Source organism: Grampus griseus (genome assembly GCF_964374135.1).
Source record: "Grampus griseus genome assembly, chromosome: 5".
In the NCBI taxonomy this organism is placed as follows: domain Eukaryota; kingdom Metazoa; phylum Chordata; class Mammalia; order Artiodactyla; family Delphinidae; genus Grampus; species Grampus griseus.
This window is the reverse complement of record NC_138998.1, coordinates 54,384,272-54,672,629: the sequence shown is the minus strand read 5'-3', so window position 1 is coordinate 54,672,629 and position 288,358 is coordinate 54,384,272. Positions and strand designations below refer to the sequence as shown.

The following is a 288,358-nucleotide window of genomic DNA, read 5'->3' as shown; positions in this document are numbered from 1 at the left end:
ACTTTATGAGGCACCCTAAAAAACTCTGAACTCTCAGTTCTGTGTCAAAATCTGATGTGGGTCAGGCCTCAGGCCTAAATACTAGAGGCTGGGAAATATTTCCACAAGCATTGCTTACATTTGTCCCACCACTCGTATGTCCCTCCAGAAGGGTAGAGTTTTCAGAGGCACAGTCGCCATCTTACTTCTCTGTGAGCTGTACAATGTCTGGCACTAACAGGGGCTCCATAAGTATTCCGTGAGTAAAAGAATAAAGGAATTAATACAGAGATAATTACAATAACTTTCCAAATGGATTTCTTATCCCCATCTTTTCCTTCCAAGTCACTCAATGTCACATCATTGCCCATTTCCTCCCCTTCAAATATTTCACTCCCTCATTCAAAAATCCTCATTGGCTTCTATTTGCCTGTACAGAAAAAGGCCTCTTTAGCCTGGCAATCAAGGCCATACAAATCTCTTCCAATATAATATCTCTATAATCCCTTCATAGTTCCTGGGTACCTACCAAACTCACCCACTCCCCCCTCACATCCCTACATGCTCCCCACACAAGCTGTTCTGTTAATCTGGAGCCCCTTTCACTCTCATCCCTACACAGCTGAATTCTACCTTGCTGGATTTTAAGACCCAGCAGAAAGAGGCCCTTAATGAATGATAAACAGTCACTGATATCTGGATAATTAATTTCTTCTCTCTTGTTATGTTTTTCAAGAATAGGGCTATGTACAGCCTCCACAATTGTTTTTTAAAGTTGATTTACAATATTATATTAGTTTCAGGTGTACAACATAGTGGTTCAATATGTTTATAGATTATACTCCATTTAAAGTTGTTACAAAACCATGGCTATATTCCCTGTGCTGTACAATATATACTTGTTGCTTATTTATTTTATACATAGTAGTTTGTGTCTCTTAATCCCCCACCCCTATCTTGCCCCTCTCCCCTTCCTTCTCCACCAATAACCACCAATAACCACTGGTTTGTTCTCTATATCTGTGAGTCTGTTTTGTTACATACATTCGTTTTATTTTTTAGATTCCACATGTAAGTGATAACATAGAGTATTTGTCTTTCTCTGACTTACTCCATTAAGCATAATACTCTCTAGCTCCATTCACGTTGTTCAGAATTAGCCTCCATGCTTTAAGAAGAGCTCTGACTGGGCAATCTCTGTGTAAAGTCTGGCTGTAGGAAAAACTTCTATCCACAGAAACAGATCCAACAGGATGTGTGTGTGTGTGTTTATTCATGTAATTGGAGAGGCCTGGTAAGTCCAAAATCTACAGGGCAGGCCAAAGACCCAGGAAAGAGTACAAAGGCAGTCTGCTGGTAGAATTCCTTCTTGTTCAGGGAGGTCAGTCTTTGTTCTACTCAAGCCTTCAACTGTTTGGATGAGGTCCACCCACATTATGGAGGGCAATCTGCTTTTCTCAAAGTCCACCAATTTAAATGCTAATCTCATCCAAACCAAAAAAAATAAAAATAAAAATATCCAGAATAATGTTTGACCAACTATCTGAGCACCACAGCCTAGCCAAGTTGACACATAAAATTAACCATCACACCTTCCAACATAGCCTCCTCCTCCTGCCACCACTACCAACCACAAAAGGGGGAGTTTCTCTTGGCCTCTTTATTCACCAAAACCGGCTCCAGGGATATTAGGCTCCTCCCAGAAAATCTGGGTACAGAATGGCAGAGGGTTTAGGGGAGGGGTGGGGAGGGTGGAAGTTCCCCTTAGCACAGCTGAAATTTTCAGTCACTTTCAAGAACAATACCAAGAGAAATTAAAGGAAATGATTACAGATCATTCAAACAAGTTGCTAAGTTCCTAAAAAACAGATTTCTGGTTTTGCAGTTGCATACTTGTTTATAGTTGTATATATCTGACACCTGCCTGAGAAGCAAACAATTCCTCTTTTTAATTCCTAGAATTGTTGCTTTTCTTCCCACACCTTTTTTCACTCCTCCTCCCTCCTGGAAGAGGGGTTGAGGTATCTGGGGATAGACAGGCCTTCCCGGGAAGGTAACAGGTTAGGTAATTGCAGTTTAAAGTCCAGCTGTTGAAGAAAGAGATCAGCTACCGCCGGGCACTTGGCCTAAGACAGTTTTATACACCATAATACACCCAAGTTTGCTTTAAAAGCAAAGTCCCTCATCCTTATCTCACTGTCAATTGTCATATAAGGTAATAGTTCAGGCACAGAGATGCCCTCTCTTCCTCAGATCATGAGTTATTTTCTCACAGCTCTTTCCTAACAGTTTTACCCCTAAAATGGGAACTCAAGAACAAATCTCTGCCATGTTTACCCCAGGCCTGAACAGAACATGGTTTAATTTCTTTTGGTGTGAAATGGGGAAGATTTGGCCTCCTTGAAGGTAATGACCCATGCAGTTTCTTTTTTTTTTTTGCGGTACGCGGGCCTCTCACTGTTGTGGCCTCTCTCGTTGCGGAGCACAGGCTCCGGACACGCAGGCTCAGCGGCCATGGCTCACGAGCCCAGCCGCTCCGCGGCACGCGGGATCCTCCCAGACCGGGGCCCAAACCCGTGTCCCCTGCACCGGCAGGCGGACTCTCAACCACTGCGCCACCAGGGGAGCCTACAGTTTCTATTATTATATGATCCTTCCCTGATGTAGTTGAGCATCAATTCAGCTAACGTGGACTCAGGGGTTTTGCTGACAGGCCACTAGTTCATGACATGAAGTACACACCTCCAGAATCATCTGCCTAGCACATCTTTTCTAAGACACAACTCCTCCTCACCTGTATTTTTTGCTACATGAGCCACTGTATGTGTACATTAGGCCCCAGATCCCCGGCTACTGTTCATTCCTTTACAGGTAAGCACCGGACTTGAGCTGAGCCACAGTCCTTTTTGTGGCCTGTGGCCTTGGAATTAGGTACAAGTTGAACTAATCTCTCTCCAGTAGCTCCATACTTTGATATAAAACTCAGATGCTTCTGATAAGCAAGTCTTCCAACAAGTAGAGAAAGGCAGTCTGAAATGAGAGAGAGTGAAGCCAATATCCAGAGAGGCACGTGAGACTGAGAAAAATCTTGACAGCCTTCTAGTCCCTGGCTCAAAGTGTTTATAACCCAGCTGCATCTCTGCTCTTCCTGTGTTTTGATATTCAATGCTTCCTAGAAGTCGATGGAAAAAAAACCATCAGTAACCTTCCAACAAATTCTTTCTTGAATAAGGTAGTTTATTTTGGGTTTCTAACATTTGCAAACAAAAGGTTCTAAAAATTATATAATGTGGCCAATGCCACATGGTGTGCTGATAAAAACATCGCCTGATTACTGGGAGAATTAAGTGAGATGATTAATGTAGAAATGCCTTGTCATCTGCAAAATACAATGCATAAATGTGGTTCTTCTAAAGTCTTTACATTCAATTAACTCGGAATAAAAATGTCTGCTTAAAGAGCAAAGGGTTTTTCATGTTTCACAATCTTCTTACTTTTCATAAGTTTTGTAATATGTTATCACTTTTTGTGATCTTGAGATTTATCTACGTAATATGAAGTCATCTTTACATTAACAGAACTTTGAATACAAAAGTAACGTATTTCAGAGAAGTGCGATAATAACATTTGTAAAATGGCCTATTGTACATCTAAATCTGTAATACCTGGATGCTTAGGGATCTGTGAAGTTAGCAAGATATCCTGGGGCTACTTTAAATATTTTTCAACTTCTAAAGACAATTGTATATGCACCATACATTTATTTACACAAGTTAACTATAACATCTTCTTTGTTTTGGGCTAGAATTGTATCAGTTCAGTCTGGCAACTGTCTAGCTCAAGTTGCTCAAAAGTTCTGATTGGCTGTTGATGATACCATAGGAATTTCTCTGATCAAACTGAGGGCTCAGACTGTTATCGGGTTGTAATATCCAAACTGAATACCCACAGCAGAATGGACCTAGGAACAGGTACAGGTTGGTAGCCAAAACTAAGGAATCTGCAGCAGGAAATATTGCTTATACATTCCTATGCTTACATAACTTCATTTGAGTGAGATAAGTATGGTTTTATTTACTAGGAAAAATGTTCAAAACATGAGATAAAAGGGGAAAACCAAAAAAGGAATCCTGGGTGAGGAAAAGATTGGTAACTTCTAGCCTGTAATATAACCTATAAGCTGTTTCCCTAGGCATGTTCCCCCAAACACTAATTCTGAGGTATTACAATGGAGTTATAAAAAAGAGTTACGTAGGAAAAAATATCTATATTTGGGAAACGCTGCGTCACACATACTTGTTTGTTTTGCTACATGCTTTCTCATAGCCTTTAACATCTTTGTTCTTGGTGAATTTCCAAGACGGTGTCTCCCAAACTTATCTGAGTACCATGGAACTCTTCTTTTTTGAGTCATTTTACCAGACTAAAATACCATGAAACATACCTTGGGGAAAGACAATCTAATAAACTCTCATTAAATCCTTCCTATTTGTATTACCTGGCCCACATAGAGATTTATAAACAGAGCTGGCCCCATCAGTTGGCAGAATATGTGAAATTAGAGTTGCTTCACACACCCACCAAAGGATCTCTTCCACCTCCCATCAAACCACCTTCATTTCTATCAGTAAAGTGTCATTTCTCTGATTCTTGACTACTTTTTGCCGTTCACAACACAGATGCTCCTAAGAAGAGAAACAAATGAGGCCAGATTTCCTCAAGCACCTGTAGGAAAACACCTCTAGCAGCAGAGCAGGGTGAACTGAGAACCCTGTGGGTCTGAGTGAACCGACCTTGAAGCAGCTGAAAGCTCAACATTGATAAGTCAAGTCTCCTGTTGGATTTGACATTTTACACCATAATACACCCAAGTTTGCTTTAATATAAAACTGTCTTAGGCCGAGTGCCCGGCAGTAGCTGATCTCTTTCTTCAACAGTGTTTGGACCGCACAGACCCAGGGATGCTGCTTCTTCCAGCTTCCCGCCACCCTCCAACCTCTTTTCCAGTCCCACCCCTCAGAACCAAGCACTTAGCCATGCTCGGCCTCTGGGACCATACAACACCTTTTTTTTTTTTTTTTTTTGAGCTTAGCTCCTTAGTGTGGATCAACCACGATCTCCCAGGTCTGTCAGAATTATTCCACCTAGCGGAAGGCCACGGATAACCGCCTGGTCAACCCGTATCTGCGGGCCTCCTACACCTACCTCTCCGGCGCTTCTACTTCAGGCTCTGTGGGCCGTGGGCACCTCGACCAGTGGGCCGAGGAGAAGCGCAAGGGCGTCCAGCATCTCTTGAAGATGCAAAACCAGCGCGCCGCAGGACGATGTGAAACCCTCTTCCAGGACGTGCAGACGCCGTCCCAAGATGAGGGGTGCGAAACCCCGGGTGCTGTGAAGGCCTCCACGGCCCTGGAGAAGAACCTGAGCCAGGCCCTTCTGGACCTGCGCGCCCCGGCCGCTGCCGCGCAGACCCCCACTTCCGACTTCCGGGAGAGCCGCGCCCATGTGAACAGGTGAAACTCATCAGGAAGATGGCGACCACCTGGCTGACTTCGCGGGCTGCTGGCCCCAATGGAGGGCGGGGCAAGTAGTTCTTTGTGTTTTTTGTTTTTTGTTTTTTTTGCGGTACTCGGGCCTCTCACCGTCGTGGTCTCTCCCGTTGCGGAGCACAGGCTCCGGACGCGCAGGCCCAGCGGCCATGGCTCACGGGCGTAGCCGCTCTGCGGCACGCGGGATCCTCCCGGACCGGGGCGCGAGCCCATGCTCCCCGCATCAGCAGGCTGACCCCCAACCACTGCGCTACCAGGGAAGCCCGGCAAGTAGTTCTTTGAAAGGCTCACCCTCAAGCACGACTAGAGCCGCAGGAACCCAGAGACTCTTGAGGGGCCCCTCTGCATCCCCCCGGTGTCAGGGCTTGGGCCTGAGCCTCTCCCTGCAGCCACTGGGCAGCTTTTTAACCACCCTGGAGCCCTCTCCCAAGCCGTGGACCAAATGGAAACAATAAAGCATTTTTGCATTAAAAGAAAGGAAATTTTTATTGCTTGGCAGCAAATACAATCGATACTATAAGAAGATGCACTACGTTATAGTGTCTGTAGGGGACCCTGTGTCACGTTGACCAGCTGAATGAGGAGTAAGCCTTGGGGAAGGGCTTTGGTTAGACCCCAAGAAGGAAGTCAGACAGAGGAAAGACACTGTCTGAAAGAGGAGGTGGGTGAGAGCCAAAGCAATTATACGGAGGCCAAGGATGTGTTTGTAGCTGTGGGCGGGCTCAGTCCACAAGTGGGGTGTTCACCCCACCCCCAGCAAGCGGGAGGAAGGGAGCACAGCTGCGGAAGCGGTGTTGTGGCACCCGCTCAGGGAAGAGGCAGTCCCGGTTCTTCGTCGGAGGCTCTAATTCCCTTTCCTTTCTGGGCAGGAAGGCTGCTCTGTGGCCACAGTAACCTTTGTCTCCACTTCCTCTTTTTTTTTTCTGTTCCTTAACTTCATTTTTGTTGCCTTCTCCACTCATTCTCTTGATTTCCTCTTCCACTCTCCCCCTAATTTAGACGTAAGGGTTATTACTGTCTGGGAGGTGGGGGGAGCTGGGAGGGACCGGGATCAAAAGTGTGTCAGCTCTTCATAGAGAAGGAAACAATTTCAGTTCCTTTCATTTCATGCCATAAGATCTACATGGATGTGAACACAGTGGGGAAGGGAAAAATAATGTTCCACCACTTTTTTCCCGCTCTGTACTAACTGACATTGATGCCAGTGTTGGAAGTGGCTTTCGATATCACTGAGTTCTTGCGATTTTCAAGCTTTTGAAATTGAGAACTCTTTTTCAAATCAATTTATCGGGAACAAAGAACAATAGCATTTTTTAAAAAAATAAAGCACATTTTTATTGCATTTTTAATCCAATAATTCTTTATTATAACATATGCATTTAGTGTTTGGTACGCAGGCCTCTCACTGTTGTGGCCTCTCCCACTGCGGAATAGCATTATTTTTAGTGTATAGATGTTACCATTGCGTTCAGTATTCAGGACCCAGGAGAGGTAACAGAAAATAACTTTATTCCTTTCTCCTCACTGCCCCTGCATGCCAGTTCTTTGGGGCTGGTGTTCCCTGTTCTTTGGATGCAATTCAGTGCCAGCCTTTTCTGGTCATTCTCAGACTTAACCAAGAAAATAAGAAAGTCCTTTGCTCACTGTACTGCTCCAGACCATTTCGGTTCAGTTACTAATCGGATGACTCCAGTGTAACCAAAACTCTGAGCTCCTTTCCATGTTTATGCTTCTCCACTCCACAGTGAAGATGGCTTTAAGCTGGGTCTGGCAAAGGGGCCGGGGGGAAGGGGCTTTGGGCTGGCTGATTCTTTAGCTTCGCACCTTCTTGTTCCACCTGCTTCGCCCCAGCTAATTAATGGAGTTTCTGACACCTCCAGAATTAAAGGGTCAGGAGAAAGAGGGGAGGCAAAGAGGCAAGGATATTCTTGCTTTAAACAGTCTATTAACTGTTTAAAGTTGACTCTTTCCTGGGGTGTTATTATAGTTCTTGGAAGATTCTCTCTCTATAATGGACTTAACACTTGCTGTTCCTGTGACAAAGGTAAGTGAATGTCTTCAAACTGGTTTCTAATGAGTCTTTCATCAGTCCCTACCTCCAGCCTTTTCTACTGAGGTCTCCTTGCCACCCTAGGGAGCTCTCTTAGGTAGAATCTAAGGCAACCCCAAGCTAGTTCTTTCTCTTTCCGAGCCTGCATCTGGTCCACAAGAAGCATGCACCTTTGGCCTTTCACTCAAAGGGAGTGCAGTTACTTCCTAAACCACAGTCTGCCGTTCCAGGTGGAAGCCAGCCACTGGCTCTAGATCTCTCCAAGTGAAGTCAGATGCAGGTCCACAGGATCTCTTCAAACTGCAGAGGGCACAAATCAAGTAGTCCAGGTGGTCTCCCTGAAGCCCTGCTCACGGGTCATGGGGTGAGTGAAAAGCACCTCCTTTCCCCTCTCCATGGGTAGAGGGTACTAACAGCATACTGACAACACTCTCTAAAGCAATCTTCCAATTCCCATCCATTCCTGATCTCTTCAAATTTAAGCCTTTTTTATTCCAAAGTGGGTGAGGGGTTAAGGTTGCAAAACTAGTTTCAACATCTCTTTGTTGGTTCCACATAGTCATCCGGTTTCTCCTACGATACAGTTTAAGTTCACATATATAACATTTGAACTAAGATGCTATTTAAATGAACTCAGAAATTTGAAAACAAGAGTTAAGAATGGTCAAAGGTCAGCCTCCACCTCCATGAAGTCAAGTAAACATTTGCAGAACCTTAGAAATGCATGCATGAAGCCATCCCCGCTGATAAACACTGGTCTGTCCCAGCTCTTCCTATTAGAAAGGAGGAAACTAAGGCCTACATGCGTTAAGAGATTTGCTCAGGATCACATAAGTACAGGCGGCAAAATGATAACCAAATCACAGTCCCTCCACCGACTCCAGTAAGTTTATCACCATGCAGTCTTGGCCGACTTCTCTGTCTCTCGAGAAACACAGGAAACTTGCATGGGTTGGGCAGCCTCTGTGGCTGTACAGTCAGAAGCCTGGCCTCAAATCCTGCCTCCTCATGCACCCTCCTGAGTGAACCTGAGCAAATCTCTTGTCCTCTCTAAGCCTCAGGTTTCTGTCTGTAAAATGAGATTGATAACAGTAGGAAGAAAATAATGGGTAGTTTATAGGAAAGTGCTTTCCAAACTGCTATACCTTGGGCAAATGTTAGTTGCCGTTATTATTATGATATGGGGGGAGAGGTGATGACAGTTTGTTCAGGATAACCTTAGTCTTAGGATTATTATGCAATTTCTTATAAGATCGCTAATGTGTCATGGTGTTTGGTCATAAATGCATGACCTAAACAAGTTCCAAAATTTTTCATATAACTTTTCTGCAACTATAAGGCTATTACCCAGCCTATTAGAAATAAACATATTTTAAAGAGAGTGGTACACATGTTATACTAATGGTACAGTGTTAAAGAGCAGAAAAGGACACATACATTTTGTCTATATCCAAGAGCTATAAAAACAGCTAGATAAACAAACGGAGACTACAAAGTACCATGGAACTAAGGCACAAGCGTTACCACAGGCCTGGCAAAACCGTGTCCAGAGCAAAAGGACTTTCACCCCCAAAGACTGTGGAAGAGGAAATGGCCTTTCTCCAAGGAAACATTCGATAAGGGACCACGAGGCACCCACTTCAACACCACGTGGTGCCTGAGAGCCTTTCTAACACGCAGAGGACAAATACACACCAGGTGGTTCGCCCAACAGGAGTGACTGGACCTAATTAAAGTCAAAGACACAGAGAATGTCAGAGGATGTCAAGGAGCATCTTATAGAGTCACAGAAAAGGTTGCCAGCATTGAAGGGTTCCTCCTGTAGGAAACTCTGCCCTTTATCCTTGCTTGACCTCCTTGGATTGCAAAATATATGCCATGCTCTTCTCTGACCTATGAGCCCTTAAGAAAGAGGGCGGGAGAGGAGTACTTAATAGGGGGAAAACTTTAAACTTCATTATCATCGTTTTCTGAGAGAAGTGAGAGAGATCAAAGAAAAGGGTTTCACTTAGACTGGAAAACTCTAGTAGTTACCATCCAAATTCAGCCTTCCTGTAAGACATTATATGGCCAAGCTTACATTTGTTTTTATTTGCATTTATTAAAAGCAAGAAAAGCAAGTTTGGAATTAACCGTGTGTAAGTAAAAGCACTGCGCTCAGTAATCAGTATGTGGGTGGCTAATGCCTGGGTGGGTATTGGTGCAATGTGACACAGGTAAACCAAGTGTCAGTTAACTTGCCAACAGGCTGCCTGGATCCATTTATTTCTGCTATTTCATTTTGCATATTTTCTCAGCATAATCATACATGTACGTAATAAATCACTTAAGTATTTTCTTCTACAGTTTAAAAGAACGTGTTCAATAGGAGGCACACTGACTTTTATTTTTTATTAAAAAGTCGTTTTCAGGCTTCCCTGGTGGCGCAGTGGTTAGGAATCCGCCTGCCAGTACAGGGGACATGGGTTCGAGCCCTGGTCCAGGAAGATCCCACATGCCGCACAGCAACTAAGCCCGTGTCCCACAACTACTGAAGCCTGCACGCCTAGAGCCTGTGCTCTGCAACAAGAGAAGCCCCCGCTCGCCGCAACTAGAGAAGAAGCCCGTGCACAGCAACGGAGACCCAACGCAGCCAAAAATAATAATTAATTAATTAATTTTTTTTATAAAAGGTCATTTTCCCTTTAGCACTAGGTTAAAGAGGCTCTGAGGACCGTCACTCTACTAGTCTATGAGTCTAATCATTCTACTGTGAAAGGCCAAACTGGGCTCAGCCCTGAAGAGATACTGTGCAATTTATTCAAGGCATTTGGGAGACTCTTGGGCATCCAGGCAAGATATGACTGAGTGTGGTTAAATGGGGAATGGGGAGAGCAATGAACATTCTGGAATGTGACCCTAAGATTAAAATCTCTTAAGATAAAATCTGTGTTCAGTCAGCATTCATTTGCCAAGCTGGGGGCCAGCTCCGGAGGCCCTCTGGATTTTTCAGACTTACTGAGCCACCATCTCTCTTCTGTGACTATGAGCCTCTCCACTGGGGAAATAGGGCCTTAACAATTTAGGTTCCCACAGGGAGAAGCCTAATTCCTGGAACGTAATAGTGGCCCAACACACATTGAACTATCATCAAACATCAAGCAGGTCATCAAACCCTAAATGTATTTTTCATCTAACCATTCTCCTTCAGTTGCTTCTTTCTCCCACAGGGACTGGTGCTCTACAGGCAGGAACTAGCGAGTGAATGAATGAATAAATGGATGTGTTAATAGATGCGTATTGTCTGATTATATATAAAAGCATTTGTACAGCTTGTGAATGTAATGGTGTTTTTTTCCTAATGTTGTTTTCTCGAATATGGTGTCATTATTCATTATGATAAATGCACCTTTATATAAGACTTTGTGCTACTTGCAAAATGCTTTCACACGCATCAGCTTATTTAATTCTCACAGCAGTGCTGCAAAGTAGATATTATTATCCTCCACATTAGATAAGAGGTGATTTATCCAAAGTACACAGTAAGTACAGAGCTGGACTTGAACCCAAGTTTTGCCACATATACTTAGCAGTCTTTCCTGGTTTGAAGGGTGAGTAGAAAGGCAAAGGTTGTAAGCATTTTAAACAGATGCTTGTTTCTGAAGATTTGCTGGTGTGTAGTGTCCAGATAGGGGAAGTGGCATCTCTAAACAGCTGACAAGCTCTCCCACCAGTCAGCTGGCTTGCCACTGGCTACATCTGCTTCTAAATGCACAGCTGGTCTTACGCCGGCTCGCTCAACAGGACTTACAACATTTGATTATAGCTACTTGATACTAAAGTAACTAGTGAAAAGAGGGAAAATTCAGACAACCAACCAGTTATTATTTTGTCTACACAATGACAAACAACCTCTGGGGTAGATTTTTGTCTTTGAGTTGAGTTGCTAAATTCATGGAGATACCACAATTATTTCCTCTCCAGTTAAATGTCAGCCCACAACAAGGAAGCCAGCAGGCTTGAACAGCAGGAGTCAATATTAAAAAAAAAAAATTAGGCCTCAAAATGTGGCCTGCTTCCTAAGGCCCCTGGTGCCCTTTTCTGTGCTAATGATCTGTGTTGTTGGCATTGCAGCTGCAGACACACTTTATATCCTAGGGCTGAAAGGACCTTCGAAATCATTTAGTGCAGCAGTTTTCAAACTTTGGAAAAATGGTACTGAACAATTTATTTAAATGAACGCTAATATAGAAGCCCGATGAGCAAAGCAAATCCATGCAGATTTGCTTTGGTTGAAAAGGAGATTGTGATTAAGCCTGAGGGGGCCTTCCCAACAGGGCTCTAAAAGTGGGGTAACCTATCGTTTTGCATGTGAGGAAATGAGGCCCGGAAAGCAAAATGACTAAGGTCAAGAACCAGGAAATCCACTTATGTGGTTCTGCTACTTTTAGAATGTCTACGTTCCTCATCTCAGTTTAACTTGCATTTCTGCCTGGATTCCAGCCTCCTTTCATATCCCATCCTAAGTCCATAGAGTTACACCTGCTTGCTACATCCAGGACCACACTAGCATTCTAACCACTGCTTGGAGGACATCATATTTCCCAAATGTACCTGGTCACGAATTCACAGAAGCCCTTGTTAAAAATGCAGATCCTTAGATTCCCTTCTTTGCAGATTCTGATTCAGTTGGTTTGGGATGAAACCCAGGTGATTAGTGAAGTTTGGGAAACCCTTGCTGGATAGAATGGGCCAAGGATGTCCTCTTACAGGGGCAGTAAAGAGTAAACCTAGGGACTTCACTGGTGGCCCAGTGGCTAAGTCTCTGCACTCCCAATGCAGGGGGCCTGGGTTTGATCCCTGGTCAGGGAACTAGATCCCACATGCTGCAACTAAAATTCCCTCATGCCGCAATGAAGATCCCGCGTGCCACAACTAAGACCCAGCACAGCCAAATAAATAAATATTAAAAAAAAAAAAGAGTAAACCTATGTGGGCCATTCATCACCTATGCCAGAGAAGATCTCAATATTGTCAGGAAAGTTTTCTCTTTTCATCATAATCAAGGAATGTCATTTCTCTGGCATAAAGGAAAAACTTCAACCAAAAATTAAATTTCCATTCACTTTTGAGACCACAAGGTTTTGAAGGTGCATTGATCTGTAATGTCACGTTTGACTAGCCGGGTAGGAAAGCACAACTCACGGCGTGATCTCTGCTCCCTCGCCGACTGTCAGCTTTTGCTCAGGCACTCCCACGCAACTTGCTCTTTGCCCACAGGGCCTCCTTCAGGTCCTTGTTTCCTTCCCTAACCATGGGTATGCTTCATACAATGTGCTGTTCCTCTCCATATGGCCTGGACTCCAGGATCAGCTAGACCCACTTACTTATCCACTCTAGACTTGCCGGCACGTCCGTGTAACTATATGTGGAACGCACAGGTCTGCTCCCTGGAAGTATCCCAGCCCTCTACTCTGCTGGTACCACCCTTTCTTTTAACATTTACACTTATTCTCCCCACTTGTATATGAGATTTACCCCCCTTCCATTTTGTCTCAAAAAAAATTTAAATATTTATCTTTTAAAATCTGGAGATTGTCTCCAGACAATCTCATGGTTTGTCTCATGACTTCCTTTCCAGAAACCATGTAGCTGTAACCTGTCTCTCCACTGACTTGACTCCAAACCCCTCTGCCTTGGTCTCTGATTTCTTTTCTGCTGATCTTAGAACTAGAGGATCACTCTTTTCCTTTGGAATAATGCTGCTGTTGGTGACGCTGGCCTCAAACGAAGGGGTCACCCAGAACACTGGGCTTCTCAGCACCTCATCATCCCTTAATTCCCTACATCACTATTAACACAGGCTACTATGTAAATAGACTGTATGAAGATCGAGGGATAATTAGAGGAAATAGATTTACAACTGGATGCCAAATATAAAAGTTGAAGGAAAGGGGATTTCAGACACAAGATAGGGGTTTCCTCATGGACAGATTCTGGTTCCTAGCCTTGGTTCTATCCCTTGAGGTCTTCAAAGAGAGCCCCTCCATGATCCTTCACTGTATGAATAAGAACCCTCCATGCCACAGATTAATTATATTTACCCTAGAGTGTGTCTCAACCACACCCACGTTGCTCCCCAACACACACACACACACACACACACATGCATGCATGTACACAGCCTACATGCATGTACCTCAGGACAGTCCATAGGATACATGGTCTGTAGCAGCACTCTGAGAGTATCACCCACACTGGAGAGCAGGGGATATGAAGACAGTTTGGGGCAGATTCCAGACTTCCATATCCTATCTATTTCAGGGTCACTCTGCAAGTATAAGGTGAAGCTATACCTCTTTATTCTCTATCTCTACTCCTGTTTGTCTCTGGGCCACTTTGTTTATGTATTTATTTTTACTGAGGTATATAGTTGATGTGCAATATTATATGTTTCAAGGTGTACAACCTAGTGATTCATAATTTTTTAAATTTCTGGGTCACTTTTAAAATATGCACACATGCACATACATGCACACACTCTCAAGAAGAGACAAAAAGTCACTTTCCTAAAGCCATCCTAACCTGCAAAATTTTCCCAACCCAAGAGAAAAATACCCTTTTATACAACTATGCAGAGGAATTAGAGATCCCTTTAGCCCAATGTCCTTGCTGCAGCCCATGCCTCCTTACCCACAACAAGCAGGCTGAGTGGATTGCTCACGTAGCATATGGGTGGCACCACAAAGATGGGAGAAAGCCAGTCCCGTGCTTTTTCCATCTGGTTATGATTTTATCTTCTCCCAAACACTGTGAGGTAGGTGGAGCAGATAAGGCATCTCGCTAGTTATCTTTCGATGTCCGTCCTCTCCTTCCATAGTAATAGAGTTTTACCTGTACACATGGCTACTTAGCTAAAGACCACTACCTTAAAACCATTCCTGAAGCTAGAAGCAGTCATGTGACCACTGGTTCTGGCCAATGGAATGTGAAAAAGTGCTTTGTGTCATTTTCCTCAGTTTGCCCTATAAGAGATTGATGTATGTTTCTGACCGTGTACTTCCTTCCTGATGGCTATAGCATGGCTAGAACAAAAGCAGGCACCTTAAACCCAAAGGTGGACTACCTATCTCTGGGCTTCTGCAGAGAAAGAGATCGGCATCTACTTTGTGTAAGCCAACGTATGTTGGGTACTGTTTGTTACAGACGCTTAGGTAGAGCCCTGTCGAGTACAGTGGCCATCCTCATAGATGCCAAGTTTCTTGCAGGAAACGTAATCAGTAAGAAGCAGAGCTGAGCCTTGCATCTAGTGTTCTAACCATACAGCTCTCCTCATCCATCCTAAAGATGTCTTTGTCAGAACTTGAATACTTTTTTAAGAGAGTAGAGATATCACAGTATGAAATGTGACATTTTATTTCATGTCATTTTGTAGTTTCCTTCTTTAGAATAGTTACTAATTTCGCTTCTGTTAAGATAATGCTGTCTGTCCTATGATCATCAGTGTCTACCACAACAGCAGCCTTCACTTAGCCTGGGAGTTTAAGAGCATAACACATTTTCTGGAAGCAATGATTTCTTTCTCTTTAGGAGGTTCAGAAAGGAATTTATAGTCCTGAAACTTAAAGGCAGAAGTCTTTTAGAACCAACAAGGATAAAAGGGGCTTTACAAATAAGTAGAGGAAATGAGGGTCCAGATAATGAGAGCTCATTCTTATTGACTCAGGGAATGTAACTCCCTCTCTCAATCCTTCTCCAACAGTCCTGCTAAGCCCCGCAAGTGAATAAAAGTGAAATGACCTTATCATTGCCAACAAAAAAAAACACTGGGTGGCAGAAATTTAATTTTAAATCACCATTCCTCATCCTTACCAGGAAGAATAAATCACCATTTGACAACCTACGCTAACTCCATCCAAAGAATGGATGTTATTAACCCTATTTTTGGATTTACTTTAATAACGAATAATAGCAAACTCATATAGCATTTACTGGGTTCCAATGCCATTCTGTGTGATTTTTACATATTAACTCTTCTAAAATTCTTACAACTATATGAAGTAGGTACAATTGTTTTTTCCATGTTACAGGCAAGGAAACCAAAGGCATAAATCTATTTTACATGCTTGTTAGTAGACTAAATATGTTTTAGTATGTATGAAAAATGCCACCGTCTAGAGATCTTTTTGCTGGTGGTATGCTGAATGATAATTAATGAAGTGTGAGCATTCACATTTCACTCATCATTTCCCTCCCACCTGAAACTATACTCCACTGAAACTAACCTGCTTCCTCAGCAGGTAAAAATAAATTATCCAACGCTACTGGGCTTGTACCTAAAAGTCACATTATTTTCAGTTGGATCAAGTGTTCTGTTCAGGAAAGTGGTGTCTTCATGTTTTATGAAGCGCATCTCTGTGTTGAAATTTTTCATCATGTTGTTCATCTGTTTATTATCACTCCACAGGTTTTTTTTCCTTAAAACATCTGGTTTATTGCCATATAAATTTCCATAAGAACCGGAATACTAAGATTGATCCTTGTTTTAGAAAAAAGTGAATACTTATCTTTCAAAATATGTACTTAATGAGAATTAATAATTAACAAAGAACCCACAAAATTTGCATTGGATTTTGATCATTTTAGTTATGAGCCAGCTCTTCAAGTGGAATTTATTTATAACTCCCTGTTTTCTTAGAATAATTCCAAAGATTTTACAACTTTTTAGTGTCAAGACAATATTATCATGTTGTATTATCACATTGTTTTACAGTATCCAATTCTGCCATGCAAATGTTGAAATAGTGTTGCTGGACAATTCAAAGTTGGACAGTCCAAATTGCTTTTCTTCTTTAAATAATACTAATTTTCCTCTATGCTATATGTGGCAAAAATTCATAATTTTCTCCATTCTCACCTTTTTCTATTTGGGACAACAAAGTGATTGACTAATAAAAGCAAAAACTAACAAAACTTCTTAACACATAGAAGTGACCATGTGTTCTGACCAACGAGGTATAAGTGGATGTCACTGGGTGAGACTTTTAAGGATCCTCTTTAAAAGCAGTCCAGACTCAGCTAAAAATATTTTGCCTTGTCCTTTCCTTCTTCCTTCCTGGAGAGTAGCTGTGATGCCAGGAGTTGTGCCGTAAGTTTGGGCTCATGAGGTAACAAGCACCCATTAAGGACAGCTGAATGGAAGCACAGAAGGAACCTAGATTGTACTGGTAGCAGGGGGTCACCACACTGGCCCTGTACTGTCTAGCTCCAGACATCACATAATGTGAAGAAAATAAAAGCCTTCATTTGCTTAAGCTTCTGTTTTTCTGGTTTCCATTACTCACAGCCAAGTACAGTTTCTGACTTCTAAGTGAAGTCAGAACTTCAACATCTTGAAGCTTAAAAATTGGGATAGGTCTACAAAGCATGGTTAAACATTCTGTTATATAGCCATTAGGTATTTCCAAATAATATTTGAAATCAAATCATCTGTCGGTGATTCAGATCAATCATTTGAAAATATGATCCAGTTATTAAGATGAAAATACTAATGCAACCATCCAGTCTCCATTTATTTCAGTAAAATAAGTTTGGACCTAAAAAAGAAGACATGCACTATGATTTTCTTTTTCCTGTGGAAATTGACAAGAAGTACAAAAAGTTTGGGGAGTTTTAGCATGAAGAATTCTTGTGCTCAGGAATATCTGTAGTATTGTCACACAAGTAAATGGACTTTTAGCTTTAACAATGAAAGCAATAGGAACCTCTAAATTACAGAATTGAAAAAAGTATGAAAAATACTACTAATAATGAGTTTTTCCTATCTGTATGTACATGTGACGATAGTGATAATCGCTACTATTTTTTTTTTTTTTCAGAGTACAACAACATCTAATAGTCAGAAACAGTTGTACAGTGTTACAATCAGTCACAGAAGCTGTGCTGGATGACAGGAGCTGGCATATGGCTGGGCCCATGTCCTCATCCCTGTGGCCTGAGGGGAGACCACCATCTAATATGCCCCAGGTTCCACTACTCTTCAGAGGAGGAGTGTAAGCCCCACATGCAAGAAGAACCCCTTGCCCCCAGTGTCAAATGGGATGTGAGAGTTAGGATTAAGGGGAAACCCTGTGCAAGGTGTTAATGGGGTTCAAAGGGGTAGGGATTACCCCTGTTCTCCATTTCCCAAAGGTGCTTACTTTTCCAGTTTCTTCATCCGTTCATCAATGTTGGCAAAGTTCCCCTCAGCTGTGGACAGGTTTTCACACATCATTATCTGCACCTGGGTCAAAAGGGTAGCATTGTCCTTGAGGGAACAAGCAATCATCTGCTGTGTGGTATCCAAGTATGTCAGAAGCTGACCAAACTGCATGGTTTGTTCATGCAATATAGCTACTTTTTTTATATATATAAATTTATTTATTTATTTATTTTTGGCTGCATTGGGTCTTCGATGTTGGGTCTTCATGGCTGCACACAAGCTTTCTCTAGTTGCGGCAAGCGGGGGTTACTCTTTGTTGCGGTGCGTGGGCTTCTCATTGCAGTGGCTTCTCTTGTTGCGGAGCACGGGCTCTAGGCACGTGGGCTTCAGTAGTTGTGGCACGCGGGCTCAGTAGTTGTGGCTCGCGGGCTTTAGAGCACAGGCTCAGTAGTTGTGGTGCACGGGCTTAGCTGCTCCACGGCATGTGGGATCTTCCCAGACCAGGGCTCGAACCCGTGCGCCCTGCACTGGCAGGCGGATTCTCAACCACTGCGCCACCAGGGAAGTCCCATAGCTACTATTTTTAATGGGCCGAGTTCTGTAGTAGATCTTGGGACTTAGAAGCAGGCCTTTTGACTAACCTCAAAATCTAGGTTTTATTTCTCTAAATCATTAGAGCAGAAGGATCCTACGCCTGAAGAAGAGAGGTGTTCACTGGATTTATTGATGGATTGCCAAGTTTATTCTTTTGTAGAAAAGAATAGAGATTTGGAGAGGCATTTTATGTGATTAAAAATTCTCTCGGTGGTTGCTCCTAACCACAACTGTATTCCTTTTCTATTGCTGTACAATAAATTATCACACACTAGTGACTTACGCAATACCCATTGTCACCTCACATGTTCAGTAGGTCAGAAGTCCAGTAAGCCATACTGGGTTATCAGCTCAGGCTCTCACAAGGTTGAAATCAAAGTGTCCGTCAAGCCACTGTCTCATCTGGAGCTTGGGACCCTCTTCCAAGCTCACTTGGATTGTCGGTAAAATCCAGCTCTTTGCAGTGTAGGTCCCCATGACTTGCTGGCTGTCAGCCAGGGTCTTCAGGTTCTAGCCATGTGCCTCCTTCTCTCACAACTTGGCAGTTTGCTTGTCCTCAAACCAGCAGGAAAACATTTTACTAATGCTCTACCTTCTTGTAAGGAGCTCATTTGATAAGTCAGGCCCACCCAGTATAATCTCCCTTGTGAATAACTCAATGTCAGTTAGTAACCTAATCATAGGAGTGATATCCCATCATATTCACTGCTCCTATCCACACTCTAAGGGAGGGAATTTTAGAAGGTATGTGCACCAGGGGACAGAATCTTGGGGTCATCTCAGGATCCTTTCTGTCACAACAACCTACAGCATTTTGTTGCTTAGAGAAATGGTTATAATGCTTTGTTTTATTTATTTATTTATTTTTGGCTGCATTGGGTCTCTGTTGCTGCGTGCAGGTTTTCTCCAGTTGTGGCGAGCGGGGGCTACTCTTTGTGGTGGTGCATGAGCTTCCCATTGCGGTGGCTTCTCTTGTTGCAGAGCACGGGCTCTAAGCACATGGGCTTCAGTAGTTGTGACACGGGAGCTCAGTAGCTGTGGCTCGTGAGCTCTAGAGCACAGGCTCAGTAGTTGTGGTGCACGGGGTTAGTTGCTCCGCAGCATGTGGAATCTTCCCGGACAAGGATTCTTAACCACTGTGCCCCCAGGGAAGGCCTATAATACTTACTTTAATTCAGAGGAATTCCTTCCTATGAAGAGAAAGGTAATGCCTATATTCTTACCTAATTATCTGGAAATATCATTGTCAGCACTGCACTGTTTTGAGGTTACGTGTTCAACACTTTAGGATGACTGTCCCATCAAGCTAGAATAAAAGGAGATTAAGCGTTCCTTCCTAGTCTATGCTTTTGTACACATGCCATAAGCATTGTACTTTCAGACCTCCATCCATGGAGTTGGCACCCAGGAGTTTTCTCCGCAGGCCAGTTCTGCTGTGTGGTTCCGGAGCTGGCAGCAATGAGGGCAAGTCCCTCATTAGGCTGGTTCTTCAGTTTGGCTCTAGACTTCACTTATGGAAACTTAGCAGTTTTCTTCTGCCTTTCCAGTTACTTCCTAAGCTACCTAATATCCTTTATTAGATCTATTTCAGTAAAAACTAGCTTGAGTGAATTCTTTTATTTGCAAATAAGAACACTGACCAATTCAGTAAATAATGGCAGATGTGATGGTGGACAAGAAACCTTTCAGGAAATGAGAATGTGTGGCTGTTTATTCGATGTGGTCAGGTTAAAAGGCAACGAGAATCCATGGCAGCAGTGGAGAGAGTTACTTATATTATCACTTGGTCATATGGCATGAGGAGCCTATCAATGCAAAACTTTCAGGGACCAAATAGTTGCAGTTTTGTTAGGGTAGGAAGGCATGTGGAAGAAAAGACTGAAGGTAAGTCTCGATGCTTCTAATTATTATGGGAACAAAAAGGAAGTGTGATGGTTAATTTTATGTGTCAGGTAGGCTAGGTCATAGTACCCAGATATTTGGTCAATGTATGCATACGTAACCACACACACACACACACACACACACACACACACACACAATCCTATTGCTTCTGTTTCTCTGGAGAACTCTGACTAATACAAATAGACTTAAGTTTACCATGACCTAGATCAAGTTATGATGATAAAGCTACATATGCCCTAAAAAAATGCCTTATGTGGCCACAGTGTTGTTACAACTGAAAACGTAACACACAGTGTTAATCCTATGGATTGTTGGATTACATCAGTTGATTTCATAGTCTCATTGCTTCTCTTATATGAAAATGAAGCTATTGTTTAGGGAAGAGTAATACCACCCCACAGACCCCATTAACAATTAATGAGACACACGGGAGGAGTCTGGTGGTTCACTGTACTCTAAGTTGCCTAGTTTCACTGAGCACTCCTGTGCCAGCTGAAGCAGCCCTTCCTGAACTATCTGATGAGCTTGCCCCTGTCTTTCGTGAATTCCATGTATGTAATGGCCTAGACAGAGGCAATTCCTTTGTAAGGGAAATCTACTTCTCCTCATTCTCCTCCCCTGAAAATCCTCATTGCCTACAGACTTATAATTAGAAATTTCCAGGGGCCAATTACAAAGTCAAACCAGGAAGGAAAAAGCATACATACATGAATGTACACACGCATGCACACACACAAGTAAGCAAGATTTTGCCAATATATAACAGCAAAAATCTGGGGAATATATGTGGGAATGGGTTTTCAGCATGCTTGACATAGATAGATTTTCCAGTGATGGCAGAACAATATCTTCCGTTTCACATGCCCCTCTTTGACTCTTCTCCCGTCAAGACTTTAGGTCTCTTTTCCTTCCTCGTGAATTTGAGTGGGCTCGTGGCAGAAGTGAAATTTTGTAAAGTTGTGTGACTTCGAGGCTGCATCATAAAGGGCAGTGGTTTCCACCTGGCTTTCTTTGGAATGCTCACCCTTAGAATCTAGACACCATGCTGTGTGGTAGTCCAAGCGACCACATGAGGAAGTCACATGCAGGGCTCTGGACCCATGACCTCAGCTGAAATCCCGGGCAAAGTCTTGCATCAGTCACCCGACAGGTGAGTTAGTAGGCCTTTATTCAGCTCCCCACCACACTCCAGCTTCCAAATCTCTCCAGCTGAGGCCTCCAACATCATGGAGCAAAGCTGTCTTCACTATACCCTTTCTGAATTCCTGACTCTCAGAATCCATGAGCTTAACCAAAAAAAGTTTTATGGCACCGACTTTGGGATAGCTTGTTATACAGCATTAGTAGCTTAGCCAGTCCTTAGGTCAGTGAATGTAAATTTAGATTGGTCTGAGTTATTGAAATGAATGCACTTACTACAGATTCTAGAGTCAGTATGCTAGGTCAAATATTTAGAGTTTAAAGTTTTGCTCAGTTAGCTCACTGAAACCTGGATTTAGTGATGGTCTTCCATAAATGAAGATGTAAAAGAAGTTGTCTGATATTACGAACAGGAAAAAATACAAAGATTTGGGATAGATAAGAATGTTGGTGAATATTTATAATTTGTAAACCACTCACACACATATGAATACACACACACACACACACACTGTGGCCCTCAAAAGAGCCCAGAAGAAACTCCTTTTACCATACCATTGAAAAATAGATTGGCAAGTAGAAGGCCAGCATCTTTGAAAAGTGTTATTCTCTGTGGGCAAGGGACTCTACCATGGAAATGTGCTCTCTGATGAGCAGATCTTTGGTTGACAGAAGTCTAACAGCAGTTTTTCACTTCAAGAGAAAAGGTGGACATGGTTATGGTAATAGACTATTAGGCCATCACAAGAGTCATATGATACATAAGTGCTAACTTGTTACAAGATTCCCAGTACAAAAATATAGGGGCAAACCATGAAGATCTTTCTTGATATAAAACACAAAATAAAAATAAATCACAACAAAACAATAAAAGCTTCTTATTCTGGAGAACAAAAGCATAAAAATGAGCTGCCACAATACAGTCAAAACCCAATAACCAATGTCCAGACCTGAGTCAGTTCACAGACCTGGAAGTCCATTAATGAAGGAAGGAGCCCAGAAAACCCCTAAGAAAAGACCCTAAGTGACTGTCTTTTCTCCATTGTACATTCTTGCCTTCTTTGTTTTATATTAATTGACCATAAGTATATGGGTTTATTCATGGGCTCTCCATCTTGTTCCATCGATTTATGTGTCTGTTTTTGTGCCAGTACCCTGCTGTATTGATTACTGTAGCTTTGTAGTATAATCAGAAGTCAGGGAGTGTGTTCACTCCAACTCTGTTCTTCTTTCTTAAGCCTGTTTTAGCTATTCAGGGTCTTTTGTACATCCAAACAGATTTTACAATTATTTGTTCTAGTTCCATGAAAAATGTCATGGGTGTTTTGATAGGGATTGCATTAAATCTGTAGATTGCCTTGGATATAATGGACATTTTCCATAACATCTTATGGAAAAACCCAAACAAACCTTTTGGCTAACCCAATACAATGGAGATAAAACAGTCTCTTCAATAAGTGGTGCTGGGAAAACTGGACAGCTACATGTAAAAGAATGAAATTAGATTAGAACATTCTCTAACACCATAAACAAAATAAACTCAAAATGGATTGAAGACCTAAGTATAAGACCATATACCATAAAACTCCTAGAGGAAAACATAGGCAGAACACTCTTTGACATAAATCACAGCAATATTTTTTTAGATCTGTCTTCTAAAGAAAAGGAAATAAAAGCAAACATAAACAAATGGGACCTAATTATACTTAAAAGCTTTTACACAGCAAAGAAAACCATCAACAAGACAAACAGACAACCTACTGAATGGGAGAAAATATTTGGAAATGATATGCCTGAGAAGGGATTAATATCCCACATACATAAACAGCTCATACAACTAAACATCAAAAAAAGAAACAACCCAATTTAAAAATGGGCAGAAGAACTGAACAGACAATTTTCCAAAGAGAAAATGCAGATGGCCAACAGGCACATGAAAAGATGCTCAACATAGGTAATCATCAGGGAAATGCAAATCAAAACCACAATGAGATATCACCTCCCACCTGTCAGAATGACTATCACCAAAAAGAACACAAAGGGCTTCCCTGGTGGTGCAGTGGTTAAGAATCCATTTGCCAATGCAGGGGACACGGGTTTGAGCCCTGGTCTGGAAAGATCCCACATGCCGCGAAGCAACTAAGCCCCTGTGCCACAACTACTGAACCTGCACTCTAGAGCTCACGAGCCACAACTACTGAAGCCCTAGAGCTTGCACCTAGAGCCCATGCTCCACAACAAGAGAAGCCACTGCAATGAGAAGCCCGCATACCACAACGAAGACCCAATGAAGCCAAAAATTAAAAAAAATAAATAAAATAAATAAAATAAATACATTTATTAAAAAAAATTACCCTCATTTATGTGAGGCACTTCAAATAGTAAATGCATTAAATCCCTATCACCCCACAAAATATGAGCTATTTTTTTTTTAAAAAAAAGAACACAAATAACAAATGTTGGCAAGGATATGGAGAAAAGGGAACACTCATACACTGCTGGTGGAAATGTAAATTAGTACAGCTACTGTGGAAAACAGTATGGAGGTTTTTCAAAAAACTAAAAATAGAACTACCATATGACCCAATTCCACTCCTGTGTCTATATCCAAAAAGAAAACAAAACAAACAAACAAAAATGCTAATTTGAAAAGATACATGCACCCTAATGTGTTCATAGCAACATTATTTACAATTGCCAAGATATGGAAGCAATCTAAGTGTCCATCAACATATAAGTAAAGAAGACATGGTATATATATACCACTCAGCTATGAAAAAGAATAAAATTTTGCCATTTGCAGCAAAATGGATGGACTTGAAGGGCATCATGCTAAGTAAAATAAGTCAGCAAAAGACAAATAATGTATGATATCACATATGTGGAGTCTAAAAAATAAAACAGAAGAGTATAACAAAAAGGAAGCAGACTCACAGATATAGAGAACAAACTAGTGGTTATCAGTGGGGAGGGTGGGGAGGGGCAATATAGGGTTTTCAGAGTGGGAGACACAAACCATTAGGTGTAAGACAGGCTCAAAGATGCATTATACAACACAGGGAATATAGCCAATATTTTGTAAAAAACTGTAAATCAAAAGCAACCATTAAAAACTGTATAACAGAGGAGCTTCAAGATGGCAGAAGAGTAAGAAGTGGAGATCACCTTGCTCCCCAAAAATACATCAGAAGTACATCTACATGTGGAACAACTCCTACAGAACACCTACTGAACGCTGGCAGAAGACCTCAGATTTCCCAAAAGGCAAGAAACTCCCCACGTACCTGGGTAGGGCAAAAGAAAAAATAAACAGAGACAAAAGAATAGGGACGGGACCTGCACCTCTGGGAGGGAGCTGTGAAGGAGGAAAGGTTTCCACACACTAGGAAGCCCCTTCGCGGGCGGAGACTGCAGGTGGTGGAGGGGGAATCTTCGGAGCCATGGAGGAGAGCAAGCAACAGGGGTGCGGAGGGCAAAGCGGGGAGATTCCCGCACAGAGGATCGGTGCCGACCAGCACTCACTAGCCCGAGAGGCTTGTCTACTCACCCACCGGGGCAGGCGGGGGCTGGGAGCTGAGGATCGGGCCTCTGGTCAGATCCCAGGAAGAGGACTGGGGTTGGCTGCGTGAACACAGCCTGAACGGGGCTAGTGCGCCACAGCTAGCTGGGAGGGAGTCCGGAAAAAAGTCTGGAACTGCCTAAGAGGCAAGAGACTTTTTTTGCCTCTGTGTTTCCTGCTGCGCAAGGAGAGGGGATTAAGAGCGCCGCTTAAAGGAGCTCCAGATATGGGCGCGAGCCGCGGCTATCAGCGTGGACCCCAGAGATGGGCATGAGACACTAAGGCTGCTGCTGCAGCCACCAAGAAGCCTGTGTGCGAGCGCAGGTTACTATCCACACCCCCCTTCCGGGGAGCCTGTGCAGCCCGCCACTCCCAGGGTCCCATGATCCAGGGACAACTTCCCCAGGAGAACGTACAGTGCGCCTCAGGCTGGTGCAACATTGCGCCAACCTCTGCCGCCACAGGCTCGCCCCAAACTCTGTACCCCTCCCTTTCCCCGGCCTGAGAGAGCCAGAACCCCCAAATCAGCTGCTCCTTTAACCCCGTCCTGTCTGAGTGAAGAACAGACGCCCTCAGGCGACCGAAATGCAGAGGTGGGACCAAATCCAAAGCTGAACCATGGGAGCTGTGCAAACGAAGAAGATAAAAGGAAATTTCTCCCAGCAGGCACAGGAGCAGCGGATTAAAACTCCACAGTCAACTTGATGTACCCTGCATCTGTGGAATACCTGGATAGACAACAAATCATCCCAAATTGAGGAGGTGGACATTGGGACCAATGATATATATTTTTCTCCTTTTTCTATTTTTGTGAGTGTGCATGTGTATGCTTCTGCATGTGATTTTGTCTGTATAGCTTTGCTTTTACCATTTGTCCTAGAGTTCTATCGGTACATTTTTTTTGTTTTGTTTTGTTTTCTTTTAGTATAGTTTTTAGAGCTTGCTATCATTGGTGGATTTCTTTTTTGGTTTGGTTGCTCTCTTCTTTCTTTCTTTGTTTTTTATTACTTTTTTAATTTTTTAAACTTATTTTTAATCGTTTTTTATTTTACTAACTTTATTTTTTCTTTCTTTCTTTCTCTTTTTCTCCCTTTTATTCTGAGCCATGTGGCTGACAGGGTCTTGGTGCCCTGGCCGGGCATCAGGCCTCTGCCTCTGAGGTGGGAGAGCCAAGTTCAGGACATTGGTCCACCAGAGACCTCCCAGCTCCACATAATATCAAACGGCGAAAATCTCCCAGAGATATCCATCTCAATGCCAAGACCCAGCTCCACTCAATGACCAGCAAGCTACAGTGCTGGACACCCTATGCCAAACAGCTAGCGAAACAGGAACACAACCCCACCCATTAGCAGAGAGGCTGCCTAAAATCATAATAAGTCCACAGACACCACAAAACACACCACCAGACGTGGACCTGCCCACCAGAAAGACAAGATCCAGCCTCATCCACCAGAACACAGGCACTACTCCCCTCCACCAGGAAGCCTACACAACCCACTGAACCAACATTACCCACTGGGGGCAGACACCAAAAACAACAGAAATTACAAACCTACAGCCTGCGAAGAGGAGACCCCAAACACAATAAGTTAAGCAAAATGAGAAGACAGAGAAACACACAGCAGATGAAGAAGCAAGGTAAAAACACACCAGACCAAACAAATGAAGAGGAAATAGGCAGTCTACCTGAAAAAGAATTTGGAGTAATGATAGTAAAGATGATCCAAAATCTTGGAAATAGAATGGAAAAAATACAAGGAATGTTTAACAAGGGCTTAGAAGAACTAAAGAGCAAACAAACAACGATGAAAAACACAATAATTGAAATTAAAAATTCTCTAGAAGGAATCAATAGCAGAATAACAGAGGCAGAAGAACGGATAAGTGACCTGGAAGATAAAATAGGGGAAATAACTACCACAGAGCAGGATAAAGAAAAAAGAATGAAAAGAATTGCGGACAGTCTCAGAGACTTCTGGGACAACATTAAATGCACAAACATTCGAATTATAGGGGTCCCAGAAGAAGAAGAGAAAAAGAAAGGGACTGAGAAAATATTTGAAGAGACTTTAGTTGAAAACTTCCATAATATGGGAAAGGAAATAGTCAATCAAGTGCAGGTAGTGCAGAGAGTCCCATACAGGATAAATCCAAGGAGAAACATGCAAAGCCACATATTAATCAAACTATCAAAAATTAAATACAAAGAAAAATATATTACAAGCAGCAAGGGAAAAACAACAAATAACACACAAGGGAATCCCCATAAGGTTAACAGCTGATCTTTAAGCAGAAACTCTGCAAGCCAGAAGGGAGTGACAGGACATATTTAAAGTGATGAAAGGGAAAAACCTACAACCAAGATTACTCTACCCAGCAAGGATCTCATTCAGATTTGACGGAGAAATTAAAACCTTTACAGAGAAGTAAAAGCTAAGAGAATTCAGTACCATCAAGCCAGGTTTACAACAAATGCTGAAGGAACTTCTCCAGGCAGGAAACACAAGAGAAGGAAATGACATACAATAACAAATAATAACATACATATCAATAACTACCTTGAATGTAAATGGATTAAATGCTCCAACCAAAAGACATAGACTGGCTGAATGGATACAAAAACAAGACCTGTATATATGCTGTCTACAAGAGACCCACTTCAGACCTAGGGACACATACAGACTGAAATTGAAGGGACGGGAAAAGATATTCCATGCAAATGGAAATCAAAAGAAAACTGGAGTAGCAATTCTCATATCAGAAAAAATGACTTTAAAATAAAGACTATTACAAGAGACAAAGAAGGACACTAACTAATGATCAAGGGATAAATCCAAGAAGAAGATACAGCAATAGTAAATATTTATGCACCCAACACAGGAGCACCTCAATGCATAAGGCATATGCTAACAGCCATAAAAGGAGAAATGGACAGTAACACAATCATAGTAGAGGACTTTAACACCCCACTTCTACCAATGGACAGATCATCCAAACTGAAAATAAATAAGGAAACACAAGCTTTAAATGATACATTAAACAAGATGGATTTAATCGATATTTATAGGACATTCCATCCAAAAACAACAGGATACACTTTCTTCTCAATGGCTCATGGAACGTCATCCAGGATAAATCATATCTTGGCTCACAAATCAAGCCTTGGTAAATTTAAGAAAATTGAAGTTGTGTCAAGTATCTATTCCAACCACAACACAATGAGACTAGATATCAACTACAGAAAAATATCTCTAGAAAATACAAACACATGGAGGCTAAACAATACACTACTAAATAACCAAGAGATCACTGTAGAAATCAAAGGGGAAATCAAAAAATACCTAGAAACAAATGACACTGAAAACACGACGACCCAAAATCTATGGGATGCAGCAAAAGCAGTTCTAAGAAGGAAGTGTATAGCAATACAATCACACCTTAAGAAATAACAAACTTCTCAAATAAACAACCTAACCTTACATGTAAAGCAATTAGAGAAAGAAGAACCAAAAAACCCCAAAGTTAGCAGAAGAAAAGAAATCATAAAGATCAGATCAGAAATAAATGAAAAAGAAATGAAGGAAATGATAGCAAAGATCAATAAAACTAAAAGGTGGTTCTTTGAGAAGATAAACTAAATTGATAAACCATTAGCCAGGCTCATCAAGAAAAAAAGGGAGAAGACCCAAATCAACAGAATTAGAAGTGAAAAAGGAGAAGTAACAACTGACACTGCAGAAATACTAAGGATCATGAGAGATTACTACAAACAACTATATGCCAATAAAATAGACAACCTGGAAGAAATGGACAAATTCTTAGGAAAGCACAACCTTCTGAGACTGAACCAGGAAGAAACAGAAAATGTAATAGACCAGTCACAAGCACTGAAATTGAAACTGTGATTGAAAACCTTCCAACAAATAAAAGCCCTGGACCAGATGGCTTCACAGGCAAATTCTAGCAAACATTTAGAGAAGAGCTAACACCTATCCTTCTCAAACTCTTCCAAAGTATAGCATAGGGAGGAACACTCGCAAACTCATTCTACGAGGCCGCCATCACCCTGATACCAAAACCAGACAAAGATGTCACAAAGAAAGAAAACTACAGGCCAATATCAATGATGAACATAGATGCAGAAATCCTCAACAAAATACTAGCAAACAGAATCCAACAGCACATTAAAAGGATCATACACCACGATCAAGTGGGGTTTATCCCAGGAATGCAAGGATTCTTCAATATATGCAAATCAATCAATGTGATAAACCACATTAACATATTGAAGGAGAAAAACCATATGATCATCTCAATAGATGCAGAAAAATCTTTTGACAAAATTCAACACCCATTTATGATATAAACCCTCCAGTGAGTAGGCATAGAGGGAACTTACCTCAACATAATAACAGCCGTATATGACAAACCCAAATCCAACATCGTCCTCAATGGTGAAAAACTGAAACCATTTCCACTAAGATCAGGAACAAGACAAGGTTGCCCACTCTCACCACTATTATTCAGCATTGTTTTGCAAGTTTTATCCACAGCAATCAGAGAAGAAGAAGAAATAAAAGGCATCCAAATTGGAAAAGAAGAAGTAAAGCTGTCACTGTTTGCAGATGACATGATACTATACATAGAGGATCCTAAAGATGTTACCAGAAAACTACTAGAGCTAATCAATGAATTTGGGAAAGTAGCAGGATACAAAATTAATGCACAGAAATCTCTTGCATTCCTATACACTAATGATGAAAAATCTGGAAGTGAATTTAAGGATACACTCACATTTACTATTGCAACAAAAAGAATAAAATACCTAGGAATAAACCTACCTAAGGAGACAAAAGACCTGTATGCAGAAAACTATAAGATAGTGATAAATTAAAGATGATCAAAACAGATGGACAGATATACCCTATTCTTAGATTGGAAGAATCAACATTGTGAAAATGACTATACTACACAAAGCAATTTACAGATTCAATGCAATCCCTATGAAACTACCACTGGTATTTTTCACAGAACTAGAACAAAAAATTACACAATTTGTGTGGAAACACAGAAGACGCCGAATAGCCAAAGCAATCTTGAGAAAGAAAAACGGAGCTCGTGGAATCAGGCTCCCTGACTTCAGACAACACTACAAAGCCACAGTAATCAAGACAGTATGGTACTGGCACAAAAACAGAAATATAGATCAATGGAACAGGATAGAAAGCCCAGAGATAAACCCACGCACATATGGTCACCTTATCTTTGATAAAGGAGGCAAAGATAACAATGGAGAAAGGGCACCCTCTTCAATAAGTGGTGCTGGGAAAACTGGACAGCTACACATAAAAGAATGAAATTAGGACACTAACTAACACCATACACAAAAATAAACTGAAAATGGATTAAAGATCTAAATGTAAGGCCAGACACTATAAAACTATTATTAGAGGAAAACATAGGCAGAACTCTCTTTGACATAAATCACAGCAAGATCCTTTTTGACCCGCCTCCTAGAGAAATGGAAATAAAAACAAAAATAAACAAATGGTACATAATGAAACTTCAAAGCTTTTGCACAGCAAAGGAAACCATAAACAAGATAAAAAGACAACCGTCAGAATGGGAGAAAATATTTGCAAATGAAGCAACTGACAAAGGATTAACCTCCAAAATTTACAAGCAGCTCATGCAGCTCAATATCAAAAAAAACAACCCAATCCAAAAATGGGCAGAAGACCTAAATAGACATTTCTCCAAAGAAGATATACAGACTGCCAACAAATACATGAAAGAACGCTAAACATCATTAGAGAAATGCAAATCAAAACTACAATGAGGTATCACCTCACATCAGTCAGAGTGGCCATCATCAAAAAATCTAGAAACAATAAATGCTGGAGAGGGTGTGGATAAAAGGGAACCCTCTTGCACTGTTGGTGGGAATGTAAACTGATACAGTCACTGTGGAGAACAGTATGGAGGTTCCTTAAAAAACTCAAAATAGAAGTACCATATGACCCAGCAATCCCAGTACTGGACATATACCCTGAGAAAACCATAATTCAACAAGAGTCATGTACCACAATGTTCACTGCAGCTCTATTTACAATAGCCAGGACATGGAAGCAACCTAAGTGTCCAATGACAGATGAATGGATAAAGAAGATGTGGCACATATATACAATGGAATATTACTCAGCCATAAAAAGAAATGAAATGGAGTTATTTGTAGTGAGGTGGATGGACCTAGAGTCTGTCATACAGAGTGAAGTAAGTCAGAAAGAGAAAAACAAATATCATATGCTAACACATATATATGGAATTAAAAAAAAAAAAAAGGTTCTGAAGAACCTAAGGGCAGGACAGGAATAAAGACACAGATGTAGAGAATGGACTTGCGGACACGGGGAGGGGGAAGGGTATGCTGGGACAAAGGAGTGGCATGTATACATATATACACTACCAAATGTAAAACCGAACTAGTGGGAAGCAGCCGCATAGCACAGGGAGATCAGCTCTGTGCTTTGAGACCACCTAGAGGGGTGGGATAGGGAGGGTGGGAAGGAGACGCAAGAGGGAAGAGATATGGGCTTATATGTATATGTATAGCTGATTCACTTTGTTATAAAGCAGAAAGTAACACACCATTGTAAAGCAATTATACTCCAATAAAGATGTTTAAAAAAAAATTGTATAACAAAGTTTTTCAATTTTTTTAAAAGAAAAAAAAAGAAAAGACCCTAGATGACATCACATGTAAGTGATGTATAAATCTTTCTTCTGGTCTTTCCCAATGGAATTTGCAACCATTTTGCGAGGATGACTGTGTACTACTAGAGAAAGGAAGACACTTTGGGGGATTATTGCATTGAGTCTGAGTTACAATTAAACTATGGGAACCTAGGCTTTAACTATTACCCACTGGTCAGAATGTGAGCTAATGGGGCCAGGTGATATGTGAATTGTGTGGACCTACTCAGTCTTAAAGTGGACCCAGTGCTTCCACAAAACCATCTTGCTGATATTTTCCCAGTTCTCAAAATAGAGTTTGAATAGAAATACTCAGGAACTGGCAAAATCCCCATATTGGCTATTGACCCCTAGAATAAATGCTTAAATTATTGTAGAAACGACTAAATGTAAGTCCCTAGAGCTACCTGCCCTCCCAAAATGTTAAATCAAATGCAGAACCATATTCCTGTCATAATCATGGAGACTAAAAGACTTAAAAGATGCACAGCTGGTGATTATTATCATAGTCTCATCTAATTTACCTATCTGACCATTGCAGAAGAGAGACAGGTCTTCCAGAATGACAAAGGATTATTTTACACTTAATTGGACTGTCACGTCATAAGGATGCTTAGTAGAGAAAATGAATCCAGCCCCTGCATTGTAGCTAGACTGTACCTTTCGGTCTGGACAATACCTTTTTCTCTGTCCCAATAAATGAGAACACTGGATGCAGTTTGTTTCCACCTGGCAGGGACATATGCACACCTTCACTGCCAAAGAAAAATAGGAACTCACTGACTGTGCTATAATTTAGTCCACAGAACATCATAGTGGTCTATAAACCAACGACCTTATGCTAGTGCAACCCAGTGCACAGGATGAGTATGTACCCAGATATGTTCATAAACATATATACATATCAAAAGATATGACAAATACAGAGACCTGTCAGATGAGTGAAATTGCTGGACACATTGTTCTCAGACTTCTCAAAATGTCTCCTCCAGCATGAAAAAAAAAGGATTACACTATACACCCCCTGTCATAAGAGAGGCAAACGATGCTTGCTCAAACTTCGTATTTTGTAGAAAATCTATGTGACATTTGCCTATGCTCCTCCAAATAATGAACAGGTCACAGAAAGTCGTCTAGCTTTCAGTGTGCACAAAGCAATAGAAGACTCTCTGGAAGATCTAGATGACAGTGCAGAACTTCAAATTTCAAAGTACAGTATCTTTTTCAGTAAGTAGCTATGGTGTTCTCCGTTCGAGAAAGTCTTCCCTTGCTGCTGGATCCTGGCAGAGACTGAATGTTTGAGAGCAGTACACCCTGTGGCTATGGAAATTAAGCATCCCACCACGAGGTGTATTTTGTCTCCTCTACTGAGCTATAAAGTGAGATATTCCTTGCAGCATCCATCATCCCTGGGAAATCACTTATATTTGAATTGGTTCAAGTAGGTCCTAAAAACAGAAGTTGCAAAAGCAGATGACTCATGCTCTGAGTGCATCTACTCCTGCCATGCTGCCATTGTTCTCTCAAACCACACCTCTAGCCTCATAAGAGATCTCTAGGACCAGGTGACTGAGAACAAAATATTCCAGTTTACTGTTAGTTCCGCTGGAAATGACAATACTAAGAAGCACCCTATAGGAACCTCTATGTTAGAGAAGAATTCTTCTGGTCCATGTCACATAGCAGTATTTCTTTGTCCCTTTTAATGCAGCTCAATCACCCCACCTACAGAAGTGGACTGCTACATCATGTAAATCCCACTCAGGGGTGACCTGACAGTTTGTGTAGAAAACTAAATATTCCCAATGGGCAGAGCTTCAAACAGGACATCTTATGATCCATTTATCTGGAAAGTGAGATAAGCTACAGGTCTCTGTTAATTTATAGGCAATAGCTAATATTTTCATTGGATAGTCAGGGATGTGGGAGGAATAAGATTAGAGGATTGGTGGTAAGGAAGATTAGAGCAAAGACCAATCTAGAGTTTTAAACTCTTCTAGAGTTTTTTTTTTTAATTAATTAATTTATTTATTTATTTATTTTTTATGGCTGCGTTGGTTCTTCGTTGCTGCGCGCAGGCTTTCTCTAGTTGGGGCGAGCAGGGGCTACTCTTTGCTGCGGTGCATGGGCTTCTCACTGTGGTGGCTTCTCTTGTTGCGGAGCACCAGCTCTAGGGTGACTGGGCTTCAGTAGTTGTGGTGCGTGGGCTCAGTAGTTGTGGCTCGCAGGCTCCAGAGCTCAGGCTCAGTAGTTGTGGCACTCGGGCTTAGTTGCTCTGCGGCATGTGGGATCTTCCCAGACCAGGGATCGAACCCGTGTCCCCTGTATTGGCAGGCAGATCCTTAACCACTGCGCCACCAGGGAAGTCCCTTTTCTAGAGTTTGAGAACATTTGTGTCCCATGTGAATATGGAAAAAGACAGACACTATATAGAGCTTCAATAGATGATTGGACAAGGTGACCTGCCATGTGGACCTGTTAACCTCTTTCCACAGTCACCCAGTAATTATTAAATGGTCTCATGAAAAATAGAAAAATGATCATGGTTTCAGACAGAGTATGCATGGGCTTAACAACCTAGACTTCTTCTCCCCCAGATGTCTGGATAATACTTCTGCTGAGTGCCCAGTTTGAAAGCAACAGTGAACAAACATGAGTCCTGCCATATGGTACCATACCCCAAAAGGAAAAACCAGCCACCTGATGGCAGGTTAATTACATAGGGCTTCTTCCAACATGATGAGTGTTGGAATCTGTGCTCTATGAAATTGCTATGTTCTACACATGGATTTATCTATCTTGCCTACCAAGTTTCTGCGAGCAGCATCATCTGTGGACTCACCAAATGCCTCACTCGCTGTCACTGTAATTCACATAACATTGGTTCTGACTAGAGATCTTATTTTACAGCAGAATGATTAGGACAACAGATTGATGCATTTAAGAGGCATTAAGATTTCTAACTAGAAGCTGTTGGCTGTATAAAGAAGTGAAATGACTTACCGAAGATTTCGTTTTGGTACCTACTGGAAGATATCTTACAAAATTAGGATGACATCTTGTAGAATACAGCCTATGCTATAAAATAGCATCCAATACACAGCGTGTTTTCAGCCATGCCGGAACATATGAGCTTTGGAACCAAGAAATGAAATGGGAGTGGCACTTCTCACTATTCCCTTAATGGCTCACTAATGCAAATTTTACTTCACATCCTTACCACTTTCAACTGCTTTGGTTTAAGGATCTTGGTACTCAAAGGAGGAATACTTCCACCACGAGCACAACAGTGTCTCAAAGCACTTGACAGAGCAGACAAGGGGATTACTATGTTGGCTTTGAGCATGATTAAAAAGGAATAATTACTGTTAAGCAATGTAAATATAGAAGAATATTTCTTTAACACAAGAATTCCAATAGGGCTTTCCTTAGTATTTCCATGTCTCTTAGTGAATACTAATGGAAAACTATAGCAACCTCATACAGTCAGAACCACGAGGGCTCAACTCCCAAAAAATGGAAGTTTGGGCGTTGATAAATAATAGATAAAGAAATCCAGTTAACTGAGTCACTACTGACCTGAAGATAAAAGTAATATGGAATGGTTAGTTGTTGATGAAGAAAGTTATCCACATCAACTAAAGAACATTTGCAGAAAATGTAACTAATTTTCTGTTTACCCTTGCTTTATTTAGTATGTTTTGATACCATTTACTTTATAATTTAGTCCACATATTAAAAAAACCAAGGCAGGATCGAGGAAACATAATCATCACTACATACATTAGACCTAGAAAAGATTGTATTAGAAGATTGTACTAAATAAAAAAGATTATACTAAATAGTCTCCGCATCTGGGGAGAGAATGAGTTTATTTGTATCAGAGATAGTCACCTTATTAGGTGGGAATATAGTTTTTGTTGCTCTTGTTGTTTTATGTTTAGAAAACGGATGTATGTCCAGATAAGGGGTGACGTCTCTCTCTTGCGGCTGCTCAAAATATTTTAAATACTCTTCTTGCTTTTGTTTCCTATTTTGTAAATCGTGTTTTCCCCAGGTGGAATCCCCCAAACTACATCTTTACAGACTCTCTTACAAATAGTGCAAACAGTTTTCTGATTTCAGCCATGAGGGAAAATAGGATCTGCATAAGTAATTCATTTTTTGGTGGTGTGAATGGCATCAGAGGTAGAGGGAGTGATGGAGGCTTCCTCTCTAACCCATGACATATGGTTTTGGAGTTAGTGCCAGTGGCAGGTCTGTGGAGTGGTTCTAGAGTCTGTGGTGGTGACAAATGACAGCTCCCTCCTTAGTGCAGTTCTGTGTGTGCCTCAAGGTGTCGTTCCTGAAAGCTTTATCTGTTCTCCAACTCTCCCAATGATCCTGTATAGGGGATCATCTAGTGTGCCATTTGAACTAAGACACATTTGGGAATAAAAGGGGATGCGATGGATAATGTCAAGGATCAACTAGAACTGTACTGAACAGATGGGACACGTAGTAACTCTAATACTGTGATTTACTTAATACATTTTGCTGCTTAAATTAGAATAGACTTACTTGTTTTTTACTAAGAACGCTAACCAAAATACCATTAAATTTTTAGGATTATAAAATTAGTTAACAATATAAGTAGACCCTTTGTACTATATTGTGCCTGTAACACAGGGGAGAATATTCTATTCTACAATTCTATTATAAAGCAAATTCAGATTAATTCAAATTCATAGAATCTATTATATCAATATTAGTTGACTTAATGTAGCCATATGCTTGTTACCTAAAGAACCATGACTGACACTGATGTTATATGTGGTTAATGAAGCCTAGGGAATGGAAACAAAATACAGTCGCCCTTTGGTGTCTGCAAGGGATTGGTTCCAGGGACCCCCACAGGTACCAAATCCTCAGATGCTCACGACCCTTATATAAAGTGGCTTAGGGTTTGCATATCACCTATGGCACATCCTCCCATATACTTTAAGTCATGGCTGGATTACTTATTATAATACTTAATACAATGTAAGTACAGTGTAAATAGTTGTGTGCACATGGCTAATTCAATTTTTGCTTTTTGGAACTTCCCGGAAATTTTTTCCAAATATTTTCAATCCGCGGTTGGTTGAATTCCCAGACGCCGAATCCAGGGATACGAAGAAATACAAAGGGCCAACTCTATCTTGTCGTGATGTTTTTACTATAAACAGTGATTCACTGACATACAGAAGAGTCAAGGTTGTTAAACGCATTATTACTAGGACAGAACATATACTTTAAAAACTCTTTAAGAAATTTAAGATTATACTGTAAGAAATCTTTAACGCATATAGCTATATGCATTTTGTTCCATGCTATAAATGTTTGCGCTAAATGCTACTAAGGCCAGAAACCCAGGAAGAAACAAATACAGTCTCATGCATCATTCCAGAGTCTTCATTCAAACAGTTGGATCCCTAAGTGAACAGTTACTGGCACTTTACTTATTCACTCAGCAATTCATATACGCACTGGTCTGGTAGCTAAGAATACAGTGATGAGCAAAAAAGACATGAGCCGGGGGGCAGGCGTCTAGTAGTCTCAAAAAGGAAATGCAGTCATCAAACTGTAATACAAATAAATATATGGTTACAAACTGTAGTGAGCACTATGCAGGAAATGCATACAGCATCCTGGGCCATAAGTTATGCAGCGAGTCAGGGGAGATCTATTGGATCAGGTGGAATTTGAATGGACACCTGAAAATGACAAAACCATAACTAAGGGTGGGAGTTAGTGTAGGAGAAGAGGCTGTTCTAGACATAGAGAAAAGCGTGTAAAGGTCTATAAAGCAAAACTGGGCATGAATTTCAGTTCAAAGCACTGGAAGGAGACCTGTACAACTGGAGCTGACAGCAAGGAGAGTGAGACTACCATGGACTCTTGGAGGTAGCTGGCACTACCCCAGGGCCCTGTGGACATGCATGGGAAGGAGGCCTTGCCGAGTCCTCTCCCCAACTCTGGAGAGCTGGCAGGTCAGTAACAACTTGCCACAGAATAGCAAGAACAGAAATTGGGTTCTGAGAGGATAGCTAGTGCAGAAAATCTACCTGAAACTGTAAAAAGCAAGGATATCAAGAGAGAAACCCAAGCCAAAGTCCTTGTGGGAAAGCCAGAAATTAGGAGTCCAGACACCAAATCATCAGCACCAAAGACAAGGTGGATATTTAAAGAAAGACATCAGATTGAACACATACATTCACCTACCCTTTCTCTCCCAAATTCCATAGCCTATCAAACATTTTTTTCAATTTTTACTTATAAAGAATAATTGTGCTGAAAAACAAACAAACAAAAAATGTACCATCACCTGACCAGAAATCTGAGGAAGAAACAGTGGATGGGAAATTGAAGGGAAATAAGAGACAATAAAATAAGAACAAATAGGGGCTTCCCTGGCGGCGCAGTGGTTGAGAGTCCGCCTGCCGATGCAAGGGACACGGGTTCGAGCCCCAGTCCGGGAAGATCCCATATGCCGCGGAGCGGCTGGGCCCGTGGGCCATGGCCGCTGAGCCTGCGCGTCCGGAGCCAGTGCTCCGCAGCGGGAGAGGCCACAACAGTGAGAGGCCCGCGTACCACAAAAAACAAATAAAACCCCCATCTAGCCTAAAACACAAACAGGTGAAAAGTACTTGAGTAAATTCATATTTTATAAGCAAAAATTGTTTATAATCAAAATTACCATTGAAAGGGGCTATATTTTTACTGCACCCTTTTACATATTTATAATGTAGTGCATTGTGCCTGTATTAGTTGAATAGTTTCAGGAGGCCAGGGTCTGCTAGCAGGGTAGGACACCTGGGAAAACAGCCCTGGGCAATTGATTTCCAATTCATCCATTCTTACAGTAAGCGCTCAGGAATGTGCCAGGGTGGTCATGAGTTAGTTTGCATCTGGTGAACATTAGAAACATAACCAAAATCTCCAGAACAGTTAAGAGTGATCAAGAGTGAGTAAAAACCTCTGAGCAATAGCAAGAAAGACTTCTTTTTCTTTTTCTTTTTGCGGTACCCGGGCCTCTCACTGCTGTGGCCCCTCCCGTTGCGGAGCACAGGCTCCGGACGCGCAGGCTCAGCGGCCATGGCTCACGGGCCCAGCCCTCCGCGGCATGTGGGATCTTCCCGGACCGGGGCACGAACCCGCGTCCACCTGCATCGGCAGGCGGACTCTCAACCACTGCGCCACCAGGGAAGCCCCCCAAGAAAGACTTCTTAAAAACACTTGAGTTCTTTCTGTCAACAGATGATGCTACCAGGAAAGACACCCTTGTGGGAGATGACAGCCAGGTAAATTTCCCCTCCAATAGGGAGATTGCGATTGTGCCTTCTGCCCCACAGAGCTGTCTGGATATAGCAGCTTACATCTTTTCAATTTCCATTTAAGGAAGTTGTATTATATACCTGAAACTTTACTCTCTTCCAGTCAACACAAGCATCCTTATAAAAACTGTACAGCTACCTATTTCCTAAAAAAGGAATAAATAAGGGCTTCCCTGGTGGCGCAGTGGTTGAGAGTCCGCCTGCCGATGCCGGGGACGCGGGTTCGTGTCCTGCTCCGGGAAGATCCCACATGCCGCGGAGCGGCTGGGCCCGTGAGCCATGGCCGCTGAGCCTGCGCGTCCGGAGCCGGTGCTCCGCAGCGGGAGAGGCCACAACAGCGAGAGGCCCATGTACTGCAAAAAAAATAATAAATAAGTAAATAAATAAATAAAAATTAGCCTTGAAAAGGCCACATTGCAGACAATCAAAGTATCTCTTAAGCATCCAGCACAAGTGATTTTCCTAAACATTGGAAAAAACTAATATTTCTTTGGTTAAACACCTGGAGAAATGCTTGGCTTACATTTAGAAACCATGCTATAAGGCACAAAGCTATATCTTCAATCATCACTGTCATACTAAATGTGGTGAATGCTCTTACTACAAGAGGCACACGGATGCTAACTGTTACGGAGAGAACAGCAGATTTACATCTCCCACCTGAGATTTGCTCCTTCTGGGACAAAACTGATTGAACAGAATGACAGGCAAAATCATCTGCCATATTTAAACTTTCATTTTTCCTTATGTTTCCCCTATAATGTAATTGAATTATGGAAAATTAAGTGTGACTATAACATAACCCTACCATAAAAATAAGAGCCATTTCAGATATACTCTAAGGTTAAAGGCAGCAAAAATGAAAAGTAGGGTAGCCTTGGCACAGTTGTCAGAGCAATTCATTAAACTGTGATCTTTGGATAAGCTACGTAAGTCAGAGCTTCTTCTCTTCCCCTGAAAGTAGTAAAGGGTAGCTACTGCTGTTTCCCCCCAAAAGCAAATAATATGCTTACAGTGTGAGTGTGATAAGTTTTTGAACTGGAGAAAGAAGAGCAGTGAGGTAACTACAAACCTCCATATTGATAGGAGAGAAAAGAAAAAAGCAAAGAAAAGAGATAAATCAGGCACCTGTCACCAGGGCAATTTTTAAGATATTGTTCTCTAAGGTGGGTTTTCTGACACAAGAAAATCTAATTGGGACCAGAAAAGCAGTGAAGAATGCCAGATAATTTAAGATCCAAAAGAATGATAGGGAACCCTGCCACCACATCCAAAATCAAGCTATTCACAGACTTTTACCTAGTTACATGTCCTATTCAATCCCTAAAGCGCATTGAGAATCACTAAACATTTGCGAAAACAATTAGCAAAAATCAACCTAAGGAAAATTACTAATCAAACAAATAAGCAATCTTGTAAGTTAAAATATGTCTTTAGCAATGTTCCAGATATCTATTGCTGCATAACAGATCACCAACCTTGTAGCTAAACAGAACTCTTTTACCATATTTCACCATTTTGGAGTCAAGGAATTGGATAGGTCTCAGTTGGGTGATTTTTCTATTTTATGCCATTGACTGAGGTCTCTTGGTTATACACAGCTGACAGATAAACTCATCTAGAGTTTGCAAGACAGACTGATTCACATGCTTGCTGCCTTGGTGGGGAAGCCTACAAGAACGGACTTAGTTGGAACTGCCAACCAGAGCACCTGTAAGTTGCCTCTAAACATGACAGTTTCAGGGTAGTCAAAACTTCTTACCTGGTGGCTGGCTTCCCCAGAGCAAAGATTCCAAGAAACCCGAGTCGAAGCTGCAAGAAGTCTTAGGACCTAGTCTTGGAAATTCAAGAATATCACTTCTGCCCACATTCTAATGATCAAGAAAAACTAGGGCAAAGCCTGACTCAAAAATAGAGAATTAGATTCTATCTCTCACTGGGAGGAATAGCAAAAATATTGTGATCACGTTGAATCTACCACAGATGGACAGTTTCCACTTATGAACATGATGGAATAACTAGTACCAGTAAACAACTAGAAAACTCCTGCAGTAAACAACTAGAAAACTGGGAAAATGTATGAAACAGCTGTTTTCAGGTATTGGACAAAAAGCATGAAAGAGTATGATCTCTGAGAAAAGAGAAATAAATGAAGTGACCTCAACAGTCACCTGGCTTGCTGCCTAGAGGCACTTCCCAGAAATCAGTTTGAGGAGAGAAAACCTTAGCAGAGCACAGTGATGTTGATGAGCTGAGTAGACAGAGATTGAATTGCGGGAAGGCCAAGGTTACTGAAAATTGCAGAGCAAAGTACAAAAGAAAGGAGGAAACAATGCAGACAAATAGTGCCAGAAATATGCTTAAGGGGCCATTGAAACATTGACTGAATCCTAACTTCAGAGGATAGGAATCCACCATAATGAACAAACTAAAATTATGAGAAAAGTACAACAGCAGTAGGATAAACAACTACTGAGCAAGTACAAAGCAGAAAGGTCTTTGACCAGTTGCAAAAGAAAAATTTTAAGTACCCAAAGCATTTGGTAGAGGTCCCCGGGGGGCCATGCTTAATGAGTAGGGCTAAATTAGCCTTACAGCAGTGGTTCTCAACTGGGGGTGATTTTGCCTGCCAGGGGACATTGAGTAATATATAGAGATAGTTTTGATTGTTAAACCATTGGGAGAGTTTGCATCCAGTGGATAGAGGCCAAGGGTGCTACTAAAAATGCTACAATGCACAGGACAATCCTACTAAATAAGAAAAAAAAAAAAAAAGAATTATCTGTTTCCAAATGCCAATAGTCTTGATACTGAGAAACCCTGATTAGAGTAAGACTACTTTAGACCTGAACTAACAAAGTTTTAAAACAAGATTCAAATTGGTGAAGCTGATATGGCATTAAATACCAATTGCAATATCAATTCTACCAATCAGTAAAAAGATCTCTAGAGTCTTTAAATGAAACAACAAAATTAAAGAAAAACAAGAAAATTCAGCCTATTTTTAAATGTAATCACAATGTCCAAATTCAACTACAAATTTTCTAAACATGCAAGAAGCAAGAAAATGTAACCCATACAAATAGGGGGGGAATAGAGTCACTAGAAATGACAGACCCAGAAATTACAGAGATGATGGACAGAGAATTTAACGTAGATATCATAAATATTTTCAAGGACTTTAAGGAAAATATTAATATAATGAAGAGAGAAATGGAAACTATGAAAGAGAACTGAACTGAACTTCTGAGCAAAAATATGTGACAGCTGGTAATGACCTTGAGCACCGAGGAGGGACACCCAATGCAACGCCGCACGGGCTGAAAGAGCATTCCCGGAGGAGAGTCGTGGAGGGGACAGCCCAGCACCCGCAGAGGACAGCTTCCTGCTGGGAGGACGGCAGCGAACCATCTACCTGGAGAAGAGTGATCCACCAGGCAGTGAATGATGTGACCTCATTTTCTTCAATAAATGATTTGGCAACTGTGGTCTGTGATGTATTTAAGAGGCAAAACAGTTCAGACTTATCACCAGTTCCTTTGTCACCTTGTTTTTATTTTGGTTTTTTTTTTTTTGCGGTACGCGGGCCTCTCACTGTTGTGGCCTCTCCCGTTGCGGAGCACAGGCTCCGGATGCGCAGGCTCAGCGGCCATGGCTCACAGACCCAGCCGCTCCGTGACATGTGGGATCTTCCCAGACCGGGGCACGAACCCATGTCCCCTGCATCGGCAGGCGGGCTCTCAACCACTGCGCCACTTTGTCACCTTGAAATCAATGGGGGGGCCGAGGGGGGAATGGCAATTTCAAGTTGCCCAAGGGATGAATAATATGCACACTTCAGGGCTTCCCTGGTGGTGCAGTGGTTAAGAATCTGCCTGCCAATGCAGGGGATATGGGTTCCATCCCTGGTCCGGGAAGATCCCACATGCCGTGGACCAGCTAAGCCTGTGTGCCACAAGTACTGAGCCAGCGCTCTAGAGTCCATGAGCCACAACTACTGAGCCCACATGCCACAACTACTGAAGCCCACGCACCTAGAGTCCGTGCTCCACGATAAGAGAAGCCACCGCAGTGAGAAGCCTGTGCACCGCAACGAAGAGTAGCTCGCCGCAACTAGAGAAAGCCCGCGCACAGCAATGAAGACCCAACACAGCCAAAAATTAATTAATTAATTTAAAAAATGCACACTTCACACCAAAAAAAAAAAAAAAAAAAAAGTGAAAGTGCCACTGGATAAGCTTTTAAGATTAGAAACTGCAGAAGAAATTATACCTAAAAACTACAAAACATTCTTGAGACAAATTAAAGAGGGCTTAAGTAAATGGAGAGATATAATGTTTTCATGGATTGATTCAAATTACAGAAAAGTCTATGCAATCTAAACGTATTTATATTTGGAGAAAGAAAATCAGTGGTTGCATGTGAACTGGAACTAGTGGGAAGAAGGAATTTCAAAGGTGCACAAGGAATCTATGATTGATGAATATACTGACTTTCTTGATAGTGGTAATGGTTTCATGACTGTATACATGTTGCAAAACTTATCAAACTGTACTCATAAATATAGGCAGATTATTGAATGTTCATTATACTCCAATTAAAACTATTAAAAATTAATTTTTAAAAATTTGGCCAAACCTTTTTTTCCACATTTGATGAAAACTATAAACCCTTATATCCACGAAGCTCAATAAACACCAAACACAATGACATACAGAAAATCACATCAAGTATTTTACACATGGAAATACACCACTCAGATCCACCTTCAAGGAAAGATTTGTTGTCCCATCTGTGAGAGTGCTGTTAGCAAACAGCATTTAGCTTTCAGCCTCTTCAGGGATTGCTTCAGCTGCAGAGAGCTGCCTCACCCCAGGTTACATCCTTCAGCTGGGAGCCCATATTTGATGATTGACCTAGGTGTCCAGAGCTCCTGGTGAGGAAAGCTGGGCATTCATCATAGCCTGATGTCCCTCTCTGCCCAATTCCTACTTAACCTGCCATCCTTCCACAGATGTGGAGCCCATGGGCACTCCCTCATAAACAGTCTGAACCCTAAAGCCTACCTCAGAATCTGCTTCCCAGAGAATCCAACCTGAAATGTCAAGGCACATCATAATGGCTATAATCCAAAGGTAAAGAAAAATTCCTAAAAGCAAACAGATAAAAGACACATTACATACATAATTTTTAAAAGGCTACTGATTTCTCACTAAAAAAAAATGCAAGCCATACAACTGTCAAATCATTATGTTGTATACCTGAAACTAATATGTCAATTATATATTTTTTTAAAAATGCCAGCCAGAAGACAAGGGAGCAACACCCTTAAAGTATTTAAAGAAAAAAAAATGTTCAAACGAAAATTCTATAGGCAGTGAAAATATCCTTCCAAAATTAAGGCAAGATAAAGACTTATTCAGAAAAGCAGAAGAGGTACACCAGCAGACCTACACTGCAAAAAAATGACAAAGGAAGTTCTTTAAGTGGAAACAAGATAATACCAGATGGAAAGGCTTGAAGAGTGGGAGAAATGATAAATAAGAGGATAGATACTATGTAAAACTCTTGTTTTCTTCTTGTTTTTAGTTTATTTCTGTGATAACTGATTAAAGGAAAAATAATAACATTGTACTCTGGGTTTAAAACATGTAGAATGTATGACAACAATAGCACAAAGGACAGGAGAGAAGCAATAGAAGTGTATGGTTATAAGATTTGTGTAATATGTGGCAGCCAGCTTCCAAGATGCCTCTCAGTTGTCTTCACCTTCTGATATTCATGTGATTGTGTGGCACCCTCTCACTCTGAACCAAGTGACCTGGGTGACCAATAATTTTGTGTCACTTTTGAAGTTAAATGATGGAAGGCATTGTGGTTTCCAGCTTGTTATACTTGTTCTGAGGGAAGGTTTCCCATAACATGGGACACTCAGTCAGCCATGTAGAGTAACCCCTCTGGAAAAGAACTAAGTCTACCCACAACAATCAACACCATCTTGCCAGCTATATGAGAGAGCCACCATGGAAACATCTTCTCCAACCCTAAAACAGCCTTTGGAGACTGAGATGATATTTTGACTGCAGCCTCAGGAGAGGCCCCAAGGCAGAAATGCTCAGTTAAGTCACTTGCAGTTTCCTGACCCACAGAAGCTGTGAGAGATATTTCTTTTAATGTCTATTGTTGTTTATAAGCCACAAAAATTCCCACTCATTTTATAAGTATTATGCTATATCAAAACCAGATAAGAATACCACTCAAGGACTTCCCTGGTGGCGCAGTGGTTAAGAATCCAGCTGTCAATGCAGGGGACACAGGTTCCTATGCAATCCCTAACAAATTACCAATGGCATTTTTACAGAACTAGAACAAAAAATCTTAAAATTTGTATGGAGACACAAAAGACCCTGAATAGCCAAAGCAGTCTTGAGGGAAAAAAACGGAGCTGGAGGAATCAGACTCCCTGACTTCAGACTATACTACGAAGTGACAGTAATCAAGACAATATGGTACTGGCACAAAAACAGAAACATAGATCAATGGAACAAGATAGAAAGCCCAGAGAAAAACCCACACACCTATGGTCAACTAATCTATGACAAAGGAGGCAAGGATATACAATGGAGAAAAGAGAGTCTCTTCAATAAGTGGTGCTGGGAAAACTGGACAGCTACATGTAAAATAATGAAATTAGAAGACTCCCTAACACCATACACAAAAATAAACTCAAAATGGATTAGAGACCTAAATGTAAGACCGGACACTATCAAACTCTTAGAGGAAAACATAGGAAGAACACTCTTTGACGTAAATCACAGCAAGATCTTTTTTGATCCACCTCCTAGAATAATGGAAATAAAAACAAAAATAAACAAATGGGACCTAATGAAACTTCAAAGCTTTTGCACAGCAAAGAAAACCATAAACAAGAAGAAAAGATAACCCTCAGAATTGGAGAAAATATTTGCAAATGAATCAACAAAGGATTAATCTCTAAAATATACAAGCAGCTCATGCAGCTCAATATTAAAGAAACAAACAACCCAATCCAAAAATGGGCAGAAGACCTAAATAGACATTTGTCCAAAGAAGACATACAGATGGCCAAGAAGCACATGAAAAGCTGCTCAGCATCACTAATTATTAGAGAAATGCAAATCAAAACTACAATGAGGTAGCACCTCACACCAGTTAGAATGGGCATCATCAGAAAATCTGCAAACAACAAATGCTGGAGAGGGTGTGGAGAAAAGGGAACCCTCTTGCACTGTTGGTGGGAATGTAAATTGATACAGCCACTACGGAGAACAGTATGGAGGTTCCTTAAAAAACTAAAAATAGAATTACCATAGGATCCAGCAATCCCACTACTGGGCATATACCCAGAGAAAACCATAATTCAAAAAGACACATGCACCCCAATGTTCATTGCAGCACTATTTACAATAGCCAGGTCATGGAAGCAACCTAAATGCCCATCGACAGACAAATGGATAAAGAAGATGTGGTACATATATACAATGGAATATTACTCAGCCATAAAAAGGAACGAAATTGGGTCATTTTTTGAGACGTGGATGCATCTAGAGACTGTCATACAGAGTGAAGTAAGTCAGAAAGAGAAAAACAAATATCATATATTAACGCATATATGTGGAATCTAGAAAAATGGCTTAGATGAACCAGTTTGCAAGGCAGAAATTGAGACACAGATGTAGAGAACAAATGTATGGACACCAAGGGGGGAAAGTGGTGGTGGTGGTGGTCGTGGTGTGATGAATTGGGCAATTGGGATTGACATGTATACACTGATGTGTATAAAATTGATGACTAATAAGAACCTGCTGTATAAAAAAATAAATAAAATAAAATTCAAAAAAAGAAAAAAAAAGAATCCACCTGCCAATGCAGGGGACACAGGTTCGATCCCTGGTCTGAGAAGATCCCACATGCTGAGAATCAACTAAGCCTGTGCGCCACAACTATTGAGCCTGAGCTCAAGAGCCCGCAAACCACAACTACTGAGCCCACGTGCCACAACTACTGAAACCCTCGCGCCTAGAACCTGTGCTCTGCAACAAGAGAAGCCAGCACAATGAGAAGCCTGCACACCACAACGAAGACTAGCCCCTGCTCGCCGCAACTAGAGGAAGCCCGTGCACAGCAATGAAGATCCAATGTAGCCAAATTAAATAAATTAATTAATTAAAAAAAAAAGAATATCACTCAAAAAGAAAACAGACCGATATCCCTCATGAACATAGATAAAAAACTCATAAAGAAGTACGTTTCATAATTGCAAAGAAATACATGTGAGGTTTATACCATGAATATATTTAACAATTGAATATGTGATTACAAAATATCTGAGAAAAGCTGTATGATCATACCAATATATGCAAAAAAAGAATTTGATAAAATCTAACACCTATTCATAATTTTAAAATAATAATTCAGGGCTTCCCTGGTGGTGCAGTGGTTGAGAGTCCGCCTGCCAATGCAGGGGACACGGGTTCAAGCCCTGGTTCAGGAGGATCCCACATGCCGCGGAGCGGCTGGGTCCGTGAGCCATGGCCGCTGAGCCTGCGCGTCCGGAGCCTGTGCTCCGCAACGGGAGGGGCTGCAACAGTGAGAGGCCCGCATACTGCAAAAAAAAAAATAATAATAATAATAATAATTCAATAAACTAGAATTTAGAAGTTTAGACAGAAGGAAACTTCCTCAATTTGCTAAGGATATTTATAAAAAGCTGCAGGCAGCATTATACTTAGTGATAAAATATTTAATGTTGGGCGTCTCTGGTGGTACAGTGGTTAAGAATCTGCCTGCCAATGCAGGGGACACGGGTTCGAGTCCTGGTCTGGGAAGATCCCACATGCCGCGGAACGACTAAGTCCGTGCACCACAACTACTGAGCCTGCACTCTAGAGCCCACGAGCCACAACTACTGAGCCCACGTGCCACAACTACTGAAGCCCGCACACCTAGAGCCCATGCTCCACCACAAGAGAAGCCACTGCAATGAGAAGCCTACTCACTACAATGAAGAGTAGCCCCCGCTCACCACAACTAGAGAAGGCCCACGCACAGCAATGAAGACCCAATGCAGCCAAAAATAACTAATTAAAATAAATAAATTTTTAAAAAAAGTTTTAATGTTTTCTCCAAGTTTGTTTAAAAAAACAAAGCTAAGATGACTGCTCTTATAACTTCTATTCAACAGTGTACTAGGGGATTCTACCTTGGTACAGTAAGGCTAGAGAATAAAAAGCATATAGATTAGAGAGGAACAAGTAAAATTTCCGCTATGTGCAGACGACATAATCAGGTATATAAAAAATCTGAAGGAATTTCAAAAAAATAAGACTAATAAGTTAATTTAGCATAGTTATAAAATGCAAGGTCAGTATACAAAATTCACTTGTATTTATATGTACTAGCAACAAGTAATTAGAAAATAAAATGTAAATAATACGATTTAAGGTAGCCAAAACAAGTAAAATACTTAACAAAGTATATGCAAGACCTACATCCTGAAAACTAGAAAACATTGCTAAGAGAAATTAGAGAAATCCTAAATAAATGGAGAGATATACCATGTACATTCTTAAGAGACTAAATACTGTTACGATGTAAATGCTCCCCAAAGTTATTTGTAGATTTAATGCAATCTCAATAAAAAATTCAGCAGCTTTTTTTGCATAAATTGACATACCAATTCTAAACTTACATGGAAATGCAAAAGACCAAGAATAACCAAAGGGATTTTGAAAAATAAAATTAGAGGACATACACTACCTGATTTTAAGACTTACTATAAAGCAAAAGTATGATGTTGGTATGAAGATAGACATTGGGATTAAAGAAACAATAAAAAACCCAGAAATAGACCTAAACATATGTGGTCAGTTCATTTTTTACAAAGGTGCCCAAAAAATCCCATAGAGAAAGGATAGTCTTTTCAAAAAATTTGCTAAAACAACTGGACATCCATGTTTCCAATTGGGGGAAAATAAAAGAAGTTTGGATAACTCCTTGCATCATATACAAAAAGCACTAACTATAGAAGGAAAATTATAAATTATACTTCTACAAAATTAAAATTATTCTTCAAAAGGCACTGCTTTTCAAAAAACACTGTTAATAAAAAGTTAAGCAGAGACAGGAAAAACTTTCTGTAACACATATGAAGGACTTTTAACCAGAAGGTCTACAAGTCAATAAGAAGACAAATGATTCCATTTAAAAATGGGTAAAAGGTATCCCAAGGAAGATGTGTGAATGGCCCCAAAGTCCATGGAAAGATGCACAACACCATTACACATTAGGGAAATGCATATTAAATCCATAATTAAATACTACTATACACCCATTAGAAGGGCTAAAATGTAAGCCTGACAATAACAAATGTTGATGAGGGTGTAGAGCAAATGGAACACTCATACATTGCTGGTAAGAATGCAAAATAGTACATCTACTTCAGAGTACCATTTGGCAGAATCTGATGAAGTTAAACATATATTTATCACAAACCTAGCAATTCCACTCCTTGGTATTTACCTAAGAGACATAAAAGCATATGTCCACACAAAGACTTGCAAATGAATGTTCATAGTAGCTTCATAGCCTCAAACAGGAAAGAACCCAAATGCCCATCAACTGGTAAGGCAATTGAACAACTTGTAACACACCCAAATAATGGAATACTGCTCAAAAATAAAAAGAACGAACTATAGCCATATGTAACAACATGGATGAATCACACAAACATTATGGCTAACAGAAAAACTAAATATAAAAGACCATATACTGTATGATTCTATTTATGTGAAGTTATAGAACATGCAAAACTAATCTACAGTGATAAATTTCAGACCAATGGTTGCCTGGTGTGAGGAAAATGGGGGAGTATTGACAGCTCCAAGGCACAAGGAAATTTGGAGGTGATGAAAATGTTCTATATCTTGATTGTAATAGTATATATTCTATACACATGATTATATGCATTTGTCAAAATCCATCTAACTACCCAAAATATGACTATTTTGTTGTATGTACATTATACCTCTAAATAAAGTTCATTTTTTAAAAATAAAATCTGGGGCTTCCCTGGTGGCACAGTGGTTGAGAGTCCGCCTGCCGATGCAGGGGACATGGGTTCGTGCCCCGGTCCGGGAAGATCCCACATGCCGCGGGGCAGCTGGGCCCGTGAGCCATGTCCGCTGAGCCTGCGCGTCTGGAGCCTGTGCTCCGCAACTGGAGAGGCCACAACAGTGAGAGGCCCGCGTACCGCAAAAAATAAATAAATAAAAAATAAAATAAAAATAAAATCTGTATTTATAAATGAAAAAGCGTGTCTCTGAAATTAAGTTCAAAAGGTGGGATAAATATGTAATATACTCAATTGAAGATCAAATCAGTGAGCTAAAAGATCAAAAGCCATGTTTCTTAACCCAAGAGGACATGGCAATATTATGTATTATAGAATAGTTTGATATTTCAGATAATTAAAAAGTTCTAGCAATCATTAACAGGAGTTATATAAAGAGGAAATAGAGAGGAAGAATGGGGAATTTTCTAGAAGAAAAATACAATTTCCCAGAGCTGAAGAAAGTCAAAGGGCTTCACACTATGAGTACCACTGGCTGCAGAAAAATCAGGACAAATGGAAAAAAAATTGTTTTAATACCAACACAAATACTGGTAAAATTTTAGTATTCTCAGGAAAACAAGAAAATTCTAAAAATTTTAAATACAGAACAATCTACAAAGGAACAAGGATTGATTGGAATCAGATTTTTACATTGGAAACACCGATTGTTAGAAGGTAATATAGCACTGGCTTTCATATTCCGAGAACAAAAATGATTTATAGTCTAACATTTTGAACGAAGTCAAGCTAGCATTTACTTCTGAGGGCAGAATAAAGATATTTTCAGACGCACAAGAACTCAGAAAATTCATCCTCCCAAGACTTTTCCTGAAATACCTTGGATCTTTTCACTTCTTTCCATCTCAGCTTGGCTTACTGCTACCTCCTCTCTCTGCCTCTGGTCTTGCCCCATCCCATACCTGTTTATTTTTGCAGCTGGGGTAATGTTTAAAAGGCAGATCTCATCATTTACTCCTATCGTAAAGCCCTTCACTGAATTTCTTCTCCACACTCATCTCCAGCCACTTTCCTTTCCTTCCAGCTACTCCAGGTCTCCTGAGAGTCCTGCCTTCTCTCCCATTTCTCCCTGGGCTAAAGTCTTGGGTCTCTAGAATGTACCATGTTCCTTCTGATTGCCTCTACTGAGAATGCTCTTTCCCTGGCTCATTCCTCATCTTCCTTCAGGTCTTTCTTAGTCTTGATATCATTTACTTAGAAAAGTGTTCCATGGGGCCCCACTCTCATCCCTGTTCTTCCATCAGATTAGGTTTGACTCCTTCGTTATTGACCCTAACAGCACCTGTAATTTTACTTATAATTACAGTAATTGTATTATACAGCCATAACTTTGTATAATTATTTTGTATAATCTGTATAATTATTTAATGTCTTTTTTCCCAATAGACAGTCTCATTCCACCCACAGCTCTGTGAGTGAGAATGCTGTCTGTCCCTAATATTTGTTCCTCACTTCCCTGGTAACAGACAAGATTTTCCAGTCTCCCCTGGCTGTGTGGCTAAGTTCTGGCTACTGGGGTATAAGCACAGCTTGTGGGTTGTGCTCTTAAAGGAAACAGGTTTGATCCTCATGCCCTCATTTCACCTTTCTGCTTGCTCGTAAGCCATCATAAATCTTACTGCAGTCAAAACCTCAGGGACAGAGGATCAGTAAGGCACAAACAAGTATCCCTGACTCCAAGAGGGCCACCTCATACCAGTCCTGGAATAATGTTCTTAAAATGTCACATGAATGAAAAAAGAAAAATACTCCAGATTCAATTGTCAGACCCTAGCCTCCTTCCTGAGAAATCCTTCCGCCGAAGAAACAACTCTAAAATTGCCTCTTGTTTCACTTACGATTTCTTATATGCTTTTTCCTTTCACTCACAGGTACCATAAATATTTATTATATTCAATGATCTACTTATATAATCTTTCAATTTTTTATTATCCAGTTATCTAGATGCCCTCTATAAGACCCACTGCTTCCACATTATCGATCTTAAATTATAATGGGGAAAGAAGATGTAACTGCAAAATACCTTCTTACAAGTTATATTTGGAGTCCTAAAAGTGTCCTCACCTCAAGGAGAGATAGGATATCCATGCCCAAATAAGCAAAATTCAAGTCCGTGTAGAAAGGTCTTATTGTATCTTGAGTTTCAAGGGCCATTGGCAAGGACAGCTCACACAGAAGTGGGAGTCAGTTGTATAGGTGTAAATATCTGTGGACAATTGCAGTAGCCTCTTAATTGATCTACCTGCTTCTACTATGAACCCCTCAAATCTGTCTGCCAAAACAATCTGTCTAAAATGAAAATCTGATCATGTCACTTTCCCTGCTCAAAATCCTTCTTTGGATTTCCATTGTTCTTGGGATAAACACCAAAATCCTCACTGTGGCTTGCGAGCCTCTTCAGGATCCTCTGTTATGTTCTTCTCATACCTCCCTCTCCCCTGCTCTCTGAGTGACAGCCCCATTTGCCTTTCTTCAGTTCACTCCAAAGCCCTGCCTCCTTCCCTCTACTCAGGACGTTCCTTTTGCCTGAAATATTCTTTCCCCCATCATGCCTCCCTCAACTTATTTAACTACTACTCAAATGTCACATTTTGGGGGAAGCAAGCCTGCCTGAATCTTCAGACTTACTCACATTCCCCATTCTATACACGTATACTCTTCTACTTTTTCGTAGAACTTATACCGTTGTAATTAATTTATCTATGTGTAAGCGTATTTGGTTTTTTGTTTCTCTGTTTGGCTGTGCCACGTGGCTGGCGGGATAGTTCCCCGACCCGGGATCAGACCTGTGTCGCCTGCAGTGGAAGTGCAGAGTCCTAACCACTGGACAGCCAGGGAATTCCCTTAATTTTTATTTTTAATTTTTTATTGAAATATAGTTGATTTACAATGCTGTGTTAGTTTCAGATGTACAAATAAGCATGTTTGATTCAAGTATCTCTCCTTTATTGGCTACAAGGTTCATGAGAGCAAGTACCATGTCTATTTGGCACACGATTATATCTCATGACTTTTGAGGGGACTTAATAAATATTGGTTGAATAAAATGAATGAATGAATAGGATATGATTTGTAGGTAAGGGTAAAAGTCACTCCTGCCTGTCTTTTCTAACAGCTTGCTATTAGGGCCTGGAATTCTTTTTATTGCTTTAATCTAGCATGGATTAAGGGTTTCTAGGATTTGATTGTTGAGCCTGAAATATATGCTTATCAGGCTCTATTTCCATCTATAAATACCAACCAGAAGCAGTGTGAAAGAACAACGCCCCTGTGGAAACGCCTACTGTGTACATAATGTTCTGGGGTTGCAAACTCAAGTGTGGAAAGGGGAGAGAGAGGCTTGCTGGAGGGGAGGTAGCATGGTGTGGTACTTAGGAGCTCAGACTTTCCAGCCCAACTCTCTGGTTTTGAATCTCTGTCCCATCCCTTATGAGCTATTACTCATAGGCAGTTTTCTGTCCTCTCTGTGCCTCAGTTTTCTCATCTATAAAATGGAGCTAAATATTGTGTGCCTCATAGGATTAAAAGGATTCAGTGAGTTAGTATTAATAAAGCACTTAGAAGAAGCAGGACAGAGAACAAGTGTTTGTACATGTGTTTGTAAGTAAAACATGTTACGTGGGAGATACTGCTCCCAGATAGGTAAAAACAAGTCACTAGTCACAACAGTCAAGTATAAATAAATGCAACTTCAGAGGATATAGATCAGGTCTACCCCCTTCTCACCACCCTCAGCACACTGCTTTGGGTTAAGGAATTGTGCCCCTCAGGCATTTCTTGTTGTATACAGTCGTCATATATAAACAGGGAGCTATTTCACCACAGCCAGTCTTAGCAAGGGCCAAGTGCAAGGCCTGAGATGATTCATTTTAATAAACAGAGGTGGGAGAGAAGTAGTTCACTTCAACTAGCGAATATTTACTGAGAATGGTGGAGGCTGGTCAGCTGTTCCCCTTTACGCATGCTCCCGGCCTCCTTGGTGCATGGCTAGTCTGCACGGTGCAGGCCCACTGCACCTAGAAAGTGACCGCGAAGAGCTCTCCTCAGTAGACTGTGGGCAGAGTGAGGGGTGGCACTTTTGGGCCCTGGCAATAAAAGCAGGTGTTCCACTCTCCTGTACCCGCTCTCTGAGGATGTGCTGGAGTACTCAGACTTCCTGCGTGGGGCAGAGCACTTCCCCTAATTCCAATTCAAGGTTTCTCTTTGTGATGGGAGTATAAATTGGAGCCTTAAGTTATTTCAATGGGACCTCATTACCGAGAAGCCTGATGAATGATTTTATATTTAAAACTAGCCTTGCGGGCTTCCCTGGTGGCGCAGTGGTTGAGAGTCTGCCTGCCGATGCAGGGGACACGGGTTCGTGCCCCGGTCCGGGAAGATCCCACATGCCGTGGAGTAGCTGGGCCCGTGAGCCATGGCCGCTGAGCCTGCGCGTCCGGAGCCTGTGCTCCGCAACGGGAGAGGCCACAACAGTGAGAGGCCCGCATACCGCAAAAAAAAACCAACAAAAAACCCCCCCAAAAACTAGCCTTGCTATTGAAGCTATAGATTGCTATTAGACTGTTATGTGAGCAAAAAATAAACTTTTATTGTTTATTTTATTTATAAACCACTGAGACTTGGGGGCCGTTTGTTACAGCAGTTAGCCTACTCTGACCAACACCCAAAGACTGGGCCCGGCACTCTGATTATGTAACTCAATTTCGATTGAGATTTCCACGTCCATTGTAATCCAGATATGCTGTTCAAGTGCATACAGTTGTCATATATAAACAGGGAGCTATTTCACCACAGCCAGTCTTAGCAAGGTCCAAGTGCAAGGCCTGAGATGATTCATTTTAATAAACAGAGGCGGGAGAGAAGTCGTTTATTTATTTATTTATTTTACGGTACACGGGCCCCTCACTGTCGTGGCCTCTCCCGTTGTGGAGCACAGGCTCCGCACGCACAGGCTCAGCGGCCATGGCTCACGGGCCCAGCCGCTCTGCGGCATGTGGGATCTTCCCGGACCGTGACACGAACCTGTGTCCCCTGCATTGGCCGGTGGACTCTCAACCACTGCGCCACCAGGGAAGCCCGAGGAGTAGTTCATTTAAACTAGCGAATATTTACTGAGAATGGTGGAGGCCTTCTTCCCTTGGGAATGGTGGGAATGGCCTTCCCCAAGATTACTGTAATGTCTGTGAAGTTGTATTATTCTGCTCATCTCTGGCACTGATCTGTTGGTTCTGCAGAATTAGAAGAACTTACTCATGCTATTTCTCGAGCGCTTTCTTTATTCCCAGCAGCATCAACTAAACATGAAATGCAACCTTGGCTCAACTTCCACCTCCCTCCCCCTGCAAATTCCACTCTCACAGTACTTTTGTCATTCGGTTGACTTTACTGAAGGTGGGAGTACAGTGAGACAGGGCAGGCATTCACCTTGCACCTTCCACGGAAACTCAAAGAGAACAGCGGGCCTTTTTTCCTCAGTCTTTCAACTCTACTCCACCCCATAAAACTACAAGACATAATCTTCCACCTCCCTGCAATCTTTTTTTCTTCTCAACTCTCTGCCTTAGCCTGCCCCTAATTTGAGAACATCACATTTTTCTCCCCTGCATATGTACTTCAGCAGTTTTGATTTAATGAAATTCACTTCTAAACCTTAACTTATTCTAGGCCCATCTTTGTGATGCCAAACCCATTAAGGTCATCTTCAGTGCAAAAGGGCGCTCCGTGTTTCAGGATCCTTTCACAGAGACACAAAAAATACACAATCGCTCCCACGGGAGATTTATAGTCTCGTGGAAAAGATAAGACAAATATACAAATAATTATAAATCAGAGTATCATATGACACCTCACCAACCAGGCTACTTCGTTCACACCCCACAGGATTCTGGGGGAAAGAGCAAATCTGGCATGGTTCCTCTCCACACGGTCACTAACAAACATCTCTCAGCTTTCGGGGAATTAAAAATTGTTTTCCCTCACGAAAGGGGAAAGACCTTTGGTCTACACCTTTTTAGCTTCATGACAGTCTTCTCTCTCCTGTGGAGACAGAATTAAATCCTAACTCTCTGTGCTAACCCCTCAAATAGTAAATGGAGGCTACAAAGACGATTCTAATTCAAGGTTTCTTTTTGTTGTGTGAGCTTAAATTGGAGCCCTGGGGTTATTTTAATGATACTTTGTTGCTGAAGAATATTACGAATGGTTTTATATTTGATACTAGTCTTGTTATTGAAGCTATAGATAAATGACTCTCAGTAATAGTCAGCTTTGGTGCTTCAGTTCTGGGATATTACATTTTAAATAAAGTACAAGGCAGAAAACAGCTCAGCACCTTAAAAGTCTTCTGGAATAGTTTGATTTCATCATATTACTGATTCTGAGCCAAATGGTTTATTGTATCAAATGATATAAATAGGAGTGCAGAAGAAAATACTGAGCGATTATAGTCATCCATTACAGGGCTGATGCTTGATAGAAAGCACTAATTCATTTTCCTTGTTAAGTGTCCACTGAAAATGCTATCATATCCTAGTGGTATGAAATAGGTACTATCATAGTAGTATGATCCTTGAATAAAAGGCTGGTATTATTATTAGAATCTCATGGCTAAACCTGTCTTAACGGATAAAATAATAAAACTTTGTTCACTTAAGATAATACATTTTTAGGTCTCAAAACACTTGTTTTCTCTTTTGTTCTTTAAACATTAATAGATATAATTTTCATTTTACTATAGTCATAAAGAAAAGTCAAATTCCATTAACTATTTGCTTTTAAAATATAACATAGACTCTAAGTTTCTTCTCTGAATCAGTGGCTTTATTCCTTTTATGCAGGAGATGTAAAGCTTAATGAGAAATTGAGATGAGTTAGAAATATTTTGTCTACATTTATTTAAGAATGAAAAATGAGGGAATTCCCTGGCAGTCCAGTGGTTAGGACTCCGCACTCCCACTGCCAAGGGCCCAGGTTCGATCTCTGGTCGGGGAACTAAAATCCCACAAGATGCAAGGTGCAGCCAAAAAAAAAAAAAAAGAATGAAAAATGAAAATACTACATATGATTTCTAAGCCTTCCATATTAGCTCCATTGAATTGATATTCAAAAACAGCTGAAAACAGGTCTTATGAACCCTGTGTTCTAAATTATTATTGGTCGACTGGCTGTACCTTTGAATCAGTATATTATGTTTTACTCTCCCAGAAACAGGCTGAATCTCAATAAAACTTTTATGTTAGCATGTTCCCCACAGAGATAGAGAGTTGGACCTGCCAACTGTGTGTATATTTTTCTAGCATCTATAAGTCTATCTGAAATAAAATCATAGATTTTCAGAACCTCAAGTGACTTTGGACTCTTCAATTATAATCTAAACAGCCCACTTGCCATTTGTCAGACGGCATCTGTTTGAACACCAAGAAAAATCTTAATTAGGCTTGAAAAAATAATAAAATCTTATTTTTCAAAATCCACATTTAAATAAATTGAATAAGAAGTGAGCTAATAAGAAGTAACAGAAATGAGATTGGTTTTAATTTGCTTTTAACAAATGACTCAAGAGCTTTGCTTTTTTTAACTAACTTAAGCTTAACCTTGTGCTGTTACACACAAAATTCTTGGGCTGCAGTGGAAACTGCATGGGGCCTGGGGTGATGAGAAGGGGAGCAAAAAGGATGAAGGAGAGAGGCCCTGAGAGATGATAACCTGGTCTAGTGGGTCCCAACCTGCAATGCATCAGAAGCTCTTAGGGAGTTTTTGAAAATGCAGATTCCCAAGTCTTGCCCTAGAGATCTAGATTCAGTAGTTATGTCAAGACCCAGAAATATATGTTAAATTTCTCAGGTAATTCAGGTGATCAGTTGACCATTTTAGTCTAGTTTCCCATCTTCGAGTATCTGAACATGGCTTCCACAAGATTAACGAGTAATCAGAATTGAGATTTAAATCCAACTATCCATATCCCATGGATAATAAGTAATTATTCTAATCAGTAACCAGAATTGAGATTGGAATTCATATCCTATACATTCCCATATCCATGTTCCTTTCATATTACTGTGTTTGAGGAAGAGAAGAATGAAGGGAGCATGGGCTGAATGCTGAGAACCAAAGGCCTGGCTACATGCTCTTTACCTTAGATAGTCCTGGTATCTGTTCAGATGAATTTGATTCGGCAGTTCCACTTAGACTAACTATGATAGTGGAAAATTAGAAGCAACTTAATTGACCAACAATAAGAAATTTGATACATAAATTATAGTAGATAGTTATGGTACAAGGGAAAATCTGTGGCCTTTAACAAAGATGGTGTAGACATATACTTTGGACATGGAAATATATTCACAATATATATATATACACAGAAAAAAATTCTGAAGGATATACCTCAAAGTGTTAGTGGTTTTCTTACTGAGTGGTTTTCTCACATGGTAGCAGTAAGATCATGGAAATTTTTTCAAAAGTTTGCTGATCACATGTCACATATTTTGACAACAATCACATATTGGTTGTAATCAACATAGATACACAAAACACTCACATACAAATCCAGAGGTTGTATGGCTTTGGAGGCAACATGCTATAGTTCAATGTTTCTGTTGAACCAAAGTTCAGACCAGCAAAAGTAAAAATGAGAAGGTTGCAGGTTTTTTCCTTGAGACACTTTTCTCTGGGCTCTTTTTTTGTGTGTCCTATAAAACTGAAATAAAATTATGCATAATGTATATATTTAAATAAACTGTATGTGTTGATGGTCTGTGTTTGTGTTTAAGACTCTTCCATAGTTCCTAGCATATAAATGTTAGCATCACAATAAATGTTACTTTCCCTTTCCCTTAGGGATTTGATTGGTAGTTTAGAAGGGGCTATAATAATACATGTATAGCAGGTTTTTTATAGCAGGAAAGGATTTAGATTCTGTAATTGACCTAATATTAGATCTACAGTTACACCAAAGACCTTGCCTTCTACTGTGTTTATTAATAATTTAGCTATAGTGGTGTACAAAGGAAGTGGTGTGTATTTACAGAGAAAATATTGAAACCTCAGTTGAAGATAAGGTTCTACTGGCTGGCAATAAAAATGTGTGCATACGTAATATATTACTACCTTTTCCGTGTTGACTGCAGCTCTAGTGGGTCAAAGGTGGTTACTTCCTCTACAAGACAGGGTTGTTATGGAAAGAGCATTCGCTGATTTCATGATTCTAATCTCGTCTCTGCTACTGACTAGTGTGATCTTGGGTAACAGATAAATGTTAAGTTCAGGGTTCAAAACAAATCTGACACACTCGATAGAATGTGCCCGACTTAAATGTGTGTCTATCTACACAATTGTAAGTATATGTTTATGTATGTGATATGTATCCATTAGCTATATATACAAAATTCTTATACTATAGTCTTAAGCTAAGAATTTCAGAGTCCATAAACTAGACATATCACTCTTTTATAGGCCATCTAAAAATAGATATCTTTTGGGCTTCCCTGGTGGCGCAGTGGTTGAGAGTCTGCCTGCCGATGCAGGGGACACGGGTTCGTGCCCCGGTCCGGAAAAATCCCACATGCCATGAAGCGGCTGGGCCCGTGAGCCATGGTCGCTGAGACTGCGCGTCCAGAGCCTGTGCTCCGCAACGGGAGAGGCCACAACAGTGAGAGGCCCGTGTACCGCAAAAAAAAAAAAAAAAAATAGAGGGATGACAGCACAAGGTACTTTTCTAATCCCTGCTTCTTACTGCCTTAGGACTTTTCTGCTAGTTTTCTAGTGGTGAGTACATCATGCTGAGGCCCAAGGCAAATGGCTGGGCTGGGAATATGATTTGGTTATGTTGGCTCCGTGTTTTGAGAGTATATAGCTCTATATACCCTTAAGGTATCTGGTGTATTCCAGCCTCATGGTCCCAATAGTGGTAATAACTATTATTCATTCAGTGCTATTGTTTGTAAAAAATATTTTACATGCATTAACTCATTTACTCTTAATTTTATTGATGAGGAAATGAGGCACTGAAAGGTTAATTAACTTGCCTAAGGTTACTCAGCTAGTGAGAGGCAGAGCCAGGACTCAAACTTAAAACATTGATGCTAGAATCATACCCTTAACAACTCTCTGCACAGCCTCCTTGATAGGATGACTGCCAAGTTCCATGAGGAGAGAGGCTAGTACTCTTGTATTTTTATTTTATTCACAGAATCTGGTTCTGTATTAAATAAATATACCTAAATAATGAATAAATGATATTTGTATTCTTCAAATCACTTGCAAGGTATTTTGCAAATGATTTGTTTTGAATGATAAAGTGCCAAAACTTTGAAGTGTCAACTTAAAAAAAAAACATAGAGCAGAATCAAGGTTGACTAGGAAGTGGTATTCTTTACTGAGTTGCCTTTTTAAAAATTATTTATTTATTTATTTGGCTGCATTGGGTCTTTGTGGCATGTGAGATCTTTCGTTGTGGCAAGCAGGCTCTTTTTTGCGGTGCACAGGCTTCTCTCTAGTTTGTGATGTGCAGGCTCTAGAGCACGCAGGCTCACTAGTTGAAGCATACGGGCTTAGTTGCCCTGCAGCATGTGGGATCTTAGTTCCCCAGCCAGGGATCGAACCCACATCCCCTGCATTGGAAGGAAGATTCTTAACCACTGGACCATCAGGGAACTCCCTGATCTGACTTTTGATATTGTAATAAACAAGCTCAAATATCTCAGTGACCTAACACATTACAACATGTCCACCCTAGGCTGAGCAAGTTGGCAGGGCAGCTGTTCTCCATAGAATGCCTCAGTACACAGGCTGCTTCCATGTGCCCCACCATGCCAATGTAGGGCTCAGAAAAGAAGCTGCAAGGCCAAGCAGTATGCACCTCAGCCTGAAATGACATGTAAATGACCTGTCACTTCCACTCAGAACTTATTGACCAAAACTAGTTACACAACCCCAACTAATCACATGGGATCTGATCAGTGTGTCTTCTGTGTTCCGAGCAGAAAACTGGATATAGGTAAGCCCTAGGGATGTCTTCCATAGAGAGAAAGGAGTGGGCATTTAGTAGGTGCTGGAATTTCTTATAACATTAGAAAGAGCTGTTAAAATGTGCCTTACTGACCAGTTTTGCCTTAGGGGTAGGAGAGAAATAAGAAGTGTGATAGCATAATTAAAAAGGCACAGGGAGGGACTTCCCTGGTGGCACAGTGGTTAAGAGTCCGCCTGCCAATGCAGTGGACACGGGTTCAAGCCCTGGTCCGGGAAGATCCCATATGCCGCAGAGCAACTAAGCCCGTGAGCCACAACTACTGAGCCTGTGCTCTAGAGCCCCCAGCCTGCGCACCTAGAGCCTGTGCTCCACAGCAAGAGAAGCCACCGCAATGAGAAGTCCGCACACCGCAATAAAGAGTAGCCCCCGCTCGCTACAACTAGAGAAAGCCCGCACACAGCAACGAAGACCCGACACAGCCAAAAATTAATTAATTAATTAATTAATTTAAAAAGTTATTTTAAAAAGGCACAGGGAGAGGATGTTATCATGTCTCCTTTCTGCGCAGGAGTTGGAGAATTTGTACAGAGTTTGTCATACGCACATACAGAATGAAGAAAATTACCTAACCATATACAAACAAAACATTTTCAATGAGTTAAATGTTAAAAAAAAAATCTATAAACATATTTGCAAACATATAGGAGAGTGTCTTTATCTCCTTAGGCTAGAGAAGCCCATCTTAAGGAAGACAGTATAAAACCTATGGAGGAAAAAGACTGATTTTTAACTACAGGAAAACTAAAACTTCTCTTTGACAGAAGACGCTGCAAACCAAGTTGAAAGAAAGTCGACATACTAAGAGAATATGTTTTCAACCAGTTCAACAGGAAAAAGAATGAACAATCAAAATATAAAAGGAATCCTAAACATAAACAAAAACAAAAAACAAAAAGAAAACAATGCATTTAAGAGGAAATACCACGTAACAATAATCTTTTGAAAAGATGCTTTCCTCACTAATAATCAAGAAAAAGCAAATTAAAACAGCAATGAGATACTTTTAACTCATGAGATTGGCAAAAATCAACATGATTAATAAGAGTCTCAGAAACATTGATAGAGTTATACCTTCCTTTATAATGTTAGTGGGAATATAGATGGTGATACCTTTCTGAAGGCTATTTGGCAGTAGTTATTACAATACACATTCCGTTCAACCCAGCAGTTCCACCTCTAGAATTTTATCCTGCAGAAATTTGTATGTATGCAAAAACGCATGGGCAAGACATTTGTTAAAACATTATGCAGAGTAGGAAAAAAAAGAAAACAACTTAAATGTTCAATAATATTGGAGGATGAAGTAAATTATAGTGTATCTATGTCATAGACTATTACACTTCACAGTAAAAAGAGTAAGACGAAAGTAATTAGAAACCGCAGGAAAAATAAAAGCAAAACTCCATAATAAAAGGTGTGATGTTAGTTTTTTTTAATACAGCATGATTTTGAGCAATTAGTAGACTGGAATAGGGAGAATTCATTGTAATATTGACTATCAACAGTGTGTGACGTTGGAATGGCAGAGCAGGAAATACATCACATTGTTTATCTCTGTAGTGCACAATATTTACAGTCATGATAATGTAAGTGCTGTCTATTACTTTTCATCTTTTAGAATCAACCTAGAAAGGAAAAGACCTAATTAAGGTTATTAGAGATTCAAAATTTTACCAAAAATTGTTACCAACCATAACAATGTTACAACAAAAGTTAACAGTGGCATAATATGGTTGGTGGAAGGGGCTGGGAAGCATGATGGCAAGGGTCAGTGTCTAACAACCCCTTTTTTTTTTTTTAATTTTTCTTGGAGTATAGTTGATTTACAATGTTGCGTTAGTTTCAGGTGTACAGCAAAGTGAATCAGTTATATATATATAACTGATATATATACATCCATTCTTTTTCAGATTCTTTTCCTATATAGGTTATTAAGTTGGTAACATCCTCATCTCTCAGAGGAGGGAGAAACACTGTCAGGGCGAGTTTTGCTTGGCCTGAATAGTTTCAAATTTTTGTAGTGTGAATATACTCATATATTCTTTGTGCACTTAATAAATTTAAATTTTTTCATTCAATTTTTTAAGAAAAAGAAAACAAAGTGTGAGAATAATTTTTTGAAAGCCCTCAAAGATCTAATTTAAATATCTAGATATATCTGTGAGTGTATTTTTTATCCAATTAACTGGGAAAATCTTTCTATTTTTCACTTTAGTGTGCAGAGTAGAATCATTCTTACAATTCAATACATTTTAAAAATGTTTCCTAGTATATTCATATAAGGAATTCAAAGTGTTCCTCTTTAATTTTCCCTTTTAGATCAATGTGTATTAAATAACATATTTGAAAGTTCTATTAATATTATAGTAATATAATACCAAATGAGAAAAATAGAGCAGAAACATCACCCTAAGGTGATTTTAAAAACATTTAATTATCCAATGTAATTATTTCTTAAGCCCCAATTATAATACACTATTACGTTACTGAAATGCCAGCTGTCTTGGGTCATAGACAAAAGTGGTGGTATTAAGAAAAATGTACTCCTGGTCAACATCTGTTTACTGTTTAAAAACACCTTGCTTTCCTCCAAGTTCCTGAGCTATGTAGCTTCCAATCTCATGTTAAAATGAACGGGGAAGTTGAGGCATAAAAGTGTGTTAATAAGAGCTATTTCTACTCTGACTTATTATTTGTTCCCTCTGTATCTTCCCTAATCAGCAGGATGGTGCCTGCCATATCCTTACACAAAGCATCAAAGAGCTTCTGCAGGGGCTTCCCTGGTGGCGCAGAGGTTGAGAGTCCGCCTGCCGATGCAGGGGACACAGGTTCGTGTCCCGGTCCGGGAAGATCCCACATGCCGCGGAGCGGCTGGGCCCGTGAGCTATGGCCCGTGAGCCTGCGCGTCCGGAGCCTGTGCTCTGCAACGGGAGAGGCCACAACAGTGAGAGGCCCGCGTACCGCAAAAAAAAAGAGCTTCTGCCTTCTAGCGTCTGGAGGCTGCAGGAACTCTGCTGACTTCAGAGTCTTGAGCCCCAGGGGGGTGAGATGACAAAGGCTGCCCATCACCATCAACAGAGGAAAAAGCCAATGATGGCTGCCTTCTCCCTTCTGCCTTCCAAATCTCTCACCAATGCATCTGATTGGCAGAGCCCAAATGGTATCTGAAACCCTCCTGGCAATGAAATATGCGAAATGTTGTTCTCGGGTTTCTAGACACTGCAAAACAGGAGAGATATGAGTGTAAAGGGGCCAGATACTCATGGACAATATCTGACCCATTTGTGTATAACCACATTAATATGAGTAGCCATGTTTGAGTAGAAGCAGCATTAAATGTGTATAGAGAAGACTGATTACTGGTTGGAGAGAGTTGGACAGGAGGAAGGAAAAGGAGAGAAAGCTAGACCTAAAGATGGAATGGGGGGCTCCCCTGGTGGAGCAGTGGTTAAGAATCCGCCTGCCAATGCAGGTGACACGGGTTCGAGCCCTGGTCCGGGAAGATCCCACATGCCGCAGAGCAACTAAGCCCGCGAGCCACAACTACTGAGCCTGAGCTCTGGAGCCCACAAGCCACAACTACTGAGCCCACGTGCTGCATCTACTGAAGACCGCGTGCTCTAGAGCCTGTGCTCCGCAACAAGAGAAGCCACGGCAATGAGAAGCCTGCGTACCGCAACGAAGAGTAGCCCCTTCTCGCCGCAACTAGAGAAAGCCTGCGTGCAACAACGAAGACCCAACACAGCCAAAAATAATAAATAAATAAATTGATATTAAAAAAAAAAGATGGAATGGGTTAAAGTGATGTTTGCTAGAGATCTGCAGTAGTCCTTAACCAGGAAAGTTACATCATGAAAGTAGTCCTTTAGGGCAGTGATACTGCTGATATGCTAGAGAGGACTTCTCTCTGTGTGTGTGTGTGTGTGTGTGTGTGTGTGTGTGTGTGTGTGTGTGTGTGTGTGGTGTGGGAGTGGAGAGACTTGAAGTCAGGAAAACTTACTTGTCCTAAGGGGCACTTTGAAGAATCCACAAGTGAGAATACAGAGGCTACAGATTAGGATATAAGTGGCAAGAATGGAGGCAAAAGGGCACATGTGAGAGACATGGTCCCTGTATCCAGAAAGAGAACCTTGTCCCCAAGAATATTCTAGTGTCCAGCAGCAGCAGCCCACCACGTGACTGGTCTGTGCCTCCAGCCCCTGTCTCCTGGGGAACTGCCAGCCCACAGCAACCTAACAGCCTCAGCAACCAGCGGATCAGCAGTCATCTTTTTCTAAGAAAGAATCCAGCTTTGCTCCTGCATTTTTATCTCCTTTTCGAATGCCTTTGGAGTAATTACACTAAATATAGAAATGAGGCAAGATGAGCCGAGGAGTTCCATCGTGTTCCCTCCCTCTCCCGTCACCTAAGGGAGAACTTGCCTCAAATTCATCATTCTTACAACTCATGAACTGCACTTTCTACTCCAACTCCACTGGAACACTGCTTCTATCAGGCCGACCTGATCTGACCATTCCTTCATTCAGTCACGCACACACGCTTCAGTCAGCAACTATTCATCAAGTAGCTACTCTGTGTCGGCCCTGCTGAGGATTTAAAAGTTAAAATAACAACAACAATAAAAATTCCTGCATTATGGAGCATACATCCTAGTAGGGAGAGGCAAACAAGAAGTAAAGTATAGAGTATGTTAGAACCTAAGTGCAAAGAAGAGAAGTAGTGCAATGCCCACCATTATAGAATTCTTTTTTTTTTTTTTTTTGCTGCTGCCTTTCTAAACCGAGACTACTTTTCAAGATTCAAAGTAAATTTTCTTTCTACTCTGTGCCTTGCCTAACCATTTCAGCCCACAACAGCCTCATCTTGTTCAATGCTTCTTATCATCTGCTCAAGTCTTTGGGTACTATTCATGCACACAACACTCCTCACTTTTGAAAAACATGTTCTAGGAAGAGATGTGGTTGTTCGTAAACATAGGAGCTTGAGAATTTTTCTTTTAAATGTTCAGTGTGATCGCATGACTTCTGTAGAAAGATGATACTGTTTTATAAGAGACTAATTGATGCATCTGAAATAATGAAGTAAAACTTGGAAGAAAAAGACATACTGACCTGTGTCGGAAATTGGAGGTTAGGCAATAAAAGGAAGGCGTGGGGTCCAGGCTGGACTGGAATAGATTTACAAGAAATGAAGAGGTCTTTGTAGTGAAGCCATGGGACAGCAGAAGAAAAAGGGTAGAAGGAATTTTTCTGGCATAGAACATTTTAAGAGGAACACTGTAAGAGAAATATGTAAGAGAAAAAATATGAGGACATGGAAAAATAATAGGTAGGGACTTGCCTGGTGGTCCAGTGGTAGAGTATCCGCCTTACAATGCAAGTGATGCGGGTTCAATCCCTGGTGAGGGAACTAAGATCCCACATGCCGTGGGGCAACTAAGCCAGCGTGCCACGACTACTGAGCTCTCGAGCCTCAACTAGAGCCCGCTTGCTGCAAACTACAGAGCCCACGCACTCTGGAACCCATGCGCCACAACTAGAGAGAGAAAACCCTCATGCCACAGCTAGAAGCCCAAGCGTCACAAGGAAAGATCCTGCATGCTGCAACTAAGATCCGACGCAACCAAACATAAATAAAATAAATAAATAAATAAATAATAAATAAATCTTAAAACAGAAAAAAAGAAAAAGAATAGGTGGAACAGCATCTGAAGGAAAAATATGTGTTAATATAACTCTGTTCATGATAATGTCCTAAGAAGCTGAATATTTATAACCAGAGCAAGGCTAATCAGAGATATCCTCTGGACCAATAATCTTCAAGTTTGTCTGATAAGAAAAGTCCACTGCATGTTTTTCCAAATTATAAATTCCTAACTCTATCCCTAGATCAAATGAATTAGACTCTTCTAGGGAAATCACAAGGAATGTACATTTCTGTTTATTTTTATTTATTTATTTATTTATGGCTGCACTGGGTCTTCGTTGCGCGCGGGCTTTCTCTAGTTGCGGCGAGCGTGGGCTCCTCTTCGTTGTGGTGCGTGGGCTTCTCACTGCAGTGACTTCTCTTGTTGCGGAGCACAGGCTCTAGGCGCTCAGGCTTCAGTAGTTGTGGCGCATGGGCTTAGTTGCTCCACGGCATGTGGGATCTTCCTGTACCAGGGCTCGAACCCATGTCCCCTGCATCGGCAGGTGGATTCCTGATCACTGCACCACCAGAGAAATCACTATGTTTCTGTTTAATATGTATTCTAAGTGATTCATTTGATTTGGTAAGTTTGGAAAACACAGCTTGGCAAAGCCTGTGGCAGTGGGTATCAGATTTTACTATCTACAATACTTTTTGATTGTCATTAGCGTTGAGAAGAACCATAACTAACAATGGCCTAGGTGTAGGATAATGCTGGCAAAGCTGGTATGCCAACTCTCTGCCAGTTTATACTGGAAAGCTGTGGTAGATACTGTTGATTGGCCGACCAAGACTCGTTCTCAACTGCCCTGCCATTTTCACTATAAAGTCCGGAAGAGCAATGCACTTTCCCATGTACCCTTGCTACTAGGCAGGTCCATGTGACTCATATTGGCCAATTAGATATAAGTTGAGGTTTTCTGGGGGCTTCTGAAAATGCTTTTGTTTTCTTGGTATAACAGGCAGACATGAGGTACCACCCCACACTTTCTTCCTGGTCAAATCCAGGTATGATGCCTCTGTAGTCATAGCAGCCATTTTGGGATTGAAGGGAACGAGCAGGAAGGACAAGAGAGACAATGACCCTAACATTGTGGGTCCAGATTGCTTGTTGTGGTAAGGAAGGAGGAGGCGGAGAGAATTTCTATTTCTAAAAACCATTTTTATTTATTTATTTATTTATTTATTTTCCGGTACGCGGGCCTCTCACTGTAGTGGCCTTTCCCGTTGCGGAGCACAGGCTCCGGACGCGCAGGCTCAGAGGCCATGGCTCACGGGCCCAGCCGCTCCACGACATGTGGGATCCTCCCGGACCGGGGCACGAACCCGTGTCCCCTGCATCGGCAGGCGGACTCTCAACCACTGCGCCACCAGGGAAGCCCATCTAAAAGCCATTTTAAAAGCTGGTTTTCTATTCCTTGCAACTGAAAACATTCCTAACTAAATCAAAGGAGAAGTGGGGTAAGCCCAGGCCTGAGGCAAGAAAAGACCCCGTCATCTTTAGAAACACACGTGCATGAAAGGGTGGGCTCACCTTCTCATTAGGGGATAGATGAGGACAAGAGTACAAGGATTGAACCCTAGAATCTGAGTCTGAGGGAGAGTTCTAGAAGGGAATAGAACAGAGAAAGTTGATAGTCATGCCTGGGCTATCCTAAATAATAGGATATTTGCCCAGGATTAGGCAAAACTAATTTGCCTTAAAAGGATATGTTGTAACTTCACATTCCCCCAACAAAATGCAAAATTGGCACAAGCAATGTATAGTGAGTAGTAAAGGGGGATGCAGCTATCAGGGCATCTGTCTCATTGTGCTAAAAGCAATGCATCTGATAAATTGGTAACTTGTTTTTCTGATAATTTCATCTGGTAAAGGGTAAAGGAAACAACCAGAAGAACTGCTACTTTGTATTTAATTCTAACCAAATTTAAAAAAAAAAGACAGACAGAGAACTGTTTGTGGAATGGATGTGGAGTCTGAGGAGAAAGCACACAGGTCACCTTAGATGGTATGATACCCAACAATGTCAAAAGTGCTCTTAGACACCAGGAAATTAGATTTTAGGAAGTTGAAGGGAAAGATGAGTCAGATTCAATGCCTAAAACTCTAAAGGAAAGATTATTTTGAAAGTCTTTCAAAAATGAAATTTTCAAGTCAACAAATATTTAATGATCACCAGCAACATGGGACAATCTGTACCAGTAGCTATAAAATTCTTACTCTCAAGGAATTAATTGTCCGTGGAGGGAGGAAAAGGAGACAAGCACTCAAATGCACAGCTACCATTTATTGAACATCTACTGTGAAAAACAATATGATTAAAAATTTATATATAATATGTAAAATATTTACAAATGTTTTGCAAGATAGATATTATCCTCAGTTAACAAAGAGACTAAATGTTTAGAATGGTTGAATAAATTGCTCAAAGCCTCACAGCTCATGAGGAAATGAGCCCGGCCCCCCTCCTCTTGCATTTATTGGATCAGCTTGGTCCCAGGGGCCTCGTAAAGCAAAAGGAGCAAAAGGACACTCTGTTCCCTTCTACTTTCTCCCATGTATCTTCAAGAACACCAAGAGTTCATTGGCATGGATTTGGCCCCTAAAAGTAGACGCTTTTAGCAATTGACTGCAAAGGAGTAAAATTAGTTCCATCTTTGAAACTGGAATATCTGCTAAACTCCTTGTGGGAGAATTCATTCCTTGAGCGAAGACTTACCATTATCAATCCTTCTATATTGAAAATCTTTCTCCTGAACTCTCAGGAGCGTAGGTAAATCAGCACTTAAAAAACAACTGCTTAGGGGCTTCCCTGGTGGCACAGTGGTTGAGAGTCCGCCGATGCGGACTGCCGATGCGGGGGACACGGGTTTGTGCCCCGGTCTGGGAGGATCCCACATGCCGCGGAGCGGCTGGGCCCGTGAGCCATGGCCGCTGGGCCTGTCCGTCCGGAGCCTGTGCTCCGCAACGGGAGAGGCCACAGCAGCGAGAGGCCCGCGTACCGCAAAAAAAACAAAAAAACAGCTTAATGACAGAATATGTAAAAAAGATTTAGCATTCTAAGAGAAGTTATATATTTAAAAAAATAAATCGACTCTTTAATGTTGAAAATAACATATTGTGCAATGTGTTCAGAAGCCTAAAATGTTAAGATGTGGATAAAATTATAACATAAGAGTTTTACTCGAAACATTTAATGAATTATATAATAAATCATCGTTGACTAAATAAAACGGAAGACTTGACCAGTTGTATATTGATCAAGTTTGGCATATACATGTATCTTTTTTTTAAAAAAATGTGAGTAAAACAAGCTAAACACTCACTTTCTTCACTTTAGCAGTTAATTCTTGACTGAATTATTGAAAAATTAAATTTACACTCCTATTATTTAGCTATGGAAATTCAACTTACATGTTTTAATAAAAAAAAATAAGAAAGCTAATGAGGCCACTAGAGGTGAGAAGTCTAGGAATTACGTCTGCAGAGGTTCACTGACTCTGCTTAAGAGGACAGCAACAAGAGGAAGGTTCAGCCAGAGAACTTCACTGAAGTGAAAGAGCCACACAACCAACCACACCCCCATTTCCTGTATATTCCTGGAAGGGGAAAATATCCAATAAACTGAACATGGAGATTACATTATAACACTTTTAGTGTACACAACACCAGCTTTCCTGAAAGTTGGGGGAAAGTTGTCCACGTTTTTCTTTTAGTAGCCAAAAAGGACTATGTTTAGAAGTAAATGATGATGCAATTTGGTCCATTCACATCTCTCTATATGTAGAGAAATTCGAGAAAATCACAAAGCACATTTAATCAGTTATTTGCTTTGTACAGAGACATACATGTATAGAATTGTCAAAATCCCCTCATTGTTAGGTAAGGCCTGGAATAAAGTGGCAAAATTGGGGCTTAGCCTCCAACCTGCTCCCTCTGGCCACACCCTGGGCCCTGGCCAGTGGGAGGTCCCAGTGGAGGAAGGTGTATCTAGTTCTAATTGGTCTACCCAGAAGAGATACAAAGACCTGGGTTTGCTGGCTGAGGCCCTCGATGGCCCTGGTCTCATGAGTAAGAAGGACAAAGGAAGTAACCCAGAAAGTGACTTTTTCATGCGGGCATAGGGATGATTGTATCAACTGGCCCTCCTGAGCTCTGTGCATCTGGACAGCACGGATCTGAGGCTGCAGAGTATAGGGCCACATACTTGGTGCTTTGCTAGAGGGAGTGGGATGGACCTATTCCTGCACAAAACATGCACTTCTTTGCCAGAAGGTGTTTATATGACTGGCCTGGCTCTCAAAGAATATCACCTTATTTGTATGCTGAAAACGATAGACCCCTGGTCAATACTACTTTATGGCTCTAATGGAAAAAATACTCAATAACTTGCTCTCTTCCCACCTCCTTATAGTTGTTTTCTCCCCCCTTGACCCTAAGTACTCCTTGACCTAGAATCCCAGGGTGTTAGAAATTGAGAATCCTTTGAGACCAAACCCGGCCACCTCTTGCTTTCTGCATGATAGAACTGAAGCCACTTTGCCCTTTCTGCCCCCACTTAATTCTTCTGATATCCACTCATATTTTATATCATTTACAGCTTTTGGAAAATATGAGTTAGAAAAATTTGCTCACTGCAAATCTTGCTCTGCCTAGTCTCAACCCAAAACTAAGGAGTATGAGAAGAGAAAGAAAGAAAATGAGAAACCTACATGTTTTGAAATTTTAAAGCATTGATGACATTCATTATATTATTTGTATGCCATGCAAACCTTTTATTTCCTTAGTTAAAAACTTCTCTGAGAGCAGGGGCTGTGTCTTTTACATGATCTTTTAATATATATGGATTCTAGCACAGTATCATGAATGCCTAAGAGTATAATAAGTGTTATTTGTTGACGATGAGCCACTCTATCCCCTGGCCTCCTAGGAGGATCCCACATAATCATCCCAGACAGACAAGAATCCATCCTGCTTTGAAAGACCTACAGGGAGTGAGAATCTAAACCTTCTTCCATAACTCATTTCAGTGTCTAATAAAGCTTAGTGTCTGCTGGAAGATTCTTCCCAAGAAGGTGGCATCTGGGAATGTTGCAGAGTAAATGCTGAACTTCTTCTAAGGCCTTGGAGCCCGTCACTTGAATGACTAGGAACTATCCTGGGGGAATGGGTGGGTGCTGGTGGGGAAGGTAGTCATATGAGGAAGAAAAAGGGCAGAGATTAGGTTTCTTTGCGGCTCAGAGGAAGTGGCATTGTTCACACTTGCTAGCAGAACTGCCCAGTGTTAAGGATTTGGGATGGGTAGAAGTCAGGAAGCTGTGGAGCTGGGGAGAGCTCTATGATGGAGGAAGGCAAGTCTGCCACTGGCTACCCAGCTGTTTACATCCCTCCCTGGAGCTGACTATGATGATAAAATTGCCATTAGTATTCCCCATTAATATTCCATGGTCATCAGTGTTAGTTCCTGTTAACAGGAAAGGAATGTGCATACCCTAGCCATGCTACAAATGAGATGAATGCTTCCTTTGCAGTGTGTGTGTGTGCACACACACATGTGCAAATGAAAGGGTTTGTGGAGGTGCAAACCTGGAGTGACAGGAGGTGAATAAAAGAAGGATTAGAAGGACCATAGCAACCTCTCAGGCCAAAGCAGACTAAAGCAAGTGATCCAAATCAGGGCTGAAAATCAAAGCGGATGCCCAAAGGAACTCAAATTCAGTGAAAGCCTAGGACAGGAAGTGGGAGGGCAGAGTTGGAGGCGGAATAAGGATCTAAGTGAGGAAGTGCAGGTCAGAGAAAGTAGGCCTGCTGAGATATCTGGCACTGGAAGGGATGAAACAGAACTGAGCCTCCAGGAAAATGGGTTGGCAAGATGGAGTTGAGAAGTAAGTTTCAGCCTAATGGTTGGGATACATGGCAGGGCTTCCATCCGCCCTGTGCCCTGGGCTAGTGGAAGGGCTCAGGAGTGCTGTGAGCGGAGGACCTAGGCTGAAGGAAGGCATGTTGGTGGCCTGGCCTCCTCCCTGCCAGGGGCCTGGAATGAAATGCAACTGGATGAAGTAGGTGCCACTGGTTAGATCTGAGAAAGTATTTGGACCGGGAAAAACCAAGACAGTTTTCAAATTCTGTTGTGCCCTGATTGTCTGGAAGAGAGAACAAGGCCTGCATCTAGCTAGAAGCTTGTTTTGCGGTAGCTGAGACTGGGCAAGGTTGGGGCACACAAGGCCTGTGGAGGGAACTCGTACCTCAATGACAACCAAGTAATCAGTCACTTAGGAGAAGAATCTAAGTCAATTTGGGTGAAAAGCGCCCTGGTCCACCGTGCCTTAGACAGTCCTTCTCAGGGTCCCCACAAACAGAGAAGGCAGCTGGTTGGAGAACAGTAGGAAGCAGTGGAATTAAAACCCTAGGATAACACAAGAAGCCCTAAGTGGTATTAAGAGCTTGGAGAGGAAGTGTGGGTGGAAGGGTAAGTCATAACTAGTGGCTTGTAAGCCTTCTAAGGACTGTCAACCCCTTGGAACAGAACAAAAGCTCCATTCACTTGTTCCAGGCCCTGTTTCTTGTTAGCTCCCACAAGTCATTTTCTATAGCCCTGCAGGAACCTGATGTTACTTTGCTCAAATTGTAAATGATTTATTTTATGAATGCTGAATAACAGGACCATGGTTAAAGGAAATAATCTTCACATATAAGAATCCTTGATCTGCTCCCTAAACACTTCTTTTCTTCCCTCCCTTCTGTGTGTGTGTGTGTGTGTGTGTGTGTGTGTGTGTGTGTGTGTGTGGTGTGTGTTGATTGGAACATCTGTTCTAGATATCAGCATCATCTTTAAAGCACACATTTTGAGGAGCTTTCAGATCAAAAACTTGAATTCAAGTCCAAAACTGGCCAGAGCCCTAAATACCATTCCTACTTTTCTTGGCACTTTCCAATTTCTTTGGCAAATATCTGTGAAAAATAATGAAATACTGTTTAGTAAACATTTTGGTTATAGTGGGCCTTTTGTACACTCTTGCTTATGTGTTATTATACCTGTTTTACATTAAATCAAGCTGGAGCATTTAACATATTTACCAAATGCAAACCTGATCTGAGACAATACCGGGATTTCTATAACACTATATTAGCTCAAATATTTCCTCTATAAATCAGGGATACATTTATACCTATATATCTATAGATACAGATATATGAGATTATATGCTTTAGAAAACAATGTTTTACCACAAACTGATCGAGGCTTAAGAAATTGTGAGGGTTGTGGGTATGGGTCTTACTTATTACTACTATCCTGATCTCATATTTTTAAAAGATTAGAGAGAAAGGAATCCTTTTTCTATATTTTGGGTGCATTTTGTAATCCTCTTATTTAAGCACTTCTCAAAGTTCTCATCCTGCTACCCTTAATGGTAGAATGTGTGCCCCTGTAGGCTGACTGGGGGAAGGATGGGGGTGGGGAGTCTGAGGGGGGGGGCCCTACATTTGCTGCCTACAGCTCAAAAGGTCTTTAGAATTTCTTTTATTTGAAAACTCCATAATTTCTCTTGGTTACGCTATAAAAATACCCCCCCCACACACACAATACACCCATGAATAAACCAACCCTTCAGAACAGTATACATCTAAAAGCATTGTTTCTCATGTTCATACTAATTTATCAGATGGAATAGTTTGGCATCATGCTTACGCATAGGTTTGGTTTGGTTTTCTTTTGTTCCTAGTCAATTCTGTAAGTGGTAAACTTGTACACAGCGTTCTAAAAGACTCCAAATGAAAAGCTGATCTACTGTTCCAGACGTATATAATAATAACAGCTCACCTTGAGTGCTTCCTCTGTGCCTTGTACATTAATAAATAAAACAAGCATAATCTTTGCCATTAAGAAGTTCATGGTGTAGGGAACCCTCCTACACTGTTGGTGGGAATGTAAATTGGTACAGCCACTATGGAGAACAGTACAGAGTTTCCTTATATGACACAGCAACTCCACTCCTAGGCATATATCCAGAGAAAACCATAATTCAAAAAGATGCATGCAGCCTGATGTTCACTGCAGCACTATTTACAATAGCCAGGACATGGAAGCAACCTAAATGTCCATTGACAGAGGAATGGATAAAGAAGATGTGGTAGATATATACAATGAAATATTATTCAGCCATAAAAAACGAAATAGTGACATTTGCAGAGACGTGGATGGACCTAGGGACTGTCATACAGAGTGAAGTAAGAAAGAGAAAAACAAATATCGTATAATATTGCCTATATGTGAAATCTAGAAAAATGGTAGAGATGAACTTATTTGCAAAGCAGAAATAGAGGCACAGATATAGAGAACAAATTTATGGTTACCAAGGGGGGAAGGAGGGAGTGGGATGAATTGGGAGATTGGGACTGACATATATACACTACTATGTATAGAATAGATAACTAATGAGAACCTACTGTATAGCACAGGGAACTCTACTCAGTGCTCTGTGGTGACCTAAATGTGAAGGAAATCGAAAAAAGCATGGATATATGTACACATGTGACTGATTCACTTTGCTGTGCAGCAAGAAACTAACATAACGTTGTGAAGCAACTGTACTCCAATAAAAATTAATTAAAAAAAAGTTCATGGTCCAGTGGACGAGACAGACTGTAAACCAAATAATTAGACAAATGCACATGAAATGGCCACTGTGATAAGCACTGTGAAGGAGCAGAGTCCTGTTAGAAAGAGATCATATGAATAATGGGGACATTTGATCTTGTCAGGGGTCAGGAAAGTCTTCCCAAGGAAGTGATGCTTGAATTGAGACCAGGGGGTAGGAGTGAAAGTGTGGGGTTAACTAGGAAGAGGGAGGGTGTGGAGGTTAGCACGGGGAGAGCAGGTGGCCCAGGCAGCTGTTACTGCAATGGCAAAGGCTTTGTGGTGGGAGGGAGCACAGTCCATGCACTGAACTGGAAAAACTCAGCGTGACCACAACACAGCCCGGGGCAGAGGGGCACATGCAGGTGGGGCTTCAGAGAAGTTTGAGCATTAGAGGTTTTAAGCTGCTTCATGCAAACGTTTTGGAGGAAAGCCGGAAAGGAAGCAAAGACTAGGAGGTTATTGCAGATGAGAGCCACTGCTCCTTGGTCTAAGTACCAAATATATAGAGATACATAGAATTCATAGGATATAAAGGGATCTCTAAGATAAAATGTATTTCAAACCTTCCAAGTATTAATTTACCTAGACTACTCCAAGTAGATAATTATTTGTAATTTTAAACCTCCACAGAACATTTTCCTAAAATTTACTGTGGGGCAGTTCTCTTATTACTGTTTCTTGGTTAATTAGGCAGTCTAGTCGGCCTGCCTTGGTCAACACAGGAACCGTTGTCAGGGAGATTGCAATGGGCCACCCAGGCAAGGGGAAATGTAATGAATTCAGTAAGTGCTTCCTAGTGTTCCCTTTAAGCAGGTCCCAGGCAGGATTTGTGAACTAGGGGAAATTGTTTCTAAGACCTTTCTGCCCCAGCCAGTGGCCACTTTCAGACCTCTAAGCCATGGTGGACCAAAGCTTCTCAACTGGATGTTTCTCTTGACCCCTTCCCTCTCTCATTTTTTTCTTCCCAAACTTCATGTTCCTACTGAAAACTTTTCTGTCCTTTGCCCCATATCAATAACCTTTCCCTGTATTCCATTATACATTGTCTCTCTGACACTTTAAATTCATGTGAAGTGTATTGGAACGTTCTAATAATTATTTGGATGCCATGATCTCCTGTAAATTTTTAGGTTAAAAAAAAAAAGCGTTATAAGTTCCCTCCCCTTTTCCCACCTCCCTGCCTTAAAACTATGCCTTTGTGTTAAGAATAGCTCTAGTAAATAGCAGTTCAAGTTCAAGGTGGGAAGAGAAGAACTGTTTTGTGTCTAGCTATGAGACAGATAATTTGGGGCAGATGGTAGGACAATGAGCTGCCCCTCTAATAGCAAAATTTGTAAAGCTGCTTTTTTTTATAGCTGAGCTTCCTTATTGCATATCTGGGCTCTTCAAAGGAGACATTATGACTGAAAGTCAAGTTTACTTAAAGGTACAGTTTCTTCCTGCTGAGGTCAGGCTCTTCTCAAAGACGTTGGGACATTCCATTTTTGGGTACTGAGAGAAAAGTTTGCTGCTCCACTTTCTCTGAAATAGAGTAATACTGAGTATCATTGCTCTGCAATATTGTCTTGGGCATCAGTTCCTGAATGGAATGTGGCATGAAACATAAGTCTTGCAGAGTTGCTCATGTGTGCAGCTGTGCAGGGCATGATAATCCCCAGAGCAAACTTTGGGGTTGCCAAAAAGAGTTAGTCCTGTAGCACCCCAGTGGAACATACCTCGCTCAGATTTCGAGACGCATCACCAGGGTCAGAACATTACGCCCTTTTCCTCATCACAGTGATCCTCCAATTCCTTGGAGGGCCCTAGTTTGAGGTAAGTGGCCAGTTTTGGAGAGGAGGGCAGGGTCAGACTCAGGTAAAATGGTGAGGTTTACCAATGATTTCTCTAGATGGGGAGTTGGCAAACTATAACCCGCAGACCAAATCCAGCAGCAGCCTGGAGCTAGGAATGGTTTATACTTTTTAAAAGGTTGGAGGTAAAAACAAACAAACAAACAAAACAAAGAAGAACATGGCCCGCAAAGCCTAAAGTAGGTACTATCTAGCCCTTTACAGTAAAAGTTTGCCCCCCAGCTTCCGAGCCCGCCATGTCCCTTTCTCTGCCCTCACTCCTCTGTAGCTCCTTTCTGACTCCTCATTAGAAGGAAGCCTGGCCCAGCTCTCAGCTCCAGGTGTACTTATTCAAGAGAGCTAATCCTTCTGCCCAAAGGCAAACCCATTGACCTGGCTGCCTTTCTCCAGCTGGAGGGAGGACTGCAGTCTGCTTCTACTCCTCCTTTCCTCCTGCCCCCTTCCCCTGGCTTCCACCTCGTGCTATGGTCTGGAGCTACCCTCCCTCAGGCTGTGGTTGCCCCAGTTCTCAACGCCTGGGGGCAAGGGTTTCTGCCAGCCAGGAGCTTCTGGAGACCGAGGGTCTCATGCATCCCTCGCTAGAGTAGTGAAGAGGTCTGCTCCTTGAGACTTCCTCGGATTCTGACATCTGTGGTCCTAAGAGAGGCCTCCCAGGACCTCCGGGCTGGCTTGTGACCCAGAATGCTCTCTGGCTGCAGCAGTTCTGTCCCCACCCCCACCCCTGCCAGGCTCAGATCTGCTTGCTGTGTGGAGTAGTGGTTAAGGGTATGAACTCACCTGCCTAGATGAAAATCCAGCTCTGACATTTATAGCTAGGGAACCTCAGGCAAGTCACTTAACCAGCCTGTGATTTGGTTTCCTCATCTGTGGACAGGGGATAATAATAGTTCCTCATTCATCAGGCTGTGGCGAGGATTAATGTTAATCTGCATCAAATGGTTTTGAACAAAAGGCCTAACACATGGTAAGTACTCAATAATATGCTCGCTCTTACTACTATTTGATGTTCTGAGGTTAGCTGTGTCATGAGCTGGTCTTGGCCCAGGTCTCTACTTCCTCTGGCTGTAGCTCAAAGTGACTTCTGCTCTCAAAGTTAGTCAGGCCACCTCAGGGGGGTAGGCAAGACTTCCAAACAGGTGAAATGTGTTTAAGAGGCTTCCCATAGCTCTTATTCTTTCTACCTTTTATTATGCAGAATAATGACTAAAAATACCTTGCTTTTGAAAGGAGGTTGTGATCTACTTTCACAAACATTATTTCATTAGAGACATGGGACAGCCCTGTGAAATAGCTGGCACGTGGTAGTCACCCACAGACGTTGACTGAGTGATGGAGATGGGCTGTGAGCCTGCCAGTTAGCAGGATGATGTGGTGTGGCCATGCAGAACTGGCCACTTCGGAGCAATCTTGTTAATGTGCTCCCTACTTTATTCATGAGGAAGCTGAGTTTCTGAGCTGCTTGTTGCTTTGTCTAAGATGACACACAACTCGGATAGAGCTGCATCTAGAACCCAGTTCCTCTGACCTCTACACTAGCCCCGTGGTTGTTATACCTATCACTAAATGTGTCTAAAATCAAGGTCATTTTATTTGATTCAATGCTAACCTGGGTACTGGCATACACAGTCTTTCCTTTGTGTTGCTCAAGGAAGATCACATCAAAAGCTGTAGAAAGGGAGGGAGGTCCTGTGCCCCATGAGGAGTTCTCTGAGTCTCTGCAAAGGACAGTGACTTTCAAGAGTGTCGGAAGGAAGTGAGCACAGGTGCTCAGTGACTTCCCCTCTCTTATTGGAGGGGACTTGCCACGGGACACATAATTTCTCTCGCCCTTTGCCCCTGGGAGAGCAGTTTCCCCTGTGGGGAAGGGCTGTGACTATTCAGTTCTGTCTGTGGCTGGGTGGGATAAGTTTAGGGGAAGGCAAGTATTAGGAAGCCCATTTAGTTGTATATCTAAGCTTTGATCTCCAAAAAGTAGAAAAATAGAAGATCAAGAACTAAAATAAAGACATTTAACCAAATTTGAACACAATGTACCAAATGCGTTCCACAGAATGCTAGCTTTGCAAGATTTTGAAAGGTATGTCTTTGAAAAGGGGGTTCAAAGGGTTTATAAGATGTTGATACTGCAAGGTTTCTCAGTCTTTAACATGCTAACGAATATTGCAAATCTCTAGAAGGTGGATTTAACGTGAGATTTCCCAGCCTTCTTTAATGTTGAACCTTTTGCTCCCCAAAGTGCAGGCTATGTGCCCATGATGAGTGGAACACAATTTAAGAAATCTTAACATAAGGGCATTTGGCGTATTCTTATAAAGTGAAGTCTGCTCACTTTCCAGTGGCCATAATAAGGGCGTGTGTGTGTGTTCAGAACTGCAGAGCCAGCCACAGACATGAGAATGTGCACAGTTAATTTCTGTAAGAATTGTAGTCCCATCAGAGAAGAATAAAATACAAACAATTCAGAATAAAATGAAATAGTTTATAAATTGGTTGAATTCCGCTATGTGTGTCAGCAATCTAGCAGTAGGGGTACAAATGCCAATCACTTGGAAGAAGTAGGTTCAGCCAGAATCTGTGAGCAGGAACGGTGGCAAGACCACTACCCACCTGAAGGCAAGAATTTGGGGTTCCCATTGGCGGCATTAAGGAGGGTTCAGTATGTCTTATCAGCTGAGAGAAATGCTACTCCGATGTCTGCATCTCCAGCCAGACCTCTCAGGACAATTAGCCACTTACCCTAACTCACCTGGGCCAGTAGAATTTTTTATTTAAAGCATGTTTCTTTTAGCCTCAGTAAAGCATAAAGTTAAATAAAGAGATAAGTATATCAATACTTACTTAAAGCTTATGTACTTAAACCTTTTAAGTCTACTAAATTTTTTATTCTATGCTTAGAAATAACTTGTGCATATTTGTATTTGATGTTTTAAACATTTGTAATGTTTAAGACAATTTGACGTTTTAGAATGCCTGACAGGTTGTCCTTGTGATGCCAATTTAAACCATCTATGTGAGCTCTGTAATTGATTTCGATTTGTGATTTCCAGTGAAAAGATACAAGAATTTTATTAAATCTGTGTTTTTGTTATATTCAAAAGAACTTAAGATTCATCATATTTTATAATTAGTTTATCATATTTATGAGCATTACTTGTGATTCTTTTGTTTGTTGAGCAATGAAGTATTTTATCATTTATTTTATTTTATTTATTTATATTTTTTGTCTGCATTGGGTCTTTGTTGCCGCGCGCCGGCTTTCTCTAGGTACCGCGAACGGGGGCTACTCTTTGTTGCAGTGCGCGGGCTTCCCATTGTGGTGGCTTCTCTTGTTGTGGCTCGCGGGCTCTAGAGCGCAGGCTCCATAATTGTGGTGCACGGGCTTAGTTGCTCCGCGGCATGTAGGATCTTCCCGGACCAGGGATCGAATCCATGTCCCCTGCATTGGCAGGTGGATTCTTAACCACTGCGCCACCAGGGCAGTCCAATGAAGTATTTTAAAAAGAAGATCGAGTACATTAAATGTTTAATATGTTTTGAAGTTTAATACTTCGAAGGAATTTAACCAGATTGTAAGCATTCACTTAAAAGAGAGACTTAGATATGGAGCTTGAAAGCTTAAAGGAAAACTAGGTTTTCAAATTTGTAATAAATAAAACTGAATTACAACATGTTGCCTTCTTTGCCCACAAAACCTGTCTTCGAGAACACGCGACACCCAAACTGCCACGTGGGAGCACTGGAGGTGCTGAGAGGTAGGGAGTGAGTGGGGCAAAGGTCTTCCTCGTGTAATCATTTCTTCCTTGTGTAGATGCACTAATAGCTCAGAGTGCAAGTGACTGAATGCAGCTGGTTTATTATAACCACTGCATTCAATAAGCATTTTTTGAGATTCTGATCTAGCAGATGTGGGTCGTATAAATGAGATTAAGATGTGGTTCCTCCCCTGAAGCAGTTTCTCCTTTTTTCCACTTTGCATTTCTCTCCTCTGTTCATGGAAGGACTTTGCAGCAACAAACACTTGCACTTTCTTGACTTGACCTGCTTAGTTGCACTCAGTGGAAAGGCAGACAAGGCTCTCAGACAGCCTTGAGTGCAAATTCTTGTTTTGCCATTTGCCACGTGAACATAGATAAGCTATTTGGTCTTGTTACTTTAGTTTCCTCATGAATCAAACTGAGATAACAGTATTATTTACCTTTACAGGTTTTCGAGAAAATTAGGGACAGCAAAGATAAAAGTGCTTGGTAACAAGCAATAAGCTTCAATAACTGGTAGCCATTAATATGACCTATGGTTTCTTTCCATCAATGTCCTTGCACAGACAGAATGTCACCTTATATCCACCCGTGATAAAATATGTTTAGGCTTCTGAGCCCATCAAGAGCAGGGGAGACATTTGGGGCAGGAGACAGCTGAAGATAATAGAGAACTCTTCTTTACCTACACTCACTCTCTAGCCACTTGCATCCACAACTGTGATTTCAAATATCCTTACTTAACTGATGAGTCCCAACGTTATATTTTCAGCTCTGATACCTCCTCTGAACACCAGATATGCATATCTGGCTCCGTATTTGACATCTTCACGGGGATGTCTGATTGTCACATCAAACTCTAAAACATAACTCTTGATTTTTCCCTCATAAACTTTCTCCTCTCCCAGACTCTCCCATCTTGATAAATGGACAGTCCATTCTTCTACTTGCTTGGTCTAAAATCTCAGAATCATCTTTGAGTCTTGTGTTTCTCTCGCATGCCACAAATATATTTCCTGATCCTTGTACACAGAGTTTAGCTTCTTTTAACCAGCTCTTGCCACCATCCTCCAGGCTGCCAACCTCTCATTGGGATTTTTGCACTAGCCCCTAACTGGTTGTCCCCTTTCCACTGTTGCACGATTGCACTTAACACTCTGCATAGTAAAACAGAAGTCGCATCAAGTCACTTCTCCACTCGAAACCTTTCAATGGCTTTCCGTCTCATGAAAAGAAAAAGGCCTTCACACGTGGTCCCTGGCTCCCTCTCCCGCCACGCCTTGGCTGACTTTGTGCCTGTCAACTGGCATCATTTTTATTCCTCGAATACAGCACGCTTGCTTTGGCCTCTGTTCTTATGTATTTGACATTCCCTCTGCCTTCTTCTATTTGCCACTCATCCCCCAACTTCATTTTGTTTCCTGCTCACAGGTCACCTTAACTGAGCAGCCTCTTCTAAAAGCCCCATCTAAACTAACGTATGCTCCCAACCCTCTCCCCACCTTATTTTACTTAAGCTTGCTACCTGTTATTTACCTGACTTACTAGCAGCTAGGTATGGTCATATGCCCAAGTTCTGGCCAGTTAAGTACGAGTAGAAGTGATAAGAACAACTGCCAGGACGAGTCCTGAAAGAGAAGACACAAGTCCTCTATCTCTCCTTCTTTCTGGCCCAGTGGCTGGAATTTGAATGTGATTGCGGGAGCTAGAAAAGCCACCTTAGACCACTAGGTAGGAGATAACGTGTTGAGCTAGTAGAACAATCTGGGTCCTTGATACCTCATCCGTTCTGGAATGCTTACATTTGAATGGCCATGTTAGAGAATAAGCTTTTATTTTGTTTAAGCCATTTTTTTATATTGCCTTTGTTACAGAAGTCAAACGATAGCCTAATGCAGAATATTTTTTGAAAGTCTGTCTGTCCTCCTAACCCCCACCTGACTGGACTAGACCATAAATTCCGTGCAAGTAGGGACTGTGTTTGGTTTACTGTAAAAAGCTTCTTGAACAGTGCCTGGTATGCTAAGCATTCAGGAAAAGTTTGTTGAATGAATGAACAGCAAAACCATCAACATAACGTGAGGCCTTGAGCACTGCCTGAGGAAGACCATGGCTGGTCAGTATAAGCAAGTGATTGGTACGCTCTGTGTGTGGCTGGTTTTCTATTCTGACTAATCACAAAGGCAGGATACAACCTGCTATTTCCATTATCTGAGAGGCATAAATACTTGCAAGATGGTTGTGTGTTGCTTTTGTAATTTAAATGAAGACTCCCAAGTAAAGTTCATTGTTGTAATGAAATCGGGTCACAGAGTCATGGAAAACTGTGACAAGGTTCACGCTGATGAGGAAAGGTCACACATCGCATGCTAAGCACAGATGGAGAAAAGGAGCTTGTGTGCTGAGATCTTGAGATGTGTGGCTGAGATGTGTATCAGTGTGGGTGGCAAAAGCTGATAGCTGGAAGAACCACAGACAAAGAATTGCACAAACGGAGTCAAAATGAAACAGAAACATGTCACAGGGTGCTAGCAAGAAGCTTGGGGGTAAATGCTGCAGACATAAAGCCACTGATTTCATGGGTGAGTAACAATACGAAAAAGGTTACAGTGCCAAGATAATATTTTTGGTATCAAATACCATTTTCATGCTATTAAGTTTGTTTTGAATATTTTAATTACATAGATCAGCTAATATATACAACTTAAAACATCACGGTGACTTTAAAAATATAGTAATGAGATCCTGAGGTCTGGGATTAAACCACCTTAATTTTAAAGTGTTCTATTTCCTGAGTGATAAAATTTGCAAAGGTATAGGCTATCTTGCCATACCACATAACCTGTAATATTACTGAAATAAAACAAGTCAAGATTTGTTTAGTCATTTTATAATACACATGTAACTTCTGGTAACAGTTACTGGTAAGAAGTTTCTCTTCCTTGAGAAGTTAGCTAGAAAGTTCAAGAGAACTTTCTTCATAATGTGCCTCTTTGCTTTAAAATTTCTTAGTAACAGTAATTTCTCCTTTCTAGAAACATATTAACATTTATATTCAAAACATAAGGACGGCTTTTAGATTAGGACAAAGTACTGGAAATTGGTTGTTACCTCACTCTTGTGCCTAATTATTGCTTGCATTTTGGGGAGGCCTCTGATCTGGTATGCTGGATGTGTTGGAATGACTAGTGGGTGGAGTAACAATACATGTGACCTTTGTATGGTGGCTCTTTTATCTGAGTATTTCATGTTGAAGCCACAATGTCATATCAGATAGGTTCTGGAATATAGAAATCCAAGTGATCAAAATATGGCCTCCTTTAAAACCCCTTCGCTGAGAGAATCAAGGTTTTTCCACATTTGGTACTGTTTTTGTCCGAAGGGTGCTTCAAGTCTGTCTTCAGTGAACATAGCGGAGGAAGTTCACTTTACTGGAACAAGCTTATGGCACAGGTCCCCTTAGGTGACTTTTATTATGATATTCAAACTAAGTCAATTATGCACAGAAATACCTTGTAAACAAATGCATCGATTATTATTATCATTGTGATAATAACGATTTAGGAATTTCTGTTAGGAAAGGAGGGAGCTTGGTGTAGGATATAAGAATTTCAGGCTAGAAGCCCGGGACCCCATGAAACTGAGGGAGGGAATGAGGTCATTTTGAAGGAAGATAAGTCTGGGGTCCCAGGTTTGGAGATGACCCTATTAAGAAACGGTGTAGTTGGGAAGTCGTCATTCACTGGATGAGTGGTTTGATTTTATAGTAGCTGCTGCCTGGACGGGACCCACGCACAGTGGTGGCACAATGAAACTTCATAAACAAGCTAGGCCAGTAGATGTGTTTCATTGGGTGGCTCAGATAACGAACCCTAGCTGTACTGAGATAGCTTACTAATTGAAGAGAGGATTATGCTTAGTGACATACATAGGTATGTCACTAAAAATATTGAAAAATAAAAGAAGAAAGATATATTCTCAGTGCTTCTGGAAAGCATCTTTGCAAAGGTACTAGTTCTCCAGTAAATAAGCCTAAGCTTTAGAATCACTGAAATGCAAAACTAGCTCTCTTTGTGCTGTTTCCCTGCACACTCAACACAAGTGTTTTGGAAACCTGCAGTTATCTGAATTCCCATCAGGTGACATTGTTTAATCTAACATTCCCTCTTTCATATATGAAAATAGCTCTAAGGACAAACCACCGAGATGCTTTGAACTCTCTTTCTGGTGGTTCAGAGGGAGTTTCCAATCTCACTCCCTTTCCTCTGATGGTTTTCCTGCCCCTCCTGCCCCGCCCCTCCCCCAAAGGTCTGGAAAGGCCTTCAGCTGCTCCTCCCCACCCCCCTCCAAGAGCTCATCAGGGGCAAGAGCCTCTGACCTTGGCCAAAAAAAGCACCTGTCTCATCACTGAGCTTATTAGGCCACCCGGAGTCCAGACGTGTAAAAGTTACTTCTAATGAACTTTTTTTTTGGTGTGAAAATTTAGGTCTCTGATATTGAGAGGAAAAGGCTATTGCTTCAAAATAATGACTACACCAATTTCCAAATAATGTTATGAAAGTACGAAAGTAAGAAAGCAGAACCCCTTACCTAAAATGGCTGCAAAAATTGTTATTTTACTTTGAAGACAGTAATAACTGAAAATAACAACAAAAAGGTTTCTCTGAGGCCAAATCTTAAAATTAAAAGGGTAAGCTGCTTTCTTTACCCTAGGCTTATACAAAGGTCTGAGTAGGCTCCAAGACCTGCTTTTTGAGGACCTTGGATGAACACATTTGTTTCAAAAACTGTGAGGTACCTCCCTTTTTAAAAACAACCCGCTGCACTCATCATATTGTCACATTATCACTCATCTAAGTTGTACTCTATAAACCGCCTTGATGTGCTACACACATGCAAGAAGTATACAAAGTGGATATACTTCTACTGTCTTTGCTGCCGTTGAGGTATATATGTTTAGTAAACATTTAGTTACATTATTTTATTTTTGTGAAACGCGAACTGATCGACCAAACCTTTCAAACAGACCCACCAGACGATAAATACCACCATATGTTTAATTCACAGTACATTTGGGCATAAACACTTCAATTACAGCTTTGTGTTTAGTATCAAAACCCTTTTCTTGTGTTAGTGTGTTTTCTCCACAGATCCCGTGTTCTGGATTACATTTTGAATATCGCTTATTACAGATAAAGCACCTTTCCAGGTACGCTTCTGAGAAACATATGTATTTACGCACACAAAGGTGCGTGCAAATCTTTTCACAAACAAACGTCCATATGATGCCTGCGCCGCGCTCCCCTCACATGCTCACCGCGTGCGTGTGGCCCACAGGCCGCGCCGCGCAGCCCGGGTGCCCGCGGGGCCAGGCCGTCCCCGGACACGCGGGAGCCCCGCCGGCCTACCCAGAAAAGCTAACCGGCGTTTCCCCACCCGAGGCGGCACAAGCCTTCCCGCCCCCACCGGGCCCGGGGCCGCGCAGCCAACACCCAGGATGCCCCGCACCCGGCCGCGCACGGCGGTGGGGGCGGGGCGGCCGGGGGCCGGGCGACACCTCGGAGCGCCTGCGGGTCTGTCTTTCTTTTTAAAAGCCTGCGCCGCGCCCACCCAGCCCCCAGCGCCGCCGCGGCGGGCGGGAGGGAGAGGATCCGGGCCGGCAGTACCCACCCCACCCCCCCGCCGCGCCGCCGCCGCCGCCTCCTCCCCGCGTCCGCGGCGCCCCTCCCCCGCCGGCCCCTCCCCCCCGCACCCGCCCGCCCGCCCAGCGCAGGCCGCTTGGGTTTGTTTTGCTGCGCGGCCGCCGCCGCCGCCGCCGCCGCGGGCCTCGCGAGCTCATTTGTGCCTGGCTGGTCCCCATTCCTCTCTCCCCAGTGTTGAGTGTCTGAGCCGTTGGCTGCTCCGAACCGTTTGGCTCTTTCCCTTAGTAACAGCTTTTACCTTCTGCCTCAATTCCTCTCCCCGCTCGCGCCCTTCCCCCGCGCGCCGCCTCCCCCCGCCGCCGGCCGCGTGCGCCCCCGCCCCTCCCCCCGCGGCGGGAGCACCTCCGCTCGCCACCTGGGGACCCGCGCCGCGCTCCCCGCCCCCGCCCGCCCGGCGCCCATCCCCCGCGCCCTCCGCTCGCCGGGGTTATAATTGCCTCTCACCCCCCGGAGGGGTTATTTTGGGGGTGGTTGGAGGTGGCGGCGGCGGCGGCGAGGAGGGGAATTTCCTTGTGTCTCCATTCCCGGGAGGGGGGAGCGGCGTCGGAGGCCACGGTTTCCAGGTAAGCGCCGGGGGCCGGACCCCGGGGTGGGGGCGGGCGCGGGCCCGGGCGGGGGGCGCGGGCGGAGGCGGCCGGGGGGCGCCGGGCCGCCGGGGGGGATGGGCGCAAGTGGAACATGCATTTTTCAACTTGGCCCTTCGGGGAGCTGGGGGTTTGGCGGGGGAGGGGAGGGGAGGGAAGGCATTTAGGGTGCCCCATCCCCCCTTTTTGCTCTCAGGCTTCTTTGAAATGCTCACGTGCCTGCCCACCCCCTACCCTTTCCTGGTCCCGGGGGATCCTCACCCTTATTATGTTGTCCCCGAAAATGTGCACCTCGGCCTTCTCCCCCCTTCCACCCTTCGTGCATTTACACCCCCATTTTGTGTGTGTGTGTGTGTGTGTGTGTGTGTGTGTGTGTATGTATGTATGTGCGGGAGGCTTTCAGGAAAGAATTTGCAGCAAATTGAATCAAGGAGCCATCATGAGGCCGACTCCTTTATAGCCTATTTTTAGCAGGGGAGAGGGATCTCTTCGGTGCACGTTATTTTGTTAAACCTCAGGCAGCAATGGAAATCCGCTCCCCTCCCGCGGCGCGGCCCCGGGCCCGGCGCGGCGACCCTGGCCGGCGTGCTGGGGGCTGCGGGCGGCTGTTGGGGCCGCGCGTCCCGGGCGGGGGCGGGGGCGCGGGCGGGGGAGGGGCGCGCGGCCGCGCTCCGGGACGTGTTTATTTGTAACTTAGTGCTTTTTATCGTCTTGAGGAGGTATTTGATAGAGCCTCTTTGAAGTTGGGTTCAGAAGTGTAGAATTGGCAAAGTTATTGCCAGCTTCCTGGTAAGTTTTGGGTGGCTCAGAGTCACATTATTTTCTGACAGTGTAAAGGCCACGTTGTGAGAGTGGTTTATCGGTAACTTCCTCTTTGCAACCGATGTCATTTTTTGAACAGAAGCAGACTTTTATAAGTGAAATATTAATCTGAAATGGCAGCTCGAGGGAAGACATGCGTGTGTTAGCGTGTTCAGTATTTTTGGAAGTTCCTAATTTGCTGGAACAGGGAGCACTTTGCAGTGGCAACCGAAAATAAATTTAGGTTGTGAAAATGGTGTGTTTCATGTAAAATTTGGGTTGTAATGGCTCTTAAAAGACGCTCCCATTGTTAGGTTATCTAATAATATTCTCGGAAATAATTGGGTGATTACAAATGACAAAAGTGTTGGAACCTAGTTAAAAACTAGGTTTTTTCCTCAGTGTCTGGAGTTTACTTAAAACCGTGGACTCTGTGGGCACCAAGGTGAAGAGTTTTAGTACTTATGTGATTATAGTTGACAGAGGAAAGTTGACTTTTGGCTTTCTTGTTTTCTAAACAAGACCCTTATGCTGATCTCAACAAGCTAGTTAATAAAATTTGGTGGGTGAAATGTGGGTTATTTTTAGTCTGAATGGTTTGATTCTTCCTCCCCCATATAATTAAGTAATCGTTTCTCTTTCCCCCCCTTTTTTTCCCTAAAGACTCCTTTATCAGGTTGGATAATAGAAGGCCCTGGTGGTGTTTTCATCTACTTACCTTAAAAAAAATTGTAATAAATATCCTGGTTACACGTTGAAGATAGAGTGAGTGACTTTTTGGTTTTACCAGTGTGGTTTATTTTCATTTTTTGTTAAATAAGACCCATGCTGCATTGGTGTATTTTAGTAATCTTGACTTCCTGGAACTGTATGTTCTCACCATTTTAATAAGTTTGTAGTCTAGGGAAATAGGGCACCTTTGTCTCCATGAAAACAGTGTGTGTGCTGAGTTGTATCATGGGAATTCATGGCAAGCAAGCCTCGGAAATTATCCTTGAGCGCGTTCTAGAAATAGTTAGCGTTTACCTGTGGAGGAGGAACAGCAGAAAGAAAATATGCCTGAAAGTGGTTAGGCGAGTGATTCGTGTTTATACTTTTTGCTCTTAAATCGAGGTTTTCCTGCTTCTTTGGAATATGAATTTTTTCTCCCAGTCCTGTTATGCACCATGTGATATATGTAATCACAACCATTAAGTCCATAAGTAACTACTACTTTTTGTCACTTGAGTTGTTAGAATCAGACCTAGAGGGCAAAATACTAAACTGTATGGGGGATGAAAACAATATGTACGTGGAGAAAGTTTTTCTTACTGTTAAGGAACTTAATTAAAGTACTTGTTAATGGCATAAAAATTGTTGCAGAGCTCACCATCAGTTTATAAGATGTTTTTATTTCAACGTGTACCAGCTTTGGTTATTAATATGGGACATACCCATGGTAAATGGAATGGCCCTTTGTGAAGGTTGTAGTTTTTCACTGGTTGCTTCAAAGAGGCAAGTATTTTAATACGTTTTTAGGCGTGTTTAGGAATCTTTGTTACCTGTGTTCACACCATAAGATTTATCATGATTACCATGATACATGCCTATCAAGAGAACGAGAAGTAACTGCTTCCTTTGTACTGGGAGAGTTTCAAGCTAATATGCAGAAAGGGCAGGAGCTTACTATAAACATAGGGGTTACTGATAAAAAGAGATGTGACTAATGGACCTTTTAAATGACAACCTGTTGAACGAATACATCTGTTCATATATAACAATGAAATATAAGTACGACCTTGTCAAATGAGTAGCTAATAAAGGAGTTCTTCTCCAATATACTACAGCAGTTATTACTACAAAGAATTTCTGATTTGACACATTTTGATGAAGAAATAATTTGTTGGGTTTGTTCATTTTCTGTGTTATTTGTATAAAAAGAATTGAGAAGAATGTGAATAGTAGTAAGTCAGGGAGAGAGAGTGGCAGAAATATTGGCACTGTTCGGGACTTTGTATTTTTCTAGTACATGGAATTTGACTCATTTCAAATGGTGTTTATAGTATAAGTCATTGACGTGCAAAAAGAGAAAGCAGCTAACATTGAGACATTATACATCCCCATAGTACAGAAGGGCTAGGACCCCAGGGCTGAGTAGTAAAGAATTGGTAAGAGTATAGTTTGGTTTGGAGACCCCATGGTGGGATCTCCTGCTCTATCACCAGTAGATACTTGAATTAAAAAAAAAGCCTGTGTGAGAGAGCTTATGCTGGAGAGGTTTGCTGTTCACCTCCTCTGGGATTGGACTCCCTAAGAGTACAGTTAACTGCCCTGTTTGCAAGAGTCCAAGGAAAGGGACTCAGCTTGGGCTATACTATAGGAAAGGTGTGAGGTGCTTTCTATGTCATTTATATCCCAGGCTAATACTGAGGTGGGTAGTGTTGCGCTCTTTTTGTGGATGATAAAACAGCAAGGTCAAGATAAGTTAATTCACTTGTTCAAGGCCACAAAAGGATCAAATGATGCACTAGGATTTAAACCTCGGTCTGTCTGAGCTGTAGTCCATGTTCTTTCTAGATGACTGTAGCTGTGCCAGAGTTTCAGCTGTTTCATCAGTCTTTAGATACCCTTGCAAAAACTAGTGTTCCCAATCAAGTTTATAATTCTGTACTTGCGAACTGGGATCTCTACTAACTGGGTCAAGTGATTGCATGGATAAATGAAATTCATAGGGCTCAAATACCATTGGCTTAACTCTCTAGAACTGTTTAATAAGATGCCATCTTCTTGTCAACTGCTGTATTTCCTACCTTTAGATTCACAGCGGTGACGTAGCCTCTCCACACACTGCCAGCAGAAATAGGAAATGTGGTTCCATACCTACAATTAATTAAGAAGGAAAAGCAAATAAGAGTATCTCACGTATTTCTGAAAACTTGTGTAAGAAAAATCATAAAAGTCTGTTTGTGCAGCATACTGATTCTATCAGGGGTTCTCAAGATGAACTGCCCAGCTTCAAATTCAGGCACCATCCCTTACTAATTATGTCACCTTGGGGGAGTAACTCCGCTATGTCTCAGTTTTCTCCTCTGTGTAATGGGACGGTCAACTTCAAAGAGTTGAGAGGATTAAGAGAGTTGTATGTGTGATGCAGCTGGAGATTATCATACTAAGTGAAGTAAGTCAGAAAGAAAAAGACAAGTACCATATGATATCACTTATATGTGGAATCTGAAATGCAGTACAAGTGAACCTATCTACAAAACAGAAAGAGACTCACAGGCATAGAGAATAGACTTGTGGTTGCCAAGGTGGTGTGGGAGAGGGAGAGGGATGGACTGGGACTTTGGAGTTGGTAGATGCAAACTATTACATTTAGAATGGGTAAACAGCAAGGTCCTAATGTATAGCACAGGGAACTATAGATAATCCCCTGGGGGTAAACCATAATGGAAAAAGATACATATATTAAAAAAGAATGTATATATGTGTATAACTAAGTCACTTGCTGTACAGCAGAAATTATTAGCACAAGGTTGTAAATCAAACTATAATGAAAAAAGTCGTATGTGTAAGTTGCTGAGAACAGTAGCTGACAAACAAGCATCATGAAAATGTAAGTTGTTGAGGATGATAATGGGTTTGGATTTGAAGTTTCTTTCTTTGTATTACATTTTATTTGCTTGTTTTTTAAGTAGGGGCATAATGTCATAGAAAGTATTTGGCAGTTTTATTTCCTGAATTTTTGGGCAAAATAGTCGAAATAAGCTTGGCATAATTTATTTACTCCTGAAGTTGTGATTTAAGGCTTACTTGAAGAATTAGGTTGGGTTTTATTTCATTTTATTTTAAAAATTTAATTTATTTATTTTTGGCTGCATTGGGTCTTCGTTGTTGCGCGTGGGCTTTCTCTAGTTGTGGAGAGGGGGGCTAACTCTTCGTTGCGCTGCGTGGGCTTCTCGTCGTAGTGGCTTGTCTTATTGCGGAGCATGGGCTCTAGGCACGCGGGCTTCAGTAGTTGTGGCACGCTGGCTCAGTAGTTGTGGCTCACGGGCTTAGTTGCTCTGTGGCATGTGGGATCTTCCCGGACCAGGGCTCGAACCCGTGTCCCCAGCATTGGCAGGCAGATTCTTAACCACTGCGCCACCAGGAAAGCCCTAGGTTGGATTTTAACGCTAAGGGAAACAATACCAAGTTCCATAGTTGGTGTAGGTAGTGGTGGGTCTTTTGTGTGTCTTTGTTGCCGTTCTTCTGTCACTTGGGCTTGAAATTTTTAAATCTGCTTGCAGCATTTGAAAACATTTTTTAACTCTTTTTTTTTTTTTTTGGTGGTACGCGGGCCTCTCACTGTTGTGGCCTCTCCCGCTGCGGAGCACAGGCTCCAGACGCGCAGGCTCAGCGGCCATGGCTCACGTGCCTAGTCACTCCGCAGCATGTGGGATCTTCCTGGACCGGGGCACGGACCCGTGTCCCCTGCATCGGCAGGCTGACTCTCAACCACTGCGCCACCAGGGAAGCCCTTTCTAACTCTTTTTAAATAAAAAGTGATTTTATTGTTCGAGGCTGGATCTGGCAGTACCTAGGATCTGCTTTTTAAAATTGGAGTGGTTATTTTTTAAGTAGGTTATTGTTTTCTCCAGCCTCAACCTTTCATCTGTGTTCTTTTTTTTTTTTTTTTTTTTTTTTTTTTTGCGGTACGCGGGCCTCTCGCTGTTGTGGCCTCTCCCGTTGTGGAGCACAGGCTCTGGACGCGCAGGCTCAGCGGCCATGGCTCACGGGCCCAGCCGCTCCGCGGCATGTGGGATCTTCCTGGACCGGGGCATGAACCCGTGTCCCCTGCATCGGCAGGCGGACTCTCAACCACTGTGCCACCAGGGAAGCCCTCATCTGTGTTCTTGTTCTACATTTTCAGCTGCTGTCAAGACAGTTCTGCTTGGAGGTGTGTTCCTCTGAAATATCTTTGAATCTTGTCTTATTTTCCCTTCCCATTTTTTATCGTTCTTAATTCACCAGTAATGTTAACGACTACTAGAGTTCTATGTGTCAGGATCACGAAGATGCTTTGATAGGTACTTGTGACAATCTAAGCGACTGGTATCCTTATTACTAACAGCGTGGAGACCAAGGCTCAGGTAGTAAGGTGTGCACAGAGGGGTTTAGGTCCAGTGTGTCTGACTTCTAGGCCAGTGTTCTTATTTATTTAAATTTTTTTTTATTTGACTGCATTGGGTCTTAGTTGCGGCATGCGGGCTCTTCTGTTGCGGCGCACAGGCTTCTCTCTAGTTGTGGCACGCGCAGGCTCTAGAGCGCGCGCACGCACGCGTGAGGGCTTAGTTGTCCCTTAGCATGTGGGATCTTAGTTCCCCGATCAGGGATCGAACCCACGTCCCCTGCATTGGAAGGCGGGTTGTTAACCACTGGACCGCCAGGGAAGTCCCTAGGCCAGTGTTCTTAACTAGCAGTCTGTTTTCTCAGTGAGTGAAGGAGAGAATGAATGAATGGTTTTAGGTTTCTGGGTTATTGCATTACTTTTCAAGTAGGTTGCTCGATATCTTCTTCTCCATTCTATCTTCTCTAATCACCAACAGTGTAATTTATTTAAATATTGGTTTCATGATGTCAGTTCGCCTGCAGAAGACCCCATAATGGCTTCCTTTTGCCAACTGGATGTAGTTCATATGCTTCAAGTCTGGCTTTTAAGGCTCCATTCTAACCTATTCAGCCGTATTTCCTACTCTTCTCCAACTGGGATTCTTGCCTGTCTATCAAATACTGCAGTTTTGGCATACTCATTACTCCTCTGCCTTTGTGCATGCTGTTCCTTCCCTTTATCCTTTTAATAGCCTAGTTTCAGTCCCACTTTCATGAAGTTTTTTCGGGCCATCCTGATTCAGGATATTTCTTTGAGATTTCATCACATTTAATGAGTATCACAAACTCCATAATTATTTATTGTTTTGTGAGTATGTGTCACATTGCCTCAACCAAATGTTACATTTCTTGAAGGAAAGGGCCACTTTCCTTATAGTATGTAGCAAAACTCTTGAGTTTTGTATTATACTATCTTCGTAATAAAATGGATTGCTTCTACAAGGGCCCGTGTTAAAATAAGAACAGTGACAGTCCTGTTTCATTCTTGTTGATGTGGCAAAAGCTCCTTTTTGAGTTAGACCTTCAAAGTTCAGTTGTACTGTAGTCACATTAATTTGAATTTTCATGTTGGCAGTGTTGACAAGGAAGGGGAAAAAAAAATCTAGTCAACATTTAGAGTGAAATGGAAATGGATAGTTTTATATCCTCTTAATCCTGGAATAGTAGCCACAGTCCTGGTGAAAAACCTAGTCTAGTTGGGAATCATGTCTCACTAAATTGGCTTTATCTGGTTATATTTGTGTTAGTTGTTATGAAACTTAAGATTTCGGGTTTTATTTTTTTAATCCTCAGGCTTTTTTTGCTTGTTATTTTCTTAGTAGTATGTCTAAATAAGATAATGTTTTTAGCTCTCAGTATGTGTGACAGCATTCTGACCACATTGGAGTCCCATTTGAGCCGTTACTATGAATGTATTAACATGTATCTATCATGTAGTGTCAGTGGGTTTAGTCTACCAGAAGAATGTTGTAACCATCTCTCTTCAATAGTTTGTTTTTTTGAGGGGGGGCACGTGGCACAGGGGATCTTAGTACCCTGAGCAGGGATCGAACCTGTGCCACCTGCAGTGGAAGTGGGGAGTCTTAACCACTGGACCACCAGGGAAGTCCCTCTTTAATAGTTTTCTGTGGTAAAGATGTGCCAAACAACCTGGGTAATTTATTCTAAAGGCAGCTATTTCGGTATTATGTCCTTTTGAAATTTTTAATATTTAGAGTTTTAAAATATGAGGGTTTCAGTGTCAAACAATGAGTTGGATGTTACCCTGCTTTTTGAGAGCTTAGATTCATAACTCAGAAATAATACAATCAAACTATAAGGGTCATGCTGAAAGATCAAAAATTAAATTTCAGTATGCAGAGTGTCCAGATTAAGATATTTATGCGAAATGAACAGTTTGAGGAATGAATGAGGAAGAATATAAGTATTAAATGTTTAAACCTGGAAGTTTGCCACCTGTTTTCCTTTTATCGGAAGTTTCTTTCAGGAGGTAGAATTTAAAATACAGAAGAAAACATGGGGGCCAAGGATCAGAGATGGTCATTAAGTGTCTTTTTTATATTCTTCTTTATGTGAAATTGTACTCTGGACTCTCAAACATTTTTTTTAAACAAAGGAGATGTTTTAAATTTTTAACTACTTAAACAGAGTGAAGAATTTTTACTTTCTAAGAACTAGATATCAACCTACATCTTGGTATCTTTATTTGTCTGAGATCAAAGATGGTACCAGTGCTTTCCTCTCTTCCCTCCCTCCCTCCCTCCCGCATTGTGTCTTTTTTATCATACTGAATGATAGGCATCATAACTAGGTGATCAGCGACTTGATTGTTTTTTTTTTAAATTTTATTTTTTTATATAGCGGGTTCTTATTAGTTATCCATTTTATATACATCAGTGTGTACACGTCAATCCCAATCTCCCAATTCATCACACCACCACCACCACCCCCCGCCACTTTCCCCCCTTGGTGTCCATACATTTGTTCTCTGCATCTGTGTCTCAATTTCTGCCCTGCAAACCGGTTCATCTGTACCATTTTTCTAGGCTCTACATATATGCATTAATATACGATATTTGTTTTTCTGACTTACTTCACTCTGTATGACAGTCTCTAGATGCATCCACGTCTCTACAAATGACCCAATTTCGTTCCTTTTTATGGCTGAGTAATAATCCATTGTACATATGTACCACATCTTTATCCATTTGTTTGTCGATGGGCATTTAGGTTGCTTCCGTGACCTGGCTATTGTAAATAGTGCTGCAATGAACATTGGGGTGCATGTGTCTTTTTGAATTGTGGTTTTCTCTGGATATATGCTCAGTAGTGGGATTGCTGGGTCATATGGTAGTTCTATTTTTAGTTTTTTAAGGAACCTCTGTACTGTTTTCCATAGTGGCAGTATCAGTTTACATTCCCACCAACAGTGCAAGAGGATTCCCTTTTCTCCATACCCTCTCCAGCATTTGGTGTTTGTAGATTTTCTGATGATGCCCATTCTAACTGGTGTGAGGTGATACCTCATTGTAGTTTTGATTTGTATTTCTCTAATAATTAGTGAGGTTGAGCAGCTTTTCATGCCCTCTTGGCCATCTGTGTGTCTTTTTTGGAGAAATGTCTATTTAGGTCTTCTGCCCAGTTTTGGACTGGGTTGTTTGGTTTTTTAATATTGAGCTGCATGAGCTGTTTATATATTTTGGAGATTAATCCTTTGTCCGTTGATTCGTTTGCAAATATTTTCTCCCATTCTGAGGATTGTCTTTTTGTCTTGTTTGTAGTTTCCTTTGCTGTGCAGAAACTTTTAAGTTTCATTAGGTCCCATGTGTTTATTTTTATTTCCATTACTCTAGGAGGTGGATCAAAAGAGATCTTGCTGTGATTTACGTCCAAGAGTGTTCTTCCTGTGTTTTTCTCTAAGAGTTTTAAAGAGTCCGGTCTTATATTTAGGTCTGTAATCCATTTTGAGTTTATTTTTGTGTATGGTGTTAGGGAGTGTTCTCATTTCATCCTTTTGCATGTAGCTGTCCAGTGCTCCCAGCACCACTTATTGAAGAGACTGTCTTTTCTCCATTGTATATCCTTGCTTCTTTTGTCATAGATTAGTTGACCATAGGTGAGTGGGCAACGACTTGGTTGTTAAGTGGATGTTTGTTCTTACTGCTTATCTACTTGAATGGTGGCTAGCATTTTAATGTGAATTCAGTATTAAGAAAATGAATTTTTGCCATGATTTGCAAAGCCATAGTTACATGGGTAAGTCATTTAGCTTCTAGAAATGTGTAAGAGGATCAGATGAAATGCTACCTAAAGTTTGCTCTTTCATTCTACCAGTACTTATACAGTCAGTTCCTGTATTAAAATTCTGAGATTTTTGTCATTTAATTTTGTGATTTGTTTTTTTTGTTTTTTTTTTTTTTGAGAGAGAGAGTTCTAAATTTTCTTAGCGTATTTAAGGCCTGAAAATCGACACCTTATAGAATAATAGTCAGGAACTACTTGACATTAGCGTAAGCAAACACCTCGTCAGAAAAGTTTTAGTTAATAGCATATTTTGGTGGTTACCTTCAACTGTTAATAGAACACAGCTTATGGGTTAGGAAGAAGTGTTTTATGCTTTCCCCTTAATTTAAAAGGGCTAATTGGGTAGACTGCATACTAATTTTGTTCTATTTCTATTTTGTGGCTATCAGATGTCATTAACTGACAGTGTAAGGCAATTGGGTCATCTGCTTTGGGTTTCTGAAGTAAGGTAATGGGAATAGATAATGAATGAATTTCCTTAATATTTTTTTCTTTTTCCATATAATTGTTCTTTTATGGGATAAAATTTATCATACATGTGTGAATTTTTAGATGCTGTTTGTAGTTATAGCGATTTTTCGGGGGCATCTTTTTATTTTAAAATGTAATACCCTATGTACTTAAAATTTTTTCATCCACTAAAGTGATGGATTTTCCCTAAATCACCTTTCTGTGTTTTCCTTAGTAAGCAATATACATTTGTGAGATCCTAGACTGGGGTTAGGAGTGAAGTCTGTTTCTGTATCAGGGAAATAGTTTTTTATTCTTGTGCAAAATCTCATAGACCCTCAAGGGGATTACTTCTTAGCCCTTGGACTTCCATATGTCCTGCCAGCAGAGGTCACCAGTTTTAACATCTGGTGAAAGATGTTTTGTGTGAATTGTTTCTTTACAGGTTTTGTTTAGATTTGATGTTTATGACTTTCTTGTTAGCATTTATAGGATCTTCTCAAAGGTACATTTAAATGAAAAAAATGGAGGCAGAAGATCTTATATAGTCTTCTGCCATTTTAGTGCAAAAAGAGGGGGAGGAATGGAAAGGAGGACACACGGGATGGAGTGTGTGTGTGTTTGTGTATGTATGTTTATATGCTCAAGATGACTCCAGGAAGATACACAGGAGACTAGTAACAGTGGTTTGGGGGGTGGGGTTGAGGTGGGGAGATCCTGTGGCCAGATGTGGGAAAAATTTATTTTCACATATAATCTTTTGAACTGTTTGAATCTTACTATGTTAGTATTACCATTTCAAAAAAAGTAATGATTGTGAAAGAACAATCATTAAGAATTCTTAATTTTTCTAGTTCTTTCGCTTTGGATAGTCAAAAGAAGAGAGAAAACTATGTAAATTTCTCCCATGCTTTCCAGCCAGTTCTTAAAGAGCTGGCACTGTGTATATTTTTGCAAACACTTATTTTTATTTCTCAGATTTGTTGGCAGAATTAGAGCCACTGAATATGATTAAAACGTGTTGTTTCTGTGTCATGAGTGGGTCATCAGACCAGTGGAATTATTTAGTGATAGTGAACTGATGATTTTCGAGTTCTATCCAAGGTTGATAATTAGAAATGAACTCAATGCAAACTTTAAAAAGTGATGTTGGTTGTTCAGAAGTAAATAGGTGTTGCCTGATTTCAAAAGTGTTGTTTTGCCAAGGGTTTGGAAATTGGGTGAAAATGGGGGTTCTCGTAGTTTAGTAGTTAATTTTAATAATTATGGTAGTCTTTGGTGTAATGGGATTCGTGGAAATGTAGATTCTGATATTGCATGCATCCTAACATGACTTGTGAATTTGGATGTATGTGTTACTGACTTCAAGGAGACAGATATATTAGATTTTGATTCCATTTTGGGTTGCAATTGGTGTCACTTGTAATTGTGCACTTGTAACTTAAGTTTTCAGCTTAAGCTAGAACAACCTCTGGGAGAGAGAGCGCCTGTTTCTGTGCATCTAATTCTGCTGTACAGACCTGACGCTAGCCTTTTCTGAGGGCAGTGCCTCTCCAGTGATTAGAGGGCTAAGTAGGGTCTGTGTCTGACCTTTGGCAGTAAAGTCTTCCTGTAGGGTGTTACTGTGGCAAAGAGCTCAGCCTCTGGAGCCAGGCATACCTAATGTGAATCCTGTCACCTTATCAGTTGTATGGCTTTGGGAAATTGTGTAACCACTCCAGTTGGTTTCCACTCTGACAAATGGGAATTTTTCTCTGTAGAGCAGTTGTGAGGATTGAAATGTGAATGCATGTAAGGCAGTTGTCATAGGGCCAGCACATAGGAAGTACTCAATAAATGCTAGTACTTGGTGCTTTTGTTAGCTGCAGCAGCAACAGCTGAGGAGAGAGGCAGAAAAGTGACACTGCTCCTGCAAACTATCATGGCTTTCTGTGGCAACTGCAGAGAATGGGATGGTTAACATTCCCAATTCAGAGGGCTGCAACTGCATTTGACGACTGAGCTTTTGTTGCTCACTCTAAAATGAGGATGTGTGCTGTGGAGCTTTGCTGTGTCTCTGATACATATGTTGTTTTACAGTGATGTTTTGTGTTGAATTTGGTCACATCTTGATAAGATGTTTCAAGAAAAAAAAAGTTATTACCTTTAAAAAAAAAAAGTCTTTTTGCTTTTTGGAATGGAATCGTTCTTCCTTTTCTGCAGTTTCTGGGAGATCCAGCACTGTTCTGGCTCTCAGTGGACACTGCTTGGATGATCATTTCAAATACACATTCTGAAAATTTTGAATTGGACTTTCACTAAGAAATACATATGACATAACATATGTGTAAAAATACTGAAGTAAGTTTTCAGGAAATTATGCTTATTTTAATATGTAGCACACACTCATTTTCTATACTCTTATTTATAAACATGCTTCTATAAACTTGTAAACTGATTCTGTTATTTTAGAGGTAATAATGATTTCATTATTCACTGGATTTAGAAAAGACTGGTTCAGAGGAGTGTGGTCTTTATGGATTTAGAATTAGTACTCAAAATTAAAAACAAAGTATTATTCTGAATGATAGTGCATAGGTAAGTTACATTTATTGGTGCTAATGTCTTTAGGTAGTATTCTGAGGCTCTGTTAGGATTCTGAAGTTCTTATGCCCCAAATTTTGTAAAGTATATGTACAAAGGATAAGGAATTTGGTTGCTAATAAATTTGAATATAAATGACTTTTTTGGAGGCGTAATCTGCAAACAGCTCTGGATTAAGAACCTTGGTTGTCTCTCATAAAGAGCAGTAATTATTAACAAAGGAATAACCATCATACTAAGTTTCTTATATCTCATTAGGAAAGAAATTTGGATAGTTGTTTTGTACTACTTAAGAACTAACATACATAACATATTGGCTGCCTGAAGTTACACGATTTGATTGAATATTAAGCATCTTTCTATGACATCTTTAAATTAACATCCTGGCCTATGTCCACTAGTCATCTGTTTCCAGCACAGACCTCTACTTGATTGTTATTTGTTGACTCTGTCTCAATAGGCAGGGCCTTCCTTGAGGACAGTTGCATTTCACCCATCTTTATCCTCAGCATCTGGTCCAATTCCTGGCACGCTGTAGACTTTGCATTCATGTTAAGTTGAATCCTTGAGGCTCTCTGAATGAGGTACAGGTTTCCTAGTATAGACCCTTACTTCTTTGAGGTGATTCAAATATACAAAAGTAGAAAAGGGATCCCTCCATTTTCACAAATTCATTGACCCTTGGATTCATCATCTTACTGTAAGACTTGTGAGGGTCTGCTTGATAACCTAGCATCCTGTTTTTGGTGTCTGTAGAGACAATGAATATGTTCAAAACCTGGGTTAAAAGAAACAAAGACCTTGTCCTGACGTTAGCAATTAAACTTGATTTTGGGGTGTTGTGTGGACTTGTCCGTGTGTTCCTGATACTCATGCACTTCTTCTAGTGTATTCCCCCTTGGTCTTTTTTTTCCCCTAATTACCTGATACTGATATTGCCTTTCTTGGTTGGCTCCTGGTTCTTGATCTTAGCATGTGTGTTCAGTCTGTGCATCTACTGGTGCTCTCTCCTTTGACCGTGGCCTTCCCTTAGGGCTTAGAGGAGATGCGCACTCCTTGCCCTTTGTCTCTTTAAACCAACCGTTGCTGTACAAGTGATTCTGTGGCCCAGATTGGGTCTTAATTCTGACCTCCTCTTCTCCTGATCTGTAGCTACCCACATGTTAGCATAGGGATATCCTATACTTTCTGGGTTTCTGCTATTGAGTGTAGGCTGGCAGTGGCGTTACATTTTCATTTAATGATATTAAATCATGATGAGACAGAGGTGGAAGATAGAGGAGGGTGAGAGCTGAGGCAACATCCTCTACTTCTAGCTACTGTTGAAAATGTCCAGGATAATCTGAGATATTGGGTGTTTGGAGTGGAGGTTGGAGATAAGTGGTCTTAGTAGCTGTGATTCTGTTATCATTTGGAGCCTTCCAAAGTGGCACCCCCTTCCTCCTCCACCCCCAGCTTTATTGAGGTATAAAAGATGATCCTTTTGTCAGAAGGAGATAGTTGAGTTGCTTTCTGGAAACCAGGGAAGATAAGATTTTCAGTTTTTTTTTTTTTTTTTTTGGTACGCGGGCCTCTCACTGTTGTGGCCTCTCCCGTTGGTGGAGCACAGGCTCCGGACATGCAGGCTCAGTGGCCATGGCTCACGGGCCCAGGCGCTCCCTGGCATGTGGGATCCTCCTGGACCGGGGCACGAACCTGTGTCCCCTGCATCGGTAGGCGGACTCCCAACCACTGCGCCACCAGGGAAGCCCGAGATTTTCAGTTTTAAACTTTGAACTACAGTGGTGTTTCAAGAAATATTTGTAGTCAATACATAAAAGTTTAAAATTCATCAGCAGATTTAAAAAATTACTAAGGATAGTACATTTAAAAGATTAACATTTTCACTTTCCTCTGAACGTTGTTGAAACTGGCAAGGTACTATTAAATGAAATGAACAGAGAATTTATCTTAGAATAAGCTTTTGCGTTTTTTTACCCTTTGCTTACTTGTCTGCCTGAGAGTACTTTTGTTTAAGTAGATAACTAATCTTTCATATCCCTACACTCTTTGCTTGTTGTATTAGGTATGTTTTCTAATTTCTTCTCTACTTGGTTTGTTCCTTTTTTGGGATCATATACTCTTGTGAATAGCTGGCTGCCTTTTATCTAGTCTCATTTGCCTTTCTTGCGTTTTCTTCATGTATGTTTTGCTAGTAGATAACATTGGTTGGTTGGTTCATTTGGTCTGACAAATAAATGTAGAAGTGACTTCCTATAAGTGAGAACTGGTAGTAACAGGAAGAGTTTTTGTTTTTTGAGATTGTGCATAACAGCATACTAATGATCTTTGATAAATATTGTGATAAATACACATGGTATAATTTACAGGAATGCATATATGGTATTACAGAATGCATGGCAGAAACATTTGTACATACTATTTTGTAGGCATATGTAATAAGTGTTAGTTTCCTTCCCTTTTCTCTGTGGGTTTTCTATCACACTCAGTATAAAATACAAATGTTTTTCCTTAGCCTGTGAGGGTCCCACCACCACTCTGCCCTTTGGCCACCTCACAAATCGTATCCTATTTCATGGCACCCTTCCCCTTGTTCACTGTGCCCAGCCATACAAGCTCCACACCCACAGAACAAGCTTGTTCCTGTCTCAGCGCCTTAATTGCTTTGCTCTTTGCCTCAGGCTTTGCCCTGAGATTGTCATATGGCTAATTCTTTTATGTCATTCAGATTTCAGTTCCAATGCCACCACCTCAGAGAGGTCACATAGAGGGGTCACAGTGAAGTAGCTGCCCAGTCTCTAGCCATTTTCTGTCACATAGCACTTATCTCTCTCTCTGATAGCCTTAATTGTTGATTTATTTTTTTTTAAAGTCATCTCTGTAATTTAACCTCCCTGAGAACAGGGATGGGCTCTGTCTTGTCACTCGGGACCTAAAACAGGACCTGGTAGGTGTTCAGTAAATATTTGAGTGAATTGTTTTCTCGGGGATGTTTTCATGACCAGCTGATAGGCTTAAATTAGTTTGTCCTTAGTAGAATACTGGAAATAATTCATTAAAAGGTCAGCATTTAGAGGAATGTTGGAAGAGGCTTTACTATTGATACCTTGGTATCTACGTTTGGAAGCCCAGGGACATATGTGAGTGCTGTCCACTTTTCTTGGAGGAACATACTTACAGGTGGTGTTTGAATCAGGAAAAAAAAATATAGATGGATAATTGATGAACCAATTTGAGTATGTGCATGTGTTAATAATAAATGTTAGATTTTAGTAGGTTAGTACTTCACTTTAACATACATATTTCATTCAAGAAAAATGATGAGGGCTAGATACCACCGTTTAAGATTTGTGCAGGTTCAGGAGATTTTGTAATTTACCTTTAGTTACATTTACCTGTGATTTTTTGTCTTGAGTAATCATGGTCAGCTTCCCAAGGTTGGTAGATGATTCAGTGTTCTTTTAGTTGTATGATAGATACCCAGTTCAGACTAGCTTAAGCCAAAAACGGGAGATTTATTAGTATATGGAATCCAAAATGGATTGAATAACTCAATTATAAGGAAAAACATTTAGCCAGCTGGGCTTTAGGGGACAGCTAGAACCAGACCCATTTGAAAGCTACCAGAAATCTTTGCTAACAACCTTGCTTTTTTTGTTTGTTTGTAGATTCGTTTCATTTTCTTACAGTAGATTTGCTTTCTTTACCAGGAGGAAAATATAACTTGGCATTGCCAGTTTTTATCCTGTTTTCTCCTGCTGGAGAGTAAGGACTACCTCTTTCTCTGTTTCATTTGGAAAATTCTTGAAGCACTGGCAAGTTTGATTTGCGAAGGGGCCCACCATGGCCATAGGCCATATAAAAACTATGGCTGTCCCAAGTACTCGGTGGGAGTGGGGGGAATGAGAATTGAGTGAAGACGGGAGTTCTGGGCAGACAGCCTCTTCCCCTCCTGCCTCCCCCGCCTGTTTCACCCCTCACAAAATGTGTGTCCATTTATAGTTGGGGAGGTTGTGTCTTTAATCCACCATGGATTGTCAGATGAAATTTTCCTTTAACCAGAACTGGCACTTTTTTGGGTTTTTTGCTCTGTGGTTTCCAGCCTTTTCAAATACAGATCCATTTTTTTTAACGAAAAATTGAGGTCCCTCCTGTGGTAGCAATTGTAATTTTATGAACTCTGTCTCTGGCTAATATCGGTATTCAAATGAATTTGTTTTCTCAAAATGAGTTACATAGTAAACAACTTGATGCAGTTTATGTTGGCTTTGTTTTTAACATTACTTCTGCTAATTTAACAGCTAATAGAAGCCAGTATTTGAGGGCAGCTGTTAGAAAATTATCAACAGGTTAATTATACGTATTTAGGGGATATTTTAATCTCTGAGGAAGATAACCACCTTTATCCTAATCAGGTAGTTAAATAATTTTAGCGTGTAACAACATTAACAAATTACATGTTCCCAACAATTATTTTGAGCAATATTTCAGCAGTTCACTAAAATAAGAAAATGGTTAGCCATGTAGGAAAAGCCTTTTGTGACCCCAAAGATAGTCGTCTTTCTGGACTTCAGTTGCTTCATCTTTAAAACATTGAACCGGGTCTCTGAGGTCTCTTCTGGAGTTAATGCTCTTTGACCCTGTGATTGCACATATAATTTAAAAATTAGGTCTGTGTTCAGCCAACTTAAATGGAAAATGATCTCTTCAGGTCAATCATTACCTGAACAGCTTTTGCTAAAGAAAATACTTGCATTTCTCTGACACCCTCTCAATTTTGGAAAAGTTAGCTATAAAGAAAATATTTTTTAGATGTCTGAAGAAGAAACTTCTGTTGTTTAATCCAGTAGTCTTTGAGTTCAGGTGCATTTGTTACATCCGATTTCACTGTAGAGTAAATTAAAAGAAATAGCACCAAACACATTTTTGAGAATGATTTTTCTTTAATGCCCTTAATTGTGTGATTGCTGACTGTCAAAGCCAATAATTTTTCAGCAGTTCAGGTTTTACTTTGCTCTGTGTACTACACATTTTAGAAGTTGTACCAAAAGTATATGTCTTAAGTACTATGAGAAAATGCTGCTCACGTTCATAATTTTTTAAATACTAAAATAAGTTTCAAGTGTTGCCCATGTTAACTACTAACTGAGAATCTATGTATATTAAAATAATTTACAATGAAAATAGATATGTGAGTGGTATAACAAAAGGGGAGGACATATGTTAGGGCATAAAGATGCCAAACATGTTGATCTTTTCTGGCAAACAGTTTTGTTTATGTGTAGCACATGATTTGAAAGCTGGAGAGTGATGAGAATGCACAGGGTAGGTAAGTAGGGATCATATCATGAAATGACGTCTTTGCTGTGATAAGAATTTTGGACATTCTTCTGTGACAGGAAGCTAGTGAAGGACTTTAAGCAGAACTGCAGGATTATATTTTATCCCTGGATATAGTGCACGAGGATAACATGATGGTTTCGGTGGGAAAGGGGCCTAGCTGTGGACTGAAGGGAGAAAGTTGAGCTGGTAGTGTCATTGGTGAGAGTGACACCACATATTTCTGAGAGTCTTGCAAACTGGTCCACATTTCTGAATTCTGGGAAAAAAAAAGGCAATTGGAAATTCAGGAGAGAATGGAGCATCCAGGTTTTCTTCTCTCTGGCTTGTTACTGCTCTTCTTTTTGTGGGGAGCAGGGGTATGAAGACTAGGGGCTTGTGGGGATGGGGGATTAATTTGATATCCAAACAGTTAATGGACAAAATAGGGACAATGCAAGGAGGAGGAAATTGCCCTTGTCATCATATCATAACTGAGGGATAACTAAATTAGGTACTTATTTGAGAATAATCACAAAAAAATAGGTTGGTATAGTACTACTAGTTCATGAAGAGTCTAGTGGGTGTAATTTTTATTGAATTCTAGGTTAGTGACATTTTCATATATTTTCAAAGCTTTTAAAAAGTTTATATTAGTATAAAAGTCATTAGACTCTCAACTTGATAACTAGAAAGTTAATCTGAATTAAATACTGTTTAACATTACATAAATGTTGTTTTTTAAAAAACTTATTATTTTGAAATAGTTTTAAGTGCACAGAAGAGTATGGGGCTGAGGTTATGGATACTTAGGGAAGAATACCACAGAGGTGATGTACCTGTCTTGTATCAGGGGTACATGTCAGTGTTTACATACAATAATACTATCAATTGTTACTGGTGATGTTAACCTTGATCACTTGGTTAAGGTAATTATTACTGGTGATGTTAACCTTGGTCAAGACCGTTAACCTTTTATCTAGAATTGTTTAGACTGGCACTATCCAATTACATATACTGTGTACCACACATAATTTAAAGTTTTTAGTAACCACGTTGAAAAAAGTGATAAACAAGTGAAATTAATTTTTAACAAATGTTTTATTAAACCTAATATAACTACATTATTATCATTTCAGCAGGTTTATTCATTATGAAATTACTGTTGTTCTGCTTTCCATACTCCATTCATTAGAAGTAAGTCACTGAGTTCAGTCCTCATTTGAAGTGTGAAGGACATTGAGTTTCACCTGCTAGAGGGGACGGTATCAAAGAATTTGTGGACATGTGTTGAAGTTACTACAGTTATTAAGAAATATTTTGGGGAGGTACTCCGAGGATGTGTAGCCTTTTTTTTCCTTAAAGTTTTGCCCAATAATTTTAGCATTCATCAGCGGGACATTGTTTGCAGCAGTGATTACTGTGGTGTTCTAATGGTGACTTTCTAATTCTCTCATACCTTCTACATGTATTAATTGGATTTTTCTGTACAAATGTGTTCCTTTTCCCTCATTTATTTTTTCAATCGAGTATGTGCCTGTGGATCCGTAGATATTTATTTTGTTATTTGGGTTATAAATTAATATCATTTCTCTTTAATTTGTTGCTCAGCTTGTTCCAGCTTTGGCCACTGGGAACTCGTCCAGGCTGCCTCCTGCACCCTTTCAACATGACCCATCCTTTGTTTTTTTAATCACTTGCTTCCTGACATACAAGGTGCTCCAGGTTCATCTTGTATTTTCCCTTTCCTAGCCCTGGGATCAGCCATTTCTCCAAGAAACCCTGGCTACCTTTTATTGGAATCACAACAAAATTTTATTCTAATTCTGGAAGTAATGTCTTTATACGGATCTTACAGAGTGTCAGTATTGGCTTGTGATTCTACAACAGATTTTTCTTACGGTTTCTGAACCACGTTTATTCATTCGGCAAACGTTTAAAAAGTGTTTATGTGCCAGCATTCTTACTGGGGATCCAGGGTCAAATAAGACATGGACGTTGATCCCAAGGAGTCTAGATACGAGAAAGCAGATCTTTTTTTTTTCTCCTAACACATTTTATTGAGTGCCTCTTATGTGCCAGGTACTGTGCTACAAGTGAACAGGAAATACTAAGAACTGGAGCAGGATAGTGTAGGTTTCTTTTAGGAACACATGGGAGGGATTCTTAACACAGTGTTGGGCCAGGTGGAATGTGGAACAAGTCTTGAAAAATGACTAGATATTAGCCAAATGTGGAATTGAGTGGAGAAGTAGGACAAGGGAAGCTATTCCAAGAGGAGGAAGAGCAGTGCCAAGACCACTGGGGATGATGGTACGTGAGGTAGGGCCAGAGATCCCTGTGTGGGATGGTGGTGTTGGAGAAGATGGGAGCAAGTGGTGGCAGGATCCTGGTCATGAAGGTCTTGTGGGTAAGCCAAGCTTTGGAAAGTTGAGGGACCTTTTCAAGGAGTTTGAGTTGGAGGGTAATGTAATCAGATCATCCTGCTGGCACCTTGGAGGGTATGTTGGCTTTCTTGAGGGTCTTGCCATGGTAGAGGTGTGAGGTGAAAGTCTTAACTAGGAACTGTGTTGGTAGTTCTAAGACTTCAGTGTGGGTCACCTGGAGAACTTGTTAAAACATGTTTTAATATCTCTCAGCCCCACCCGCAGTTTCTGATTCAGTAGGTCTGGGATGGGGCTGAGAATTCGCATTTCCTTGGACAAAGTAGTACTGATTATTTTCTGTTCAATTGTAATAAGTTCAGTTCAGACTCTTGATACTTCTTAAGGATTAAAAATAAAACAAAACTTTAAACCAGACTTATTTAGGGGGAATCTGTGACCATTATTTATTTTATGTGTTTATACAAGTATATCTCTGTGTGTATAGGAAGTGAAGCTGATAACTGCTTTGAAAGTGATTTGACTAGGTAATTTATTCACATTGTTCAAAATTCAAAAGTGGAAAAAAAAAAAATTCAAAAGTGTTCTTTTTCTTGTGCTTCTCCAGTCCTCCAAGCCACCAGTTACTCTCCTGGAACCAAGCAGTGTTATCAGTTTCCTCTGTATCCTTCCAGAGAAATACCATATATGTAAAAGCCAATAAGCGCATAATTTACACTCTCTTTGGTATTGTTTTAAACACAAATGGTAGGATACTAGTCACTTTGCTGTATTTTACTTTTTTCACTAATGTATTTTAGATCTCTCATCAACAACTGAAGAGCTCCGCTCCTTTTTTTTTTTTTACATCTTGATTGGAGTATAATTGCTTTACAATGGTGTGCTAGTTTCTGCATTATAACAAAGTGAATCAGTTATACATACACATATGTTCCCATATCTCCTCCCTCTTGCATCGCCCTCCCTCCGACCCTCCCTATCCCACCCCTCTAGGTGGTCACAAAGCACCGAGCTGATCTCCCTGTGCTATGAGGCTGCTTCCCGCTAGCTAGCTATTTTACGTTTGGTAGTGTATATATGTCAATGCCACGCTCTCACTTTGTCACAGCTTACCCTTCCCCCCCCATATCCTCAAATCCATTCTCTAGTAGGTCTGTGTCTTTATTCCCGTCTTACCCCTAGGTTCTTCATGACATTTTTTTTTTTTTTTTTTTTTTTTGCGGCACGCGGGCCTCTCGCTGCTGTGGCCTCTCCCGCCGCGGAGCACAGGCTCCGGACGCGCGGGCCCAGCGGCCAAGGCTCACGGGCCCAGCCGCTCCGCGGCATGTGGGATCCTCCCGGACCTGGGCACGAACCCATGTCCCCTGCATCAGCAGGCGGACTCAACCACTGTGCCACCAGGGAAGCCCCATGACATTTTTTTTTTCCTTAGATTCCATATATATGTGTTAGCATACGGTATTTGTCTTTCTCTTTCTGACTTACTTCACTCTGTATGACAGACTCTGGGTGCATCCACCTCACTACAAATCACTCAATTTCGTTTCTTTTTATGGCTGAGTAATATTCCATTGTATATATGTGCCACATCTTCTTTATCCATTCGTCCGATGATGGACACTTAGGTTGTTTCCATCTCCTGGCTATTGTAAATAGAGCTGCAATGAACATTTTGGTACATGACTCTTTTTGAATTATGGTTTTCTCAGGGTATATGCCCAGTAGTGGGATTGCTGGATCCTATGGTAGTTCTATTTGTAGTTTTTTAAGGAACCTCCATACTGTTCTCCATAGTGGCTGTACCAATTCACATTCCCATCAGCAGTGCAAGAGTGTTCCCTTTTCTCCACACCCTCTCCAGCATTTATTATTTCTAGATTTTTTGATGATGGCCGTTCTGACTGGTGTGAGATGATATCTCATTGTAGTTTTGATTTGCATTTCTCTAATGATTAATGATGTTGAGCATTCTTTCATGTGTTTGTTGGCAATCTGTATATCTCCTTTGGAGAAATGTCTGTTTAGGTCTTCTGCCCATTTTTGGGTTGTGTTGTTTGTTTTTTTGTTACTGAGTTGCATGAGCTGCTTGTAAATTAATCCTTTGTCAGTTGCTTCATTTGCAAATATTTTTTCCCATTCTGAGGGTTGTCTTTTGCTCTTGTTTATGGTTTCCTTTTCTGTGCAAAAGCTTTGAAGTTTCATTAGGTCCCATTTGTTTATTAGGTCCCATTTGTTTATTTTTGTTTTTATTTCCATTTCTCTAGGAGGTGGGTCAGAAAGGATCTTGCTGTGATTTATGTCATAGAGTTCTGCCTATGTTTTCTCTAAGAGTTTGATAGTTTCTGGCCTTACATTTAGGTCTGTAATCCATTTTGAGTTTATTTTTGTGTATGGTGTTAAGGAGTGATCTAATCTCATACTTTTACATGTACCTGTCCAGTTTTCCCAGCACCACTTATTGAAGAGGCTGTCCTTTCTCCACTGTACATTCCTGCCTCCTTTATCAAAGATAAGGTGACCATATGTGCGTGGGTTTACCTCTGGGCTTTCTATCCTGTTCCATTGATCTATATTTCTGTTTTTGTGCCAGTACCATAGTGTCTTGATTACTGTAGCTTTGTACTGTAGCCTGAAGTCAGGGAGCCTGATTCCTCCAGCTCCATTTTTCGTTCTCAAGATTGCTTTGGCTATTTGGGGTCTTTTGTGTTTCCATACAAATTGTGAAATTTTTTGTTCTAGTTCTGTGAAAAATGCCCTTGGTGCTTTCATAGGGATTGCATTGAATCTGTAGATTGCTTTGGGTAGTAGAGTCATTTTCACAGTGTTGATTCTTCCAATCCAAGAACAGGGTATATCTCTCCATCTATTTGTATCATCTTTAATTTCTTTCATCAGTGTCTTATAATTTTCTGCATACAGGTCTTTTGTCTCCTTAGGTAGGTTTATTCCTAGATATTTTATTCTTTTTGTTGCAGTGGTAAATGGGAGTGTTTTCTTGATTTCACTTTCAGATTTTTCATCCTTAGTGTATAGAAATGCCAGAGATTTCTGTGCATTAATTTTGTATCCTGCTACTTTCTCAAATTCATTGATTAGCTCTAGTAGTTTTCTGGTAGCATCTTTAGGATTCTCTATGTATAGTATCATGTCATCTGCAAACAGTGACAGCTTTACTTCTTTTCCGATTTGGATTCCTTTTATTTCCTTTTCTTCTCTGATTGCTGTGGCTAAAACTTCCAAAACTGTGTTGATTAAGAGTGGTGAGAGTGGGCAACCTTGTCTTTTTCCTGATCTTAGTGGAAATGGTTTCAGTTTTTCACCATTGAGGATGATGTTGGCTGTGGGTTTGTCATATATGGCCTTTATTATGTTGAGGAAAGTTCCCTGTATGCCTACTTTCTGCAGGGTTTTTACCATAAATGGGTGTTGAATTTTGTCAAAGCTTTCTCTGCATCTATTGAGATGATCATATGGTTTTTCTCCTTCAATTTGTTAATATGGTGTATCAACGTTGATTGATTTGCATATATTGAAGAATCCTTGCATTCCTGGAATAAACCCCACTTGATCATGGTGTATGATCCTTTTAATGTGCTGTTGGTTTCTGTTTGCTAGTATTTTGTTGAGGATTTTTGCATCTATGTTCATCAGTGATATTGGCCTGTAGTTTTCTTTCTTTGTGACATCTTTGTCTGGTTTTGGTATCAGGGTGATGGTGGCCTCGTAGAGTGAGTTTGGGAGTGTTCCTCCCTCTGCTATATTTTGGAAGAGTTTGAGAAGGATGGGTGTTAGCTCTTCTCTAAATGTTTGATAGAATTCGCCTCTGAAGCCATCTGGTCCTGGGCTTTTGTTTGTTGGAAGATTTTTAATCACAGTTTCAATTTCAGTGCTTGTGATTGGTCTGTTCATATTTTCTATTTCTTCCTGATTCAGTCTTGGCAGGTTGTGAATTTCTAAGAATTTGTGCATTTCTTCCAGGTTGTCTATTTTATTGGCATAGAGTTGCTTGTAGTAATCTCTCATGATCTTCTGTATTTCTGCAGTGTCAGTTGTTACTTCTCCTTTTTCATTTCTAATTCTGTTGATTTGAGTCTTCTCCCTTTTTTTCTTGATGAGTCTGGCTAATAGTTTATCAATTTTGTTTATCTTCTCAAAGAAACAGCTTTTAGTTTTACTGATCTTTGCTATCGTTTCCTTCATTTGTTTTTCATTTATTTCTGATCTGATCTTTATGATTTCTTTCCTTCTGCTAACTTTGGGGATTTTATGTTCTTCTTTCTCTAATTGCTTTACGTGCAAGATTAGGTTGTTTATTCGAGATGTTTCCTTTTTCTTAAGGTGTGATTGTATTGCTATAAACTTCCCTCTTAGAACTGCTTTTGCTGCATCCCATATGTTTTGGGTCGTCGTGTCTCCATTGTCATTTGTTTCTAGGTATTGTTTGATTTCCTCTTTGATTTCTTGAGTGATCACTTCGTTATTAAGTAGTGTATTGTTTAGCCTCCATGTGTTTGTATTTTTTACAGATCTTTTCCTGTAATTGATATCTAGTCTCATAGTGTTGTGGTCGGAAAAGATACTTGATACAGTTTCAATTTTCTTAAATTTACCAAGGCTTGATTTGTGACCCAAGATATGACCTATTCTGGAGAATGTTCCATGAGCACTTGAGAAAAATGTGTATCCTGTTGTTTTTGGATGGAATGTCCTATAAATATCAATTAAGTCCATCTTGTTTAATGTATCATTTAAAGCTTGTGTTTCCTTATTTTCATTTTGGATGATCTGTCCATTGGTGAAAGTGGGGTGTTAAAGTCCCGTACTATGAACGTGTTACTGTCGATTTTCCCTTTTATGGCTGTTAGTATTTGCCTTATGTATTGAGGTGCTCCTATGTTGGGTTCATAAATATTTACAGTTGTTATATCTTCTTCTTGCATTGATCTTTTGTTCATTATGTAGTGTCCTTCTGTGTGTCTTCTAATATTCTTTATTTTAAAGTCTATTTTGTCTGATGTGAGAATTGCTACTCCAGCTTTCTTTTGGTTTCCATTTGCATGAAATATCTTTTCCATCCCCTTACTTTCAGTCTGTATGTGTCTCTAGGTCTGAAGTGGGTCTCTTGTAGACAGCATATGTATATGGGTCTTGTTTTTGTATCCATTCAGCCAGTCGGTGTCTTTTGATGGGAGCATTTAATCCATTTACGTTTAAGGTAATTATCGATATATATGTTCCTATTCCCATTTTCTTAATTGTTTTGGGTTTGTTATTCTAGGTCTTTTCCTTCTCTTGTGTTTCTTGCTTAGAGAAATTCCTTTAGCATTTGTTGTAAAGCTGGTTTGGTGGTACTGAACTCTTTCAGCTTTTGCTTGTTTGTAAAGGTTTTAATTTCTCCATCAAATCTGAATGAGATCCTTGCTGGGTAGAGTAATCTTGGTTGTAGGTTTTTCTCCTTCATCACTTTAAATATGTCCTGCCAGTCCCTTCTGGCTTGCAGAGTTTCTGCTGAAAGATCAGCTGTTAACCTTATGGGGATTCCCTTGTGTGTTATTTGTTGCTTTTCCCTTGCTGCTTTTAATATGTTTTCTTTGTATTTAATTTTTGACAGTTTGATTAATATGTGTCTTGGCGTGTTTCTCCTTGGATTTATCCTGTATGGGACTCTCTGTGCTTCCTAGACTTGATTAACTATTTCCTTTCCCATATTAGGGAAGTTTTCAACTATAATCTCTTCAGATATTTTCTCAGTCCGTGTCTTTTTCTCTTCTTCTGGAACCCCTATAATTCAAATGTTGGTGTGTTTAATGTTGTCCCAGGGGTCTCTGAGAGTGTCCTCAGTTCTTTTCATTCTTTTCTCTTTATTCTGCTCTGCAGTAGTTATTTCCACTATTTTATCTTCCAGGTCACTTATCCGTTCTTCTGCCTCCGTTATTCTGCTATTGATCCCATCTAGAGTATTTTTAATTTCATTTATTGTGTTGTTCATCGTTGCTTGTTTCATCTTTAGTTCTTCTAGGTCCTTGTTAAATGTTTCTTGCATTTTCTCTATTGTATTCCCAAGATTTTGGATCATCTACTATCATTGTTGTGAATTCTTTTTGAGGTAGACTTCCTAGTTCCTCTTCATTTGTTAGGTCTGGTTTGTTTTTATTTTGCTCCATCTGCTGTGTGTTTTTCTGTCTTCTCATTTTGCTTATGTTACTGTGTTTGGGGTCTCCTTTTTGCAGGCTGCAGGTTCGTAGTTCCCGTTGTTTTTGGTGTCTGTCGCCAGTGGCTAAAGTTGGTTCAGTGGGTTGTGTAGGCTTCCTGGTGCACAGGACTAGTGCCTGTGTTCTGGTGGATGAGGCTGGATCTTGTCTTTCTGGTGGGCAGGTCCACGTCTGGTGGTGTGTTTTGGGGTGTCTGTGGCCTTATGATTTTAGGCAGCCTCTCTGCTAATGGGTTGTGTTGTGTTCCTGTCTCGCTAGTTGTTTGGCATAGGGTGTCCAGCACTGTAGCTTGCTGGTCATTGAGTGAAGCTGGGTGCTGGTGTTGAGATGGATATCTCTGGGAGATTTTTGCCGTTTGATATTATGTGGAGCTGGGAGGTCTCTTGTGGACCAGTGTCCTGAATTTGGCTCTCCCACCTCAGAGGCACAGCACTGACTCCTGGCTGCAGCACCAAGAGCCTTTCATCCACATGGCTCAGAACAAAAGGGAGAAAAAGAAGAAAGAAGGAAATAGAGAGGGAAAGAGAGAGAGAAAGGAAGGAAGGAAGGGAGAAAGAAAAATAAAGTAAGCTAAAATAAAGTTATTAAAATAAAAAATAATTAAGAAAAAAAGTTTTTTTAAAAAGTAAAAAAAAAACAAAACAAAAAACGGATGGATAGAACCCTAGGAAAAATGGTGAAAATAAAGCTATACAGACAAAATCTCACACAGAAGCATACACATACAGACTCGCAAGAGGAAAAGTGGAAAAAATAATAAATCTTGCTCTCAAAGTCCACCTCCTCAGTTTGGGATGATTAGCTGTCTGTTCATGTATTCCACAGGTGCAGGGGACATCAAGTTGTTTGTGGAGCTTTAATCTGCTGTTCCTGAGGCTGCTGGGAGAGATTTCCCTTTCTCTTCTTTGTTCGCACAGCTCCCGGGGCTCAGCTTTGGATTTGGCCCTGCCTCTGCATGTAGGTCGCTGTAGGGTGTCTGTTCTTCGCTCAGACAAGACGGGGTTAAAGGAGCAGTGGACTCGGGGGCTCTGGCTCACTCAGGCCGGGGGGAGGGAGGGGTTCGGATGCGGGGCGAGCGTGCGGCGGCAGAGGCCCGCGGGATATTGCACCAGCCTGAGGCACGCCGTGCGTTCTCCCGGAGAAGTTGTCCCTGGATCCCGGGACCCTGGCAGTGGCGGACTGCACAGGCTCCCCGGAAGGGGGGTGTGGATAGTGCCCTGTGCTCGCACACAGGCTTCTTGGTGGCGGCAGCAGCAGCCTTAGTGTCTCATGCCCGTCTCTGGGGTCCGAGCTGTTAGCCGTGGCTCGCACCCGTCTCTGGAGCTCCTTTAAGCAGCGCTCTTAATCCCCTCTCCTCGCGCACCAGGAAACAAAGAGGGAAGAAAAAGTCTCTTGCCTTTTCGGCAGGTACAGACTTTTCCTGGACTCCCTCCCAGCTAGCCGTGGTGCACTAGCCCCCTTCAGGCTGTGTTCACCCCACCAGTCCTCTCCCTGCGATAGGACCGAAGCCTGAGCCTCGGCTCCCAGCCCCGCCCGCCCCGGCGGGGGAGCAGACAAGCCTCTCGGGCTGGTGAGTGCCGGTCAGCACCGATCCTCTGTGCGGGAATATCTCCTCTTTGCCCTCCGCACCCCTGTTGCTGTGCTCTCCTCCGTGGCTCCAAAGCTTTCCCCCCACTGCCACCTGCAGTCTCCGCCTGCGAATGGGCTCCTAGTGTGTGGAAACGTTTCCTCCTTCACAACTCCCTCCCACTGGTGCGGGTCCCGTCCCTATCCTTTTGTCTCTGTTTATTCTTTTTTCTTTTGCCCTACCCAGGTACGTGGGGAGTTTCTTGCCTTTTGGGAGGTCTGAGGTCTTCTGCCAGCGTTCAGTAGGTGTTCTGTAGGAGTTGTTCCACGTGTAGATGTATTTCTGGTGTATCTGTGGGGAGGAAGGTGATCTCCGTGTTTTAGTCTTCCACCATCTTCCTCCGACCCCGACTGCTAGTGTTGGAGGGTCTCCTGCAGAGGCGGGAGTTGGCTCTGTCTCACCGTGAGGACAAAGACACTGGCCTCCCCTCCTCTTTTTTAATGGTGGTAAGGTGTTTTATTGTATTAATATACCTTAATTTATTTAACTTGTTCCCACAGTTAATGGATATTTAGGTTGCTTCAGTATGCTGCTATTACAAACAATGTTGCCGTAAATAACCTTGCTTTATCTGTCTTATGTATGTGAAGATATCTGTGTAATGGGTTACTTGAACTGGAACTGCTGGGTCAAAGGATATGCGTGTCTGCAAGTGCTGTAGCTACTGCCAGACTTACTCCAGAGGCTGCCCCAGTTCACTCTGGTGCTCCCAATGTGAGTCTCTTTGCCCACACTCTTGTCAACATAGTGTTAACCAAATAAAACAGTTTTGCTTTTTCTAATATGATAGTAAAGATCGTATTTAATATCCTTCTAATTTGTTTTTTACTTTGAGTGAAGTTGAGCATCTTTTTATATATCTGGGTAATTTTTTTGATGAACTGTTGTATTTTGGACTCCTCCACCGTTTTTTTTTATTGTGGTATAAATTGCATAAGGTAGAGTACACACATTTTAAACTCAGTAAACTTTGTTTCAGTTGAGGTATAACTTCCTGTAAAATGAACAGATCTTAAGTGTGCAGTTTTGATGGGTTCTGACAGCTTTATATGACCATATAACCAACTCGTCCTAGATTTAGGGCATTGCCATCCCCCAGGAAAAAGTTCCTTCAGGCTTCCTTTCCATTCAGTTTTCCTTTCTCCCTACCTCAGGCAGTCACTTTCTAATTTCTCTTACCATCAAATTAGTTGTGTCCATTAATTTTTAACATGTTATAAACCCATGTAACTACTAAGATCAAGATAGAGAACATTTCCTGCCATCCAGCAGGTTCCCTTGTACTCCCCCTGTAGTCAGTTATCTCTCCCACCAAAGGGAAGTACTACACTGACCTGTGTCCATTATAGATTCATTTAGTAAATCCATGAGTCACCACTATGTTGTGTCAGTGTTTTTGGTTTTTCCTCATTGCTATGTATGGGAATATAACACTATTATTAATTTTATTTTGGATGGACAGATATTTGGTTTTTTCAACTTTGGGCTCTTTGAATAAAACTGCGGTGAATATTCACATATATGTATTTTGGCAGATCTAAGTACTTAACGTTTTCTTGGTATATTAGAAATGTAATAGGTGGGCTATAAGTTAGTTATAGATATATGTCTATTTAACTTTAGTAGATACTGTCAAACAGCTCCTCAAAGTGGTTGTACATTTACATTTCCAGTAACAATGTCTGAGAGTTCTGGTTGCCTGTATCTTTGCTAAAACTTAATATTTGTCCTTTTAGTTTCAGTCATTCCAGTGGTATCTTATTGTGATTATAATCTGAATTTCCATGGTGACAAATGATGTTGAGTGTCTTTTCATGTGCTTATTGTTGACACATGTTTTTTAACTGGGTGATGGGTCTTGGAGTGACTTGTAGGAGTTTTTTTTTTAATTTACTTATTTTATTTATTTTTGGCTGCGTTGGGTCTTCTTTGCTGCGCGCAGGCTTTCTCTAGTTGTGGCGAGCAGGGGCTACCCTTTGTTGCAGTGCGCGGGCTTCTCTTGTTGCAGAGCACGGGCTCTAGGTGCTCAGGCTCAGTAGTTGTGGTTAGCGGGCTCTAGAGCGCAGGCTGAGTAGTTGTGGCACACCCACTTAGCTGCTCTGCAGCATGTGGGATCTTCCTGGACCAGGGCTCGAACCTGTGTCCCCTGCATTGGCAGGTGGATTCTTAACCACTGTGCCACCAGGGAAGCCGAGGAGTTTTGTATATAGTGTGATAAGCCCATTGTGTTGAGTTTGCAAATACTTTTTTTTGTTGGTTTGTAATGTGTCTTTTACTTTTGCTTGCCTGGCAGAAATCACAGGGGGCAGACTTTAAATAAAGCAGACTTTATTTTGATCAAAATTTTCATTGTTTCAAAATTGCCTCTCAGTTTTGTGGTATACTTTTGAAAAGCTTTCTTCATTATGAAGTTACCATATTTTTATGATTTTTTTTTTTTTTTTTCTGGTACGTGGGCCTCTCACTGTTGTGGCCTCTCCCGTTGAGGAGCACAGGCTCTGGACGCACAGGCTCAGCGGCCATGGCTCACGGGCCCAGCCGCTCCGTGGCATGTGAGATCTTCCCGGACTGGGGCACAAACCCGTATCCCCTGCATCGGCAGGCGGACTCACGACCACTGTGCCACGAAGGAAGCCCCTATTTTAATGATTTTAATGTGTCATCGGCTGTATGATATTTTGTTATTTTGTGTATCCCCATAAAATAGGAAAAATGCTGTTAAACTAAAATTTTTTTCTTTACCTCAGAATCTGTATCTTATAGTGTTTTTTTTGTGTTATATACTACTCTTCCAGTTAAATGAGAGGAAAATATACATGAAATAAATTGGTTAGAGTATTTCCCCTAATTTTTCACTTTTACAGTAGGACTTCCAAGTCACTTTTTGACTTACTAATGTTTCTCCATTGTCTTCAGTGCCACGAAGAGTGTTGGGGGGGGAGGAGTGGTAGGAGTACTTCTTAAAAGAATCCAGAAAAGAACTAAAAACCATTGGTGCTTTGCTCTTAAGCTGACTTTGCAATTAGGTAGACCTAGTTTATTTTTTTATTTTAGCTTTAGGAACTGTTGTAAACATTTCTTATTCTCCAGCTCCTGCACCTCTTCACCTTAACTCTGATATGTAGGGCTTAAAAGAGTTGTCAACTATTGTTTCAGCTTCCCAAGTTGCTGACCTTCATTCTGCAAACGTTGATGCTGGTTGCGTAATTACAAGCAAGGACAGATATGACGTGATGCTAGCTGGCCAGCACTAGTTGTAAGAAAATCCTTATTTTAGACTCCATGTCTTACATTTAATGAGTACAGCATGAAATCAAAGAAATACATTTTTTCTAGATTGATCAGTTTGAATTATTATTTCCCTAAGTTAAAGAAATCAGAATGTTACTGAACCAATCAAAATTAGTTCAGTAACTAATTTTTTATGTATATACGTGAATATATAAAATTTAGTTCATGGAAGGCCAAGAAACCCACCAAACACCCTACTATATATGCTGCTGAACCATTTACTGCCTTCTGAATATTCACAGCCTTGGCCAGTGCTGCTTGGGGGAATCAGTCTGGTGCTCTGATGGTCATTTTACAATGATTACCTTTTATGTAGGATTATACATGTTTAGTGCTGAGGTCAGAGTCTCTGACTTGCATTTTACTAATTGAAAATGGAATTAACCGAAGTGGTTCATAAGGTACATAAAAATGTGAGGTAGATGCAGGAAATCATCTGTTTACCTACTGCTTATAGAAATCTTTCTTTAATAAGGGTTTTGGGAAAAAGAAAACTTAAAGGGTACATAGACCAGCTAAAATAACCACATGAAAAGTGAGAAAGACCAAGAACTGGCTTGGGTATCTGAGATAGTAGGTGGCAGAACTATCAGAAAAGTAGCAAAGCACAACTTAGTAACAGAAATGGAAAATTATGGTGTTAAACATTTATTTAATTTTAAAACCCAATGTGTTTGTGCACATTTATGTATATGATTGTTGTTTAACTGGGTTTGATTGTTTAGTACTTAATTATACATTTATAATTTTTTAAGCTTCTAGAGTATTATAGACTAGGTTTGTTTTATGATTTAGGACTGAGTTTAAAATTACAAAACCCAATAATTGAGAGCTTGATGAGAAAGGAGAATTTATTGGAAAGTATCTCATGAAATTTGGTGGGGGGATATGTTGTGGAATTGGGAACAGAGTGAGAAGGACTCAGTGGAAACTATTCTGGACATAATGTGATTCTTTCTCTCTGCAAACTAGATACTTCTACTTATCTGGTCCACAAATCAGCAAAACAAAGCTTCTAGTAGCTCTTTAATTTATATTATTTGGCTAAGGTAGAGAAAAGCACTCCTACTTTTGTTCCTTCCCAATCCTTTTTTCTTTCTTAGATTAAGTAATGTTCTTGGATCACATGGAAATCTGACTCTAGCCATGCTCTTTACCACTACTTGATGTTATTAAGTTAAATTAGATAAAAATTCTGAGGTTAGATACATGAACATGGTGGTATCAGTGACCGGGACCCATTGATTACACTTCTGAAAAAAATAATTTAAATTGAAGTATAGTTGATTTACAATATTGTGTTAATTTCTGCTGTACAGCAAAGTGACTCAGTTGAAAACTTTAAACATGGTAAATTTAGCATGTTAAAATTAAAACATGTGAAATTTTACTGAAATAAAATGTTGAGTCCTTGTGAAGATGTATATAACTAGTGTCTTTGAAACTCAGCAGCATAGCCACCTGGGTTTGGGGCTAGCATAGCTTGTCTTAAAAACATGAATGGTCATCATCAGTCTTTACCAAGCCCCATGTACCAGGTGGCTGCAGTAATGTTATTTGCTTAGAGAGGGCTTTCTTGGTGTCATAGAAATACTTCTCTTAGTATTTACTGCTGATAGTAATTATACATTTATTTGGGTGACTTTTTCCCTTCCATCTGTTTCCCACTAGAATGTTAAGGGCTGACACACCTTTAGTGCTTGGAAGGGGTATTATAAATGCTTATATTAAGAAAGAAGAGAGACTGGATATAAACTCATGCTATTAAAAATGTGATGAGGATTTTTTGTCTTCGTGTTTTCAAGTAATTTTGATTAGACTTGTCGTTTATGTTTGGGTAAATTATATACATTGACTTTTACGTAGTTTTTCTTTTTAATAACACATGCAATTCTCATAACAGTGTCAAATGTGCTCTATTTTCAAGTATAGGGTTTTTGTTTTCAAAAGTGATGCTTTAAGTTGTGCTGTAAGTGGTAATTTACTTACCATTTTTGAAGGAATCTTTTTAACATTAGAGAATTGATATAATTTCAGGAAGCTTGTTCATGCAGTTCCTCAGCAGCAGGAATCAGGCCCAATGTTTTAAATCCATGATGGAAATGGATTTCTTCTTTTTTCCCATTGAGAAAATTCATCTGGTGCCACATAAGTAAAAAATACCCTTGTCACTACAGGAATTTAAAAAGAATTCTTCCTGTTCTTTTTACATTTTAGAACTGCAAGTCTAAAATTCTAACAGGATATCTCTACATTGAGGCTTTTTTTTTTTTTTTTGGCTATCAGACAGTTTTATCGGAAACATACTTTCCAAAAAGTCAACATTAGATTTAATGTTTTTAAGCAAACTTTTCATTTAACTACAACGTACATATGGAAAAGTACACAAGATTTATATTTGTTCTGAAAGAATTACATCCTTGCAGTTATAACCTAAATTTTAGTAAATATTGGATAAATGGTTTTTTCCACAATATTTTGTTTCATTTGTCACCATACAGTGCCAATAACACCTTTTTACTTTTTGCATGAAATTTTGCCTTCCCCTAAGTGGATTCACTTCAAAGTGTTCTTTCCTTTTTCCCTTGTACACTTGTTCTTTTTTTTTAATGAATATCTAATTTATTTATTCTTAACATCTTTATTGGAGTATAATTGCTTTACAATGGTGTGTTAGTTTCTGCTTTATAACAAAGTGAATTAGCTATACATATACATATATATACCCATATCCCCTCTCTAGTATCTCCCTCCCGCCTGCCCTATCCCACCCCTCTATACACTGAGGCTTTTTGAAAGCTAATGATTTAAAAAAATTTTTTATACCTTTAGTTTTGCAGGTGAGGAGAGATGTCCTCTTAGTGGCCTCAGTAGTTTAAATGTGGCCTATAGGATGGACATTCCTGTTTCTTGACTTACTGTATGTGCGCAGAAGAATATTTGTTTAGTATTACTGCAGGGAAGTGAGGTTAATTTTCTGGGTTTATATAACCTTAATGTTGTTAGTGGTTGCCCAGTGGTGCCACAGATGATTTCCCAGTCACAGCCACACCCAGGTCTGTTGGGTTCTTAGCTCCTCTTAGTTACTGCTTCTGAACTGTCTCCTAGAAGCAACACCACAGCAACATGCAGGATTTTCATTTCTTAATATACAATATGGAATTTAGGAATGTACCACTGCCACAGTTGTAACTTATTCTAAATTCCTATACTTGAACTGGAATTTGCAACAGGTTTTTCTTTAGAAATAATGTTATAAAAAGTATTTATAGTTCTCCAATGGTAAATATTATTTACTCCCTAGCCATATAAATCGTTTTACTGAAAACTGCCATAGTGGGAACTTAAAGTATATGAGAAAGATAGGTTGGAGTATTGAGGTTATGAACCAACTAGAACAAAATACCGAGTAAAGATAGTATTTATGACTTTTACAATAAATTCTTGAGGCATACTTTAGATATAATAAAAGGTATCCATTTGAAGTATTTATATAGTTCACTGAATTTTGACAAATAAGTATACCTGTAACCACCACAATTCAGGCCAAGGCTCATGTTCATTACAGAGAAAGTTCCCTGTTCCCAACTGCAGTCAGTCCCACTCTGCACCCTGATCTGCTTTCTAACACTACAGATTACTTTTGCTTCTTTTAAAATTTTATATAAATGGAATTCCATTCTGTTTCCTGGTAGGCATAATAAAAGATGTCCATACTTTAATCCACAGAACCTATGTATTTTTTTACCTTACATAGCAAAAGGGATTTTGCAGATGTAATTAAGGGCCTTGAGAAGCGGGGATTATCCTGGATTATATAGGTGAGTATAATCTAATTACTTGAGTCCTTAAAAACTAGTCTGAGAGATGACTACTGAAGAATGGTCACAGAGATACAATTTAGCAAAGGAGGCTTTGAAGATTGAGAAAGGGGGCCCTTGAACCAAGGAATGTGGGCTGCCTCTAGAAGCTGGAAAGGTCAAAGAAATCAATCTCCCCCTATAAGCCTCCATGGAGGAATGTGGCCCTACTCTTACATCTTAATTTGAGCCCAGTGAGACCTGTGTCAGATTTCTAACCTACAGAACTATAAGGTAATACTTTTGTGCTCTTTTAAGCTATTAAATTTGGGGTAATTTGTTACAGCAGCAATAGAAAGTGGTACATACACTTTTCTTTTGTGCCTGCTTTTTTTGTTTTTTCTTTCTTCTCCTGTTTTAAGATTCATCATGTTGGGACTTCCCTGGCGGTCCAGTGGTTAGGAATCTGCTTCCACTGCAGGGGACACGGGTTCGATCCCTGATCAGGGAACTAAGATCCCGCATGCCGCGTGGCGTGGCCAGGAAAGAAAACAAAGATTCATAGTGCTAATTGTCTCTATCAGTAATTAGTTCCTTTTTATTTCTTAGTACCATTCCATTCTATGGATGAACCACAATTTTTTATCCATTCACCTGTTGATTAACGTTTATATTGTTTCCAGTTTTGAACTATTAAAAGTAAAGCTACTGTGAATGAATATTTGTGGACAGGTCTTTGGACATAATGTTTTCACTTCTTTCCACCTAGGAGTGGGATTGCTAGGTCAAGTGGTAGTTTAATTTTACAAAGAACTGCCAAATTGTTTTCTAAAGTAGTCGTTCCAGTTCATATTCCTGCCAGTAGTTTCTCCACCTTGGAAGTTTTAGCCTTTTTTTTTTTTAATCTTAGCCATTCTAGTGGATGTTTTGTAGTATCTCCTTGTGTTTTAGTTTTCATTTCATTGATGACATTCATATATCTTTTATGAACTGTTTAAATATTTTGCTCATTATTTATTTGGGCTGTATGTCTTAACATAATTGTTAAAGTTTTTTTTATGTGTTCTGGATATAAGTCCTTTGTCAGAATTACATAGAATACTTTTTCCAGTATATGGCTTGCTTTTTCATTCCTTTCATGTTCTTTTTTTTAAGAGTCAAAAGTTTTAAATTTTGGTTGTTTAGATTATAAATTTTTTGTTTTATGATTTGTGCTTTTTGTGTCCTAAAAAAATTTATCTTATGTCTTTTAGAAGTTTTAGAGTTTTTAGCTTTTACATGTAGATCTGTGATCAAACATTAAATCACTTTGATTTAATTTTTGTTTATGTTATGAGGTAAGCTCATTTTTTTCCCCCCCACCATGTGAATACCCAGTTTTTTCAGTACCATTTGTTGAAAAAGACTATCCTTTGTCAAAAACCACCTTTTGGGAGGGTTGATTTCTTGTGATTTTCTATGTACCTGATCATACTGTCTGTGAATAAAGATAATTCATTCTTTCTGATTTGTATGCCTTTCATTTCTTACTTTATTTCAACTGGTTAGGGCCTCCAGTACATACAGTATTACAGTTGGTGATACGTGACATTCTTGCCTTGTTCCTAATTTTAATGTCAAACCATTCTGTCTTTCATCGTTGGGTATGATGTTAGCTACAGGCTTTCATAGATACTCTTTATCATTTTGAGGATGTTTTCTTCTATTCATAGTTTGCGGAGAATATTTATTGTGAATGGGTGTTGAATTTTATCAGAGGTTTTTGCTGCATCTACTGAGATGCTCATATGTGTTTTCTCCTTTATTATTTAATACTTACAAATGTTAAGATATCCTTGCTTGAATCCAGAGTCATGATGTACTATCCCTTTTTTATATTGTTGATTTGATTTCTTGATATTTTGTTAAGGATGTTTTCATCTGTGTTCACAAGGGACATTGACCTACAGTTTTTGTTTCTTTGCTACTCTCTTTGTCTGGTTCTGGTATTGGTGTAAAGCTAATTCCAGAAAATAAGTTGAGAAATGTTTGCCTTCTCTTTTTTTTCAAAGAGTTTGTGTAGGTTTGGTATTTTCTCTAAATGTTTGATACAGTTCACCAGAAAAGTCATCTGGGCCTTGTTTTCTTTGTGGGAAGGGTTTAAAATAACACATCAAATTTCTTTTATAGACATGGGGCAGTGTAAATTTTCTGTCTCTTCTCCAGTTTTGGTAATTAGTGTTTTTCAAAATAATTTTTTCTTCTAATTGTAGAATTTATTACCTTAATATTTTTATTATCTTAATGAGTGTGGAATCTGTGGTTATATTACCCTTTTTATTTCTCATAATTAGCAATATGTCTTTCTTGATGAGGTTAGAGATGGCTATAAGTTTCATTGATTTATTCAAAAATAGACTTTTGTTTTCACTGCGTTTTCTCTCTTGTGTGTCTATTTCCTATTGCATTGATTTTGACTTTCTTTTTTTCCCCATTTACTAAATTTAACTTGCTCTTTTTCTAGCTTCTTAAGCTTATGTAAGTGACATCTAAGCTCAGTTCTTTTGTATCCAGTAATACAGAGCGATTCAGAGCTACAAATGTCCCTTTAAGTCCTGTTTTAGTTGCATCCCACAAATTATGATAAACTCCTTTCATTTTCATTTAATTCAAAATAACTTCTAATTTTCCTTGTGATTTTTTTTGACCCTTTGTAAGGTGTGTGTTCTGTTTTCAAATATTTGAGAACTTTGTACATGCCTCTCTTTTGTGATCAGAAAAACTGTGTGATTTAAATATTTTAGATTTATATCTGTTTTATAACTCTGCATGTGGACTACCTTGGTGATGTTGTATTTGTGCTTAATGTGTTCTATTTTTGTCAGGGGGTGTTTCCTATAAATATCAGTTTGAGTTAGGTTGGTGAAGTGTTCAGATATTCTATATTTTTATGATTTTTATGTTTAAAAATAAAACATTTGCAGAGAGGAGTGTTAACCTCCAGCTCTAAATGTGATCTATTCTCTTTTACGTTCTATCAGTTTGCATATATATGTATATACAAATATATATATTTACAAGTTATGTTGCCAGGTGCACACATTTAAGTTTTTTATGTCTTTTTTGATGGGTTAACCATTTTCTCATTATGAAATGTTTGTCTTAGTCCTTGTCATGAAAGTACCATGTTTGATTTTAATGTAACCACTACAGTTTCTTTGTGGTTAATTTTTGCATGGTGTGTTTTCCATTCTTTTACTTTTGATCTGTCTGTCTATATTTTTATAAAGTGGGGTTTTTTTAAACAGCATATAGTTGTGTCTTTTAAAAAAATATTTGGGCTGACAATTTGTTTTTGAATTGGATTTAGATCATTTACATTTAGTGTAATTATTAATGTGGTTGAATTTAAGTATACTACCTTGGTATACGTTGCTTCTTTTTAAAAATTTGCTGCCTTGTTGATTTAGTCATTTTTAGCATTCCATTTTATTTCCATGTTGGCTTTTAGCTACATCTTCGTTTACTTTTTTTTTTCACAGACTATGTTCAAGTAAAATTGTATCACTTTACATATAATGTTACTTACAATAGTCTGTTTCTCTCCGTTTTTGTAGTATTTTTGCTCTATATTTTCTTCCCGTAGGTGTTATAAACTTGAGGATATATTATTATTTTTGCTTTAAACAGTTAATTACCTTTTAGAGGAATTTAAAAAATGAAACTTTTTTATATTAGCATGCATGTTTACCAATTCTGTCACTCTTCATTCTTTTGAGTGGATCATAGTTTTTATCTGTGTTGTTTTCTTTCTGCTTAAGAACTTTCTCTAATGTTTTTATCAGTCAGGACTGCTGGTGAGGAATTCTGTTAACTTTCGTTTGTCTAATAAAGTATCCTTTTTTTTTTTCTTTTGCGCTACGCGGGCCTCTCACTGTTGCGGCCTCTCCCGTTGTGGAGCACAGGCTCCAGACGCGCAGGCTCAGCGGCCACGGCTCACGGGTCCAGCCGCTCCGCGGCATGTGGGATCCTCCTGGACCGGGGCATGAACCCGTGTCCCCTGCATTGGCAGGTGGACTCCCAACCACTGTGCCACCAGGGAAGCCCCTATCCTTCATTTTTGAAGAGCATTTTCACTGGATATAGAATTATGTGTCATCACTGTTGTAGCTGAGTACCTAAAAAAAAAAGTCCATCCATTATCTTCTTTCTTGCATTATTTCTGATTTCTGATGGACAATCTACAGTTCTTTGTTCCTATGTATTTAATTTGTTATTTTTTTCTGGCTGCTTTTATGATTTTTCTTTTTAGCACTGATTTTTTAGCAGTTTGATTATAATATGTTCAATTTTCTGTTTATTATTGTGTAGTTTTAAAATTTTGCTTGGATTCTGCTAAGCTTCTTAGATTTCTAGATTTATACTTTAATAGAATTCAGAAAAACTTAAGATTTTTTTCTTTCCCACCTTACTTCTGCAACTTCAGTTATACCTTTGTTTGACTGCTTGCTATTGTCACACAGATTACTATGGCTTTTCTTTTTTTTAATGAAAAAAACCCCCTTAAATTCTTTTAAAAACTCAATTTAAATCTTACAGGATAGTTGTGGCTTCCGATAGATGCTGGGTATTACTGTTTTCTCCTCAAATTTAAAAACTTTTATATTGCCCCTGTGAATTCATTCTGGCACTCCAGGGTGCCTCAGTGGCCTGTTTGGGAACTGTAGGCCTGTGGCTATATTCACAAGTTCTCTGAAGGTCTTGAGATACACTACTCATGTATATTAAGGGCCTGTTACTCTAGAATGTTTTATTATTGAAGATGCTCTTCCTTATATACCAATGTCCTTTTCATGAGGACTTATGATAGAAATATCTTTGTGGTGTCAGTAACAGGGACTGATACACAGTCTTTTTTTTAAAATTTAAATTACAGTCGTGAATTTTTTAGCAGTTTTAGCTTCTTTTTTTTCTTTTTCATTTGCTTGTAGAAACCTGGATTTTCCGTGGTACAATGCACTGAATATAAAATTTACCATTTTAACCAATCTTAAGTGTAGAATTCAGTGGCATGAAGTACATTCACAGTGTCGTGAATCATCACCATTATCCATTTCTAGAGCTTTTTCATTATCCCAGACAGGAACTCTGTACCCATTAAACAATACCTCCTCATTCCCCTCTTCTCCCAGCACCTGGTAACCTTTATTCTACTGTCTGTCTCTAAGAATTTGCCTATTCTAGGTATCTCATGTAAATTCAATCACAAAATATTTCTTCTTTTGTGTCTGGCTTATTTCACTTAGTATAATGTTAAGCGTTACAGCATATATCAGAATTTCACTTCTTTAAAAAAAAATTCTCCCGCAGTTTTATTAAAATATAATTGACAGAGAACATTTTATAAATTTAAGGTATCTAACATAATGATTTGGTATATGTATCTATTGTGAAATGATTACTACGATAAGTTTAGTTAACATTTGTCTCCTCATACAATGTTACTTTTTCTCGTGATGAGAACTTTTTAAGATTTACCCTCTTAGCAGCTTTTAAATATGGAATATAGTGTTGTTGACTGTAGTCATCATGTTCTATGTTATATCCCCAGAACTTAATTTATCTTATGACTGGAAGCTTGTACCTTTGACTATCAGTAAAAAAGAATTTTATTTCTTTTTATGGCTGAATAATATTCTGTTGTTTATGTATATACCGTAATTTGTTTATCCACTCATTTGTTGATGAATACTTGGGTTGCTTTCTTTTGTTGGTTATTGTGAATATTGTATACAATTCTGTGAACATTGGTATACAAATATCTTGAGTCACTGATTTCAATTCCTTTTGAGTAGTTACCCAGAATTGCTGGATCAAGTGGTAATTCTATGTTTAATATTTTGAGGAACTCTGTATTGTTTCCTCAGTGGCTGTACCATTTTACATTCTCAATGTACAAGTGTTCTAATTCATCCAAATCCTTTCCAACACTTGTTAGTTTCTGTCTTTTTAAACTTTTAACAGTATTTTTAATTGTGGCAAGGCACAACAAAAAATTTACTGTCTTAACCATCTTATGTATACTTTTCGGTCATGGTAAGTACATTCATGTGGTTGTGCAGTCAGTCTCCAGAACTCTTTTCATCCTGTGAAACTTAAAGTCTGTACTCATTGAACAACTCACTAATCCCCCCCCCCCCCCCAGTCCCTCACATCCACTTGTTGTTTTTATGAACTTGACTACTCTAGATACCTTATAAATGGCATCATATGGTATTTGTCTTTTTGAGACTGGCTTCTTTCTTAATGTTCCTCAAGGTTAATGTGTTTAATAGTATGTATCAGAATTTCCTTCCTTTCTAAGGTTGACTTTTACTCCATTGTATGTATAGACCACAGTTGGTTTATCCATTCATCCATCGATGGACACTTGGGTTGCTTCCACCTTTTGGCTGTGGTGAATTATGCTGTTAGGAACCTGGATGTGCAGCTGTCTCTTCCAGACCCTGCTTTCAGGTTTTTTGGGTATATACCCAGAAGTGGAATTGCAGGGTCATATAGTAATTCAATTTTAATTTTTTGAGGAACTGCCATACTGTTTTCCATAGAAGCTGCACCATTTTACATACTCTCCAACAGTGCACAAAGGTTCCAATTTTTCCATCTCCTTGCCAGCACATATTTTCTGTGGGTGTGGGCTTTTTAATAATATCCATACTAATGGATATGAGATGATATCATTGTTTTGATTTGCGGTTCCCTAGTGATCAGTGATGTTGAACATCTTTTCATATGCTTTGGTCTTTTGTACATCTTGTTTGGAGTAATGTCTATTCAAATCCTTTGCTTATTTTAAAATCAGTTTTTTGTTTTTTTTTTTTACTGTTGAACTGTAGGAGTTTTTATATAGTATAGATATTAATCTCTTAATAGATATATAACTTGCAGATGTTTTCTTCCGTTCCCTAGGTTGCATTTTTTTTTTTTGAGGAACAATTTCTCTATTTTATTATTTTTTTTTCTCTAGGTTACCTTTTAACTGTTGATTGTGTGCTTTGATGCACAGATTTGTTTTCTGTTTATTTGGTAATAGCTATCCCTAATGGGCATGTGGTGGTATCTTACCGTGGTTTTGATTTGGAATTGCCTAATACCTAATGATGTTGAGCATCTTTTCATGTGCTTATTGGTCATTTGTATATCGTCTTTGGGAAAGCTTAAGAATTTAACAAGTGTTTTTGTACTATAGCTTCATTACTACTTCCATTTATTTTTCTGTTCTTATTTGTGTTATGCATTAGTGTTAAATTAAAAAATTTTTTTTTACATTGTTCTCTTCATTCTTCTGTGGCCCTCTTTTTTTTTTTGTGGCCACACCACACGTCATGTAGGATCTTAGTTCTCCGACCAGGGATAGAACCCATGTCTCCTGCATTGGAAGCGCAAGTCTTAACCACTGCACTGCCAGGGAAGTCCCCTGAATTATTTTTGAAACAATGTTTGATAAAATTCTGGGTAAGGTGTATGCTTGGTTGGTGAAGAATTTCTCTGTTGTATTAAATCTTGACCTTGCCATTATTCAGACATGAGATACTGGGCAGATCAGTTTACCTTCTCTGGGTCCATAGCAGGTAGTAGTGTTACATGTGTTGGTTGTAAACCAGTCTTCAAGCGGGGTAGCATCAGCTGAATAGGAATGTGAGAGCAGGAATTGTGAAGAGCAAGAGCTAAATAGACTTTGAGGAGAGCTGTGTGGAAAACGGAAAAAGAGCAGGGGGAAATGGAAGCAGTATTAGTTCATTTTAGGGAGCAAAGTAAGTGGGATATCACACTCTGTGGAGGTTCTGTGAATGAGGACTAGAGAGATCTACATAGAAAAAAAGTAGAAATATATAGAACTTGGGGCCAGCTTTGCCTGGGTAGGTGAGGGAAATAAATATGGAGTAGAGTGGGGCTCAAATTAGTCAATCCTTTGGCTCTGGAGAAACCTGAAAGCGAAGGATAGTGGTCTGGGAGTGAAAAGTAAGATGCCTAATCCAGAGTAAGATGCCTAATCCAGAGTGAGTATAGCAATTTAAAAGTCTGACTGCTGGGAGTATTTTTGGAAGAAGTTTTGCAATGCAGCCAGGCCAATTTGAGTAATCTAACAAAATTTTTAATTTGCTATAATTGTATTTAATTTATTTCTGAAATTCCCTCACAGTTATCCATTTGAATCAACTTGGAACAAATTGTACGTAGTGGTATTTAGGACGAAAGAGTATCTAGGACTACATATAGTGGGAAAACTCCCTTTACTCTTGGGTGGTGAAAAATTAATCTGAGATTTCACCATAGGTGAGGCAGGGAGTATACCACAGGTGTTCTGGAGTGCAGCTGGTTTCTCACTCAGCCTATTTACTACTTTACTATGTGAAACAACACCAACTAATACAATCTAATGCAAATGTTTTTAAAATATTGCTTCTGATACATACTGATAAAGTTATGCCATATTGGGATGTATATACATTAAAAAAATACTTGATATGTAGAGATGATGAAATCTGAAAACATATGGCTTTACTGAGTCATAGATCTGGCTCTCTTACCAGTTTTGATTTTATTTGTACCACGGTGACACTGGGCAAGTGACCCAACTTTCTCTTCACCAGAGCTGCGATATCTATAAAATAAAGGAGTTGAACAACATCTTTAGTCAGCATTATATCTGATTCTGTGATCCTTTTTTGGGGGGGATTGGTTATTAGTTTTCCTGAGCTATCTTAGAATCAAGTATAATACATTATATATAACCTCATTCACTGGAGAGAATAGTTCTGAACAACCAGCTTACGTTCCAAACCTTTTATCAGTGGTAGATTTGTATTTTATTTTATATGGTGAGGTCAAATCTCATAGATTCTCAAAAGTTGTTCCAATTTGTGTCCTAATTTTTAAATGAAGGTAAAGTATAAAACTTTGTGACTGTTTCTCCTTATTTAGAAGTAATTCCCTCTACTTTATTCTGAGCCTATTTGGATTATGTCACAGAATCCTTAGATAACTGATTTCTGTTAGTTGCCTTCCGAATGGCATATGAATAAAGGCTTATACATGACTTATTCCACACAGTAACATAATTTTGGGGCCTGGAGATAGTCAGATAGAGCTAGAAATACTACCAACAGATGGGAAATATTTTTTTTTTCTAAAACGTTATTAAACTACATGACGGGAAAAGTGTTTGAATCTGAGTACTTCAAAGGGACAAATGATTTTTTTTTGCTAGGTAACTCAGTTCATAGATACTGAAAGAGCAGAAGAGAATCAGGGATGGGTACTGATCTGGTGACTTTTGGGCTCTGGATTTTGGCATGCACACAAGGCACCCTGTTTTGAGTATTTCTTAGCAGCTGCATGTTCCAGTCATGGAGTCCTGTTTGGGCTCATTTTGCTTAGTTTTGAGGAATTGAGGACTTTCTAATCCCCTGCAAAGCGTCAACCCTTTGGACACTACACTTATTTGTTCCTTTTCTGTAATCTTGTAAACCTATTCTCCCCCCTCCCCCCCATAAAAAACCTTAATGCCAGTTATTTTTTTAAAAAAAAAATCTCCCTTACTGCTGGCTTTCTCAGTTTCTACAGAAAATGAATAGTCAGGTACATTTGGCTCTTGGTGACTTGGTATTGTCCTGGAAATAACATTTTTTGACACTATCTTTTAATTTGATGTGTTTGCCCTTGCTGTAGAAGCAGGTAAGTGACAGAAAAAAATTGGACTTCGTGGTTCAGCTTTAACTGTGAGTTAAATTGTGCAGTGTTCCATGTCTTATATTCTCAAAGTAGGTAATCAACTATGATAGAAATACACATATATCTACTTTAACATTAGTTTACATTGGCATTTCCTCAGTTATTTTAGAAGAATTTTGGAGCAGAGGTCGGCATACTGTTTCTGTAAAGAGCCAGGGAGTAAATATTTTAGGTAGCTACTCAAGTCTGCTTGTTGTAGTAGGAAGGCAGCCATAGACAATATGTAAATGAGTGGGCATGGCCTGTGTTCCAGTACAATTTTATTTATGATAGACACTGAGATTTGAAGTTCATGTAATTTTTAATATTTTCCCCCACCCCCATTTAAAAATGTAAAAACTATTCTTAGCTTGTGGATTGTACTAAAGCAGGTTGGATTTGGCCCATTAGCCATAGCTTGCCAACTGCTGCTTTAGAAGAATCATGATAAATTTGTTTCAGTCACTGTCCTGTACTATTTAAGTAATTAATTGTAGAATTTGTATAATATAAAAGAGCAAAGTCTAAGCTTTCAAATCTGAGAAACCAGATATCAGCAGATTACCTAACAATCTAATCTTTCAGTTTTCTTATGTGTAAAATAGGAATAATACAAGTATTGTAAATCATAGTCCTTTATAATAAACACAACTCACCCTGGCTATTGTAAGCGGAACAGGGAATTATTAAAGAATATTGGGTAGCTCGCGGAACAGGGAATTATTAAAGAATATTGGGGCGTGCTAGAGATATGGACTTTAGTCCAAGCCTCTGGGAACATTTCCCAAAACCATAGTGCAGGACTAGGTTTGAGAAAGCTACTGTTGCTGACCACTAACTGCCAGGTACTTAACTTGATTGCAGATGGTACTACTGTTGGCTGTGGTACTTTTTCAGTGACAGGAACTCTATATTGTAACCACTGGAAAATGGCTGCCACCACCATCAAAAGTCAAATGTATCTGTTGCCTTGGGCTTGAGCAAAAATGGAAGTTCTCCTCGTTGCTTACTTCCAAATCAAAGTCTCTTGGAGATTTATGTAATACAGAATAATGTGCTATGTCCTTAGCTGTAAAGGAGGCTGGAAATTTTAACTTCTATTTTCTACATTAGAGATTATATGAGCAAATTAGAAATTACATTAATATATTAGGCAGTAGGTCATAAAATTTGTAGAAATACCCACAAATTAAAGTGTGTTGAAATTTTTAGTAGTGATGAATATGATGGATGTCCACACTAGTAGATACATAACTGTCCCTATTAGTATGTATACCTCCTTTTTGTATTTAGACATCAAACAACTATAATAAGCTCTCACCTAAAAACTATAATTTATGAAAGGTTTGTGTTCTAAGTTGGTATGTGAATTGGTTTTCTAGAACCTAAAATGGATTCTCCCTTCAAAATAAGAAGGTTATAAATAATGGACTTGTTTCCAGGGTAGTCAGCATAAGGTTGTTTACAAAAGCCAAGTGTCTATTTCACAGAGATAAGTTCCTTCATGATGGAAAGATCCTGAGTGTTATCAGCTTGCTACCAGGTGGCTCTTTGTCCACAGTGAAATATGGTACTGTTTAGTGTGGAGGTGAGAGGGACTCAGTTGCTGCTCATGGTAGATTGTATTATTCTAAACAATTTGATTCCCTTCTTTACTGGGCTTCTCTCTGCGGGGTCCCTACCTATGGGAGGAGTACTTCCTTCTTTCCATTGACATCAAGCTTGGCCATGGGACTTGACCAAAGTCAATGGAAGATGAGACGTGATATAGGTCATGTCTAAGAAGAAGCTCTGGAAGCCATTGCATGAATTTATTTTGCTCATTTTCCTCTGCCACAAGAAAAACAGGTGCCAGATAAAGGCTTTTTCTTTTGCCAGGATTCCAGAATGAAGAAGATACCTGTAACCAACCCAAAGTCAACATAACAAAAATGAGAAATATATTTTTGTTCTAGTAAAACAGTAGTGCTCAAAGTGCTATATGTTGAGCCCAAGACCCTTTAAGGGTTACAACTATTCTAATAATAATACTGAGTTCCTTTTTCATTGTGTTGACAATTGCACTATGGTTCATAAGCTATGGTGGGGAAAACTGCTGGTGCCTTAGGAAAAATCAGTGCAGTTGCTTCAAACGGTGCTCTTTGTCACCATATATTTATAGTAAACAAAAAATATTATACCTGAGAATGTACTTGATGAAGCAATGAAACTTACTAATTTTAAAAAATCTTGATCTTGAGTACGCATCTTTTTACAGGTCTTTTTACATGAAGCAGGAAGTGTTGATGAAGCACTTCTGCATGCTGAAATATGGTGGTTGTCACACGGAAGAGCACTTGTGATTATTTGAGTTATGAGCTGAACTAGCCTCTTTATGGAATATAATTTTCACTTGAAACAGTGATTCACTAGGGTTATTTTGACATGAGCATTTGACAGACATTTTGTCAGCTGAAGTGAGCCTTTACTTCAAGGAAAGCAACTGGCAGTATTTGTTGCCAGTGATAAAATCTGAGGTTTCAAGTGTAAATTAAAATTTTAGAAAATTATCAGGCAGTGTGTGCTTGACAGCTTCCCAGTACTTAGGCTTTTTCTGCTGAGCTTGGTAGTGATAGTAGTGAATGCAATTTTTTTTTTTAATTTGATGTTGTATAATGAAATGCCAACATTTGGGAGCTATACCAAACTCAGTGGACCAGTATTTATGATTGACTGATGAATGATGTTGCAAAATTATACATGGACAAAAGATTGATTCATGTTGCCAGACTGATGGATTTTAATGCAACAGTACAAAAGTTAATTGATAAGATTCTGTATTTCAGTGAACCTTTTAAAAATATATTTTTCAATTGACATATCGTTGATTTATAATGTTGTGTTAGTTTCTTCAGTGAACCTTTAAGACACTGTTGCTTGTTGAGTTTTGATATAGAATCAAAGAATAAGATTCATAGATATTCAAACAAGCCATCAAATATTCCTCCCTTTTCCAACTACACATCTGTGAATTTGTATTTTTTTTTTCATGTATTTCAACCAAAACAACATATTGCAGCTGACTGGATGCAGAGGCAGATATGGTAATCTGATGTCTTCTGTTAAGGCAGACCTTAAAGAGATTTTTAAAAATACAACACTTCTTAAAACTTTATTGTTTTGTTTTTTTTGAAAATGTAGCTTATTTTAAAATAAAAATTTTATTTGTGTTTACATGTAGTTGGTTTATTATTTTAAAATTAATAAATACACATTTTAAATATTGTTTAATTTCTAATGTAGTAAATATTGTTAAAGCTCATGTAAACAGAAGTTCGAGAGCCTCGTTGTTTTTTTTTTAAATTAATTTTTATTGGAGTATGGTTGCTTTACAATGTTGTTAGTCTCCACTGTACGACAAAATGAATCAGGCATACACATACAGTCCCTGTGCTATACAGTATGTTCCCATCAGTTGTCTATTTTATACATAGTTATCAATAATGTATATGTGTCAATCCCAGTCTCCCAGTTCCTCCCACTCTACCCCTTTCCCCCTTGGTATCCATACATTTATTCTCTACGTCTATGCCTCCATTTCTGCTTTGCATATAAGATTACCTATACCATTTTTCTAGAGTCCACATATATGCATTATTATATGATATTTGCTTTAGTCTTTCTGACTTATTTCACTCTGTATGACAGATAGCCTCAATTTTTAAGAGTATAAAGAGGTTATCAGCCCCAGATATTTAAGAACCACTGTTGTGAACTATTAAGGGTTTTAGGATTGTTTGTTACTATATCATAACCTAGTGAAAGGTGGTACATTGGCAGGGTAGCTAAGTCAACCTTTTTGTGAAGTGCAAGTTGGTACAATTTCTTGAGCCTCTTTTGTGATGGTGGCTGTTTTTTGTGAGGCCATTGATTAGGCATTGAAGTTGCTGGTGAAAGTTGTTGACTGACTTCCAAGGAATGGATTATCTTGCCTCATGATTCCACATGTTTATGGAAGTCTCCGCCACAGCTAGGACTTTTGGCGAGCCTTTGCATAGGACAGAAATATTTTCACACTTCGTTAATTCTAACAGGTCCATCTATGTATATCTTCCTTAAATTATTGTCCATACCTGTGTCTTTTGAGGACCTGAGCTTGGTAGTGATAGTAGTGAATGCAATTCACTACTAGCAACATGATTGCACCCCCCCTTTTTTTTTTTTTTTTGCGGTACGCGGGCCTCTCACTGTTGTGGCCTCTCCCGTTGCGGAACACAGGCTCCGGACGTGCAGGCTCAGCAGCCATGGCTCACGGACCCAGCCGCTCCGCGGCATGTGGGATCTTCCCGGACCGGGGCACGAACCCGTCCCCTGCCTCGGCAGGCGGACTCTCAACCACTGCGCCACCAGGGAAGCCCAGTTGCTCCCCTTTTAAGAATGGATATGAACCTCACTCTGTTTCCCTTTATTGACAGTGTGGATCATGAGATGTACTGCCCAGTGGGAGGATTTCTCTTTCTAACTTTCCTTAACAGTTACTCCAGATGGAGCAGTAGGATAGACAGAATCAATTTCTGGGTGATACCAGCATGTCGTGCAGAGTCATGTAATCCAGGGTCATATATTTTCTTTCTCAGCTAGCTAGTCTTGGAGGATCCTCCATGCCGTGATAGGCCTTGTGTGAGGAGGAAGTTGCAGTGCATCAGGAATGGACACACCGAAAATGTGAGCTATCTGCTCGTGCTTCACAACCCAGCCTGAATCCTGCTCTGCATGTGTCATAACCGCTTGATGATGGAGTGTTTCTGTCACATCAGCTTTGACTTGGTAGATCAGATGATGACAGTTCCCGACGGGCAACTCAGGTTTTATAGTTACCTGTGGCCATGTGTTCATTCTCTACCAGTACAAAAGGTACAAGAATTATTTTCAAAAGAGCGTCTTAGTTTGATAAAGAAAGTATGACTTTGCCCTAAGAACTCTTAGGGGGTCTTTACTGTGATTTTCCTAGAGGCATTTGCCAATAGTTCCTTATGGCATTGATACGCTGACCCTTGGAACACCATTGCAGTCAGAGGGTCATTATGGTCAAGTGACAGAGCTACTTGAACTGCAACCTGGATTGGCTAGGACATTTTCTCTTCCTCTGGGATAAACTTAAAACTGCTGGATTTCAGGTCATTCAGTAAATAGAGCAGCACACACAAATTCGTATATGTTGTTTTCAGTATCCAAAGCGGGCCCAGCAAGCTTTCTGCTTCTTTCTTTGTTATAGGAGGTACAAGGTAATGACCTGCTTTTTATTTTGAGGGAATATCCAGAGTTGCCACTCTCCACTGGCTCCTAGAACTTCAGAGTGGTGGCCGGACACTGTATTTTCTTGGGACTTATTTTCTGCCTTCTGGCATACCTGTCCTTTTAAGGCATGTAGAGTATTGCTGTTTCTTCCTCACAAGGTCCTTTTGGCTTCAGTTTATCAGTGTAGTGGACCAGTGTGATGCCGAATGGTGTCATTAGATAACTAAGGTCATATGAAAGTAGAAACTTGACTTAACCTGAGGCAATATAGTGAATATGTACTGCTGTCCAAGCGAAGTGAAAGCAAATTGTAGAGACAGAGACACCATTTGCTAGAACTCTAGCTTTATACCAGGTACTGCACTAAAGAGATCAAATTTGGATTACCAACTTTGCTTGTAGTCATTAAGTTTAAAATACTGTTCTTCTCTAAGGACATTTGTGTGTTCTGCATTAGACAAACAGTTGTACTAAGTGAATATCTGCTAGGGATTCCAACCCTTGTTGCTTTTGATTCTTGGATAATTCCCCCAGGAATGAAGTTTTTGATTGGCGGGAGAGCTCCAGGGGTCGCTCTGTGATTTTTCCTGATATGATACTACCCCACTACTCCACCTGTCCTGGCATAAGTGTGGGCTTTTGTAAGTTGGTAGCTGAGACCACCCTTTTCAGCTGTATGTTCAATACCTGGAGAAATAAGCCTAAGATGGGAGGATTGATCCACTCTCTGATAAATGGACTTGGGCCAAAACTTCATGTATTATTTGGCTACTGTAATCTTTCATTCTGACACGTATGTCACGATGGTGCTATCTGGGTACTCAGGATTAGTTTAAGAGTTAGATTTTATAGTCCCGTAAAGGTTGGGGTATTTCTCTTTCCCAAGTGTATGGCTACTCTGATAAGTGGCTGTTGATCTTTTGTGGAAAGCCAAGAGAAAAATCACAGTGCTAGTGATGCAGTCACAGAGCCTGTTTTGAAGGGTACTTTGCCTTACCCTTATTTGAGAGGCTCTGGGACTGGGAACTTGGAGTGGCTGTGGCTTATGCTCCCTTGGTCAAGCCTAGCTGTATGCTGTATCTAGAGTTGTTTGTATAGATTAGGGATCAGCAAACCTTTTCTGTAGGGGGCCACGTACTAAGTATCTTAGGCTTTGTATGCTGGACAGCCTGTGACAAAACTACCTAACACAGCTATTGTAGTGCTAAAGTAGCCATAGATAATACATAAGTAAATGGATGTGTCTATGTTCCCAGAAAACTTTACTTACAAAAGCATTGTGGGTCAAATTTGGACTGTAGCTTTTAGTTTCTGTACCTCTGGTACAAATGATATAGGATTATGGTGGGATTTCCTAATATCATGATCTTAGGGACTTTGCAAGATTCTTGCAGATAAATCAGTTTGATAACCACTACGTTTCTGTTTCTTTAACGTTGCTTGATGTTATAATTAGGCAGTTAACAAAATCAGACTATGCATTTTGGTCTTGCAAGGTCTAGGAGCAGGGGTTGGCAGACTATGGTCTGCAGGTCGAATGTGGCCTACACTTGTTTTTGTATGACCCACAGCTAAAAATGTTTTTCACATTTTAAAGTAATTGGGAAAAAAATCAAAAGAGTGATACTATTTCATGACAAGTGAAAATTATATGAAATTCAAAATTTCATATATAAGGATTTATTGGAACACAGCCACATTAATTTATGTATAGTTTCTGGCTGCTCTCACTTCACAACAGCAGTTTGGTAATTGTGACAGAGACCTTCCATGACCTTAAAAAAATGACTCTTTGGCCCTTTACTGAAAACGTTTGCTGATTGCTGCTCTAGAGTTTGGAGAAGAATTCTTTTATGTTGTACTTAGTAACTGCCTTGTTTTTTGTCAGTGCTTTGAGTCAAGAATTTACACTGTGAATGTCACTTTCTTTTTTTTTTTGAACTCTCCAACGCTATTAGAAGCAATAGTCCTACTTTGTTTTCCTTGTATGTCTGCGTCATTCCCTTCATAGTTTTGTACTACTGCTTTCACTTAGTCCCCAAAGCCTTCTTCATTACAGACGACCACAGTTGATAATTTAATTTTGTCATAGCCTGAATGAACTATCAGAGACAGTCTTATATAGTTGTGTGTACACTGCATTCAGACCCAACCAGATTAGATAACATTCTCAGATTCCCATTACCTTGAAGGTTTGCTCATATACCTACCTCACAGAGTGATTGTAGGAATTTAATGCTATAAATAATATTAGGCAATATTTTATTGAATTTTTACCATGTGCAAGGTTATCCATGAGTAGTAAAGTGCTTAATTAACTGTGTGCTATGTAAGCATTCAATAAAGGTTGGCTGATACATATATTTTTAAAATATTTATTTATTTTTGCTGTGCCGGGCCTTAGTTGCAGCACATGGGATCTTCGTTGCTGCATGCGAGCTCTTAGTTTTGGCATGCATGTGCATGCGGGATCTAGTTCCCCGACCAGGGATTGAACCCGGGTTCCCTGCATTGGGAGCGCAGAGTCTTACGGACCACCAGGGAAGTCCCGAGCTGATATTTATTTTTAATTCGAAATAAATTACCCCCCCTCCATACTTAATGTATTATAAGAAACTTCATTAACCATTAAAATATTTTTAAAAATCACGTTAAGTTTAAGTTGAAGTGATTGACATAACTTAATTTTTTGGCTTATAATATTGCTCCTTAAAAAAAAAAAACTTGTAGATAAATACAGTCAGTTCTCATTATTCACAGTAGTTAAGTTTATAAAGTTGTTGTGAACACTGAATTAGCAAATATTGAACTGTTGCTTCCTAAGGGAAATACAGAGTTAGGTTCCTGTGAGCCTCTGGTCACAACAGTTTTGTCAGTGGATCAATAATAACTTTGTTTTGTGTGTTTGTTTAAAAAGACACCTTATTGAATATATATTGTTGATTCATTAGCATTCACTCATGGGCAGCAGCCCTCTAACTCCTGCATGAATGAAGCCCGTCTACCACATGATTTCTCCATAAGGCACATCAGGCTGCCTTGTGCTTAGGAACACTAGACAGCTTTTCAGCACTATGCTGGGGATATTTTAAATAGCAAAATCACCAACAAAAAGCACCAAAATATAAAAACGTGGCACTAAATGGACCACACAGAGGACATTTGTTTACTGAATGAGAGCTGAAACAATAAGGCAGAGTGCTGGGCACGTGCACTATAGGCAACTCAAATTTTTTGCTCTTCTGTACATGTCTGAAGCTTGCAGAAGTGTCACAAGTATTAATTTGGGGGTTGTATATAACTTTTAGCAAGTAGGCAGATCTCACAAATATGAAATCAGTGAATAATGAGGATTGACTGTATCTCCCCAGATGCTACAATTTATCTTTTTTTTTTTTTTCCTGGTATGTGGGCCTCTCACTGCTGCGGCCTCTCCCGTTGCGGAGCACAGGCTCCATACGCGCAGGCCATGGCTCAAGGGCCCAGCCGCTCCGCGGCATGTGGGATCTTCCCGGACCGGGGCACGAACCCGTGTCCCCTGCATTGGCAGGTGAACTCCCAACCACTGCGCCACCAGGAAAGCCCTATAATTTATCTTTTATTTGTTTTAATTTTGGGTTTTTATCATTTGCTTTCGAACCTTATTTATTTATTTATCTATTTAAAATTTATTTATTTTTTGCTGTGTTGGGTCTTCCTTTCTGTGCGAGGGCTTTCTCTAGTTGCGGCAAGCGGGGGCCACTCTTCATCACGGTGCGCGGGCCTCTCACTGTTGCGGCCTCTCTTGTTGCAGAGTACAGGCTCCAGACGCGCAGGCTCAGTTGTTGTGGCTCACGGGCCTAGTTGCTCCATGGCATGTGGGATCTTCCCAAACCAGGGCTCGAACCCGTGTCCCCTGCGTTGTCAGGCAGATTCTCAACCACTGTGCCACCAGGGAAGCCCATGAACCTTATTTATTTTTTAATTGTGGTAAAATACATATAACGTAATAGTTTGATTGCACTTGAAGGTACTTAACTAATCTCCAGCACGCTTTTCATTTTTATACCCAGTAAACAACAGCTCTCTATTTCCCCTTCTCTCTAGCCTCTGGCAACCACCCTTCTACTTTCTGTTTCTATGTGTTTGATTACACTAGATACCTCTCCTAAGTGGCACTATATGATATTTGTCTTTTTGTGACTGGCTTCTTTCACTTAGCATAATGTCTTCGAGGTTCATCCATGTTGTAGTATGTGTCAGAATTTTCTTCCTTTTTAAGGCTGAATAATATTCCATTTTATGTATGTAGAACACATTTTGATTATCCATTCATTCGTCAGCACTCACTTTGATTGCTTCCATCTTTTGGCTGTTGTGAATAATGCTGCTATGAACATGGGTGTGCATATATCTCTTTAAGACCCTGCTTTTTAAAACGAGTTTATCTTTGATATGTCATGCATACGTATGAAAATGAGTGAACCAACTAAACAGAACAGATGTATATTATAAAGTGACAGGTGAAAGTTCTCAGTTTGACCTCATTCTATTCACTAGAGACAGCTGAAGAGTTTGGTGTGTATTCTTTCAAATGTGTTTTTGTGCACAGTTAAGGACTATTTTATATATATATATATATATATATATATATATATATAAAATATATATTTGGGATGACAATGCATGATAACCTAATATTTTTAGAGTAAAAATTGCAGTTTGGAACTACTTAGTTCTGTGCCTCCTTTTTTCTTATGATTTTAGAAATCGAAAGAGTTGCTAATTGTTTAACTGTTTTTTACTATGTAATATTTATGAGGAGGAAGATACAATACTGTCTTATTAAACGTTTGCTGTTAAAGGAGAATCTCCCACTGTCAGTGATAGGCGCATCCTCTTTTATTTTCTTATTCATTTGTTATTTCTAGATCATACTCACCTGCCACTGTTTCTTCCATCTCATGTTGTGTTTTATTGGATTCCTTTTTTGCTTTGGTGCTGTATCTTTTGATTTTTTTCATAAGTTAAATTTAAGTTCTTGAATGTCTGAAAATGTCTTTATTTTGACTCTTGATGGAGAATCTGACTTGTGAGAGCAGTGCTCTCCAACTTTTTTCATACCATAATATGTATATAGAAAATGATAATATTTGTATGGTGAGTGAAATTGTTTGCAGCAGAGGCCTCTGGCTGTGCAGGTTACCTGGTAACCCATTTATTTGTAACACACATGTTGGTAAAGGTCTATAGGAATCTGGTTTCAAAATATCTTTCCCTTAGAATTTGGAGGATACTGCTCTGTTATCTTATAGCATCCTGTATTTTTGATGAGAAGATGAATGTTAGAGTGATTGTAGTTTCTGGACGCTTTCTTAGCATTCTGAAATTTTTCCAGCATGATCCTGGATATGGGTCTTTTTTTCTTTTTCTTTCTTTTTTTTTTTTTTACACTTATTTTTGTTGTGTTGTATGTCTTTCCAGTTTGATGACCAAATCTTGCTTTAGCTCTTGGAAAGTTTAATATGTTCCCCTTTTTGGATTAATTTCCCTCCACTTTTAGATGTCTTATGTAAGTGGATGTTGGGCCCCTTAGATCTCTTTTTTTTAAAATAAATTTATTTATTTATTGGCTGCGTTGGGTCTTTGTTGCTGCGTGTGGGCTTTCTCTAGTTGCAGTGAGCAAGGGCTACTCTTCATTGTGATGCGCGGGCTTCTCATTGTGGTGGCTTCTCTTGTTGCAGAGCATGGAGGGCTCTAGGCACACGGGCTTCAGTAGTTGTGGCATGCGGGCTCAGGAGTTGTGGCTCGCGGGCTTTAGAGCGCAGGCTCAGTAGTTGTGGCTCATGGGCTTAGTTGCTCCGAGGCACGTGGGATCTTCCTGGACAAGGGCTCGAACCCATATTCCCTGCATTAGCAGGCAGATTCTTAGCCACTGCACCACCAGGAAGTCCCACCGGGCCCCTTACATCTTAATTCACATTTTCTTTTTTCTTACAGTTTGCATCTTTGTGTGTGTGTGTGTCTGTTTGTCTGTCTGTGTGTGTCTGTATCTGTGTTTTCATTTACCTTGAAAATAGGTAAATTTCCCTTCCCTTTAAGGGAAAATCACTTCAACCTTATAGTATAGGTAAATAATTTGGTGTTTAGTCATGCCTGTCCGTGTGTACCCTGACCCCCGCATTTTTGTTCTCTCTGTTCATCTTGTTCCTCTTTTATGCTGTTAGGTTTCCCCAAGTGTTTGATGGATCATGGTTAATATTGGCAATTGAATTGTGTCTGCCTCAGTGTGTAGTTCTTTCTCTACCAGGCCTCTGTCTTGAATGGTAGTTTTGGTATGATGGATTCTTAGGTATGGACCAGCAGACAAGACCTCCTAGGGAGGGTGGTGGGTGAGGAGTGGGTGAGGCAGCACCCTTCTCACCTGGATAACTGTGGTGTCCTTAAGTACTGTAGGGGGTAGTACTTGGATAGATGTCACTCAAATGGTATTGACATTGCTCCCTCTCTCCCTCTTCTTTTCCTTGCTTTTTCCCTTCCTCCCTCTTTATTTCTCTCTTTGTGTTTGATGTTCCCACCATCTTGCTGCTCTCCTTTTCTCTCAGGTCTCGCTGCGTTCACAGGAAGCCTAATCTAGGCAGAAATTCCTGCTTTATAGAGATCAGCTCCCTGGCTTTATCTTAAAGGCAGAAGCTGCCACCACCTGTATCTCTGTTCATAAAGTGAAGGGGGGGAAGGGGGATTGTGTGTCTAGAGTAAGGTAATGCAGCACCCTGCTGAAGTACCCTAATTGTTTCCTCCTCTTTGTCGTGATTAATTTGATTATAACTTGAACTTCTCTATTCTCTAGCATGTCCTTGGAAAGACTTTGGTGTCTTACATGTGGTTTCATCCTTTTTTCCTCTTTTAATCCACTCTTTCTACTTTCTGTCCCCCCAGAATTCTTTAAAATTTGTGATTATCGAGTGACGTCTTTTCTTGTTCTACAACAGTGCTATCATTTCATTTTAATTTGTATCTTTTTCCTGCCATTTCAATGGGACCTTGGGATGGAGGAAAGAGAGATGGATACGTTTATTCAGTCCACTGCCTTGTACTGTAATTGACTAATTTATGACTGATTTTTAAAAGGTAGATAAGTTCTTAAACACATCTCTCTCTTAATGTGCATGACTTTTGTGCCTTAGAAGATTTACTAAATCATCTTTTTCCCCCAGTAATAAAGGACATTTTAATTTTCAGTCTAAGTCATAATGTTCATTGCTGTTCTTTGGGCATATGGCCTCTTGTAGAAGAAAACATGCATAACCACAGTGACATTGCTGGCCATCACCTTCTGAATGCTTGTGTGTGTGTGTGTGTGTGTATAAGGTTATAAATGTGAGTGAAGTCATCATCTTTTTTAAAGAAACAATATAAATTGGAGAATATCCAGTTACTCATGAAAATGGTCAGAAAACTGATAAAATTATGTTGTTACCTCTAGTGAAGCATAGCAAAGCAGGGAAACATTTTTGAAAATGATTTAGTAAAAGTCTACAGGAAGAGAGTAAAAGAATAACTAAAACATTTTTGTTCTTTGCCATCTTGTATGGATGTGCAGTGTAGTTTAGCGTACACTTTGCGGGAGGGGAAAAATATGGTACTTGTGTCCCAAATACTACCTTTTCACTTAACACCGTGTAACCCTCCCCCACCCTCCCCTTTTTTTGGTAGTGTCTAGGATATTGGGTGATGGATTTTACTGCCCAAATGTTTTTAAACATCAGGCTTTTGATGAAAAATTGAGAAGATGTGTCAGTGCATACAACTGTAATAAAGACAATGCTCATGTCCATGGCTTTCAGAATTTTTTGGTCCGTGGTCCACAGTAAGACATACATTTACATTGCTGCCTTGTATGTGTGTGTAACATTGGAATTAGAGTTTCATTGAACACTATTTACCCTTGATGTGATGTACTCATATTGTTTATTTCATTAACAAAAAGAGTATGACCCATTAACTTTATTTCATGATCTACTAATGGTTGTGACCTGCAGTTTGATAAACCCCTGATTTAGATCCTGGTCTGTAAGAATAGTGAGAAAATGGAGGGATTTGGATTCAGGTAAAGCTAGGGGGTTCTAGCTTAATGGTTTTGGGTAATTTCCTTCTTTGAATCCGTCTTTGAAACTGTAAAGGGGAATAATAGTATCTTGTTACGTTGATTGTGAGAATTAGAAATAAATGCAAAGTGCCTAGCAGTGCTAGGAATGATGTAGATAGTTAATAATTGGAAGGTTTATTATTCTTTATTTTTATTGCATGCCATCTATCTTATTAAGTAGGCACTGAGATTCAAACGTTCTTGCTCTTAGGGAGTTAGGTAACATTTTATTGATATAGAGACCTGACCGTCCTACAGAGTGAGAAGGATGTTACTAGGGCTTCGCTGGTGGCGCACTGGTTAAGAATCCGCCTGCCAATGCAGAGGACACGGGTTCGAGCCCTGGTCTGGGAGGATCCCATGTACCGTGGAATAACTAAGCCCGTGCACCACAACTACTGAGCCTGCGCTCTAGAGCCCGCGAACCACAACTACTGAACCCACGTGCCACAACTACTGAAGCCCGCGTGCCTAGAGCCCATGCTCTGCCATAAGAGAAGCCACTGCAGTGAGAAGCCTGTGCACTGCAACAAAGAGTAGCCCCCGCTCGCCACAACTAGAGAAAGCCTGCACGCAGCAATGAGGACCCAATGCAGCCAAAAATAAATGAATAAATAAATAAATAAAAGTTTTTTTAAAAAAAGAGGTATAGTAAACTAAAGGAGGAAGTCAATGTTGGGAAATTACAGGCATGCCTCCCTACCCACCACCCCCACTTTTCCCCCAAGGAACAGGGTCTCTCAAATTAGTTCCAGGTAAATGGGGTTTTTTACTTCAAGGATACATAAGGGAGGTAAGGAAAAACAGTTGTATTAAAGCTGCAAAGCCAGGCGTTTCAGAGACTTGCAGTGCTGTTTTGACCATAATGGATTGTTTTCATTTTCTGACTTCATGGATTATTGGCACATCTTCTAGAATATAATAGTCTTAGGGACTGAATTCTCATGTTTCCCTACAGTAGCAGCAACCCTGGGCCTCCAAGTCCAGTATTCTACCATTATGACTCAGTTTTGTCTCCCACTAGATCAGCTTCTCCTCTACTGTTCTTTATGATTTCTGCTGTGGTGTGACTTTGGACCTTTGTCACACTCTTGGTTTCTTGACTCCTGTTTTTTTTTTTTTTTTTTGGTTGTAAGCAACAGAAATAGATTTTAGGTAATTGAAGCAAAAAAGAGGAAAGATATGTGGTAGTTGAATGAAGCAACGAAAAACTGAAGAGCAAGAGATCTAGGTCATAGGAATCAATGAGCTGGCTTGGCAGTAATTAGTGATCTGCAGTTATTTTCTATGTAGTTTTTCTCTCTTCACATTCAGAGATCTAGGAGAGAATCTGATTTACCTAGCCTGAGTGATTTCCATTCTTTGGCCAGGGGAGAAGAAGACACGCTGAATGAAAATCCAACCAAGACTCCGTGTAGTAGAAGCTGTATTGTGTTTTAAAAGCAAAATTGGAGTGTTGTTCCAGAAGGAGACTGGACGTTGGCAGTCAAAAACAACAGATGTCCAATACAGTGTTACTGTGTGTGTGTGTTTGTGGAGGGGTATATATATATATATATATTATTCAGCCTCCAGAGAGAAGATGTGTCCGGTTCTTAATCATTATCCTGTATAGAGTATGTTTACTGGGCATGCTGTGTGGTTTGAAAAAATGAACAGAACTTTGGGAAGGTAGGTGACTCAGCCTTAGGGCATATATTTTGAAGCTGAGAGGAGAGAGAGAATAAGCAAGATAATGTCATCCCTGGGATTGCAGATTCATTTATCTTAAGCTGTCAAATTATATGATCATATTTACCTTTCAGAAAGTTTACTCAGGAGGCCTTGTAAAGGTTGGCGTGAGGGCGAAGGGCTGTGTAAACAGATAGAGGTAGCAAGACCAGTGAGAAAGCTGTCTGGTTAGTTGAAATGCACATTTATAAGGCCCTCTGTGATCTGATTTAATTTTCCACCATTTATCCTTTGCTTACCACTGTCTAGCCATACTTTTGCTCGAATCAAACTTGTTCTTACCTCAGAGCCTGCACACTTTATTGGAATTCTCCCACCTTTGGTTAGCACTTGCTTGGATTCAGCTTATATTCCCTTCCTCCTCTCCTGGCTATAGTCTCTAATCGCGACACCTCTTATGGCATTTTGCTATCAGATTATTCTGTTTTATTTTTTTCATCACAGTTATTATATTCTGTTTCTTTCTTTCTTTTTTTTTTAACCTGTTCGGCTAATAGTGGCAGTTAGTCAAGGTTTGATTGCTAAAGAAGACTCAAGGGACCTGAAATGATGGTGCTAATCTGTGGTTTATTGCTGAAAAAGGATGTAGTACAGCAACTGCATTGGAGTAAGGTTATACATCACAACCACAGCTTGCCTCACAGTAATGGACCTGAAGAGGCTGAGTGTGAACTGCAAGTGTCCTGCCTCTGTAGGATCATACCGGACATGCTTTCTCTCTCAGCTCAGGATCACTGAGGTGTGCATGAAATACCCTGCAACCAGGGAGCCCACAGTGGAGTCTTAGCTGGGACTTCTTATGTCCTGCTGGCAACAAAGGCGTGTCTGTGCTCTGTAACCCCAATGGCAGAGCTCTCTGGAGGTCTCACCAAAACCAGGTGTAAACCATCAGTCTCACTGTTAACAATAAACATTGCTGACCAGCTGGTACAAACAGTCCAAAGCTCATTGGACCCATAGTTTCAAATCAGCACTATTAATCAGTATGTTTTATGCTTTGACCAGGCATGGGTGCCATGTAAGAGACTTATCTGAGGAATATACTCAGGCCGGTTCCAGGCCTGCTGGAATTAACCCTCAGAATGCTTTTTGTTTATATGTTTACTTATCTTTCTCTTCCACTAGAATATAAAGGCCAGTAGAGCAGGAATCTGTGTTGGAAAATGTCAATGATTTCCTTCAAGTGTTTAAGATTTGACAGTGGATTTTCAGAATGACCAAAAGTATCTTTTCCATTTAGTTTTTTTTTTTTCCCTTAAACTTTTAAATTTGGGACCTTAGTGTTTTGGCAAGGACCAGGCACTTTATGCAGGGTTGAGGTCAGGAAGCAATGAGTGATAAGAAGGAATGGGTATAGAAGTGAGTGTGATTGTCTTCCCCTTCTGTTATTCCTTCATCTTTCCCTAACCACGCCCTTAAGGGTCTTCATGTCTAGGCAAATAAGGTAGTTTCCCTTTTTTGTTTGTTACTATGTGTCTTAGAGAGTTAGATACAAAAAATTTGAACTGTCTCCTATGAAAAGAATTACAGCATATTTACGGGCAGGGGAGGCAATAATAAATAGGTGCCTTTTTTTTTTTTTTGGAATACCTTTTATTCACCAGACATTGTACCAAGGTTTGTTGTTTGATTTTTTTTAAAACATTCATTATCTCTAATCTTTATGAGAATACTACAACGTGGGTAGTAATATCCCTATTTTATAAGGCTCAAAAGTTAAGTACTATGCTCAGGGCTGTTCTTAGTAATTACTTGGCAGAGATAGATTTGGACCTAGATCATTGGGGCTCCAAAACCAGAGTTCTCCTCATTGTATGATGTAGTAGGAAGTAGAAGATAGCAAGAACCTTATAGTGAATGCTTACTACCATAACCTTTCAGCATATGCTGGGAATATAGATTTTAAAAAATTCAAAGTTCTGCCCCTTACAGCTTGCTGATTCCATATTAAACATAATTTCTGGGGGGCTCTATCATCTGTTTCTGTTTCCTTTTATAGTTACGTATTTAGAACTGTCTCATCTATCTTATTTGGATTCATGTCAGATATGTTGAGGTTGGACATTCCTGATTTGCTAAGTTCTCTTTATCATATTCTCTGAAACTTAGTTTCCCGTTGCTATTGTATCACTGACCTCGCAATAAGCTACAGTAATTTGATTTCCCAGTACATCTAAATCCAAAATACTGTGGCCTTTTCTTTTTAAAACATTTCTAGATAGTCTTTCTCTGAGAAGTGATGAATAATTGTTTTAATCTAGACTCTGATAATCTCTTTGTGGGTTCCTAATTTTGCTTCCCTTTCAGGTAATTATTTTTTAGCTTCATCGTTCTGAACATGTAAACATTTTATACATGGCTCAAAGTTTAAAATTTACAAAAGTATATACATGGAAAGATCTTCCCTCAACCACTTGGTTCTCCTCCCTGGAGCAGCCAGTGTTATTTTCTTATACGTCTTTCCAGAGATGATGTTATATACAAACAAATAATATGCTTTCTCTCAACTTTCTTTCCCCTGAAATATTGTGTATTATACACACTGTTTTGCCTTTTTTTCCCCCTTCCTCTTTTTTGCCTAACAGTATATCCTGGTGATCAGGACCTTATCAGTACCTGGGGCGTTTCTTCATTCTCTTTTTTTGACTGAATAATATTTCAGTATTACCAAGACCCTGTTGATGGACAGTAGGTTGTTTCATTTCTTTTGCTAATTCTGCAGTGAGTAACTTTGTACATAGGTTATTTTGCATATATGCAAGCATATTTTGAATAAATTCTCCACAGTGGGATTTTAGTGTCAAAGGATATGTGCATTTTTTTTTTCCCCCGGTACGCGGGCCTCTCGCTGTTGCGGCCTCTCCCGTTGCGGAGCACAGGCTCTGGATGCGCAGGCTCAGTGGCCATGGCTCACGGGCCCAGCCACTCCGCGGCACGTGGGATCTTCCCAGACCGGGGCACGAACCCCCGTGTCCCCTGCATCGGCAGGCGGACTCTCAACCACTGCGCCACCAGGGAAGCCCGGATATGTGCATTTTTAAGTTTCACTGCCACATTGTCTTCATGGAGGTTGTAGTAGTGGACACTCCTACCAGCATTGTTTACGTGTAAAGCTACAGAAGTGTTATAGCCCTTTTTATCTTTACCAAACTGGTAACTGAATAGTACTGTCTTGTATTTTTTTTAAAGATATGCTTCTTATTATAAAATACATAATAAAAGGACACAAAATATAGCTTGCTGAATTTCACAAATTGGGCACACTCATGTAATCACTAACCCCAGTCATTGCTCCATCCCCAGCCTCTGGAAAGGTAAACATTATCCTGACTTATATTATTAACTCATTATTTTCATACTTCATTTAAATCATACAGTATGTGTACTTATTTATGGTTTGCTCAGCATTGTATCTGAGGTTTAACCAGGTTGTATCAGAAGTTCTTGGTGAACTCTTAATTACATTTCTCTTACAAGAAGAGAATCTTTTCATGTTTCAAGCTTTAAATTTTTACGAGCATCTTTTCATGTTTCAGGCTTTAAAGTTTTTGTTTTCTGTAAGCTGTTTATTTCCTGTATCCTGAATGGCGGATCATTTTCTTATGGATGACTTTATATGTAAAGGAAGTTAATTCTTTATCTGGGATATGAGTTGTAACTGTTTCCTTCAGTTAGTCATGCCTTTTGATTTTGCATATGATGGTTTCTACGTGAAGATTTTTAAAAATTATGTAACTGAATTAATTTTTGTTGCCATTAAACTTTTCCCTCCATAATATTCCTTACTTGTTTTCTTCAGTAAGCCTACTCACTGTCATTTGAACATCACAGAACTTTTATTAAACCACACCTTAATATTAATAAAAATGAAAGTGCAATAAGGAAATGAAAAGTGATAACTCTGAAAGTGATATTTGAATCAGATATAAATGGAGTTACTGAAGAATAGAATGTTGGCACTGTTCAGGAGACTCTAGATTTGCAGTCAGAGGAACTTAATGAAAGCAAACTTACGTATAAATGAGGAAAGTGGTTGTGCTGAAATGGGTGATGTCCAGAGGAAGGGATGCTGGCAAAAACTTCACACTGATGGGACTCTTTTGACATTGAAAGTGCAAGGGATAAAATGTTAGAAGCTGGTCACAATTTAGAAAGGAATATGACAATTACCCAAGATTTATAAAAATGCTCCCTCTGTACTGTAAGTTATACCATTAGATGAGACAAGTGCTGTTCAAACTACTGGATAAGCTTATTTATAAGCAAATAAAGCACTTTAGTTAGTTCACAGTGGTTCTCATTTCTTAAATTACAGTGTACAAAATGAATATTAGTTTTACTATATTTTTATCTTCTTATACATTTATAACTGACAGTTTTTACTCTTTTGACAGTTTTTAAGGTCATGGAACAATTTCCCCCATTAAGTTTACTTGGCTTTGTTTCATCTAACATGGTCATTTTTATGGTCCCACACCACTGTACAAAATGAGGACTGCCTGTGTGTGGGTTTTTTTAAAAATTAATTATGCATTTATTTATTTTTGGCTGCGTTGGGTCTTCGTTGCTGCGCGTGGCCGTTCTCTAGTTGCGGAGAGTGGGGGCTACTTCTCGTTGCGGTGAGCGGGCTTCTCATTGCGGTGGCTTCTCTTTTTTAAAAACTTATTTATTTATTTTTGGCTGCATCAGGTTTTCGTTGCTGCGCGTGGGCTTTCTTTAGTTGCGGCGAGCGGGGGCTGCTCTTCATTGCGGTGCGCGGGGCTTCTCATTGCAGTGGCTTCTCTTGTTGTGGCGCATGGGCTCTAGGCAGGCGGGCTTCAGTAGTTGTGGCACATGGGCTCAGTAGTTGTGGCTCACAGGCTCTAGAGCGCAGGCTCAGTAGTCGTGGCGCACGGGTTTAGTTGCTCCGCGGCATGTGGGATCTTCCCGGACCAGGGCTCAAACCCGTGTACCCTGCATCGGCAGGCGGATTCTTAACCACTGTGCCACCAGGGAATCCTCTTCTGTGTGTGTTTAAACAATGCTTCTTCCTCTCCCTCTAAAACTCCTTAAATTGACCTGATATTTTTCAGAAAGTGATCCCTTCATTGTCTGTTCTGACCTGGGAGTCCATCATAGATTAAATAGGATTCCAAATATGGTATGTTTGTTTTTCTTGCACTTAGGACTTGAGTTGTTGAAGCTGCTCTGGATTGCATTTCTTCCCTAAATTGCCAAATGTAGATACTAACAGCCTTATGTACTTATATGAAGAAGAGTATGTGAGATCATGAAAGATACAGTGGTTTTGTGTATTTCTTGAGCACCTGTCATTTACTAGGTTCTGTGTTAGTTATTGGGGTATGAATAAAATTCAGTTCTCTTTTTTTCTTGAAGGAACTCATAGTCTACTAAAGTTGGGCAAACAGATGGAGGATAATATAATGGAGTTATGTAGAAAGGTGGGAGAATTATAGTTCATGATACTGAAAATTCAGATAACAGAACATTATAAAAGTGTTGCTGAATTCTTTGCTGTTTTCTGTGTTGTTCTCTGATGTTGGAGATACCACAAGAACGATTCTTGTTTGCAAGGAAATTGGTGGGAACTGTGTATACAAGTTGAGCCTCTTTATATAGGTCAGGTGGCAGCATATCTAGTATATGCCGTAACTGATGTATTTTTGATATAAATTATATAGAAATACTTGTACTTGGACAGCAGGTACATACTGATTGTAATCTGTCTTTGGCATATTAATCTTGAAAGCAAATATCCTGATTTTGGATTGTGCATGCATTTTATGAGCCGAGTAGGTTAATTGACCAACTTGAGGGTTATACTGTAAGTTTCTGTTGGAGCTAGGTTTTGAGCCTCCGGTCCAGTGTTCTTATTCCTACTCTTGTGCCTAAATTGTTAAGTATTATAATTTAGCATTATGTATAGTCATTTGAAAAGTGTTTGGTTTTCAATTCCTTACTCTGTAAAAACTTGACCTACTATGCCTTCCTTTTTTTCCAGAGACGAAATCAAAGATATTGATTCTGATTATTTTCTGAACACATTTTTATTCAGTATTTTTGGAGAGCCTGTGCTAAGAACTGAGGGATATGAAAATGTCTAGCTGTTGGCTACCATTAATTTTAGTTTAATAGATGACATAAGTCTTGAATACAAATACCTAAACCAAATAATACAATATAGGCTGGCAGTCATTATCTTATGGGTGGTACAAGTGAGGACTTGGGTTCAAAGGAGTAAGCAGTTATTTACAGCCAGGGGAATCAAAGACTTCATGGATGCAGAATAGCTGATCAGAGACTTGAAAGATACTTCATGGGCATGTTAATAGAAGCATGTACCAATTGTTTGGTAAATGATGTTTGACAAATGTTCATCAGATCATAAATATTACCAATTTTTGTTCTCAGTAGAATATTGTTAATATGATTCAGGATCATATAGTATAGTAGGTCTCAAAGTATGGTCCCTGGCAGCATCAACATCTTTTGATAACTTGTTAGAAATGTAAATCCTTTGTCCCATCCTAGACCTAGAAGAAAGTTGGGGGTGAGGAAGGGGGAACCAGCAGTCTGTGCTTTAACAGTATTTTCTTGTTTTGAGAGAACCAGGTATTTATAGTCCATTATTATCTTTGGAGAAAATGCAGTATCTGTATCAGCTTTATTTGATAGAACTTACTTTTTTGTACATGATCTTCCTCTACAAGCTATTAATGATGATTAATCACCCATTCTGTAACTTTGATTAAAAGTCATTGCTCTCCACGGACTTCCCTGGTGGCTCAGTGGAAGAATCCACCTGCCAATGCAGGGGATACGGGTGCAAGCCCTGGTCCGGGAAGATCCCACATGCTGCGGAGCAACTAAGCCTGTGTGCCACAACTACTGAGCCTGTGGTCTAGAGCCCGCGAGCCGTAACTACTGAGCCTGTGTCCCACAACTACTGAAGCCTGCACACTGCACGCTTAGAGCCTGTGCTCCGCAACAAGAGAAGCCACCGCCATGAGAAGCCCGTGCACCGCAAGGAAGAGTAGCCCCCGCTCGCGACAACTAGAGAAAGCCTGTGCACAGCAACGAAGACCCAACGCAGCCAAAATTAAATAAATAGATTAAAAAAAAGAGTCATTGCTCTCCAACTTAACTATTTGATTATAAAATCTCTGTCACTTTGAAGGGTAATTTTTTTTCTTAAAAATTTGAAAATCTAGAAATTGAAGAAGTTAGCTGTTTTAATTGTCTGTCAGTGGTAAGTATAAAGAAAATTGCTAGCACATCTCGGCACATCAAGATATACTGGCTGCTTTATTCCCATCTAGAATTTAAAAATGAGTTATTGTAGTCATTGGTAAAACATATAGAAACATGTCCTGATAAAAGTTTTTCATTTTTATGAAATCTATTAATGACACCTGTCAATTTTACACTAAATAATTTTTTGAAATTTTCTAATAATTATTTCAAATGAAATGGTAATAATTGAGGAACTGCCAGAATTTTCTAAAGTGGCTGCATTTTACATTCCCACCAGCAGTGTATGAGGGTTACTGTTTCTCCACATCCTCAATAACCATTATTGTTTTTTTGTTGATGTTGATACGCATCCTAGTGGGTGTAAAGTGGTATCTCATTGTGATTTTGATTTGCATTTCTGTGATGGCTAATGATGTTGAACATATTTTCATTAGCCATTTGTATACCTTCATTGGTGGAATATCTATTCAGATACTTTGCTTGTTTTTAATTTAAATTGAGTTGCTTGCCTTTTTATTATTGAGTTGTAGTATTTCTTTACATATTCTAGACACAAGTCCCTAATCATTTGCTTTGCAAAAGTTACCTTCCATTCTGTGGGCTGTCTTTTCACTTTTCTTAATTGTGTCCTTTGAAGCAAAAAAGTTTTAAATTTTCTTGATAGCAGTTAATCTTTTTTTTTTTTTTCCTTTTGTTGCTTGTGCTTTAGGTGTCATCCATAAGAAACCATTGCTTAAATCCAGAGTCACCTAGGTTCTGATCCATTTTTAACTAATCTTTTATATGGTATGAAGTAGGGTTTCAACTTCATTCTTTTGCATGTAGATGTTCAGTTGTCCCAGCACCCATTTGTTACAATGACAGATTTTTATGAATTTAAAAAAAATTTTTTATTTTATATTGGAGTATAGTTGATTAACAATGTTGTGTTAGTTTCAGGTGTACAGCAGAGTGATTCAGTTATACATATACATGTATCTATTCTTATTCAAATTCTTTTCCCATTTAGGTTATTACAGAATATTGAGCAGATTTTTGTGAATTTTTATCTATACTTCCTAGATCTTATTAGCAGTTGAAGAGATTTTTACTATTCCCACCCTGTTGTCTAAAATAAGAATAATTTTACTAAGTATTAAAGAAAAAATGCTGTGAGTAAAAGCGCTGCGTTCCATCTTAGGAGTCATATTTTTAGAAGGACACAAACTGGGAGCAGCTTTTGTAATTGTTATGTCACAGTTTTTTAAAATGGGAATTAACAACGTTTGGCAATGAGACTGAGAGAAAGTCCTTCCATTCAGTACCTAAAGGTTTTCATTTGGAGCACAGTTATGATTGTTTTATGTAGCTCTACAGGCCCTAAATAGAAGTTACAGGTAGATACATTTGAATGCTAGAGAGGAAAGAACTTTGAAACAATGAGATCTGTCTAATAACTTAGTAAAATGGACACCCAGGAGCTCAAGCAGAGGTTGAGTCATTTTGTCATTAAATTGACAGAATGGATTTCTGCACTGAACAAAGGTTGTTGAAGGGTTTCCATTTTTCTATTCTACTTTGCTTTCATATTTGTGAAGGGTTTTTCTCTTCAGGGTTCATCCTCTTCCAGACTTCTGTCAAATAGCAAAATGAGGGTGAGTTAAAATAGGAGGTTAATGTTTTGAAGGATGAAATGACAGAAGCACTGTACTCCAGTTTTTGATCGGCTGATATTGTGCATTATCCTGAAAATTGGTCTCCTTCTTGAGCTAATTCTTTTCATTTTTGGCTTCTCTAATCCTGTTGGAAAACGCAGTGAACAGTGGGGATGAGGCACTGTAGCAAGAGGGAAAAATTGGTGAGAACTAAAAATTAAAGCATTAGTCTAACATCACATCTGTGAATGGTTGTGATTTGTCAACTGTTGATTGAAGAAAGTTTGCACGGATTTCAGGAAACTGTAGATTGTGATAGTGTAAATGGAATTTCATTGTTATCCTTTGGGGATATCCTTTGGGGAAAGTCTAAAAGCTACCTTTCCTGATTCACGAATTTATGCTATTATTTTGTAAATGATCCATTAGAAGAGAGTATAGTTAAAAGGAGAACATGTACTAGTACCTATTGTACTTTTGTGATAGGTGTGTTTGAATCCTATGTTTTAAGGTGTGGAAGAAACCTGATTGTTATATAAGCTGATTGACGCAAATGAATTTAAATACCTGGCTTTTAGGCAGAATGATTTAAGGACCTTTTAGTGATAAAACTCTCAAACTGTGTTACTCAAAATAGAATTAGGAACTTGAAAAAATTAGGTGTCTTTATTTCTTTGAAGTGAGATTTTTGGAAGGGTTTTTAAAATAGGGGAAAACTTTTGAGCTTAGCCTGTTCCATGTTTTAAACATTTATCTTGTTTGCTCATTTTATAGGCTTTTCCTTATTTGAAAGACTATGCCAAAATCTCATTTTGAGCACAGCGTGGATCTTGGTTGGTAACAATTGGCTTAAAATAAAAGCTTTCTTTCTGTGATGTTGGTACATGCATGCCTCAATGCAAAGTAAAGATTTTATATGACTATTTAAGACTTAAATTAAAAATTTTTGTTAATTGTGTATTCTTTTATGCTTAAGAAAGTAAGAATACTGTTTTTAATGTATATGAGTTTTCTCCTGAACTACTTACACATTAAAAAAAAAAAAACCTGTTAAAGTATACTGTCAAGATTTTCATTTCCTTTGCCTGCTTTTGAATGGACCACCTAAAGGTTCCTGCTGTTCACAGGTCTCTCTCTGTGACCCCACCAGAAGTTAGTAAAAGCCTTCACTTTTTCTCAGTTAATAGATATAAAACGTATGTGTGCAATACAGGGTAGAATGTGGAGGAAGTATTACACAACGTGATGTTTTCCTGTGGTTGCCTTTTGCTTAGCCCTATTAGCTAAATTTATTAGAGAGGGATTCATTGTATCAAAGAGTACCCTGCATTCAAGTAGAAGTATTGTATTGCAATTTGAGAAACACTGTTGGAATTGGAAGATGAAGACATTGTGTATGCTAATTATTTGGTATTTGCAAAAGAGCTTGAAAAGACTGATACCTGACCACCAGTTTTTTCTGCATGTATGTGATGTGTGCTTTGATTCAAGCTACCAGCACTTATTTAAAGAGCCTGTTGCTCTTTGCAACAGACTATTTAGCTCTGTTAGACAGGAGCCATTGATCCAAAAGCTCTGCTTTTCCTCAAACTTGACTGTAATAGCGATATGAAAGCTAGCCCAGCAAAATTGAATTTCCAACAATGCGGCTTCACTGTTGGTGGACTTGCAGTATTTTAGGTTCTAACATTTCAGGTCAGAGGTCATGTCTTCTTCAAGTGCACAAGAGTTCAAATTAGAATGTATAGAGCCAAATTTGACATCAGTGTTAGAGGCTGATCTCATGATAATATTAAGGGATTTGGATTAGTACTTAGAAGTTTTCAAGGGATATGCTGAACTTTTTGATGTTCTTCTCTCCATTCTGTCATCTCACCTCTTCTTTTACCCCAACTTGGAGTGATACTCTTATCTGCAGTTGTAGGTGCTTTGACACAAGCTTACAGTGTTCACCACATGTCTTGTATAGCAGTTATGTCTTCACATGTCTTATTTTAGAGGAGGAAATTTTTGAATTGTTGTATACCCTGTAACACCTAATAGAGTCTACTTTACTTAATAGACACAATATTGTGGAATAAGTAAATTTGACAGTAGTGCTCAGAAGCAGAATTTTGGTGAATATGTCAACATTGTATAGCTATATTGTAATTTACATATATCTTCTCTTAATAGAATAAAAGTTCGCTTATTAACACTACTGTAGTTTTTCAACACGCTTCGTGGTTTTGACTTCACGTTGATTAATTAGGATGCTGGAATTAGCCTCATTTCTTCATCTGTGGGATAGGGGATGAGGGTGGTTCTTGTAATTACTTCAAACCCTATCTTATTCTAGGTTTCTAGTAATCTGTGCTTCTTAATTAGTTGCAACTTCCATTGATTTTACTTCTTTAGCTAAGAAAAATCTTGCAAAATCTAAAAGTAGTCCCATATGAAGGCCTCTGTAGCAAAACCAGGCTTGCCTTCCTTACACCTCACAGAAACAGGTTCAGTGAGGTTGTGGTTTCCTCTCCCATGTGCCAAAGAGAGACTTGAGTTCAGAGCCAGTGATGAAAGGTGCTACATCATCCTGTTAGGCCATGAAATGTATGTGAATCACCAGATAAGACCCTTTTTATCAAGGAGTTTAGAATTTAAAGAGAAAATGCATCAGACTGTGACGTTTTTCTGGAGGAGGTAGGCTGTAGAAGGGAAGGAAGAGATTGACATATGGGAAGATTTCTCAGTGAAGGGTTTTGTTTTTAAACTTCTATTATGAAAAATGTCAAAATACACAAGAGAATAATGGCCAATCTTTTGCATCTGTATCAGGGATCAGCAAACGAAGCCCTGCTTTTTGTAAATAAAGTTTTGTTGGAACATAACCAAGTCCATTTGTTTTTTTTATTGTTTGTAGGCTGTCTTTGTGTTACAATGGCAGCATTGAGTAGTTGCGACAGACTATGGCCTCCAAAGCCTAAACTATGTGTTATTTGGTCCTTCACAGAAAATGTTTGAATATGCCTACCCATTCCTCTCTCAATAATATCTTTTTTCAACATTTCTGTAAATTTGAACTGTCGCATACCTTACAAATAGATTTACCAGTTTTGGACATTTTTGCACATTTGCTTTATATTATTATTCATCATCTCTTTTATCATTTTTATTTATCTCATTATTCTTATTTTAGCTGAGCCATTTGAGAGTAAGTCCTAAATATCATGATTTTTTACCTTTCAATACTTGTGTGTATCTCTTTTTTTAAAAAATAAACAAATTTATTTATTTATTTATTTATTTATTTATTTATGGCTGCGTTGGGTCTTCGTTGCTGCACCCGCTTTCTCTAGTTGCGGGGACTGGGAGCTACTCTTGGTTGTAGTGTGCAGCCTTCTCATTGCAGTGGTTTCTTTTGTTGTAGAGCACGTGCTCTAGGCACACGGGCTTCAGTAGTTGTGGCACGCGGGCCCAGTAGTTGTGGCACACAGGCTCACTAGTTATGGCGCATGGGCCTAGTTGCTCCACGGCATGTGGGATCCTCCTGGACCAGGGCTGAAACCCGTGTCCCCTGCATTGGCAGTCGGATTCTTAACCACTGCGCCAGCAGGGAAACCCTTGTGTGTATCTCTTAAGAACAAGGACATTCTCTTGTTATAAGTAATCTCAATGCGGTGATCTAATTTAGGGATATTGATGCAGTATTCATACAATACTATTATTTAATGTATTTCATATTCAAATTTTGCTAATTGTCCCAATGATCTTGCTAACCATTGTTTTGCCCTGATGTAGGATCCAATCCAAGAGCACACATTGACTAATCTTTAATCTGGCCGCAGGCTTTCTTTGTGTCTTACTACATTGACATGACAGTTTTGAAGAATGTTCCTCAGTTTGAGTTTGCTTCCTCAGGAACAGGATCAGATTATGTTAACTGTGGTTTTAAAGAAAAGGATGGAATCCTATAACAAGAAAAAGCTATAGATTATAATTGCAAAAATTCTGGACCAAGAATCAAGAATGAGCCTGAGTTCTAGTTACAAAGAAAATTGCTTATCCGTTGTGTGTGTGTGTCTGTGTCTGTGTGTGTGGTGAGAAGGAAGAAAAAAAGAAGTATACTATATTTGAAGAGCATATAGTTCTTAATAGCAGCTGTTTGTGGAGTAACTATTATGAATAATTGTTTGAACATAAGCAAATTACTTAACATCTTAGGGCCATTTGTAAAATGTGGCAAATATATTTCTGCCTTTTCAAGTTGTTTTGGGGAGTAAATGAGATAACACATGCAAAGTAAAAAGGTGCTACATTGTGTGATACTGATTTAAATGTAGTAGGTTTGGAAAAGAGGGAAATTAATATGAGTTAGAGCTGTCAAAAAGAAACTTGAATAGAGAAGATTGCACTTGAACTGTGACCTGAAGGATGGGTTGACTTTGGATAAAATATCGTGGAGAATCCATTGGAAATTTTTAAGGGTAAAGCAATATCGTCAGATTAGTGTGGGAAATAAGATTAGAGTGATCAGATTCCAAGAACAGATAAACCTTGATTTTTTAAAAAAATTTATTTATTTTTGGCTTCGTTGGGTCTTCGTTGCCACATGTGGGTTTTCTCTGGTTGCGTTGAGCGGGGGCTACTCTGTTGTGGTGCGCAGGCTTCTCATTGCGGTGGCTTCTCTTTTTGCGGAGCACAGGCTCTAGGCACATGGGTTTCAGTAGTTGGAGCATGTGGGCTCAGTAGTTGTGACTCGCCGTCTCTACAGTGCAGGCTCAGTAGTCGTGGCGCACGGGTTTAGTTGCTCCGCGGCATGTGGGATCTTCCCGGACCAGGGCTTGAACCCGTGTCCCCTGCATTGGCAGGCAGATTCTTAACCCCTGCGCCACCAGGTGAGTCCAAACCTTGAATTTTGAGTATGAAGATCTGGATTATATTCCAGCCTTCGTCATTGGCTAGTTGTTTGAATTGGGGTAAATTGTTTAAGCTCTCTGGGCTGTATTTTCCAGCCCTATAACATTACTTGTAAATTGCCAGAGTTCTGCAGAGAGGAGAAACATCACTGGTAGGTTGGAGTATTAAAGAAAGATTTTTAGCAGGAAGGAATTGAGCTTAGTCTCAAAAAATGGTTAGGCTCTGGATAGAATGAGAAGGAAAGGGAAAGCCATTAGAATAAGCATACTAAATTAAAGAAGGCACCATTGAAATTAAACCTACTCTATCACAGGTTAAGAAGGGATGCATGTTGGACAGTAATGAGAAACTAAGGTTCAATTCTAGGCTCTGTAAGTGGGATCTTTATGATTAGGTATAGCATTTAGAGTTGTGGAGTAGGAAAATGGCCCTCTCAGTTATTTGAATAAAGTTTGGTGAGACACGTATTGCAATATAACTAGATTCACTTTATGCAGCATTTTGGAATGATGGTTTATGGATAGTTTGATGAGGGAGCCTAAGGGCTTTTTGTTGGAGAGGAGGATACCTCAACTCTCTTCTTCCAGAAATTAGGTGTTAGAGATACCAAGATTTAGTGGAAGGAAAGGGCAACGACAGCACTGCAAATAAAATGACCTTGAAGAAAATGCGTGACACTGAAATATAGGCTTAAGGAGTTTTTGGAGTGTTTCTGCATATCAGTTGATTTTGGAGCTTCTGTTGATCTTGCAGGAACAATGAATGGTTTTGGAAGTATAGCCGATTAACAATGTTGTGATAGTTTCAGGTGCACAGCAAAAGTTTTCGTCCATACGTATACATGTATCCATTCTCCCGCAAACTCCCCTCCCATCCAGGCTGCCACATAACATTGAGCAGCGCTCCCTGTGTTATACAGTAGGTCCTTGTTGGTTATCTGTTTTAAATACAGCAGTGTGGACGTGTGGATCCCAGTCCCCGTATATTATAGTGTACTCATTTTGTGTGTATGTTCTCTTCTGCTAGAATATAAACTGCAGGGAGTTTTCTTTACTGCTCTGTACTTATCATTTGAAATGATGCCTGGCATATAGTAGGCACTCAATACATAGTAATCAAATGAATGAAGAAATATGGTATTTCACAGCATAATGTGTAATTAATCCTAATAATAATTATGCATTAAGCCCAAAAAATGAGAATTCACAAAAGGATTCTTTTAAAGTTTCCCTAAAGTCTTTCTACTTACTCCCTTTCTTGTTCCCCCTTTGTTTATGGGCTTTGCTTTGGTCAGTGAAAGGGGAATATGACAGGTCACATTTTAATTTCGTCTAGGAATCCCGTTATGCCTTTGGATAAAAATATGTTGACCAGGTTTTTAGTCTTAATTGGAAAGGACACTTAACATCCTTTAATAGAATAAAGCCAGCAATTTAAAAGTTTATATTATACTAATGATCATCTAAAATTTAAAACATATTTGGTAAAACTCCATACTAAAGATTTTCTACCTAAAAATTATATTAAATCTCGTTAAATTACCAAATTACCAGTGATCGGGGTGTGCAAAAGGCAAGAGTAGTTAATGTTTGTTATTTGCATAAAGGAAGTTTTATTTCCTGTCTTTGGATGACCTAGAAAATCAGAAATTTCAGTGCTTTTTAAAAAAAAAAATACCGTGGAAGTAATGAATGCATGTAATAAAATAAAAAATAAAAGGGGGAGAGGACTTCTTTACTAGCGCTATCCTCAGGAGACAACGATGTTAAGAACTTTTGTTTTGGTTCTTTTGGTGGTTGCCATTATTCATTCATTCATATTTTTTGCGGTACGCGGTCCTCTCACTGTTGTGGCCTCTCCCGTTGCGGAGCACAGGCTCCGGACGCGCAGGCTCAGCGGCCATGGCTCACGGGACCAGCCGCTCCGCAGCATGTGGAATCTTCCTGGACCGGGGCAGGAACCCGCGTCCCCTGCGTCGGCAGGCGGACTCTCAACCACTGCGCCACCAGGGAAACCCCTATACATTTATTTTTGTCTTTCTTGATCTGTGAGCTTTATATGCAATTTATTGTCTTCAACTTTTAAATGAAATGTCCTTGATAACGTCGTAGTGAAATGTGTTCTTTGAATAATGCCTTGGGGAGAGAAAGTTGTTGTAGATTGACATAAAGAGAACATGAGAATGTACAATAATAAGAGGTTTATCAGGCAGGAGAAATATTGGGAACTGTCGAGGAAAAACATTACTGAGGTTTTCTTTCCTCACACACACAATACTTCTGACACTGCTGATCACCAAACGTGTGGTAGTTTTTTCCACACCAGTTCTCTGCAAAACCAGCTGAGTGTCCTACAATTCATTTCAGTTCTGACACTGTGTACCTGGACTTAGCATCATCTCACAAGTTAAGGGGTCAGTCCCACAGACTGCCCCCATTTCAGACGCCAGACACAAGTCCTAGGTTGTTGCTTCTGACGAACTGGCTATAAATTGGAGTTCCCATGACCCCCTTCCTGGGTTTGATAATTTGCTAGAATGGCTCATAGAACTTAGGAAACCACTCATTGACGTTTACCGGTGTATTATAAAAGGATTTGACAGAGGATACAGATGAACATCCAGATGGAAGAGATGCATAGGGCAAGGTATGGGGGAAGAGGTGAAGAGCTTCCATGCCCTCTACAGGTGCACCACCTTCCTAGTACCTTCATGCATTCAGCAGTCCAGTAGCTCTCTGAATCCCATCCTTTTGAGGATTTTATGGAGGCTTCATCATGCAGGCATGGTCAGTCCTTAACTCAGTCACCAGTCTCTCTCCCCTTGCTGGAGGATGACAGGGTGGAGTGGAAAGTTCCAAGCTTCTAATCATGGCTTGGCCTTTTTCGTGACCAGCCCCATCCTGAAGTTATCTGGGAGCTCACTTTCTCCTCATTAGAACAAAAGACATTCCTATCACCCAGCAAATTCCCAGGAATTTAGGACCTCTGTCAGAAATCAAGATCTAACATCAAATATTAGAACGAAAGATATTCCCAGTGCTCTTATCATTAGGAAATTACAAGGATTTTAGGAGTTCTGTGCCAGGAACTGAGAGCAGATATATGTATGTATTTTTTTTCTATTATTTCACAGTATCAAATGGATCAAATGAGCTGTAAGGTCATTCTAGATATACTTTGAACGAAAGTCTGGTGTTTCTCTGTGTTCTCCTTGTATACTTAACGTCAGTCTAGGAATACATATCTGGATGTAATTGGACTTCAGGGAGATGCAGTGTCTGCCAAGTCATTCTTTATGCACAGAATTCCTTGGGGACTTGGGAGTTTGAAGCAGTTCTAGAAGTTGACTTTTGCATGTGTAGTATGGTTATAACTAGCCTGTTCTTTAACCCTTTACAATGTAAAGTCCATGGTGCTTAAATAGGCTCTGAATAAATGTTGAAGGACATTGAGAGTTTGAAGAGATAAGTGATTTTGAAAGAATAGATGTTTTATATTGGCTTGGAATGGAAAAAGTTTCTTAGAATGTGGCTGAACGGTATTCATGGCCTGAGTATTCATCATGTCCTGAATTTCTGACCAAGAACAATGGATAAAGGAAGTGAGGAAATGAAAAAAAAAAAAGTCAAAATTTATATACCTTTAAGAGATGTATAAAAGGCCATTGGTCCTAGATGACTTATTATTTTAAAATTTATTTTATTGAAGTATAGTTGATTACAATGTTTTGTTTATTTCTGCTATATAGTAAAGTAGACTTTGTTTCCTACCTTGCATGGTCTAAAAAAGCAAATTGATGGGGTCATAATGTTCAGTGGTTCTTGGTTGACATTCATCTTATACTAGCGAACCCATTCTGCTCTTCAGTACTGCTTTCTGTCCTTTGAACGAAATAGCCAGTTTTGCTCTATATTTCTCCCAATCATTGACACAGAAATCAAGCAGAATTTATTAAAGCTCCAGGTGGGATTTGCTGACTTCTTTCAATTCAGAAAATTAGTCTCTTACTAGTGGCATTCGAAGTTAGAGTGAATCGTACTGTTAAAATCATTATTACTATACTAGAGAAGATGCATATTAATGGAATTTATAGAGCACATTAAATTGGCCAGGGTAGCAGACATCAGAAAAACTGAGAGCTTACACTGCCTGTAGGGAACTTCCTGGAATGGAAAACTACAAGTTATTTCCTATTCATGTTTGTAAATTACTATTGATGTTATATCTAGAAAGAAAATAATTTTAGACTTCACACAGATATTCAGTAATCTGTATGACATTCAAAACCAAAATAAAGGTACTATTTTTTTTGTGTGTGCGGTACGTGGGCCTCTCACTGTCGCGGCCTCTCCCGTTGCGGAGCACAGGCTCCGGACGCGCAGGCTCAGCGGCCATGGCTCACGGGCCCAGCCGCTCCGCGGCATGTGGGATCTTCCCGGACCGGGGCACGAACCCGTGTCCCCTGCATCGGCAGGCGGACTCCCAACCACTGCGCCACCAGGGAAGCCCAAAGGTACTATTTTAAAATACTGTTTAATTATGGAGAAGGCTTAATGGAAGCCTTATTAAACTTACCCATTATTTGCTATCACTTTCTGAAAGTTGCAATTCCCTGGAATTAAGTGTTGCTGTTTTAGGTAGTAGCCTCATTGCTTCTTAGCTACTGTTTGGAAGCCAGGGAGCAGGAATAAAAATGTTAGACTGATACTTCTTTAAAATGTGGACATTTGATTAATCCAATACCCACTGTAGATAATTGATAGTGATGTTAATTAAAAATGGGTATTATTTCTTAGGGGCCAAAATCTTGACCAGCCCTGCTTCCTTGTTTGATAATCCTCTTTTTTTTCCTCTCATTTTATATCCAATATTTAATCCAGAAGTGATACCCCATTTTCAGAATGCCAATAGCAGTCTGTTTAAAAAAAAAAAAAAAAAGAGTTCCATTTTTGTTTTTATAAAATAAACTGTGCATAGCATTCATGAAAGCACGAAGTTTTCTGCATATCTAGATTGAGTGTATTGACTGATAGTTTATTCCAGCAAATATCTTCCATTAAAGGACAACTCAGTGTGTTTCATCACACACAAAATCTAGTAAAATAACAGTACTGTCATTAATTAAGTGCTTTTTATATCTCAGGTGCTGTTACATGCCTGATACGCATTCTCTTTTTTAGTTCTCATAACAACACCCCTATGTAGTTTTACAGATGAGAAGACAGATTTAGAGAGGTTGAATAACCAGCCTAATGTATCGTACTTAGTAAGTGGTAGAGTCACAGTATTTTTGTAGTTCTATTCTAGTTCTGTGGGTAGTTTCTTTTGCCTTAAATCCAAGAATTTGGTGAAGAATGGGTGAAGCTGGGAAATAGAAGACAGTGTGAATATTTATTGAATGAATGCACTAATGTAGTTGAATAATAGTAAAGAACTAGACATTTGTTTTTTATAATCGTGTATTGTAAAGAAATGGCTTGGCATGGGGTTATTAAATACATCTGGGAAGGAGTAGGGAATTTGGTGTGGTTAGAAGAGAGCAAGGACATAAAATATTCAAATCACTCTGAGAGGGGAAAGCAAGAAGTAAAAATGATAGGTATGAGATAGGGATATAATTTCATAGTGGCCACGGATAAACCTAGAAGTTTTGAAAATGCCTAGACAGCTTCATTATAGTAAACACGTAAAGAACATCCATATTCTTTCAGATTTTATTTCCTCCAATGTTAGAATGCCAGTAGAGCAAATTTGTCTACCTTCCTTGTCTTTCTTTCCAGGATCGTGGGGTTAGAAACTGATGATGAAAGGAGTCCCTGCCTATTCTGTGCAGTTTTTGTCTGTAGAACAACGAAGGGAAAAATAGCAAACCTTAGACCTTTGTCAGCGATTCATTCACTTTAAGCTGTTGGTAATTCTTTTTATGCAGTTGTCCTTTGCCTTCCCAGTTCCTCTAATCTGGCCTAAAGTGATCAACGGACTCAAAATCAAACCGTGAACCCTAAAAAGAACAAAACTAGGAAATGCCTTTTAAGACTAGCCATTATATTTTAAAATTTGCATCTGCATTTGTAACAGAGTGGCACTGCATTGAAATGGTTTTAAAATGGTTTGCTAAGATGTGATAGTTATGATCATGTGTTTGGGTAATACAGTATTTTAGAGCGAAGTGTGGTTGTTAAATAATTGGTCATAGTTCTTATTTTTTAGCCTTGGAACAAAAATTATATTTCCAGGATTCTGAATTTCACATATGGTGTTCATTAGACTAACATTTGTCTTCGTTCTTCCTGAAATTGATTTTGTGAGGGAGTGAAAAACAATACAGAGATGTTATTGTCATAGATTATGGTACCTGTGCAGATAAGGTCTTCATTTTAATCACCAACCCCCTTTTGTGAGAGGGGTACATTTTACCATATTTGCCATGCTTTGTTCTAAGCATTTTTCAAGATAACATATTGTATATTGAAAGGAGACAGGCATATAAAATAAGTGTCCACAGTGGTGGTAGAGCTTAGGTGGGATGTAGGTGATCTAAAATTTAGCTAGAGGTTACAGCATATCCAAAGTCATGAGGGTGTGGGAGGTTTGAGGAACTGAAAACATATTTGTGAAGTAACACCCTAGAGATAGAAAGTAATGGTGTTTGCTGATTGGTTAAGCTGTAGGAGATGAAGGAGGAGGAGGAGCCATATTTCTAGCTTGAGTGACTGGAGGATGGAGCCATACACAGAGGGAGAGAATATAAGAAGAGGAACAAGTTTGGGGTGGGAGGTGAATTAAGTTTATATATAGTAAGTTTGAAACGCTTTGGGGACATCTAGGGAGAGAGTGATGTCCAGTTGGCTTCAGGTAACTGAAAGTACTATTTTAAACAAATTTTAAAAAAATAGGCAAGAAGTTGCTATTTTTTTTATCCCATTGTCCTTAGTGGAAGGAATTTCATCAGGCTCATTGCCTCCATTGAAAAATGGCTGCTGCTTCAGGAGGCATTCTGTTAAATAATAAAGCAGAAGGAAGTGCTGCATCTGTTGTTTATTTTCAGGAAAGCAAACGCCTCCCTAGCCTCTTCCCTTGCCTTGATGGCTGCCCTCCCCAACCCCTGTTTTTTAACTTCTGAATACACATAGCATTTCAAGAACTAGTTAGTTGTATGAAATATTCTAGGTCAAAAGTATTTGGAAGCTGGGTAGGTGTGGGTGGCAAAAAAGTTGTATTTATTGGTGGGTGGACTTACACTGTCCCATGGTGGGGGTACCTGAGGTCCATACTGTACTTGACTCCATCCTATCTGCAGCAATAAGAATTTGGATATAGATCTTTTCCTCCTAAGTAAAGTCATACTTTCATTACAAATTATTTGTCGGGTTGGAGTAAGAAAACTCTTTTTGGAAACAAAGGTTTTGAAAGTGGACTCGGGACACCTAGAGGAGGAGAGTGATAAGAGTTTAACCCCTCATCTGATGTCCCTTATTCTTCCGCTTATTAGTGTCGATCTTGGTCTAATAACTTCTTTGAGCCCCAGTTAGCTTGTTTCTGAAACAGAGATAGTGATACCTACTGTACAAGTTGGTTATGAGATTTAAATGATACTGAGTGCATAAGCAGTGCAGAGTTCAGTATTCATTTTGTTACTTCTGGTAAGAAATATTGAACCTCTGGGCCTCAATTTCTTAATAAACTAGACTGCTTTACTTTCTTTAACCTTCATATCATCAAAAATAAATGCTCTATGCTATTTATAAGATACTTTTCATTTTAATTTTTTTTTTTTTTGGCTGCACCATGAAGCTTATGGGATCTTAGTTTCCTGTCCTGGCCTGTGGTAGTGAAAGCACCGAGTCCTAACTACTTGTTCTCCAGGGAATTCCCTATAAGATATTTTTTAGTCAGTTTGGTTTTATGTCTGTGTTGCCTTTATTTTTGAGAAATCAGAGAGCCTGTTTTTTTTTTGTGAGCCTAGTTCTTTCTTTTTAAAAGACATCAAAGGATTTCACAGTTCAACCCAGTCATTGCTTATATAGGAGCTGAATTAGTCCCACAGAAGCTTTAAGTTACAGGCCCAAGACCACTGACATCCTAGAGGCAGAGTAGGGATAAGGACCCAGGTGTGTTGTGAGGAAAGGATTCACCGAACCTTCGTCTTTCTGTGGATAAATGACCTTGGTTTAATTTTTAGCTGTGTTTCATGTGACACATAAAGGTGGAATGTCAGCAATATTACCAGCCAATGTGGAGCATGGCAAAATGGTCCCTGACTTGTGAGTTGCATCTGGAGTGGGAGTGAATACCTGGTAGGAGGACGTGGTACATTCTTCTAACTGAGCATGCCCCTTGATGGGTTGGGTCCCCTGGAAGCTATACCCATGAGACTCTTAAAAGATGGTATTGGTTCCTCTGTGGAGCTTAAGGTTTCCAAGCCAGGGTGGCTTCCACACCCCTCTATGAATTCTTGCACCCTTTTACCTGAGCAGTCACGTGGTGGTGGTAGGAGGGAGAAGTGCAAAGACAGCAGCTCCTGGATTGCATGTTCTGCTGTCTGATACCCTGATAGGCTTTCCTGTCCTACAGCCTGCTGAGTGAACAGGTTACAGCTGTGGCCAGCTCCTCAGGGTAGTTCTTTTCATCTGATTGGTAAGCCTTGACTTGAGATCAAGAGGCCGTGAACAATGACAACAGATTTTCATCCTCTTTGATTTTCCTCAAAATATTCTTTATAAACAATTTCTGGCTTATTTCCCTTCTTACGAGGAAGAGGTAAGATCTTGTTGCCACTCCACAAATCTTACCAGCACTACCATCCCTGTCGCTGGAATCTAGAATTACATTTTAGGTATGGTAGTGGGTACAAGTTATAGAGATACTCTTATTTTTTCCAGGATTTTACAGTTGAAGTTATTGTTGTTCTACTAAAGAATATGGAACACAGTGGGAGGAGGGTGAACAAAACCAGAGACCCTTAAGCATTTGAGGACACCTTGGTTTACATCCACAGTTGTGTTTAGTTCTTTTTCCCTAGTTAAGTATTTTAAGGTGATGATGGGTAGGTAAGTGTATAAAGTACTAGGCACAGTATAGCATTTGGTGGATATTAAAAAATTGAGTCTTCTTTCTAAACTGTAGTAGGACTTAAGTGACCAGGCATTCCATTTCAGTGACATTTTTCTGTTTTCAGTATCCTGTGCCTTGAATAAGTTTGAAGCTCTTTGATGTTAACTTTGTAAGAATGCCTGTGTGAAAGATAATTTGCCTGAACAGACTCTGGGCAGCAGTTACGAAGGTTCTCTTATTTAGCGTATCTTTTGCATTTGATAACTTTTATGATGGCCTCCGTAATATTATAATGCTAAATATTTAAATAAACCTGTCACTTATAATGCCTAATATCTATCCTAGGAATTATAGCTTCATAATACATAGTAGATGTAGGTAAGAACAGACATTTCAGAGAAAAAATTAGAGTAATTGAAATATAAATGACCTATTTTGTGAATATGGAGGTTCTGTTTCCAGCACTAAGCTGACAGCATCAAGATAAGGCACATCTTCATACATGGTTGCCTGAATACAAAACATAGAACGTACAGTAGCTTCCTGAGGATCTCGCCACCTCTCGATTGAAATACAAACCAGTTCTGACCATCCTACTGCTACTGCAGTGTGGGCACCAGCTCCTCCTTCCCCCAGAAAACTCCTAATTCTCTCCACCCTATTTGGACTTTTTCATTTTTAAAAAAATGTGTTTTGTGTTTTTTTGTTGTTTGCTTTTTGTTTATTATTTATTTTATATATTTTTAAATTTGTTTTTTGCTGCGCCATGGCATGTGGGATCTTAGTTCCCCTACCAGGGATGGAACCTGTGCCCCCTGCAGTGGGAGCGTAGATTCATAACCTCTGGACCACCAGGGAATTCCCTTTTTCATTTTCCATAGCATTTATCACCTTTTACATAACAATTTTAAATTCTGCTGGAATTTGAACTTTGTGAGGGCAAGGATCTTTATTTACTGATGTATTATAGTAATTTTGTTCCATTGTTAATATTTTGGATATCTAGTATAGATGTTAATATTAATGTCAACAATATATGGTAGAGATGTTAATAAAACTTTTCTTCCCCTTCTTTCTCCCCTCCCCCTCTCTTTTCCATTCTCTCCACAGTCCTGTTGTCTATTGCACGATACATCTTAGAGTAAGCTTAAAAAAAAACAACAAAAAAACCCAAAACCTACTGTTTAACTTGGTTTAGAGATAACCATGGGTTTTAAATTACGTTGCATCCTGGTCTTCTGAAGGAGAATCTGGCTTTCTCCTCAGTTTGCCTTTTCTTGAGTAACTGATGCATCTCTAATGGAGAGAGTTCATTTATAGCATGTGGATCCTTTGCTGTTGACGGAATTTTTAGTTGCTTTGGTATTAGAGAAGTGGGAGAAGATAAGAAAATTGACATTTTGTTTTAAATATAGTTCTGTCTATAGATAATTTTATGAACTAATTATTTTTAAAAAATAATTATAAATACACAGTTTACTTGTTTCTTTCCCAGATTTATCTGTGAATTATATTATGATTTAGGAGTGTTAGAAAATGTGAAAACATCTTTTGCAGTAACAGTTTAGTTCACATTATAGAAGTGATTTTTGGTGTCCAGTTATCACTAACCGTGTCAAAAAAGTAAAATACAAGATCATTTTCTCTTAATTAAAAATATACAAAATAATTCTTCTTACTCACTAACTGGTGAACATTAGCTAGTATTGGCAAAACTTATGGCCAACATTTTTTCTTGCTTCCATTTGCTCTGGCCAAGAGAGTTCATTTCCAGGACCACTTTGATATTTCTGTGCCTTCATTGTTCTCTTTCTTTGTTGTTGTTGTTTTTTTTTAAATATTTCCCATTGCTATTTTTATCTCATGGTAAGTCATAAAAGTCATAAAGTTTATTTAGAACCTAAATTTTTAATCTTTCAGTACTGTTCTTAACCCTTTTTTTTTTTTACTCTACAAGCAGTTATAAATAGCTGATATTTATTAGTATTATTTGTGTGAAAACATCTTTAGAGATTTAATAGGATTGGTGCTCTCTTGTTTTTAAATCATAGTTGTTGTTTTATTCTTACAGTAACCCAAACTATATGTTCATACTTGCTGTGAAGCTCTCTAGTGCTCACACAGTCTCAGCAGAGTGTAGTCTTGTAGAATAGCCTCATTCTGCAGATGAGGAGGCTGAGGACTTGCTCATGGTTGTAAGGGTGTGACGTGAAGGACTTGTGTTTTTAAGCAGCAAGAGTAGAAATCTTTCGTTCTTTCCATTCTGCCTCCACTGCCCTTTAAGTCTGAAGATGGCAGAGAAATCACTAGAGTTTTAATACTCTTCCTTTCTGATTGAACTTCATTATTATGTATAGTGCCATATAAGATAATATGTTTGAATGCATTGGAAAATGACCTTCCCATAGAATGGTTACATAGTTTTAGTGGAGAATGCTTGAGTAATTTATTTTTGCTTGGTCTGTTTACTTTATTTGATTAAAAAAATTTTTTTTTTAATTTTGTTTAACGTAAAAGTGTTATGCTCTGTCCTCGATCAGTAGAATTTTGGATGGTCTTGGGCATTACTTCAGGGGCAAAAAGTGTTGCCTGTAGCCCTTTTTTTTGTATGTGTGTTTTGAATAGTTTTTGTGTAAACAGAAATACCCATTCATTTCTATATTGCCTGTGACTGCTTTGCACTATAATAGCAGAGTTGAGTGGTTATGAGAGACTTGTGTGGTCTGCAAAACCAAAAATATTTACTTTCTGGCCATAGTGTCAACCTCTGTACCATTGCATGACAGTGAGTGGAAAGTCAGGTGGAACCTTTGTAGTATTCATATAGTCTCCGTTGGTGCTTTATTGTAATTTGGGTGGTGGGCAGGGAGAGGAGTAGTGTTTTGTATTGAAGTAAATAAATTGAATTACTAAGAAAGGTGGTCTTCTGTCTTTTCATGACCCCCTTGGAGAGAGTGAGTGTGAAAAGTGTATATGTGTGTCCCTATTCCTGTGTTTGTGTGTCCTGAGTGGATCAGGCAGACAACACAGTGTATTTGCTGGTTTAACTGTTTCATTTTAAATTTGGTGAAATTGAAAGCAGTTTGGCAGACCAACATCAGATGGGAATTAGGCATATTTTAGAATTATGAATATGTAATTTATTTTATAATATACTCAGAATGAATTATGTTAAAAGACAGCCCTGATTTCTTAAAGGGGTGTATTTCTGACTGCCATTCTGATAGAAACATGGTAGTTAAATGAGCAATTTGTTTTAACTTACTGAAGGCAAAACATTTGTTGGTACTGTCTAGATTATACCTGAAGCTATATGTAAGGAAATACTCTTAAGACACAGAAGAGTGACTCTTCTGAATCTGAGTAGAGATAGAAATGTAATATTTTAAAATTCTGAACCTAACATCTAATTTAATGTAAATATATTTTTTCTTTTTGTGTCTAGAGTACTTCAGAATGACAGTTTCATTTCAGTAATTATCTGCTGGCATGTTCTTAATTTTTTAAAGAAGTTAAGAAGCATATTCCTTTCTATTAAAAACTGAAAGTTGAAGACTTCGTTTTGAAGAGGCTCTGCTTCAGTGTGTGTTCTTTGTCACTCCGTGTGGTCACACTGATTAAGATAACTGTCATGTTCATGCACACTGCAAATCTGTTGTAATTTAAGACTTTTATCTATCATTACTCTTTTTTGTGTGTGCATATAGTAATGCTCTTATATCAGCTCACAGAAGACAAAGCTGGACTCTACAGTCATATAGCACACAGCATAGCAGAATATGAATGGGCAATTGGTGTACTGCACGGAAGTTCGCAGCCAAGGGGACAAGTGGGTGCTGACATTCAGGCCACACTGTCAGCCAAGCCATTTCCCTGTTATTGGGACTGTGTCTTCTCAGAGGAAAGGCCTCTTTACTTATATGTATTATTTTTAAATGATTTGAATTCTGTGCCAGGCACTGTTTAGCATTTTATAAATATTAAGTTTTTCTATTCTCATAACAGTTTATTTTACAGATGAGGAAACTGAGGCACTGAGAGGTTGAGTACCTTGGCTTAGATCATCTAGCTGTAATTTCAGAGCTGTGTGATTCCACAGTTCAGGCTCTAAACTCTCTGTACTGTAATATGCCTTCTCTTTTTTTCTAATTTGTCCTGCTGGTGTCTAATTTGCACAAAGGTGCTGCAGAGGTTATTGGTGGCCCTGATAGCATACTTGAATGAGTTGGAAGGAATTGGACAGGGCACACATACAACCCTGTATCATATCGCACTGTAATAACTTCCTTGCTGAGTGATAATTCAGGTTTTGCTTAAAAATTTCCATTGATTTGTAGAACAGTTTTTCATTAGAGTGAGCAGAAAAAATATCTTTCTGTAATGTCTATCTACTACTTAGCATTTTGTGACACAAAGCTGAGTCTCATTTGGTCTTTCTGTGTCTCTTTATCTAAATGTAGGTATCAGCAATGTTCCTTTTGTGCCTTGTTAAAGGATAATTCCTGTTTTGTGGTCTGTCTGGCTCTCTTTCTGTTTGAGATGTCCTCATTATTATTGTCCTTCCTTTCCTAATTCATTTTTGGGGAGAAGGATTGAGTTTATCATTTATCTTTTGTTTCTTTTGTTAATCTTAAAATCAAATTAATAAAACTTTCACTCAATGTAGTATGTTTCCCACTCTAGTTCTGAGAATGAGAGGACTCACTCTGCAATGCTAGTGTTATTGAAAGAAGTGATGCCTCTGTGCTTTCCCCCTCCCACCCACAGCCCCATAGATTAATAATTAGACTCTGACTAGTAAAACTCCCCATCCTGCCCTTTCCTGCCACGTAGTCCAGTGGTTCTCAACCCCACTGGAATCATCTGTGGGAGCTTTTAAATTCAACGGATGTGCAGATTCTACCTTAGACCAACTAAATACAAGTGAAGGACCCACTATGTCACAGGTTAGAATCTGGAAAGGTATTTCTGTAGGACAGAATTAATCAAAGACCCAACATCCCTGACAAAGCTGTTCTCGTTTCTTCTGGGAATAGATTGTTCAGCAGAATTTTTGTGTTGTCTTAGCCTAATTAACTATTCAAATTTTTTGGTATCTTGAATCAATTATTCAACCCTTGGGAAGAGTAAATAATCTAATAAGATTTGAAATTATGTCAATTTTTTCTTCTAACTTGTTAAGTGCCAGGGTACCTACCTGTGTGGTCTTAGGCAAATTTGGAATACGGAAAGTTTAGGGTTTTTTTTCAGTCCCCTTATTTCTTAGATCCTTATGCTATTTCTATTGCCTCCTTTTACCTTTTACTTGTTTCTTCCTCCCAAACTACTTAAAAAAAAAAAAAAAGATTTAGTTCCTATCAGCTTTGCCTTAAGAAGAAAACAATGTCAGATCTGTCATATTTCTAAGGCATCTTAAGTTATAAGTTGCACCATTAATTTAGTAACAGTTTTTTTTTGGGGGGGGGGAAAGAAATTAGTTACAGTTACACAATGTTGATGTTCTCACCTTTTAAAAAAGTAAATGATAATAATATATTTATTCATCTAAAAATTTTTTTTAATTGGAGTATAGTTGCTTTACAATGTTGTGTTAGTTTCTGCTGTACAACAAAGTGAATCAACTATATGTATACTATACCCCCTCCCTCTTGAACCTCCCCCCCGCCCCACCATCCTCACCTATCTAGGTCATCACAGAGTACCTAGCTGAGCTCCCTGTGCTGTACAGCACGTTCCCACTAGCTATCTGTTTTACACATGGTAGTGTATATATGTCAATCCTAATCTCCCAATTTGTCCCACCTTCCCCTTCCCCCACTGTGTCAACATGTCTGTTCTCTACATCTGCGTGTCTATTCTTGCCCTGCTAATAGGTTCATCTATACCATTTTTCTAGATTCCACATGTATGTGTTAATATACGATATTTGTTTTTCTCTTTCTGACTTCACTCTGTATGACAGACTCTGGGTCCATTCACATCTCTACAAATGATCCAATTTCATTCCTTTTTATGGCTGAGTAATATTCCATTTCATACATTTTTATATCACCTTTCTAGCATCACAACTTAAGTTTGAGTCTGAGCCTTTTCTCATATGCAAGTTCTCTACCATTGAAAGTTAGTGAACTGGAAGCCTTTGATGGGTGGATGTTAGTACCTAAAAATAAATTTTAATTTTAATAACACTTGAAACTGCCCAAACCAACCTTTAATTTAAAAATCTCTGTGGCTTTGTATGAGAGAGTTTATTGTTTTTAATTGCATTGCTTACTTCCTGACAGGCAAATTTTGGGGTCCTTGATAGTTTTTTGTCTTTTTCTGCACAATAGTGTTTTTTTGGTATAAAGTTAATATAAAATTCAACCACATGTGATACTACCAGTGAAACTAACTCAACTGAAGTAATAATTGGATGACTAGACACCAGTGCATGTTTAAATTTTTCTTTGTGTGGGTTTGTGGTCTTGTGTATTTTTTAGTTTTAGAAAATTTGGGATCATAATATACAACTTTTAAATTCGTTTTCTCTAAACCACTTAAATAACAAAGCGAAGTGAAAATCAGAGTCAGTGATGGCAGAGTTGTGTTTGACCTGACTGTTCTGCCTCTGAGCCTGATCTCAGGGTCAGTTTTCTTAAGATAACCCTCTGTCCTAGCTCCTTCCCCCTTTTCACTCACCTCATCTTTTGGCTGCCCAGAATATTATCTGTGTATATGATTCCGTGGGAAATGAGAATAGGGTGAGGAGAGTGCGGGATATAATGCTTTAGAGCTTTGATGAATGTGTAGTATGTTACTTGAGATTGCCATGTTGTAGAAGGCAACTAACAAAGTCATTCTGTGTGACATGGATCAGTGGAATTGAGAAGATTCATTTGAAACTTTGATTTACAAATATATTCCTTATAAAAGAGTTCCAGTTGGAGGTAATCACCATTTATTTATTGTGCTTTGAATCTTGTGCTAAGCAATTTAATTTGAACTTTATCAGTGACTTTTCTTTTGCCCAGAAGTTCACTTAACAAAAACCTTTCTAAGCAGGTTAATTATGATAGCATTGTTATGTTTTTCTCTTAATTCTTGAGATGATTTCCCCCAATTCTCCAAATTTAAAAAATTCATTTGTAACTTCTGTTCCTTAGGGATACCAGGTACACACTCTTGACTTTGTTACTGACCACTAGGTTCTAGATTAGATTATATGTCTACTATAAATTTTAAGCAAATATTTTTTTGTTTGTACTTTTGTCTAGGGAAGGGGCTCATAATCCATTAGCTTTTTTTTTCCTCTGGCATTTTATTTTATTTTTTTATACAGCAGGTTCTTATTAGGTATCTATTTTATACATATTAATGTATACCCGTCAATCCCAGTCTCCCAATTCATCCCACCAACACCAGCCACCACCCGCTTTCCCCCCTTGGTGTCCATACGTTTGTTCTCTACATCTGTGTGTCTATTTCTGCCTTGCAAACTGGTTTGTCTATACCATTTTTCTAGATTCCACATACATGTGTTAATATAGAATATTTGTTTTTCTCTTTGTGACTTAATTCACTCTGTATGACAGTCTCTAGGTCCATCCACGTCTCTACAGATGACCCAATTTAGTTCCTTTTTACGGCTGAGTAATATTCCACTGTATATATGTATCACATCTTCTTTATCCATTCGTCTGTCGATGGACATTTAGGTTGCTTCCATGACCTGGCTATTGTGAATAGTGCTGCGTTGAACATTGGGGTGCATGTGTCTTTTTGAATTATGGTTTTCTCTGGGTATATGCCCAGTAGTAGGATTGATGGGTCCAAGGGTGCTATTTTTAATTTTTTAAGGAACCTCCGTACTGTTCTCCATAGTGGCTGTATCAATTTACATTCCCACCAACAGTGCAAGAGAGTTCCCTTTCTTCCACACCCTCTCCAGCATTTGCTGTTTGTAGATTTTCTGATGACACCCATTCTAACTGGTGTGAGGTGCTACCTCATTGTAGTTTTGATTTGCATTCCTCTAATAATTTGTGATGTTGAGTATCTTTTCATGTGCCTCTTGGCTATCTGTATGTCTTCTTTGGAGAAACGTCTGTTTAGGTCTTCTGCCTTTTTTTTTTTTTTTTTTTTTTGCGGTACGCGGGCCTCTCGGTACTGCGGCCTCTCCTGTTGCGGAACACAGGCTCTGGACGCGCAGGCCCAGCAGCCACAGCCCACGGGCCCAGCTGCTCTGCGGCATGTGGGATCCTCCCGGACCGGGGCACAAACCCGCATCCCCTGCATCGGCAGGCAGACTCTCAACCACTGCGCCACCAGGGAAGCCCCCTTCTGCCCATTTTTTGATTGGGTTGTTTGTTTTTTTAATATTGAGCTGCATGAGCTGTTTATATATTTTGGAGATTAATCTTTGTCCATTGATTTGTTTGCAAACATTTTCTCCCATTCTGAGGGTTGTCTTTTCATCTTGTTTATAGTTTCCTTTGCTGTGCAAAAGTTTTGAAGTTTCATTAGGTCCCATTTGTTTATTTTTGTTTTTATTTCCATTACTCTAGGAGGTGGGTCAAGAAAGATCTTGCTGTGATTTACGTCAAAGAGTGTTCTTCCTGTGTTTTCCTCTAAGAGTTTTATAGTGTCAGGTCTTACGTTTCGATCTTTAATCCATTTTGAGTTTATTTTTGTGCATCGTGTGAGGGAGTGTTCTAATTTCATTCTTTTACATGTAGCTGTCCAGTTTTCCCAGCACCACTTATTGAAGAGACTGTCTTTTCTCCATTGTATATCATTGCCTCCTTTGTCATAGATTAGTTGACCATAGGTGCATGGGATTATCTCTGGGCTTTCTGTCTTTTCCATTGATCTATATTTCTGTTTTTGTGTGAGTACCATATTGTCTTGATTACTGTAGCTTTGTAGTGTAGTCTGAAGTCAGGGCATCTGATTCCTCCAGCTCTGCTTTTTTCCCCTTAGGATTGTTTTGGCTATTTGGGGTCTTTTGTGTCTCCATACAAATTTTAAGATTTTTTGTTCTAAGTCTGTAAAAAAATGCCATTGGTACTTTGATAGGGATTGCATTGAATCTGTAGATTGCTTTGGATAGTATAGTCATTTTCACAATATTGATTCTTCCAGTCCAATCCATTAGCTTTTAAAAGAGATCTGTAAATCAAGTAAATTTGCCTTTGGAGACTGCAGGGTAGTATGTTTGAAGATCAGTCAAAATATATACTGTTGTGCTGTTTTATAGGATTTTTGCATCTTAAAAAAATCCTAATTACGTATAGGTGGTAGATTTAGGATGATGTCTGCTGAGATAGCAGTGTCAGTTTCTTTACTGAAAGATTAATACTTCATTTAGTTTAGATAACATGTTCTGAGATCCTAAAAGCAAAGCGTTTTGTTTGGAGACAGAACCAAAGCCTACAAACATTTATTTCATCACAAGAAGTAAAGCACATAGGTTTAGTTTATGTAGTACACCAAGTAGTTGTTCGCTGTACACATTTTATAATGTGACTAATCATAGAGTTGTTTTTTTTTTTAATGGCAAAAGATCAACCTTTATTGGCCACTTTCTGGAAGTGATATTAAAATTATTTGTATAGCCAGGCTCTCCTAAGTATTTTAAAAAAACAAAACAAGATTCACTGTTGAGTTCCTCCTTATCATTGTGATTTATTTGTGTTGTAATTCAGTATCTACTGTGTTTTATTCTCGAATATGTGTGTACCTATTTCCACACATTTAGATACTGTATCATTTTATCAATAAATGTATCTCAAGAACTGTGTATGCTCAGGGCACTGTTCTTCTGTGGTGGGACAGCAAGATGAGCAGATTAGCCCCTGGCTTGGGGAGGTCTGATAGGGGAGGCATGGTGAGAGAATAAGGCATTTCAGAGCTGTGGTTAAGAGAGACTGGTCTTTCTCTCTCGGTGGGTAAGTAATCAAGGGAGGAAGCTGATTTGGGCTGAACCTTGAAAGAGGAGGTGGACTGGATTTGTGGGCAGAGCCACAGTAGAAGGACATTTCTGGCAGAGGAATGAGCAGTGTCATGGCAACCTAAGAGTGCAGAGAACAGAGAGGGTGATATGCTGCAGTGAGAGTACAGGTGGTTGAGCAAGTGAGATTATAAAGGCAGTTGTTAAGGATACACATGGTTTTGGTTTTTGGACAGTTTGAATCACTTTAGTACAAATAGCTTTAATATATATTCTATTGGATTATCTTAAATCACCTTAGATTTTTATAATTCCTTTGTAGAATATATAATTTTATTTTTTAAAATTCAGATACTCATTTTATAAAGCTGAAGAATTGTGATGTATGCTTTAGAAATGTACTGCACAATGGCCAGGGCATAGGTAAATGGGTCGACTAGGAACACATTAATACAGAAACCAAAATACAGCCCTGCATACGTTTTTTAAAGTTTCCTGGGAATTCCCTGGCGGTCCAGTGGTTAGGACTCCGCGTTTCCACTGCAGGGGGCATGGCTTCTATCCTTGGTTGGGGAACTAAGATCTGCAAGCCACATGGTGTGGCTGGGGGGAAAAAAAATTCTCAGTTTTTCAGATTTTATTGTATGTGCAAATGGGCAGACCTGTTGATACACCATTTTCCACAGATTTATTCACCCTTCAGATCCTAGAATCAGATATTTAACCCCTTCAATATTTATTAAATCACCTTTGTGGCCTTTTCCCATAAGGAGCTGTAGTCTTAATAGGAAACGCTGAATGAGTGAATGAATGAATGAGGAAAAGAAGGGAAGAGAAAATACGTTTAGAGAAAACTGAGATTAGAGACCTCTGTGAGAGTGATGAGAGAAGAACTCACCACAAAAAAGTAAGAGGAGAGAACCAGGGAGAGGAGGTAAAAGAAAGACTAGCAACTGGAATGATCTGATTTAATATTTCCCTAAGGTACATGTGTGTAAGTTTGTGTATGTTGTGTGTGTACACACAACAATAGTAGTGAAAACAAATATCCATTGAGGTACAGTGCGCAGTTCATTTGAGATTTTAAAAATTAAATATAATTAGTATTTAATATTGCAGTTAATTTGTACTCTCATTTGGCTGTGATGTCAGAGAGTCATGTATAACACGTGGTACATAACGGTATTCAAAAGAGTTGGGGGTTCCGTAGGGCAACAGTGGCACTCCCATTCATTCATTCTGTTTCTGGGAATTTGCCATGCATTTGAGCTTATTAATGTATGTTTGCTTGTGTTTGATGATACAGATTTGTGGATTATATTATCCAGTTTTAACCAAACCCCACAAAACAGACTAATAATATAAACATTCCTGCAAAGAAACTGAATATAAGAAACATGAATAAGAATAGGAAACAAGAAAATGGTAGAGCTGTTACTTAAACTATTAGAATAAGCTTTTCATCTGCCATGATATAATTATTTTAGAAGATGGCTGAAAAAATTGGAGATTCTCAAGAAAGATATTTGACAGACAGGCATACGTTCACTATTAGTACTGATGAGACTTACTCTGAGACTAAATTGTGGCTTGAGATAGTAGTTAATAATGATATAAAATCATCATGATTAAGAAGACATTTAAAAGTTTAGGACCTAGAATGTTATAAACAAGATTGTATCACCGTAAATATGCAAATAATTTATCTTTATTTTTTACTTCGGTTTTGTGTGTTTTAAAATGTATAAAATTCAGTAGCATATGTTAATTATTTATAAATAATTAGAATGAATGTATGCCAAACTACATAGCTTAGAGCTCAAAAATTCATGAAGAGTTTATAGTAAAATAATGGATGTTCATAATAAATGACCCTGAGTTAGACAGAGCCTGACAGTAATCTAGTTTTTATTTGAGCTCAATCATGATGTCTATAGGACATTTCCTCAGTAGGTGCTAGAAAATACCAACTAGCTCATAAATGTTTTGTGCCAGAAAGCCTTGGTGCTCACTTACCTGTCTTGAACCCCAAAAGGCTGGTGGAATATCGTATGTTGATATAGCTGTCTATAATTCCAGTTATAAGTGTGTGGTGTGTTTAATAAGTATTATTTTAATTCCTAGGAATTAAAATAGGAATTATTTTAATTCCTATTATTTAATTCCTACAGCTCAACTGTCTGAAAGTTACATAGCAGCACTGAAGTTATTTAGTGTGGCCTTGGAGTTGGTAATGAGCACAAATGAGGATTCTAGTCAATTAAAGATAAAATCAGAGAGGAGCAAATTTCAAGGGATTAAATTCTTTCTGTATTTATTCAGTGTATTTGCTTAGTTATCTTTTTAGTGTTACTGACTTAATTCACCTTTTTGGTGTACGAAGAAAAGCTCTTGCATTTCTTTGTTTGGCATCAGCTTGTACTCCTGCAGAAAAATGCACTCTACGCTTGCACACGGTGGGAGTTGCCCTGGTCAGTGTTCCGAGTTGCCACTCTGACAGCGTTGTGAAAAACCACTTGTATATTTGCAAAAAAGATTCTTGGAAAATACTGTGCTGTGACTCAGCAATTGAGAAGACTGGGTAAACTCCGTAGAATATAAATTCTGAAGAGATAAGGTTTAATAAGTTTTGATTGAAATTGTTTCAAAACCAATTAGGTATTTCTCTTTATTGTATTAAACAATATATAGCATATAAGTTTATACCATTCTTTACAGCTCCTGATGATAGATTATGAACCTGCTATACTGGGCCCTATTGCAGTAGTATTTGTATGAGTTGAGTTGAATGGGGGTGAGTGCCTCCTTTATGCAAATTCATCTCTTTTGAGTCTCATTCTGTTCATTGTGTCAACCTTTTAGGAATGTTGTAAAGATTCAGTGCCTCACGTACTACACGCTCAAAACTTGCTGCTGTTTATGACAGCAGTTGCTTAGGAGGAGAAAGATACTCACTGGTTGGGACCTTAAAGACATAAATAGTATTTCATACATGTAAAATTTGGTATGGGAAATCTTTTAAACTGGATTTGTTTTAAGACACACTGAATATTTTACTTTCCTTTTTCTTAGCATCAGCAACAGCAATTTGTGATTGGCAGTACCAGACATTCAGTTGTACATCCCCACATCAATGCACTGCCAATGGTAAGAATTCCAACTACTCTTTTTGTCAGAGCTTGTTTTAATTTCTGTTTTTATTATTCTCTTATTTTTAAGAATCTGTTAAGAATTTTGAAAGTTTTTCACAGTTTGACAAAATACATGTGTTCTCAAACTGAAGAAATGTTTTAAAAAAACGTAATTTTTAAGGTACTTAAAATAATGTTTGATTATTTGGTGTTTTTTTTAAAAAGGCAAAACCTCTAATTTGAAGATTTCTATTATCTTGGCTATGGCTATCAGAATGAAAAGTGTTACTCTACAGTTAAGATCTTATATTTTAACATGTGGACTATATTTTGTGAATAAAATTTTCTCATTAAACTTAACTTAGAGTGGCAGTAATGGCTCTTGTGTTTTTGTCCATCATCTTACTAAAATAATCATATTGGATTTCTCCTAATATTTATAGTTAATGGGCAGTTAAATGGCTAAAATACTACCTGTCTTTAGTTAATGGATAATTTTCAGGAGAACCATTCTTATTTATTTAACAAGGTCATTTAGAATCCTTTCTCTGTGGAATGAAAATGTCCACTATGTTATAGAGCAGCAAGACCACTGGACTCTGTGGGAATTGGGAGTTGCTCTCTGCTGCATATGTCTTGGATGACTTTTGGCAAGTACTTTTGTAAAATTTGGTGATAGAATTGGACTAAATTTCTAATGTTTATTCTAGCTATAGGCTAAGTGATCTCATCACTGTTCATTAGAATTCAGAATGGTTTTTTACCTTACAAAAAGTAATTCCTTATATAAATGGTATGGCCCTGTATTTGGGGCATCAATAAATAGCAGGAGAATGAGCTTTTATTTTTTTTGTTTTTTTAAAGAATTAATTGCTTAACAACAGTGTTTTCTATAGTGCATTATCAAAAATTTTAATTATTTTTACTTAAATTTTTATTTTAAATATTAAATCAGGGAGCTATAGAAGCTAAGGTTTATAGAATTTGGTGGGAAATTATAGATACATCAGTCTAAAATAAAAAGTAGTAAAAATTAACTAGAACCAGGATGAGTGAGTGAGATGGGAAAGTTATCTGTGAAAATATTCCTAGGAAATGATTCATTTTAAAGATGAACTTGTCAGTATTTCAATAAGATTTCCTCTGCCTAAACTATCTTCTGAATTCTTACTGCTGAAAAGAAAACGACCTCTCCCCCTCTCCAGCCTCCTTTTCTTCTCCCTTCCTCCTTCCCCCCACTAGTTAATGGGGAATGTTGGGGAGAATAAGGATTTTTGTTCTGGCTTTACCTAGCACGAAGGATGACACCGTTCTTCATTAATATATGAAAATACTTGCTGGGTTCTTTATGGTACCTGGGTGACCATTAACCATCATTAAATCTTTTGTTTCTTCTGGAGCACTACACTTCCTCACGTAAGCAGCTCATCTTCGGCATTTTGAGTATCTGGCTTTTTTGAAGTTCACGTTTGAAACCTGTGCATTTTTCTTGGTTGTTGGAGTCTTAGCTATTTGTGGCACGTTTCCCCTGAGAAGTGAGTTGCACAGGCCTGTTGGGTGTCTGAGAGCCACGTGCCATGCCACTGGCTCTCTCTTCTAAGTGCCTGTCCTCAGGTGACTTTGTAATATGCCACTCACATAGCCTGCATGTCGTTTTGTTTTGTTTCAGGAGCAGCTTGTAGACTGTATTTTAAATCAGATTATCTCAAACACATTTGCCATCACAGATGTTTATGTTAGTGTTAATTCTGTATACGTGTTAGAGTGAAAGATGAAGAAGGTCAAGATTACACAAATTTGCTTATAGTCTAGCTGTGGACATCAAAGCCATTTCTACACATTTGTAATTTGTGCTAGTAAGTTTATAGATACTGGGTTCAAAATGGTGGTTTTCCCATGAGCCTGAGCAATGTAGTAGTGTTCGGGGTTAAATCTGTGCTGTGTACTATCTCACGTGTTTTTCTCTGGAAATGCCATAAAGGAATGCTTTGTGAAAAGTCATCTCTGCCACCCCCCCACACCCACTTCAACTTTGTTTTTCATATAAGAACCATGAATATTCTTTTTTTTGCCTCACTCTTCATTTGCCTAAGTGCAAGTTATTTTAACTCTCATAGCACCTTAAGTCACCATGATTTACAGCTACTTTTCAGTATAAATGTTTCATGCTACTTTCTGTAATTATCTTATTGCATTAATAGAACCCAGTGACCAGTAGGTATATATTATTATTCAGTGTGAAAAATTTTAGATGTACACTAGAGAGAATGGCATGATGAACTCTCACCCAGCTGCAGCATCACCAGCTTTGCTTCCTGTAACCGCTTTGCTCCCATGTTGTTATGCCTCTTTCTTCCCCACCCCCACCCCCATTTATTTTGGAGCCAGTACATATGTCACATGATTACATTAATAAATATTTCAGTAGGTATCGATGGAAGATGTGGGCTTTTTTTTTTTTTTTTTTTTTTGGCGGTACGCGGGCCTCTCACTGTTGTGGCCTCTCCCGTCGCGGAGCACAGGCTCCGGACGCACAGGCTCCGGACGCACAGGCTCAGCGGCCATGGCTCACAGGCCCAGCCGCTCCGCGGCATGTGGGACCTTCCCAGACCGGGGCACGAACCCGCGTCCCCCGCATCAGCAGGCGGACTCTCAACCACTGCGCCACCAGGGAAGCCCGATGTGGGCTTTTTAAAAGTATATACTACAGTACCATTATCCCACTTTAAAAATTGACAGTAATTTTTTTATTTGAAAAGGCATTTAAATATACTTTAAAAAATTATAGTAAAAAACACATAATGTAAAATTTACCATGTTAACCATTTTTAAGTGTACAGTTAGTACACTTAAGTGTAGTGTTAACTATATTCACATTGTTGTACAACACATCTCTAAAAACTTTTTATCTTGCAAAACTCTTTACTCTTTGAACAAAATCTCCTATTTCTTCCTCTCCTTAGCCGCTGTCAACAATCACTTTACATTTTGTTTTCATGAGTTTGACGTCTTTAAGTATCTTATATAAGTGGAATTATACTGTATTTGTCTTTTGTGACTGGCTTATTTAACTTAGAGTAATGTTCTCTAGGTTTGTCTGTGTTGTATCTTATGACAGGATTTTCTGCTTTTTAAAAGGTGGAATTTTTGTACATATATATCATTTTCTTTATTCATCTATCAATGAACATTTGGGTTACTTCCAACTTCGGCTGTGGTGACAAATGCTGCAGTGAACATGAAAGTGCAAATATCTCTTTAAGATCCTGCTTTCAATTCTTTTGGATAAATATCTAGAAGTGAGATTGCTGGGTCATATGATAATTCTAGTTTTAATTTTTTGAGGAAGCTCCATACGCTTTTCCAAAGTGGCTGCACCATTTTACATTCCCAACACTAATGCACAGGGTTCTGATTTCTCTACATTCTTGCCAGTACCTGTTATTTTCTGTGAGAGTTTTTGGCTGTTGTGAGGGTTGGTTTGTTTCATTTTGGGGTAGTGAGCACTCTAATAATGGGTGTGAGGTGATGACAGTAATTTCTTAATATCACCATATATCCTTTTAGTTTGAGCTTTTACAGATTGACAACAAAGTCCATACATTACATTTGGTTGCTACGTACAGCTTATGCTTTACCTCTTTATTATATTTTCCTTTTTATTTGTCTTGCAGGGTTTCCTCGTTTTGTATTTTGTTAATTGCATCCCTGTAGTAAAATGCCTCTCTTTCCCTTGAATTTTTTAATTTAAAAGATTAATCTAATTCAGGTTTTTTTTTTTTTTGCATTATTTTGGGGTGGGGGTAGGATGGCAGAATATTTTTTAGGTGGTACTAAGTAATTCCATGAAGAGGCATATATTTGCTTGTCTCTGTTTGTGATATTAGGTGACCATTGATGATCATTGCCTAGATCATCTCTCATTATTTATTATCTGTAATATTTCTATAAAGAGAAACTTCCTTCATCAGATATTTGGTTACTCTGTGGCACAGTTTGCACCGGAAAGGCATACCAAATTCTTGATTCTTCCCTTTATTTACCAATTTTCTACATCTGTAACTCTATTTCTGTTTCGAAGATAAGTTTATTTTCCAATTTTCAAAGTGCTAAGTTGTTTCCTAGAATGCTGGTAAAAGTAGACCAACAAAGACTTTTTAAAAAGTGTCTCTGTGAGCTTGGGGATTTAAATATTTGATATGTTATTGCATTGTAGTTTTTATTCTTATTCTTAGGATACTCAGATTGTCTGGGCCAAAGGAGCCTTTTTAAATTGACTTCTGAATGTTTTTGACACAACTCTAGTAGTCTCTGCTAGCGTCCTTGCTTTTTGACATAACAAGATGTTCCTGAGCTCATCTTGCACATGTTCTTCCTTAGTCCCCAAATCAGCTGTGTCTCCAGAAAGTCCAGTTCCTTTTAGTGAAAGCAGTATGTAGAGCCACAGTCTAGTGCTAAGGGTATTCGTTGTTTCTGGATGTCCGGTATGTCTGTGATATATCTGATAAAAATGTTGGATTTTAATTTTTCAAACTTAAATTCTTTGATTTCAATATTTCCGTCCTTTCTCATGCTGAAAAATCTTTTTCTAATGGTATTTATATAAACTTGTTTCTTTTGTATATTTATATTGTGTATAATGTTATATATATTTAACATATAAATGTATAAAACAATATATTATTTAAAGGTATAAAATATAGAATATGTAAGATGTAAATATGTAAATATATAAAATAAATATGAAATTATTGTACATAATATAATTTGTATCTTTATAAATATATTTTTATATATTTAAACCAGTACCACCAATATGATTACTGAAAACTGCTTTTTCTTTGGCCCATGACCCACTGGGGGTTTACATTCACAGTATTTTGAAGTACTCAAAGTAAATCCACTTGTATGATTTTTCTACCAACTTAGTACAGAATCAGGTCCATTTGTTTCATTGTATTTTTAATTTTTAGGATTTTAAAATATTGATTTAATCTTATAATTTTATAGAAAACATTGATATTACTTCAAAGTGAAGTATGTACTTAGTTTCTTCTTCCCCTTATAGGTAACCAAGTTTAACTAGGTTGCTACTTTTAAAAATAAGCAAACCTATGTGTATATATATACACTGAACATTTTGGAGATCACCTTATAGTAGTGTATAGAGTTAGTCCTCATTCTTTTTAATAGCTGTGGAGTAGTCCATTACATAGATGTAGCTTAGCTGTTTCACGAATGGCAGTTTTAGGTATGAGCATAAATGTTCATGTAATTTTGAGGCAGTTTGCCAAATTCTTTTCTGTAGGTTTTATGCCATCTTATATTTTTTCCAGTAATGTATGAGGGTGTCTGTTTTCCCACTTGTAAACAGTGTATAGTCAGAACTTTTTGGATATATACATATTTAATCTGATAGTTGAGAAATGGTGTCTCAATGTAGCTCTAATTTGCATCTTATGTGTTTTAGAACAATTTGTATTTTTTTTTTCTTTGAACTGTTCCAAAGGTAGATTCTCATTTTCAAGAAATGTCTATCAACTTTGTTGACCAATCCCTTTAGGCCTCCTCTTTTCTCTTGTTCTAATTCTACAGTTATCCCACAGCTTCTAAAACTTAATTTGGTTTAACAACAAGATTTTCCTGCTAAGAATAGAACCTCGCTGACCAGTTGTTTGAGGTTTGATTTCCGTGGAATCAGACCCTCGATTATAACCATTTTATTTGAAAGCTGAACCCAGGAAGTTCCTGTGGGGAAATGAGAAAAGGAAGATAAGGAGGCCAGTACAAGATGCCTTTGAGTAAGTTAATATGTTAGACTGTTGGGACTCACATCTTGTGGGGACCTCTGGGAGCCAGTATGTAGAACATGCCTCTCAGCTCTTCCACTCATGGGTCAAGAAAGTTGGGGTACTTTGTCCACCAACTCTATTCCTTATTGGTTGAGTTATGCTTTGGGAAGGGCAGGGCATCAGCTCCTTAGAACTTCCCCTCTGACCTAACTGTGGCCAGAGATGACCTTCAGGTGTTTGCAGTAAGAAGCTGCCTAGTTCCTAAGGAAAACTGAGTGATCAGGGGTTATGGGCTGGACACTGCCAGCCTCTGTTGCATCGATGAATATTCTAGTCTACTGGCAACTATATTTCTCAGTGTAAATTAGTAAATCATTCTTCTCATTCATAAATTGCTCTAGTGTATTTTGTTAACATCTGTTCTCCTAGAACTTGATTATCCCAAGAGAACAAATAAAAGTAAATTATGGCTTGCCAGACTGAGGATAAGCCCCCAGAGTTGTAACCCTACCAAGAGGTAACTCCCAGGAAGCAGTGTGGTGCGTATTGAGGAGCTAGTGATCTGTTCCCTTTTACTCTCCACTTCTCAAGCGTGTCATCTGTAAAATAATTTGTTTTGTTCGCTGTGGAGAAGTTCATTGTCATTATTTATCATCTGCCTTTCACTGTCCTGTACTTTTGAAGTGGTATTACTAAATGTGAAGCATGAATGGCACTGCCATATAGACACGACTGTGTGAAGTCTTTATTTTATTTTGGTTGAGAATTTATGCCTCTGGAGAACTAATTTTCAAGTCAATAGTAAGAGGGTTACATTGAAGCTCTCTTAGTTTTGGGGATTTCTTTTTTTTTTTTTTCCTTTTAATGGATGGAGCTGAAAATAGCTACAGGCTGAATTTCTTTCAGAGGGGTCTATGCCTTTGCTTATGTCTGAGCAAGTATACCTTTGAAAATGTATGGTTTATTTTCTATTAAAAACAAAACAAATGATAAGCTGAAAAGAGCAGAGCACATGCACATTGGAGTTGTAGTTAACTGAATGCCTTCATCTTTACCATTGGATGTTTGTTGTGTGATGTGAGGCTGATACAACTGTCTAAAATGGAACCTGAGTGACTGTGGTTTCATTTGGAAGGCAAAGAAGGTGTGGATTCTTTCATGGATTTAATCCTTAAATTAAATGTGATAGTAGAACTTGTTATGGTGAGTTGATGTTGCTATTTAAAAATTGATCTTCATGCTTCAGATAACTTGGTGTCTGTTCTACAAGTTCTTAATATAGGCACCATGCAACCAGAAATAAAATGTACCTCTCTTTTTGTCTCAGGGAACCCAAAATAAAGTGAGCAAGGACTTCCACCTACATAGAGGGATGAATATTTAATGGAACAATGTTAAAACAAGAGGTGTCCTGTCATTGATTATTTTCTGGCTTTATTTTTTTAAGTTTTTGCAACTTCTCACACTGACCTCACTTTGTTAAATTCAGTCTTAATAGGGTCTGACACATTTAAGATTGAGCTGCCTTGTCTCATATTAGCAGTGTAGCCAAATTTGAAACTACAGGCCATATTTCATAGGTGTATTGAAGCCATTTGGGGTCGTCTTCTCCTTGCTTTCTTTCATCAATCCATCCATCTTCCCAGGGGATAGTATTGCTTTTTAAAAAAATTTGAGTTTTAAGTTTTTGCTCCAAAGAAAAACTAACATACTGAAGTTTGGTGTGTAAAAGACAGGAGTTTCCAAATTTAACTGTTTGTTTGCTTCTTCATGTTCTGTCCTTTTCTGTAAGCCAGTTAATTTCAGTCATATCTTTTGATTTTTCTCTTGGTTCTTTTTAACAGAGTTCCTTCATAATGCCTATTTTTTTCTCCTACACTATGATTACTATTTCCTCCTGTAAGGAGGATCTTTTTTTTTTAAAAATGCTAACGTTCTTATTTATATATATTTATATATATATATATATATATATTTATATATATATATATATATATATATATATATATATATGTATAAAGGACCATCTTGATTTGACATTCATTTCCAGTCAGAGTTTAATGGAATCATTTTGAGTTCATTGTAATCTGATATTTTAAAAAAATGATTTAGAGCATAAGGGTTTATGAGTTTAGAACAGAGTACATAGAAACATATTAAATGTGTAGGAGACACCAAGAGACATTTTCATTAGTTTAAAGTTTTTTGATATATGAAAAAGTAAATTAAAATCAGACAAAAAATGGAAAGATGAGTGAGTGTTCTGAGAGAGAGAATAGATATCTTATTTAAATGTCTCTGTAACTCTGTGAGGCTGTTAATATTTCTGTTTTATAGATGAGGAGACCATCATTCTTGTTTATAATCACCTAGATAATAAATTGTAGAGTCTGAAGTCTGAATCAAGTCTGTTTCCACAGTTCTGTCCTCTCTTCTGAGAATGCGTATGTATTTCTGTTCTCATATGGAAATGATAGGAACTGTGACATGATGGAACTGGGGTGGGACTCTGGGTTCTTACAGAGATTGGTTATTGCCCTTTGTTTTACCTGAGGAACAATTAAGGAATGAAACTGTTGTAGAGTCCATTTTAAAAAAATTATATCCATTAAAAAAAACAGGGGTTTCAGTATTTGCAGATTTACTTAAGCTTTTTGTTATTTTCATTCAGAGGAGGGATTCAATATTTTGCCTGAAATTTCAGAAGCTAAATAAGTCACAGCAAAGCATCTGAATTGAATATTGTGTACTTTTAAAACATTTTGTGTATCCTTCACCAGTCTTTTTTTTCTTTGTGGTACGTGGGCCTCTCACTGTTGTGGCCTCTCCTGTTGTGGAGCACAGGCTCTGGACGCGCAGGCTCAGCGGCCATGGCTCACGGGCCCAGCCCTCCGCGGCATGTGGGATCTTCCCGGACCGGGGCACGAACCCGCGTCCCCTGCATCCGCAGGCGGACTCTCAACCACTGCGCCACCAGGGAGGCCCCTTTCACCAGTCTTTTAATTCATTTAATTGAGAAATGTATTTGTTTTATAAAGTCTTTTAATGTATTTCTTACATACTTTGCCCTCAGTTGTGGATAGGATAGAATAAACATTGTCTTTCATAAAAGTAAATATTCAATACTTGTTAATTCATTTATTTTGAAATATACATAAGCCATTTTTTTTTCTTTTACTGCAGTTCTACCCATGGTAGAGATGGAACTTTATTTCAAAACCAGGCTTTCTCTGATTTGTCCTCCTGCCTGTACCATGGCAGATCTCCTAACCATCAGTGGCATACAGTTTTTGTGTGTGTATATATAAGGCAGATAAGTCATCAAGACACCTTGGGCCTTGTTTGCCTTTGCCTCACTTTCCCCTCCCCTCCCACCCCACAGCTGCACCTGCACTGGGTAGTGTTGTGGCCACTCTAGGTGTAGCTGTTGAGCACTTGAAATAACGACTGGTTATAACTCAGATGTACTGTAAATATAAAATGCATGCTGGATTTTGAAGACAGTTTTTTAAAAAAGTGAAATCTCAATCTTATACGGATTTCAAGAAATGATAATATTTGGATATATTGGATTAAATAAAAATACATTATTAGAATCAGTTGCCACCTATTTCTTTTTAAGTTTTACATGTGGCTACTAGAAACTTAAAATTAAATATGTGGTCTGCATTGTGGCTTGCATTGTATGTCTATTGACAGTGTTGTTCTATACCTTGCTGGTCAGAGCTACCAGACCTAAAGATTCTCCTTGTCTGCCAGAAACAAGTAATTAGAGCGATAAAGAACTTAAGATCTGGGGAAACTGGACTGACCCTCAGAGTTCCTAAAATAGATCATGGGACTACATTACAAAGCTAAGTAGGTTGTCATTATTTATAAAATGAGAACCCAAGGCTTAGAGAAGTGATGCCAGATCACGTACTTTGTTACAGTAGAGCACCAGGACTTGAACCAGACCCCCTAATTTGTAGTCCAGCTTTCTTTTAAATTCTGTGTTAATAAAAACTGTATAGAATTTGAATATTCTTCAAAGGTGAATCATGAGTGCTTTCACAGGACCTCAAGAGGAGACAGAATAATAAAGATTAAGGCATCTTGGCTAGAGATCTCTAGGGTTTTTTTCCCACTATAGTTAAGAGTTAAAGGTACAAACTGTGAGGAAATTTTTCTTTTATTAAAATTAGATTTTTATTCTCATCTGTTTGTGTTAATCTCTTATTCAGGAAGATCAATATTTGCTCTCCTTTGTCTACACTTATTTTCTTGTCAAATCACTTTTCCCCTAGATTTTTCAGTTATACAGTTTCCGTTTGGTTCTTTTTATACTTTCTACTTCTGAGAAGTTCTGTCTTTACCATCATTTCAAGTGCCTCCCTTTAGCCCGTGGAGGATGGATAAAACAGCTGCCTTAACATCTTTGTTTGATATTTCTCACATCTAGATCATCTCAATATTGGCATCTGTTATTTTCTTTTTCTTTGGGAATTAGATTTTCTTGATTCTTTGTATGTTGAGTAGTTTTTTATTGTATCCTCTCAGGAGATGATGATGATGATGATGATGATTTTTTTGTCTGTTTGAAAACAGACACGTTCACTGGAAGTTCTGTTTGTGTCATGGACAGTGGTTCCACTGTGAGTTCAGTGTTCAAAGCCTTTGCTCCGCTGTCCTCACGTGCATCCCTCGGTGTTAGTGTGGGATGCTGGCGGTGGCTCATATCTTCAGTTCTCAAAGCCTTTGCCTTTTTGAGTGTGTTCTGTATCCACATCCTGGGATGAACTTGGGACCTGGGTTGATGCGTATACAGAATTACAGGATCCAGCTCCCAGAGGCCTCTTTTTCCTGGTTTAGTTTGTCTCTTTTGAATCAGGGGGACTGGCTCAATCAGGGTCTCGAGGGGAAAAAACATGAGAAAGGAGGTATGTCAATTACAGTCTTGAATAAGTGTGTTCTTAAGCATAGTAGGGGGTTATAATTCCAAAAAATGGGGTAGTGACTCCTATAGGACAAATCCTCCCACAAATAGTGACTGCAATCTCTGGACAACATGAAAAAAAAAAAAAGTGAGAGGACACTGTAGAGCAAACAGAAACAAGAAGAAACTGGTCTGGAGTGGTATCTTAAAAGAAGGGAGTGGCCTTGGGTGAGCTTCCCATTGCGATGGTGTTTTGTCAGCGGGCAGGCTCCCGTTGGCTGGTTTGCAGTCTTACTGGCTTGAGGAGCCACACAGTTCAGAACTACCACAGCGGCTGCAGAGCAGTGGAGCCCAACAGGAGGAAGAGGGGGAAGCCTAAGGAAGGAAAGAACCACAGAGGTCGAGTACTGAATTCTGTGTATAAACTGTCAAATACGAGGGCTGACCCCTAAACTGGAAACAGTCCAGGTATCTATCAACAAGAGAATAGATACACAAGCTGTGCTGTATTTGTATCACAGAGTACTATTGATCAGTAGAAAGGAGCAAACTGTTGGTACCTGAAGCAATTTTGACTAATCTCTGAAACATTATGCTGAATGAATGGAGCCTTACATAAAACAGGACATAATGTATGGTTCCGTTTATAAGATGTACTAAAAACAGGCAAATATCTATTGTGTATTGGGGTGGAGGGTGCAAAGCTAGTCAATGTTGGGGGGAAAAGTCATTGGCAGGGTTTAGAAATGGATGAATGGGTGCTGGGGACAGGGATTATGTAGGAAAAGATATGTGGGAACTTTCTAGGGTGATGGTAGTATCCTATGTCCTGTTAGGGATTAGAGTTACTTGAGTTTACGCATTTGTCAAAACTCATTGAATGGTACACCTTGTAAGTATCCATTGTATTTTGTTTGCATGAAATTTTTACTTTAAGAGAAAAACCATACTAAATACTTTATTATAGTTAATGATAGGCAATAATGAAGTTATATATGGGGGAAGTTTACTGATATCTGTAACTTTTTTGGAATGCTTAAAAAATTAAGATTAATTAATAATTGTGGTAAAACAAGTAGAAGGAAGTGTTAATTTTAAAGTCTTGGTGATAGCTATGTGAATATTCTTTGTACAGTGCTTTCAGTTTTTCTGAATGTGTGAAATTTGCAAAATGAAACATTATATTGAATAAAAGATACTACTAGGCAGTATATCTCTAAACTAGTTTCCTGCTGTTAGTACGTTGTTTTTAGTGGCTTTCATAAAAATTGATATTTCTCTGAATTTCAAAAATAGGTTAAAGAGTTTATCATTGACAATTTTCTGCCTATGCACTAAGCTCTGAACTGTTTAGGATGTAGAAAGATATAGAAGTAGAAATAAACAACTAAAGTGGGAAGGCAGACATCCACACAATAATTTGATTACTTCAGAGTGATATAGCAAAATCTCACTAAGATCATTTATAATACATAAATTCTGAGGGAATGGATACATAATTAGAGTGTGATCAGAGTTAAATGTAATTAGTGGGAGATGGAATCCCTGGGGTCGCTTATTTTGAACAAGTTTTGAAAATGCTATTAGAGGAAATTATTAGATTCCCTTTCCATTCTTTTAATTGGCCAATTGTGGTTTATAAAGTATGGTTTAGGACATTTTTTACTGTGTTGTATTCATCCTTCAGAAGAGGAATGCTACATGATTTTTATGCTAAAATTGTTAGATTGAATGATGAGAATTTATTTTAAAAAATAATCTGTATTTTAGGAATATGGTAATTGTATGTTAATAAGCTGTTCTATTAAAAAGCAAATGATCATTGTTCCAGAATTTTGTAATTTTATAAAGTCTTGAGAGATAAGTATAGTGTTATTAAAAAAAATTGACATAATATCCAGTATTAAGGATAACCATTCTAAAATACTGTTTTGTTTTTGTTTTTGGTTTTTTTTGCGGTACGCGGGCCTCTCTCTGTTGTGGTCTCTCCCGTTGCGGAGCACAGGCTCCAGACGCGCAGGCTCAGCGGCCATGGCTCACGGGACCAGCCGCTCCGCGGCATGTGGGATCTTCCCGGACCGGGGCACGAACCCGTGTCCCCTGCATCGGCAGGCGGACTCTCAACCGCTGCGCCACCAGGGAAACCCAATACTATTTCATTTTTTATCCTAATTTACTCTTCAGAAATCTATTATGATAGACTGAATTTTTTAGATGTATATATCAGAATAAATTATAAGTGGATAAAGATGAGAGAAAACTGAAATATTAAACTGTAAATTGTAATTATGAAATGTGAGATTTTTTTAGCCATTAATTTGATTATCTCAATTTCTTTTTATTGGCAGTTTTTTTCTTCCCCAAGCCTGATATGAGAACTTTGAACAAAACTAGGCAGTTATTAAATACATTTTAGAAAATAAAAAGTTATATGTAATTAATTGATGCTTAAATGGCTTGATAATTTCTAGTGAGCAGAAATTAGTCAGGTTTGGACTTATTTTTGGTCTTTTGTGTTTTTATTTTTCCAATTATATTGCAATAATAAAAAGAACGACCATTTCTATTAAAACTTTCTCAAAGCAAATGTGCTGCAAAAAAACCCAAACAAACAAAGAGCAACTGTGCTGCTGTTTTGTGTGCAGCATCTAGCCATTTATAACTGTTTCTAGAATTTTGTATTATTGATCTCTAAATGAGGCGTTTTGGTCTTTGGGAAAATTGTACTGTATGCTGACTTATGTAAGTGGTAGGAAGGATAACAAATGTGCTTATGTTCTACAAATTGAAATTTAGTGAGGAACAATCCAGTGGGCTTCTTGCCACATACCAACTAGTTATTTAAACATCAAATTCTCCTTTAACTGCTAATCTTGGTACCAACGCCTTTCCAAAGGAGAATAATACTTTACCCAGTACAGTCAACCAGTCCTGAATTTTTGAGGAGCTGGTTTACATCTGTTTGATTTTGGCTAAAAACAATACTGCTTATAGTAATCATTAGTAATTGTATTTTTATAAGTAAATAAGCATAATATTTAAGTGTCTCTGAAAAAGTCATAGGGGGAGGGGGTAGTGAGGTAGTTGGAGTAATTGCTGAAAACAGCTTAGGCTCAAAATAGCACCCTAAAGTATGCTTCACATATCATACTGATTTCTACTGTGTGCAGCTAAGTGTAAGGTTATTTTAATCAACTCATTAGGGCTGTAAATCAAAATACCCAGATTAAAGTCGAAAATATATTTCATGTGAGGGAAAATTTTGTTTCCCAGATTTTTTTGTCTCAGAGATACATGGATATCACAACTATTTTAAGACTAGCCAAGAACAAATTTCATTACCATCAAGACAGCTTTATTTTTGTCTTTGTTTCTGCCAGCCAGAGAGAAATTTTATTAGTGATTCTGAATAACATATTAGGTATTATATTGCCAGGGTGAAATGTTCAAGTGAATAATTAATGGAATTGTGTGTATGCCAATTTATTTTATAATCACTATGTAATTTGCATAAAGTAAGCTGTAAAAACAAGTTTTTTTCATTGACTGTTTCATTTTATCTTTAAATCCTTTAAAAGATATAGATTACATCCTTTAAAAGAGATTTTTGATAGTTTTTTTTTTTTTTTTTGCGGTACGCAGGCCTCTCACTGTTGTGGCCTCTCCCGTTGCAGAGCACAGGCTCCGGACGTGCAGGCTCAGCAGCCATGGCTCACGGGCCCAGCCGCTCCGCAGCATGTGGGATCTTCCCGGGGCACGAACCCGTGTCCCCTGCATTGGCAGGGGAACTCTCAACCACTGCGCCACCAGGGAAGCCCTTGATAGATTCTTGATAGTAGAGATATGTTTTTGTAGAGATATGTTTATTGGTTCTCATATACCTAGAGTTTTAAAAGTCTGCCAGGTGAAAATCATAGCATTCACATAAATAAAAAAATAAAGTATAACATCAGCAGATCTATGAACTTAAAACTGAATTTATTAGACCCTGGATGATTAGCTAGGACCAATCAGTTAATTACCTATATTTAGGAAATTGCAGTTAGGAAACCACAAGTTTTTGAGGCACCAGAGCCTTTCTATTATTTGTTACTTATAGAAGCTTGATTTCTTTCAGTATAGAAAACTTAAACAAAAGATACTCTTCTCTTTTTATATTTCTTTGTGTCACAAGTGGAAAAAAATGTCAGTTATTTCAAATTACCTTGTCAGAAGAAGCCAGGTTCTATTTTGAGAGCTAACCAGGGAAGAAATTATTATGCTTAGGGAAAATACTCTCATTAACAAAGAAGGATATCATAGCATAATTATTGTTTTATTGCAACTAAAAGTAATTGTTTAATTTACTCTAATCATTTTTTGTGTCATTTTACTCTTTGTTCAGTTACTTAATTGTGGAAAGTTATGGGGCATTTTATCACCTAAAGTAATTACTAGCCCAAAGGTGTTCCTGTACTGTTTCCAAGATTTACTTGGGCAGTCTGGCTGCTGAATAGGTTTTTTGAGGTCATAATTTGGTCACTCACTGCTAATCTAGTTTAGATGATAATGTTACTTACTAAGGCTGGTATATTGTAAAAACCTTTCTGGTAGTTAAAAGTTATGAAGTAATTGCTTTTTGCAGTTCAATATTTGTGAAAATTGTTTTCATCCCTGTTCCATCTGCTGTTTGCAATGTTAACTTTACTGTTAACAAAAATCCTGCATTTTATTGCTTCTTCCTAAATTCATCTGTAGAATCCCTCAGTGTTAAAGCTAGAGGAGCCCTTTCAGATTATCTAATTCAGCACCCTCATTTTACAGATGAGGAAACTGAGGGCTTGGACTAGAACAGAGGTCTCCTGACTCAGTCCAGGACTCTTTCTATTACATCATGCTGCCTGATGTTTGTTTATGGAACTCGGCAACATCACGTACAGGGTGAGCTTTTTTTTTTCCCCCCCCCCAAATGAACACACAAAGTAATGGCTACTCATCAGCTGCTCTTCATCATTCTTAACTTTCATTTTCCTTTTTTACCCATACCTATTTTAATCCATAATATATAGCCCAATTACTCATGACTTTATTTTGCTGCTACTTCTTGGCATTTGACCTTTTTTTTTTTTTTTTTAATTTTTTTGCGGTACGTGGGCCTCTCACTGTTGTGGCCTCTCCTGTTGCGGAGCACAGGCTCCGGATGCGCAGGCTCAGCGGCCATGGCTCACGGGACCAGCCGCTCCGCGGCATGTGGGATCTTCCCGGACCGGGGCACGAACCCGCGTTCCCCGCATCGGCAGGTGGACTCTCAACCACTGCGCCACCAGGGAAGCCCTTGACCATTATTTTTAAGAGCTAAACTCTTAGTAACAAGGTTTCTTATCAGTAACCACGGTAGCCTTACCAGGCACTATAGCAACAGTAGATTAAAATTCATAACAGGAACAATTTATGGAATCTTAGGTTTAGATTTAAGAAGTGAAATATAAGTAGGTAAGTACAAGAGTGTGTATATGAGATCTAAGAGCAGATGTGGTACCAAATATGTAAGCAATTTTTTGGTGAAATAACAAAATGCCAAGAAATATTAGCCAACAGTGTGGCATGGTTGCAGTAAAATGCCTTGTCCTGTGAACTCATGGCTTTAAACACAATTGTGTTTTAGATTATTGGATTATTTTCTGTATTGATGCGCATATTGTCCCATTTTTGGCTAGAGAGAGCCTCTTCAGGTTGGTTCCTATGTCCTTTAGATAAGACCTTAGTTTTAGGTAGCTGTCTTGCTTTTTGGTTTGACAAGGTATTACAGGTTTGTATGGTTTTCAAAGGTAACTCAAGGACTTCTAAGTTCTTGTAATTAAGTTCAAGATTTATAAGTTTCTTTAGGACCAAAGTATCATCTCCACTCTTCCATTTTTATAAAAGTTTTTTATAAACACTGTCCATCATTAATTTTGCTTTTTATGGAATTAGGAAAAGACAAAATCTTTCAGCTTAGACAAAATTAACATGCTTCTCGTATATATTTTTAAAAATCTCTTGTTTCATGTCACTGAAATAACCATAACGTTAACCTCTAGAATTTTAGGGTAAACTAAAGCACTAATGCTCAACTATGAATGCTGGATAAGTTTGTTGGATTGGTAGAATACTGCCATCATAGTCACACCTTAATCACTTACATATGTATTATATATATGTGTTACTGCAATTCTTTGACTGTTTAGCTATTTATCAGCCATTTTAAAGGGTCCCTACCCACCTGCCAGTTAACTAATTGTGTTTTGTGTTTCAGGTGAACTAAATCAGAGGTCCCGAAATATTACGTGACAGTAGTTTTTCTGAAAATATATCTGTGGGGAGAACGATTGTAGGATGTTTTACATGAATTGTGCTTTGATTATATTTCTTATGCATGAGAGCTATATTTTATGACTTATGAAGATGTGTATATATATATATATATTTTATAGCTATTATGTGTTGAGTGCTAGAATATAAAGTACAGGCTGCCTTTTTTTTTCTTTTTTTTTTTTACGGTACGCGGGCCTCTCACTGTTGTGGCCTCTCCCATTGCAGAGCACAGGCTCCGGACGCGCAGGCTCAGTGGCCATGGCTCACGGGCCTAGCCGCTGCGCGGCATGTGGGATCTTCCTGGACTGGGGCTCGAACCCGTGTCCCCTGCGTCGGCAGGCGGACTCCCAACCACTGCGCCACCAGGGAAGCCCCAGGCTGCCTTTTAAATGCTTTAATTTGGTAGTGACTAAAAAATCAAATATGCACAATAAAAGGTGATATAATAACAATGTTAACATGTAAATTATAAATTGGCTTTCCATGCACTCCTACCTACCTGTGAGGTTCGTAGATTAGATTTTATTTCTATTTTTCAGAATGAGAAACTGGGGCTCAGGGAGGTTAAATGTCTTAATGTCAAAAACAGTAGCATTTGAAAGAAAATAGCAACATTCTGATTTCTAACCTAACAGTTGTTTTTTAACTACTGACCAGTTTTGAAAAGGGTTTTTTTTTTTTTTTTTTTTTTTAAAGAAACAAAAAAGCAAAAAACTATGCTTTGGGGTACAGGTGGAAAGGAGGAAGCATCTTTTTCAAGGTTGGCGTTTGAATAGGCTTCATAAGGAGATGACATTTGAAGAATAGAAAAATTTCACCACTTGTAGTTGGAACAAAGAGCTTAAAAAGCAGAAATGTGGGAATTGGGGGGATGTTAGAATGATACAAATATATTCACCTGAAGGTAGAGTACATTCAAGGAAGGTGCTGTACAGGTAGATGGATACTTTGAGACCATATGGAGAAGGAGAACGTAAATGCTTCGATAAACAATTTAGAGTAAATGTGGAAGCTAATAGATACCGATGAATACATATGACATAATCAGGGTTATGTTTTATGCATAGATTTTAGAAGACAGTATGAAAAAACCTAGGAGACATTGAAGTTATTGTAGTAATACAGGTGGTAGGTACTGCAGAAAGGAAGGCATGGTTGAAAGTGGCGTTGTATAGGTAAGAGAAGATGGAATCCAAAGGATTGCAGGTAAAAGCTGAGGTAGAAAATTGAATCCAATATAATACTAAAATTTAAAGTGTTGGTGAATGATGGAATTAGTGATAGTTACAGGCAAGAGGAGAAACACGTTTGGGAGTATAGGGCATAAATTGCCGCTAATAATGCCGAGTGATGATATCTGAAAGGATGTAGATATTTGCACATCAGTCAGCTGGAACTGGAATGTTTGGAATGGGAAAGATGAGGGGACGTGTTAGAGAGTGGCACGCGATGGGAGAGTTGGTGGTTTTGTAATTCTTCAGAGTGGATGAGATCCTTAGTTGGGGTAGTAGAGTGAAGATCAGAGGACTAAAAAAGAAGTCAGCTGTACACATGTAGGGCAGGAAGAAAAATCAGTAAAAGAGATAGAAGAGGACAGAATCAGAAAGTCAAACGCTGGAAGTTTAAAGATTTTTTATTTCAGTCTTCTCAAATGCTGGAAATGGCAAGGAGTGTGAAGTAATGAAAGAGTATGAAGACCTGTTGAATTTCGAGTTGATTAGTGAAGTTATTTAGAGTCCATAAAATTTTAACAGTAACATGTTTTTCTTCATTATATGTGTACATGTATTCTTTTACTTAAATGTGTGGATATGCTTATACTTCTTGTTGTGTACTTTTTTCTTTTGCTCCCTCCTCCATCAGTTTATTGTTTTTTGATGACTTTATAATCCATGAATATTATGAATGTACTATGATCTTGTTTTGATACTCTCCTTTAATGGGCATTCACTGTATTTCCTCCCCCCGCCAACCTTTGCCACTAAAAAAGTGTTCTTAAACATCCTTAAGAACTTGTGCTTTTATTTCTCTGTGTTGTAGAGTATATGTATTAGTTGAACTACGTGACATTGCAGCTGTGTGACCATTGTAACAAACAAACAAAAAAAGGGAAATTCTTATGTTCCAGTCTAGTGTTTTTACTTTTACTAAAAAGTTGCCAGATTGTTTTCCAAAGGGTTTTTTTTCACATTTCCTCTTGCACTATGTGACCTATCCCCACATTCCTGCCAGAAATAAACATTCTAGATCTTTTAAATTTTTACCAATTTTAATGAGTATAATTTTACTCCATGTTACTTTGATATGTATTTTCTTGATATCTAGTGGATCTTTATGTACTCAGATATAGCTGTCTTTTCTTGTATAGTATTTGAGTTTCCAGTCTTGGTTAAAAAGATTTTTTTCCTGCTCTCTAGATTGGACATGTAGCTTCGATGTTTCTTTAAGATGTGTTGATATATGTGAAGTATCTGTGTATATGTACACACATACACATATATACACAAACATACACATTTATGTGCTTTAAATATTTTGGAATTAAGTTTTGTCTAGAGTAAAACGTGGGCCCACTTTTATTTCCTCTCAGATGGATAGTTACTTGTGACAGCTCAAGTCTGCACAATAATGCAGCCTCTTCCTTTGTTCAGATCTTTGTATTTTTCAATTGACTATTATGTTTGGTCACATAAATCTGTGCCTTTCTTGTTAGTTTCTTTTGTAAATATTTAATAGTTTTTTGCTCTTGTAAGTGGAATATTTATTTTCTCATCTGTTCTCATCTGCTTACTACTGGAGCAGAAAAAAGCTATTGTTTTTGTTAGCCACTGTATTAAATTCCTTTACAAAGGGCTAGTGATTTTACTAGTTAAATAGTATATGTAGGAGACCCAACAAATTACAGATTCAATGTTAGAGACTATTTTTTCTCTTTTGTATCTTTTTCTACTACTTCCTCAGAGAGGCAGCACAAGATAATAGGATGAATAAAAATAAAGATTTTTGAATTGAGCAAATAATCAAGGAAGTTCTAATAACTTTTACCAAAGAATTAAAGCCATCTGAGATTGAGGGGCTTTTAGTGAGATAGGGCCCCTAAGAGAAGTTAAAATTTTTGAAAATCCATGATGGCAAATCTGATAAGGAAGTTAAAAACCTAATAAAATGATTGTCAAATAGCTCAGAGGTTGCAGAATGGTTTTAGACACAACATGGTTCGGGATTTACATAAGTTACAGTGCTTGAGTTGGAATTGGTAAGACTACGTGAGTTAAATGTCACAGTTCTTGAAATGTCTGATCAGTAGCTTTGCATGAAAATGGAGGGAATGCAGATACAGTTAAGGAGGATGATGTGGGATTGGAGGACACTGAGAAGCATGAGTAACGTGACGTTATCTTGAAAATCTGTTCAATTAGAAACTGAGTAGAGAGGGCAGACAGCAGAAGCAAGAAGAACTACAGTTCTTCGGCCTGTGGAAGGAAAACCACATTCACAGAAAGATAGAAAAAATGAAAAGGCAGAGGACTTTGTACCAGTTGAAAGAACAAGGCAAAACCCCAGAAAAACAACTAAATGAAGTGGACATAGGCAACCTTCCAGGAAAGAATTCAGAATAATGATAATGAAGATGATCCACGACCTCGGAAAAAGAATGGAGGCAAAGATCGAGAAGATGCAAGAAATGTTTAACAAAGACCTAGAAGAATTAAGGAACAAACACCTAGAAGAATTAAAGAACAAACAAACAGAGATGAACAATACAATAATTGAAATGAAAACTACACTAGAAGGAATCAATAGCAGAATAACTGACGCAGAAGAATGGATAAGTGACCTGGAAGACACAGTGGTGGAATTCACTGTCGTGGAACAGAGTAAAGAAAAAAGAATGAAAAGAAATGAAGACAGCCTAAGAGACCTCTGGGACAACATTAAATACAACAACATTCACATTATAGGGGTCCCAGAAGGAGAAGAGAGAGAGAAAGGACCCGAGAGAATATTTGAAGAAATTAGAGTTGAAAACTTACCTAAAATGGGAAAGCAAATAGCCACCCAAGTCCAGGAAGCACAGAGCGTCCCAGGCAGGATAAACCCAAGGAGAAACACATAATAATCAAATTGACAAAAATTAAAGACAAATTATTGAAAGCAACAAGGGAAAAATGACAGATAATGGACAAGGGGACTTCCATAAGGTTAACAGCTGATTTCTCAGCAGAAACTCTACAAGCCAGAAGGGATGTATTTAAAGTGATGAAAGGGAAGAACCTAACACCAAGATTACTCTACCCAGCAAGGATCTCATTCAGATTCGACAGAGAAATCAAAAGCTTTACAGACAAGCAAAAGATAAGAGAATTCAGCACCACCAAACCAGCTCTACAACAAATGCTAAAGGAACTTCTCTAAGTGGGAAACACAAGAGAAAAAAAGGATCTACAAAAATAAACCCAAAACAATTAGGAAAATGGTAATAGGAACATACATATCGATCATTGCCTTAAACGTGAATGGATTAAATGCTCCAACCAAAAGACACAGGCTCATAGAATGGATACAAAATGGATATATGCTGTCTACAAGAGACCCATTTCAGACCTAGGAACACATACAGACTGAAAGGGGATGAAAAAAGATATTCCATGCAAATGGAAATCAAAAGAAAGCTGGAGTAGCAATACTCGTTTCAGGTAAGATAGACTTTGAAATAAAGAATGTTACGAGAGACAAGGAAGGACACTACATAATGATCAAGGGATCAATCTGAGAAGAAGATACAACAATTATATGTGCACCTGACTTAGTAGCACCTCAATGCATAAGGCAACTGCTAACAGCTATAAAAGAGGAAATCAACAGTAACACAGTAATAGTGAGGGACTTAAACACCTCACTTACACCAATGGACAGATCATCCAGACAGAAAATTAATAAGGAAACACAAGCTTTAAATGACACAACAGACCAGATAGATTTAATTGATACTTATAGGATATTCCATACGAAAACAGCGGATTACACTTTCTTCTCAAATGCACATGGAACATTATCCAGGATTGATCACATCTTGGGTCACAAATCAAGCCTTGGTAAATTTAGGAAAATTAAAAGCAAATGAAGCATCTTTTCTGACCAAAACGCCATGAGGTTAGAAATCAATTACAGGGGAAAAAAAACATCACAAACACATGGAGGCTAAACAACATGTTACTAAATAACCAAGAGATCACTGAAGAAATCAAAGAGGAAATCAAAAAATACCTAGAGACAAATGACAATGAAAACACGATGATCCAAAACCTATGGGATGCAGCAAAAACAGTTCTAAGAGGGAAGTTTATAGCAACACAAGCCATCTCAAGAAACAAGAAAAATCTCAAACAATCTAACCCTACACCTAAAGGAACTAGAGAAAGAAGAACAAACAAAACCCAAAGTTAGTAGAAGGAAAGAAATCTTAAAAATCAGAGCAGAAATAAATGGAATAGAAACAAGAAAACAATAGCAAAGATCAATGAAAATAAAATCTGGTTCTTTGAGAAGATAAACAAAGTTGATGAACCATTAGCCAGACTCATCAAGAAAAAGAGGGAGAGGACTCAAATCAATAAAATTAGAAATGGAAAAGGAGAAGTTACAAAGGACATAGCAGAAATTCAAAGCATCCTGAGAGATTACTACAAGCAACTCTATGCCAATAAAATGGACAACGTGGAAGAAATGCACAAATTCTTAGAAAGGTATAACCTTCCAAGACTGAACCAGGAAGAAATAGAAAATATGGACAGACCAATTACAAGTAATGAAATTGAAACGGTGATTAAAAATCTTCCAGCAAACAGAAGTCCAGGACCAGATGGCTTCACAGGTGAATTCTGTCAAACATTTAGAGAAGAGCTAACATGCATCCTTATCAAACTCTTCCAAAAAATTGCAGAGGAAGGAACACTCCCAAACTCATTCTATGAAGCCACCATCACCCTGATACCAAAATAAGACACACATACTACAAGAAAAAATTACAGACCACTATCACTGATGAATATAGATGCAAAAATCCTCAACAGAATACTAGCAAACAGAATCCAACAACACATTAAAAGGATCATACCAAAAAAAAAAAAAAAAAGGATCATACACCATGATTAAGTGGGGTTTATCCCAGGGATGCAAGGATTCTTCGATGTATGCAAATCAATCAATGTGATACACCATATTAACAAATAGAAGAATAAAAACCATATGTTCATCTCAATAGATGCAGGAAAAGCTTTTGACAAAATTCATCACCCATTTATGATAAAAACTCTCCAGAAGTGGGCATAGAGGGGACCTACCTCAACATAATAAAGGTCATATACAACAAACCCACAACAAATGTCATTCTCAGTGGTGAAAAACTGAAAGCATTTCCTCTAAGATCAGGAGCAAGACAAGGATGTCCACTCTTGCCACTATTATTCAATATAGTTTTGGAAGTCCTAGCTACGGCAATCAGAGAAGAAAAAGAAAAGGAATACAAATTGGAAAAGAAGAAGTAAAACTGTCACTGTTTGCAGATGACGTGATATTATACATAGAGAATCCTAAAGATGTTATCTGAAAACTACTAGAGCTAATCAGTGAATTTGGTAAAGTTGCAGGATACAAAATTAATGCACAGAAATCTCTTGCATTCCTATACACTAACAGCAAAAGATCAGAAAGAGAATTTAAGGAAACAGTCCCATTCACCACTGCAACAAAAAGAATAAAATACCTAGAAATAAACCTACCTAAGAAGGTAAAAGATCTGTACTCAGAAAACTATAAGACACTGATGAAAGAAATCAAAGATGACACAAACAGATGGAGAGGTATACCATGTTCTTGGATTGGAAGAATCAATATTGTGAAAATGACTATACTACCCAAAGCAATCTACAGATTCAGTGCAATCCCTATCAAATTACCAGTGGCATTTTTTATAGAACTGGAACAAAAAAATCTTAAAATTTGTATGGAGCCACAAAAGACCCGGAATAGCCAAAGCAGTCTCGAGGGAAAAAAACAGAGCTGGAGGAATCAGACTCCCTGACTTCAGACTATACTACAAAGCTATCGTAATCAAGACAATATGGTACTGGCACAAAAACAGAAATATAAATCAATGGAACAGGATAGAAAGCCCTGAGATAAACCCACGCACCTGTGGTCTACTAATCTATGACAAAGGAGGCAAGGCTCTACAATGGAGAAAAGACAGTCTCTTCAGTAAGTGGTGCTGGGAAAACTGGACAGCTACATGTAAAAGGATGAAATGAGAACACTCCCTAACACCATACACAAAAATAAACTCAAAATGGATTAAAGACCTAAATGTAAGACCGGACACTATAAAACTCTTAGAGGAAACATAGGAAGAACACTCTTTGACATAAATCACAGTAAGACCTTTTTTGATCCACCTCCTTGAGTAATGGAACTTAAAACAAAATAAACAATTGGGACCTAATGAAACTTAAAAACTTTTGCAAAGCAAAGGAAACTACAAACAAGACAAAAAGGCAACCCTCAGAATGGGAGAAAATATTTGTAAATGAATTAATGGACAGAGTATTAATCTGCAAAATATATAAATAGCTCACGCAGCTGAACATTAAATAACAAACAACCCAATCCAAAAATGGGCAGAAGACCTTAATAGACATTTCTCCAAAGAAGGCATACAGATGGCCAAGAAGCACATGAAAAGCTGCTCAGCATCACTAATTATTACAGAAATGCAAATCAAAACTACAATGAGGTATCACCTCACACCAGTTAGAATGGGTATCATCATAAAATCTACAAACAACAAATGCTGGAGAGGGTGTAGAGAATAGGGAACCCTCTTGCACTGTTTGTGGGAATGCAAATTGATACAGAGCCACTATGAAGAACAGTATGGCGGTTCCTTAAAAAAGTAAAAATAGAATTACCGTATGATCCAGCAATCCCACTACTCGGCATATATCCAGAGAAAACCATAATTCAAAAAGACACATGCACCCCAATGTTCATTGCAGCACTGTCTACAATAGCCAGGTCATGGAAGCAACCTAAATGTCCGTTGACATTTGAATGGGTAAAGATGTGGTACATATATACAATGGAATATTACTCAGCCATAAAAAGGAATGAAATTGTAGAGATGTGGATGGATCTAGAGACTGTCGTACAGAGTGAAGTACGTCAGAAAGAGAGAAACAAATATTGTATATTAATGCATATATGTGGAACCTGGAAAAATGGTACGAATGAACCGGTTTTCAGGACAGAAATAGAGACACAGATGTAGAGAAGAAACGTATGGACACCAAGGGGGAAAGTGGCAGGGGGGTGGTGGTGGGATGAATTGGGAGATTGGGATTGACATGTACACACTGATATGTGTAAAATAGATAACTAATAAGAATTTTAAAAATTCAGAAAAATAAGTATAAAAAAAGAAACTGAGTAGATCAAAGATATAAGGAGTTTACAGTGAAAAAGAGGATGTGTGTGTTTTGTTTTGTTTACAGTTACAGGATTTAAAGATAAAGAAGTTTTTGAAGTGTGTAGTGTGATGTCGGCATGGTTTGTATGACCCGAGGAACTTGTTAAGATCGACATGCCTGGGCTGTACTTCTGACTTGCTGACCCTGAATTAAGAGTTTTCCGAGCTGTCACAAAGTTTATGACATTACTTTGAAGAAGCTGCCACAGGTGATTTTGATATACCACACTAAGCAAGAGTCACTAGTGGGCTAGAAACTGGAATGTGGCCTTTTTCTTTCTTCCACCCCTTTCTCCAAAAAAAAAAAAAAAAAAAAAAAAATGGAGATACAAGTTATTGAAGTTGAGAGGGTAATAGAGATCAATATAGGGGTGGATGAGAAGGAACATTGAGTTGTAGTCATCACTGAAGATTATCTTTTGGTCTTTTTAAATACTACTGACTAGTGGGAAAAAAAAAACATTATTTATTTTCAACAAATAATAATTGGGTGCCTCTTATGAATCGGGCTATATTTCAGGCATAATTAGTGAATATTAAGGATTAAGTGTGTCCTTTCCCATAGCTTGCATTTTTTTTAGCTTGCATTTTTTAATAGACATAAATAAGCTATCATTCCTAGAGTATTTAATTGCGTCACCACAGTGTTTGAAGTATCTAACCTATCCCACACATTGTATGATCCAGTATGGTTTCTTTAGCGTAGTGGTCTATGTAAATAAAAAATTAATTTTGTAATGAATGTTTTCATTTGCTGCTATTACCTCTAACTGCTTTTTTATTGTTGTAAGTATTGCCCTGAAAGTTTCCTTTACCACTAATATAAGGAGGGACAGAAAAAAGAGGTGAACCCATTTCCATTACATAATGGAAAGGAGGAGCATTCTTTCAGTTCTGGCAGTCTTGAGTTTCAGCACAATATGCTTCTTAAATACAGAACAATTGAAAGGAAAATAATTCTAGACTCTTACCTACTGGCTGTGAATAGGTTGAAAACCTTTCCTATATTAGATAACCCTGTGATAACTGATCGAGTAACCAGAAACTGAGAAAAGTGATGGAGATTCTTCTTTGTTTCATCTTCTCACTCTTCCTCTCCAAACCCAAATCTCTGTATAAGTTTTGATAATAGCAGATGCTCTGCGCTCATGTCTGTTTTGCAATCACTATTTTCATGGGTTCAGTTTTGCATACTGCTCATATCTAGTACTGTAGCCATCCATTTTAGGTTTTTTTAAACCAGTTTTTTAAGGAGAAAATGAGTGTATATTTACATGTAAATGTTTTGAGGTTTTAATTAATAGGGGCAACCTAAACCAGGAGGAGAAAAAAATCTCTTGTTCCCTTCAGCTCTAAAGCCTATGATTCTTAATATTTTATATATTATAGGTTGTATCAGTTAACAGTTATTTTATACCAGCAGGCCCAAAGAAAATAGTACTTTTTTCCTGATTTGTGTTATATTTATTATAATTTATGTTTTGGGCTTTTAGGTCAGTAGAGTACTTATAAAATGCTGAGAAACTTTTCAGGAGAGTGAAAATAGGTATGATTTGTGGGAACAATTCTTAAAAATTTATATGACAGTTCAAATGCTCATTGTTTCTAACTTATATATTCATTTTCATTATAACATATTTTATATGTAACATTTTTAGCATAACAATTACCCTTTTTATAACTATATAGGTATTTTAATTGAGGTTGAGTGTTTTTGAGATCAGTGGCCTAAACAGAACGTCATATTTTTTTGAAAGAATGTTTCTTTTTCCTTTTGTTCAGAGAATTGTATAAGAAAATTCTGCTCCAAAAAGCAGTTTTTAGTTACATAATTGAGATTAAAAACAAAGATTAACTTTTCCTCTGCCCCTGAAGCACACCGTGCTCACTCTGAGCTCCAGGCTCCTACTAAGCTAGTGCCGCCGTCATCTCCCCCAGTCCCCATTATGATTATCTACCGGGACCTCATGAGCCGTGATGAGATGTTCTCCGACATCTACAAGATCCGGGAGGTTGCTGACAGGCTGTGTCTGGAGGTGGAGGGAGATGATGGTCAGTAGGACAGAGGGTGACATTGATGACTCGCTTATTGGTGGAAATGCCTCTGCTGAAGGACCCAAGGGTGAAGGTACTGAACACAGTAATCACTGGTGTCGATATTGTCATGAACCATCACTTGCAGAAAACCAGCTTCAAAAAAGAAGCCTACAAGGAGTACATCAAAGATTACATGAAGTCAGCCAAAGGGAAACTTGGAGGACAGGGACCAGAAAGAGTAAAAAACCTTTTATGACAGGGGCTGCAGAACAAATCAAACACATCCTTGCTAATTTCAAAAACTGTCAGTTCTTTATTGGTGAAAACGTGAATCTAGATGGCATGGTAGCTCTGCTGGACTATTGTGAGGATGTGTGACCCCACATATGATTTTCTTTAAGGATGATCTAGAAATGGAAAAATGGTAACAAATTTGGCAGTTACTTTGGATCTGTCACCTGTCATCATAACTGGCTGGCTGCTCCTTTTCATCCACACGACACCAGGACTTAGAGAAATGGGACTGATGTCATCTTGAGCTCTGCGTTAGTTTTGACGGTGATTTATTTGGAGCTGAGGCATTGCTTTCGAGAAAAAATACGTCATGTAGTTTGTCTAAAAATAAAATGCATTTAAACTAAAAAATAAGATTAAATATCTGATTGTAATCAAGGGGTTTTACTATACTAGTAAGAAAACTTACTACTAATTCCTTGGTGTTTTTGAAGTAAACTGATTCTGAAGTTGTCTCTGGGTGTAGACAGTATTCTCTTTTCCCTAAATGTGTTTCCTTCTCCAAAAAAGAGATGAGGTTGAGAGCAATGAGAAGAAAAGCACTTTCACTCGCTCAGTTGTTTTGTGTGTGTGTGCAGTTTTTTGTTTTTTTTTTTAACTATTGAGCACCTAGCATGCCTTTGCATCATATTGAAGGAAAAAGGCTATTCTAATACCTGTACTTGGGAAGCAGAAAATTGATCAGCAATTTGATCGTCTGGTGAAAACTCTTGGAATATGTCTAGATGAATTTATACCAAGTCATCTTATCTGGAGTTGTTTACTATCCAGAGAAAGAGTCAAGCCCGGGATTTCATATTCAAATCAGGATCAGAAAACTAGGATACATGTTGAGTATGAAATAAGTCATTGTATTGTCTCTGCACTCACTACCCTCATCCTTATAGATTTCCTTATCCTTCCCATTCATTACTGTGGAGAAAAGGCTAGGCTTCATATGTTACAGTGGTCTAGAAAAGATGAAAGGCTTACGAGAAACTGGAAGAGATAAAGAGAATTAAAATTTTTCTTTTGCCTTCCAAATGACATTTTCAGATGGTTACTTTTAAACAGAATCCAAACAAGGTCTGCACACTGCTTTTGGTTGCTAAATTTCAGTCTCTTCCACCTGTTGGTAGAAAAAAATTTGTCCTGTCAAATTCCCCACATTCTGGATTTGGCTAATCACATCATTGTGGTATTACTAATACATTCTACTGTCCTCCTGTAACTTCTGTAAAGTGCTAGTTGAGGTATGATTAAATTCACTTTTAATTCTTTGATCACGAAGTCTTTTCTTCCTTCTGCCTCACACCATGGGGCATACACCATCTGGTTGTATCACTTTCGGTGGTGTTGATGTTGATTGGTGGATTTAGTTGTTGTTAGTCTGATCTATCCATTATAAAGTTCCACATCAGATATTCCCCTGGTGGTCTTAGTGTCCATTAATGATTGTTGCCTAGATTCTTTATTTTCTTAGGGATAGAAAATTGTTGTTTTAATTATATCATTGTTTTTGCATTGATTAGCTGGAATTCTGTGAAGAAGGACTCTTCCTTGTCAAGCATTGGGATACTGAACTAGAACTTGCACAGCAAAAGCAGGGTATGTGCTTGAGTTGTTTTAGTTGTCAGTTTTTAGACTGATGAGTTGGTGGTGCCCTCTCAAGGTGACCAGTGCTGTGAAGTTTATTTTTAATTTTTATAATCTCATGGATTAAGAACTATTTTTGAGGTGTTTTAATCCACTGCGATTCCTGTCTCCTTTTGACGTGACACACGTGGCCTTCGGTTGTTTCCTTGCTTTCTTGCATGGCATGATGTTCCAGGTTTTCTGCTTCAGCCCTGAAATTGGTCTTTCCTCCAAAGCATTCCTATTTTTATGAGAAGTGTTTATTTAGAGACTACAATGAAAGCATGGAGTGCTTTTAACTACTAGGTTGTCATTAATTGCTGCTAGGCCTTTTTGGAACAAGGAAATGCGTATTTAGTAAGAGAAATAAATCACAAATTCCTGCTTATATTTCAATTCAAATTTAAGATTACTATAGGGTTTTAAAGCTTGATTTGTGTGAATTTCATTGAAAATACATCTGTATTATAAACATGAAAATAATTTTAATTTTTTGTATGCAGTTCCATCAGATAAATGATTTTTATAAAAGTAAAACGACCAAACTTATTTATTATCAAGAAAAATTGTTCCTTGAGATAATGTGACACATTCATCCTCTGCCTTCTCATCCTTCCTAGCATATTGCTATATATCTTTCAGGTGTAGCCAGCTTGAGGCGTACAGACAGTACTATACCATGAAGAGAAAATGAAAAGATTTTTACTGCTTCTCTATTCGTATATATTTTTTTCCTTTCTGAAAATTTTGATTTGTAATGGATTTAACATAATTTCTTATTTGTTTTATATATATTTATAAAAATATTCAAATTAGTAATGCTAAAGAATTACTATAATAAGACTACAGAAAGAAGTTTAAACTTTCTTTGTGATTCTTTTTTGTCCCTGGGTTATATCCTCTAGGGATATATGCAGTCAAAATACTACTTTAAAGTATGTTAGTTTTCTTTATGATTATAAATAATTTCACTGGTTTACAAAAATAAAGATTTATTTTCCAAATATTTTGCATGTAGATAATGTGGGTTGGCTGTGCCTCTGTTCTGTGTCTTCTCATTTGGGGATCCAGGCTTTCAGAGCAGGCGCCATGTAGAACATGCTCATTCATGTGGCAGAAGAAAAGAGTAAGAGCACTGGCAGATACTTTTTTTTTTTTTTTAAGATTTTTTTGATGTGGACCACTTTTAAAGTCTTTATTGAATTTGTTGCAATATTGTTTCTGTTTTGGTATTTTGGCCATGAGGCATGTGGGATCTTAGCTCCCCAGCCAGGGATCGAACCTGCACCTCCTGCATTGGAAGGCAGAGTCTTAACCACTGAACTGCCAGGGAAGTCCCTGGCAGATACTTTTAATACCTCTTAAAGCTGTGATTGGACAGCTCATCTACTCAGTTTCCGTTGGCCAAATTATGTCACATAGCCAGGGTCCAAGGGTTACGGTGGGGATGAATAACTCTTGCAGGAAAAGAGAAGAGTGATTAAATTCTGAACAGTAATACATTTGACGACATAAAGTTACTTAAATTATTCCATGCATGTTGATGCCATCATAGTTAACATAATTAGTGTTGGTCTGAATTTTGTTTTAAAGGGATTTTATCTGATAGCCAAGCTAGAGAGATAGCTGAAGGTCAGGGGAAAAGGCTTTTTTGTTAGCCTTCGTTTACAGCTGCCATCTACACTTTTGGAGGGGTAAAATGATGGCATCTTTGTTTACTAATCCTGGGCTTTCTCTGCTTAATGACTGTTATAGGTTGAATTGTGTCTTCTGAAATTCATTAGTTGAAGTGCAAACCCCCAGTACCTCAGACTATAACCTTATTTGGAAATAGGGCCTTTACAGAGATAATTATGTTAAAATGAGGTTATTAGAGTAGGCTCTAATCCAATATGACTGTTGTCCTTATAAAAATAGGAAATTTGGACACAGACACACAGGAAAAACAGTGTGAAGAGCCACAGGGAGATATGGCAAGGTGGCTAGAGTAATACATCCAAGGAGCCAAGGAAGCTAGGAGAGACCCTTCCTCAGCACCTTCAGAAGGAGCCCTGCCAACACCTTGATGTTTGGACTTCTGACTTCCAAAACTGTAAGGCAATAAATTTCTGCTGTACGCCACCTTATCTGTGGTACTTTGTTATGGCAGCACTAGGAAACTAGTACAGTGATGTAGTTTGACAATGCTGTCCAGTTTGGCTTGATTGTAAGGGTATTGGAAGAAATATAAGCTATACCTTTAGGTTACTATATCAGAAGGGACTTTATTGTCAGGCTAAAGAATTTTGGACTTTGCTAAAGGTGTGCCTTAAAATAGAAGTTTGGCAGTCAAGGCTAGAAGAAACTAGCTTGAGAGTAGTTTATTCTTTTAACCTTTATAGTTTAGTAATGGAGTAGTTTGCTGCTGAGGAGATGAAAGAGGAAGGATGCTCTGTTTAAAGTACCTTCAAATCTGTTGTCCTTTCAAGCTCTGAAAAGGTGCAACATAGTTGAGTTAGTTCTCTCTAAGCTGGAGTTCTTTGTTTAACTGCATACCACTAAATTTTATAGTTGATTTGTTAGGGGAGTTTTGAAACTTAAGTGTATGAGTTGAATTATGTCCCCTCAAAGATATGTTGAAGTTGTAACCCCTGGTACTTGTGAATGTGACCTTATCTGGAAATAAGATTTTTGCAGATGTAATTAAGATGAGGTCATTAGGGTGGGTCCTTTTTCCACTGTGACTGATGTTCTTATAAAAAGAGGGAAACTTGAACACGCACCTAGGAGAAGGGCATGTGGTATGTGAAGACACAGACACAGTGGGAAGATGGCCATGCGAAGATGGAGACAGGGATTGGGTTGCCACAGGTCAAGGAATGGCTGGGGCTACTACCCAAAACTGGAAGAGGCAAGGGAAGATATCAGAGTGCTTTCAGTTGAGTAAACAGGACTTCCCAAACTTTGCTCTGCCCTGTATTCACCTGGAAATCTTTTAAAAATATTGCTATCTGGCTCCCACCTCCAGAGATTGTGGTTTAATAAGTATGGGATGCTACATGGACAGCAGGCTTTTTAAAAGTTCCCCAGATGATTTAATGTGCAGCAAATTTTGAAGAACCATGGGGCTAAACCTTCTAGCTTAGTCATATATTCTCCCAGGTCCCTCTGCGCATGCAGTTTTGATTAGCCTCTAAGTAATACACTTCCCCCTCCCCCCACCAAATTTGATTGTGCCTTGGCCTGTCATGATTTTTTTTTTAATGTTGTATTCTATTCTGTTCTTGCCAGCTGGTTAGGCATGTGATTATATTCATCTTCATATATGATGAATTATTTATAAAGTTGTTCTAAGATGTCTATTTGTATTAAAACATCAAATACATTTAAAATTTTTCTAAGTCATATATGTATATCTGCTTTTGAAGGTTGAATTATATTAGTGTTACATAAGTTGCAAGTAAATGAAAAAATAACTTAAATTTGTGTTGAAATAGACTTGTATTTCATGAATTATACAAGTAGTATAATTATTCAAATCATTATTGACCATTTCCTACAAGATTATATTAGGAATGATAAATTGAAGGACCTGAAAACATCCACCTCCTCGAATATTTCTTTTTGTCTTCAGGTCTCCCACTTTATATCATTTTTTTCACGTTGTTAGATCACAAAGTGAGTAACATCCAACATCTATAGATATATTCTGGGTTAGTAATTTCTCCGTGAGAAATTAAAAACTTTTTTGTCCATGTGGTAGTCTAAAAATAAAATAATATACATAACACATTTTAGATCATCTGGGTGGCCACTTTGTAACAAAGTAAGACCATTTGTGTTTATTTTAATCCTGTAGTAGACATTGTACATAAAGTACCTTGGTATTTTATTTTTTTTAATTTTCTTTTTTAATTTTGGCTGAGTTGGGTCTTTGTTGCTGTGCGCGGGCTTTCTCTAGTTGTGGCGAGCAGGGACTACTCTTTTGTTGCAGTGCGCAGGCTTCTTATTGCAGTGGCTTCTCTAGTTGCAGAGCATGGGCTCTAGGTGCGCGGGCTTCAGTAGTTGTGGCTCACGGGCTCTAGAGCGCAGGCGCTCAGTAGTTGTGGTGCACGGGCTTAGTTGCTCTGCGACATGTGGGATCTTCCCGAACCCCAGGGCTTGAATGTGTGTCCCCTGTATTGGCAGGTGGATTCTTAACCACTGCGCCACCAGGGAAGCCCAGTACCTTGGTATTGATAGGTAGTTTTTTTTTTTCATTTTATAGTTGGAAGTGCTTTCAGATGAGGACCATGCCTAGTGTTTTTATTTATATTTATATGTTAGTAACAATAAAATATACAAACCAACTCTTGGGACTAGTGTGTTACTTTGTTTTCTTATAGAAGGTACTTGGTATTACTCAAATTTGAGAAACACTGAGTTAAGGTAATGTAATTTATGCATTTGTTATAAGTTCCTTGGAAAGCAGGACATCAAGCCATTATTATTCATTGACATTTTGTTACATCAGATTGTTAAGGTTGTCATCTACCTAACTTTAAGGGATGAAATGTATTTGTTGGCTGTGTTGGTTGGGGACCTAGTGTAGAAAACCTAGAGTACAACTACCGATTGAGGAGGGCAGGGGCTCAGCTGGTTTTAGATTGTAGGGGGTCAGAGGTGGGGCTCAGGGGGAAGCTGGAGGGAGTTGTCAAGGCAGAGAGTTTCATTGGTAGAGTAGTGCTAAGTACTGGAGTGCTAAGTATTAGAGTGCTCGGAAAGGAGACTAGTCTGGGGAAAGGATGATGGGAGATCCTGGGGACAGCTGTGTTTACCCAGCAATTCTGCCTGGGCCTAGGTTTCTCTACCTGGCAAAAGGGTGGTAATAGCTTATATACAATATCAAAAAGAAGGGAAACCCGATTAGCTTAGGCTTGAATTTCTTCTAATATATCCACGGCAGTTATTGATATGGTTAGGAGTAGCAAAATGAGTGTGGATTAGTTACTTGCCGTTATTAAACACAGATGTGCCTCTGTTTGCAGGATCTCCACTCCCCACATCTCCTCTGCGTCTTTCTTTTGTGTCCTCACAGTGCAGAGAGGCAGGTATGGAATTTGTACCATGTATAGCCTGGAAATCTGACTATAAATAATTGCAGATTTGTTGCTCAGCTAGCTGTCTCCTTTTATTTCTCATGTAGCTAACAGATGGAGTATATGATTTAATTGATTCTGTAGTGCCAAGGCCCTGCATTATTTGTTTCCATGTATATGGTGAAGAAGGCTGCCATTGTTTGCAGTGTTGAATGTATTCTCTTTAGGAAACAAAGGCTGCAAGACAGAGACCAGCTTCATGTTTCAGTTGTTGGGGAAGGGATTGAAGCCCTTTGGAACCTGCCACTTAACACAGATGTGAGGCTGGGCAGACATGCAGGATAGTGGGAATCCACACCATTGGAGGAGAAACTGTCACGGGGGCAGTGCTCCTTTACCACAGCCTCCACACCGTTTCACTGCTTTTTGTGAAGGAATTTGATAAAAATATGGGATGCAGCCTGGAATTTGGCTGTGAAGACTATTCTGTACAATATCATTCTTTGTATTAATGGATTTCTGTATTGCAGCATTCAGGGCCTAGAACAGTGCCAGGCTTATATTAGCACTCAGTAAATGTTTGTTGAATGAAGGACAGAGAAACTGAATTTCAGTCAAATTATTGAAATTTACACACAAGCGGGTGTATCTGGAAAGAAGTTCACTTATAGGTGTAGTCTCAGAAAATGTATAATTTTCACTCCTCCGTATTTTAGTTAATAGATTCCATATGTTTTATCAAAACTAGAACTTTTACATGAAGATGTTTATGGCTTTTAAGTACCTTTTTTGTTTATTAGGTATAAATTTACAGGATACCTAATGTAATTCCAATATGAACATAACAGAAATCATACCACTCATGATTTAGGTCATATTATAGTATGAACAATATTGTGGCATAAGAGGTCTATTTCCCCAGGGAAACTCTTGAATTTTTCCAGAAAACATTAGCACCAATATTGCCAAGAGGGAATCAGTTTTTATACTAGCAGGTCTAAAACATTTTAGACATAGTACCTCATTACATTCTTAATTTATTAATGACTCTAGAAAAATTTTCTTTAAATGGGTTATAGCTATCAATATATGCTGCATCAGAAATTAACACTGTGAAGTTTTATAGTACTAATGCATTTTAATATAACAGTAACAAACCTACCTATAACATGTTAACACACATAATATGTTTTACGGAAAATGATTTTCAAGACAAAAATTTTCCATGAGAAGAGTGGCGTTGTTTTAAATTTTTGGAAGTCCCTGTTTAATCTCTGGTTTAATAGAAGACATCTGGGTTCTCACATCTGCTTCTGCATTCACATGTTGAGATACATTGTTACAGTGGAAATTTAATGGCCTTTCGAGGATAGATAGATGTAATTTTTTTAAATCAAAATAAAAATTCATTTTTCAAATAAATTTGGATGTTCTTTGCTACTACACCAAATCTCAACAAGTGGATAGTTTCTTAAGGGTTAGGTGCAGTGCAAGTTCTGAAAGTGTATCAATGAACATTTTGTATTCTGTTATATTAAAATCCATTAGTCTCTCTTGAACTTTGAATAGATTGTTTTCCTCATGCATAACCTTATGCTAGTCATTGGGAAAATATTTGTTCACTGAGTTATACAAATCTTCCAAATGTTCATTACACAATAGAAAAAACCAGAGTCATTAACATCCCCACTGATCTCATCACAGAAATTTTGGAGTAGTATCAGGAAGCTCTCAAGCTCATGGTGGCTGATAAATTTTCCAAATCCTAATTATCTCTTAAAAGCTTAAGTTTTATTCTTGCCAACAAATATTGTTAGTTGTTTTCTTAAAAGTGACAGATTCACTTTGTTTATTTGCAAGAAAATGTCTGCCAAATTCTCAATCTGAAAAACCATACTTTGTGAGTTGTTTGAAGTAAAAATGGTGTTCCATGAAAAAAGTAGCTAGTTCAGCTTGCAATTCAAACATTTTCACAGTGCTTTTCTTTGAGACAACCGTCATTTTAGTGTGCAACAGAAATACTGTATGTGTACTTTTTGTTACAGAGGATATTGAAAAGGTGTAATTTCAGGGTTAAGATTTTAATAAAGTGTTTTTCCTCCTTCATCAAGGAACCTCTCAGTGAAGAATTTTTGTGAGTTTTTTTTTTAAGTGCCTGGTGGTGAATAGTATAATGACTACTAATACTGTAAGGTGTTAGTGCCTTGATTCCTACTAAGGTGTGAGCAGTTTTACCAACTATTGATTTGTAATATCAGTGTAAACATAAATTCAATGAAAAAAGCATATTTTATAACAATATTTTATATTACTGTAAAAATAATTTTGATCTTTAGGACCCCTTAAAAAGTCTTGGGACCCCAGGGGTCTACAGACCTCATTTCTGTACTAAATAAAATAATCAAACTTTGTCATGGGCATGACAAAGATAATGAATCTGGGTTTTAGTTTTGAGCACTTTGAATAGTGTTAGCCGTTGAAGTACATGTACTATGAAACAGAAAGAAGCATCTTTTAATGAGATACTATTAAAAGTCTGTCTTTGCAGTTATAAAGTCTATATAACCTGACTAGGTAGAGTACTTACAAAGGATGGACACAGGAGACCCTTCTCCCCGTGTGGTTATGGAGTGATGTACTTGATTTGTTTCTCTGTTGTGTTTCTTGTCTGTCTGTTTTTTAAACAGAAAATCTTACAGGATAGTTCTACTATTTTCTCTTACCCTGCGAGATTGACCTATGAGGTTTTCATGGTGGAATCCCTTCTCACTCCACCTTTTTCAATAAAACTTTGGAAGCCTACCTCAATTCATATATATCAGCAATTTCTACTCCATTTTCTTTTGCCTTTTGTCTTCAAGATTTACTCATAGCTGGGTTGTGTGTGTGTTGTGGGGGGTGTGTGTGTGTATCAGTCTGCTGAGTTTTAAACTTGGTTTTACATCATCTTCTCTTGATTTGAACAAGCATGTATTGCCCATTGGGATGAATGTGATCTCTTTACATCTTTTTCCCATACTTGGACACCTGATCTATATTAATCATACATCTCTGCTACCAGAACAATCTTCTGCACATTTTTACTATTGCTCTCCCAAAGAATTTACCACGTATTGGTATAACCAGTCCGTGGACACTTGTTTTGATTCACTTAGGGCTTAGTAGTCTTAGTTTTTATTTACTTAGTCTTTTTTTCTTTTGAGGAACCAAAGAATATCTATTCCTTATTCAATAAATTGTTTCATAAATACTGTTATAGGTAGTATTTGTTTACATCTCTTTGAGTTTGTTACACCTGGTACCTTATTCTGTTTATTTTGCCTGCGATATCTCAGTTTTAAGCCAAGTATCCATTCATTCAGGTGACTGTCGTCTTAAAGTTTTAGCTGCATTCCAGTCTTACAGGTCCTTGTAACATTTCTGTTCCAAAGCCAGAATAGTAAGTTTTTAAACTGAGAAAATCCTGTTACCATTCTTATATTGGTTCCCATTCCCACAAACTCAGAGCTTTTCTTGCTACTGGGAGGGGACTAGGGTCTTGATTTTTATTTTCTTACCTGACTTTTCATTTCCAGACTTTTCCTTCCCAAACTGACTGGGAATGACTAATTACTGCTTAATAGTTGAAAAAGACCAGAACTATGGCCTATCTTCTGTTTCCTTAGTGTTTTAATTTCTTGTCCTTCTTTATTCCGCTGTCAGCATACCTTGACTATAATTTATTCAATCATTTAACACATGTTTATTGAATCCATCCTTGAATCATATAGTTTTATATTTTAAAGGGATTTTAGAAGACATCTGTGTGAACGACCACTTTTTTATATGTTTGGGAAGTTGAAATCCACACTTGTGGACTGTGAAGCAGCTCATCAGAGGCTTTTTGGGTATAAAAAGAAAGAGAGCTGTAGCGAGTGTCAGTTGAACTTTAAAGTTGACTCATCCCATAATGCATGCTAGTTTACTCTTCTCAGTCTAGAGAGCTTTGCTGAGACTCTTAAAATTGCTTAATTGGGATTCAAAGTTAGTGTTCCCTATCATCAAATCATGTTCTGTAAAAACAGTTCATTGTTTTGTGAAAACCACAAGGTATTGTGGGCTAAACAAAAATGGGTGATGGGTTGGAATTTACACACAGGCCAGACTTTGTAAACCCCTGAAATAGATCACAGTTGAATCAAATGATTGACATTAGAAGTCTCAGTTGCTAATGAAAAATTGGTTTGATATACCTTTTGCCTATGCTTTTATATAAGTCAGTATTTATAAAGGATAGCTGGTCCTAATAAGCATTATGCATAATAAGTTCTTAAATATTTCTTAATGAGGTGGACTCATTTATTTTCCCTTTTCCTAATTCCTGGAGATGTCCATCTGAGGTCTGACAGTTTTAAAAATCCTCTCATGCACTTGTAAGCCTATTACAAAATGCTTTATTAAAAATCACTGTGTGATCTGGTACTCTCTTAGCCGGCAAGATTTACATGTAATACTCTGTGTACTTGTACTGACTCAAATCATTGAAGTTTAAAAGTGAAAGAGACTACTGTCTGCTTCACTTTCCTCATTTTCTAGATGAGGAAACAGGCCCAGAAGATTTGTCTAAAATCATACAGGATACCTGAGATCTTATTTGTCTCTCATGTTATCTTTAATTTACACGAGAGCTCTGGATTCCAATGGAAAAGGAAAGGAAAAGCAATTTAGAAGTTTATCCCTTCTCAGTTATGCTTTAAATTCTTAAGATTCACCAACATTGTTGACCATTAATCTGATAACAAAACAAACAAAGCAACAACAACCAAAAGAAAAAATTCTAACAGCACAAAAATTGCCTACAACTACAGCCATACTTCAGAGATACTGCAGGTTCGGTCAGACCACTATAATAAAACGAGTCACGTGAATTTTTTGGTTTCCCGGTGCATATAAAATTTACCTTTATACAATACCTTAGTCCATTAAGTGTGTGATAATAGCATTATGTCTTAACAGATACATACCTTAATTTAAAAAATACTTTATTGCTAATAAATACCATCATTTTGACAATGCAGGGTTGCCACAGACCTTCAGTTTGTAAAAAAAAAAAAAAAAAAACCAAAACACTTCAGGACAATAAAACGAGGTATGCCCGTGTTAAAAAAAATAAGAAATCAACATTTATGTAAAATATACATATTGCCAGGTACACTCTTAGTAAAATTATCTGAAAGATGCTCATGTGCCCAAATTGGAAGGTAAAAGTCAGTGCTAGTGCTTGCTAGTCTCCCTTCACAAACTATCTTGTCCACCTATTTTTTTTTTAATTGTATTTGTTTCTCTTGGGTGGGGGTGGGTACTATAGACTTTTTCACTAGGACATTATATTCTCATTATTAAAGATACCCTTAAAAAACTTACATAAAAAATGAGATACAGAACTAATTATTTTAAAAGGATATTTTCTCCTTTTTAATAGTATGAGTAAAAATTATCTCATAAGATTGGGTCTTTAAAAATAATAGTTTAAATTCAGCATTTATCCTAATGTCAAGAGTGGTAGAATTTTTGTTTGTTTTAAGGAAATGCACTACTGTGCTTCTCTTTGGACTTAATGTTACAGGCATCCATGAAAAGACATCCTTAAAATGTCTGACAAATAAACCATGGTTGTAGTCCAGGGCTAATGCTCTATGAAATGTATGTCTGCTGTTGTCATTAATGCTTTAAGAAATCAGTCAAATGATTTGGTTTTATTGTACTGGGTTTTATATTTTGTTTTAAATTTGGTTAGTATTAAAATACGCTGAAATACATATTTCAGTTAGAGCTTAATGTTTTTTCTTGAGATTATGTGTTTCTAAATCCTGATTTGTTGCATTTTATGATTTACAAAAGTAAGTTTTGTAAACATGATTTCATTTAGTGTAATACAATTTTGTGAAATCTTAATTTAACATTGCAAAAGTTCAGAATGTACCTTATACACATTTTAAGCTATATTGCTAAAGACTTCAGAACTAAGTCTCAGAATACACCTTCCTTCGTTGTACCATATTTTATGTACACAAAAGTGTTATTACCTAACATTAGTAGGATTTTAATTACTGTTTTTAATGTAGTGGGGAATTAAGCATAATGCAGTTTTTTTGTGCTGTTCATGAGAGTGTTGCATGGGGAGTGGGTGGAGGAGACAAGCGGGTACTGTGGGGAAGAGGATTATGAAGTGTTAATGCATCCTGTTAATGTCATCTTTGACAATTACAGGACAGGATAGGTTCCTAAAGACAGAGGCAAATTTTCAGAAAGGCAGAGCCTAGCAATCGTGAACTTAACATTGGTAATTTTAAAGTTCTCCAGTGAATGATCAGAGTTTTACAGAATTTGTGATGATAGGTATGTATCAGTTTACTAGGGCTACCATAACACAGTACCCCAGACTGGGTAGCTTATAAAACAACAGAATTTTATTTCCTCGCAGTTCTGGAAGCTGGGCATCCAAGATCAAGGTGCCGGCAGGTTTGGTGTCTCCTGAAGCCTCTCCTTGACTTGCAGGCGGCCGCCTTCTCCTTGCCTCCTCACAGGGCCTTTCCTCGGTGCACATGCATTCCTCGTGTCTCTTCCTCCTCTTAAAAGGACAACAGTCACGTTGAGTTATATTCACATTATTAAAGGTTTACCCTAATGGCTTCATTTTAACATAATCACCTCTTAAAAGACCCCATCTCCAAATAAAGTCATATTCTAAGATACTGGAGGTTGGCCTTCAACGTATGAATTCTAGAGGGGTACAGTTCAGCCGTGAGATGGTAATAACCACCAGTAACTTAGCTAATGCATAAATTGATTTAATTTCTTTCCTCACTCTATTTCATTTCCCTTCCATACACTTTGTTTTGTTGTTGTTGTTAGTTGTCCTAGTTTGGTATTTTTGCAGTGTGTCATGGTTTTAACAAGACAATTTGACAATTTCCTATGATGACCCATGGAGATAGCACGGCAGTGGATGAACTGTTACTTTACTTCACAGGCAGATTGAGAATTTATATACAACAAATTTTGATACATGATTCTTTGTGAGTTTAGAAGCTGTTATTTAGCAGGGTATTATAAGCAGTTTGTTTGTGACTGTAGTGGTGGCTGACCATTTAGGACTGCCAGTCATATCAAGGTCCATGTAAGCTGTGTAGTGATAACCTGTGCCGTACATATATCCTTGGCAACATATGTCATGGCTTGGAATTAGCAACTTCCTAGGACCTCCTAGTGCTAAGAATTTTGATTCTTTTTATAGTTATTACATTCTTTTACATTATACATTCCATACTTTTTTCTTCTTCTCTGAGGAGAGTCAGTATAGTATTTGAGTAACATTTCTGAATGCCCAGATCTGTATATAGACGTGTAATTCTCATGTGTCGGTGCTATTGCGTTAAAATGAGGAATATAACACTGAAGAGGAAATTATATAATGTGTATGTGACCTAGCCCCATACATAGCACGTAGCAGCTACTCAATAAATGCAAATAGTCTCCTGTTGCATTTTCCTTATCAAATTAATGAGAAGCAGTGTACACACAGATGGGAGCAAAGGCAACTTGGTGTGCTGCAGACATTTTGAATTAAAAGGAAAATTAGTTCTTCCAACACTGTGCCTATTACAGAAACCTGTAAGCCACCCACATTTTACATCCTTCACCTGTCTGCACCCCCAGCCTCAGGGTGTATGCTTTCATAATTTTCTGTATTTTTTCTTATCTAAGTTGGAGTTAATTGTTCTCTATCTTCCCAGCAAGATCTGGTCCTGGCATTGGGTAGCCATGTCTCTAGCACCTGTCATAGTGCCTTACACATTGGAAGTGCTCATCCAGTTTTAAACGAGTGAATAAAATAAATCTGTCAGAAAAGTAGTGCTTTAGTGCGTTTTCCCCCCATAGGCTTTGTTAATTCATCACCATTGTAGTGTTTACTTTTCACTTGTCATTGCCCCATCCTCACAAATGTGTCTGGTCAGCATTTGTTTGGGTTGGTTTGTCACCCCAAAGTAATACAAGTAACTGGAAGTTTGACCTTCCTGTGTGAAGGGAACAGAACCAGAGGTACCGCTTTCCATGAGCAGTGAATTGTAATATTATACTCTGGAGCATTTCTGCTGGGATGTCCTGTTTTACCTCTAGTTTAACACATATAAAGTGTGACTCCCCAGAGGCCTGTGCTCTCTAGGCAGTCCATTTCTATAGTAAGTCTTTTCACTTTCTAGTCTGGGAGCAACTGGGAATTTTTGGATTCCCACCCCCCCTCTCCACTCCTTATCTCTCCAAATATAGTCTGTCACTGACTTTAGTCACTTTCTTGTTTTAAAACATTTCTTGGGTTGTCTGCTCTCTTTAGGTTGCAACTGACAAATCTTCACTGGATTATACAGTAAAATTCATTTTTGACTTCTTCAAAATACTGTGGTAAATTAACTTCAGATAGTATTTGATCCAGTTGCACAATAGATATTCAATGTCATCAAGGACACAGTTTCTCTTGTCTCTGCTCTGCCCTCCTTCTCTTTCTCTCTGATAGCTCTGTTCTAACCTCAGTGATGCACATTCATCCCAGGCTTCACAGAGTGCCCTTGTTGCCTGCCCACTCCTGTGAAAGGAGGAGGTTGACTTTCATAGAAACCAGCACACGTCTTCTAATGTTTCACTTACTGGGAGTGATTGAGTTGGGACACGTGGGGTATGGTGTGAGTCTGTGGAGGAGGAATGTCAGCCCTAAACCAAAGATATGATTTGCTGGTTGGCTTAAGCAAATAAATGCCTTCCTTTGGACCAGGAGGTCCATCCCATTTAAACCACAGGGCTGAGAATGGAATAGGTCTCCAAATGGAAGGCAGTAGTAGTAAAGTAGTACTGTCTTTCGCAGATAGTGTCAGTGAATGCTACAAGAGGCAAGCCACAGTTTTCTTCATCTTGCGAATTATGGTCACCCCATGTCTCAGCTGCTGAGTTCCAGAGAAGCCTGAGTCATTCTTTCTGCTAGATGGACTCCCAACATATCAATCACCTTGGGCCCCTGTGGGTCATTAATGTTTATTTGGAAGGGTATCCCAACATGTCCAGGGTTACATTGTTTGATAATTATTTGTCAATATTAAAACAACTGTTATTTTAACATCAGAGTTCTTTTAGCAGCTTTTAATATTGTTGCTCTTTTTTTCAACTATTAGACAGCTATGGCCAGTAGTTGTAGATACTGTATTTAAAGATACAGTTTCTCTTTTGTCACCAATCTTGATAATATTGAGTATTATTTTTAACTGTTTGCTAATGTTATGACCAACATGTTATTGTTGTTGCTGTTGTTGTTTATTATTGGTTAAGTTGAACATTTTCCTAATGTTTCAGCTTGAGGGGTCCTGAATTGGTTGTCTTTTGAGTGGATCTAATTTGTTGGTATTCATTAAGAATCACAATAGCTATTTAGCTATTCCCTTTGTCCAGTAATTTACTTGTAGGGACTTTTCCTGATCTAGAGGACTATTCATAAATGTACACCTACCAAAAAGAAATGGAAGAAAAAACAACTTTAAGCATAAATAGTCTTATAGGAGTCTTAGAATAGTGAAAATTTAGAATCATCTAAATGTTGAACAAAGCAAAAGTGAAACTAATGTGTCTGTTATGGGATACTATGCCACCACTGTACATTTTGGACTAAATTATTTTTGTAAGATAAAGAAATTTTGATCGTGCATTTGATTTTGGATAATGCAAAGGTTTTCAGACCTCTAAATAGTGTGTTGTAAGCAGGAGATTTAAGAATATCTTTATTGTTTTTTTTTTCTCTCTGTCCATAAGTTTTACTGTTTTTTCAATCTTGTAAATTTAAAATAATGTGATTTAGGATAATAGTTGGGCTCTGGTATGCTCCAGAAATGGTATCAGAAAAGAATATAGTATCTGTCCTATTTGAGGCCAAAGGCAGAAATGTGCTAGATGTGTGGAAGAACAAACGAGGAGATGGTTAATACTTGGAGCAGTTATCATCCAGTTTGTGAATGCTGAACTCAGTTTTGTGGTGCTGAAAATGCCGTACATATTCAGTTGAAGGAATCGTAGCTGAATTGCATCAGCAGTCCTGTTTTTGTAATATTTGCTAGATTGTTGTCTATAAAGTCTTGAAGTAAAATATTTCATACTAAACATTTAAAATATTAAGTGTGCTTTTAAATATAAACACTTGGCTAAATATTGGTTAAGATTGTAATTTTTGGTTTTACTTCTGGCTACTTTAATATAGCAGTGGGTCTTGAATTAAGTAATTGATTGCCTGTAACTGATGGAAGTTTTGAATAAAAGCTTTTATGATTTTACAAGCTGTTTCTGAGACTTAGGAAAGTACAAAGGTATTTAATTTTTTTTTTTTTTTAGAACTCAGTCATTTACTATTTAAGGATGAATAGGTATGATCCAGCAGAATATACAAATAAAATGCTTTGTGATTTTAGGACGTTTTGGTTTATTTTGGATATCTTGTTTAAGAGTCCATCAGCTCCTTGAGGGCAGGACTTATTTTACACATAGTAACCTCTACCAGGCGTGACATTGAGGGCTGGACCTCTTTGGTATAGGGTAAAGATTGGATGAGTGTCTCACTGTTGTTTTGTGACCTTGTTTAAGGGTAGTTGTTCTGAAAGATACCACGATGGAGGAAGTACAGTGGTAAGGTTTTTATGTGCACCCTAAAAATCGGTGATAGCTGGTATGAGTATCTGGTCTTCACCTGGGGCAAATGAAGACTACATCATATTATAGATGTATAAACAAATCAAAATGGACCAGTTCTGCAAAGCTATGGTGAGTCCATTAATGAAAGTGGTGGCATTTTCTTTAATTTTGCTCTCTGGCATACAGGTTTTTTAAGGTGTTTTGAAAGTGAATACTGAAGTTTTCAAGCAGGGAATGTCTTAATGTTTGTTTGTTTGTTCAGTGGAGTATAACTGCTTTACAGGGTTGTGTTAGTTTATGAAATGTTGTCTAATTTCCTGTTCTTTTCAGGTGACCTTTTGATGTTAGAATTTAAACAGACCAGTTTCATAGGAAAGCATATTCTAGAATGAGTGTCTTTGAAAGTGGATAAACTCAGGTCTTTACAGAGTCTATGTAATTTTATTGCTACTGTGACTGAAACTTTTAATGCAGGATTGCATTGACTTTGCTGGGTTTTTTTTTTTTTCTCTTTCCAAGGACACATTTGTTTGTATGTTTCTCTTCACTGAAAAACTGTCAATTCTGCAAGGCTTGGGACACTTTATTTCATCTATCTATTCCTAGCTCTTAGCACAGTGCTTTTGTCCATCCTAGGGATATACTTGGTATAAGGGAAAACAATAATGTTCTTTCTCTCCAGGAATATAAGAGCTAGCTGAAGTAGGACTAGAGCTAGAATAACCCTTTTGAAATTTGAACAATTTACCCTTTTCCCTTTAAAAAAAAATTTGGTTCTGTAACTTTTGGTTACAGAAACTAATCTGGTACCATGATCAATGTAATAAACCCATTCATAGCAATTTGAACAGATAAGAACTTTCCTGTTCTTCTTGTTTAGTGTTTCTTGTTGACTTTAAAAAATATACCACCAATAATATGTATTTATTATGGGAATTTTTATAGATAATAATCTATATCATTTTGACTTGTGTTTTTCTTTGCCCTGGAATATATTAGGTGATGCAGAAGCACCCATGATCACTGCTTTAAGTTGGGACATTTTGGTGACCTTTGCTTACTGGAACCAGGCCTTGTTGAAAATTTTTACATAGGTACTTCAGTGCCATTATTTGTTATTTGAATATTGGACTGAATGATATATTAGAGAAAAAGAATACTTACTCTGTTTTCTTTACCAGTCTTTTACTAGAATTCCACTTAACCAATCTCATTTTGGGAAATCCTCTTCATCAAGCAGTGACTCATTGTTCCCCTGACAAACAGATACCTATGATTGGTCAAGTTGTGATTTAATTTCTTACAATGATAAAATGGGTGGTGTGGTTTTATTTTTTAAATCATTCAGTCAACAGGCTTTCAAAATTGACTATTGAGTACCTACTACGTGTGCCGAGCACATTATTACACATTACTGTGGGTCAGGATAGAATTGAGCAAGATGTCCTCCAGAGCACAGATCATCTGCTGTGCCACAGGGACATCTAGACAAGGAGTCTTGAGCCACAATTATAGGAGTATTTACCTTTATCATTCTGTTAAGTGTCATGCATATGTGTATCACATTCAGGTGATTAATTATAGTATTTGAGTTAAATCGGGGCGGGGGTGAGGTGCATTTTTCTTCACATGAAGGTGGTCATTACTTTTCCTCCATGGTTTCTCATCTCAGTAAATGAAGTACTACTCATCCAGATGTCCTAAAAGATTCTTCCCTTTTCCTGAACTCTGTGTCCAGTCAATCACCCTTGAGTCTGCTTCCTAAATATCTTTGGAATCCTAGTATTTCTCTTCAGCTCTAATGCCACAGTCCAGGTTTTTAGGTTACTCCAGCACCCTCCTAACTTGGCTACCTTTCCTTCTAGTCTGTTCTTCGTATTAGAATTCTGGATGATCTTTTTAAAATGTAAATGTGGTCATTCCTCCTCCCTGCTTAAAACCTTTTAGGGCATTAATTTTCTCTTAAGTGATGGTTTCAAGGCCCCTCTCAAGCCTTGCTTCATGTTTTCTTTCTTTTCTTCCCCCAGCCCTTCCACCGACTGTTGCTGCTCACTGGATTGCTTCTGTTCCTTGCCTTCCTCCCCAAATATTCATGTTCTCATTCTCCTCCCATCTATCTTTCAGGTCTGCTGTTGGGCTCTGAACAGGAAAAGTTTGCTGACCTTTTCTTTAAATCCCTTCTGTGACATGAGAACGGATAAATATAATTAGGACATATTTAAGTTATGTTTCAGTTTCCTTCTTTCCCTCCTTCTGAGAATATCATTTGAGTTTTCAGAACTGTACTCTAGTACTGGAGATGTATTTCCAGACTACTAAGATTGGTTAGGGCTTCCTCTGTGTATTTCCAAGGGGGAATTGTTATTACCTCCTTGTTTGTCTTTCTTTTTTTCTGAGATAAGCTCGATGAGTGTTTAGTCACCAGGTTTTCCATAATTTACAGCAGTAGCAGTTCCTGTCACATAGTAGCCTGCTCAAGTGCTTATTAATTTGTGATTTTTAAATATACTCTTAACCCTGCATCGTAAGAGATTCATGATGCGGCAGAACAATCAGCATAGGCCAATGATTAGTTACCCTTTTATACTGAATAGATGTCAATATATCCTTTTTTTAAACAAGGGACCAAGAAGCTATAGTCTGTGGGCCAAATCTGGCCCACTAACCTTTTATAAGGACCACAAACTAAAAAAGGTTTTTAAATAAGTGCTGAAAAAGAAATCAAAAGAAAAATATTTTATGACACAACAGTGTCACATGAAATTCAGATTTTAGTGTTGCTAAATGAAGTTTTATTGGAACATGGTTTCTGGTTTTGCACTACAACTGCAGATTGAGTAGTTGTAACAGTGACTATATGACTGCCAAAGCCTAACGTATTTACTGTTGGGCTCTGTACAGGAAAAGTTTGCTGACCTTTTCTTTAAATCCCTTCTGTGACATGAGAACGGATAAATATAATTAGGACATATTTAAGTTATGTCTCAGTTTCCTTCTTTCCCTCCTTCTGAGAATATCATTTGAGTTTTCAGAACTGTACTCTAACCTCTCTGCCGTATGCATTCCTAGAGCTTTTTGGAGCTTGAACATTGCAGATTAGATGTTGAGAAGTTAGAGACTTCACATTCTACTGAATTATGTAGACAAAACCAGCATGGATGGCTCATCCCTCTTCCAGTAGTCTAAAATCAGTCTTTTCCTAAGTAATATTCTGATTCTTAAAATATACTGTTTTTTTTACAGTTAAGGAGAAAAAAGGAATGACTTTTTATGCTATTTGATATAATCATTAAAATATGATGCCAAAGGCCCTTTTGTAAATTTTGAATCATTTTTGCCAATATGTTGCAGAAAAAGAGACCCAGCCGTGTTTTGGTTGTATAATCTATTACTAATTATTGGAAGTAACTATATTTGTTAGGATTTATTAATAGGCAATATCTAACCTTCATTTTATATTATTTAATAAAATCATATGGTTTTTACAACATTGTTTACATTTTGTTTAAAATATTTTATTGAGAAAATACTTAATTAACTTTGTTTTATTTTTAGGGTTATATCCTGTGTTGTGACCTCATGGTTTAAGTGGGAATAAAGATGAGTATAAGCAGTGATGAGGTCAACTTCTTGGTATATAGATACTTGCAAGAGTCAGGTGAGTACTTTCATAAAGTAAATAGGCCTCAAATTATTTTAATATTCTCAAAATAACTTTTTATGCATTTGAAATTTGTACCAGTCCAAACTGTTGAACTTTGTATGTTTCCTTAATGTCTGGACTGCCATTTTAAAGCTATGTGTTACTGCATGGTTTAACTCTCTGACTCTTTCAAATATGTTGGAATCATCTCAGGCAAATATTTGTAACAAGTGGTTTGGCTTTCACTGTTCAAACACCATTTTTGTAATTTGTAATGAAATGAGATTATTGCACACGGTTGGTAGGAACATACAAATTCTCAGATACCATCAATTTGATAATGTATATTCAGAATCCTCAGCTTAATGTTACTGGTCCTGATTGCAGTTAGCATTTCAAAAGGTAAATTAGCCATATTTTTTCGTAATGCTTTCATAAGTGTCATCCCAATTGATTAAATGTGTCTTTGACCTGAATTTTACTAATGTATTTCATTGGGGGGTGATTAGTAAATATAAATCATTGAAAGTCATTTGTAATCAGTATTAAGTCAGTGATCTCCCAGTTTTCTAGATAGATTAAGAGGTGTTGTCATAAAACAGAAGGAAAACTATGAGGGAAGATGTGGGATGGATTAGGGGAAAAAAATGTAAAAGTAGAAGAGGGAAAAACTTGGGTTGGATGGGACATAGGATGGTGGAAAAGATGGACTGCAGTGGTAAGTTAGGTTGTTAACATGAGATTGAATCATTTGGTGGTTGAAAAAATGCTGGAGAGGTTGAATTTTAGAAATTATAGTTTAAAGTTATTGAGATGTTTAGTAAGGTACGGTTTGGTATAAAAAGATAATTTTGGTAGTCACTTTTGAGAGGGGATGGAAGGAATAGAGTAGCATGTTGAGCCTTCAATTTTGGTTTGAAACTCTAGTTATTTTTCTTATAGGACTTAGTTAGTTGTTCTTTCTTAGGCAGAGAATGTAAACAAGGCCTTAGATCTTAGATTCTGCTTGTTGAGATATTCCCAGCTGCACTCCAGTTCTGAGCTTTTCTCTTGGGCATGGGATTTTCTATTCCCAAGCACCATCACTTCTCCTCTCTGGCTTGGAACAGCTGAGAAAATTATGTCAAACAATGGTAGGGAGGGAAAAAGGGAGAAGAAAGTAAAGTAACCAAGAATGCAGAATAACTTGTTATGAAGCTTTGAAATTAATAGATCTTGGTTTGCTTTGTTTTGTTTTCAATTGGTATACTGGTATTGAAGGCATATCCAAGGAGGACATCCATAGAATATTTTGCATAAGATATAATGATTAATAAAGTGGAAAAGGTAGTGATTTAATGACTGTTACATATGTAACATGTATGCTCATGTTTGGATATTGTTATATAGTACTTTGGACCATTTGGAAAGAATTTGTTGAGTCAAAATGAACTCTGGTTTTTCTGCCTTTGAATCTGACCACCAGTTAAGCTAGAGCTTTGAGACCTTAGACACTAAAGCAAAAAACAGTGTGAAACATTAGTACATGGGAAGTATATTGTAATGGCTTGTAGATATGTTGCAAAGGCAGCTATTTAGGTTCAACCATATGAAACTACTGTTTCTGGAGATGAGAAGCAGTTGTAATGCTCAGCAGCATCCTGTGGTTCAGCCTACGCTGAGGTGAAGTAGGGGAAGGTGAAGTTAGAGAGATGAATGAACGCTCAAATCTTATTTCCAAACAGAAACCCACAGGTTGATGTTTTATGTCGCTATAAGAAAATACAGCAAGTGAAAGGGACAGTAAAATAATACTCTGGATTAATTTCTGAAAGAGTGTCCAGTGATTAAATATTATGAAAAGTCTTAAAGTTGCTTATGTTCTCAGAGGAAATGCTTTTAAATTTCATGTTTTAAGGTATTTTATATTGCAGTAAACATAAAGCAAGAATAATATTTTTTCACAAAAAACTTTGTATGGTAGACTGATATTTATCGTATTAAGTCTGTGTAAATGTTAACTGTGTTCCTAGTTGTGCTTTGTGTATTCTTTAGAAAACTTTATACTTTACAGTCGTACTGGTGATGAAGTATGATGTGAAGCCACATCTCTAAAAATGTGAACACCAGTCCCTTTATAAAACTGGTAACTTCCTGTTTACATTATGTTTTATAGGGGAAAAATCAGGCTACACTGATGACATTTTTTTTTAAATACAGAAGTGACTTTATTATGGGTTTACATTGTAAAATAAAATTGTCTTCCAGAAAATTAAAATATAAAACAACTTGATAATAGTACATGGTTGCTAATTATTTACAAACTCACTTTAAAAACTCAAAATCGAAGATTGTGCCATTTTTCCCTAAATCTAATTCTAGATCTTGAAATCTTTGATTATGTTGAAACTGTTTTCTCCTGCATGAACTATTAATACAGAGTTTTCTCATTCAAATGTAATTTGTTCAGGAAAGTTCACAACATAAATTTGCTTTATAAGCTTGAATGTATAGTACACACATTGGAAAAGCACATGTTTGTTATTCTCAACACTCAGAACTCTGTGTTAGGCAGTGGTTTCCATCAGATTTGCTCTGGCAGTTGTTTCTTAAAAGTCTTTAATTTTTTTGTTTTCTCCACACAGAGGGAGAAATGACACCCCCCTACCCCCTCATATCTCTGCTTCAGAAAGACTGAAACTGCAACAACCAAAATGATAAACTACTGAGGAAAAAAGCCCACTCAAATTGATAGGTCCCAAATTCCTTAACTCAGCTATTGCAGACTAATTTTAGGTGTGAATAGCTCATAAGTGTATTCTTTCATGCCAAATAATGTCCGATTTATGATTTTTAAAAACATAATTGCTGTAAACGTGGGCAGTACGCAGCCTTCCTATAGGTTCTGATAGGAATAATTGAGTAAATTTCCCATTTTGCCTTATTAAATTACACATTATCTTATATTGCGTAATGTGGTGAATCTGGTGCTCATTTGAAAAGGAAGGAGGTACTTTTCAGACGAACTTGTGTTTTGAAGACTGCTGGGGAACGGAATGAGAAGTCAGCATAGTGGTACTTCCAGTTTCCTTTTCTGGCCCCGCCACAGAAAGGATGGACGCAGTAAGAAGGTCCGAGATAGAGGGTGTGTTCCAGGGAGAGGGAAGGGGACCTGGTAACACTGATGACATTTTGACTTTGCTCTGCTGGTGGGTTGACATGTTCCAGGTGGTTCTTAGGCACTAATAAGTTTGAAAGCCACTGGTCTGTGTTAGTTGTAGGACAGTTAGAACTTGACAAGAAAGTGTTGCATGTCCACAATATCTTGAAAGAAAAATTATATTTAGTAAGTATTTGAGCTAAAGTAGAAAGCCTGAAATGTACATACTGAGGTTTGGACTGAGAATATCTCCTAAAGAGGGAGCTGCCCCTAAAGTGGTGTATTTTTATTTGTAGGCAAGGATTAGCAAGAATGATGAGGCATGTTTATGACATAAAGGATACCGTGAGACATTCATTTGAAATTAATTCCAGAGATAAGAGATAGGAAAGAGTTTAAGAAACATCCGTCAACTCAGGACAGGTTTCAGATAGAGCTCGGAATCTAACCCATCTTAACACTTGCCACTTGTGATTCTGATCTCTAATTATACATTAAAATGGCCACTTTTGTAGTGGATTGTAGTTTTTGGAATCACCTAGTCCAGTAATTCCTTCTCTGGGTTGTTTTGGGGATTCAGTATTTATTTATCACCGTAACTTACAAGAATTTCATACTCTTACGGAGAATTAGTTGTTAAATAGCTAAGAAAAAATGTCAGTTACTTTCAGGCCATAGTTATTTCACTTGAAAGATTTAAAACAATGCAGAAGAAAGAATCTTAATATTGCTACCTTCCCTCTAAAAGAGTACTGAATCGGATTAGGAGATAAGAAGAAAAGAAGTATTTACAGCAAAGAAAATATCTGTGCCAAGACATTCAAAGGGCTGGTTTGTAAAGACCTGCCACAAAGGAAAGTAAAATTTCCTTCCTGCTTGTCTCATTATCTGAAAAGTTCTCAGAAAGTCTAAAAACACCTTATGAAAGTCTTGTTCTTTTTTGATAAATGTGTGATTTAGAAATAATGTTTTCAGTAAGAGCTTCTCATATTCTCTGCAGTGTTTAATGTTGACTGGACTGTGGTATCCATCTCCAGAGGAAATAAAATCACTTAAATTGTTTTGATCTTAAATACTTTATACTGTGTGCTAAATCTTCTATTACGAATATTATCAGCACTAGAAAATACTACCTGTTAAAAGTACCCCCCCGCCCCCAGATACATAACTTCTCAGAGCTCCCCATTTTCTCATTCATAAAATTTGTTACTTGTTGGAAAGGGACTATAGTGTGATAGCCTCAAATGTTTTATAAACTTCTGTTTGAAATAAACCATCCTTCTCTATTCATTAAAATTAATTAAGAGGAAAGTTTATTTATTGTGGGATGGTTTTACTGTGTTGGAACTTTTGTCTTTCTTATTTTTATCTCTAGAAAGTTCACCCTAAACATATTACTTCGGTCATCATCATTTTGCACTATTATGAACTAGACTTTTCATATTTAACACATTTCCTGGGGAATAAAATTTGTTATTCTTTTTTTCTTTTGAGATGACTTGGAAATTGAGTGTATTAGACATGTAGTACTGTAAGTAATGATGGATTTGATTCAGTATGCTCCCTTTAATTAGCATTCACCCAAGGCCATTAATAATTTGATTGCCCTAACAACTCCTATCTAGCAACCATATGCAGAATAAGTACTAAGTGGTACATACTATAGTTAGTTGTATATAACAGAACCTGATGCAGTGTTAATTTTAGAAAAGCTAAGCTGGTTTGCATCTGTTAAATTTTCCTTCCCCCCATCTGCTCCCCCTTTGTATCACTTGACTCTCCTGTAGTTATTCACAGTTTTTTTTTTTTCCTAAAGAAATTGTTCCTGGCAATTATTTGTGAACTTTGTGGCACCCGTCTTTCTTGTTGCTTTGTTTAAGATGAAATTTTATTTTGCTTAAATTATGTATTTGGTTTAGGGGAGAATTCTGGATTCTAGATTTAACTGTCATCTGTTACATGTTTAGGAACTCAGTAACATATTTATGGTGAACTTGAATGTTGAATGCTATGAAACGGTTGCATCTTATGATTGAAAACTAACTGGAAAATGCAAAAACAACATGTGCTTGTTACTGAGTAATTTTCTAGATTGTGATTCTGAGTACTGTTATTTTTAAAAATCCTCATGTTTTTAGAACTAAGATTCATCTTGCCATGTAGTCTCCATTTATAAGAAGGTGATGATGTATGTAGGCTTAAAGCATTTGCTTCATGAAAGATCGTCTTGTCTCTACTGCACCCCACTTCTCTCCACTCTTTCCTAATCGTTTCAAAGGGCTATTGTGTCTCCTAGGAAGTAGGCCATGTACCACACCACTTCTTCTGACATGATGCTTACTTAAAATGTTATATTTGCTTTTAAGATCACACATCAAACACACACTTAATTTGGAAATCTAAACATGATCATAGTGGGCACAAACTAATCTGAATGTTTATATATAACATTAAGGTTCTGACTTACAACACCAAAGAGCCCATTCATTTGTCTTTTTCATTTAGTGACTTTGTACTAACCCGGACAACGGGCAGTAAAATATCAGCAATAAAATGACAGTGTGGTTTCTCTTGACTCAGAACTGGGCTAGATAAACATTCCTTCCTACATATGCCCTGCTGGTGCCATTTATAAACAGATTTTTACAGCAGCGGGATGGAGTTAGGTTAAACTGGCTATCAGTAATGTGCCTCTAGCCGTGAAGCATGGGAGTGAGGGGAGCTCAGCATCTGGTATATCCACCGTGAGTCTTTCTTTCAGTTTTTATGAGTAGATGGTCAGTTACAAGAGTGTAAGTAGGTATATAGTTTTGCTTTATAATAAAATAAAATATGCAGTAACATTGATTTGACACACGGAATTGTTTTACACATGACTCCTTAGCAACAAACAGCAAGCAGTTGTCATAAATGCTGGTAATTACTCTACTTTTATACTTCCAAATCAGTTTTTCTCCTCTTTTTTGTAAGCTGACTATTTTTTTGCTGATAAAGGAAATTCCTATTACACATTCCTACTGACATACTTGTTAAAAGACAAAGGTCCTTTAATAGTTGCCAAACAGAGAACTTGTTCAATCTTGATAGTAATCTTTTTGTTTTTTTTAGGAATAGCCAGCGTAGCAAGGGTATAAGGAAACATATAAATTGCTGATGGCATTATAAATTTGTACAATTTTTTGGAAAAGCAATTTGGCAATCATGAACTTCCTTTAAAATGTTGATGTCCCCTTCTACTTTTGAGGGACTCCATCCTAAGGAGAAAAAAAAAAAATATATATATATATATATATATATAGCAAAAGCCTATACACATAGATATTTGAGGTAAGAGTCTTTTTAAATAGTGAATATTGGGAAACTCCAAATGACCAGCCATAGGATGAATAATTTACTAGCTAAGTACATTTATTGGCTGAATATTATGATAATAAAATTATTTCAGAAAATATAATTCATATCAAATGTTCATAGTTATATATATACTTTAAGGGCACAAAACTGTATAGCCAGTGTATTGTGCTGGAAAGAAGGAAATAAAACTTTTTTTTTTTTTTTTTTTGCGGTACGCGGGCCTCTCACTATTGCGGCCTCTCCCACTGTGGAGCACAGGCTCCGGACGCGCAGGCTTAGCCGCCATGGGTCACGGGCCCAGCCGCTCCGCGGCATGTGGGATCTTCCCGGACCGGGGCACGAACCCGCATCCCCTGAATCGGCAGGCGGACTCCCAACCACTGCGCCACCAGGGAAGCCTGGAAATAAAAACTTTTAACAGTTGTATTTGAGTTTTGGTATTGTAATTTTTTCTTCTTCTTCTTCCCTTTTTTTTAAGTGCTAGGTCTAACTCTTCAACATACAAGGTCCCCTATAGCATTTTTTCCTCTACTTCTTTTTACCTTTTCTAAAACCTTTAAGCATTTAAGTAGGGAATTTTTTATAGTAAACAAAGCTCTGGGTCTGTAGGACAGAATTGGAAACAGATTTGGGGGCAAGGGAGTGTTATGGTGATGGAAGCAGGGATATAACTTTCTGGGCTTTTCTGACCAGAAGCTTAAAAAGGACCTTGGATAAATCAGATTTTGCTTCCAGACCAGGGCACTGTGCTGTGATAGTAGTTAAGCTTTGCATTTCCCCGCCCCCCCCCCGACACCCCCTTGTTCAGACACCCTACACCATAACCGTGTTCAAGGCCCCGTTTCATGGTCCTGTATTCTCAATTTGCGAAGGAGACAGGCTCTAGAGGACTTGACTTCCCTTTGAGAATATAATCCCTGTCATGCCAAGGGAAAGCACTCCTGAAACAAGCAATATGTAGAAAATGGTTGTCTTGTGACCTCATTTCTTACATGGGAACAGTGCATGGTCTCAAGGGTAACTCCACATAGACCCCCTACCACTGCTGGTCTTTATCACTGAATGTAACTGAATTACTGTATACTGAACTCTGTGGTTTTCAGCCTTACTCCTCTCTGGAATTCCTTTTCTACCTTCCAAATCTTAATCACGCTAGTGAATGTGTAGAATATTTGATTACAATATCTTTATACAGAGTATTATTTATATCATTTGCTTCTACCCCTGGAAACAAGGGATGCTGTATTAGGCAAGCAGGCTAGACTTCAGCATTTCACAGATTTAAGTTGATCCTTTTTGCCTTTTACCATGTAGATCAAAAGTTGTCCCTGAAAAAGTATTACCTGCATATATATTTACAGATAAGTGCAAATAAATATGTTTTGGCATAACCCTGGTTCAGGTTTTAGTTTCTCAAGGGAGATTTAAGTTGTATGTTTTTCCTAGATGCATAGATTTCCTGATGTGCTAAGATAAATTACAGTAGAATTGCATTCTGACTTAACAAATGTTTTTTGAGCACTGGTATAATTAGGTGACATCTAGTTTCCCAGAACTGAAAGATTACTAGACATAAACCCCATCCTCAGGCAGCCAGTCTGTTAGTCATATACATACACACAACCCGTATAGATGCTATACATATACAAGTTATAGGATTAGCATAGAAGAGAATGATCAGCCCTGGAGCAGCAGAAGGAAGGACTTCACCTCTATTCACATAGGTGAAAAGAGCACAGGAACGCATAAGGCCCAAAGGCATGAGATAGCACAATATATTCTAGGTGTTACCTTGTAGTTGGCAGTCACTTGAATTTAATGTGCATTGGGAAGAGTGGGAGGGTGGAATTGGGGAGATGAGCCTGGAGAGATGGGTAGGGTCAAGATTACAAAAGTAACTGTGTGCCACACTTAGGAGTTTGGCCTTGATTATGAAGGCCAAAAGGATCATTGAAAGTACTCAGGAAAGGAGTGGTATGATCAGTTTTTTTGGTTTGTTTTTAAACATACTTTGTTTTTTAAAATTTATTTATTTATTTTTGGCTGTGTTGGGTCTTCGTTGTTGCACGTGGGCTTTCTCTAGTTGCGGCGAGCAGGGGCTACTCTTCTTTGCGGTGCGTGGGCTTCTCATTGCGGTGGCTTCTCTTGTTGCAGAGCACGGGCTCTAGGCACGCGGGCTTCAGTAGTTCTGACTCACAGGCTCTAGAGTGCAGGCTCAGTAGTTGTGGCGCACGGGCTTAGTTGCTCCGCGGCATGTGGGATCTTCCCGGACCAGGGATCGAACCCGTGTCTCCTTCATTGGCAGGTGGTTTCTTAACCACTGCTCCACCAGGGAAGCCCAGCATGATCAGTTTTTGTTTTACAAGTAGTAGTCTGGCTATGGTGTAGCAAGCGTACTGGACTGGGGAACAGAGGAAAGGAACTTATGACAGCAGTAGTCCAGGCAGAGGATGATGGGGGACTAAATTCCACATTCTGGCACGAAAGGAAAGCTGATGACAGGGACCAGAGAGGGAGGATTGATAGGATTTGGCAAAATGGTGGAATGCCAGGGGCTGAGGTGGAAGTTAGGATGACCTTCAGGTATAGCAAAGTAAGGTGAGACATTTCTAAGGAAAAAGAAGTTTTAGGGAGGGGAAGAAGAAGAGTAGTTTGTTTTCTTGTTTTTTTTTTTTTTTTTGCCGTACGTGGGCCTCTCACTGCTGTGGTCTCTCCCGCTGCGGAGCGCAGGCTCAGCGGCCATGGCTCAAGGGCCCAGCCGCTCCGCGGCATGTGGGATCTTCCCGGACCAGGGTACGAACCCATGTCCCCTGCATCGGCAGGCGGACTCGCAACCACTGCGCCACCAGGGAAGCCCAGAAGAGTAGTTTTGAACTACTGTCGTGTAATGCTGTAACTAGAAATAAAAAGTTATAGCTGAGTTCAGCATGTATTTACAGCAGAGCATTTAAGTATGGACCTTCTTTAGGGTAAACATTAGCAATAAGTGCCAAAACTGTGCTAATGGCCGCTTTAGGGTTGTTTTCTTGCTATTTGAGAACATTCTAAGCACATACGTAATAACTTGAGATGGCAGTGAGCACCTGACCTCACAAAAAAAATTGGGGATATAGGCAACATTCCAGCCAAAAATTGACATCGTTCTACCTGCAACTCTTAGGATATTCTTTGACATAAGTTTGGACTCTACCATCTAATTAAACAGCGTTAAGTGTAATTCATGATTATTTAAATTGTACTTAGGAGTTGGAGTACAGAAATCATAGACTCTGCTACAATTTAGAAGGCTTATGAAGATCAAAATAACTTGCTAATAAAGTGTCTTAATGTTTCACGCACTACTGATGCCACTTTCTAATACCCTGAGATGAAACAAGAACAATGATGCAGTCTTTTATTTTCTGTCAATAAACAGGAGCTCGCTCTGCCTTAACTTTATCCTTGACCATATTCTAACTGTTCAGTAGGACTGGGAGACCGCCGTGGTGACGGCCATGGTCCCTGAATGAATCCTTATTGTCTATGTAACTGTTTTCACACCTGCTAATTCAGATAATAAAGTAATAAAAGTATATGTGTGTGCATGGTATAGGCCCTCTGTAAGTGATATCATCTATCTTGAAGTCTTTTTAAATCCCTAAGCCACTAGGCTGTTTAGATTTATTTTTCTATTTATGATCTACTGCAGAATTTATTTGGGGAGGGATATGAAATTGAGAACAGGAGTCTCCAACCTCACTGCTCATGGATTTCACTGCTGTATCTCTCACCCTTTCTCCCCATCCTTCCCAGTCTTTTTTCTCAGCTTCCTATCCTGGTGATCTGGAGTCTACTCACGCTCAAGTAGTTGTGGGTTTCCTGACAGGGACAATGCAAAATGGTGCATTTTTTATTTGTATGTTTCTTAGCCTTCCTTGTGAGCTCAGGTTAAGTTGCAGACTGTACATGCGTTTAATAATGATCTTGTCTGTGGGCGAAATCAAGAAGTCAAAATTCAAGTCTTAAAGGTAACATCTTTTTACTTCTCACTATGGGTATTTACAGGAATGGTTAGGTGTCCCAAAGAGGTAAGGAAGGAGCACCCCTAAGGAAAATCAACCTTGGTGTACTTTGGCTCTCTATTAACCACTTAAAGTTTCTCCTAGCCACATGCTATTTGTGAGCCCACAGTATTTTATTATAGACTGTTCGTAAGTGCCACAAGGAGCCTGAGAGTGGGAGCACAAAATGGAAAAAGACGTGGACTAATTAAGCACTAAACAGCTAGGCTAGACAGGCTAGATAACACATTATATGGATTAAATTAGTTTAACCAAGACCAGATAAGCCCATGTTCGTTTACTTTATTTAGTATGAAACTTTCTTAACATTCTGTACAGATGTAGAATTGAATTATTTAAAATACATTAATGACAGTTACTATTTAATGATAAGCTCTGCAGAGGATGATAATGTTGGTAAAGAAAATAACCACCCTTGGGCCTATCAGTTTACTAGAATTTTACTTTTGAATTAGGACTTGACTTTAGTTAAAAAAAAAATCAAGGCCAGCGTAAAGAGATTTTTGTTATGTGAATGTTTTGGTTTATGTATTTCAAATTAAAATTAAAGAATTGTTGGACAATCAAATTGGATTTTCACTTGCCAACTCTTCATTTTCTAAAGCTTTCATTTAGATGGGTTATTACTAAGTAGCAAAGAATTAGTAACATTTTTTTTTAACAATCATACATACAATGAAATTTAAGCATACAAATTATTCTTTATTAAATTTCAGTTTTCATTCCTTATATTAGTTTGCTTTTAATTTCCTAGGTAGTTTTTAAAAATAACCTGCAAAGTATTGAATTTATAAGGTGTGTGATGATTTATATGTAGAAATTTAAATATACTACAGAAATATTAAATGTCAGTATACCTTGGGCTGAATTATCTTGAGTGAAGCAGTTGAGTCACATGGTCTACAAAGGCCTTTTTCCAGTTTTAAAGTTTGATACTATATTTGTTGAGGAAAATTATGTGCCACCATTATGTAATTAAGGTGAAAAGGAAAATACATAAAGGTTAACTTGTTTGGATTTTGATACTTATTTTGTTTAAAAACATATTTAACCTTAGCTAACAGTCTGGGATTTCAGATGGGTGGAATGTGATTTTGAAAGACTGTAGAGGTCTTTCATTTGTGTCACATAACATGTTGCCACTTGGAGAATAAATTGTTATACCTTTTCTTTTGCTTTCAGGATTTTCTCATTCAGCGTTCACCTTTGGTATAGAAAGCCATATCAGTCAGTCTAACATAAATGGTGCCCTCGTCCCGCCTGCTGCATTGATTTCTATCATCCAGAAAGGTCTCCAGTATGTAGAGGCAGAAGTTAGTATTAATGAGGTAAGGAAGACTTAGCTCAAATACTGATTCTTACTCCTAAATGTTTCCTTCAGTATCTGGTATCTTGCTTTACTCATTCATTATCTGACTTCAGCTTTACCAGGTAAACAAGATTGAAGGGCATTATTCCTAATGTGGTGGTCAGGTCATACAGCCAAGGCATGTTGGCTCCCAACTGTAAGAGCCATTATCTTACTTCTCTTTACATGGTTTTTATAAGTATACAGTAAGAAATAATTTTCTTTAAAATAAGAAAATTGTGCTGTGGCATACTGAGAGCATAATCGATTGAGAAGTTAGAAATTCTCAGGTTATTTGGTTATAACTGATTTTGGAAGGAAGTTTATAATTAAAGACAACTCTTGCTACTGTTACCTAGGTCTGTATGGTATAGGCAGTTTAACTCATGTGTCAGCCAGCTATGACCCATGAGCCAAATCCTGTCTTGCTCGTTTCTGTAAAGTTTGCCTGGGACGCAGCCATGCTCCTTCATTTTCATAGGACCTGGCTGCTTTTGTGCCACAGTGGCAGCATTGAGCGGCTGTGACAGAGACCTTATGGTCTGCAAAGCCCAGGATATTTACTCTCTAGTCTTATACAGAAAGAGTTTGCAAACCCTGGTGTAGCTGAAAATCTTCACATGTGGTCAGGATTTATGACAAATGGAGCTTTTTTGCCTTATTTTCATTTCAGAGATTAACATATCCCCCTTTCCTTTTGCAGGTATTTTAAAAACTGAAGCATCCATGGTTTCTACGTCACTATTTATTACTATAATTATATAGTCTGTTAAATTGATTATTTTTTCGTTTCCTCATGTCTATAACTGAAAAATCCACTAATACTAAATTAAAAGTGTCCTCATTGTCTTTTAGCACTTTCTCTCCCAACGGTATCCTTTACTGCAGAGGATGATAAACAGTTTGTACCAGTGGCCAGAGATGAAGTCTCATTTTTTCTGAAAATTTTTTTTGTAGGTTTAATATAGTACTCCACAATGTAGCTGTATTGGTTTTAATATTTTTAAGTTACTTATAAGTTTAAATACTTTCTCCTACTCCTCAAGTACTCCATTACAATTGGCAGTTCAGAAAGATGTGCTGTGTTTTGTAACTTGGAGCACCCCATCACACTGCTGTAGATTATCAATAGTGCATGTTCACTAGCTTAAGTGAGCCAGGCTTCACATGTGCATATTCCTATCTAATATGCACTGTTTCTATTTCTGACTTGTTCTGTATCTGTGTCTCTTCTTGTGCTTGCTGAAGAACTCATTTTGAACTTCCGAATATCAGTGAGAGGAGGTTTGGAAAATTATAGCAACTTGATAAAATTGAAGAGCATTAGCCTGTGAGTTATGGCGGTACTTCTCAAATGTTAGTGTGCCTAAGACTCCCCCAGAGAGCTTGTTAAAACAGGGATTCCCGAGCCCTTCAGAGATTTTGATTCTGTAGGTTTGAATCTACATTTATAACAAGTTACCAGGCGATGGTGGGAGTGTTGGTCTTTTGATTGTGCTTTCAATAGCACCAGTTAACAGATTCCAGCTGCCATTGACTAGCTGTGGAACTGCAAGTCTTTAACCTTGTGGTGCTCATATTTCAACATTAGTAAAATGAGATGCTTGTATAACATAATATCTGATGTATATTTCTGTTTTAATATTTTAATCAAATCACAAGAAACTTTTGAGTTCAACAAAACTATTTTAAAAGTTTTTAGTTGTAAAGAAGTATTGAATATTTACTAAAATGTGGCACCAAATCTCTCATCATTGTATGAACTATTCCGTATTGCTTTTGACTAACAGAACTTTGGAATACAATTAATAAGCCTTTTTTATCATACAGACCTACTTTTTTTATTCCTTTGAAAATTTCAGCTTTAGTCTGTGCAGCATTTAACAATATGAACTCTGTGAGGAGGATTTAAGCAGCTGTTTGTGGTGCATCTTGTAGGTTCCTTCTTCCCTCCTGATTCCTTTCCTTCTTACATGCATTCAGAAAATTATCTGAAAGTATTTTTTCTTGGAATGAAGATTTCCATTTCTGCTGTTGACTTCTATGAATACAAATTACTCTAAATGTGTTACCTTTGATTTTTCTTCTCACAATTTTTCAAATCCAGGATGGTACCTTGTTTGATGGTCGACCAATAGAGTCTCTGTCACTGATAGATGCCGTAATGCCTGATGTAGTACAAACAAGACAACAAGCTTACAGAGATAAACTTGCACAGCAACAAGCAGCAGCTGCTGCAGCTGCCGCAGCTGCAACAAACCAACAAGGATCTGCAAAAAATGGAGAAAACACGGCAAATGGGGAGGAGAATGGAGCACATACTATAGCAAGTGAGCTGAGAGAAGAATTTTTTTAAGTTCCTTTGCAGAAAAGATGCTTGCTTTATGGGGGTGCCTCATTTTAGCTGAAATAACATTATCTATTTCATTTTTGCAACTTGTTCCCCTAACTTGTATCACACAATTCAGATTTTTAAATGCCTAAAGCTCCATAAAGCTAGATTTACTTTCATGGATTTTATTTTCTTTTTTAAATATTTAGAAACAACTTTACTATTGTTAAGTGAATTTCATATCTGCATTTCATTTCTAAATATAATCTGTAACACTAGTCATTAACAAAAACAATGAAGCTTTGACATGGAGATATAAAGGCAACCGTGATGTTATATGAATGATACCAGCAGCCCCTACTGGCAGAAACTCAGAGCAGTGTTGGCATGGATTATACTTAATTCAAAACATTTTCTGATTTTAGCTATGTTTGGGTCTAACCTCCTTTCACAGTCTTCCTCTATTCCTGCTCCCTGCGAACCCCATCTCTGAACACAAACTTAGATGCACATCTCTTTTTGAAAAAAGTATGTTCATACTTAACTAAAGATAGGAATTTGTTTTTCAAGTGACAAATACTGTGTAGTCATTTTCACCATTACCTGACATAGTGGAAGAAAAAAAGTTACACTGTATTATGAAGGAGGTATTTGCTAGTTAAGAATTCTTTTTTTTCTCCAGGATGTTGTAATATTACCTAACTGGAATTTTCCATTTATTTCTCATGATGCAGATAATCATACTGATATGATGGAAGTGGATGGGGATGTTGAAATCCCTCCTAATAAAGCAGTTGTGTTACGGGGCCATGAGTCTGAAGTTTTCATCTGTGCCTGGAACCCCGTTAGTGATCTGTTGGCATCAGGGTACGTTTCTCAAAGTGAAACTAAAATGGATTTCTAAAAGTATCTGACTGAAATATTGCATATTTTATAAATACATTATGTACATTTTCAGGTTTTTTTGTTGCTTATTTGTGGTCATTTTGCCTCTGTAAACCTTTATTTCTTCATAAAGTAATCTTACAAGTTTTAATCTTAAAAGTTACTACCTCAGGAGTGTTTGCCACCCCCCCCCCCAAAATGGAGACTGAGAAAAACACTGGAAATGGAAATCCATCCCTGATAATCTAGTTTTTATTTGCCTTATTAATATAGAATGTAAATCTGTTGCCTTGATTCTGGAATACTTGAGAATATCATGAGGATTTAAAACATGTTGAGGATTTAAAATATGTTGCATACTTATAGGTCTGGAGACTCAACAGCAAGAATATGGAATCTTAGTGAAAATAGCACTAGTGGCTCCACACAGTTAGTACTTAGACATTGTATACGAGAAGGAGGGCAAGATGTCCCAAGCAACAAGGATGTGACGTCTCTAGATTGGAATGTGAGTATCACTGTACTGTCCATGATGGATGTAGTTACTAATATACTTAACCTCTCTGAGCCTCAGACTAATCACAGGGTATGTCAGTTTGTTCAGATATTTTTGGATTTCACCAGTAAGAACAACAGACTAGAAGTCCCCACCCCCAAATGTGTTAAAAACAAAGACTGGCCTTGAGCACTCAGACCAAGGTTCATCTTCCAGCTCCTCAGTTTATTTAGCTGTAGAACCTTTGTATAACTGGTGGTCGGTCACTCTGTACTGCATTTTCATCACACGTAAAGTAGAAGTGTAATGGTCCTATGTAAATGAAGTAATAGGTGAAAACCAATAACAGGCACATATACTGAGTTCTTAACTACTGAGTCCTTTGTTGGGGGTATAAGAGAAATCTATATAATAAAAACATTTTTGTTTTCTCATTTTGCTGTGAACTGATGAAAACTTCATCACCAGCTGCCTTTTAGGAACCATTTGTCTAGATTACAAGCTTTATCCTAGCTGTAGGAATCTTATAATTCTCTGATTCAACATCTTTGGCTACTCTGACTTACCAGGAAGTTTGATTTCATTATTGATAAAGCTACACCCTTTCAGTTTCAAATACATGATTAACAGCTTTGTTTGTTTCCATTCCCTTGATTACTTTGTGGAAATTAGCATTTTTAAAGTTTCTATACCTTTTCCTTTATTCCATGTTGCCTTTTTTCTTCCTTATAACTTTGCATCCATTTTTTAACAACCCCCCACTGCACCACCTACCCCCCCCCCCCCGCCGCCAATTCTAAGAAGACTCTTAGACTATATCAGTGTTACCAAGAATTTTAGGGGTCAGCTGTGCTTTCCTTAGCAAGTGGACACCCTTCTCTGGCCTCTGTTTAACAACTTTTTGTGGGGCTTTCCAAAGAATCTTCCAAATCTCATTCCAGGAAATGAGATCTGTCTTTAAAAATGATTACACTAGCTAAAGTTCTCAGTTTCTATGAAGTTTTTCCAGATTTCATAGGTAAGGTTTTTTAGTGTTCTTAGTTCTAAATTTCCAGCAATGTATTTATCCTTCCCCTCCTATAAGGTTGAGAATTCTAAAAATGAAAAGAGGTTTAGCACATTTCAGTATTATTTGATTGTAGGGTCAGAACTAAGAATTATCTTCTTAATATGGGACCTTACTGTATCGTAGGTCAAAGGCGTTACAGCCTTCTTAAGCTGTTTGGCTCAGAGACCGTGTTAATTTAATGAAATTTATACTTTTACACTGAAAAGGATGGTTAACAAATGGTTTGTTGAGCTTGGTGGTTCTGAACTGCAAGTTAAAGTTTTTAAAAGTGTGAACTTTTCAAAGATTTATTATTCACTATGAACTTAAATCTTCTGCTAAAAGGGGAAAATGTTACTATTGATTAATGGCTCATTTCCATGATTAAAGCAAAAGCCTGTGAGGTATCTGATCTTCAAAGTATTCTTTTCCTACCTTAGCGGTCCGTGATGTAAAACATTTGGGGACCATTAGTTTAAAGGAAACTTTCCATTGTGCAGAGTCTGGAAATAAGCTTTTGCTGTTGGCTTCGACACTGCTCCCTCTTCCTGAGATAGAGCTAGAGGGGATATCCAAATCCTAGCAAAACTGAGTCTACAACCCCTAGAACCAGCATTTGTTTGTCACTTACTTGTACAGCTAGATGGCTTGAGAGGTCTGGAAAAGGTGATCTTGTTTTCAGTGCCCTGCCAAAAAGCATCAAAAAGTACTGAGTAAGGCAGGATTTCATTCTGTCTCTCCAGTAGTGTTTAATCATCCCAGCAGTAGTCTGTGTAACGTACTCTGTAACTTGCATTTCCATGGAATAAGTTAGGTCTCATCAAGTCCTTCTGTTGTACCATTATTCAAGGCACAGTAGAGGAATATAAGGTTAGAGAAAATGGTATGGATTTCTTCTCATAGTAGAGTAGTTCCTGACAGTTGGTACTCACTTCATTAACTGTAAAGTCAGCCTACACTCTTCTGGCTGTTTTTCTTGTGTTGCTATTTTTATTGGTAAGGATTTCATATTGGGAAAGAATTAACAAAGGAAAGAAACATTTAGTGATACTTAAGAATCTGACCATCTGAAACAACAATATTGTTTGGAACACACACACACACACACACACACACAGTTTAGACAGTAAACGATTTAGAGGGAGGATCATATAAAAACTTCTAATCGTAATGAAATATTGTGGAAGATGTTGCTTTTTACTTTTATAAAATCATCATAAGATTATGATTTTGATGTCCTTCCCAATCCACCTCCCCACCCCCATCTTTAGTCATGGTGCATTTATGAGAATGCAGTAGACCTTAGCATACATAAGAGTGATGTTGATTCTGCTCCAGAGCAGTTCCTGCCATTCTTGAGATTTGGGTATGAGACTTGCACACTGACTGAATGCTGCCAAAATACTGGCTTCACAGCAATGAAGGGTGTTTTGTAGGCCTTTTATGGCACTTCCAAATAGACAAAGCTGAAGATTTTGAAGCAGAGAATGTCACAGATCTGCTGTACTTAGGATTTAAACATAATATATTTTAAAAAAATTAAACACCCTTTCTGGATTATATAATTGAAAGAAATGTGTTTCTCTGACAGAGTGAAGGTACACTTCTAGCAACTGGTTCCTACGATGGGTTTGCCAGAATATGGACTAAAGATGGTAAATGAAGCTTTTTTTTTTTATCTTTCATTTGTTGTTATTGTTGATCTAAGTTATAAAGCTTAAAGTAATTTTAATGTTTTTCCTTTTGAATATTAGGTAACCTTGCTAGCACCTTGGGGCAGCATAAAGGCCCTATATTTGCATTAAAATGGAATAAGAAAGGAAATTTCATCCTAAGTGCTGGAGTAGACAAGGTAAAAAGAATATTTAACTTCTGTAAAGGTTAATTTGTTAAAGAGTATAATTGAAAGTAATGTTTTTCTCTACTAATCACATAAACAAGAAAACATTCATATTTGGTAAATTCATATATAAATTCATGATAGGAATAGTAATGCTTTCTTAGATTTTCTGTCAACTCATTCCTGAGTCTGCTCATTCAGATGCCTTTTATTCTTTATCTGTGTGACCACTCCTCATTTTTTGGGAATTTGAGCCATAATGAATGTCATACATCCTATACTTTTTGCCACCCTTCTACAGTTTCTAGTTAATCTCATCAGTGAGTATAGCTCTGGAGAGATTTCATGGGAAATCGTAGAGCCAGTCTGTTAGCTGAACTCCTAATGTTTAATTGAAAAATGTAAGAAATGCCGGATCTTTCCAGCTCTTTTCACCTAACAAGACTGGTAAATATGGATAGGTTGAAATCATGGCCTTCTTTCTCCTTCATTTTCTTAAGTTACTGCCTTTACCACACCTCCCAAAATGAATACAGATTTAAGATTATTCTAATACAGGAAAGTACACACTCAAAGTTAACTGTATATTGTCAAAAAGGGAAGTAGAAAAAAAAAGGAAGAAAAATGAAGGAGGCCAGGAATGGGAGGGAAGCACCCTATTAATAGTTATTGCCAGTCTGCAATATTTTATGACCCCAAAGTTATGAAATTAGTGATGGGAGGGTATTAAAGGAATTGTAAATATATCTATTCACATTTATATGTCATACTTTGATGTAACGTAAAAGACATTGTTTTACTTATTGTCAGAATTCAAGCTGCCTTTATAGGTAAATGTGAATGTTAAAAATCTTAATATTGAGAATTAACTGATTAACTTTATTAACCAAAAATTTGCCTCCTTATAGCTTAGCAGCTATAAAAATCTTACATTAAATACACTATTGCAGTGGAGTTTCTTAAGCAATCTAATATAATGTCTGGTACTTTCTAGACAACAGTAATTGTTATTTGAAGTAAGTTGACTGATAAAAAGTCACCAGGGAAAAATTAAACAGCTTAATAGTCATCCCTCTCCTCCCCTTCCCCCGAAGTGGAATATAGCCTCGTTGTACTAAAGGTAAATGTTAAAAAATTAAACTAAATGCACTGTGACATTTCATGTTGCTTTAATATAATTAGGCATCTAATTTATGCATCTATGATAAACTCTTTCTAGCTTCTTAGCAGTATATTTTTCTTTTCTATCTCAGACTACAATTATTTGGGATGCACATACTGGTGAAGCCAAACAACAGTTTCCTTTTCATTCAGGTAAATCTTCACAATTTACATGAGAATTAGAACTTTCTTCTATTTTTCTAATTAAACTTATAATAGCGTATAATTCATCTAAAATCTTGAAATATCCAGTATCAGTCTTGTTACTAGTCCGTTGAGGAGTTGATGTTCTTTGACTTTCAGATAGTTAATTGTCAGAGGATCTTCAAACGTTTTCTGTGAAATATACCATAAAAAAAGCATTTGCAGCCTGGTGCAATTAGAGTTGGTAATATTTAATGGTAAGAACATAGATTTTTGAGTCAGGAGGTCAAGGTGTGAATGTCGATTCCACCCCACTTGACAAGCTTTAAGATTGAGCAAGTCATTGAACCTTTCTGAGCCTTACTTTCTCTATCTGAAAATGAGGGATAAAAACAATACCATTTGTTAAGAGCATAAGACATATATATGAAAATACTGCATAAACTCCTACAAGTTTAGATATTGTCTTTTTTCATTTTGGATTTATGTATCTAAATCAGTCCACCTGCTTACCTAAAATAAAAATTATTAGGCTTTCCTGGTAGTGTTGGAACTTTGGTGCTTTAGATGTTTTTCTCTTTTAAGAAATTGATACTTAAACCAGATAAATATGAGCCCCAGAATAGTGTGCTTCTTTCTCCGTGATATACGGCCATGCAACAGGGCATACATCCTGATGTGTAGAGACACCGGGATTTGAGTACCTACACTCTTGTGCAGCCTAGAACTTTTGTGCCTACTTTCAGGGAGGTTCCTGAGGACAGGAACTGATGTTGAACTGGACCAAGATGCCTAATAACTATTAGAACAGTAGTTTTAGTACTGCCTGATTTAATTGCATTTTGCAAGATTTTGTTGTGGTTGGGTAGAGTTTTGCATCGGAGCCTGACTTAAGTAACTCTGGTTATTTTCAAATCTTTGGTAACATACTTTTTACAAACAGCCAATGACACAGTGTTACCATTAAAATTGAAATATACAGCTTCTGGCGTTTTGCTTTTTTGTATTTCTCTATTTAGTGTGATTAAGCAAGCCAAATAAGGTACAAAAATGATTTTTCAGTAGTATCTGAGTAACATAATTTTGCAAGTATTATGTTAAACATTTCAGCTTGATTAACACTTACCACATTAATAAGCATTTACACGTCAGTTTTTGTTTACCTGTTTTAATCCCGTTTTGCCTTTGCTTCTAGTCCTCACCCAGACGGAATTCTCTTAGCCCTCTGGCTGTTCTGCCTAAAGTTTCTCCTACATCCTAGGAGTGATGGAAAATTGAAATCAGTGTGTGTGTGTGGCACTGTTGCTAGCTGCTATATAATGTGTACCACCTTTGTGTTGGAGATGATGCTCTTTATATACACGATCCCGTTTAGTCTTGGCTACAGCCCAATGAGGTAGATGGTGTTGAAGTCATTTTACAAACAAATAACCTTTTTACCCATGGTATTCTTTCCTGTCATGCTTTTTTGGTTTTTTAAACGGCTTTATTGAGGTATAATTGGTGTAAAATCATCTATACATATTTACATTGCACAGTGTAATATATTTTGACATGTATACACACACACACACACACACACACACACACACACACACACACACACACACACACACACACACACACACACACCACTGAAACCATCACCACACTCAAGACAGTACATCTGTTAGCTTCAGAAGTTTCCTCCTACCCCCTTGAAATCATTCCCTTCCCCTTCCCCAGGTAGCCACTGATAGTCTTTCTGTCACCAGAAACTAGTCTACATTATATAAATAGAATCGCACAGTATGTATTCTTTTTGTGTCTGGTTTCTTTCACTCTGCATAATTATTTTGCATTTCTTTTGATTTATGAGTAGTATTCTGTTATGTTGATATACCAGTTTGTTTATCCAATTACCTGTTGAAGCAAATTTGAGTTGTTTCCAGGTTTTAGCTATTACAAATAAAACTGCTATCAACATTCCTGTGCTTATCTTTTTATGAACTTGTGTTTTCATTTCTCTGTGTAAAGACCTAGGAAAGTTATGGCTAGATATATGGTAGGTCTGTGTTTAACTTGTTAATGCCCAACTGTTTTCCAAAGTTTATGTTTTCCAAACTGGTTTACATTCTCAACAGCAGAGGGTATTCCAGTCCCTCCATTTCCTTGCCAGCACTTAGTATGTGGTCAGTCTTTTTCATTGTAGCCACCCTAATGAGCGTGTAGTCGTATCTCACTGTGGTTTTCATTTTCATTTCCTAATGACTAATGATGTTGAGCATCTTGTCATGGTTTAATTTACCATCTGTATGTCTCCTTTGGTGAAGTATCTGTTCAAATCTTTGGATTTTTAATTTAACTTTGTTGTTTTCTTATTGAGTCTTGTGAACTCCTTATATATTCTGGATACAAGTCTGATCAAGTATTTACAAATATTGTCTCATAGTCTGTGGATTGTCTCTGCATTGTTTTGGCAGTGTGCCTCAAAGATCAGATGTTATTAATGTTGATGAAGTCCTTAATTTATTAATTTGTTCTTTTATGTATCGTGCTTTCAGTATCAATCTAACATGCTCTTTTTCTTTTTGCTTAATGTAGAAGTTGGGGTCACTGATTTGAGACCTTTCTGCTTTTCTAATGGGGATATTCAGTGCTATAAATTACTTCTAACTACTACTTAGTGACATCTCACAATTTTTCAAATGTGTTTCATTCAGTTCAAAATACTTTCTGGAGTAATTTTGATTCCTTCTTTGACCCATGGGTTATTTAGAAGTGTGTTAATTTCTGAGTATTTGGAAAAATTTTAAAGATCTTTGTAATATTGCTTTCTAATTTAATTCCATTGTTCTCATAAATGTCATTTAGGTCAAGTTGTTTGATAATGTTCAAATCTTTTATGGCCTTTAGTGATTATTCTGTGTACTTAGACCATCTGTTACTGAGAGAAGGGTATAGAAATCATCAACAATAATTGGAAAATACAGTAATTTCTGTTTTCTTTGAAGCTCTGTCAATTTTTGCTTTATGTGTTTTGAAACAATGTTATTTGGAGGATGAACGTTTAGGAATGTTGCAACCTTATGTTGAATTGACCCTTTTATCGTTTTGTTAGCAGCCCTCTTTTTTTTTTCCATTTTATTTTTTGTGCTCTGAAATCTACTTTGTCTCATATTAATGTAACCCTTCCAGTTTTCTTTTGGTTAGTGTTGGCATGGTATATATTTCTCCATGCTTTTACTTTTAATCTATTAATTTTGTTATATTTGGTGTATATTTTATGTAGGCATCATATATTGCTTGTTCATTCAGTATCAGTGTCTGCCTTTTAATGGCAATATTTAGGCTATTTACATTTAATGTGATTATTGATAACGATTGCCTTTAAATTAATCATATTTCTATTTATCTCATCTTCTTTTGCTATTTTTCCGCTTCCATTTGGATTAATTGAATATTTGTGTGATTACATTTTTCCTCCTTTGGTGGGTTATTAATTGTAAATCTTTTATGATAATGGTTGCCTTGGGATTTATAGTACACATCTTTAACTTACCACCATCTATCTTCAAGTGATATTTTAAAGGGGTTAAATAATAAAATTTTTTACCCATAGTTACCATTTCCAACTCTTCATTCCTTTGCACAGATACATAGTTTCATCTGGTATCATTTATTTCCTGCTTGAACTGCTTTAACATTCCTTATAGTGTAAATCTTATGTTGATGAATTCTTTTGTAGGTATTAAGAAGTCTTCATTACTGAAAGATATTTTTGTTGGGTATAGAATTCTGGGGTTGACAGGGTTTTTTTCTTTCAGTACTTTAAAGAAAAGGTTGCTCTGTCCTCTTATTTACACTGTTTCAATTTGAACTTGCTACCATTTTTATCCTTATTATTCTTGTCTTGTTTTCTCTGGCTGCTTTTAAGATTTTTCTCCTTATAACTGATTTTGTGCAATTTGCATATGTTGTGCCTTGGTTTAGTTTTCTTTATGTTTTTTGTCCTTGGAGCTTCTTGGATTTCTTCGTTCATAGTTTTCTTCAAATTAGAAATTTTTTTGACCATTATTCTTTAAAAAATATTCTACCTCCTCCCCACATTTATTTTTAACTTGAAATTCTGATTATGTTTATTAGTCTGCTTGATGTTCCGTAATACACTGATGCGCCGTTCATTTTTTATCCAGTCTTTTTTTTTTTTCATAATCTCTTGCTGTTTTCAAGCTCACACATCTTTTCTTCTGCAGCATCTAATCTAGAGTTTATTCCATCCAGTACGTTTTTTATCTCACATGTTTCAGTTTTAATCTCTAGAAGTTTGATTTAGGTCTTTTTTACATCTTCCATGTTGCTACTTAATTATTTGAACAAACCATATATAGTTGCAAGTGCTTTAATGTCTAGGTCAGTTTTTATGATTTGATTTTTCTCTTCATTTTGGTCATATTTTCCTGCATCTTTGCATGCCTTGTTACTTTTGATTGGAAGTGAGGCATTTTGAATTTTATGTCGTTAGTTACTGGATATTTCTGTATTCTTACAAGTATTTGTGAATTTATTCTGGGACATAGTTAAATTACTTGGAAATGGTTTGATCCTTTTGGGTCATGCTTGTAAGATTTGTTAAATGGCAGTGAAACAGTGCTCGGCATACGGCTATTTATTTCCTGGTAATGAGGCAAGAACCTAGGTGTACTCTGACCAGTGTTCCATGAATCAAACGGTTTTCTAGTCTGGTGGATTTAGACAGTGTTCCCAATCTTGAGTATCAGGCATTGTTTCTTCTAATTCTTTTGAGTGGTTCTTTCCCAGGTCTCAGCTAGTATCTTCAGATACTTGTGCTGATTAGTACTCAGCTAACTGTGTGAATAGGGCCCACTTCAGGTCTTCAGAATTCTTTCTCCGTCTGCATAGTTCTGTCCCTTCTAGTTTTGGGAATTCTAGCTGCCTTCAGTTTTCCACATTTTGAGCTTTATCTCTTCTGCTCAGGAATTTCATTAATCTCTTCCTAGGGAGATTCCTCTTCCCTGTGCCAAGATCTGGACATTTTTCCAGATCATATGTTTGAGCAGTTATAGAGGCACACTGTTGGTGGATTTCCCTTCTCTCAGGAACCACGGTCCTTTATTGCCTGGTGCCCAGAGTTCTGAACTATTATTTCATATATTCTGTAATTTTTTTGGTTGTTTTGGGCAGGAGGTAAATTTGGTCCCTGTTACTCCATCTTGATCAGGAATGAAAGTCTACCGTGCTTTTTAAATTACCATATTTTAATTCCTGTACTGTATTTTTGTCCATATACACTCTTACATAAAGCATAAATCATGATTATAGATGAGTTAACCACTTCATATTCATTAGGATGGCTATAAAACGTAACAGTGTTCACGATGATCCGGAGAAATTAGAATCCTTGTACTTTGCTAGTAGGTATGTAAAATAGTACAGTCGTTGTGGAAAACAGTATGACAGTTCCTCAGAAAGTTAAATAGAGTTACCATATGACCCAGCAATTCTACTCCTAGGTAATTGAATTGAACGCAGGGACTTGAACGAATTCATGTCCGTCAATGTTCATAGCAGCATTTTTCACAGTAGCCAAAGGGTAGGAACAACCCACTGTCCATTAGCGGATGAGTGGAAAAACAGATTGGGTCTCTATATACAATAGATTATTATTCAGCCATAAAAAGGAATGAAGTTCTGATACATGCTACAACACCAGAGAATTTGTACATGTTATGCTAAGCGAAATAAACCAGACATAAAAGGACAAAGAGTATGATTCTACATGAGTAGAATCTAGAATCATTCTAGAGTATGATTCTAGATATTTCAAGAGTATGAAATGTCTAGAATAGGCAAATTCATAGAGACGAATGTAAAGATTCAAGGTTACAGAGGCTGGGAGGAGGGGGAAATGGAGAGTTACTGCTTAATGGTTACAGAGTTTCTGTCCGGGGTGATGAAGAACTTTTTTTTTTTTTTTTTTGCGGTGTGTGGGCCTCTCACTGTTGTGGCCTCTCCCGCTGCGGAGCACAGGCTCCGGACGCGCAGGCTCAGCGGCCATGGCTGACGGGCCCAGCCGCTCCGCGGCATGTGGGATCCTTCCGGACCGGGGCATGAACCCGTGTCCCCTGCATCGGCAGGCGGACTCCCAACCACTGCGCCACCAGGGAAGCCCGATGACGAAGAACTTTTGAAAATAGTGGTGATGACTGTACAACATTGTGAATGTAATTGATACAACTGAATTGTACAGTTAATTAAGTGACAAGTTTTATGTTATGTATGACCACAATATTTTAAAATTATTAATGTAATATACTAAAAACCATTGAATTGCACACTTTAAATGGATGAAATTTATGGTATATGAATTATATCTCAATGAAGCTTTTTTTAAAATAAAAGAATATTAAATGCCTTTTTTCCCTTCCCTCATAGGTTTGTTACCTTTCTAAATTGTGAAGGATGCATGGGTTAACCAAAAAATAAATCAGAATTGGAGGACACAAAAATTGAATCTTAGCTCCAGGAATTTTTTTTTTTTTTTTTGACTGCACTGCATGGCTTGTGGGATCCTTGTTCCCCAGTCAGGGATCGAACCGTGCCCCTTGCAATGGGAGCACGGAGTCCTAACCACTGAACCGCCAGGGAATTCCAGCTCCAGGAATTTAAAAGATTTTGTAACCCTAGGCAAATTAACTTTTCTTAGCCTCTTTCATCATGTGTAAAATGAGACTAGTAATAGTAAACACACCTCTCACATATTACCTACATAAAAATACATTTTATGTTAAAGATGTGTTTTTAACCTAAAGAACTTGTATTACCTAGACTCATTTTTATTTATTTATTTATTTATTTATTTTTGGCAGTACGCAGGCCTCTCACTGTTGTGGCCTCTCTCGTTGCGGAGCACGGGCTCCGGACGCGCAGGCTCAGCGGCCATGGCTCACGGGCCCAGCCTCTCCACGGCATGTGGGATCTTCCCGGGCCGGGGCATGAACCCGTGTCCCCTGCATCGGCAGGCGGACTCTCAACCACTGCGCCACCAGGGAAGCCCCCGCATGTGTCTTTTTGAATTATGGTTTTCTCTGGGTATCTGCCCAGTAGAGGGATTGCTGGGTCATATGGTAGTTCTATTTTTAGTTTTTTAAGGAACCTCCATACTGTTTTCCATAGTGGCAGTATCAGTTTACATTCCCACCAACAGTGCAAGAAGGCTCTCTTCTCCGCACCCTCTCCAGCATTTGTTGTTTGTAGATTTTTTGATGATGCCCATTCTGAATGGTGTGAGGTGATACCTCATTTTTAAATTTTAGGAATAAATATAAAGTAATGAGGTCCGGGTTCTTAGATTATACCAGTCTGTTATTGTATCTTATGAGCCAGGCATATCACAGAAGTATTAATCACATGACTCATATGGCACCACTCCCCAGCTTCCTCCACTTATCTTTACCTGGTTATACAGTTTGTTTTTGTTTTGTTCTGAACCTATTGGTATATTTGTTTGAATGCTGTTTCAAATTTTCTCAGCCTTCTATTTAACATTTTGCAGATGACTCTACCAAATTAACACCCTGGTGGAACATGACAGATACTTGGCTTTCTTCATAGCATTTTATTATACTTTTTTTTAAAACTTATTTTTTGTTGTTGGTTTTTGCGGTACGCGGGCCTCTCACTGTTGTGGCCTCTCCCGTTGCGGAGCACAGGCTCCGGACGCGCAGGCTCAGCGGCCATGGCTCACGGGAAGGAGCCGAGAAAGGGAGCAGTTGCTGGTGAAGAAGGTCTAGGCTCAACCTGATCCAGGCAGGGCTCTGGAGTGTTTGTTGCACCTCAGGGTTTTCCTCATCTTGAGCCAAGGGTGCTTGGTTTTTGAATCTCACCTTCCCCCCCAGCTACCTACTGCCTACTCTAAATCCAGTGTTTTTGATATGCTTCTATTGCTTAACCCAGTTACTTGCTACATTACCTTAATCTGCATTGCTAATTATAGAGAGGCTTTGCACTTTGCACCAGGGGAAAATGAAAGGAAAGAATCTTTAATCATATCAGATCTAAAATAAGTATTAAATGCCAGCCAGCTTTTGGGCCTCTGAGGTTTTAAATTCAATGATGTAGATTTTAAGAGGTATTTGACAAGAATCACTTAGAAGAAAAATGTATTTGCAAATCATGCAATATTCCATTTATCAGTTGAGTAGACAGTGGAAATGATACTTATTCAGTGTAACGTTTGTCTAACTTGTAATTTACATAGTATTTTCCATACACAAAATCTAACTTGATTTTCACAGTATTCTTGGGTACTAAGCTTAAAGGTTTTATCCCCATTTTTAAATTATTTTTTATTTTTTTAATTTTTATAAATTTATTTATTTATTATTTATGGCTGTGTTGGGTCTTCGTTGCTGCCCACGGGCTTTTTTTTTTTCTAGTTGTGGCGAGCGGTGGCTACTCTTTGATGTGGTGCGCGGGCTTCTCATTGCGGTGGCTTCTCTTGCGGAGCACAGGCTCTAGGCGCACGGGCTCAGTAGTTGTGGCTCACAGGCTCTAGAGCTCAGGCTCAGTAGTTGTGGCGCACGGGCTTAGTTGCTCCGTGGCATGTGGGATCTCCCCGGACGGGATCGAACCAGTGTCCCCTGCATTGGCAGGCAGATTCTTAACCACTGTGCCACCAGGGAAGTCCCCCCATTTTTTTCAGAAGAGAAAGATAGCATGAGAGGTGACTTGCTTAGGGCCCACTAGTTAGGGAGTAGCAAAACAAGGCTTCTTATCCATTGAACACTCACAGAATTTCAGAAACAAGAGGAAGTGTAGCATCACATTTAATTTTATCATTTTGCAAATGAGGAGCCAAGAATCCAGTGCTAGTAATTTACAGGGCAAGCTCTCAGGAACCCTCATCTCCTGGTGACCAGACCAGTATACTTTCTATTAGGCTGTGTCTCACATGGAGACAACCAAACTGAAATGTATTAATATTTGTAATATTTAAGTACCATAATTTTAAAAATTCTATTAATACCATAAAAAGTATAAAGTAAAATATTTTAAGTTCCTATTAATAGCATACTTAATGTCTAACCATGGTTTAAAACTAAAGCTCCTAGGTTTCAGTACATGTGGAATGAATGCAAACCTTGCCTGTTTTTCTTTTCAGCGCCAGCATTGGATGTTGACTGGCAGAGCAACAACACCTTTGCTTCTTGTAGTACAGATATGTGCATTCATGTCTGTAAGTTAGGACAAGACAGACCTATTAAAACATTCCAGGGACACACGGTGAGAAACCTTTTTTTTCCCTCCTTTAAAGTGATTATGATGAATAAGTAATGTTTCAGAGTGGTTTTGAAGTATGCATGTTTAATACCCAAAAAACAACCAAGTCTATGAAATGAAAATGTGAATGTTCACTGTTATTTTTAGAATGAAGTAAATGCTATCAAATGGGACCCAACTGGCAATCTCCTGGCATCCTGTTCTGATGACATGACTTTAAAGGTAATTCAGATAGTGGGGAGAAATGGGGTTGAGGAGTTACACACTGTGGCTGCTCTGGCTGTTTTAAGATTGTTTAGAATGTCTCTCTTATAGTTGGGAATTATGATACTGAGGTTTGTGCTATTATAAATTGTCTTCACTATTAGGGAGTCATATATTGGTACAATTAAAGGTTATTTGCACATGTAAGGATCTGATTCATAGGTAGCAAAGATCTTTGTAGGATTCATGGATTTGACTGAAATTCTGAGAATTGTGTTAATTGGATTTTGCTGTGGTGTGAGTATATATCACCCTTTCTGGGAAACTGATATATAGTAGATACATAGCTTAGTTGGTGAGTGAGTATAGCTGACATGTCAGTATTCACATCTCAATATGAATTTATGTTTTTCTTGTTGCATAACTAAAAGCAAAAACTAACACCTAGCACCTACGCATATGACATACCAAAATTAAAGAAGAAGGGCAGTTTGAGACGCAGAACAACATAATACTAATCTTCAAAATTAACGAAGCTTGCACCCTGTGCTTCACCATGTTAACTGTATGAAAAGAATTTATCTTTGACTTTACAGTGCCAGTGACTGCAGACGTGATGACTCTTATAGATAGGATAATCATGAAGGAAAACTGCTTTTCCTCTTCCCATGAACAGACTAAATGTAACCTTGGTAACCTGGTGGTTTTTTTCCTTAAATACCTGCTGTGTTTCTAGTTAGATAGTTTTTTCAAGCCTGGACTCCTTTGTAAACGTTGCTGGTAAAAATGCTTTTCTTCACGCTCTTGTTTGTGAGATTACTTTGCGTGCACATGCATTATGCTTATAAAATGAAAAACTTCTGGAACAGAGTATGGCACATACGAGGAAATGAAAGAAGGCCGGTGGCTATAGAGAGCCTACTGTCAGGGACTGAGTTGCAGCTAGAGAGAGAAGTTTAAATTAGAAAGTATTAGAGAGCTTTTTTTAGTTCTAAGAATAATAAAAGGTCATAGAATTTTAAAGCAGAAGCTAGAAGGATGGATAATGTCTAGTGAAGCCATATTTTGAGAACAAGGAACAGCAGATGAGTGAGAAGATTATCTCCAGCTTGGACAGTGCCTTTGAGTCATGCAAGTGGAGGTGCCAGGTGGGTCTGATGCTCAGAGAACAATTCTAAGCCTGACATAAAAAATTTGGGAATTCTCAATAGGTGGGTGGTCATTCAAAGGCATGGGCATGGACAAAATTGTGTAGGTAGAAATGTACAGAGTAAAAGAAGAGGAAAGCTTAAAGTCTTAAGAAACTCTAGCATTTAGCAGCTCAAGAGGAATGAGACTCCAACAGGAAATTGGAATGACCTCTGGAAACAGTGTGTAAAGAGAAGAGTACTTCAAGGGAGGTGATGGATGGGAGTGGTCAGTGTTATCAGTGCTGTCGAAAGCTCACATGAAGTATCAATATGTTTTGGAAACATACCTTTTGGATTTATTTACATGGAGTTATGTATACCTAGGATACAAAAACATGATGTTATTGCTTCATTATCTCATTAGTTTCATTGCAGAAGTGTGAAGCACAGCTAATTTTTGTTTCTTTGTCGGTACTTGGGTTTGGTGTATGTGTGTTTGTATTTGGCAAGGTTTCCCCCCATGTCTTTACTGAATGATTTTGTTAGAAATACTGTTGGTGTAGGTTTCTCTTAATTTTTGCTCAAAAATAATATGAATTATTTTTTAACCTGTATACACAGGCATGTTTTCAACTCTAGAAAGGCGTATTCTCTACTCACCATTTTAACTTTACTGCTTTGTTACTTTTCACGGTTTCTTGTATGTGAATCATTTACAATTTCTGAATGTTATATGGGAAGAATACTTGACATGAGATCTACTCTTAACAGATTTTTAAGTGCACAAAACAAGTGTTATTGTCCTAAGCACAATGCAGTGAGGCAGATCTCTAGAGCTGAGATTTTATGCTTATTAGCAGCCCCTCCCTGTGACCCCACCACCTCTGGCAACCACCATTCTTTTTTTTTTTTTTTCCATTAATGTTTTTTTTTCCTTTTTACACCAATAATTTATTTTTTATTTTTGTAACATCTTTATTGGAGCATAATTGCTTTACAATGAATGGTATGTTAGTTTCTGTCCTTTATGGTTTACTATAGGATACTGAATACAGTTTCCTGTGCTATACTATAGGACCTTGCTGTTTATCCCCACCATTCTTTTCTTTGCTTTTATGAGTTGGACTCTTAGATACATCATGTAAATGGAATCATACAACATTCGTCCTTACAATTTATCCATGTTGTCACATATTGCAGGATTTCCCCATATGTTAAGGCTGAATAATACTCCATTGTATATATATGCATTTTCTTCATCCATTCATCCATTGATGGGCACTTAGGATGTTTCCATATCTTGGCTTTTATGAATAATGCTGCAGTGAACAAGGGCATACAGATGCCTCCTCAAGATCCTGATTTCGATTTTTTTTTTGTTTGATAAATACCCAGAAGTGGAATTGCTGATCATATATAGTGGTAGTTGTTAAAATTGGGGGGAGCACCTCCATACTATTATTCATAGTGGCTACACCATTTTGCAATCATTTATCAATAGTTTACAAGGTTTCCAATTTCTCCACAACCTTGACAACATTTTAAAAAATTTTAATAGCCATCCTAACAGTTGTGAAGTGGTATCTCATAGTTTTGATTTTCATTTCACTGATGATCAGTGACATTGGACATCTCTTCATACACCACCTATTGGCCATTTGTGTATCTTCTCTGGAGAAATGTCTATTTAAGTCCTTTGTCCATTTCTAAATTGGGTTATTGGGGTTTTTGCTGTTGAGTTGTAGGGTTTCTTTACATATTTTGGAAATTAACTCCTTATTGGATATATGGTTTGCAGTATTTTCTCTCATTCCATGGTTTGCCTTTTTACTTTATTGTTTCCTTTGCTGTGCAGAAACTTTTAAATTGTATGTAGTACTGCTTGCTGCCTTTTTTTTTTTTTTTTTTTTTTTTGCTTTCATTGCCTGTGCTTTGGTGTGAACATGAATCATGTATTTATCTGTATGTTGCTTATCTATTTTCTCTTCCTGATTGCAAAATAATTCCTGATTCTAAATTCTAAGAGGAATTTGTAATGTAGATCTTTTATTTTAAAGGACAGCATAAAAACTAATGCCTTAAACATTGTAGGATCATTAACTGAGGAACTTACTGAATGTTGGAGTTTGTACCATCTGAAGCTATCAAAAGTAATCTTAGAACTACAGTTAATTGAATCCTGAAGCCTCACAATAGTGAATATTTAGAAAGGACTTGAAGCTAATTTGTCATTTTTAAAAGATAAATATTAAATATATTCTACATTTTAATTTATTTGTATGTATTTTCTTGATCTCTATAATTATTGTTCTGGTATACCACTATATTTTGGACTGGCAAGATAACATTATAAAAGTACCCTTTGTATGGAAAAATAATTACATACCTTTTTCCTTTTTGCTTAGATATGGAGTATGAAACAAGACAACTGTGTCCATGATTTGCAAGCACATAATAAAGAAATTTATACTATCAAGTGGAGTCCAACAGGGCCAGGGACAAATAATCCAAATGCCAACCTCATGTTAGCAAGGTAACATTTCTGTTTTGCTTTTCCTTTATGAGTCTTTTACAAAGAAAACCTCTTATAAATATGACAGAAAATTAGGAAAAATTCCATGAAATGGGAATGTATCCTATAAGGAATATTTTTTTTTAATGGGAACCTTTAGACACAGAGTTTTATTATTATTTCAGGTCATAATGGATATTTGTATCTGTAGATAGCAAATAATTTACTGATAATATCAAATATTGATTAAAACCCAAGTAATTGAGGCATAATGCAATAAAGTTTTTTCAGCATTTAAAAAAAATAAGTTAAAAACATATTTAATGTAGCATTTCAAAACCGTGGGTCAATATAAAGGAGTTATTTAAAGAGAAAAGGAATACAGTGAATTAGCTCATTTATGTTTTCCAGTTTACAGACTTGGAGATGCCCTTAATGAAGCTGTCATGTCTCCGATTAGCTTTGTTTCCAGAACACTTTCTTCCTAACAGCACCGTCTGCTTCTCATGAGGAATTCATGGCTAGCTATTAGGAATGGCTGAATATTGTAGATTGGGGGTGGGGCTGAGAGTATTTCATTACTTATAAAATCTTTTTTTTTCCTCCCTTGTCAGTGCATCCTTTGATTCTACTGTTAGATTATGGGATGTAGACCGAGGAATTTGCATCCATACTCTGACAAAACACCAAGAGCCTGTGTACAGTGTAGCTTTCAGTCCTGATGGCAGGTATCTGGCGAGTGGTTCTTTTGACAAATGTGTGCACATCTGGAACACACAGGTATGTCCAAGTTATTTAAATAGTCAAGTATTCTTATATAAGAATATAAGAAGCGTTTGTCTGAACAAAATTTTTTTTTTTTAGTTTTGGTTGTCATTCCTTTTGTGTCATTAATTCAGTTCGTTTTTATATGAGCACTTTTTTGGGGGAATTTACAGCTAACTAAAGATCGAAACCAGCTGAAGTGAGATTTTCATAATATGGACCAAAATTTAGAGTCTCTGTTTTATTTTTTCCAACAGTTTTGCAGACATGAAATAGAGTTTAAGATGCATTTATTTAGATAAATGATACCATTTCTTTATGTTCTAAAAGAATTGTCTTCAGAGAAGGTATATATGAGCAGTTTAAAAAATGTTTTAAAGGACAAGGTTTTATGATTGAGCACATAATTTACCAGAAACGAACTTAAAACTGTGTACCACCTTTTTAGGGACAATGCTACAGAGATCCTTTCTTAAAAATGGAGAAAACAGTTTTGTTGTTTTCATTATTTTAATCTTTTCAGTGTTTTAGTTTTTACATGCCAAATACTTTTTCTTTAATATCAGTCATGTGACTCTCCCTGCCCCACCCCTTGTTCAAAAATCAGATCTTTACTGCTTGTATTATATGCACAATAAGTTATTGTGGGTTATTTCTCTTTGTGTTGCTGATCACCATAGTTGGTCAGCCTATTTTGCATAAATCATCATTTTCCCATATTATTTTTGATTAAGTTATACATTCAAATGGTCTCCAACACCCTCCCCCCACTATAAAAAGGTATACACTGAGAAGTTTTGCTCCCATTTTTTTCTTGATCCTCTACAGATAACTTTTTTTTATCAGTTTCTCTTTCATTCTTCTTGAGGTTTTTTTGTAAATAAAAGCATTATGATTCTTTCATTTTATACTCCCACTGTTTTATTTTTTCATTTATATTATACTCCCTTAGAATTGGTTTTTATATATGGTGTGAGGTATAGTTCTAATTCTGTCTTTCTTTATGGATCACCAGTTTTCTTGGCACTATTTACTGTCCCTTCACTGTTTCAGAATGTCACTTCTTTCATATACTACGTTCTTGTATGTTTTGTTCATAGATTCTCTTGTATTCCATTGATTGATACATTTGTATGTACCTGCATTGTTAGTTTAATTTTAGTGACTGTAACTTTGTTATTCCCCCTCATTAAGTCTTTTTCTTTTTCCTTCAGTAAAGTTTTATAATTTCTTCATAAAGATCTTTTTTATAAAATGTATTCTGAGATGCCTTATGGATTTTATTGTTACTGTGTTTAGCATGTTTTAAAAAATAATATTCCTTTTACTTGTGGTTGCTCATGTTTGGAACATTATGAATTTTGGCATGTTGATGTTGACTCCATCAAACCTGCTGAGCCCTCTCATTGCTTCTAATTACTTACCGGCTTGCAGGATCTTAGTTCCCCGACCAGGGATTGAACCCATGCCCCCTGCAGTGGAAGCACAGAGTCCTAACCACTGGGCCATCAGGGAATTCCCAATCTTTCTGTTTTGCTTGAATAGCAGAGGCTTTATAGATAATCTGCCGGTTGTATACATTTTCCATCACTCATTCACTCCATTTTGAGTAAATTAATTTAAAATAAAATTTGGGTATAGAACTGTAGAGTTCTAAGGGAAGACACTGCTAGACTTCTAAGGGCATTTGAGTAACCATACTGTTTTGTTGTATCACTATTGTGTATCAAAATGTCATTTTACTTTTTTTCTTTTAAGTTTGAAAATAGCAAAATGCATCTTGTGAGCTTTCAGTGCAGGAGAAAGTAATTGTCTTTTTGTCAATATGTACATCTATTTCTTTCATTACTTGGATGATATGTTATCTAAGCATTTGACAGTTAAATTGTTACAGTCTGGTCAGAACACAGGTTTGAGTAGATGCTGAGGATCCTTTGGCTTTTGTTAATGTGATAGCTCTGGCTTGTTGACCATGCTGTCTCGGTTCAATTATAGCCTGATTCAAGCTTAGAAATTGGTAAGTACTATTGAAAGACAGTGTCGGTTTTTAACCCCAAAATTGACAATCCTGTAGATTTTACTCTCTATACAACAGCCTATCTTAGATCTCGTTGGCGCCACTCCATTATCTTCTAATTAACTGTAGATACTTAAGGCCTCCTGTACTCGTGCTTTTTCATTAATCTCTTAAATTGTGAGAAATTTTAGGTAGGAGGAAAAGAACAGTTGAGACTTCCCATTGTGATCTTCTAGCTTAGTGATTAGCTTAGGGCTGGCTGTCTCAGAAGGTTATGTCTTGGTTCCATGTTGTGTTTAGGTAGTTCTGCTACTTCCAGTTTGAGTTTTTTAGTTCACCATGAAGCTGTGAGATACTTTTCTGTTTGTCAGGACAGAACACCGGAAGCATATTTTTCATTATTTTTCATTTCTCACAGCAGAACCTCTGACCTTTGCCCTGTTTAATAACTGGTTTCCTAGGAGAATACATTTTTGTACTAAGTTTCAGTTATTGAATGGCAGCTGAATGATTTTGGTTTCCATTGCCGAAGGAATAAAATAATTGAGTTATATTTATGAGTTGGCTAAATTGATGATGAAATTGGTAGTGTTCCTGGTTGTACTTTGTTTTCTTTTAACTTAAAAAATCTTTCAATAATAATGTACATATGCTCTTTTAGCTTCTTTTATAATTCTCCTAGCTTAGGGGCACTTCTAGGGTCAAAGCACTTCTTAGCTAAGAATGGTTATCAATACTGGAGAAGCAGCGCGCGCGCGCGCGCGCGTGTGTGTGTGTGTGTGTGTGTGTGATCGGTTGAGAGCAGGCTAGTGCTGTCTGTTTGTAAAAGGATCATCATTTTACGTTTCTGGTATTTCAGAACTTGTTTATTTTGAAGTTGAAGCTAAATCCTACATTGGATTGCTAGAAATAAAGCCATATAATATTTTTACCTCAGTATTTGAACATATATAATAATATATTATTTTTAAGATTCCACTTCTCATTATTTTAGACAGGTGCTCTAGTTCACAGCTATAGGGGAACAGGTGGAATTTTTGAAGTTTGTTGGAATGCAGCAGGAGACAAGGTTGGAGCCAGTGCATCAGATGGTTCAGTAAGTATATAATGAAGTGTTTCCAAAGGGTGTGTGTGTGTGTGTGTGTGTGTGTGTGTGTGTGTGTGTAAGAAAGAGAGAAAGCATAGTGAATAAATGTGGCTTGTTGTGGTAGTGACTACAAAAGTGTTCTTTTTAAAAAATAAATTTTATGATATGGGTATTGACCTTTTTTACTGAAGGCTCTATACTTTTTATGTTCATTTCATTCAGATAATGTAAACAGAATTTAGGCTATCTTTGCCAGAAGAGTGCCTTCATAATCAAGAAATGGACAGTTATTTTTAGTGTAAAACTTCATCACTGAAATTAAGTGTAGCACTGTGAGAGAGACTTGAATTTTTAATGCCTATTTTTGCCTTCTCTTCCTTGTAGAAGAGTGTTGGTGGCCCAGGGAAGGGGAAGTAGAGGCAGTTGGGTCTGCATTGAGGAATGTGTGATACCAAGAGACTTTCAGGATGAGGTTGGCCATGTATTCACAGAAATACTAGTTATGACTTCTAAAGTTCTGAAAGCCAAGGGAAGATGGAAAGGGGATAGCTATTAGCTGTTTACTGAAGCAATGGCTTAATGTAATCTGTAGTATCTTTCATTAAGATCCAAGAGATAGAAAATGGTCTATTTTGAGTATATTTTTTCTACTTTTTAATTAAGAGAGTAAATCTTCAGCATGTTAGCCATGGTTCTTCCTCTGTAGTATTAACCCATGGTTGTTAACTCCATCTGCTTTCAGCCAATTTATCTGATTTCTGTTGGTGCCCATTGCTATGATTACTTTTGTTTTACCAGTTTCGTAAACTTGGAACTAAGAAATAGATTCCAAACTGTATAAAAATGTACAATGAAATTCTTTACACACTGGTTGATTATTTTAATTTCTTACAGGTTTGTGTATTAGACCTTCGGAAATAGCGCTACTAGTTGGAAGCCATGGACCGACTATGAATGTGTATATAGCCAAAATGACTGTCCCCGACCCAAGTACTGCTATAGTCCCACTTGAACCATGGCCAGTCCACTACAGCCAAATCTAAGAGAAATATATACATACAGTGTATATAAACAAAATTGCACCCTGAAGATGACAGAATTTTGTCACAGCTTGTGAATTCTGTTCACCAAGTGCTGGAATCTAATCTGCTGTGCCCCTAAAATAGCATTTAGAAGTTTTGGATATGAAAAACAGAAGAGAGAAAAAAATAAGCGTTATAAAAGCAGCCCATACATGTACGAGTTTTTGGATACTAATGACAGCCTTGTTTCTCCCCTTTGAATCAGCAGACACCATGGATTATATTCTTTTTTCCCTTCAGTAGTTTAGCAGTTTGTATGTACAGAGAAAATGGACTTACAAAAACTTGCAGCAGTAGTTTGTTCTTGCTTTTAAACTTTGTTTTTGGTTTAGTTTATGGATGCATGAAGTAAGGGAGTGAATCAGTTTCTTGTTTATATTTTTTTCACCTTTTAAACAAAAAATTCTTAAAAATATTTTAATGCATTCTTTTGAAGAGATAGATGTTTGGTACATTTATGGCTCCCAGAGCATATATTCGATTGGTGCATGTTGTAGAAGGGGGAATTGGAAATTAAATGGAACTATATGACTTTGGTCATGTCAATCTGTAAGACACATCAGTAAAAGGGTATTATGCTCTGTTTTTTGTTTTTGCTTTTGCTTTGTGTTTTTGTTGTGAGGTTTTTTTTTTTTTTCTCTTTGTTTGTTTTGTTTTTTGGTGATGTGGCTTAAATGCAATAGTTTCTTTTTTGGGACATATTTCTGCCAATTAAAGACTAGAAGGGCACAAAAAATTTTTTAATACCATAGAGAAGATGCATAAAAAAAAATCTTCTGATGTCTTGTAGCCATAACTAAATTATGGTTAAAATGTGCACTATTGTGAAAAGGAGCAAAGTAGGTTTGAGGTTTTTTTGTTGTTTGTTTATTTGTTTCTTTTGCTTTGTTTTTTAAGAGATTAAAATGTTTCTGGATAAGGATTAGCTTCTCAAAGTGTCCATCATTCTGTGTAGAAGCTTAAATATGTAATGTAACCAAACTCCAGTATTAAAAATCTCTCATGTTATTTTTCTTTTTACAAAGCAAGATAACAACATATAACACTGCCATTACATGGCAAAATGTTTGCTACCTTAGTTTAAAAACAATCTTTAAAACAAAAGACTTGCTTCAAGGTGTTTTCACATAGCGGTGGTTCAAAATTTTTTAAAAAGGTATAATTGCACTAACCTCCCTGCTGCTCTAATTCTGCATTTGTGGTACTTGTGACTACATTTTTTCAAATAATAGATAGATTTAAGCTGCTATGTTTCGTTTTTTCAGTAATCACTACTATATCATGTCTTTTACTCTGTTTATAATATCACGTATTTTCTTAAAGGTATAGGTATCAGATCAAAAACCTCCTGTGCTCATGCAACTAAAAGTTAAACTATACAGAATCTACAAATGATAGCATGGGGCTATGTTTATATGTGTGATTAACAGGGTTTGTCATGATTAATGTAATAATCCAGAAGTGTCGATTTTGAAGAGAATAGTTGTCAAATTTATGTCTCAAAGATTTTAATTAAGGAATATCATTTATTATCAAGCTTGGCAAATTTATAACACTGTCACTAATTATTTTGAGGCTTTTACTGCTAAAATTTTAACCTATGTTTTAAGTTTAAGTAGAAACTGATTTAACCCAAGTAATGCAGCTTTGATTTTCAGCATTTGTTGTTTTGCTATTTTTACAAAACAGCATTGATTGAAGCAAGTCTTGGTTTTACTAAGGTAGGATAGCATTTGCTATTGGTAAAGAGAATAAATACACTTAATTTCACAATACATTGTTTTATGTGTACCCCAGTTGTTGTTAGTGGGGACTATGATACTGTAATAATATTTTTTAAAATTTACATCCAGAGAGGCAGTCATTCATGATGGTTTTGTGCCAGCTGTTTTTAGGGTTTTCGATCACATTATAGATATTTAGAACTATTACCCTGTGACTTACGTAGGAAACCTAATACGCTGAGTATCTGGCACTTGAAATCCTGCTTTTATTGCTGGAGGTCCACATCTGTGGTTGACCTCTGTTGTTGTTTTAAAAAAGTAAATAAAATTTTAAAAATCTGTGCAATAATTTTTAAATGTGCTCCCAGGAATAGACACAAATGTTTTGAGTATGTTTAAGCTGCATTTTCCTTTAGCGATGCATTTGTCAATTGCACTGAATTTAAATCTGAAAGTCAGAGGTGATTATTGATAGTACTTTTTGTATTTTGATATGGACAGTTTATTCATTTGCATACAGTTATTGACTTTTTTTCCCCAGCTGATTAAAAGATAGTCATGAAGTTCTGCAGTATAGCTGCCAAAATAGACAGCTACATGTTAATGGTGTTGTCATCTTCTCTGTTTTTTGGGGGGGTTTTTTGTTGTTGTTTTTTTATCTTTAGCTATTTTACTTAAGCATAATAGCCACAATAGGACATATAAAAGATTATAAATACAGAGCTTTATTATCCTGAAGTCTTGGGTCTTTTAAGTATAAACTATCAGAAAGGTATCCATTTTGTAGGCTTGGGTTCTTTGTGAGCATACAGTTATTTCTTTTTGCTGCTGTTCTCACCATCATCATTGCCTGCTGATGTGCCACGATGCTGCTCCAGTAGACATAAATAAGATTGCCTCTAATTTGAGCAGTAACATGATTATAAGAGACCAAGTTTCACAGCCTGTAAAGTTCTATTTTTGAGGTTCTTGCTTATTTTTCCTTCCTTTTTTTTTTTTCTCTCTAAGAACTTATCTGAAGATCTACTGATTCCAGTAGATTTTCTGTGGTATTCATTATATATCATTGTTGTATAGGCTACTGTAAGAAACTTATAAGGAAAAATAGAAAGGAAAACTTGAATGAATAGAATACTCATTGATTAAAATAGAATAAGGAAAGAGCAGCTGTCACTCTTAAACATCGTAAAGGAATATCTTTTTTCTTCTCCATGTAGGAAATCCCCTAAGTTCTTAATATTTGTTCCATTCCCAATTTCCTGTCATTGATCAGGTACCATCATTGACTTTCAAGTGACTTTTAGAAGTGGTTAACTTTTAATTTCCTAATAGGTCTTAGAGCGTATTGAATTCTGTTTTAATTAGTTATTCTCTAGGTAAGTATGTTTTAGGATTAAACACCTTTTACAGATACTGAAAGTGCCTCCTTTTGTGGTGTAAAAAACAAATTATGGTGCAAAAAGTAATCATTAGATTGAATTACATGAAGGTTTTTTGCTTTTTGACATATAAAAATGTCAAGAGAAAGGCCAAAGATTTGTACTTTTTCACTTAACTTATAAAGCACTCCTTTTTTCCTTAAACTTATTTCTGTCAAATTAGATTTAATGAGAGAGTACTATTTTTAAGGAGCTATCTGTTTATGTAGAATGATTTTGTTAAGAGTAATGTAAACTATTATTGAGTAGAGGCCTGAAGAGGAGTATGCATTTTTGCTGTTTAAAGGACTCACAAGTGACCATTCTTATGTCAGCAAAAATGTTAAGTTTTACTAGATAAGTAGAAAAAATAAATCTCAAATGCAGTGCTATTTACTCTTTTCAAACAGTTTTCATTTTCTTAAGCACATTGTACATTTCTATAGAACCCGCATTTATTCTCACATGCTAAGGACGGTACTTGCATTTGGTGAATTACTGTTGACAGTTTCCACAGAAATCCTATTTCAGTGGACCAACATTGTGGCATGGCAGCAAATGCCAACATTTTGGGGAATAGCAGCAAATCTACAAGAGACCCTGGTTGGTTTTTTGTTTGTTTGTTTGTTTGTTTTCTTCTGAATCAGCAGGGACGGAAGGGGAGTTAGGGAAGTTATGAATTACTCCTTCCTGTAATAGCTCTGACGTGTCACGTTCAATATCAGTTTTTTTTTTAAAAAACGTGATTCTAACTAAATGTAGAAGAGAGAGCAAAAAAAAAAAAAAGAAAGTGTTCACTTTTTTAATACACTGATTTAGAAATTTGATGTCTTATATCAGTAGTTCTGAAGTATTAATAGCATTCTTTATTTCCGCCTTTACATTGACAGTGTTGAAGCAGGGTGAATAACTAGGGCATATTTTTTTTTCTAGTAAGCTGTTTCATGATGTTTTCTTTGGAGTTTCTGGATAAGTTGAAGAAAACATTCTGCATGTTGTATCTAGTCTAATGTACTTTTCCATCTCATTAAAAACAAAAACAGACAGACTGCATTCTGTAGCTCTGTAATCCCTAAATACAGAAGTAATTTTCTTCTTTCCTGACTTTGACATTGTAGCTATAATGTTCTAATTTTGATTTTTACAAATCCTTTGGGTCTAATTCTGTGAGCCTACTTATAGCACTGGATTAAAATGTCTGCATCATTTCTTTAGTTATCCAGTTAACTTTAAAACTGTTGTACAAGTGTAAACCAGCCCATGACAGTTTTTTGTACATGTTAAAGAACTTTATTGTTCAGTTTTCATGATTATTGTGTAAGGAAGACTGATATAGATGTTCTATGCTGTCCTGGACCATGTTAATTACACTTATGATGTATTTTGGTTCCACATCACAATGATTTGTCCCCAATGACCCTTTTCTCCTTTCTAGGCACATTTTTTGTTGTTGTTGTTGTTGCAGTTTCCCTTTGCATTGTATTGCTTTGACAACTGTAATTTGAATCAGATCTGAAAGAGGTCCAGAATAAAATATATTTTGATATTATGTTGGCTGTGTACATATATAAAACCTTTGATATCTATGTAGTTTGTATAGACTATTTACTAGTCAAGTAAAGGGAGAGGGATGCTATTTCTTGTTTACAATTCCTTGTTTACATTTTATTGCAATTACTCCTCCAGTGTTCTTTTGTAGAATAAACTTTTTTGCTCTGACTTAGCCTTCATAACATATAGCATGTCTATTCTCCCATACTGGTATTACCAGTTGTAACAACTGCCATCAGAACCCAAACCACTGTATTTCATAAATGTATTGTTTTACAAGATAGACACTTTAAGGTAAGCCCATAGATAAAATTACAAATTTTACTATTTTATTACTTCTCGTAGGAGATAAGATTTTTTAAATGAAGGGATTACTTACTATTTTTATTAAAGACTAATAGAGCATTTAATCAGCTAAGGAATAACAATTAACTTTTGAATTATTTTAAAAAAATCAATGTTGTACTTAGAAGACATTGTTTCACATAAACAGAGACAGATTCATTTGCTAGAGTCCATTTGAGCACAAAACAATGTGTACATGTTGTTGAAGACTTTTAGGACAGGATGTGCTCAACATCCTTAATGCCCTTTTTTCTTCATAGAAACCTATTATAATTTAATAATTTTTTTCCTTAGCTACTGGCTTATGTTGCTAACAAACCTTATAAGCTGTGAGGAAAGATACTAGGCACCTTCCAGTTTTAATTAATCCCAACTCCTGTAGAGTTACCTAGAGACTTTTTTAAAGAATCATTGAGCATATTTTTTAATTTTTTGTTTTTTTAAAAACTTGTATTCTACAGGTCTTCTACATTTCCCTTCCATTACCTTAAGTATAAACTACTTATGGGCATATAGCCTTGTCACGTTTTATTAAATGATAAGCTACTGCAGTTACTAGAACTTTCTGGCAGCCTTTCATTTTCAAAGGGTTAACTTTTATTGCATGGCATAGATTGTTAATACCGTTCTGCATTTTACACTTTTTCCGAAAGTGTTGGACAGCTAAGGATTATAATCTGTCTAAGTCTGAGGTAAAACAAGTGCAGAAGGGGTTATTTGAAATTTCCTAGTTCTTACACTTTACAGTAGATCAGATTTCTTACCTATTATAATACATAGCAGGTCAAATTAAAGTTTACTGTTTCCCTAGTATATACGCTTGCAAATGCAGTGGAGGAAAAGACACTATGGACAGTAGTTTTACGGTGCTTTTCTCTGCTGTACCAAAGCTCTGTCAACAATGAAATGTTAACCCTATGCTACTTTTTCTGCATGTTTCTTCTCTTCAAATGTCATATATCTCAATGCTTACTTGTCCTAACTTGTAATATTTTTGTATTAAATTTTTTTAGGAGTTCCTTGTAATTTCTTTATAATTTAAAATATATTAAACACAAAGTGTTTAGTAAAGTAAGAAGACAATTATTAACGTTTCTTGGTTGTTGGGTTTGTATGATCAATTGTGCAAACAATTCACACTTCAAGAACTAGGACCAGTGGGGTGTAATCTGCACAGAAAAATATACCACAATTCTAGTAAAAAACAAGCCATCTTAATAAGTTATACAATCGAGTGTCAGAATGGGCTGCTTTAAGAGTTACTGCACTACCAGAAATACCAAAATCGTAGGTCGGAGGGCTCCTGGACTGCTGTGGAGGGATTTAAACACTGCATGGATACCTCAAGTAGTCAACTCCTCTTACATTAAAAATCCAGTCACACTGAACTCAGTCTGAGATCAGACATTTGAAAACATCAGCTTCCAGAATCTCACACATTCAAATTTCGGGGATTTTGAAAACTCTGCATATTGTCAGGTCCTTCTCCACATAAGCTTTTACTGGCTTAAGTTATATACACTACTTGACCTTAAGTTATATACACTACTTTTCCAACTCGGGTACCTGAGGAACAGAATACCTCAGGACAAGGAATAGCGACCTACACATCTGGCGTGGGTAGTATCATACTGAAGGCCCAGAGTCATCAGATAACTCAAGTTGAGTTTAATATGACATAAAACTATAGCTGTGTGGTATGTTTTTAAATGTCTCCTGTGAAATGGTTGAAATAAACAAGTTTGAAGTTGGACAAGTGTGTTGAAATAAATGAAGTCTTACTATAATCGAGACTAAATTAGAGGTAAGTAAATTTTACTTTTTTAAAAACAATGTTGACTTAGAGTCCCTTAAAACCCTTTTTAAAGTAATATGCCTGGCCCTACCTTAACCTACTCGCTAATGTGATGGCGCTAGGTATGTGTGCCTTTTCTTAATGTTTGTGTGCCATAGATGATATTCATAAGTACCCGCTCATAAAGAAATTGAAAAATTTCCATTTGCAAATATCCAACCAGTTCTTCTGTGGTTACACGGTTACCACTTTGCTGTGTGTCCTTCCAGACATTTTTAATACATGCGTAAAGAACAAAACAGGGTTGTAATATTCACGGATTTGAGAAACTAGCTTTTTCGCTGAACCGGTCAAGGCCTTTTGTGCCATCAGTGTATATATGCCCCTCTGCTGTAGATGTGGAGTCTACCATAGAGATTTAGGGCATGAATTCTACCTGACTGTCTGCGTTGAATCCCAGCTCCACTCTTAAGTTGTTTGGCCTAAGGAGTTACTGTCCTGGCTTTCCCATGTGTAAAATGGGGCTAGCAATATAGTACCTACCTCATAGATTGCTTATGAGGATTAAAATTGTTAAGGTATATAAAGCCCTTAGGGAATCATGCCTGCTTGTATAAAGCATGCTATATGCTACCTTTATTTTGATTTTTAATGGTTGTATTGTATACCGTAATTTAATTAGCCCCCTATAATGTATATTTACTTTTTCACTGTTTCCTATTATAAACAGTGATGCAGTAAACGAATCAGTAGGACAAACTCAACAGTTGATTCTGATGTACACTCCTGGTTAATAGGCATTTTCAAAGAATCTGTACAACTTGCTACCCACCCATTTGCTGGCATTAACTGAATATGTTATTTTGAAAAGAGTCACCTGGGAATCTGTGGAAGGGAGATTTCTTGGGGAAAATGCTCTGGATGTTTACTCAATGTACATACAGGAACAAGAGACAAAATAATTTAGACCAATAAAGGACAATCATGTGACAGGAGTTAGCAGAAAACCACTAATGTTTTAAGCCTATGTTACTAGTCATTAAATGTTCAAGATATGAGTAAGATTTTGTTTAAACATGGAAGAGTATTTCTGCCACGGAGCAAGATACATAGGTTATAAAGTTACAGAACTCCCAGAATATTTAGTGACATATACTGATAATGCTGGGAGCCAAGTCCCTAGTCCACGTGCTAGAATGGCAGACATGTCTTTATTATAGGACTTAAAAATTAAGTTCTGTCGTTATACATTTTACCTTCTCGAGTCTTGGGTCTTCTTTTGTTACTTTTTCAGCACATATTTATTTGTTGAAAATCTAGTATGTCCCAGGAAGTGCCTTTCCCACTACAGTAGTAGTACAATGGTGAGCAGGAAAAGATAGGCTCTGCCTTTGTGAAGTATTGTAATTGAATGCTGTAATAGGGAATTAGGTTGAAGCTGTTTCTCTAAGTCAAAAACTACTAAACACTGGAAATTTTAAAAGGTTCAGCTTAATTTGAGGTACTGTTTCTAAATGGCAAGGGGTTTCTAACAGTTTGGGTTGTTGGCCCCTTAGACTAGGTGAGCTCATCCGGCTATGTATGTCCCAGTACGGGCCTCTCTGTGACCCACGTTGCACGTGTAATTACTTGTTTTATGTCAGTCTTCTAATGCTGCTATTAAAATTTTAAATAGTATGTATTTACCTCCATTTATTACTTAAAACAGTGTCCATCGATTCCTTACCTGGAAAGCCAGAGAAATTAAGCACTTCATCTCTTCTCACCTCAAGAGCTCTCTCATGATTTTCACTCGTTAAAGGTGATAGGCGTATTTTTGCTGTTACTGCTGTTACAGTCAGGAACTCATAAATGTTGGAAATATGTGCCAATCTGTGTCTCAAACCTCACCCCTACCAGGTTTCCAAAGGCAGTTACACACAAACAGTATATGAGTCAAAGTACCTCTTTTTTAATAGCTACAGGCTATACTTGTATCAACCCATGCAGCTCTAGAGGGAGGCTGCTTTGAGGTTTGTGGTTTAGGGTTTTGCTACTCAAAACTGTAGCCCATAGGCCTCACCTGGAAACTTGTTAGAAGTCGTCCCAAGCCCCACCCCAGGACCTAATGAATCTGAAGCTGCAGTGTAACAGGGTTCCCCCCACCACACACACCCAAGTAAATTGCATGCACATGAAGGTTTGAGAATTACTGTAGGGTCCGAAGTCAAACTAGAGGACCTTGTACCACTTTCCCCCTCCCCATGCCTATCCTGAAGTCCTTGAGACTAGCAGCGTATGTTGGGACACTGTAACAGTTGCTGTTCATGATAGGGGTAGAGGTCCTCAAAGGGACTCTAAAACACAGCTTACTGATAAGACATGGAGTGGTAAAATTTTAGGGTATTGTATTAAAGGGTTCTCAATAAACACAGTAATCCTGCTAAACTTAATAATATCCCAACATCTCAGGCTCTGACCAATCAACTGGGAGACCATGGGCAAGAACACCCTCTCTCTGCCTATGTCCTTACCTGTAAACTGGAAAATGACAGTCACCTGTCTTGGGTTGTAAGGATTAAACGCGATGATGCATGTAGTTTTGAGCACCATGCCCAGCTCATAGTTAGGCATGAGGAAAAGTATAACCATTATTGTCCTCTGGTGGTGGTGCTGATGGAGGGTGCTAGGATGATGCAAGGAGCAGAAGCTCCTGTACCTTTATGTTGAGATGTATGTGATTTGTATTGTCTTCTGTGTATACACATCTGTTTATATTCAGTTTTATATCTCGGTAAGTTCAGTACTCCCTTTGAGACCGTGGCTTCTTTGTTCCTGAGTTTATTTGGACCCAGTTTTTAGTTGCTGGATTTAGTTGGATTTCATCTTCGTTTAGTCCTAGTGAGTTCTGTCTTCCTTGAATCCTTGTGCATTTGAGGCTCTTGCTGTACTGTCCTACACAAAAATGAATACTTGATAGAGTATATTATTCTTGCATCACATTTTCGTAAATCTCAGTTGATCAGCATTAAAGTGGAAGTCAAGAAATCCCAACGTGAGAATAAGTGGTATTTCACCCAGGACCTGCTAAATCAGATTGCATGCAGAGTGAGGATCCTCCATCTGTGTTTCCAGAAGTTTCTAATGCACAGGAAACCTAGAGAACCACACTGTGCTACTCGCCTGTCTTCTGGCAATCACCGCTGCTGTGCTGAAGTGCGAGACCACCGTGGCTTTTGTCTCAGGTAATTTTTTCCCCCTGAATTCCTGAGGATTCCTTGTCCTTGAAATTCTATAACTTCTCAGGATATGCCTAGGTATTGCTCCCTTCTGAATCTGTTCTGGAACCCAGCAAAACCTAGTAAACACAGTAAGCCCACAGTCACGTTTTTCTTCACTTCCAAAAACCTTATTAAAATGTTGAATCTGTTTTTTCTTTTCATGATATTTTGCTGAGCCTTGCGGCAGACCCAGCTGAAGTTAGCAATCATGACTATCCAGTGACACCAGTCTGCACGCCCTTGTGTGCTTTTTCTCCATGGTGCTCAACAGGCCTGGGGAAGAGGATGTCTTAGGTGGTGATTGAGACTAGCAGGGTCAAGGAGCTTTCAACAGTTCACACCTTGCCAGAGGGTTAGCACTCCAAGAACTTCCAGGACATGGGGTCCTGTAGTCAGGATATGCCTGGGACAGAGTGAGTAGCACTTGTGAGAAACCTCAGGTTTCTGGAGACTGGAAAGGTTTCCATGTGTCTGGAAGGAACCGTCATGACCCAGGTTAAAGGCAAGGGTGATACCTGGCTTACGTATGCCTGGCGTTCATGCTTCCTGGGAGATAGTGGAAGTTCTGCTGCCGTGAAAGAGCTTGTCAGATGGGTTAGAAGATTATGGTTGCTCAGAGCTGTCAATGAGAATACGCGGCAATGCCTGGGAAGGGGACTGTGGAATAGAGGCTAAGTGTGGGGCGGGGCAGGGGAGCAGGGTCGGTTTAGCCACGTGAAGTTAGGCGGCTGAGGCAGCTGTGTCTCTTGGATTCAGTCACATTCTTATCTAGCCATACTGAAATAGATGCACCTCCTGTAAGGTTTCTTCTCCCCTATATAGTCATGTAATTTCTGTACCTGGAATGCCTTCTCCTTTGCCTAATTCCTAATTATGAGGTTCAGTAAAGCCAAGTGCTTCTCGGAAGACTGGCCATTGCCTACTGCCTTCCTTCTGCCTCTACTTCTGCTCTGGGGTAGGTGCCCCTGCCACTCTCAGTGCCCTGTCCACAGCTCTGGTGATAGAATGGCTTCCTAGACTGCCTCTACTAAACTGAGTTCCCGAAGGGCAAAGCCTATCTATTGTATTTCTCTCTGGATTCTCAGAACCTAGGATAGTGCCTGGGGGAAATAGCTGTTTGATTAATTCGAGAGATAAGGGATGGAAGGCACTCATGGAGAGTAAATTGTGAAAATGAGAAAGTCACATACTGTAGTGAAAAAAAGCATTACCTTTTTCCTATGGATGTGAGCTGGAACAAGTTTCTTTATATCTGAGCATCAATTTCTTATGTCTGAGAAATATCTATGTAAGATATCTTGCTTTCAAGGTAGTTTTAAGGATTAGCAGTCTTGTAACTTGTTTAGCACAGTGGCTGGCATAAATTAGGCTTTTACATACATGGCATGATTATTATTGTTGCTATTTTTACCGTTATAAACATGCCAGAGAAAACATTTGTTTGACAGGATCATTTGTTGAAAATAATTAGTGGTAATTAGATTTACAAAAGCACTACTATTATGGACATGAATGTGGAAGTAGTTATTGAACAAGCTGTTATTTACAGTTGCATTTTGTTATGATGGTACATTTTAAAATACGTAATTGTTTTTTGTATGCAACCTAGTTGCGTGATGATGATGATGGCTGTGTGTCTGTGTAATCAGTTCCCTTGTGTTACTTCACCTGTGTTTTTTTCTGTCTTGCCCTTAGTCTCCACTAAATTTTTTTTTGGCGGGGGGGGGGGGGCGGGCATTGTCAAAAATTGGGGAATGCACTTTTAAATAGGCAACTCTGTGCCAAACATCCGTTTTGTGATCTATTATTTATAGAAAAACATCGGAAATGGCATCAATATTAAGAACCAAGGTTCTAAAGGAGTAACATTTCACATTTCGCTTTCTTTTGCCTTGATTTCAATTATCTCACTTAGACTTCAATTTTGAAACATGAATCAAGGTCAAAATAGCACTCTACTTCTGTGTGTTTGGTCACCTTCATTTTTCAGACATAGACCTTTTGATCTACGTAATTGTTTTTTTCCTTATGGTAGTAATGTGTGCTCATTTTAGAAAATCTTTAAGAAAAAGTGTTGAGGTATATGTGTAAATAAGGAGAAAAATCACAAGTGTAAATTTTATCTAGCTTTAAGCAAGATGCTTAGGTACTGCTAAATATAGGCCTTTCTGCCATTTCAGTGAAGAATAGGGCATCCTGCTGACCTCCATGGGACGCATAACATGAATAAGAAAGATTCCTTGTTATTTCAGGTTACTGAGATTTTGGAGTTGTTTGTTATTGTAGCATACTCACTCTTTTACCCCTACCTCTGACCCACCTGGGCATTCTCTCCTATAGTAGCCTCTGTTAGCTACATAATATTCTAGACACTTTCCTACGTGTTTATAAACATAAACCAATGGTTTATTTTAACATAAAGGGGATTATGCTGTACTTGTTTTTCTGTGGCTTGATTTTATTTCATTTAGTATATTAAAACGTCTTTCCATGTCCTTTTTCAAAACAGCTTTATCAAGCGCTAATTGACATAAAGTACATATTTATTTGTTTATTTTTAAAGGTTTAATTTTATTTTTGGCTGCGTTGGGTCTTCGTTGCTGTGTGCGGGCTTTCTTTAGTTGCAGCGAGCAGGGGCTACTCTTCATGGCTGTGCATGGGCTTCTCCTTGTGGTGGCTTCTCTTGTTGCGGAACATGGGCTCTAGGCACGTGGGCTTCAGTAGCTGTGGCTCATGGGCTTAGCTGCTTCGCGGCATGTGGGACCTTTCCGGACCAGGGATTGAATCCGTGTCCCCTGCGTTGGCAGGCGGATTCTTATCCACTGCGCCACCAGGGAAGTCCCAAAGTACATATTTAAATTGTACAGGTTTACGTGTTTCTACCTATGTATATACCTGTGACATAATCACACTTAAAAAATGGACCTATCTGTCCCCTTCAAAGTTTGCTTTTGCCCCTTGGGAATCCCTCTCAGCCATCCCTGTCCTGACCCCAACCATTCTCAGGTTATCTTCTCCCAAAGATGTGTGGCAACATGCATGGAGTATCGCCAACCAGGAAAACTTGTCCAAGCCCTGGTGTTAATGCTGAAAACTCAGCCTCTGTGCACTGGTGCCGAATTGAATCTTGGAGACAAGAGTTTGGGGTGAGGTAGAAGAGAATAGTTTTATTGCTTTGCTGGACAAAGCGGGACACAGCAGGCTTGTGCCCTCAAAAACTGTGTCCCAACCCGGGAGGATTTGGTGAGGAGTTTTATAGCCATGGTTCAAGGGCGGGGTTGCTGATAAGGATCAGGGTGCGTGCAGGGCCAGCACCCCTTTAATCTGGCCTCGGGTGGTCTCCTGGTGATCAGCTTCTCTGCAATGAAGAATGCTGACATCTTCCATTTGTTGGGGGGTTTCCTGCTGCAGAAGAGCTCAAAGATATTATCATGTGTATCCCTTGAGGCAGAACCAGGATCCTGCCCCAAGCCTGGCTTGACTGCTCCTTCCTTGCCTCCGCATCCCCTCCCTTCCCCGATTAACAACCCTTTGAACCTGCCTTTTAGAACTCAGGGAAGGTCATGGAGGCTGAAGCCTGTTACCTATAAACCAAAGACGGGGAACAGAAAGGCTTCCATGCCCAGGAGTCCCACAGGGTCCTGCTGGATTTCAGTGGTCCAGATCTTACTGGGGGCTGGGTCACAAACACGTAGTTGACCACCCATGTGGTTGACCTTAGTTTCCAGCCCCTTTGAAGGCTGAGCTGATAACTGTCTGGCCCAAGCCCCTCCTCCCCCACCCTAACCATAAATCACTTTGTTAGCATAGATTATCTGGCATGGCCCAATGCCTCCAGGTAAACAAAGACACTCTTATCAGGCAGGACGCTGAAGAGCTTATAAATTACCTCCCAGGAGCTAGAGGCAAAGGCCAAATCTCTTTAGGCAAGGTTAATCCTTTACTGCTCAACTGGTATTGACTTGCAGATATTTATTTTATTCTTCAGGTTAGAATCCAATGCTGTCACTATCTATTTTGATGATCACATCAGTCCTTATTTGGCCATTGAGAGGTCTTTCAGGTTGGCTTCTGTGCTCTTTCAACATGCCCCAGCACTTTTTTTTTTTTATAAGCACATTATTACTTTTTGACACTTCAAGTTTGCCCAGATTCATCTAGTATTTTCCCTGCCCCCACCATAGAAAAAGCCATTTCTTCAAAGAGCTCAGTTTTCTTTTACTGGAGAGTGGTATTTAGGCTGTAGGTGTTTTCATTGTTACTGTCGCTGCTTCTAAGTCCCCCTCAGAGCTAGTACACAAATACATGGATGTATGTTAACCCATGTATACTTATATATCTTGATTTATTTCTCTAGCTTTACATGTATTAAAATAAATGTGAGTTTATACTGACATCTGACTTTCTTCTAGTACCACTTGGGTTCCTTCTAGTTTTCCCCCTACGTGTCTACGTGTCTACGTGTCACTTCACTCTTGTAACCTGCCTCTCATTATCTATAATTTATTTGCATATTGATTTAACCCTAGTCTACATATAGTTTCAGAATTACTAAACTGTGCCCCTGTGTAAAAAAAATTTTATGAGCCATAATACAATGTTGTTTTGTACAATTCTTTACATTTACAGTGTCTAGTCAAAGCAGTGTTATCCAAAGTTAGGTAAGCTCCTTTTTTTCCCACCCCTTCATTGAAGTTATGCTTTTGTAATATAATTGAATTTATTTTTCAGCCTGGATTTCATACTGACATCCTACTTGAACTATTTCTTAATTTGCATGCAGTAAAATTCACTTTTTACGGTATAAAATATGGGTTTTGTTAAATGCATAGTCATTTATATACCAACCACCAAAGTACCACAGAGAAACAGTTCCATTACCCTGAAACTTCCCTGGACAGCTACTTTGTAGTCGACTGCCCTCCCCTCCCTCAGCCTTCAAGCAATCACTGATCTGTTTTCCATACCTGTAGTTTTGGCCTTTTTCAGAATGTGATATAAATGCAGTAATACACGTAGCCTTTTAAGGCTGCCCTCTTTCAAATTTTTAAATGCATATGTGATTCATCCATTTTGTTAGATCAATCAATAGTTTATTCCTTTCAACTGCTGACTAATGTTCCATTGTATGGATGTACCACAGTTTTTTAATTCATTCACCCATTGGACATTTTGGTTGTTTTCAGTTTTTGGTGATTATGGCTAAAGATGCTATAAACACTTACATACAGATTTTAGTGTAAACAGAAGTTTTCAAATCACTTGGGTAAATGCATAGAAGTGGGAAGAAACAGTCAACTGTTTTTGCCAAGTGGCTGTACCATTTTTTTATTCCCACCACAATTGAATGAGTTCTTGTTGCTCCACATCCATGTCAGCATTTGTAACCATTAAGCTGTTTTGAAAAGCCATTCTAATAATTGTGCAATGGTATCTCAGTGTGGTTTTAACTTGCATTTCCCTAGTGACTATCTTTTCATGTGCTTATTTGCCAGCCATATATCTTCTATGGCAGTGTCTGTTCAAAGCTGGCCCATTTTTTAATTGGGATGCTTGTTTCCTTTTTTTTTTTTGAGCTTTGATAGTTTTTTATATCCTGGTTATGAGTCTTTTATCAGATACTCATTTTTTCTTTTAACAGTGTCTTTCTAAAAGCACATATTCTTAATTTTGATGGTGTCTACTGTATCACTTTTTAAGCAGTTATTATTTGGTGGTGTATCTAAGAATGTCATATAGTTGGAATCATATGGTATGTAGTAGCCTTTTCACATAGTCTTCTTTTACTTAGTAATATGTATTTAAGTTTCCTCCATATCTTTTCATGGCTTTATAGCTCATTTCTTTTTAGTGCTAAAATTGCATTGTATTGATATACCACAGATTTTTTAAAATTAATTAATTTATTTTTATGTTTGGCTGCGTTGGGTCTTTGTTGCGGTGTGCGGGCTTTCTCTAGTTGCGGTGAGCAGGGGCTACTCTTTATTGCACTGCACAGGTTTCTCGTTGCGGTGGCTTCTCTTGTTGCGGAGCATGGGCTCTAGGCGTGCGGAGCATGGGCTCTAGGCGTGCGGACTTCAGTAGTTGCAGCACGTGGACTCAGTAGTTGTGGCTCGTGGGCTCTAGAGCGTAGGCTCAGTAGTTGTGACACACGGACTTAGTTGCTCCGCAGCATGTGGGCTCTTCCTGGAGCAGGGCTCAAACCCGTGTCCCCTGCATTGGCACGAGGGTTCTTAACCACTGTGCTACCAGGGAAGCCCCTGTACCACAGATTAACCATTCATCTGCTGAAAGCCATCTTGGTTGCTTTCAAATTTGGCAATTATTAATAAGGCTGCTATAAACACTCATATGCAGATTTTTGTATAGACATATGTTTTCAAATCCTTTAGGTAAATACCAAAGAGTGTGATTACTGAATCATATGGTAACGGTACATTTAGTTTAGTAATACACCACCAAACTGTCTTCCAAAGTGGCTGTACCATGTGAGCTTGAGAAGAATGTGTATTCTGCTGTTGGATGAAGTTTTCTACAGATGTTGTTTATACATCCAGTTGATTGATGGTGTTGTTGAGTCTGTTTCTGAAAGAGGAGGTGTGGACTTGCCCAACTACGGTAATAGATTCATCTGTTTCTCCTTGTAGTTCTATCAGTTTTTGCTTCACATAGTTTGATTCTCTCTTGTTAGACATATGCATGTTAAGGATTGTTATGTATTCTTGAAGGATTGACCCCTTTATTATTATGTAATGCCCTTCTTTATCCCTGGTAACTTTCCTTGCTTTGAAGTCTGCTTTGTCTGAAGTTAATATAGTTACCTCTGCTATCTTTTTTTTTTTTTTTTTTTTTTTTTTTTTTTTGCGGTACGCGGGCCTCTCGCTGCTGTGGCCTCTCCCGTTGTGGAACACAGGTTCTGGACGCGCAGGCTCAGCAGCCATGGCTCACGGGCCCAGCCGCTTAACGGCATGTGGGATCCTCCCGGACCGGGGCATGAACCCGTGTCCCCTGCATCGGCAGGCGGACTCCCAACAACTGCGCCACCAGGGCAGCCCACTCCTGCTATCTTTTGATTAGTGCGAGCACGGTATATTTTTCTCCATCCACTTACTTTTAATCTATATGTCTTTATAATTAAAATGGTTTTCTTGTAGACAACATATAGTTGGGTCTTGTTTTTTGATCCACTCTGACAATCTCTCATTTTCCCCCAGTTTTATGGAAGTATTGCTGACAAATAAAAATTGTGTATATTTAAGGTATATGTGATGTTTTGATATGTGTGTACATTGTGAAATATTTACCACGATCAAGCTAATTAATATATCCATAACTTGACAGTTACCTTTTTCCGAATATGTAGTGAGAACACTTTAAATCTACTCTTAGCAAATTTCAAATATAATACATTATTATTAACTATAATCACCGTGTACATTAAATCTCCAGAACTTATTCATTTTATAACTGAAAGTTTGTACCTTTGACCAACTTTTCCCCTTCCCCCCATCCCCCAGCCCCTGGTAAATATCATTCTACTGTCTGTTACTATGAGTTTGACTTCATTATTTTTTAATTCCATATATAAGTGAGATCACATAAATATAATATATATCACATATTCTTGATTCAGTTGTCTATTAACAGACACTCGTTTCCATATCTTGGCTACTGTGAATAATGCAGCAATGAACATGGGAGTGCAAATATCTTTTTGAGGTAGTGGTTTTATTTCCCTTGGATATATATCCAGAAGTGGAATTGCTGGATCATATGGTACTTCTATTT

The 288,358-nt window shown here is 38.5% G+C and overlaps 2 protein-coding genes and 1 pseudogene across 6 annotated transcripts in view; all 3 read left to right on the top strand.

Annotated features, from left to right (window-relative positions):
• Window positions 1-5,496, top strand: part of LOC309823120 (ferritin light chain 1-like) — a gene marked incomplete at both ends in the record, with an annotated part of 6,258 nt that extends 762 nt beyond the window's left edge. The window contains one exon of the mRNA XM_082655290.1: window positions 5,128-5,496. Within this exon, the coding sequence (XP_082511416.1) occupies window positions 5,128-5,496 (369 nt within the window). The remainder of the gene's footprint in view (window positions 1-5,127) is intronic.
• An 81,853-nt stretch (window positions 5,497-87,349) lies between these two features.
• Window positions 87,350-275,362, top strand: TBL1XR1 (TBL1X/Y related 1). 4 transcript variants are annotated; one of them, XM_082655444.1, is made up of 17 exons: window positions 87,410-87,466; window positions 137,262-137,345; window positions 183,619-183,693; window positions 232,503-232,605; window positions 244,327-244,472; window positions 246,600-246,822; window positions 247,559-247,691; window positions 248,076-248,217; window positions 250,845-250,908; window positions 251,008-251,105; window positions 252,347-252,407; window positions 261,562-261,683; window positions 261,828-261,902; window positions 265,420-265,547; window positions 266,141-266,306; window positions 269,303-269,404; window positions 270,290-275,362. In XM_082655444.1, exons 4-17 carry the CDS (start codon window positions 232,548-232,550, stop codon window positions 270,314-270,316), a joined length of 1,545 nt encoding a protein of 514 aa, XP_082511570.1. In that variant the 5' UTR covers window positions 87,410-87,466; window positions 137,262-137,345; window positions 183,619-183,693; window positions 232,503-232,547; the 3' UTR covers window positions 270,317-275,362. The 4 variants fall into 4 exon arrangements, with proteins under 4 accessions (XP_082511568.1, XP_082511570.1, XP_082511569.1 ...); XM_082655443.1 differs by having other exon boundaries at window positions 87,413-87,466; window positions 137,258-137,345; XM_082655442.1 differs by lacking the exon at window positions 137,262-137,345 and having other exon boundaries at window positions 87,350-87,466.
• On the top strand, window positions 211,188-211,816 carry LOC309822820 (translationally-controlled tumor protein-like; annotated as a pseudogene). Its single transcript has one exon. The product of its transcript is annotated as a translationally-controlled tumor protein-like (transcript).
• Window positions 275,363-288,358: the final 12,996 nt, after the last annotated feature.

What these genes read in the sequence shown, in the direction of transcription:
- TBL1XR1 (XM_082655442.1), top strand. Translation starts at nt 232,548, where the DNA reads ATGAGTATAAGCAGTGATGAGGTCAACTTCTTGGTATATAGATACTTG. An exon ending in TGGAGCACATACTATAGCAA is followed by an intron (nt 246,823 to 247,558) that starts GTGAGCTGAGAG and finishes CTCATGATGCAG; the next exon opens with ATAATCATACTGATATGATG. An exon ending in AAACATTCCAGGGACACACG is followed by an intron (nt 261,684 to 261,827) that starts GTGAGAAACCTT and finishes TGTTATTTTTAG; the next exon opens with AATGAAGTAAATGCTATCAA.